At 36.3% G+C, this 288,358-nt stretch overlaps 2 protein-coding genes across 3 annotated transcripts; both read right to left on the bottom strand.

Moving 5' to 3' along the window:
• Window positions 1-9,673: 9,673 nt before the first annotated feature.
• LOC306873885 (neuropilin-2-like) lies at window positions 9,674-83,676 on the bottom strand. 2 transcript variants are annotated; one of them, XM_079423413.1, is made up of 17 exons: window positions 82,970-83,676; window positions 74,143-74,320; window positions 62,586-62,767; window positions 49,588-49,818; window positions 48,523-48,678; window positions 47,881-48,050; window positions 45,480-45,635; window positions 37,617-37,761; window positions 36,951-37,300; window positions 35,920-36,064; window positions 30,979-31,062; window positions 30,329-30,490; window positions 26,292-26,551; window positions 25,422-25,515; window positions 23,558-23,590; window positions 15,104-15,163; window positions 9,674-11,916 (listed from the first exon to the last, which is right to left on the bottom strand). In XM_079423413.1, the coding sequence occupies exons 1-17, from the start codon at window positions 83,040-83,042 to the stop codon at window positions 11,612-11,614; spliced, it is 2,784 nt and encodes a 927-aa protein (XP_079279539.1). In that variant the 5' UTR covers window positions 83,043-83,676; the 3' UTR covers window positions 9,674-11,611. The 2 variants fall into 2 exon arrangements, with proteins under 2 accessions (XP_079279539.1, XP_079279540.1); XM_079423414.1 differs by lacking the exon at window positions 23,558-23,590.
• Window positions 83,677-109,028: 25,352 nt separating this feature from the next.
• On the bottom strand, window positions 109,029-272,439 carry LOC306874416 (partitioning defective 3 homolog B-like). Its single transcript, XM_079424451.1, has 23 exons — window positions 271,985-272,439; window positions 263,525-263,626; window positions 239,372-239,540; window positions 225,916-226,019; window positions 221,280-221,371; window positions 214,006-214,092; window positions 212,012-212,137; window positions 209,731-210,167; window positions 206,630-206,769; window positions 206,170-206,295; window positions 196,823-197,008; window positions 192,164-192,337; window positions 184,322-184,451; window positions 181,679-181,877; window positions 180,263-180,369; window positions 174,064-174,108; window positions 159,801-160,016; window positions 157,565-157,748; window positions 141,212-141,304; window positions 140,100-140,363; window positions 133,237-133,345; window positions 119,889-119,959; window positions 109,029-111,258 (listed from the first exon to the last, which is right to left on the bottom strand). Exons 1-23 carry the CDS (start codon window positions 272,099-272,101, stop codon window positions 110,898-110,900), a joined length of 3,639 nt encoding a protein of 1,212 aa, XP_079280577.1. The 5' UTR covers window positions 272,102-272,439; the 3' UTR covers window positions 109,029-110,897.
• Window positions 272,440-288,358: the final 15,919 nt, after the last annotated feature.

The following is a 288,358-nucleotide window of genomic DNA, read 5'->3' as shown; positions in this document are numbered from 1 at the left end:
TAATGCAAAGCATATGCTACATACAAACTTAGTATGGTAAGTATAGTAGCATGCCACTCCAAACAAACATATTAATTACTGTATGCTGTAAAGGGGAAAAAAGAAGAATGTAAATTGGGTTTAAAAGCAAAGTTGTGGTGGTTTGTGAGATTGTGTTAGAAATAAAATAAAATTAAACAGTAAGAAATTATTTACATTATATTTTATATTAAAAGTCTAAAATGAAAAACAATCAGAATATTAAATATATTAAAATATTATAAACATTAAAATGAATAAAGATTTAACAAATATATGCTCATATTCAAAAATCTAAATTTTAAAGACAAAAAAATAAATAATCAATACAAAAATTATTAAAATATTTGTATAGTATATTTATAACATATAAATGTAGAAAGTGAAGAATAACAATTATTATTATACAAATTATTATATGTATTAAACATTAAAAAAAATGATCACTTGTAAATTACAGAATTTGGGAACTGGTCATTTGTCAGTTATTGGCCATGACATTCAAATAATTATCACCACCAGTATTGGTGCATCTCTGAAATTATAAAGTCTAGGACAGGTGCTTTATAGTCCACTGATGGCCTATATATATATAAAAAAAAAAAAACGTTTGATATTTTTTTTTTTTTTTTTTTAAACACAAAAATCTAAGCTTTCAATGAAAAATAAGAATTTGAAATGGGGGGAAATATCATTATGAAATGTTTTTTTCTCAAATACATGTTGGACACAATTACTGGTACCAATGGTAAAATATATCTGAAATATATTCCCATTCATATTCACAATTTTGAGCACTACAGGGTGATTAAGAACATGAAATTATCCAGCCATGGTTTCCTGTTTCACAGAAATATAAATAGGAGGGAAAACAAAGCCCAACTTCCCTTAATCATCCATCACAATGAGAAAAAACAAAAAATATATTTCAGATGTGCAGTAAAGGATAACTGAGCTTCACAAATTAGTGAAGTGGCTTTAAGAAAAGAGCTAGAGCAGTGAAAATTCACTCAATGCAGCAAACACTCAAGATTGGGAACACAGGGATAAAAAGTACCCCATGTGTGTAATGAAATATACTGCTGCATTTTTTATGTTGTGGGCCTATATTTCTGCTGGAGGTCCTGGACATCTTGTTTAGACACATGGCATCATGGATTCTATCAAATACCAACAGATAAAAAATCAAAAGGTGACTGACTCCATTAGAAATCTGATAATGGGCCATGTTTGGATCTTCCAACTGTACAACAATCCAAACACAAACCTCAAAAACAACACAGAAATGGGTCACTGAGCACAAAACCAAGCTTCTGCTGGCCATTCCAGTCCTCTGACCTGAACCCTGTAGAAAATGAGTGAGGTGAACTGAAGAGAAGAAGCACCAACATGGAGCTGGGAATCTGAAGGATCTGGAGTGATTCTGGATGAAGGAATGATCTCTGATCTCTTGTCAGGTGTTCTCTAACCTCATCAGGCATTATAGGAGAAAACTTCTATATACTATTTTGGCAAATGGAGGTTTCAAAAAGTATTGAATAAAAGGGTGCCGTTAATTGTGTCCAATGTGTATTAGAGAAAAACATTTATTTCATAATGATATTTCCCCATTATAAATTCTTATTCTCCAATGAAAGGTTAGATTTTTGTGAATTGTTTAAATAATAGATCAGAAGGATTAACAATGCAGATTCATTTTCACAGCCTTCTTTGATCATATTTACCAAGGGTACCAACAATTCTGACCAGGTGTGCATATAACAAAAAAAATTATGATGATCATTGTATGTATTAAACAAAAATACAACTTAACTAGTTGCAGTCTCAAGAGATTCTTCAAGTAAATCATTTATATCATTGAGTTTCAGCAGACAAAAAAGACTGGGAACCCGTGATCTCATGAAGTAGACATTCAACCTTTACCCGCAACTATTGAACCGTGGTACCACTATACCCTCATGAACTCCCAAAACAAGTCATGCCATTGGTCCATCATGAGAAAACAGTCCCTCTCAGAGACCTCTCAATCTCCATTCCTGCTCTGTGGTGGCCCCATATGAGAAAGACAATCTCTGTTTGGAGGAGCAATGCTGGTGAATAATGTGCATGAGCATTACAGTACCAACAATGGCCATCCATCATAGCTGTGTGCTGTGACATGAAGGTAATATGATCGCCTACTGGGCTCCAGCCAGATCTGTGAAGAGGACGTCTGGAGTGGTGAAAATAGAAGTCAGACTTGACGTCTGGAGATAGACGCACAGCTGGGCTGGAGTTGTTTTACTTCACTGATCGTTCGAGGGCTGTAGAAAGCATTGGTTTGTTTTTGATTATGGCTGCAGTGTTTATTTGCCTTTGGTCGGGCTTGTGCCATACGTAAATGTGCAACATTAAGACGTATTCATTAGTCAATGTCAAAACATTCAGTACACGCCATTTGTCATGATGCATCTACTGATCATAAGCATGTGATTTTTGGATCCTCTGTTACTAAAACTCTTTATTACCTCATATGAGACCACCCTCTTCAAATCACCCCCCGAGGAGCATATTGCTCAGAAGTTGCTCTTTTATATCTCAGGAGACTTAATGGAGATGCTAAGTTATGTTTTTTACGGTATGGTCTCAGATGTCACTCCCACATTTAAAAAAAAAAAATTTGGAAACAGACAAAAATTAGAAAATCACTGACATACAAGCAAACGTATGTATAGAAATGTTCAATTATAATTATTTACAATACTGTTCGAAAGTTTGGGGTCAGTATGATTTTTAAATGTTTTTTATGCTTATGCTCACAAACACTGCATTTTTTTAAAAGTTAAAAATACAGTAAAAACAGAAATATTGTGAAATATAAATATTATTTAAAATAATAGTTTTCTATTGCAATGTATTGTAAAATGTCATTTATTCCTGTGATGCAAAGCTGAATTTTCAACATCCCCAGTCACATGATCCTTCAGAAATCATTCTAATATGCTGATTTTCTGCTCAAGAAAGAAATGTATTTTATTATATAAGTATCAATGTTGAGACCAGTTCTGCTGCTTAATATTTTTGTGTAAACCATGATACTTTTTTTCAGAATTCTTTGAATAGAAAATTCATTTGAATTTAAAATCTTGTGCAACAGTGTAAAGTCTTTATTTAGTGCATACTTGCTGAATAAAAGTATCCATTTCTTTCAAAATAAAATCTTACTGACCTTAAACTTTTGGATGGTAGTGAATATTAACTTATTAAAATATTAATAGAATTATAAAATTAACGATGATAGCATCAGATATTCTCAGATATTTTCATGAGAATGTTGGAGATAATATTAAAATGATTTTGATTTCCAACTTAAGTGTCTATTGTTTATTTACTTATTTTCATGCAAAAAATCTGAAAATTAGAAAAACCTGAAGTCTTCATTAGTAATTTAATCTCATTGCTGTCTAGAAGAAACAAGTGAGGGGTTTTATCCAGTGTTCATTTTCTGCTTTTGTCTTTGTTGCTCCTTCCACCTCTCGGCAGTACATTGCAATATATATTTATTAAATAAAATTTTCCTTTTCGAATATCTTCCCTCTTTGATGCATGCGTTTTGTTTTTCCAATCAATGTATCGGACAACAAGTGCAAATGTGTTTTGATGTTGGACTTCTATTTCTTGCACAAAACCTTTATGAAATGCTAATGTGGCATATCAGACAGTATATGATGCCTTATTATTACAGTGCAACACTTCGGCGCTGCCCACGTGCCATACACTCATCACCTCGACTAATGGGACTGTGACAGCTCTGCCGCCCACCTCTGTTTCCATGACAACTGCCACCAAGACTGCTTTAACCAGATCTGAGGTGTGTTTCTGCCACCCTGAAACATTCTGCTTCCTGTCATGTTCTCCCGAAGATACTTTTGGCTCACCACCGTCAGATGATGGGGTCTATGATCAGCCACCCGCTTATTCGGTTTGATTTCGCAAGATCCTTGTTAGCAGCTGATATAATGGCGGCGGCTCACGTCTGTACAGCAGATGTAGGAAGCCGTGTGCCCACCGAGAGGAAAGACAAAACACAAATTAGATCTTTATGATATTACAACTATTTCTCCAATAAGTACGGTGGCCGAGAGAGCTCAACGCGCTGCAAATAGAAAAAACACCTGCAAATTAAGAAAACAACTTCCTCAATTTGACAACACACATGCTGCAAATGCACACAACACAACCACATACAGAAATGCACTGCAAATAGAAAAAAAAAACGCCTGCAAATTAAGAAAATAACTTTCGTTAATTTGACAAAACACACACTGCAAAAGCTCACAACCAAACAAAGAAACTTATTTGGTTGTATTGTGAGCATTTGCACCACCTGCTGTCAAACTGATGAAGATGTTTTCTTGATTTGCTGGTGCTTTTTCTATTTGCATGTGTTTTCTGAAGTTGCAGCGCGTTGAGCTCTCTCGGCCACCGTAAATAAGACTTTAGGGAACGCAAATTGAGATTGTCAGTGAAAGTCAAATCAAACTTGAGCCTGTTGCTTTCTAAATGCATCTTATTGTGAATAATTAATTGGCCCATGTTATCCCCCCCCCCAAAAAAGAAAGAAAAGTAAAAGAAAAACGAGTACATTTTTGTTCTTATTTCATACGTTATATTATGGAAATGAAATGGGTTGCCAGCATTATATTATATTTTGTGCTTCCCAGATGAAAGTAATTGCCTGTTCGTTAGTTGTACATTTTCAAAATTAAAGTCTAAATATAAAATAAATTAAATATTTAAATATTTCTAAATTAAAATAATATAGACCTATTACTAATAAAATAAATATTAATATTATATATACATAACATAAATATGAAATGGTAATATAACATTTATATAAAATATATTTTAATACTTTTAATTAATTGCATTAATTTATTTTTAATACACATATTGGCTGAAACTTAACAAGTGACTGAAGATTTTATGTCTACAATTTAATACCAAATCAATATTAGATAGATAGATAGATAGATAGATAGATAGATAGATAGATAGATAGATAGATAGATAGATAGATAGATAGATAGATAGATAGATAGATAGATAGATAGATAGATAGATAGATAGATATATTTTAAGACATATATCACAAAGATGATACTTAGTCATAGATGAAAAATAATTCAGAAATTGTGAATAATTCAGAAAAATCCCCTGGGCACCCTTTGAAACTTAATTTCAGTATATTAATTATATTGTATATTGCTTTGTGTAATATAGCATCACAGATATATAAGTAGGAGGGCAAGATGATGTTTATTATACCATTTTTTCCAGCAGATGTTTGTTTGAGTCCCCGTGGGATCCAACATATGACACATGACAACGCCTTTCCCCAAATAAAGAGTGGATATTGAGAATATTTGTGGAGCGGACTGTGCTGTTTATTGTTGGAGATGGCCGTTGTGTGTATTCATGGCTCAGGGTGTGTGTGGGGGTTGTTCAGAAAGCAACTGTTTGCTTATCTTCTGACAGATAAGGTTTAGAGGGAGACCAGAGTTTTAATTTGACCACATAAGGGAATATGAAAACTTCTCTTCCACTGCATATTTTATTATTACTAGCTTTTGTCCTGTGAAGCCTGACAGATTTTCTGACTATTTCCGTCTTTTTGTTGTTGTTCATATGTAGATTTCCCTCATTCAATAGATATCTTGTGTCTTTGTCTTGTTTAGCTGTGGAAAGATTTTTGTGTTACTTAACAAAAGCCTTTCTCTTGATTCATAGGCAGCAGGCAGATTCTGAAAATTCAAATCTCCCTGAGCTCATCCGGAGATTTCCATCTCACAGCTTCCCACACTTCAATACACTATCTGCAGAGCCTGCCGTTTTCACTACCTGCATTTTCATTCAGTCCACTCACCTGCATGAACCAAATCCGTTATGGCCACCAAATAAGATATTTCGCAAAATCACGGTCCTTCTTCCGTATAATGACCAGGGGCTGACAATCGCCAAAATGAATAAAAATAACGAAATATCACCATAAATGTAGCCCATATAATCTGTGTGCTTATTTTGGAATCATACGGTATTTTTTTGTAAGGAAAAGATGTTGTTATTAAGCACAATCTTCTTCTTCTTTTAATTGGTGGTTGATGTGGATTGTGTGCCCCCTGCTGGATTGTAGTGTCTGCAGGCTACATCTAACCACTGCCTGCTGGTAGATGGGGTAACTGCACCATATTCCATAAAAAAATTCAATAAAATTCAAAAGTTAATACATTTTATGTAGGCCTATTTATTTATTTATTTATTATACATATCTTGGATGACTAAAAAGTAAACATATATGATTTCCAATCAGTTGAATGAAAGCTTATAAATGTGTTTGAGTGACATTAATTGTGGTCTGGTGAAGGAGAATCAATGTCCAAACACGTGCGCAGAACATTAACTCCTGGGTTTCCTGAGTGCCTTGAGTCTTACTTATTTCAGTCCACACATCATTCAGAGCTGTAACACAAGCATGTTATGTGTAACACATTTTCATGTAATTCTTTTTACGTCAGTTATAATATATTACTTTATTTAAAGAGTCTGCATAGCAACTAAAATCAGAAATGTATGGGAACTGACATAGTAAAGCACAGTATGATTAGTTACTTTTAACTACTGCACATTACTGTCCATTCCATTTACAGCCAATATTAAAATGATTTGCCAGAGGAACAGAGCAGGCAGAAAGATGTTCTTTATTAAACACCTTGCATTTTTCTGTTCTTATTTTCATTTCAGAAAAGATTAATATCACATACATATTATTGCAAAAAGGAACACACACCACAACATACAGTAGTGCCATGTTTTGGTACATTCCAACTTCCTTTCCCAAGATTTTTTGTTTCCTTCCACAATAAACTGTTGATGAAAATAGTTTGACCTCATTTAGTTTCCATTGACTACCTGATTTTCTAATTCAGTTCCTCTATTTATTTACTTCCAGAGTTGATTTCCTGTGCGACTAATAATGAAGATGCAGGAGAGCGGGAGGTCTGAAGCAGTGACTGCTGCTGTGACCAGCTCCAGTGGTAACACAGACCCCCGCTTCCCCCTCGATTGACCCAGATAAGAGCCCTCAACTGCTGGCCGAGGGGAGAGGAGGCCTGCTGCTCTGGGAGGACGTCCCACAATCTGCTGAGTGAGCCAAAAGCCCGAACAGAGCTTGAGATAGGGAAAGGTATGGATGTGGGAAATTACTTTGTACTGTTTGACAGACAATATAAACTTTCATCTGATAAAGATGCTGATTTGTGCTTTATAGAGTTACATTCGTGTCTTATCCCCTAATCAGTAACCATGATTTTTCAGGTAGTTCTTGTTCTTAGATCAACATATTTTTGTTCTGTTCCAAAACCCAGAGCTGTCTTTTTTTCCTTCTGCCTACATAGACAGCATCATAACTGTACCAGATGACCTTAACTAATTTGGAACATTTTAAATAGGCAAGAATTTAAAATGCAACGGAACCGATAAAATATTTCAGTGTACAGTTTACATTAAAAGAGCATTGCCAAACTCATAATATTATATACACATATTTAAATAATAACATTATCAACAAAAATAACAATCAGAAATATGCATAGCACATACTGTATAATATATGTATTTATAATTATTTATATGTATTTATAAATGCAATTTAGTATTTATTTGTAATTGTTTTTGCAGGATTAACAGATCATGTTTAATTTGGCAAAATCATATAAAGCTTTTTTCCACCCAGTGCTTCCACCGAGAGTTACTGTAAAAAAAAAAAAAACATTTAAAAAAATATATTTCCTCTGACCTCCGGTGCTTGGAAATAATTCCATCTGTTGGATGTAAAAGGCCAGAGAAGTTATGCTGGCATGAATAGTACCAGTAGAACATGTTGTATTGTTATTGACACTCAATGGCACAATAAGCTGTTTTTAAAGATAGAAACCATGAATTCTTGATCTTAAATGTTTCTGTGTCTGTTCTGATGTGAAACCAACCAGACCGAGGAGGTTGTAGTGCTAGTGACCTTGCTGAGAAACAGCATCTGCTAAAATCATTAAAGCAAATGAATAATCGGCAACATGAAAGCCCTCCCTCAACAGAATCGTTCAAACACACCAAACCCTTTACATCAGAAACTGACATTAGACTCAATAACCATCGGGGAATGGAGGAGTACAGTTGCGTGCCTCTAGTTCTCCATCATTTGTCAAGTTCTCTGGAGATATTTCTTAGTGCGGCCCCTTCAAAAGCTGATCACCTATAAGCTTCAAGCGTGCAAGGCTGAGCTTTGATGGAAAGTCCGGCTTACTGAGAAAGAGGGAAAGCTCTCTGATCTTCGCTAGCAAGACCCCAGTGGAGAATTAGATTTCAATCTGACAGGGAGGGAAAACAACATTTACGAAACAAAAGTTTAGAATAATTTGGGTGGAAAAGCAGAGCCCGACGGCTGGGCTCCTCTGAGCAATTTCCTGGTTCTCCATCGCTCAGTCCAGCTTGCCGATCAAAGCCACACATCCAGATGCCTTGTGTTGAGTTTAAAGACAGAACTTCTTTAATCGAGAATCAGCCAATAGAACATTTTGAAATATGGGGAAATCATGTTATTCCAGTCAACAAACCCACTAATGTCTTCAGTTTCTTCAAAATTACTACATTAGAAATGACTGATGTGCTAGTCTGAATTTTGATCTTGAGAGCAATATGAAGCGTGAGAATGATAAATGGTATTTCTCTAGATCTTGATCATGGTCAAAGGTTGACTACAGTATTTGAAGTTTACAGTCCATGTCCAGAGTCTGATGATGTCCATATGGGTGACCCTTTTTTCTTGGAAGCTTCTATGTCCTTTCTATATGTCAGTCTATTTAATACATTCATTTAGTGTAATTAATTATATGATAATTATAATCTATTTTTTAAAGGACTACACCAGCATAGATTACCTCAAATTAACAGACATGTAGCAAAAGCCACACAATTCCAATTCCAACACTATTCTTGGGATCTTGAGCGAAGCTGATTTGATTGACCTTACTAGACTGTATTTCACTGTTCCCATCATTAGTCAGTGAAACAGCCAGAGTGGTAAAGGTAAAGGCAAAGGCAGGCACACTATGAAGCAGAGAGGAAGCTGAGGTAGAGAAATAGTTAAATGGATGCAACTGGGTGGTTGTATGAGGTGGAGGGATGTAGGGAACTTTAGGGGGTGGAACAGTAAGGCACTTCAAAGCTTTGATGTTGTGAGCCCCTAAATGAAGGCGACTGAAGGTCCGTGCTAATGGGAGCCCATGGGGAGATGAGAGAAACTGTAGCAGACATAGCTGGAAAGAGAAAGCGAGAGCGAGTTTGTATGTTTTATGACTGAATGTGTTGATATTTAACAGAGACAAAGGTTCTATTGATGGACTCCTTTTGTTGTCAGTGGAGGCGATGTGCTGGTCTGGTATATCATTTGTAATATCAGTTGCATGTGTGTGAGCATGTTGAGCAATGAGTATTCTACTCATTTATCAATCCCATAAGCCTTTGCTCTTGTAACTTCAAAACTCAAGACCCATCGTAAAACATCAAACTAATATTCCTCAAGGATCCACTTTGAAATGTTCAACACCACATCAACCCAATATGTTAACAATCCTTTATTAAATAATCATAATAACAATAATCATCATCATAAAAAGTACATTTTCTGTACAAAGTGTCCAAAGAGAGACTGGAATTCTACCCAGTGCTGTAATTCTCAAGTATTTTGAGTGTTTAAGACAGGCGAACGCTCCAAAGCAGTCTTTTTCAGGTCCAGAGCCGAGGCTGGAACAGAGTAGCTCCAAGGCACTTGCAAAAGTCCAGTATTCCAGTAGCAAGAGTCTTCAAGAAGATAGGAAGTATGTGTATGGATCAGGCAGGGTTCAGTAGAAACACCTATCAGTGCCTCAAAACTCCATATCTCGTTACGTGTCTTATTCTGCAGAGCTGTAGTGTGCTTTGGGTGCATTTATTTCCACCAACTCCAACAATGCGTTTTTGAGCATGTATGATGGTAAGAAATCCCATCTGAGCAAGTAGGTAAAGATTTACGTCATCTGTCTTCCACCTTTTTCCAGTCTTTGAAAACCACAGGGAAGCAGATTTACAACCAAACCTATCTCCTGTTAACATAAATCCTAAGCATGGAAACATAAAACTGAGTAAAAGAGAGAAAAATATAAATTGGGAATGAAACAGAGGAAAATGCTGCTGTATGATGTACATGTGAAAGCATTGGTGTTCCTCAAGCCTCCGTGTTAGGTCCTACATTGTTTGCACATAACCTATAAGAATAACAACTGTAAAATGTTTTTTTTTTTTTAAGGTGAATTAGTGTTGCTCACCACTGACAGGTTTTGTAACATTCATCTAGGCATCTCAAAAAGGATTTCAAGAAAATATATTAGAAATTCTGTATACATTTTTTTACTTCAAATCAATCCAAATCTAAACTATTTTACCTCTTACAGATCCTTTACACATTAATTTTGAGGTGTAAAAATATCTGTTTGACCCAAGAGCCAAGATATACTGCACCGATAGATTTTAGTCAATTTTTTAAATACAAGCAGTGGACCTGAACCTCTCTGAGCCAACAACTGTAACATTATTTAATGCCCAGAGTAAAAATAAGAGAAATTGTATTTCAAACCCATCCTTCAATATCTGTCAGCCTTTCAACCCCTATTTCACATTTATTTAATGCCTGTTTGCTAGCTCAAAGCTCACACATTAGCTTGTCAGTCTGTGTCTCCCAGTTACAGCAAGCCATAGGTTGCACTGAAAAAATCCTCAGTCATTTCAAACAAGTGTGGTGCATTTGTTTTGTTTTTTTAACCACAATCCACAAAACACACTTTGCCGAAAACTAAATCTAAGAACCCTCAATCTGTCTTACTTTTCCATTTCCAAACGGTCAGATTGACAAGAGAAACAAAATGGTTTGCTGAAAGCAATGGGTTGTAAACACACAATAATAATGACATATAATCACCCTGGGCTACTGAACTTCTCTGCGAGGAAAAACAATAAAGCAACATTAAACCCATTAAAGCCTTTAAAAACAATGCACCACATCCTAGGCCACAAAATTTACTTTTGGGAATGATGGTGGGCAGACGTTTGTGGCTCTAAAGTCCAGCCACAGATCTCCCATTTTAAAAACTAGACCTCTTAGAAATCTAAACTGATATACTCTCATATTTTTGGAATAGGAGAACATTGATATGCATCAACATTTATTTTGAGGCTGAGCCCTGGAAAGGGTTTCAATCCTTGTGGCACCAAACTCTCCACTTTTGATCCAGTAATCCAATGAAAGACGAGGAAGTCCTTGGCAGCAGCGTTAGAGCTAAATAAGCACAACTGCAACTGAAAATAAGCTCCAGGAGAAGGAGAAGTTCAGTCTAGGAGCTCTCCAGCTGAGATGGACATGCATTCCAGGAATACTAAGAGATGAGGCTCGTCTCTTCAAAGAGTAAAATCGGGTTACTTTGAGGTCATTTTAGGATACTTGATATCTCTCCATCTGTTCTCCTCAAGGCTCGGAGCAGCAGCGCTGTTGGTTAAGCTTTACTTTGTGCTTAATCCCATCATACAGCTCGAAGTTGTAGTTCTCCAAAGTGGTGGACGAGCGAGACGTCAAGCCGCCGTACGAGCAGGTGCAGTAAAGTAGGAGGCCAGCGCACACGGCACCTAGAAGAACGCCCAGAGAACTCATGACGATGATAGTCAGGAGAATGGGGTCCAGAGAATACAGCCAAGTGTTGTCCTTATCGACAACATGTGTCACCGGAGGCTCTGATGGCGCTTCAGCTGTGCTCCACTCAGGAAACTGGAAACCTACAACAACAAGAGGAAGGGAGAACACATAAAGAGGACGTTTTTGACAATCTCATGCACATAAATTTTTGTTTTTGGACTTAATACGATGGTAATCAGGCGCGGACTGGCCATTGGGAGCACCGGGACGTTTCCTGGTGGCCTGGTGGCTGATTTGGCCCACTGCCCTGTGTTTTTTTTTCCTTCCCAATGTGCCAAAGTGACCATTTCCAATTGTGGCATTCCCTAATAAATCGATAATAAATCATAAATCGATTAGTCTTGACTGGCAGCGCCGCACTTCACGTCTGTTCCTCCGTCAAACGGTTTTGAACTGAGTTGATGTGCGGGACTCGAGGAAGGAGGGAAAGTGGCCAGAAGAAACAGTTAAATGTATCGAAATTACTAACCTCAAGTGCTGGTCAGTTTAATCTGTAATAAGCTACTGTAGTTTTGTCTAGTTGAGTATTAAACTGCTAGCACCCATTAGGCTGTCAGTAGCACCCCATTATTATCATCAGTCAGAATACTGTGCTAAAGGACAGCATTATCGATTGGAAACTTACATTAATACATTTAGCAGGCAGATATTCACATGGATTTATTGCATAGAAAGGGAGGGAGCTAGAGCAAACAGCAACACAAAAATATCAGTCAGCCCAAAAATACAATAGTGTGTTCAGTATTAGGATCTTCAATGTACTAATTTTGGCATTTAGGCACTTTAGAAAATGTATTTTAATATATTTGTATGAATTATAGGTTTGTTAAATCTTGAGTATTTAAGTCATTTTAAGAGAAATAACATTATGTGCAAACTAATTGCAATGAGGTGGTTGTTTTGCAACAAGGTGAACACAGTCCTGCTGGTAAAGAAGTGGCAGGTACAAGAAAGATATTGTGACAGAGATATTGGAGAAAAACAGGAAAGTGAAGGTGCAGTTCAAAAGAGAACCTTTAATTATTTTCCACGGCCCCAGCTAAAGACTTAGACCTTTTTATGTGATGGTCATACAAATAGGCTAATAGGGTTGTCCATGTTTCAGAATTTGTTGTGGGTGTATGGGATGGCCTGGATGAGTGTGAGATTTCTGGCCTGAAATTTTGTCCCAGTCCGCCCCTGATGGTAATATCATGGTAGTCTTTGAAGGAGTATGATCTGCCCCAAAAAATATTTATGGTATTAGGTCAGTGGCTCTCAAACCTGTTCTGGAGTACCCCCAGCCCTGCACATTTTGTATGTCTCCCTCATCTATCACACCTGGTTCAACTCATCAGCTCGTTAGTGGAGACTACAAGACCTGAAGTGGGTGTGTCAGATATAGGGAGACATACAAAATGTGCGGTGCTGGGGGTTCTTCATGGAGAGGTTTGAAAACCACTGTATTAGATGGTAGCCTTCCAAAAAAGTACTGTGGCAGTACCATGGTACAGTGAAGCATCAAACAATACTATTTTATACCATGATGCTGAAATTCAGCTACCATGGTTTTAAATAGTAAACCATGCTACTTTTCAATAAAACCACAGTACTACAGTACACAGTACTTTAGAGTTTTAGAAGAATACCATTGTACTAACATGCCCAAAAATCACAGGATTACCAGGTCCAAAAAATAAAATAAAATAGTAAGTGAAAAAGTACCATGGTACTACCATGGTTTTGGTGTTAAGACCATGCTATTCTTTAAAAGAATGTAATCTCCCACAAAATATATAGTGATTGCATCAGATGGTATAGTTACAAAAAGTACTGTGTTGATACCATGGCACAGTGATAGCATCATATGGCAATACCATGGTACTTTGAGATATACCATGCTATTGAAATTCATGTACTACATTTTGTATGCTAAACCATGGTGCTTTCAATAATACCACAGTATGGTACATGTTCAAGACACAATGGTAGTACCATGTAAGTGAAAAAGGACAATGGTATTAACATGTTTTGCCATTAATAATTTGTTTACAAAGTATTCTTTGACGTATTTTGTAAACAGTGGTACTCCAAAGTACTTAAAAGAATACCATGGTATAACTTTGGTAAATTAATATAGTAATTACTGTACTTATACAACATGTTTTTGTAAGAATGGTTTGTTCAACATTACAGCCTTTGAAGGCTAAACAGAAGTTTTTTGTGTTTTGAGGAAGATACTAACTAACATACCGGGTCTGTGGGAGAATACTGTCGGCTTGGTTGTTTTCAGCTGACAAAACTAAGCCGTAAACTCTTTTGTGGCACCCTGTGCCTTGTTAGCGGTTGCATTAGGCTTAATTAGGCTGCTTTTGACAGCGAGCTGATGCCAAAATTCTCACCAGCTGAGCTGCTTTTGCACTTTGACTGATATCTGTTGCATTTTGTTAAAGCTTTTGCCTTTATTGTTCGAACAAATGGCTTCTGAGGTGATTGACAGCTTGTGTAGAGTGTAAGCTAAACACAGACTTCATTACATTGTATTAGAGTAGGGGGAAAATGAGAAAAAGATGGAAGCCATCGATAAAGGAAGTCAGGGAGAGTGAAAGAAAGACTGACGGAGGGGGGTGACAGTCTATAAGGATGAACAGATTTTGGTTGGGTAATTAACTCGTCCTTGTCTTTTTTATTTATTTATTTAAGAGCCAAAACAAAGACATCTTTATGAGTTAGATGGATTCCAACTGTGTGATAGCGGGAAGGGAAGGGTGGAAAGTCTGATAACCGGAGATTTTTTTTTTTTTTTTTTTTGGCTTTTCTGCAGAAATGCGGGGTGAGGGTGATAGGAGTATGAACAAACACGTACATACCCACACAAACACACTGTAGAATGTCAGCTCAACCCATACAAACATGCACAGATGCACTGTGGAGCTCCACAGTTTGAGCCAAAAAATAATGGAATGGGAAGCAGCATTCACAACCCATTTAATTACATATGGTGTATTTTCAAATAAACATTGATTTGACAGAAATGTGCATAGACAAATCATTCATAATTAGACCAGAAAAAATACATTACTGAAGTAATTAGGGTGAATTTTGATTTCATGTTCACTTCAAATATGTACAAACTATCTGTTTTTAACTCATCTCAAACATTGAGAAAAAAAAAAAAAATAGATGAAAGATTTCTCATTCCTGGTTCCATTTCTTTGAACTTGGTTAGAATAAATAGCCTGCCAGGAAGCAGTCATACATTGTATGTATGTAATAGTGGAAACTAACCTGCATTTATGTGGTCCTTCCCATTGAAGAGACGCCCATTTCCAACCGCTGGTTTTTGAACTGTGGACAGAAATGTAAACATTGTATTGAAATATATAATATGACACAAAAGAATGTGTTTTGTGGTCAAAAAGTGCTCAAAATAATTAATAATGATATATGTATTAATGAATATAAGTGTGCATTCTTGAATTAACAAACTTCAGTTATCATCACATCATAGCATTTGATTATTACTTGCTAATTTACACTAATACCTACTATAATACAATAACTTGTAAAACAGAGTTTGTGCAACTCTAAGTGTTTGCATTCATGTACTTGTGTAAAGTATTGGGCCTTGGATTGACAGAGATATAAAGTATATTTTGGAACTTGAGGCTAAGTAATAAATTATTAAAGGGTCGCAAGATACATAACATAATTACAGAGTACAGAGAATAACATCATGCGACCTGCACAATTACTAATTGAAGCACACCAGCATTTAAACATTAAGGGAACACACAAATATAGCAGCAGAAATAGGTCAATGTCTATTGTTACTGCTCTGATATAAATAGATATAAAAAGAAGTGAGGATTAGAAAAATAAGATTTTATTGTCACATTTTAAAAGCAGGTTTTCAAGACACAAATTCATCAAGCAAAAATATTCTGTTCACATTCGCATTTTAAACAATGTACTAATTTCAAAGTTGAGGTATAGGCTGACCACAGTTAGAAGGTACTTTCATAAAGCAAAGTGCATTATCATTATCATCCTCATTATTATGATTAACTTCATAGTCTGTATCAGAAGCATCACCACCACTAACTAAGCTTTGCGGTGCAATAAAAGGCCCATAACTTTCAAATGGCTTTATGAATCAGGTCGCTTTGTACCAAAAATGTCCGAGTCAGAGCCCGCTGTGTCTAAAAGCAGAGAAATCAATGTGAGAGCTCGCGCACCATGGATGTGAAGGCGGTAGCCTGACTGGATCCATTGTGAGCGATCTATTCTACCCAACTCCCCACCTCCGAGGAGAATGCTGTCGACTGTTCGACAAACCCCGAGATGCCCGTGTCCAAAAGTACAGTTAGCATGAGTCATTCGGATCCGAGCAGACATCAGCAGGGGTGTGAACATCAACCTCAATCCTCCGCTCTTTGAAAAATAGACTGCTTTGCTTTATTAGAAGCTTCTCGGTTCGGTATACGTGATGCATTTAAGAGCCCGAGAAGAATGGCTGTTTGGCATCACGCCTCGCTGGGTGACGTGTTGACGGCGTTCTCGAGAGAGCGCTCGCACTCATTAATGTGGTTTCCGAGTCGACGAGAGACACGGGGCGGGAGACGGAACGCCTTTAGCAGCTTTAATAAATGGTATCTGGTACATTAACTAATTAAAAAATATTAAGAGTGAAGAAAGAAGGGGGGGGGCACGGTTTAGGGAAGAAAATAGCGATAAAGTGGCTGCTTTAAAAGCACATTGCATGACGGTGCCAAAACATCTCTTACCACCTCACAGCAGGAAATTACGTTAAAAAGCCCCTCAGGAGCCAAGGGTCTTTATCCTTTTATTTCCATTTTGAATAGCTCTATACTTCTTGTATCGACATAAAGACCTTTTGAAATGCTTCTTCTAGATCGCTGAATGTTCTTAAAGGCATAGTTCACATTAAAACGATAATTCATCATTTACTCCAAGTCGTTCCAAACCTGCATGCCTTTCTTTGAAATGTGAAAGACAAAAGGAAATGTTTACACTTTTTCAATAAAATGAAAACGCAAAAGGGGATGAACAGTGTAAAGGCCAAACCAATGCCATTTGCTGTCACTAATGTCAAATTTGCCACCGTATTTGATTATACACCAATGCAAATGAGATTTGAGCAAATAATGACTTTCTTTTTGCTCACTTAAATCTATCCTGTGGTTCTAAACAAACTACATTCATGATATATGGTGAGGTCATTTTCACTTACATAAAGTTGCAGCATGAACATTCTTTAAAACATTTGCTTTTGTCTTGCACAGAAGAAAGGAAGTCATAACAGTCTGAAATAACATTGCAGTAAGTTTTCATTTTGGGGAGACCTATTCCTTTAAAACAGCTACCGCTTTGAACATTTGTACTAAGGTAATACCTTGGAGTAGCATTTCAATACTAAATGATAATCAAATGGTACTGCCACAGTTTGTGACTCTCCCTGTCAGGATCCTAATACAGAACCGATTAATATAACCAATAAAACCGAATGACAACTCAATTCTGTAAATGATTCAACATGGCTATGAAAAAGCATATGGCAATCTTGGACAGCATTCACTGCTAATCACTCCCGAAGCTTCACAGTGCTTCAGTGAACCAAAATTGCTACCAGGTGTTGATATCTGCTCAAGTTCTCTCCCACCCCAGCGCTCAGTGCTTCCTCGTCGTATGAAGACGGAGAAAGGAAACAGCTGTCTTTGTTTATGGGACTTGTTTTTGGAGCCTCCACACCAGCAAGCATTTGCTCAGAATAACACACGCCAACACAGTTTTGGATGATCTTTGGGAAAAAAAAAATGTGAGAAATGTGAGATAGAAAGGAATAACCTAAATACTGCCACAGAGAACACAGAAACAAACACAAAACATGAAGACTCCCTTACTTAAAGGAACACTCCACTTTATTTTGGAAATAGGCTCATTTTCCAACTCCCCAAGAGTTAAACAGTTGAGTTTTACCATTTTCGAATCCATTCAGCCGATCTCCGGGTCTGGCGGTAGCACTTTTAGCGTAGCTTAGCATAGATCAGGGGTTTTCAAACCCAGGGGGGCGCGAGCATCAATTAATTCAGAGACATTGCCTTGAAGATTTATGAATACGAGCTTTCAAATCTTCAGCCATCCGCTAGGCGACAGTGAGAATGGTGTAAAATGATTTACGGTTAGTCATGTCAGAAATCCAACCACGGATTGGCATGTTGTTATCTCAGAAACAGGCTCAGCCATCACATTGAATCAGGTAAGCTGGTTATATGTTTATGTTTCTTAATGCTACGCACTGGAGACGCAGCAAACAATATGGGAATGATGTTCACACACTTTGGGCTCTGGGGGGCGTTGGGGGGGCGCGAGTGAAATTAGACAAACTTGGGGGGGGGGGCGCATGTCCTAAAAGGTTGAAAACCCCTGGCATAGATCATTGAATCTGATTAGACTGTTAGCATCTCGCTCAAAAATGACCAAAGAAGTTTTCTAGGCCGATTTGTCTAGGAACTACACTCTCATTCCGGCGTAATAATCAAGGAACTTTGCTGCCGTACCATGGATGCAGCAGGCGCAATGATATTTTGCAGCGCCTGAAAGTAGGTAACTAGTTATGATATAGCTTGGGACTACTTTCAGGCTCTGCTTAATATCATTGCACCTTAAGCTACGCTAAAAGTGTTACCGCCAGACCCGGAGATCGGCTGAATGGATTCGAAAACGGTAAAACTCAACTGTTTAACTCTTGGGGAGTTGGAAAATGAGCCTATTTCCAAAAAAAAGTGGAGTGTTCCTTTAACCCCTCTTTCCCATAATTCTCTTATCTCATTGGTGATGCCATCCCTTCATTTAAGTTGAACACATCGTTGATATAAAACCATGCCTAATAAAAAGTCAACATGAAAGAACATTTGCAATGCATTTTAGTTCCATAATGAAAAACTGTTAGATGCTCTTATTCAGTGAGAATTGATTGGATGGTGAAAAGTTGGGGTTTCATAGAAGGATAGAGAACTGCAAATTCTTCCTGCCACTTTTGGTGAGGCTTTTTAATTGGGAAACTCAGTGTTTACTAGTCAAATCTATTTTTGTTTGCAATTACTGAAGCACTCTTTATTACGTTATCGACAACCGCCGTTAATCTGTTGTGGTAAATATTGGCAAGGTTTTAGAAAGGCTATATTATACACCTGCAGCTTAAAACAAGTGGTAGCAATAACATTAACCAATCATTTGGATGATCTAAGCAACATCAGTGGAAAAAGGAAACTCATTACACAAACATTTTTCTCTTTGCAATAACAATGCATCGATCAATTTTTCACAATAAATCCAAGAAAATGTATTAAGATACTCAATTTCGATTTCATGTTGACTTTAAAGGCAGTGTTCATCATGACAGCATATGTTTATATAATCTTAGGTGGACTCTCCATTTATCAGACTTGACTCAAGTTGTTTACATGCAGAAACCTTTTAAGCAATACTTCGCCTTCCCTTATTACTAATTAAATCATGCTTGCGTTGTATTCAAAAAGTACTAAGAAGCACATTCTCAGTAATGGAGCCTCCGCCCGTATGCTTTAATTTATCTGAAAGCTTCATGTTCTCTCTTTCACCAAAGGTCTGTTCCCATGTTCTGCTATAATAAGGTAAAGTACTCGTAATCAATCTCAGGAACTAGTCAAAGTGCAAACATTGTGGCATGTCCACAACAGCTCTGAGCTCGCCGATGTTCTGATCTTGTCCAATCACATTGATTTAACATAAGTACAGCACACTGGATCAAAGTCAGACCAGGATCAGCGATTGAGGTCCTCTTGGCTTGGCGTTCATCAAGCGGCTGGATACAGATTCGCTCTTGGAGAAGTTCCCTCCAGATGAGTACGAGCTGGCTAGATGTCGTAAACAAGCTGAGCACACTAGTAAGACAGGGTCGTCAGTATCCAAGAAAGAAAAGAACACGAACAGAACGAGGAAACAGAAAAATCGAAGTGTTGGGTTCATCTGGATGCATCCGAATCCAAGCATCTGAGAGCGTTTTTTGAGGTTCTCCTCCAACTCTTCAGTCTGAGATCTGCATTTGTCAAGGACTTCCTTCACGAAGTCAGCATTTGCAGGCAAACCTCTAAACCTTTAATCCAGGTGTTCACCAGTAGGAATTCCCATCGCCCTTCTCAACCCATACAGTCAATTTCGGCGTCACCCCAGCCCTGTGCATGCCGCCGTTCGGGTAATGTGCATTGTGGGGGCCGTAGTAGGCCATTGTGGGTTGGTTCCTCCTGGCCGTAAGATGGCGACAGCTAATGGCCATGACAATGACAATGAGCAGGAACAAGATGGCTCCTCCACCAGCCATTATGTAATACCAGTTGGGCAAAACGGGTGGTACTGACAGTGTATCTATTGTTGGCTCACTCTTGCCTGGTAGGGCTCCCCCTGGTGGAGAGATATACAAACTGTGAAACATGCCACACTACTGCTAGGTTCAAATGCAAACACACTAATGCCATGAAAGATGCTGTATTGACTGTTTTGGCATAAGCTTCATGCTCTATGTATCACTGTTCGAAATCACCACGAAATAACCTCTTTCCAGTAGAGGAATAGATGTTGAGGGATCTACGTTCGGTTTGCATAGAGGCATGTACATTGAAACAATGGGAGTGAAAGCAGTGCTGTTATGTAACGTGCTTTCAAATAGGCACCTGAGTCAGACTCCAAGCATGTTGCAAATAAAGACGGCCCTGCTCTAGTCCTGGGGAGTGGGAATGCCGTACTATAAATCGAACTGGATTTTTTTTTTTGCATGCTGGATTTTGGGACAAGTGTCTCTCCAGGACTACTCAAAGGGCAGGTGGATACATGACTACAAGTGCTGGTAGTTCTCCAAACCGTTATGTCTTAGGGGGACATTGGGGCTGCATTCAAAACAAGAGGCTTTTTGCCAAGCAGAGGCACATGCATTCTGTTCTCCCTCAGTTCGGTCTTCTGGTTCTTGCAGAATGTCGACAGATAACTGATCACTGCAGGAGTTTGTAATAGGGCTGGGCAACTTCGTCAATACATCGTGATGCACCACTATATCAGAAATAGATCACAATTGAGAAAGACCCAATGTGACTGTGTGAAAGACTGACTCTTTTTTGCAGTGTCTCGCTTCAATTTTGTCAAGCACACCATGTTTTAAATTATTACGACATGCATTTATGTGTAACTTCCATCAATCTAACATTTCTGTTCAATTTTCTTTATCAGTAATCAAATTTAGTGGCTGAAAAGTGCAATAAACTTGTAACTTTGGCATCACTTTGATGTTTTCAGTTTTAGTTTAGGTTTAGTTTTTTTTTTACTGAAAATGTAGAATGACTACTTTGATGATCACTGATTATCCTAAACTGAATGATAAGAACGTATATCAATGCACAAATAACTAACTAAAAAATAAAAGTTAAATAAAAACTAAATTGAAAAAAGTTAAATTAACATTGAAAATACATAAATACATTTAAAAAGTTAATAAATAAATACACAGATAAATAAATAATAAATCAAGTTAAAAAGTAAATTAAAATGTATATAGGGAACTATATCACAGATGCAATATCTTGGGGGAAAAGGTCACTATAGATTTATGGCTGAATATGCATACACTCAGTTTGTAAGTTAAATTAAAGCCATTAAACCACCTAGTGTAACACTCTAAGACATGTGATAGGCTAATTTTCACATCCACCACAAAGCTACTGGTGAGTTCAGCTGCTCTAGAAAGCCAACGTGAAGCGCCGCATGTTGACTTTAAATTGAAACAGCTTTGAGCAATTTCTGACACACTGAAAATAAAACAACCCTACATCTCGACGAAAACAACCAAAATAGTAACAAATATTACGATCACACAACAAATGGAAGCAGAGGTTCTTGTCAGCTCTGCTTTGTCTATCTCACAGATTAGTAAGCACCGTGTGAGAAGCGAACATTCGAGAAAAGAATGACACCAAAAAAAAAAAACAGTTCTCCGGGGACTCCAACGAGACATACCCTGAGTCTCTGATGCAATGCTGCCATCTGAGCAGAACCCGGCTCAGGCAGACATCTTGTTATGCTATATTCAGCCACAGAGCATGACTGAGCCACTCATTAGGGAGAGCGACTTGGCTCTTCCTGTGTCTTTTATTGACACTCATTTTACAAAAGAAAGTGGAGGTGCTAATATGCCGGCAGCTTGTTTGGGTATTATTGCCAATGCAAGAATCCAAGCTTTTTAAAAATACAATTTTGTAAAAAAAAGTAATGGAGCTCCAAATATAAAAACCATCACACTGCTTCGGTGTCCAGTGTTGTACTGCAGTCCATGTCTATGTGTCCATACACACTGACAAATACTCTGTTCTCGAAGGATCCTACACCTTTCTCACAATTCCCATGCCTTTTCTAGTCATTTGTGATTACAGATAAGGATTTTTCATTAGAAAAATCATTAGATTGATGATTTGATTTTTTTTCTGTCAGGTACCAATTTAGAAATGAATGCATGCTATAAGCATACAGGTGACTGCTTTTCTTCAACAGTTCTATAAAGAAGTCATTTATAGCTGTCCATGTTATGTCTAAAATACATTTTTGACACAAGGATCAGCAGAGTGCAGGATCAGCTATTCATAAAAATAAAATGTGCGTTTTAGAGCTCAAATGTCTCCAATAAAACAAAAACAGGCATGCATTTACATATGAATCTATGAACTATCTTTCTTTTTTTTCCCTAGCATCATTTGCCATCCAGGGATTCACAAAGGAGTCCCTTTAGCAGATATCCTATAGACTTTGAATATAGTATCAGTTTCTTTAAAAATGTTTGGTAACATTTTAGTTTAGGGGCCAGTTGTCACTACTAACTACTTGCTTAATAGCATGCACATTACTAACATATTGGCTGTTTATTAGTACTTATAAAGCACATACTAATGCCTTATATTTTAGACAGTATTTTAGATCCCTTAATATTACCCTACTTAAACTTAACAACTACCTTACTAACAATTAATATGCAGAAAATTAGGAGTTTATTGAGGCAGTAGTCATAGTTAATAGTTAAAAGTGAGAATTGATCCGCAAACTAAAGTCTGGCCAAATGGTTAAACCCTAAAATATTTCCAAGGTTTTCCATAGGAATGCACCAAGGGGTAGCATGGCTGAATGGAGAAGATGCCTCAAAAATAGATTGACAGGATACCCATCTGGTTTGGACTGCTACGAATAGTCAACGACATCAAACGAAACAATACTGACACAAACTCAATGATATTTGAGAGCTATGACAGAAGGCATGATGTTCAGCGAATAATGACTGGAATATTTCATGCAAGAAAGAAAGTCATACAATTTTGAAGCGACGTGAAGGTGAAGTTTCTGTTATTTCTGAGGAACTATTCCTTGAATGCCAAACTGTGTCATATTGTGGCAGATCAGCCTCATGGGTTCAGCAGCCTGACAGCCCATGTTTGGGCATCTTTCCCAACTGGGAACTTAAATACATCAAAAACGGATTGGTCACCTCAAATAACCGACCCAACCCCAGGCTCCCCAACTCATTGCATAAATACCGCATGCTAGGAAGTAAAACGAACCCTAGATCATCGCTGTAAACAATAACTGCTGAGCTGGGCAGAGAGCTGGAAGTGCAAACATTCACACCCGAGGCAGAGAGTTTAAACTCACCGGTCATGTCTGGAGGGAACGCGGCAAAAGGCTCTAGATGAGGAAAAGAGAAAGATGGGGAGATGCAGAGAAAGAGAGAAAGACAAACAGAGCAAAATGTTAATCTGTAATATAAGGTTAACCGTGGGGATCATCCATGCATTACTGTATCAGATGCTGATGACTCATGCACTGAATTTCATAAAATTATGAATAACCTACATCAGAGACCACAAAGGATGGTTCGTGAAATATGAAACTCTCAAATCAAAAGAAAACAGGACCACGTAGATTTTGTGTATTCTCATTTACTACAAATTTTTTCATCAATTATTATTTTTCTTTATTATCATTATTCCCATTATTTTCAAATATGAACAAGGCTATTATTATTATTACTACTACTACTACTACTAATAATAATAATCTGTTATGATTATTATTCCCATTATTTATCCCAATTATGAATGCTTATTATTATTATTATTATTATTAATATTAATTTATTATAATACAAACAAATCTAATACCCTATTTTTTCCAATTAAAACCTATATATATGTATATATTTACTAAGACCAGATACTACCATCATGTTAAAAACATTGAGTATCTATATTTTTAATCAAATATATATATATATATATTTTCCAAATTAATACAGGAATGTGTGTATCACAGTATGTATCACTTTTACTTTCACTGAATCATTTTAAATGGTCCTTCTGTTGATAATGAATTTTTAAAAGTATAAATATTCAATGAGGTGTTTAATGGTTATGAAAATAATGTAACACAGTCCTTGATTTTCTGGAATGAATTATGACCTGGACATGTTCTTAACAGGTTTTCAGATTTACCCAGGTGCTGTTTCCAATTGCTATTATTAAAAGCATTTTTCCTTTAGCTAAATGATATGTGCTGAACCCTTATTCAGTGTTCAGATAAGGCATTTGATTCTCAGTTTGTTGGCACAGAAGCATGTTTTCAAGATGTTTTCATGTTGTGAAGGTTTTGTTTTGGGGAGTGAACACGGAGGGACAGAGAAGATTGCTTGAATTCTTGAAACGCAAACAATTAGAAAAAGACGAGAAACTATCGTGGGGGCCGGCGGCTCGGGGATCTCTTTTTGGTGGAAACTGCGAGTCCAACTGCACGGGTCGATAAGAACTCTCCCAGCATGCTTTGGGAAGAATCACAACAGGCGCATGGTGGAACACGAGCTCAGGAGGCTTCCGATTTTTGGATTCGAAATGAACCACCAAGTCCCGTGGCCTCGGAGCGAGCCAAGCGGCGACGCTGTGAGCCAAAAATGACTAAATCAGGGTTTCCAGTTATGGACTGGGAATCGTAGCAGCGGCGAGGTCACATTCTGATGTCTTTAAGATCATATACCACAAAGCTTCTGTGCGAGGTCCATCCTCAAAAAGCTAATCAGCTAATTCTGTTAAAAATCTCTGTTTACAAACATGGAAGGAGAAGCGCAAAGGAAATAATGAAACATAGATTAGCATCAGGGCCCAGGGGCATTTGTGGCCTAGATTTGATTCTACATTTTGCATTTGATGGCAAACAACGAGCCGCAGTATTTTTTGGTGTGTGTCCTCCTTTCATGTTAATAAATTCTATTTTGAGAAGCTCTTTGAGATAGTGGCTGTGATGGCTAAGGTTTGATTCTCAATGAATTATGGTGAAATGGTGGAACTGGAATATGTGCCGTCTGTAATGAAGAGATAAAGGTGAACTTCACAGGAAACCAGAAAGAGCGTGGCAGGGAGAAACATCTGGTAGAGATATTGCAAGGCTGTGGCTTAAATTGTTGCTATGAATGACAACAAAAGGACAAAATCAGTGATGGAAGAAAAGCTGAAACGTGCACACTTACGAGTACACTCCTCCAGTGGTGTGTTCACACTCATGTGGATGTTATCGATCCAGATGTGGCCTTTGGTACCCTCAAAATATCCTTCGATTACCACCTGTGTGATGAAATATGAGAAATTAGTAAAATGTCACCATGATTTCTGACAGGCTGTCAAATAAACAACTAATGACGGTTCAAATGAGTAAAGATTTGGGCTGTCAATAGATTCAAGTAAATAAGCAATGATGTTGTGCATAAAAAATGAGGCCCTTTTTGGGACCATAAAGACTTTTATAGTGCGACACTTTTTAGTTGTTTGAAGTTCCATTATAATTCCATATGATCCTTATTAGATTCACATTTTTTTACTGTTTTATGGATTAAAAAAAGTCTATATTATTATTATTAACAACAACAATTATTATAAATACTTTACATTTTTTATTACAATGATGGACAAATAGACTTTTGGATAAAAAATACACTAAATAGACCTTCTCTTGTGAATTTGGTATGAAATGTATGAGATTGAGAATTAATCTCACATTTTGAACACCACTATTACAGTTTATTTTGCTTTGTCAAGACCAAAACATATTTTCCTTGTGATCTCAACTTAAGTTATTTTGCTTACAACAAAAAAAAAAGTTAGCAGTCAACATAGCAGTCAAGCTTGTAACAAAATAGTTCAGTAGAAGCCTGGTGAAGAACATTTCAACAGCAACATACAGTTAATAACAGTTAATAATATAGTTGACCGTAATTGACTGCGAAATACGTAAACCTACCAATATCCGTCACTATGACATATTGCGAGAGGAAAGAAATTGATTACCATACATTACATTTTTAATATAATATTTTACTGAAGACCTCGTCTACTCTGTTTACCTGAAATTCATTAGGAGATCGAGGTATGATGGTCCGCCCTTCTTTCCAGATGTGCTCCTGGTCTCCACGGAGGAACCAGAGCAGGGTTTCCTCTTGGTGTTTGTTCTGCAGCAGGACCCTCAGGGTTCCCTGATCTTCCAGCTGATAGGAGAACATCAGGCAGAGAGGTCCGGTGTCGGGATCCACACTGGGACTGAACAGCCGGGCTTTCTGGCCTTGCGTCTCAGGACTGGCCTCGATGTACAGGTAGTTTCCCAAACCTATGAGAGAAGAAACACAGCAAGACATATCACACAGAGCGACAGATGAAAATGTTGCAGCCTTTTGGTTAGTCGCATGTAATCTTGTTTATTCCCCGCTGGGCAAAAAGTGCCATTCAGCACATGACATTTTAGCAGTCTGGTTTGTGTCACCACGGGTCCGACCTATCAAACAGCCAGTGAGCACTTCCTCAGCCCAAACTGTGTTTCCAAGCAACACGTTTCTCTTGTCCCGCCCGTCTAAACGCCATGCTGTGTGATTATACGGAAAAGTCAAGTGTGTCATTGTGGGAAAAGTCAAGCACTTTGTCATTAGTATTAGTGTCGTTCGTGAGCGACGGTGGCCCACTAGGCTCTACTGTAGGCACTTTAGGTGACAGCAGGTGTCTGTTTGCTAAGCCGAGAGTGAAAGAGCGTTAAGTGGGAGCAAGGCACGACCCCCACGGTGAAGAAAGAGCGGAGAGACAGGTGCGCTCTCTTTTATCTCTCTATATATTTGTGAATAATCTTTCCAGACGTTTCAAGGTCAAAAGGATCTCGAAAAAAGCTCACGTGGTGGCGGCCCGGCATCTCCTTGAGTCATCCGATTGGACGAGGAGGAGACATGTGACCTATTGGAGTCTTAAACATTTTGAGAACTGTCAGAAAGCGCCTATAACACCTTGCAGCTGTCGGCACGGCTTGTTAAGTCTTTCAGAGAGAGCATTTAAAATATTCCAAGGCAATGAATTTAAAATAGGTTTAGGTTAACAATCCCCTTAACTTCACTGGGAATGCATATATGAGGAGATGTGAAGGGGCAGGGAGCGAATATCTTTAATTTATGTGAAAAAAATCCCCTTTTTGATTGTAAGTACTGTATTTATAAGGGGAAACGAATAATGATCTCTTGAAAGAGGCTTTAAGTACATGGAAGTCTATGCAAAAATCCACCTGGAAGGCAGGTGAAGGACTAGAATACATTTTCCACAAGAATCTGTGCCTCTGAAGTCAACTAAAGATACTCAGATTCAACCCTTTGCCACACGGCAGCTGGAAAAGACTGAAATAAGGGTTTTTTGAACTTCCAGAAAGGAGGCCTGGGAAATTGCAATGTTTCTTACACTTTTAAATGGTTTTGGAACAAAATAAATGATTAAACAATATTTCTTAACACCATCTACAACACATACATAATTATATGATATATTACGATATGCGCTACTGTTCAATAGTTTGGGGTTAGTAGATTTTTTTATTTTTATTCAGCAAGGATGCATTTAATTGTTCAAAGGTGACAGTAAAGACATTAATAATGTTACATAAAGATTTCTCAAATAAATGTTCTTTACACAGCACTCCTGTATTTTTTGTTTTTAACATTTGATTAACATCAAAAATCTTGATCAGCACATTAAATTTCTAAGAGATCATGTGACAATAAATTACATTTGAAAACATTTTAAAATAGAAAAAAAAATTTTTTTAATTGTAATAATATTTCACAATATAACAGTTTTTAATGTATTTTGATCAAATAAATGCAGCCTTGCTGAGCGTAAGAGACGTCAAAAACATTTAAACATTTCTACAGACCTCAAACTTTGAAACGGTGGTGGTGATGGCGCAGTGGATAAGACACATGCCTTTGGTGTGAGAGACCCGGGTTCGAATCCACTGTGAGACACCAATGTGTCCCTGAGCAAGACACTTAACCCCTAGTTGCTCCAGAGGCGTGCAACCTCTGACATATATAGCAATTGTAAGTCGCTTTGGATAAAAGCGTCAGCTAAATGAATAAATGTAATGTAAATGTATCATTCAAAATATACCGGAAATGCCAAATGTACAGTATAACATGAATCCAAACTAATGAAAAAAGCTCTAAAATCTGACAGAATGAGCCACATTTGAAACCGCTCTAAAACAGCCAAAATATGTAAACCAGCGGATCACATCAACTGAATTCTATATTAATGTTTGGCAAACTTAGACAGCCTACAGTTATAGTAGGCTACTATGCCAAATAATTATTTATTGTGTTTATTGTTAATAATTGATGTAATTATTTATTGAACAATGCCATCCCAATCATATTGCTGTTGCTGCCTTTTTATAAAAGCAATTAGTCAGTCGAGACCAAGCATTACAATGATTTTACCATGTCAGCACTTGACTCTTAAATGTGGTGAAATGACTGCAACACATGCCCTAAAGTGGCATATTGCTTTATTAAAGGCAATGTGAAATGGTAACCTATTTTACTTTCATAGTCTGATGCATTTCAGAATAAAACTGTGGAATTAAGCCAAACTCGAAAACTACAAGGGAGGCTGATGCAACGTTAAAAGCAAAGTTTTGCATGACATCATTTCTTTCTTTCACAGTCATTCACCAGAAAGGTGACATAAATCTTGCTTTCATACTGACAAATATGTAGTAATCTGCAGCCCATGGATTCCTAGATTTCAATCAAACAATGATTGTTTCGGCATTCCGAGATTATTTCTGTTTTCACTGCCATGCATGCTTTGTTCCTGGTGTATGCTTCTAATTGCGATGTGTCATGGGATAGAAATAGAGAGAGTGTGACAGTGTTCGAGAGGGAGAAAGGAGGAGAGAAAGCATGCCGAGCATTCATCCTGTTTTCCTCTTCTAGATCTCATGCCAGTGGCTGACATGTGGAAAGCAGACCGCCGTGTACAGAGGGAATGAGGTCACAGGAGTTTACGAGAACACGTACTGAAGTTAGAAAACTAAAAGGCTGTTCTGGAAACAGTCAAGGTGCCTCTCATCTGGGTGAGGTGTTAAAATGAATATGGGAAACTGATTTGGAGTCAGAATTAAGTCATATTACAAGAAAAACAGGGCACAAGATACCCTGCTGAGTTTACACTGGCATCAGTTCCTATGTGGGTCCTGGCTGGTGTATGCTGGTTAGTACTGGTTTGATGCAAGTCAAGATGCTCAATCCCATAACTTTGCCAACATGATCTTTTGTGGAAAAGCTGATTGAATATTGCCATAAAAAATAATGCTATAATTAAACAACAATGCTATATGATATATATATATATATATATATATATATATATATATATATATATATATATATATATATATATATATATATATATATATATCAAAATAAACAAAAAAGGATCAATTAAGTAATTATAATTTATTTAATTATAACTATTAAATATAATAACTATATTAATATAATATTATATTATGTCTTTTTGTATAATATGAGTAAACTGTTGAACTGTTTGTGTGCTTTTATAATATAATGTAATGTGATATAATATAATTTAATATAAGAATTAGGGCTGTCAATCAATTTAAAATAAACGAATTAATCACACATTTTTTGAATTAATCGCATATTAATATAATATTTACATTGTCATAAATTCACACTGAATCTCCAAATTAATGTAGAAACAATATAAAGATTGCGTATTTTTAATATGTGTTGACAAAGATCTGCTTCACAGACAACACACCAGTAATTAATTAACTTCTCTTTTGATTTTTAATGTGCTTGATAGCGTTTTCATACAGTCTAATGCTAGTCAAATGAAGCCAGAAAAAAATGGATGCTGCATAAATTTTTGTAATGCGTTAAACTGAAAAAATTCAAAATAAAATCACACAACATAATATATGACATTTGTGTAGAAGATTGTTTTTGTAAACGCTTTGCATTTCCAAGCATGAGCACAGACTAGAGCTTACAGGCATGACGACCTCTGTATGCATGTGAATGTACGTACATGTGTGTGTAATACTCACTGTTTGAGCCCATGGAGAGATCTTGACTCTGACCCAAGGCGGTGCTTTTGCTGGAGCTGTGTAGCGCCCAGCTGAGGTCAGAATCCGGGTCAAGGGTCCAACCACACAATCCTTGCTCAAAATCACACAGTCCTTTGTGAGACGGCAGGGCAGCGCTGGTAACTGACAGATAGAGTACGTCAATACATACGCATTAATATTCATCAACCCTGGCAAAACGTAGGATGGCTAACGGCACTTTAAACTAAAATGAGTTTTGACCTTTGACTTCAGCTGCATCAATGTGCAAAAATATAAAATATCACAACAACTCTGCCAAAGAAGCCACCGAAAATGCTGATAGTGTAATTTATGTTAAAGGGATATGAATATTTATTGAACAAAAACAAGTGGTATAAAGTGCTTACAGGTCACATGCACATATTTATGTTGTTCTGAAATGTACACAAGCACTTCTTAAGCAAAGTTTCCCTTGTGAAAATAGATTAGTGCATTATTGGTAGACTGATAAGTTTCCATTTCACATATGCATGCAACAACAACACAAATGTGGCTGATTTCTGGAGGTTTATGGTGTTTGCGAAAAGTCGTTTCTTGTATAAAAAAATTAATAAAAAATGCATACATTCTGTGCTTAGATCTGAACCAACCTGGACTGGGTTTCTGCATTGTGCTGGTTTCTACAGAGGAGGCTTGAGTTGGTTTAGATGTCTCTACAGCTGGTGTGGAGGTTTCTGCAGAGGAAACACATTATTAACAATCTTCTCTTAACCCAGACCAGAATGCATTTCCATTCAAACAAATCTCTTTTTCTTTCCATTTCAAATGAAAGTCCCTTTCATTTTAATTATGCAGCCAGCCATGTGTCAGATACTCATAAATTAAGTCATAAAGCTCCAATCTCTGAATTTATGCCAGCGCAGAGGTGAACATAAACTATGTGCACAGTATGCAATCCTGTGCAAAACTATAATTTTGTCCCCGTATAGCCTGCAGGTTTTTGCATCTGTCTTAAATGATGACATCAGACTGATGGATGGGCGTTGCTTTAGGGAGAAAACCCAGACAAGCCATGGGGTGTTGAAGGAAAACAACACATGTATACATACATGCATACTAATACACAGGACCTTCAATCCATTATCTGTAAAAAAAAAAAAAAAAATTCCTATTTAAAAAAAAAAAGTGCAAAAGATTAAATTTACTATGAACCGTAGGAACCAAAATGCCTCCGATATAATAAATGTGTGTGTGTGTGTGTGTGTATATACACATATACATATGTGCATATATACAGTATGTACATACCTTTTATGAATTCAAAATATTAATGTATACACCGATTCGGTGCACACATTCGATACACACACACACACACACACACATACATATATATATATACAGTATGTGTGTGTATACATGTATATATTAATTTAGTATAATATTTTTATATACTGTATTATAATGGTAAACAAAGAAAAAAATTAGATTAAGAGATATTTATGCAATGACATTTAAGAGAGTTGTGATTTTTCTTTCTTGCAAAAAAATATATTCAGATTTTCAGATTCAAACAAACAAAATCAAGTGAAAAGGTTTTAAGACTTAAATAAGTAGAGAAGTAGCAATCTAGCACACAAATCGAACGGTCACTCACAGTAGTTTCTGCAAAGGCAGCGAATCGGTGCATACATTAATATTTTGAATTCATAAAAGGTGAGCCACAGCTGGTGATATTTGTCACTGTAATGCCATGGCCTTTTCTGAAGCAATTAGCCAGCTAATACCACTTCCTCTGCCCTATCGCTAACTGCCTCCCTCGCTAAACCATCTTCTTTCCCTCAATCATTCTTTTATATGCCTCCGCACCTGCAGCCTCTGTCCATTTGTTTTTCTTTGTCTTCTGATTCAATTAGTGCAGCGATGACGAATAAATATCATCACCTGTATGGGACTACACTCATGCCCATGTACACACGTGTGCAAACACTCTCCACGCCTTGAAGATGCTCTGTCAGTGTTTAAAGGTCGCTGTGTGTCACGGTGTAATGATTTTGACCTTTCAGAGATGTGACAGTTGTGTCAGCACAACAGACAAGACAAATATAGGGAACGCTGTCACAAACCGCTGTACTTCTACCGTCACACTACAAGGCTGTTCTAAAAGGTAGGAAGCATAATTGTGCATCCTTCTAAGTCAACGACAGCTTTGCGTGTAGATTTCACTGCAAAAGTGTGATGTGCATGGCAGTTATGTTTTTGTATTATTTAAATACTATTATATAAATATATATTATATACTATTATAGTATGTATTAATCATTTAAAGTATTTTTTCCTAATTTTAAAGTTTTTGTCTTTTTAAAATATTTCTATTTATTTATATACATTTGTTATGAGTGTGTGTGTGTGTGTGTGCGTGCGTGCATGCGTGCGCGCGAGCATAATATATATATACAAACTAATATATATATATATACAAACTAATATATTAAGTTTAAGTTTAAATCATCTTTATTTCAATTACCAAAAATAATTTTCAATATTTTTCAGAAATTAAGGATAACAACACTATTGTATGGACTTTTTTTCATATTTTTTTAATTATATGACAGAATCGTATTTGTGTGTGTGTGTGTGTGTGTGCTTGTGTATATGTGTGTGTATATATAATAGCAAATCCATTGCATGAATTAACTGTTAAATTTAGTAGCCATTCTCAAATTTCAATAATTCAAATTTTAATAACTTTTTTAAACACGGTAAGAAAAAAAACAGGTGCTTTGTTTAATTTTCTGCCAGGACATCATCCTCTAAATTACGGTGATTTTGCTTAACTCAACATAACAGGATGCAATGTGAAATTAAAAATATGGATAACACCTGTAAAAAAACAATACAGAAAAATCCTTCATATTAACAGTACATTGGGCCCTATTTTATAGTCATTTCCTAGAGTGAAGGTTATTGCGTTTTCAAAATAGCTGTGTATGTTATCCGTCTCTTTAAAGCATACGTGTAACCGTACGCCTAACCTCAGGCTGCAGTTGCCTTAATGTGATTAAGACTAGCGGGAAGATCATTGCCTCCAGTGTGTGTCTGTGTGTGTGTGTGTGTGTGTGTGTGTGTGTGTGCATGTCTGAGTGCGTTGGAAGTAATGTGAAGTAAGGCAAAGAAATGAAAGCATATTATTGATAGCTGTAATCTGTCTTCCATCCATTCCATTCTGCTCCCCCTTTCTCAGCTCATATCCCATTATTCTCTTCTCTCTCCTTTCTCTCTTGTCCTGTCATTTCTGCTTTCATCATAATCTCACCCTTTCTACAGGAAAGCTGTCACATCGTTCTCCAAAGACCCTGATTCAGCAAAAAATTATAAATCAATAATAAAAAATAGATATATAAATAAATAAATAAATAACAGAACCTCAATTATGCATAAAGCTTTCCTGCATATTTCAGCCTGCCAATCACAGCTTGGCAAGGCAGCAGAGCGCAATAGTGCATGCTGGGAAAATAAATAACTGCCTTTGGGGCTCCATAAGATTCATTTACCTCAGATTCATGCAGTGTACTATATATTATATACATTTGATCGCTTCATGATGACCAAAGCATGTAAAACCAGAGGAACTGAAAATATGCTCATATGACGACATGGCTGAGATCAAAGATTATATCATCAATTAATTATCGGATACTATTTCGACAAACACAAGAATTAAAAATTCATTTTTTGAAGAATCAAGCAACCACACAGAACACTAGAAGTCACTGGGAGATTAAATCATGTACATACTAAGTAACACAGTGTGGGCAGGTATATGTTTGCATACACAACAACAGCTGTTCCGTGGGAAGAACATGTATAACATATGAGTTTGTGTGTGTGGGAGAGAGAACATCGGAAAAAGTGTAATATGGTCTCTGATGAGAAGCAGAAAGAGCAGGAGAAGTGAGAAGAACAGGACCAAAAGAAAAACATTTACACACTCCCTGAAAACAAATGGTGGGAAAGAGAGAAAGAAACTGACTAGAAAGCAAGAAAGTTCAAACAACAGAATGGAATTGAGAGACAGGTTGTGCTTCTTAAAGGAATAGTTCACCAAAAATAGTATTTCTGTACTCATGTATTCACCTTCATATAAAAAACAAAATAGACCTGAACTGAATGAATTTCCATATCTCACAATCTACACTGGAAAAACACTTTTTTTTTCAAAAATCAATTTTAGAGTAGAAATTTCTGTTTGCATCAATTCAATATGAGATCTGTCCTTACTATGGTCTATATAAATAAAGTAAATAAATAAATATATGTGACCCTGGACAACAAAACCAGTCTTAAGTCTCTGGGGTATATTTGTAGCAATAGCCAAAAATACATTGTATGGGTCAAAATGATCCATTTTTCTTTTATGCCAAAAATCATTAAGATATTGAGTAAAGATCATGTTCCATGAATATATTTTGTAAATTTCCTACCTTAAATATATTAAAACTTCATTTTAATTAGTAATATGCATTGCTAAGGACTTAATTTGGACAACTTTAAAGGCGATTTTCTCAATATTCTGATTTTTATGCACCCTCAGATTCAGATTTTCAAATAGTTGTATCTCCAAATATTGTCCTATCCTAACAAACCATACATCAATGGAAAGCTTATTTATTCAGCTTTCAGATGATGTATAAATCTCAATTTCCAAAAATTGACCCTTATGACTGGTTTTGTGGTACAGGGTCACATATATGAAGGTCTGTAGAACTATATATGTATATAGTATATACATGTTGAAGGTCTCTAGAACTTTGAGCATTTGGTTTTTGCACCTAAAATTGGAGCATACTGTACATTTGCATATACACACACACACACTCAATCAGATGTATCTCCAGCAGCTCTATGATCAATTATACAACAGAGAGGATAATTGGCACAGAGGGTAGCCATCTGATTGTAGTAGTGCTGCGTGAGTGTGTAAGTGTGGCTTTCATGTTTATATTGTAGACATGGGAATGTATTCATCCAGGTTGATGCTCTAGTAAGACTGGTCAGATTGAGACAAACAATCATAATTGATTATTAATAATAAATATGCAGTTGCTCCAACATTAAACAAAAATGTATTTAATTTCTCATTAGTAGCTTCTAGAAAGTAACGTGATTAAACGGTAATCTACTCTTGCACATGTTTCCTCATAAGTTTTCAGAAGAGATCACACACACCCAACTGAGACGTCAAACTAAAGCCATACAAAATTCATCCAGCCTCCAAAAATTTTTAATGGTTGTTTTCTCCTATTCACTTCACTTAGAGACAATCCCTGTTTCCATGTTTCTATTTTCTCTTCACATCAGTCTATCCATTTTCTATTACTTCTCTCCACCAAAAATGAAAAAAATTAATAAATAAAACATTGTACAAGCTGCAATAGCTTTCAGCTGACGGTGCGCTTCTGGGCAGCTGCTCGGTGTCAGTTGTAGAGACAGAGAATAAATTTCACCCTACAACTGGAACTGCCCAATCATCACCAAGTAATTTAGCTCATGATCTCACGATAGTGGTGTATTTGAGAGCCGTGTCCTACCTGGCAGGTTACAGCCCAGGACTTCCATTCTCATTCCGATCCCTGCCGGAGACCAGCGCTCTGGATAGATGCGGATAAACTGTGCAGCCAGTTCCTCAAAACGCCTCAGCTCTGGGGTGTCATAGTGTGTGTTCCCCTCAAAAAGCTACAGAAAAAAGAAGATGTTTTACACACACACACACTGAATGTAATAATCTGAACAGGTATCACAGGTGTGCTTAACCTGCTAGTAAAATAATTAGAATAGCATGTTTAGTTGGGAACTCTTGGTTGATTCCCTACTGGAATATCCTAGAACATGTTTTTTAGCAGATCATTTATGATGATTCATTGATCCAAGCTGGTCTAGACGATTAATCGATTGGATTTCCATCTAATGGACTTTTTGACCTTGTAGACCATCTTAATCAAGGACTGGTAGCAACAAACCGGAATGTCAACCATATTGGGGAAGATGTTTAGAGCTGTCCTTAGAACAGTAACAAACCACTTAGACTATCATTCACAACTTTGGGGTTGGTAAAATTTCTAATTGTTGGAAATAAGTCTCTTATGCTCACCAGTGATGCATTTATTTAATGAAAAACATAGCAAAAAAGAGCTATATTGTGAAATATTATTACAATTTCATAAAACTGCTTTCCTGTGGTAGCAAAGCTGAATTTTCAGCATAATAACTCCAGTCTACAGTGTCACATGATCCTTCAGAAATCATTCGTCTAATTTGTTGCTCAATAAACATTTCTTATTATTATCAATGTTCAAAACAGTTGTGCTACTTAATCATTTTATAGAATCTGTGATACTTTTCACAATTCTTAGATGAATAGAAAGTTCAAAACAACAGAAATATTTAGTGACATTATAAATATCTCTACTGTCACTTTTGAGCAATTTAATGCATCCTTGCTGAAAAAAAGTATTATTTAAAATAACTTAAAGAGTTTACCCCAAACCTTTGAATGGTAGTGTATGTTTATAAAATAAACATTCTGCATATGTTTATATTATTCTCTGGGCAAATTAAATACCTTGGGCATGCTAGTCTTGCTATCCATTACAAAGTTCCAGTCTTTCCCATTCAGGCTGTGTGCTAGACGGTACTTCCGAACGAAAGCCCGGTTCTCTGAGCTGGTTCCTCCTTCCCCGCTCCGTGCTCCTTGGGTTATCACTCCTCGCACTGTCTTGGGTGTCCCGAGGTCCACTTGGAGCCATTCTTCTCCAGCTATAGGCTGCGCAGGGCCAGGAAACCAACCTGATCTGCTGGCCACCAGGCGTGCTGCTCCAGGAGCCCAGTGAAGGTCCCTCACTGAGGAGGCTGAGATCTGGGAATCAGGGAGGAGTCCAGACAGCATTCCCTGGAGCTCCGAACAAGGAGCATCTGAGAGAAAAGAGAATGAGAGAGAAGTACACACTTACTTCAGCCTTCAAATGATTAAATGGTCATGTAGCAGACACTGTTATGCAAAGTGTCTCACAGTATACATAATACAGTTAGCAAGGTCCAAAAAAAAGGGTTCCAAAAATAAATAAATACATAAAAACTGCATGAATGTGCACAAACATATATTTGAGATCTTCAACCGAGGGGATTTTCAGTTTTTTTTTTTTTTTTTTAAACAGACAAGAGTTATATAAAGACTTCATAAAGATACATTGTATGTTAAGATGAAAACAAACCATGCAACTATAAACACCTGTAATTTGGCAGCCATAAAGCTCAAAGCGTAGTGCAATGCCATTATTCCATGTCTGTGGTCGAATACGAACAAACCGGGCCAGAACGGGCTGAGGAATACGATTCAAAACCACCTCAGATGGGTCAGTGTTGGCATGGAAAGTCTGCAAAAGAGAGAAAACAGCACTGATTACACTTGTTGCGAAGCAAGAAATCTATTTACTGATGTTTTTGTTTGTTTTTGTTTTTTAAAGGAGCGGACTTTTCCACACTAGAAAGACTTTCTTCCCCGATTTAGATTTAGTTCCAAGCCATATCCAGCAATTAGAACACCCTAGCAATGTCTTAGAGTCACCCTGCTTCAGTAAATGGAATTTTCTCTTTGCTGTTATCTTTTTCCCCAAATACAGCCCTTAAAACATGTTACAAATTAAAGGTGGGAACATTATAAACTGCTGCAATAAAACACTCTGATCCACATAATTCAGAACCACAAGAGATCATAATTATTTTACAAGATTACAAGAAGATATGAGCTATCAAAGCTAGAGAGACTGCATAGATACATTTAAAGAAGTAAACATTTCTAAAGCTAATGAAAGTAACTGCACAACTGTCACAAGGATAGTCCAATAAACAAGAAGTTAATATTGAGTAACTTGCATTTTTGACACAATATTGAAAGTCACTTAGTCTGTTTTTGTCCCGCCAATGAAAATACCTCCAAACAAAGCAGTCATCATGCGTCTGGTGTTTCTGAATGAATCAGTGATTCAGATGATTCAGTGACTCGCTCGAATACAGTCACTTCAATGACTCTATGCATGTTTGTTTCCTGAATGTTTTTGGATCAGTGACTTATTCTCACTCATTATTAGGTTCTTTTGAATGAAATTATTCAAAGACCCATTCTTAGGGTCTCAGCACTTGATTGAGTCCTGAATGAATCAGTGTTCCAGAAAGAATTGGTTGAATGACTTCATAAAGCTATCTGGATTCATGAAGCTAGTGACTTGAAAAGGGGACCGCATTTTTAAGACCAGTCGCCTGTTTTCTTCATGAACTAATGACTGTTTTAAACAAAAGGTTTAGTAAATAATTGAATGGCTCACTCATAAAGAATCCTTGTTTTGTTGCTGAACAAACAGTCATTTGAACTAATTGCATGAGCGCAATTAAAGAAAAGTCACTTTGAATTGGTTGAATGAATGATTCAATGACGCAAATGTGCTCTGTTCATGAATGATTTGCTGTAAATGATTTAACGGCTCATTTATAAAGGGAGACACTTTGTCGCCACCTACTGGCGCATTGATGTATACATAGGGCTTAAAAACAAATGCACATGAGATTGTATCTAATGACTGTTAAAACGGTTGAAAACACATGACCTTGCGCACACACACACACATATCCGCATTCTTCCATCCATGTGGGAGGTTGAACGCTGGATGTGTCTTAGCCAACCGAAAACATTCCTCACCTGAGATCAAGTGTAACAGAGGCCAAGATGGGCTGTAAAGGAACAGACACACAAGTATCCTGGCTTACTTACAAAGCTGCGACTATGACCAACACCAGTGAGGCAGTGAAACGGCTGATTAAGTCAAGTGGCACTAGAAAAAAGTAGTGGATTAGACGAAGACAAACAAAGAGTCTATTGAGCTTGTTTTCACCACCGTTAAATTTTCCCCCATTCCTTTTATCCTCAAGGCCTAAACCTCATTCATCCCCATTGTTCGCCTCATCTTCTCCATCCAGTGGCCACAAGTCACGTCCCATTGAGAGTTACGGGCTCTGGGCAGAGCAATCCATATGGAAGCATCCCTTTTCTGTGCTATACGCTCAAGGCTACAAATGCTCTATCAACTCTGTACGAGAGTGTATATGTGTGTGTGTATGTGTGTGTATTCCCAGTAGGGGATTTCGGCACACTCACAAAGGACCATACTCATAATGCTTCAATGATGCAGTGACGGAAGGGTGGAGAGGAGGGGGAAGGTTTTCTCGAACCCCTTTTTTTTTTAAATGCTGATCTCGAATGTGTTGTGGCTGCTGAAGCCAGACAGACAGTTGACTAGACGGATGACCTCTTTCCAGACGCTGCAATAGGACGCAGTCAGCCGTCCAGCTCTGTGGCAAAACATTGTGGCAGCTCCGCAGAGTTCACGGATAATGATGGAAGAGTAGACAGAGGTTAAACAAAAGAGACGGAGAGGAGGAGAACAGGATCTGAGAGATGATAACATAGACCAATCAACAAGACTGAAAAAGCATGGGGGGAAATATCAGAAATACCAGATGAATTGGAAAAATATGAGAAAGTAGGACTGGCCCTCAGTCAGAGTAAATGGCATATTTAATTTGACAGGAATGAACCCGAAGCTGAGCGGGATGGAAGTAGAGTCCATTCAGTGCAACTCATTGATTTCTGTGTAACCACGCTGAAACAAAAACTGGTGTAGGATTTAGTTTGAAACAATTTTCACTAAGAAATTGCTAATACATTACATAAATAATTTAAAAAAATACATGGAATTTTGTGGTAAAAAGACTAAAATAGTATTTTCAATTTATTTTTATATTTTTATACAAAATCTGGTTTTATTTACAACTTTGAAAAATCACAGTGCATTCTTGCATAAATATACACAATGTTTTTTAGAAACTAATTTCAGAGTAAATTATTTGTATTTGAAAATCATTCATAAAATAATCTTTTTAACATCTGTACGTTTGCATGTCCAATTTAATTTTTAATGGCTTGTAAACAAATAATTACATTTACATAACACATCTACGTGAAAAATGAATAAAATCATATTTTTTTTTACATTATGTGTAATTTCTGTGCATATAATTTGTAAAAAAAAAAAATTACACAAAACAATTAGAGCAAATTTACACAAAAATTTAATTCTTCTGCTATTTATTTCAATTACGCTTAAAAACATTCTTACTTTAATTTACATAAATTCATTTGAAAATTATCCATAAAACCATTTGTATGTAAAATTCTGTGAAAAATGTTATGTTTCAAGAATGAAGCACTTATTTTTATGTAGTTAGGTATCTTTCTCTTATTAAAATAATGCAGTTGCACACATTTTCCTTGCCAAAAATAAATAAATGAATAAAAATAAAACAAAAAAATGGGTTGTAAAAATTAAAAACGATCTAACCTCAAAAAAGATTGACAAAATGAACTGTATTTCCATTCTTACAAGCCTTGTTCTTTTCACATCAAATGGCATCTACTAAAGACTATTAAACACAAAAGAATTAGGTGTAGATCAAACACAAGGAAAATAAATATGGTACAGTTTAAGAGCAGTCAAGGAAGGTCAGAGGTCGAATTGCTTATGGTTAATGCATTCAGGTTTTCTTTACCTGCAGAGATCAAAGATTCCATCAGTATTTCAACTGCGATCTTTGACCCCTGTCAATAAGTCTAGTTACACAGTTCAAAGGTTAATTAAGATTATAAAGAGGTCTGAGCCACAAGTGACGTCTGACCAAGTCAACTTGAATAATGACCTTTTCCTGTACAATCAATCGAAGACTATTTTTCTTACTTGCTAATGGGAGATAATTGCTTTAGAACTGGCCTTTAGCAATGGCTCAAAACTTTCTTTCTAGAGTAAGTTGTTGTATTTTTGCTGTGAAAAGGTTGTGCAATTTGGTGCACTAAAAGATGAGTGCTAAATCTTTTGAAAAGCCTAAAGACGTGCTTCATATTGAAATGACCAAATTTTAAATAACCTATAGATTTATAAGCTCTTTAAGCTATTCGGTGTTGTAAACAAGACCAAAATCTGCATGACAACAAGAGAGTTAGAGGCGAGGAGGCGACCCATGACGGAATGGTCCCGCCCATCCAGCTGAAGTAGAGCACTAGCTAGGGTAACTAAATAATTAAACCTGCCATGTTGTGTGCCTACGAGTGACAGATCATGAAATTATAAAGACGCTTTCCACAGTCCCTCCAACGCTAGGAGGTGAAACCCTTCGTGGGTCCGTCTCCACCCCTGGGTCGGTCAGAACAGACATCCTACAGACTGCTAGGGGACAAAAGGTCTTGAGGTGTTTAAGTATTGATGAAAGTCGTGAAAGAGCATGTCTAGCAAAAGACATGAGCAGAGAAGCTAAGTTGAGAAAACAGTAAACGAGTCTTTTTCTATAAAATTCCCTTCTTTTAAAGACTAGATATCTGAATGGGAACAAAAGTTTTCAGAGTAAATGCCAAATGTAGATTAGAATTATTATGACATGAAAAAAATAATTACGAAATTACGAAAGTAAATTAAAACCTATAATAATGTTTATTAACATTCATGTATATTAACTCTCTATTTCTTTTTTGTTCAATGCCTTTAACCTATAATATTTACATAGAGTGCCTGATCATTTAAATAAATATATAAAAAATGTCTTCATATAATTAATCATATATTTATTGTTAAATAAATAAAATATATGAAAAAGAATCATCTAAATAAATTAATTAATAAATAATATGCTTGTGTACTACTTTAAGCCCTCTCCAGTCCACATAATCAAGTAAATTTAATAGAAATAATGATAAATTGAATGTCAAATAATGTAGTACAAACTAAATAAATAAAAAGGTCCAATAGCCTTTGTTTTGCCTCAACTGATTTCTTAACTGGATCAACCAGCTACACCAGAAACAATATGCTAGAAATCCAGCTAAACCAGCACTAATCAGGAAAAACCAAAATGGGAAATCATCGAGATGAATTCATAAATTCATGCTTTTCAGCTGTCTTTCCTCAAATCAAATCTTTTTTTATTTTTTTCTCTGTCCACCAGTTTTCCCTCACTCATCTCTAGATGAAGATGTTGACAGACGAAGCTGGTTCCGGTCGGTGGCTCACCAGCCTTAAGCAACGTCTTGAAGAGAAGGAAAACAGACAATGTGTGTGAGAGAGAGACGGTGAATGAACACTGAAGTGTTCACTACTCAACAATACTTGCGCCCCTCCAGTGATCTTTCTCTCAATTGGGGAAAGAAATGACAACACCCCCCTTAATTCCAATTTCTTTTTGCCTTTCTCATTTTCCATCTTCCTGCATCTTTGTGTCTCTCCTCCCATCACTTTTAACTCTCCCAATCGTCACTTTTCTGTCAAGTGCAGCAAACACAAAGGCTAAATGCTTTATATGCTATATTCATCATGTATCAAGTGAGTGTGTGACAGATTTATTACTTGCTGTCCACGAGGGATTTATAGGAATTTCAATAATAACCAGGGCATGTTGCAATTTTTCACACTTGTGGGACCTTTGTACCATTTTGTGACTGTATATATGTATATGAATGTGGTATCAAATATTCATGATATATTTGCAATGAGTTTACCATATATGTAAAATTAAGCAACAAAGTGAATATTGTGAATAATTGTGCTTGCTCTGTGACTGGCAAGCACAAGAATTGATCTTTCCCTATATGTTCAAAATGATTAAGAATAATACGATTCAGTTTACAAACTAGTTTAACAATTGACATCCCAAACTCTATAATAAAAGTGGTTTGAACCAGGATTACGCCAAGAGCGTTAATCCCAGTCACGTCTGCAGGTCAGTATTACTTTCATGAGCCCAAACAGGAGACTAATCTTTTAATCAAAAGCAGATCCACTAAAAGACGAGTAAAAGGTTAATCCTAGCGCTTTTATTACACGTTGTCCCTCGGCGTAACGTAGAGTTAAAATACATAAGCATCTTTCCGAGGCTGATTAAACTGTGGCCAGCATGGTTACAGTGGGATTAGTTGTCACGAAATGAGAAAGACGATCTTTCAAGCGACAGCGTCAAAACAAATAGAGATTAGGATGTCATTGGGCAGGTGGGGCAAATGAAGCAATGGCGGTTGATTGATGCTTTAATTACTAGCCGTGCTAATGCTAGCCAAACAAAAGCGTTTCTGTCTGGTTTGCTCAGTTGTGAACTCATCATAATTTGACTTTGCCGCAGTAATCTTCACAACCCAAATGCTGTATATCCCTCTTAAATGCTTTTTTGATGGAGTTACTGAGGGTTGTCCAAAGCTCTGTGATTGAATTTTGAAAATTCATAGCCTTCCTCAAAACTAAATTCATAATAATCTTGATAGGATCAGTCTCAATTTATCTAGAAAGGGGAAATGATTTGAAACGCAGTCTTCGAATGGGTCAAATCACTGAATTCCAGTAATGTACGAACACGTATGAGCATATCCCACGCTGGTCCAGGTGTGACCGGTCACACAGGTGTGTTTACGGCAGGTAGCTCACAGGCATCAGGAACGGCCAGCGAGATAAGGGTGCAAAAAGGGCCTCATTGTTCTCCACCTCCAGATAACCATCTCCCAACCTGTTCCCATGTCACTTTCTTTGTTCAGACCAGCAAAGTTCATCTGGAACTTGAGTTGCTTCTTCATGCAGATGCTCGGCTGCCTCCTACAGCAGCTTATGCTAATTAAATTCAATGGATTTGTGCTAAAATTGAATACCTACCTTCTGATTTCATTAGAATAATCCATTTAAGCACACATTTTTAGTGAAAACAAAGGTCTAATGATAGATTTGGAAAGGTATGGTAGCAAAATAAGATTTTATTAGTATGTGACCTGGCTGGATTATTACTAAAAAAGAGAGAGGGAAAGTCGTGGCCTAATGGTTAGAGAGTCGGACTCGTAATTGAAAGGTTGCGGGTTCGAGTCCCCGGCCGGCAGGGATTGTAGGTGGGGGGTGTGAATGTCCAGCGCTCTCTCCACCCTCAATACCACGACTGAGGTGCCCTTGAGCAAAATTGCTCCCCGGGCCCACTGCTCCGGGTGTGTGTTCACGGTGTGTGTGTGTGTGCATTTGTTCACTACTCACTGCTGTGAGTGTGCACTTGGATGGGTTAAATGCAGAGCACCAATTTCGAGTATGGGTCACCATACTTGACAATACGTCACGACAAGAGCAATAAAAAAAAAGAAAAAAAGGAGAATATTTTGTATCCCCAGAACGACTTCTTAAGAGTTTTCATTTCTTTGCATATGATCACATGTACATTTTTATTTTCAAGCTCAAAAATTTAAGAATATTTTATTTCCCAAATATATATGTGTGATCTTGGACCACAAAACCAGTCATAAGGGGTAATTTTTCAAAATTGAGATTTATACAAGCTGAATAAATACGGACAATATTTGGCTGAGATACAACTATTTGAAAATCTGGAATCTGAGGGTGCAAAAAAATAAAAATTGAGAAAATCGGCTTTAAAGTTGTCCAAAGTTCTTAGCAATGCATATTACTAATCAAAAATTTAGTTTTCATATATTTACAGTAGGAAATTTACTAAATATCTCCATGGAACATCTTTACAATCTTTACTTAATATGCCAATGATTTTTGGCATAAAAGCAAAATCGATAATTTTGACCCATACAATGTATTTTTGGCTATTGCTACAAATATACCCCAGCGACAAGACTGGTTTTGTGCTCCAGGATCACATATATATATTATAATATGTATATCTATTTTTTTCCTTTTTTTTCCTTAAGTTGTTTACAAATAATAAGTATGCATACTTGCTACCTAAAAATCATAAAGATTTAAAAGGGCATTGAATTTGTTATATTAGACATGGAAACTTCATGAGTAAGCAAATAAATACTCTTAAGCAATAAAAATGAATGGACTATTTTTTTAAAGAAAAATAATATTCAAGAAAATATTCTAGAATGTTCTTACAAATTTATCTTAATTTTTGTGAATCCAGCCTTTGCTCTGTTCCTACAAATGGATTATTTCTTTGTAGTTACGTTTTCTCTGTCAGTTGTAAACACATAGTGAACACAAACATATTGCATGGTCCTCACCTTATGGTTTTTGCCGTGCCGATAGATCATCCAGTCCTCTCCATTAGTGCTGACTTCCAGTTTGAAGGTGGTGACATAGTAGGACTTATGGGTCTCCTTGGAAATAGCTCCTTGGGTAGCAATCCCGGTCAGTACCTTGAGGAAGTGAAGATCCACCTGGGAAAGGAGAGTGATTGATGAAAGTGGGAAACTGGGAACGGTAACAATGCCCGACTGATCGGACCAAACTTAGCTTCTTTTGACAGCCGATCAATGACGATTTCTGATATGAGTAATGAACAGTTCCTTTGCAGTTAATAAATCTATTTTGAACATGTATATAGAAAACAATATGTGCCATATCTGTGACTGAAATACAAGGGTGCTATTTTAAAACAACAGTTATTTTACCACAGTAAACCAGACCTACACAATTCAGCATGAAACCCATCTACAGACATGAATGCCAGTGGCAGCAACAGCAAAATGCAAAATTAATTCCATTTATTTATGCTAATAATCATTATAAACAATTTCACCAAGTAATTTAGTGTGTTAGTCTAGCTTTTGGCTTTTATGGTTGCAAAAACCTTGATATATTATTATTACACTTACGTTATGCCAATTTGTGATTTAGTGCATATGCCATATCATTTTTTTATTTACTTGTATACACTACCATTTGGAATAATTGTAATAATTTAATTTGAACTAATGCTTATCAAGTCTGCATTTATTTAATCAAAAATAGAGTAAAACTAAAAGATTGTGAAATATTATTTCAATTTAAAATAACTATATATTCTATTTGAATATATATATTAAAATGTATTCCTGTGATGCAAAGCTGAATTTTCAGCATCATTACTCCATGATCCTTCAGAAATCATAATAATATGCTAATTTTCTGCTCAAGAAACATTTTTGAGTTATGCCGCTTTAATATTTTGTTGAGTGATACTGTATGTCATTTTCTTTTATATAAAACATTCAAGTTTGACACAGTACATTCAAGTAATTTGCAATAAAAGTAGAATTCAACAAAATGATGTATCGCTGTTCTAATTAAATCTCCCTGACCTCTGCACATGCTCATCTGTCAGATGTAAGAAGGAAACGCTCCCAGACCCTCATGCTATCCAGATCCTGTGCGTTTGGATGCAGGTGAGGGGTGTGGGGAGAGACACTACGAACTCTGAAATCAATAGCACTGGAGAAGGTTGCTAACTTCGGATTTCTCTGGACTGTCCTCATCCATCATCAAGCGGTTAGCATCACAGCAACCTTCCGTGCATCATTGGTCTGCACCAACACAACAAACACAGCGCTCAAGCTGAGGGGCGTATGCTGACGGGCAAGATGGAGTGCTCTATTGAGGGTGTAGAAGCTTCTATACATGTAGTGGTGTTTAGGAATAAACCACACGTGTGTGTGTGTATGTGTGTGTGTGTGTGTGTGTGTGTGTGTGTGTGTGTATGTGTGTATGTGTGTGTGTGTGTGTGTGAGAGAGAGAGAGAGAGATCGAGAATCCCAGTGGATTAAAGGGAACAAATCAAGGACAGGTTAAATGGCTTTTTTAATGTGACGCAAATGAGGTTGTGAGGGACAAAATCGTTTAATATGTGTTAATATCTTAAAGTCAACAAATGCAACCCATTTTTCATTCATAACATGGCATATTTTTCTAGATGAAATATGCTACAGTTTGGGGCAGGTCTGATTTATTAATTTATTAATACAGTTATTTATTTATTATTATTTTTTAGAAGGATTCCACAAAAAAATTAAGCAGCACAACTGTTTTCAACACTGATAATAATAGTAATGTTTTTGAGCAGCAAATTAAACTGATTTCTGAAGGATCATGTGACACTGAAGACTGGAGTAATGATGCTGAAAATTCAGCTTTTATCACAGGAATAAATTACATTTTCAAATATATTAAAAATAGACAACAGTTAATTTAAATTGTAATAACATTTAACATTATTATCGTTTTTCCATTGTTTTTGATCAGATAAATGCAGCACATGAAACTTACCTAGACATCTTAACTTTTGAACGGTAGTGTATATTTGGATAAAAGATTAAAAAAAATAATTTTCCTGTACAGTAAGACAGAAATGTCAATTACAAACAAACAATTAAATTAAATAATTAATTAATTTAATTACTGACTGACACTGACGTATGCCTCATTCAAACCATTCAAACCGATGCAGCAAATTGTGTTAAAATGAACAAATTATACAAATTTGTGCTGATAATATTTTATGAATGATGCAAATTTAACAAATTACACTTCTATTACCTCTCTTCTTCTTTTTTTTTTTTTGGCAAAAAATTAAACATTTAAATTAGTCAAAAGTCTGTTGCAGGAATGTCAAATGCACCAATAAGTTCTCGTGTGTGACTGGCTCACCTGTATGTATTCCTTGTTGCTGTCCTCTCCAGGTGTCCAAGCGTTGTCCTCGTTGTTCAGACGTGCCTGACGAGGCTGCCAGCGACCATCATAAAATGAGCTGGAGGCCGAAATCTGATCATCAGAGATCTTCCCAGACTCCATTCCAAATGCGTTGCTACAGTGAAATGCTAAATAAGAGAGATATTAATTCAAAGTAAATACATTTACATTTTAAACTGTATTTTTATTATACTTATCTTTTTTCTTATTATTTGCATGTACTTTTTTCTTTTTCAAATTATTAAATTGTTATTTTTTAATATATAAATCAAATTAAATGCATTTAACATTATGTATTTATTTTATATACATTATATATATATATTTGATATATTATATATTCATATATTTATTCATATATTGATATATGTTTATTATATATATATATAATAGTGACATTTCAAACAGGTTGAACACTCCCGTCTGTCACTGGTCAGCTAAACAGATAGTCCCGCCTCCAAACAAACGCCATTGGCCTAATGTAGTTAAGTTAGGCTGGTAGGGACTCAAACGAACAGAATAATGTTTTGCATCATAGTGTTTACTTTTTTGTTGCTGGGATAGACAACTGACATGATCAGATTTGAAAATTATACTTACTGTCACTAATTTCCTTGCGAGTCATGTTATAGCGGGCAGAGAAACCATCTTTGGCCACGGCCATGTCAGTGTGGAAGGAAAGCGATAGAAGGCCTGTAGAAGACTGGATCTCTGGAGGGATCTTCGTCCCACAGTATCGTCCGATCAGGGGTCCCACTGAACACAAGAAAGGGGAGAAATGAGCTGATCTGAGATCAGTTAGAGAGGCTAGAAGCGGTTCTCAGTGTGAAGTGGATCTGCTGAGGCATCGCGTGCCTCAAATTCCCTCGGCTCCATGGATTACGAGCTTTCCTCACAGTATTCCTCTGATTTCTCTCCTACTTATCCCTGATTTACTGTCCCTCTCCTTTGCTCATGTGATCCCTGGATGTCAGCACGACAAGAGCTGAGTTTGATCCCAGACCGATAGCGTGTGAGATGGGAAGCGAAGAAATTTGGCTTACTGTGTGGATAGTTGAGATGTTCACAATTCTATGAACACTATCTTCTACCCACTATTTGTGCAATTTGAAAAAAGATATGAGGGGGGAAAAGTAATAAATCACACACTACAGCTCAAAAATGAAAGAAGTATGTTATGCTCACCAAGGCTGCATTTATTGATCAAAAATACAGTAAAACTGTAAAATTGTTTAATATTTTTGCAATGTAAAATTACTGTTTTCTATTTCTATATAAATATATTTTAAATGTAATTTATTCCTGTGATCGAAGGTGAATTTTCAGCATCATTTCTCCAGTCTTCAGTGTCACATGATTCTTCAGAAATCATTCTAATATACTGATTTGCTGCTCAAGAAAACATGCCTTATTTTCCCTGTTGAAACGAGTTGTGCTGTTCAGTAATTTTCTGGAAAATGTGATACAATTTTTTGTCAAGGTTCTGATTAATACAAAAGAACTGCATTTATGAAAAATTTTAATAGTTTCTAACATTTCTGTCACTTTTATTGTCACAATAAAAGTATTCATTTATTTATTTATTAAAATAAATAAATCATACTGACCCCAAACTTTTAAACAGCAGTTTGTGTGTGCATATCTGAATGAAATACAGACACTAACCTTGTGGCAGGCCGTCCCAAACATCCAGCCAGTCATACTTGCATTCTCCTTCCCCCATCAGCAAAGGGTCGTTTTCCAGGTCAAAGGTCTGGAAGGTGAGGGTGACCTCCGTCTGAGGAGGAGAGATGATGATGAAGGAGCACTCCAAATTATGAGGGTACTTGTCAGGGAAACCAGGAGACTCAATCACTCCGGTTGGAGCACTGAAATTTCGGAAACAGTGTTCAGCTCCTGCAGAACAAACAGAAACACACAAAAGAAACGTGGATTAAAATAACATGAAACACTGTAATTAATTAGTGGCGCTTACAGTATAGTGGTAAGATTTGTATGGAAAGACAGACCCATTTTTTCTTCAGAAAATGTATATATATACACACACACTGTATATTCTGTATATTTGTGATTGTTACTACATAAGGAAATATATTTGCATAAGGGATCTTCAGCTTAGGATCAATGAATAAATTGAGTTTGTTAAATAAAAACATTTGTTGTAAATGTGTGTGTTTTCATCAAAGAGACACATTTTCCAAAGTAAGCAATTCCTCAACCACTCGTAAACCTTTTGAGATTTTCTGGTGAACGTGGCTGCTGTTGTTCAGCGGTGTGCTGCGGTGCTGTATTCTGTGCATGTGTTTACCAGACACACTCGAGCGAGAGAATGTCATAAAATGAAAGCGTGGTAACTGATTCCTGGCCACGGAGAGCTCTCGCACGCCCCTCTCCCCTCTAATTCACATTTCAAACTGCTGTTCAACCTCTCCAGTCCCCTGCTCGCGATGCCACCGCACTCGGCACGCCATCTGAATGCAGAGCGGAAGAGACGCAGAGAAAACAAGCGTAAATATGAGGCAGAGGGGAGACAAAGAGAGATTAAACTAAACAAACAAGACTAAGTGGGTGGCAGAAGATGGACGTAGTTTGTAAAGTATACAGATTACGCACGGCGCTCACCCAGCATGCCTTGCTCTCAAACATGGTAGAAACAAACCTATGCAAGGTGCTAACAGTGGCACTGGATAAAAGATTAAGGAGGGACCAGTGACATATTTAGGGATTAGAATATGATAGAAATGACCGCTTGTGATGTTTCAGGACATTAGGATCAGAACTGATTCTTTTTTTAGGGGCAATATTTGTTTTTGCTTTTAAAATAATATAATGAATAATAGATAAATAAATAAATTTCTATATGTTTTCAATTTTATATATGCATAAATATACAAATACATTATTTATACATTTCAATGAATCCTACATTTATCATATTTACATATTGCTGTTCAATTAATCATAGTAAAATAATATTATGCTAATGCTTTTAAAATATTAAAATAGTATATAATACATATTTATATCAAATATATAATATTTATAAAATTATTATTATTGAAAATTATACATCATTATGAATTATACATTTAAATGTATGTTTTTTATTAATACATTATTATATAAATACTTAACATGTTTCAATAATACATATACTCGATTTTTATATATACATTACATTTTAATATGTATCGAATAAAAAAGAAACATTCTTAAAAATTCTAAATAAGTAAATAAATGTAAATATAAATATGAATGAATGAATGTGTGTTTATATTTATTTATACATAAATATACAAATACATTACAAATATTGGTAATTATAATAATATAAGTATAATTATAATAATATCAGTATTATAATACAAACAATTATATAAATCTATACGCACTCAATATTTAACTATAAATATTTAATATTTATCAAATAAATAAATTGAACATTATTAAAAATTCTAAATGTATGTATATATATATATATATATATATATACATACATTTATGTGTGTGTGTGCGTATTTGGGGTATTTTGAAGCTTAGTGGCCTTTTACTGTCATCATTATATGGAAAAGAACAGCATGATCCTCCAGCCTAACATGTCCATTTGTGGTGTTCAGAGGGAGCAACATCCTACAGGTTTGGGATTACATGAGGATGACATCATTTTTTGAGTAAATGATGACAGAATTGTTATTTGTTAGTGAACTGAAGCTCTAAGACGGGCTCTGGTGTCTAACACAGCAGCCACTACAATAAGATTTTTCTCAGTAAAACCATGTGCAAATTACTCATGGTCTCTCTTGTTTGTTTCTCGCACAAATGACGCCATCTAACCGATGCTGTTTCCTCCACTGCAATGTTCCTTGTGGTAAACAACCTGTGAGGAGGGCAGCAAATTACCCAGAATTCTATAAAAAAGAAGAGACAGGCCTTATAGGTACTTGTGGAGGCTGTCAAGAGGTCAGTGTCTCGACGTGCCTAATGAGGAGCAGTGGACCTGTGCAACTCCAGACCAAATGAACAGCAGCTTCCAGTATGTTTGTGACACTCAACACACATGTGAGTGACGGTTGGTACTGCGGTAAATGTATGTGTTGGATACACATGCTCACTTGAGCACAGACAAAAACCCCAGGAAGCCACACAAGCAGGAGGAAAGAAAGCAAAAATGAGACGAGGTGCAGTGTAGCGCACATACAAACGCATACAAGCCTTCCTGCTTTTCAATCACTACGTCGCTCTCCCACACACACTGATGTAGATATCACTGCTTCAGCTCATGTGGAGGACCATTACACCACACCTCCATATTACACAAAGAAAGAACCTTTAACAAGAAAAATTTGAATAATTTGATGAAAATGTAATGCAAATTATAAAAAGAAGAACATAGGAGAGAATGGGCTAAGATGAGCCACGCTTTTATATATATTATCATATTGAGACAAATAAATTTTCTTAAATTACTGAACACTTACAAAACATATTTACTGAAGATTTGTGTGTGTGGACTTTAACTGGGTTACTGCAACACCTTGATTCTTTTCTTTTTCAGCCGTTCTGATTTGCTGGTGTGCTTGGGATCATTGTCCTGTTGCAAGACCCAATCTTGGCCAAGCTTTAGCTCTCGGATGGATGGCCTCACATTTGACTTTAGAATACTTTTGTATACTTTGGTTGGCCTAGATTTTGCTATTTTTACTATTATAGTTTTTAATTAGTATTTTGAACTATATTTGGTTCACAGTAGGGGTGACCCCAAATAGTCGACGATTCAATGCTTCGATAGGAGGAGCCTGATTCGATTCCCAATCTCTCAGCCGAATATTCGTGGGGTGTTATACCATTTTGGCTATATCGGGGTGCTCAATGTCTGATTTCACATAGAACTACCGGTTTTCTCGGAATAAGTTAATATACACCCTATTACGATAATGCTGTAAATAAGAATCTGAAAAGAAAGAAGCTTTAAATAAATATTTTAACATGCGTGAATAAATCCAACCACCCCTATAGATTTAAATTTCACTTTCCATGCGTGACCGACAAGCATCTTGGCGTGAAAGACTGGATTTTTTCGATCAGGTAGGGTACAGGGGATTTCAAAACATTTCAGCCGGTTTATATATATCGTGCATATACATATATATTATTTATAAGAAGCGTTTGGTTGAGTTACGCTGCAGTAAAGCGCTTCAGGACAAACAACAACGCACAATATTAATGACTATGACTGGGACTGTCATATACACATAACATTGTAACGAGAACACTATTATGATAAAACGCTGTGAAATTTTAGAGTTATTTGCTGTGTTATTGCGTGAAGAACGCATCCACAAAAGGAATTAATTCAGAGCCGCGCAGATGCGTTCATGCATTCGGGGCATTTTGTTCAGATAGCCTATAAGTCGTGATATTAACGTTTTGTTGTATAAATAACAAAGCGTATTCTATATGAGATAAATGAGTTAAATCCCATTGATTAAAACCCTGCTATCTTCGTTCTACTGGTCATCTTCAGTGCGCACAGCTCAAAACAGAAATGCAGAACATTAATAACTATGTCATATAACGTTATAATGAAAGCACTATTGTATAAAAAATTATAATTTTGTCAGTTCTTAGGGTTTCGCTGACGTTTAATGCTAACTATCTTTTAATCAAAACATAAAATATTATTTACCCCGTTTGTATCTGCAAGGCATCCCTTAGGCTATTTTCCGTGTGTGTTAACGTCAGTATTTATGACTGTCTGATTTGACTCTTGGTAATGTATTTTTGCCCCGCCCCCAAACATATGATTCCACTATCAGTCGACTATCGGCATGATTTGAAAATCGCGATTCGACTGAAAATCCTTAGTCGGGGACACCCCTAGTTCTCAGTACTAATTTATTTTTCTTTATATGACAGAATAGACAAAAGAGACCATGGTGTTTTTTGGTTTTGTGTCTGTGTTTGTTCTAAATTAAGTTCTTCACATAGTGGATCTTAGTCTCCTCTAGCAGTGGGTCGTCCCGTCAAAGTCTGCTTCTATTACTCCACTTGGCCGGCTGCCCCGCACACTCAAGCCTGCCATGCATACCTGCATGAGTGCATTGTATGTGTGTAAAGCGCAGTCACGGGGAGCATGCATGCATGAGCGACCACTCTTATTGCTTATTAGTTCATGCTTCAGAACACACCAAAAACAGTCTCTTCCTCCTCCTCCTCGGGACATGCCTCCCACTGTGGTACAGTCTCTGCGGCCCGCCTGTCACTACAGCTGACCGTACGGTAATGGAGGAGGCGTGGCAATGAAAGGGTTAGTTGCTGGGCAGAAACTCGTGTGGCGTGAGCCCTCGTGGTCAAACGTGCGAGGGATTTTCCCCTTCTGTCACTCGTTCAGCTGACCTCTCGTGTTCACTCACCGCATTATTCACATGTTTTCACCAGTCGCTCGAGATCACCTTGATGTCAGTGAAACTCTGATGACGCTGCTTTCTGTCTTTCATTCATCCCAGGACTTCAATTCACAATAAAAATAACATGCATCTAACCGTTAAATTGAACGTATAAATGGAAAATTGCCATTCTGCTATGCAGAGTGAATGGCAGTGATTTTTTAACAAATAACAAATGGAACATCTTCCCGGATGATTGGTTATGGTTTATTATGGTCTGCTGTAGAGTTTTGTAAGATTAAATGTTTTTTTAATAGATTATCTGTGCTTACAATTAAAAAGGCGCCGAGCAAGCACTCTTATTAAGTTTAAGTTTCAAATCTGCTTTTGGGATCTACGTAAGAGATGGAAGAAGAATTGAGAACAGCACTTGATATCGAACATGATGTTTTACAGCTGCCACCAGTTCAGTATAGGCATCTGACACTATATACTGGACACATTTATAATTATTATAATACACTACCATTCAGAAGTTTGGGGTCTGTAATTTTTTCCAGGATTTTTCCAAAAGATTTTGTGCCATTATGTTGCTTTACTGTCAGTTTTGATTAATTTAATGCATCCTTGCTAAACAGAAGTATACTATATATAAATATAGTCAAAATTGTGAAATACTAAATCATAATGAGATAAAAAAATTAAATTGTGAGATAAAAAGTCATCCAAAAATCACATTGTCTGGGTTGGCTAATTTGTTGCATTAAGATTTAATTTGACTTGGTAAAATTGAGATAAAAGGCCATAATTATGAGACAAAAAGGAGTAAATATGATACTAATTAATAATTATGAGACTGAAATGTAGAAATTATGAGAAAAATCATATTTATGACTCAAAAAGTCATGATTAAGAAATAAAAAACCGAAATTGTGAATTCATAAATAGATGAAATTGTGAGATAAAAAGTCATCCAATATCAAGTTATTGATCAGTTTGTTTTCTTCTGGGTCAATATCTAAGCAAATTTGTTGCATTATTGAGCTCAATTTTGATAATTTTGCTTTGGAGGAAAATCTAAAACGACTTCCATCCATTTGTTTTCCATTTCACATTAATACTATCTGGAGGAAGGCTATTTCTTTCCTATGGGTTTGGTTGCTTTAAGAAGAAGTAGTTAGAGCTGAAGGCTTTAAATGGGCCGTTTTATAGGAAAAGAGGAAGTGAGACAGCGAGACAGACGGCACCTGATTGAGAGCAACTGTTAAAGTGGCAGTAAATTCCACTGGCCGACCAGGATAGCCTCCAGACCGCTTCTCCACCACAGGTGGGGGGCGGCACTGACGTTACCCAGAGCGACAGAGACCTATGGACATAATCGCTTCTTCTAGCGCTTTCTTTTAAGTGTGCACTCAGAAGACGGCAGCGGCGGTGGGCCTGAAGGCTGCTCGGCGGGAAGTCTTCCGCAGTAACCGTGGCAACAGCGTCACAGTCATGTGACCGGGGCAGGAGGGGTTGTTGTGTTGCACATGCCACTGGGGGTAACAGTCTGGCGTGACTAAACTGGGGCAGAGAAACGGGGTGGCATAAGGGATGGGAAGCAGATGAACAGGGGGTTTAGGGAAGCGATGGGTCTTGACAGGCCCGTGAGGTCATACACAACCATGGGAGATAAAGGGTCAGAGGTTAAAACAACTTTGCAGCAAGGCTCATACTTGAGATGTATGCAGGAGCTTAAAGGGATAGTTCACTTAAAATTGAATATTGTGTGATCTTTAGCTCTCTCATATGATTTTATTTCTTCTCCAGAACACAAACGAAGGTATTTGGAAAAATGTCTGTGGGGTTTTTATTGCAGTGTTATTTTAGTATTATTTAATTACTATTGCTAATGAGTCATCATTTATTAACTGAGTTATCATTAATTATTTATATACTATAACTTCATACTATACTAATATTTATTAATATTTTGAAATAACCTTTTTTTTTTTTTTGAGTTTTCAAAAAAAATGTTTTAGTAATTTTGTTCTGTGATTGTCATTTTCAGTAGTTTTTATATTTTAAAAATATTTTACTTAAAATTTCCATTTTAGTTTTAGTAATTATAGTACTCCAAATTAATCTTATTTATTTTAGTACATTTATTTATCGATTTAATTTTGGTATAACTTTAAATTCAATATTTATATTTTATTTTATTTTATACCTTTTTTTTAATTTTTCAAAAAAGCTAAAATCCTTATTATTTGTTTTTAGCTTTAGTTAACAATAACAACATTGTTTTTTTTTTTTGTCTGTACAATGAACATTAATGAGGCTCAGCATTATTTTGGAAGTTTTTAAAGTTTAGGTTTATCACTGAATATATTTTATTTTATTTCAGCTTTTTTTAAATAACGAAAGGTTTTTAAATATTCTTTGTTTTTAGATAAAGTGCCCCTATATTTTGGTTTTGGGGGTCCCCAACAAGAGGTTGACATGAATGCAAGGTCAACAAATGCTTTAATTTTCTTATAATATACATTTAATTTGACCTTATTTGCTCATCGACTCCCAAACGATTCGTTCAACGATTCATTTCTCCAAACCCCTTTGCATGACGCTAATCTGTGGTGATTGGTCGATTTAAAGCAGTGTTTGTGAGCTTTTAACGCTCCAAAAGCAGCACCTAGTGGCAAATAATGAATTTGCAGTTTCATTCAGACCAATATGAAAATCCAAGTTTTCCCAGGTCTGCGCGCGCAACAAGTGGGCGGACAATATACTAATGTTTCATTTTGACATCAACTTGAAACGGCTTGGGATTCATTTTAAAAAAACGACTCGTTTAAATGATTCAGAGTTGACTCTTTCTTTTGAGAGACACTAGCTTTATACACGGTGCACTTTCAGATTTAAAACTTTCCAGGATGTTTTCATTCACATAGAGCTGTGTTACACACTGCATGAAAGATAATTTTAAAAAATCCATAATAGGGGCACTTTACCACAATAACAACATTGTATTATTGACTAAACATTAAAATGTCTATGTGGTAAAATGTCTATGTGGTAAAATGTCTATGTGGACCCCATTGACTTTCATTATATGGATTGTTGGAATATTGGAATTTTCTTCAAAATATTCTTTGTTCCTCGGAAGAAAGAAAGTCAAACATTTCTATCATGAAACAAAACTGCAATGTGTCAAGGCGTATTCCAACTTATTCCCACCTGATTCCCAGTTCTTTCCACACCTACAAAACTCAATTTACTCATTCCTATTCTGCAAAAAGTGTCCTTTGAAGTGTGTACCCGAGAGCATTAGCAAATTAAACAAAATCTACAGCTTTATGAATGCCATGTGTTGAGATTCTGCAGATGTCTGTGGAGATTCTGTTCAGGACCAAGCAAAGAATGAGTTAATTCACTTGGAGCTGCATATTGTAAACTTTTTGAAGGTGTCTTGTCAGCACTGTTCAACTTTGAAGGTTTCGAACGTGCTGTTGCTCAAAGCCAAACAAGTTGTAAAAGGCCAAAAAAACTAAATCAAGGAGCATTAGTCAGTCCTAATAGCCCTAAGAGATTATCTACATAACAGTGTGATAGCATGTCACCCGAGGTTCAGCCGGAGACCAGCGTGGGATTTCTGCATGAACATGAATGAGGGTTTGATGTTCTCGCTCCCAGTGCTGGATAACAGAACATGCATCGGAGGAAAGTGTTCAGCAGAGATCATTATCTCTGTGACGCCTCTCCATATAAACAGACATAAACACTGAGACTCACCCACGCTAACACTTTCCCACAATTCCAGTGATTGGAGCAGTTTGTCTAAACAACAGGTCCCTCAAAGATGAGCGCCTTTTTTTTTTCTTCCTCGTTTTTGGCAGTCTTTATAACTTTCAAAACCTGCCTCAAAACCTGGAATTTAACAAATAAACCATTATTCTGTGGCGCAGGAAAAGGCAACAGTCATTTGCCTTTGGAAAGAAGCGTCTGGAAAACATGAGGATCTTACGCACAAAGACTAATGCTGTCTTCATGTGCTCCTCCTGGGATGTTCCTAATGAGTTTGAAAATCATAATTATGACATTATGTGCGCTCAAGTGATTATGGTCAGAAAAAAAATGGACAAATTTCATATTTCACTCCCATGACAAACAGGAAGCTTTTTAGCACCAGACCAACAAAATATCAAAGGATGTGCATTAGGTGTGTATTTAATGCTTTATCTGTGTATTTTATCATTCTTGCGCTGCAACTGAGAATTATGGGACGATACAATAAAATTCATAAAAATGTACAATAAATAAAAAAAAAACAGGTGGTCATTATTGATCAAAAGCTCTAATTATAGGCTCAGATACCACAGATTATATTAAATGTCATGATACTTATATAATAACATAAAATGTAGACTGAAGTGTAAATATAAATAAAATAAATATATATTTTTTGCTATTTTTAAAATTAATAATTTGAATTAGCCTAGTATTTAATTAGTGAACAAAAACAAATATTTATGTTTTTGTTTATTTATATTTTAATGTAATAATATTTATAAATATATAAATTATTTAATATATAAATACATACAGTTTGTATATAAGTCAATATAATAAACATAATTTAAAAAATTATAATAAAAAATGCAATGTTTAATTAAATTAACTATAAATTGATTAAATGTATTGATTATTCTTACATGACTAGAAGGCAGCATAACACACAAAAATAGCACATCCCCGAAGACAAGTGATCAGAAAAGCATTTACGAGTCAGATATCTATGCTCTCCACTCCATCTCTGCTACACCCACACATGGCTATATTAACATCCCAAAAGAGAAAAAGCATATCATGCCTTTATTAAAAGATGTTCTTGGGGTGTCTCTGGTTAGTGTAAAATGAGATTGTGGGCTTATCACGTGAGTCATACTACTAGAGTTAGCAACTGTATCTGTGGTAACAGTACCTGAGGGCAATGGTGATGATTTCAGCAATTACTGAGGTGAGGTGAAGGCTTAGAGATTGAATAACTCTGCTGTTTTTCCCATCAGCCATGATGAAGCCACGGTGCTTAAGTTACCAGGCTAATCATCGCTGCTGCAAAACAACATTAATCGCTGCACTCCCACGAGTACACGGCTAGTGCAATGTTCTTGAAGGAACGCTGTAGTGGTAGTTAATGGTGTTTGCCCAGACAAATATCACTATTACCACTGATTATACTTAGCTATGTCTAATCCCAAAGACTTGTATAAGGGAGGGACCTGAGCCATGTCTACAGACCATAATATCAGACAGAATTAAGAGTGGCCTCTTTTGACTTAAATCTGTAAAATATACCTATAAACCACCCAATAAATTTAATTAAAATGTAATATTATATTTAATAATATTTAATATATATTAAATTAATATTAAATAAAATATAGATATGCAGTTATAATAATAATAATAATAATAAATCAATTAATTAATCAATACATTTGTATAACATTTTATATAAATTGATTGATTAATTAATTGATTTATTATTGACTTTTTATTTATTTATTTGTAAAAACTATTTTTAATTTATTTTAGTTTGCTTATTTTTAACATTTTATACTAAATAGTATTGTTATTATTATTATTAATAGCAATAATAATATATTTGTATGAATATTATTATCATATTATATTTTATAATATTTATTTATATTAATATAATATTTAATCATTTATTATTTTTTCATGCTCAAACATGAAATTTGTTCTCTGAATGACTAATTTGCTGTTTAGAACTACTCATATGTATGATTTAGTTTAGACAGTTTGCAATAATGTTTAGCATCCATGGTATGAAAATGATTGTTGCGAGACGTGAAGAAATTCTCTGTGTTGCCAGATCCAGATTTATAAAACTCTTAAGACTTGTCTTTTCTGCTTAATTGGACACTTCAGAAAGTTAATAAAGTGGGAAGTTGCAGTTTAGGTTTAGCAATACATTTATCTTACCTTATGTACAAAATATTTGAACTAATTACTGTTTATTTTAATTATTTTATATACTTGCTTTCATAGCAATATCTGGCAACACTGCATCGCCAGCACTTAAACTGACAGTAATCAAAAAAGCCCACCGACAGGATACCACATTCGGTAAAGCAAACACAAATCATGGTATTACCTGTCAGAAATGTTATCAACGCTATCAAAAACTGATGCATTTCACACTAGTACACAGATCTAGGATAAGTGGGTTACAGAATGAATGAAATATGAATAAGTCTATGCTATTTCATTCAGTACAGTAGGCCTAGTAAAATTTTCATTATGCTAAAAACAAGAGCACTAAGTTATCATCTATATTTTAGAGATGGTTATTAATGAAAACTATAACAGTAATATTGTATAACAGTAATTATTATTGTTGCATGAATAATAAACAACTGATCAAATTATCCACCCCAACCTAGAGTAACGTAGCCTATTAACAAATTTTGATGCACTAAATATGGTATGATTTAACAATAATCATCCCTCCTCCAAAACAGAGAAAACATCTTTTACAATCACAAACATCTACATGTCTGTCTCTTTTAAAGTGTTAGTGTATATAAAGAGTTGTATTTGTAGGGGTTATTATAGCACAATTCTTAACCCCAAACCCAGACCTCACTCATTTTTAAACCCTGGCTACGGCCATGCTAGCAACTACCCAAAACACCTTAGCAACTCTCTAGCAACCACCCAGAACAACTTTAGCACGAACAAACGGGCCTAGCTAGTACAGTAAAATCCCTACAGATGGCTCCAAATGGCTTCAAAGTCCATGCACAAATTGCCAATGCACTCCAAACTCTAATTCCCCAAGGACGAGAGATCATAGTCCAATTAAGAAGGCATTCCTGGCATGCTCGCGGAGGGATAAAAAGAGTTAAGCGTCACCCCCTCCCCGCCCTTTCCTCTAAACTCAGTTTATTTTATTTTCTTCTCTCCCTTGATGTTTAATTGGTCTGGGAGCGTTTCGGAAACTTTGAGAGAACATTTAAGAATCAGCGTGTCTGACGGCCTTGCAGCAGGACGGAGGAACCGCGACCTTCTGGAACTGCGAGTTAAAGGTCGCAGGAGGTCATTCCACTAACGAGATTTACAGTGTAACAAGAGCGCCTCCAAAATCAACCTAAGCCACTCGTGACCCTCAAAAACCAGCCTGCTCCAATCAACCATCAATCAAAGGTTGAGGCCGAGTGAGAGTTCACACATAAACACCCGACCACTGAGTGACGAAAGAAAACAGCTAAAGAAAATGTGTTGCTTGTCTCCATCTGGAGAGACAGTGAACAAAAAAATCATGCATTACGTGAAGTGTGCCAAGCGTTTCTTAAGAAATATTGCCTTGTTGAAAGGACAAACTCGATTCATTTATTTTTTGAAACGCAGAATCCTAACATTTGCAGAAATTTTGTCAGCAGGACCCTCACAACACATCGACACCAAACACAACAGACACTGAAAGTGTCAAAGCTGCATGTCACTACAGAATGTTCTCAAATGAGCTGTAAAGTTATTGCCAAACTTCAAAAGTACTAAAATAAAAATAAAATCCATGAATTTGTTTCATTTTTTTCCTATAATTATTTTTTATTAATTAATAATGTATATATATATATATATATATATAAAATGGGTAAACACAAAATGTGCAATGGTAAAATTGCCTGATGTTGTCACAGTGCGATAAAAATTAAAACAGTTATTTTAATTAACAAAAGTGCATTGTGACGCAGTACAGAGCTGGCGCCAGGGCACCTCCATCAGGGGGGCATTTAAATTTCTAGGGGGGGCACAAATCACATTGTGTGTGGGGGGTGGGGGGTTCAAGTGGGAAGCGTGCAATCTGTGATCTCGTGCAGTTGCTGACACTTGCTAAAGCGTGCAATCGCTTTCTTATGTGCGCTGTTTTATCGGTACTTTCGCTTTTGAAATCAATCGTGTTCAGTGCGGAGGGGAGAGGATGGAAAGTGGGGGGGCACAGTAACTCGTTTGGGGGGGCACGGCCCGCGAATGCCCCCCCTTGGCACCGGCCCTGACGCAGTACTCTCCACTGATTATGATAGCCGCAATCTAGACATATAATAGTGTCCCATCTTGACGTGGGATGAGAACGCCTGAACACCTGAAAGGACTTGAGGATAGGATGAGAAAGCTTGAGCTGTTCATTGTCAGGAACAGAAATTTTCCCTGGAAAAAAATGATCCATTTCCTTAATCACATGGCAGCAGCAGGATTGAGCTCACTCACCAGTCTTGTAGATCTCGTAGCGCAGGGAGAAGCCGGCACCCTGGTGCGCGTAATCAGACACAAACTTGATGTGGATGACGGGACCCGAGGAAATGATGGCAGGAGGAGCAATGTTACTGCAGTGCCTTCCCAGCAGGTCCGCGGACTCAGAATTCCCATCTCGGATCTCTATGAAGTCATACCTAGAAACAAAAAAACAGTACATGCATAAATGCTATTTTTGGATTTGTTGGGTGCCTGAATCGATGTTGTAGAGGCTCCAATTTGTGCCGGTTAAATCGGAATTACTCCAGTTATTGTTAAAAAAACAAGCTAAACTGACTTCATAGCTAGCGTTAGTGAAGCTGTCAGTGGAATCTTTCTGCCTCCAGCTAAGCTCCGCCCACAGAAAACATCACAATGTTTACTAACAGAAAAAGGGTCTATAGTATAGTATATATATATATATATATATATATATATATATATATATATATACACATTATATATACATATACATACAGTGCTATGCAAAAGATTTTTTCACGTTTTATGTTGCAGCCTTATGTTAGACTGCTTTAAATTACTTTTTTCCACATCAATCTACACTCCATACACCATAATGACAAAGCAAAAACAGAACTGTCATAACTTTATATATATGTATTATTATAAAGTGACAAAAACACACAACAAAATTACTAATGATTCAAAATGTTTTAAAAAATCACATTTCAATATGAAATATTTCTTTCGAGACAAAATTATCTGAGCTGCTATCAACATGTATTTTGTAGCTCAAAAAAATGTCTATTTTTATTTCTCCTAATGTGAAATACTCCTAAGTTATTTACATCAGATAAAGTTGATATTTAAACAAAACGAAGATCCCCATTATTTCTCCCAAGCAATAAAAGAGGAACCTTTAAGCAATAAAAATGTTCCTCTGGGAAGGACAAACATTAAGTGCAATGCAATATCTTCTGCAGCAATGAGTAACTGTGAAGGAACTGCTAGGACTCGCTTTAATTTGAGCTGGGGTGACCTTTGACCCTCAGTGGACTGCTGCCTTATCATAACAAACACACATTTTTTCATGTCACTTCAGTGACAGACTGAAGGAGCTAAGACAATGACCACCTGTCCGGCCAAAATAATCCCTTAATGTGCGTTGCCCTCTTTTGCCAAAACACTTCACACACAATGTCTAAATGAGGCAAAAGACTCTCAAAAATCCAGCCGGTTGTCTGCATGAGTGCTTCCTTATAATAAATCTGGCCATAGAGAGGCATGAGTCAGACTTCTTCTCACACCTCAGGAATGCTTGCCCCATTTAACCCCTAAACAAGAACAAGATCCCTGTAAACATACGCCTTCATTCCCAACCTAACTGCTCTGGAGCACAACATGCCGACCAGACTTCTCTGTACTGAGAAAATTCATCTACGTGCCTTTAAACCTTACTTAGACAATGCAGGAGGCAAATAAGTTGCCTCAAAATGTTGCAAGTTTAGTTTTAACTTAGAAGATATTTCACAGCCTAATGCTAGCTGAATTCATTAAATGATTCTTTTGAAGCAATTCTATTAAATGATTCAATTCAACTGATTCACAAAGCATTTTTAGGACTGGACAGTGAGGAATGACTTTGTTTAGGGGTAAAACTGTGAGATGGCAATGATAATAATTAATAATAATGAACATTATTAATAAATATTATTAATAACTGAGAACAAATATTATTTTATTAGAAATATGGTTCAAAATAATAACCAACACAACATTTGACACTATACAAACAAAAGGGATTTGATAGCATTTTACTATATTAAACATAAAACTGCACTGGGACTTATATACATATAGGCCATAAACTAATTTGTTTTGTTTATTATTTATTAATATTATTTATTAATGTTGTTTTTTATTTATTTATTGTTTTGTAAAGTGTGTAATCTATTCAAAGACAGACAAGTAAAGTGGCAAAAGATGCCCTGCAGTGCATCAAAGAATAAATATGGGTGTTTCTGTCAGCTGAAGGTGCATCGCATCAAAAAGTCAGTGAATCAAGTTCATTGAACTCCCTGAATGAACTGATTCAGTAAATGAATCAATCTTCAAAATGTTACTTGTAAGTCTCAAGTTCTTTAGAAATCTATCACTGCACTAGTGCTTTAAAGTAGCCAAAATCCAAAACACTGATCTGAAAAACCTATAATGAAACACCAAGAACTTTTGCAGTCTCCAAAGAATAGTACAGATACTCAGAAACACATTGATGTCAGTGAATGTGTCTGCACTTTCCCTACAAACCAGAATAGAATGAAGACATGATGCTTCGCCTTTTTTAACTTTTCCTTCCCAGTTGAGTCTGAATTATCCCTGGTCCATGGAGGCACATAACTCAGGGAGTGTGTGTGTATGTGAAAACCTGACACGGCCCCGGGCCCCTCAGAATGACATAAAGAGGCAGGTGTCACTGACTCTTCATTGCTCTGGACCCCCCTGGCCGACCGCACACTTGGAGACTTCAGGTACAGCGGTGTATATTTAGACTTCATACACATTCACAAACAAACTTGCATATCCATGTACAGCATCTGAAATCCTTCTAATGCATAAGACTTCTAAAGAATCATTTTCACTTTGAGAACAACCCTAGACTAGGCAAAACAGGTAAAATACGATATCTCAATTATTTTCAGGCTTTTATATTATTATTAATACAAATATTACTTAAAAGGTTTTTTTTTAATTAGGAAAATAATATTTACTTTATTTCTAAAACTTTTACATTAAACATTAACAAACTCCTAGACTAAGATAAATAGGTTTAGAAATCAGTGTTTTGATAATATTATTAAGTATTAATTAATATTATTAAAGTTTGTGTTTTTTAAGGAAAAAATACTTTTATGAAAATATTTTTAATTTAGAGAACGCTTCCAGACTAGGATTTTTAAAAAAAAAAAAAATTTTAAATATCAATATTTTCAGGCATTTGATGATATTATTAATATAAATATTATTAAAAATCTGATGACATTATATGTTTTCCACATTGTTTTTCACTGAATGAACACAAGAAAGAATATTTCACTATTTTTATTTATATTCACCATTTATATCCAACAGTAATAAAAGCAACACACTGAATTATTTAAATATATTAAAACAATACCTCCATGAACATTTTAATGGATGGCAGTAACAAACCAGAGTTTTAAATCAATTAACTTAAATTAACTGAAACTGAACTGAACTGATTTACATAAATAAATTGAACTTTTGCTACTGAAGTTTCAATCATAGACATTATTTGGGGGAAAAAGGACAAAACAAATAGCCTAATGAAGTCAACTTCAGAAAACTTAGTGGCTTAATCAAAATCATCACTGTATTCACAATGTATTCAATATATTTAGGGACAGTTTTATTCCTAAAGCTACTGTACAAACTGTACTATCGGTAAAACCACACACACACACACATACACACAAACGCTCACTCACTTTCTTTCTGTGCCCATCTCACCTCAAACACTAGAAAAGCTGGGATGAAGGCTTGTAAACTGTGTGCAAGTGTAATTAGGTTGTAATTGATTTTGTAGGGGCTCTTGGCTCCTGGATTAGCAGTGACAAATAAGTGTGTCAAATGTGGATATTGACCGTCTCTAGACGCCTCCACTTGGCTCCGGTGCATTTCGAGATGCGCTTGAAAGTGGAAACAAACCAGGATGCCCATTGATCAACATAAATGCCTGGATCACTTATTTACCTCACAAAAAAATGCTTGTATCAATTTCACAGCACTTGTGACTGAACGCAAGAAGGTTTTTCTCATTATCACAGCAATATAACATAGTTTTATAGGCGTAAACCTCAAATTGTTTACCGCGGTGCAACAGAGCTGCGATTATGCATGCTAATTATGCACGATTCAATGGTTATTCAGGTGCTACAGGCTGTGATGAAAACTCCCCAGACAGCGGTATGTTTGTAAGTGTGAGCGGGGAAGAGAGGCTTGACACGAGGAGGGCAAAGGCCCCGTGTCCCTGTCTCATGTTCAGACATGTCTTCCTCTCCAATCTCACTTTCTGTCTCCTCTCCCCTCCAGCCTCGTCGCTGCTAATTGCTTTTCACACCTACGGTGTTTTTCAAGCATTTTTTTCAGGCCTACACAGTCCCCCAAGGTGTCACTAGCTGCCCTAAAGAGCAGTTTGTCTGGAGAGAGGCACAGACAGACAGATACACAGGGGTACGGATGCTACTATCCGTGTTTGTTTGTGCATATACAGTAATAAAGCGTGTTTGTTTCTTGGTTCAAATTAAAAGAGATGTGCTGTAGTGACACTGGGGTGTAACATAAGCCTATAGACCCCATTAATCTCTAAACCACCTGAAACCAACTACGTAAACAATAACACTTCAGCATGCATTTTTAAATCATAAGACCCACTGGCTCGCTAAAAATCACTGCTGAATCTTATATTGGCTCAAGAGCCCATACGCACATACTGTAAATTATAGTGGATGCATACAAATATATGACAGCAATATCAGGCATTGCGGAAACTGCTATAATAATGCGTTCTTCTATGTAGCTTATAGTACTATAAAAATAACGAATGGTAGCCTGGTGCAATATACAATGAGTAATTATAGATAGATACCATGATATATATTTCAAAGTACCATGGTACTGCCATATGTGATCACTGAATGATGCTATTGATACAGTTCTTTATAAATGGACATTTTTTAAAGAACCAAGTTTTACATTCACATTTATATTTAGTCATTTAGCAGATGATTTTATCCAAAACGACTTACAAATGAGGACAATGGAAGCAATCAAAATGAACAAGAGCAATATGCAAGTGCTATGACAAATCTGTTAGCCTAACAGTACACGTAGCAAGGTTTCCTGTTTGTTTGTTGTTGTTGTTTTTATTTAATTATATAGTAAATAAAAAGAAAACAGATAGAAAACGAATAAAGCAAGTTTTAACTATGTTAAATATAATACAATAAGGTAAAATTTCAAGAGAACGCAAGAACTTATAAAAAATGCGCGGAATGCAATGTAAGTTGGTTTTGGATAAAAGTGTCTGTCAAATGTAAACAATGTAACATGTAAAGTCTGCTGGCTATTAGTAAAAAGGAACTGATATATCTTACCTCAACTTTAGTACACGAACCAAAACTGATTTCGACAAGCCATTTCACATCTGACCAAAGTGTAGCTTCCTTACTGATTCCTGGAAACGAAACATAGTTGGAACCAAACAGCTATTATGATAGGCTGCGTAGCATATCTTTGTTATCCTATGAAGACTGTAGTTCTATCTTTCTCAAACTCAGCTCAATGGCTTTTTCAGAATATAATTTGATCTGACACACAATCACATTGGCTTTTCGATATTGAATAACACAATGGCCGCTCATTTGAATTTTGCCATGCTTTTAGGCCAGCAGCCGCAGGACGTGCTCCAGGACAGCTCGTCAACTGGCCAAGACACTAAAATTGAAATTAAATAATGCTGAGAGTCTGCATGGAAAGCCGCACGCTCGGCCCCCGGGGGGGCAGCCTAATAAGCTATAAGTGCCTGTGAAATATTAAATAGATGCCGGGGAGGGTTCCCAAGGGGGAGGGAGGATTGCCATCTTCAATCCGGTCGGGAAACAAATAGCATGGCTGTCCGAAACAGCGCTGACATTTACAGATGACTGGGGTAGACCACAGGAGCCTGAGGCTTTCATAAACAACACTAAAACTGGCTTTAAATCAACATTTGTGACATTTTTTTCCAAAACTCACACCTTTAGAAAAGAGAATTTTCTGTCCTTCCAAGACTCAGCAAGTTCCCGTCAAAACGTGCCGTCTCCCAATTCCCATTATGTTGCCATTGAAAGCCTTAGGCCTTATCAGAATGCATTAGGTCCTTTTTTCCATCAAGGATATTAAAACTTTTTTCGGGGAAAATTGGCTTCTCAGGGTAAAGAGAGACTTTTTTAAATCTTTGAATTCCCAAATGTGTCATTTTATACTGCTCCAGACTGATTGCATTTTTTTGGAGCTATCAATATCTTGATACACTCCGGGGTTGCTGATATATTTCCAATGCCCTAAAAACATCACTAAAACTTCTGTGTCCTAAAAAAAACATTATTGACCTATTTGAATAATTATGAAATCATCAAGCTACTGAGACAAGTCTTTGCTAACTTTGATCTATACATATATAAAGACCATTGACAACCAAAGAATTTATTAACTGTGGCCAGTTAGTGGACATAGGAATAATTATGAATAATTTATGTACTTGCCAATAATGCTGACGAACATATAGTTACATTTCGAACTAGGCTGTGGCTTGAATTGAACTGATATGCAGTCAAAAGCTTTGTGCAGGTATTTTACGACAACTTCCAATGAGACTATAGCAGCTGGGAACAATTTATAATGTTCATTGAGCAATTATTGATCCAAGAAAAGCCATTATTATAACTGTTTATTGTAACTGTGGTATTTTTATTTATGTGATGCTCATTTTGGGCACATGACCCCTGTGGCCTTTACTCCACTGGTCTGTGACCTTCTTGACCATGACCTCACTCTTCTGAACGTGCTGGGTGCATTGATTCTTCATTCAGGGCAAAGGACATACATTGATCCCCTTCCCTGAGGAAAAGTGGAAATGGGGTGATATCATGCTTGCAGTTTAGAAACACTGATGCTGCTCAATAGCTTAGCACCTCAACATCTGCAGATAGCGCTGCATAGTAAACGTGAGAACTTTCATCAACTGAGTAGAGCGCAGACTCCCTTGAGTGATGAAGACTTTATCACACGCATCTGTCTCACTCTTACCAGTAATTCTTCTAGATTCCCTCCTCAGCCCAAACAACTGTCTCTCTGTCAATGTTTTATGTCTGAGAGGTGATTCTCCATCAGATCTGGTTTCAACTAAAGGCCTTCCACTGCAGTACAACATTTAAATCCTTCTACAACAATTTACTTCCTCCTCTATATGCATTACGTGAACTCAGTATTTAGCATTCAGAAGCAACTTGCTGTTTGCATATAGAGTAATGTGTTAGGGCGAGAAAATATAATGGAGATCTATTTGGAGAATGATAATGAGGCAAACTGGGTGGAGACCTGAAGTAATGCACTGAAAAAAATTACTTCATAGACAGACGGACGGATGGACGGACAGATAGACAGACATACAGATAGATAGATAGACAGATAGATAGATAGATAGATAGATAGATAGATAGATAGATAGATAGATAGATAGATAGATAGATAGATAGATAGATAGATAGATAGACCTTTTTCTTTCATCTCAATGGAGAAGAGGATCACATTAAAGATATGGCCAGATATTTAATTTGCCATTTTTATTGCATCTATCTGCTCACAGCCCTCCAGGTAAAAGCCATATGGCTTTGCTCCTGGAATAAAAATGTGCTGCTGAAAGTGCCCCTTGAAAAATGTCACTGATACCACACCTATCCTAACTACATCATGTGAACCACAAGATGCTTTTTAGAAGCACATTAGTTAGTATGGTTTAGGACACAAGAAGCTGCTTTGACCTTGTCTAGAGTAAATTGTGCAAGCTAAGCGAAACCGCGGCAGCTCCTCCGAGTAACAGAGACTCCGAGCCAGCACTCATAAGCACAAGGTGAATATAAATATGCTTGCTAGTGTGTGTAAGTGTTTGCCATCTAAAAGACGGAGCCAGGCCTTTCAATCATACCTCGCTTAAATGTGCTGACGATGATTCATTGTACATATAGCAAAATACAGATGGACACTTGAAGTGGACCATTAGAAAGAGACCAGTTTATGAAGCACAGTAGCATAAAGCATCTGACACCTCTTGCAATTTTTCATCACACATTTCTTTCCACTTTCCTTTCCCTTATTCAGACTGTGAGATGGAGTAATGAGGGTTAAGAATGAGTGTGGTAAATGGACAGTGTGTTTTCTGGTATCATAATCTTGCAAGCCACAACTACAAAAGCCCTTACATCTCAATTTCAGCCCACTACTGAACTGACGGCATATAAACGGCAACATTAATTCCCTGCTAAAGCCTCAGATGGACTCTACATTCTCAGAAAAAAAGTTTTTAAGTAAAGCAGCTTGTCAATGGGGTAGAACCTATAAAAGGACATGTTTGTACCTTATTTACCCCTAAGGTTCATAATAGTACCTCAAGGGTTCAAATTATACTACTCTAAGATAATTATATGCACCTTTTATGCAAAGATAAGGTGCAAAGAGTATTGCCCCGGTGACAAGCTGTGCACCTAAATGTACAATTATTGCCCATTGTTTTGGATATTTGTGTGGTGCACACAGCAAGCAAAAAAAAGAGCTTTTCCAAAATGGCAAACTCTAATCTGATGGGCTGGTTTTACTCAATATCCGCTATGGCACGGTGCACAGCTTTATATCAGTTTGTCAGGAAACCAGACCACTACAATGAGACTTCCAAGGAACTATGTACTTAATTCGCCAAAGTTTGGGACTTTAATCTTTGAAATTTGTTCCAAGAGCTTTGTTTCGGACACTTGCAAGTTACAAACATTTCCCTGAGCACACCTGAACATTTTCATTACACCAGACTACTAAGGTCTAAAGGGGAAACCACACTGACAGCGATTATATTGCTAAAGGTTGACAAGTAGCTGTACTGTTGGCTGTCATATCGTCAACAGTCTCTGTCGCTCATATCGCTTCAGATTGGCCACTCTGAAATGGCTACAAATGGTTGTTTTACAGCAGGGCTGTCCATTCCTGCTGCTGGAGGGGCACCTTGCAGAAGAGTTTAGCTCCAACCCTAACTAAACAAACTTAAGCCAACTAATCAAGGAGCAGGACTCCTTCCAAGAGCAGGACTGAACACCTAGTTTTACTGTAACTAACAAATCATTCACATACTCTCAAGCAACCACCTTTACATTTTCCCCTGAACTAGGAGGCCTAGCATTTTCGCCTGTTTTTGGAGTCCAATAGGGAATGTGTTTCAATGTAATACCTTTCTGAAATCTCATTTAGGAATCCTTATCTGAACAACAAATACAGCCAGAGCTGTCCAACCTGATGAAGCCACCCAAGCAGGAAAAGAGATTGAACATTTGTAAACAGCAAATCCAGAATGTTCATTTGGGAAGTGAGGGGGCATTAGACTGAGCTGTATCAGCAAAAGACATCAGACACTGAGGTGTGTATTTTTGGTGTCTGTAGTTCTCTCTATCTCTACCTCTTTCTCCCAGTGTCTCTCCGTTGACTGTTTGGATAAAACCTCCAAATGTGGCTACCACAAAGCAGAAAGCAGACAATATCTTGCTTGTTTATACAAAACCGGATTTATCACAACTAATCTGTACAAATACAGAGATAACCTCAATGAAAACCTGGTTCAGAGCGCTCAGAACCTCAGACTGGGCTGAAAGTTCACCTTCCAAAATGACAATCACCCTACGCACACAGCCAGACTCTATGAGCATCCTCGAGTGGCCCAGCCAGAGCTGGGACTTGGAACCAATCAGACATCTTTGGAGAAAGCTATAAATGTCTGTCCACCGATGGTCCCCAGCCAACCTGACAAAGCTTGAGATGATCTACAGAGAACAATGGCAAAAAAAAAAAAAAAATGAAGATGTGCTAAGCTTGTTGCATCATACCCAAAAATACCTGAGGCTGCAATTGTTGCCAAAGTTCTTTAAGGGTATGAAGACTTGTGCAATGTAATTTTTTCAGTTTTGCCTTATTAATACATTTGTAAAGTTGTGATAAATCCAGTTTTTGCTTTATCATTATGGTGAGTGGGGTGTAGATTTATGTGAAAAAAAAAGTAATTTAAAACAGTTTATCATAATAACGCAGCATAACAAAATGTGAAAAAAATGAAGGAGTATGAAGACTTTCTATAGGCACTGTACATATATATATGAGGACTTCACACATGGCCATTAATTTACCATTAATTTAAATGGTACCCATATAGTCATAGCTGGCTGTTTTTTAGGGGAATCCAACAGATGTAACTGAGACACACCCTTCTCTGTTGCTGTCACGTACATGGGCGGCCCGTGGGAAAGCCACAGCGGGTTTAAACCACTCATAAAAGAAAGTGCTTAAAAACAACATCAATTTCACAGCAGCAGGGACAATAAAGCCCTGAAGTCGACAGATAGTAATTTCAGACAGTAAAATCCCAGACAGTAATTTTGACTAATGTATCCAAAGTACAAGACCATTTGTCATTCGTCGAGAGAGTCTTAATGGAAAAGTTCACCCAAAAATGAAAACTCAGTCATGATTTTTTAATTCTCATGTTGTATCAAACCTGTGGATGAGTATTCTCCTTTTGATTCCCCAGAAGAAAGAAAGTCATACAGGTTTGGGGAGAAAATGATAACAAAAAAATTATTTTTATGTGACTTATCCTGTTAACATTGTACAACTTGTTATTTGTCATGACTTTGGGGAATAGATCGCCACATTGCACATCTACTCAACTTCGTTTCATTGCTAGCAGTCGCTGCTCCTATAAAAAGTGTGAATGCCCCTTTAGAGTTCTACACTCCATTAAAAATTCTGAACCTGAATTCAATTTGAAAACTTTTGCCATCTGTCCAAATGTTAGAAGTGTCTCAAACAATTACCTTGTAGGACAAGAGTGTCTAATCCTGCTCCTGAAAGGCCAATGTCCTGTAGAGTTTAGCTCCAACTTGCGCCAACACACTTTTCTGGAAGTTTACAGTCTTCATTAACTAGTTCAAGTATGTTTAATTAGAATTTGACCTAAACTTTGCAGGATAGTGGCCTAGCAGGAGCAGGTCTGCGCACATTTCTTTTTAGGATATCCCAAGTCTCATAGCTATATGGGACAGGGGCAACTTTGGTCATGGAGAGCTGACGTTTGATTAGAGCTTGAGCTAAACTCAGACCGGAGTTGCCAGTCCCTGTCCTATAGGGTAAAAGAAACAGAGTGACATTGGTAGAACTGATCTACTGGTCATTGTAATGTAAGTCAGACTCTGAGAAGCGAGAGCCTGTGGATGAACGTAATTAATTTTACAGCTGAGGGGAAATAGTTCCACAAAAAGCCTTCTAGACGACCCCAGTGACAGCTGCAATACATCCCTGCGTAAGCCGTTTAGACTCGCTCTAAACCTTATTATATCTCTCTTAACTTCACCCTCAACGTCATTCCTCTCTTCACATAGTTCCACCTCTCCGGTTCGCTTTTTCTCCCAAATCCTTCGTACCACTATCTCTTTCTCACACATCCTCTCTGCCCCTTCCCCCTGACTCACATCTTTCTCTCTCATCCGATAAATTATGTGTTTTCGACGTCTTCCTCTTTCACGCCTTCTTTTCCCTTATCTTCCACTTTGCCTCATCAACAATTCCGCACACAGGGCAGGGTTTGCAAATGCTCCATTGGAGGTACATTAATTGCATACACATGCTTATCGTTCCATAGGGCGAGAACTTAATTTCCCCCTTTTTTCCAGCTAATTTCCTTTATCCCAGACTTTCTTCTCACCTGCAATCCAGTCGTTCCAGCTCAAAGTGGGGGTTGAAGTTTAGCACGATGCGTTGTGAGGGTTCGGGTGCGCTGATCACCCACTGGCAGCTCTGATGGGGTGGGTATTCCAGAGGGTATCCTGGAGATGTGATGTAACCAGCATTACTGGCATCCAGCTGGCCTCCGCATGTCTCAACTAAGACAAATGGGAGAGAGACAAATATAAAGAAAGTGAGGTGAGGTAAAGTGTTCGATAAGTTAGTTATTAGCCACATACTTAACACTAATTTGGTCAAGCATTACGGCGTGAACTCAAGGCAAATTAAACACATAAATCACAAGAGCTACCAAATTCCTGAGCGAGCAATTCATGGCTACCAGGAATACTTATCAATTTGTCAAAACACACGAGGTATAAAAGAAATGCTATATGAAGTTAAAACGGTCATTAAATCAACATTAGCCCTACTGCATTCGTTAATAAAAGTTCCTGCAAGAAACTGGTGCATGTTGGATGATGTCACAGAGGCCTCTTGAAAATACATCTCATTATAGAAGTTGGTTGGAGAAAAATGGTTGGGAATGCTGACTTAACGCTAAAATAACATCTCCCTAATGGCATTGGTATGTCGATACTGTTTTTCTACAGTAAATAAAGCTTTTAATTTGACAATTCCATGACATTATGCCCACATTTCCAATTACCTTATGTTCTTTTAAGCTATCCCACAATGTTAATATAGAAGTCTGGAAACATTCAACACATTTCCGATGCTCTCTAAAAGATATAATAGTCCACCACAGCCAACTATGAGACAGGAAGTGACACGCAGGTCTCTTCTCTGGAGGTTCAAGAGGTCACCCCCAAAGCTGCAATGGGATCCAGCATAACAAAGCCTTTCTTCAACCTCCTCACCCAACGTGGTTTCTCTGTTATCTTCACCAAACACTCCTTCCATATGCTAGCGTTCATGCTAACATGCGCAACAGCCCTTTTTCATGCCGCCCTCACACATAGAGGATATCACTCTGGTCATTATTATTCTAAATGGAGCTAAGATTAGGAGACAGAAATACTTTCTGGTCTTTCACCATGACAACCGTGCAGTGAGGGGTTTTTAACCGCATACCAGCCAAACGACAACTGAGGAATTAGCAGATGGGTCATTCTTACTATGCAGCATGTCACCTTCACAGAATACTTAGCTCACAATTTGCATAAATGGAAATCAAATATGTTTTCTTTTTCAGAACATCACAATTATATTTATTTTAAATTAGTTCATTATTTAAGTTTGAATTGATGATGCCATTGGTGGCATGTGTGCAATTCTCTGCAAAAATTAAAAACTAGCAAAGGGATAGTTCCTTCAAAAATGAAAATTCTGTCATTAATTACTCACCCTCATGTCGTTCCAAAACTGTACGACCTTTGTTCCTCTTCGGAACACAAATTAAGATATCATTTATGAAATTTGAGAGGTTCCTTACCCTGCATAGACAGCAACGGACAGCATCAGTGGTTTAACCGTAAGCTACAAGTATGCTTTTTGAAGAGAAGAAATTGTTGAATAAAGTTGTTATTTTTGTTTTCTTTGTGCACAAAAAATATTCTCGTAGCTTCATTAAATTACGGTTGAACCTCTTATGTCACATGGACTATTTTAATGGTATCCTTACTACCTTTCTGGGCCTTGAACATGTCAGTTGTGTTGCTGTCTATGGAGGGTCAGAAAGCTCTCGAATTTCATCAAAAATATCTTAATTTGTGTTCCGAAGATCTACTAATGTCTTATATGTTTGGAATGACATGAGGGTGAATTTTCATTTTTGGCTGAACTATCTCTTTAATATTCAGCAAGTTTCTTGGAAATATTGTTTGAATTGGTCATCATTTTACAGGTTTTCCCCCATGTCCTTGATGCACTTTATATCCTGTCAGTCTTTTGTAAAATCCCTTAACTAACAAACACCAGTTCCTGAATGACATCATCCCTTAGGAAGTGTGGTGAGAAAATAACAGCTTAAAACATTCAACTCTTACACATTTCATCCTGGTTCAAAGGGCATTAAAAAATATACATCAAAATAAGCTTTATACCATCCTCGAGTAAGCTATCGGTCACTCCCTCATTTAGCAGTGACTAACTTTAGCTCTTCATTTCAGTCCTGCTCATTTTGTGCAAATAAATAATCACATTAAACTAAATAAAGCTGAAGTGTCTGAGCTTGACCTGTGAATATTTTTATAAAATAGAAGCATATTAATTTTTAAAGGTTACAGAGTTAAAAAGGTACTGCATGAAAGGAATGACTCAGATATTGAGAGCCGAGAGAAGACAAGCCTGAAGATTACATTTTCTGTATTATAAAAATGTACATCTCCACAAAAGGTGAGTGGAACTGGCTAACACGCTTATGTTTCGCAGGATACATCACAGCACATGTCGGAAAGGGAAAGTGGGAATAGTGCAGGTTCAGAGAGGAAGAGGGTGGTTTGATTGACAGTTCTGGGTCTGATGTTGGCTTCTGCAAATACATAGATAAACACGGCTGTCTAGCTAGCGTTAGGAAAACCCTTCCTCTTTCTGACAGAACAAACTTCATGACTACTTCGCCCTTATCCTATATGTTACTAGCGTATATCAGAATCTATACCAGTGGGCACATTTCTAACATTGCATGAATTATACGATCATAACCCGGATGAGAACAGATGGAGTCTCTAATATTTAAGCAACACAGGAATAGTGATGCAGCCAGGGAGAATCAAAACAAAAATGAGACACTGTAAGACACAAAGAGACTCAACCCCAAATGCACAACTCCAGAACTCACAAAATCTAAGAATTTTCTGAAAACTTGTGAAATTGCCCTTCAAAAGCAAGCTGCAGGGCATCCTAAAACCACGTTAAAGATCTTCAGCGCTATGCATTGGTGTGGTGGAAAATCTTGAGACAAGGAGTTGAGTATCGCCTGAAGCCAAGACTCCCATTCGTGCCAGTCATAAGAGCCGGAATAAAAGGTAGAAGTGTGGTTGGAGCTTCTTTCAGGTGTTGACATTTCCACTGCTATTATGTCTTTTTAAAAGGTACACTTAAAATGAGGTGGCATTTAAGGCAACAACCGAATCCTGCCAAACCTTTTCAACTACATCCTCTGAAAGGGAAAAGCTAGCCTGTAAAACGTAAGTGCACACACAAAGAGTATGTAATATATATGTACACACTTACATACGTCTATCTATCTATCTATCTATCTATCTATCTATCTATCTATCTATCTATCTATCTATCTATCTATCTATCTATCTATCTATCTATCTATCTATCTATCTATCTATGCATGTGTCCATCTATCTAAATTAAGCTAGAAATTACAGCGAAAACCATTTAAATAACATGTATTATGATTATTATTTGCATTACATTGAGGATTTTTGTGTTTACAGTCATCACACAAATAATGTCACATTGCAAAAAAAGGTCCTAAAAATAGGTTTCATTTTCTTCTTCCTTATTTTCTCCTCTTATTTTGTGCTGAAGATGACTTGACAGTTCCCTTGCAGCCCTCCTCCCATGAATTCCTCACCTCATCTCAGTATTATTACCCAATATATTACAGGAACACAAAAGGACAGACAGATAGCAATCATTCTAGCATTTTCATTCTGTCTGCATGTATTCTCTGGCTGTGTCTATCACGCTATTGTGTGTTTTCAGGGAAGAGGGTCTTGAGGATAAATCCATAAGGGGGGATTTTGCGATCTCGGCACTTTTTAGACAGATCTGTCCTTTCATGTAGAGAGACAGAAGGGAGAGGGGCTACAGACAGCCTCGATAAGATATTTCAGACCTGGTTGCTGGAATGAAGAAAGAATAAAAATAAGGTTTGTGTAACTTTAAATGGCTTGCTCATCCCAAAATAAATTATTTACTCACCCTTATGTAATTTCAAATTCATATTTTTCTTTATTTTCACAAAAGCAGATGTTGAAATGGGAATGATGAAAAACACATAACCTATGAGTGCCATCTTTTCTGTAAGGAACAGACTGAAAGTCATCGAGCTGTGACTGGATCATTGGTTCGGTGAGTCTGTGTGAACAAATAATTCAAGCTAGTTTTGAGAACCAAATCAACCAATTCACTCAAAAGATTTGATATCTAAATTAATATTTCGTTCAAACTGCACATCATCATTTTAAACGCGACATCCCTGGCTCTTCTTCACACGTTCATAAGAGAAACAGCCATGTCTGGTCTGTCTTTTCAACTAATCCAGTTTACAAAACCAGTCTAAAAAAATCTCAGATCAGATCAGACCGGTTTACCTCTCAGGTTCGACTCACAGACTCCGGTGTGATACGGTTGCAATGGGTAGGGATCACTGGAGGGAAAGATTCCCAGTAAACAATGACTCATATTTCAGTCTGAAAGTCAAACATGTTTAGAACAACATAAAAGGTATAGGAAAGGTAAAGGAAATAATGACAGATTTTTCTATTTTTTTGTCTAATCCCTTAATAACATGAGGTTCTAGTTGATGCTTTTAAAGACAAAAAGGGATCTAAAATGTACAGCCCTCTAAATACGAATAACTCTGTATGTGTATGTTCTGAGCACGCACCCAGATGTTTTGTGTTCCTCTCTGCTGGTATTAATTTCTATTAATGGAACCATTGCTGTGCTGAGCTGTTACTGTGGCGATAAGTTGCATCCATGTAGAGAGACCATGATATATCTCCATCTCTCTCACCCGCTCTTTTTCTCTCTGTTTCTCTCTCCATCCTTCCATTCACACCTTAATTAAAAAGTGCTGTCACCCGCGGTGAGGAAATCAGCACTGATCCATTCATCCTTACCAAAGCTTTCTCGCTCACTCGTTCTCATTCTCTCTTTCTCATGAGTTTCACTACCATCTAAGCACTCACCAAAAGAGTCCAATAGTCGTCCATATGAAATGAATTTCATTTTATTCCTCTTACAAAGCTTTCATATGGCTTCAGGAGACATTAAATATGGCGCACAAGTCATATTGACCACTTTTATGATACTTGATCTGCTTTTTCCATATAGGTTTGTAAAAACATGAGGGTGAGCAGCTGATGACAGAATTTTCAGTTGAATTATCCCTTTAAAAAAAACAATGAATGTTTCATTTTCATGACTGAAATGTCTTGGTTTTGCTTTATGGAGTGGATTCCACACCTTTTAATTTATTTATAAAAGAGCTACCAAGCTTCACAAGCAGCACTGTTAGAGCATTATAAACCACAAGATTAGACATCAATATCCAATAATAAACTAAATGCAATAATAGTAAATCACAGTAAGTTTATTAGACCAAGTTTAGGGTGTTTCTAAAATTACGTGGAATTCAAATGCTGTACGGTCACAGGTGTCCGTGCGTCAGCTATTCTACAAAAACTCAGAAACGCAGTTCATCCAGTCAGATTTGAGAGATTTTATAATGCACTTCAGTCACCAATTCCCAGTGTACATCTGATCGTGCATCATAAATTTTCACCGAAACTTCTGCGGTGCCCTAATTTACAAACATCAATGTGTCACGTTGTCTGTCTTCCCTCTCACACCCACACTCATGCTCCACTAAAAGCTGAAAATGACACTAACTAGGAGGGGCCGTTTCAATTATTTATGCTATATTTTTAATTCCTCCTCAATTCAAGTAATCCAGGGAGTTCTCGGCACCCACTGTCTCCGCAGGGATTGATCCGGTCGTGGTTTCCTGGCCCCAAATGCAAATTTCTGACCTTCTTTTCGGAGCAGAGACTGCTAGCTACTGCATAGATTAGTATTTCTCGTATTCACGAAACCCAGAAAAATAGGATGAAACGGCATACACAACCACTCAGGGTGTTGAAGATGAAAAGAAGATGTATGTAGATACGTGTGTGCGTCTTTCTGTCTATTTACGGGAACGCTGGGGAAAACTAAGTGCTTTGTTCACATGAAGTATTTATATATGTCTCTTTATCCTTTAATCAGGTGTGTAAAGCTAAAGTGGACACAAAAAAATTGTCCAAGAGGTAAAGAAAAGCTGCAAACATATGCAATTATCATAATTACTAAAACTGCAACGCGTTTCAGTGATTTGAACAAACCCTAAAAAATAAACTTTGGTTAAACCTGCACTGTTGCTACAAATATGAACAAACTGTGCAGCTTGGAGATCAATCAGATGTGGGAGTTTACCTGGCAGCTGATAAAATATGCATAAGCATCCCGTAGAAGGACTAAATATCATGGAAGTGTGTCCTTTATCAGTAAGTTACCACCAAAAACATCCTAGCAAAAGCATAGAAACACACTATATACCACCTCTGAAAACACATAGCAACACCCTGGCAATCACCCATTACATCCTAGCATAATGGCAGCATGTTTTGCATGTGCAAACACCACTCAAAAACAGTAAAATGCAGTTTAATATGCTCTCTGTCACTTAAATAGTAAGCACTCTGAAGGTTCCAGATTTGAGGTGTTTGACAAGATGTAAATAGGCACAATTAGAGAGGCAGGTGAAAATAGTGTTTTTGAGAATAAAAAAAAATATGCCACTGCAACGACACTGTTAACACATGGACAGTCTGATATCATTCTATGTGGGTCAATGTGTCACTTTTTGGCCAGGACAAGACAAAAAAAACTGATAAAGGCCCCTAAAGGCATGGATCTCACACAAGAGATGCTGTGTCTTTGTTGTCCATTCAGTGCATTGTGTTGCGCTTGTTGCAGCTCGATGCTGCTCTGGGAGGGGGGCGTTACAGAAGTACCTACGAGAGCGCTGCATGTGTACGGTTTCAGGCTCCAGTCCAAATGGGTTTTTCAACACCCAATCTTAAAATAATGGCATAATTGTCTGCAACAAGATATGGGCTTGCAAATCAAAACTGTTTGCACAAATTACCCCCAGAGTAAATATGAAAACAATTATCAAAATGTCATTGCAGGCGTTGCTAATGATCACAAAAAATAAACAACATTGTAAAATGCCATCTCTATTCAACTGCTCAACTCTGCACTTCAAACAGTGCAAGCCCTGTTTTTTAAAGCTGCTTTAGTCAAGCAACTTTAAAGTGGTTATTCCTAATAAGCAATATCCTTTGCAATGCGTAAGCCAGCTGCTCCAATGATGAAAGTTTGTAGCCTATCTGTCAAGAGCAATAATGCAACAATGGCAGAGAGCCTAAATCAAGCCACAATAAGCAAGAGGGTTCATTCATTCACAGCTGCAACTTTCCATTATTTGAAGACCTTTCACCACTAACTCTAGCTGCTTCATCATTTTTTCAACCTGTTGGTCTAAAACTGCAGGTGCTGCTGCACTGTAAATAAACGAATGCTATTTGAGAGGACCAGAGCATAGAGATGACTGCACAAAAACACCACTAAGAAGTGTATTATCACAACACCTCAGTAACTAAGAGGTTTTGAGTCAAATGACCAATTACAAAAATTCTTATTTTCTCCTAATAGTCTTGCTGTTATCGTTAAAATGAACGTATTGTTGGCAATATCTGTGAAAACACTCTCCTGTGGAAACTTGGATGACATTGTGTTGTTGCAGCCTGATCACTTCTGCTTATTTGAAAGCTTCTAATGAACCATTGTTTTGTTATTCCGGGAGAAATGGGCGAAAGACGTCGTAATTAACAGCAATGCGATACGTGTTTTGTAGCGCGCTCTGAAGTCCGCTCGCGCCGTGACACCGTTTTCCCGTGAAAACCCCTTACGAAGACCAAGCACGTTTCAAAACGTGGGCAATTACTGCTACTATGAAACGGTGAGGAACCAAATATACAAACACCTCTGGGTCGACTTTTTAAAGGAATCCTTGTCAGTAAATTTCATCTGCTGAGGTTCCTCTCCTGTAAACCTAAATGATCGTTTGCCTTTTTATTTGTGATGTAAGCATAGTTTTGTAGTTTTCTCGTCATTAGTGGTGAGTATTCCTATTTGACACTATAACTGAACAATACTGACACTTAGGCTACTTTTCTGATACAGTATAAAATCCATCAGTGTCTATTGTTCTGCATAGGCTATTGGCTACGGCAGTATATATTGAGGTAGGCTACCTCAGAATACTGCAAATATGTTACATGAATATCATAATCATTCAGTTGCAGACTATAGGCTATTATACATATCTAACTCTGCCCTGATATCGCCAGAAGCGCAAGAAACTTCACATAATGGTGAAGTCAGATGAAACCTGCTGGTTTAGACCCTAAATCATGTTCGTTATACTCGCGAAATCGTCATATTTACACTGAATATGGCTTAATTTCATGATCTGGTTTCTGCAGTTCTCTCTTAAAAATGGATTAGCTATATTGTTTTATATAAAGACCCATTTGCTGTATCTTCATGGTTCAATTAGGCTTTAAAACCTCGGAGCCTTTATTTCAAGTTTTTTAGTTACTTTTTATTATTACATATGACATACATTACACCCCAGTTTGGTCTGGAAATCTTAAATTGTCCAGTCAGAATGTCTCTGTTTCATCTTTAGACAATAAACTATCTTAAAATAAAAGCAAAGCACTTATTCTAAGGATGTAAGACTGCTGGGCTCAAACAAAGTGTTTCCCATTTATCTGTGTGGCTGCTCCTTGTTAGATATAAATCTGCTCTTTTCCCCCTCTAAATAAAACCAGAAGCTGTCCTTTTCTCAGCATGGTTTGCCTGGACAGCAGAAACACACGTCGCTTCGCTTCGCCAGGAGAGAAATGTGTTTGCCATTTGCGGATAGCCTCACTGGATGGGAATTTAGACACAGATATCGTTATGAAAACTAAAAAAAAAAAAAAACTTACTCTCTGTTGCGCCGACTCTCAGAACGAAGCAAAAAATAAATGCAATCCCTTGGTGAGATATCCAGAAATCCATCTTTCCAAAAATGCGCTGCCTTGAAGAAGTGTCCTGTATTCAACTAGTGATCTTCTTCAAGGAACAAACCGATAATACAGAGAGAGAAAAGAAAAGAAAACGAGCCTTTTCGTCTTTATAGTGCTCAAAATTTAATATTCAAATGCAGTTCTGTTGAGCCAAATGCGCACAGCAAATGCAAACTGTGCATAACATGATATATTTCATGTACTCATAAAGTCATGTTTTGTCATAAAACAGCCGGCTTTTCCTCAAATAATACTACATTAGAGGTCTGTATTCCGTTATAAAGCCGTCACGGATTTGCGTGCGTTATTGCGCTCCATTGCCTTATTGGTCTCCGATGGTTTGATAGAGGTTTCCGCAGGGATCGCTCCCTTAATCGTCCGCTTAAAACACGCTGCCCTCCTGGTTTAAATGTTCTGATATCTTCTTGCTCTCGTAAGTCATTCAGTCATACTCGGGAGGCACCAAGTTTTGTCCAAACTGCCAGACAGGAGTGAGATTTCGTTGCGCGCAGAAGCGTGTTGAAGCGCACTGCTGTACTCGCGCAGAGCTGTGGCAGCGCTTGTGGATGTGCTGGAGAGCGCGAGTGTGTGTGTGTGTGTGTGTGTGTGAGTGAGTCAGTATGTGTGTAATAGCATTTCTGAGCGGCGCAGCTATCGCATTACACTGAGCTTTCTTGGCCCGCCTCCCCTCGGTCACTGATTAGAGAACATCTCTCTCTCTCTCTCTCTCTCTCTCTATCTCTCTCTCTCTCTCTCTCTCTCTCTCTCTCTGAGTGTTGAGAAGTCCGGTTCATTTTAGCGAATCGGTTCTTTCAATGAACGGATCCATAGAATCGGTCATCGTTCAAAAGTTGCCACAGACAGGTGGCAACTTCTTCTTCTTCTAATTGTTATAAATACGAACGGCAACCGACCAATCAGAAGTTTTACATAGCCATGTGATTATCACTATGTTTTCAAACAACACACATTGTGTCAATATTCTCTCTAAGAGTCATGTGATATGTTTCAAAACAATGAATTAATTCATTTGTGAATAAAACACCAGCACTCGCTTTCTCTCTCTCATTCTCTCTCACACACTTGTGTACCTCATCAGTTGCCAGTAACTCAGGCTCTCACACACACACACACACACAAAGCTACAGTGCATGTTATTTTTGGATTTTGACTGGCCTTCATCTCTAGCAATAATACACAGCCTGAAATTCAATTAACTTTCAAGATATCACATGATATGATGAAACCATGATAAATCATACAAATTCAAGTTCACCTTTCTAGGAAGGTGGCTTGCACTCAATACAAATGCAAAGTTCATAGTCTTGCCCACGTGCATAGTAATGGTCATCCTGATATGAGGCAAGGTGTGCAATGCACAATTACATGAGGCAGCGTGTGGCAATGTTTATTTCATGTTTTGCCATAGCTCAAGTCAATGCGTGATTTGACCTGCAGGGGGACAGACCTGACCACAGGACCTGAACAACATGGGTCGTCAAGGGCAGAGCAGGAGCATAGCCAGAACTGTGTCGACCTTCACAGCAGTTGGACTAGATTAATGTCTGGTGCATAGCCATTCCTTCCTGATGAACTAACATTTCACAGTTTCTTATTTCAAAAAATCTCATCTGTTTAGACTGTTAAAGGATACATTGAGGATTTTGTTTTTCTTGGACATTACTTATACATAATGCCTACGTTCACAAGAGCATATAACATACTACTCTTATTATTTGTGCAGTATGAACACATTACCAGAAAAGTTTGGAATTATTAAGACTTTTTAATGCTTTTGAGTCTTTTATGCTCAAAAAAAGAAAAACAGTGTTTACTGTAATGCATTTCAAATGCATGTTAATACATTCTAAAAGGTACATGCAACATGCAGCTAGAATTTTTGTTAAACCCTTAAATTATTCCATAACATAATGTGTTATATTAGCTTTAAATCTCTTTTAATAATGGAAATACTGTTTTAGGATGAATGTCTGGTAACGTAATATAAGTGAATTTATTTTGCATGTAAATTATCATTCAAAAGTTTTGGCTCTGTAAGATTTTTTTTGTATTTTTTTTTTATAGAAGTCTCTTCTGCTCACCAAGGCTGTACTTATTTGATAAAAATACAGTAAATACAGTAATATTGTGAAATATTATTACAACTTAAAACAACTATTTCCCATTTTAGTATATTTTAAAAATGCAATTAATTCCTGTGATGCAAAGCTGAATTTTCAGCATCATTACTCCAGGCTTCATTGTCATATGATCATTCAGAAATCATTCTAATATGCTGATTTGTCACTTTGTAAATCTTTTGTAACATTATAAATGTCTTAATTGTCACTTTTGATGAATTTAATGCATTCTTGCTGAATGAAAGTAATTTTTTTAAATAATAATAATAATAATCTTATTTACCCCAAACTTCATTTGTATTGTACTGTAGAATGCAATGTACTCAATTTGACCTTCCCCATCCAGTGTGACAGCTGAACCTAAATGAATTACAACAGTGACTGATTATTTGAGCCAAAAGTTAGGATTTGAGCTGAATTATACATGCAAGTTTCATAGATGATTACTGACATGCAACGTGACGAGATCATGTAAGAACAGTGTAGCATAAAATTTGAAACTTAAATCATTGAATAATATCTTCTTCATTTTAAAAGAAGCATGTAGTGAAGTATTCAGTGCTTTAATGTTCCACACTAAAGCCACAGCATGCATGTATTTTGTGCAGACCACACAGTTTAAGGATTTATGGTGTATTTCTCAGCCCATCAGCACGGACTAAACGACAACCGTAATCTAAGGCTGACATGTCGTATGTTTCTGGACCGGCGGCCACAGAACAGAACCACCCAGCCCAAGCCAAGCTGCTCTACAATCAAAGGCTCTAACTACAGACACGGAGGTTTTTTTAATAACATAGCAGAGCTATGCCATGCCGAAAATACTTCACTGAGAACTGCTTTTGGGAAGGCCTTCACACCAGGAATTTACAGTAGGCAAGTGGAAGGACAGATTTTCATGCAACACGCAGCAGCATGTTTGACATACAGTTTTAGCACTGATGACTCAAAAAGGCCAATTTATTGTTTTGCTAGACTTTGTTTTTATGCGTTTATGCAAATTTCAGTTAACTTTAAGCAGACAAGGTCAAGGTGCTTTTTCTGCCACGGTCTAAAAATCTAAAATGATGATAATAAAACATGCTAATAATCAGTTCAGATATTCCCATGTGACATATGGTGAAGAGCCAATCCAACAGATGCCATTTATATGCAAGCCTTAAAGGTATATTAGCAAGAATGACTCATTTAGAGGGTGGAAATGGTCAAACTAAGTGGATAAACTAAATTATGGCTGTTTGTAATGCAAGAAAAAAAAAAGAAAAGAAACGGATGAGACATTTACATAAGAGGTTTGCATTTTTCCTGAGGGAATTACAGTGATATAATATAATATGTAAACTTTAGTTTGTGACATTAAATAAAGTCAGTAAATTCATCCTAAAGAATTTCAGTTGACAGAGTAACTTACAGATCTGAAACATTTAATAATATATATATATATATATATATATATATATGAACTCAGTCATACATGGTACTTTTAAGAAACATTAGAAATCAGCACAATGATGTAAAGAACTGAATGCATGTTTTCTAATCTGTAAGTCCACTAGCAAGTTAATTAAGTTTTATTTAATTTCATTACTGCATATATTACAAAGTTCTATTGAATCAATTCATGAGGACACATAAACATGAACATTTCTTCATGCTTGAATTGACTACAAATGTAGGATTTGCTTGACATTTTCTAGCCAAGCTTGAAGTAGCCTATTCAGTGAAAGTACTACTACTATATCTACTTCACCACAAAATCATTTTTCCAGTGTGTGTGTGAGGAACAGAGAACCATGTGTACAATTGGCCATCAGGTCTGTCTCACTCAACACCCTTCTCTACACAGGAGCAATGGCAGGGCTTCAAAGACTATGAGGTCACATCCTGTTTCACTCCATAAGCCTGCTGTCATGGATTTGTTTTATCCATGAAAAATACATCTTTGTTCTAAATGAAGTTTGAGACTTTAATTTTTCTTACCATACAACACTAAGGGGCTGTTTTTAACTTCAAGTCCTCTTTGAATTTGTAATAAAAAAAATCTTGTGACACAACAGTCCAAGACATCGATCTGACGCATATGAACAGAAAAAAATAGCCAAGACAGAAGGTAAGATGCATCCTGTGTGTAATCAGTTCACATGAAAGTACGTATGATTCAATGACTTTCCTGGTGGTTCCTTGTGCACTTCCTTTCCTTGTGTTGCACGACTGCATAAACACACACATGCACACTCAATGTGTGTTTATTTCTTGTGGCACTGCAGACACTCAGAGGAACTTCAGTATTTACGTAAGCATATGAGTCATAGCTACTTCGTAACAGGTCAACATTAAATATCCATTCGTACAGCCCTCTGCTACATTATTACACATCACATTTCCTCATCCATGCATGGAATCTGGAAAACATGAGTCAAACGAGTTGAGATGCCATCATTAAAGAACGTTTAATACTCTGAGGTTTGTCTTTCCTATTTTGAGGCGTAATGGAGATTGCATGTTTCGTTAAGCATTACTTCTAAAATTTCATGAACTTTCTTCTAAAATTCATATGGAAAATTAAAATACAGTAAGAGTATGGACATAATGCAGACTAATGTGGATAATGTTAAATCATTTGATCTTGGAAAATAAGAATTAAAGTAATTCAGAGCCAATGTTGATTGCATTGGTTTTGAATGACTATTAGATGAGGAATGATTGAATCCATATTAAGATTGCTGACCAGTGATTCCAAACTTAGAATCTGAGCACAACATTGTTGAAATGTCTATTTAAACTCTAGAGGAAAAACATGAAGATCTTTATATGAAGAGAACAATTTGAGAAGCATCTAAGAAAAGTCAGCATTTGCCTTCTGTTCAATCTCAATGATTTTCGAGGGGAAACAATGAGATATTTAAGCGATGTCACTTCTGATTCTACAGGATGAGAGTTTATTTAGAAATGAAAGGCTCACGACAGCAGCATTAATTCCTATTTTAGCTTTTAGTGTTCAGGAAAGAGCAAGGTTTTTCAATGTACAACGGTACATAAACCAAAAGTGTTTTTTGTGGCTTCCACAACAAATGTGACATTTCAGATTCATAGATTTCAATGGAGTGTTTTCATTGAGTGTCACCAAACAACAGTGTGCTGAGAATGTTAATCAATCAATAAGGAATGGAAAAGTAAGAACACAGAAGTAGTATAGGTTTGCTTTTCATTCGAATGGCACAAACTGTGAACGTGATGGGGTGACAGCTACGGGACTGGGTCACTTTCACGGGGATAATTGAAAAGTGATGAGGAACAGATGTGTGCTAAAGGCCTGGTTGGCAGTGGTGCTGTCACATTAAGAATACAAATGAAAGAGTCTGTATTCTTTATTGGAGATTAGCAGCAAAAAAACACAAAACTCCAACCATCACTCACTCTGTTGGACTATAGTCTTAAAAGTCATTCCTAGCAGGATTCAGATTTTGGATAAACCTATCTCAACTATTTATATTACACGTTACATCCCAAAGACTTTATAAGAGAGATGGGCAACTTGCAGAAATATAAATCGAGGAAATTACAACGCTAAATGTGGCACCTGTATTAAATAGAAGAGCTAATTGGGTGTATTTTAGTACAGAACACACTTGCACATTGACTAGACCAGCTAGATATATATTGCATATAATATAATAGCATTATTTGAATGTAAGGAGGACAAAGTTTGGGAATATTTGATTGCTAAACAGTGTTGGGGGTTAACGCATTAGAAGTAACGCGAGTTACGTAATCAGATAACTAGTTACTAGTAAAGTAACGCATTACTTTTTCATTTACATGAAAATATCTGAGTTACTTTTTTCCCATTTATTGACTGACAAGTCTCCTGTCCCCATGTTGGGAGAAATCGGAAGTACAGAGCGCTGTGTGAACATGATGTTACTGTAGTTCTAGACTAAATGTGAATGTGCATTAATCCATCCCACTTGCAAAAAACAGATTTAGTATTCATCAACAAGAATTAAAACAGTGAAATGCAAACTCAGAATATGACGCAAGCCTGCAATAATTAAATATGTTCTAATCTAATCCCATTTTATTAACCAATGTCTTTGCTGCTGACCTTTGATGATCCAGTTCAACCATATTAATAAGCCAAAAATGACTTTACATAAACTAACAATTGTGCTTCATTGTTTTGTTTTATTGCTGAAGAGCATTGAACCTTCTTCTCCTGCGTTCTACTGCACAGACGTGAATTTACTCTTCCTTCAGCCTGAGGTTTATTCAGTACACTTTTTGGTGAGAAAGGGCTTTTACATTTGCTATACATAGAACTACTTATATAAAAAACAATCAAACCCTCCTCATATTTAAAAAGTAATGCGAAAGTTACGCAAAAGTAACGTAACACATTACTTTCCATAAAAAGTAACGTAATTAGTTACTTTTTTAGGGAGTAACGCAATATTGTAATGCATTACTTTTAAAAGTAACTTTCCCCAACACTGTTGCTAAATGTCAAATAAACAAAGTGAAATGTGATATTGTGACAAAATGCAACACTTTAAAGTTGATATATATTAGCTGGAAAAATAAAAATGCTTTGCCAATTAACTGAAAAATAAACAAATTGAATCTAAACAGAAATACAAAAAATACAACTATTAAAAATATCAGAAGTACATCAAATTTTTAAACTAACACTAAAACAACAACTGACAAAAGTACCTTTTTTTTAAAACAACTGAAAATGAAAACTGAAAATATAAAAATAAAAGCTAATTAGACGCTGCAGGTTATCTAAGCAACTCCATGCTGATAGTCAAAAGTCAAGCAATGTAATATTTAAGATAAACGCTCATTTGTGAACACGCTCACCTCTATAAATTTCCTTCTGAGATCCTTTTAGTGCACAGAGAGATAAGAATATGACGTCTAAACGTCCATGACACACACAAGCATGAAGAAGCATAAAATACACCCCTGCCATAAATAACAGCATGGTTTATTATTCATGAGAACTCCTCTAAGATAGTTTACAAACAGTGCACGATAATTTGTCTTCCACAAGTGGCGAGACACAGCAGAGCGTCGACTGAAGCCTGTCTTTCCTCTAAAAATATGCACAGTTCATTTCAGAGTATCCCAGCCCACCCACTGCTCTTCCATCACACTGTAATTTATGCATGTATCCTTTAATCTACCGATCCTGCTGGAGACCCACCCTTACAGTGCACCACACACACTCGCTCACTCGAGTTTATCACACACCTTATTTTTTACACAGTGGGATAACATTACAATAAACGCGAATGGTGTCTAATCAGCAATAACATCTTCATGATCAGACGTTCAGCCTCACATGGAGCTGGACAATTTAAAACTTCATCAGTGCCACACAGACGAGGAAAAAAGTACTATTTGCAATATTTCAAATCAAGTCACATAGCACAGATTGTTTCAAAGCAGCTTCATGATAATAAACAAGAAAATTGAAAAATTCATCAATTAGGAAACAAATTCAATTTCAGTAGGCTCATCAGAAGCCTGTGTCCATCAATGCAGATGAACTGGACGAAACGTTCATTCAGTATGATGGATATTAGAAATTTGAAATATTTAAAAGAAATTACAAGCACTATTCTCTGAATATTTAGTAAGTTTTGAGTTGCTATCTTACATGCTAACATTAGTCTCTACTGTAAATCAGCTGTGAGAGTTAGTAGATTTGCTTCACATGAATAAACATGTCAGTGTTGTTATTGTTAAATCAAACTCTATTTGTATATTGAAAACTGTTATAAAAAATATATGAATATTACATAAAAACAAACTTTAAAACTTAAAATGAGAACTAAAATTAAGTAAGTTGAAGTACAACAATTAAAATTTTTTTTTTTAAAAAGAATAAAATGACTAAAGCACACAATTACTAAACCTTCAAATTAAATTGAAAATATATAAAAATTCAAATATGAATAAATATTATAATAGTGTTTAAATAATATTTATATATTTATATTAATATATACACAATAAATATAACCAGTATATATGTGTGTGTGTGTGTGTGTGTGTGTGTGTGTGTGTGTGTGTGTCTTTAAGTTGTAAATAAAACAAAGCTTATTGAAGAATGTTTTACAAGAAAACACTATTTCCGTTTCAAAATTTCACATTTAATTTGACGTGTTCCTCGCTGTTTCTTTGTAATTGCTTGTGAAATTTCCTTGCAATTTCTAAGTGAAAATTGTTCCTCCAAAATTTTTTTTTTTCGGTGTATAAAATTTTATGTTAGCGTGTTAGCGTCTAATGCAGAAAGAGAGGCAGCTTACTAGGGTTTGGAAGGGAGCCTAGCACAGTAGATATCACACAGGCCCGTGAGTGTATAAGCACTCTGACCATTTGTGGAAAGAGTATGCAGACGATAATTAAAGTAGACAGTTTACCTTAAGAGGATGATAAAAGATTCATTAGTAGATTCATTTAGTAATGGCTGTTGACTGCCAGCAGCCAGAGAAAGTGCCAAAGATGACATTATACTTCATTTCTCAATTATACTTCCTTTGTTTGAGAGCAAGAAAGATCTACAGACCAGTTCTCAAAAAAAATAAAACAAAAATTGTACCCTGTTCTTTGGACATGGTAACATATCAATACTACTCTGACAATAATAAAACCCAATACTGTGTGGCAGTACAAGGATATGGGAATAATATATGAGAATAATTTCAAATATCATATATATATTTATATGGTATCGTAAGGCACTTCCTAAAATACTATGTTACTAATATAACAAATGTAAAAAACAAAAACAAAAAAAACCGGCAATACCGTGGCAAAAGTGTGTTTTTTTTTTTTTTTTTGTACCAGGTATTACCATGTTTTTAGACATGCAACATGGCATTGCATGAAGTATCTTCTTTTATATAGCTATTTATTTCAGTACAGTGGTATACAAAGTACCGTGGTCTTAGTAATACTATGGTAGAAAAAGCAATGCTTTTTGTTGTGGTGTAAATGTTTCTTTGTTCTTCGCACAGATATGAACACACAGACACATATGAGCAGCTGGACAGGCTCAGACAGACATACTTCTAGCCTGAAGGCAGACCAGAGACCTCTCAGCCAATCACAGCGCCCCGTGACCCACCTGTCCTCAGGCTATTGGCTGGAGATGTGATGATGGACGTGCTTTTTGCCGGTGACATGACAGAAATATCATCAGACGCCAGCTGATTATATAAGATGTGAAGGTAAAGCTGTGCTCACACTGAAGCTGAGGGCAGAAAACAAACACCATGAGTGACCCCATATGAAGGGCATTATAATCAAAACAATACAATTCTCAGATGCATTACGGGACATTGCTAACATTGTAAATAAACTGGTGTGTACATGTAATGTAATATGCTCAATAGTGTAAAATACTCATCATCAGTTACTTCAGAAACAGCTTTTGTCTTATTTTAATATGTTGACTTGTTTTAACATTAAAAAAAAAGATTAAAATGAACGAATACTGACTAAAAAAAGAAAAACTGGCTAAAATAGAAAATGTGTAACACTAACAATCTTTTTAAATGTATACTACTGCTCAAAAGTTTTGGGTCAGTAATATTTTGTACATTTTTTTTCTCTTATGCTCATCAAGGATGCATTTATTTAATCAAAAATACAGCAGAAACAGTCATATTGTGTGATATTATTACAATTTAAAATAACTTTTTCTATTGTAATGTATGTTAAAATGTCATTTTTATGCCAAAGCTGAATTTTCAGCATCATAACTCACATGAGTTCACACGATCCTTCAAAAATCATTCTAATATGCTGATTTCTGCACAAAAATATTTCTTATTATAATCAATGCTGAAAACAGTTGTGCTGCTTAATACTTTTGTGGAAATGGTGATTTGTTCAGTATCCTTTGATGAATAAACAGAAATAATTTGCAATAATGTAAAAATCTTCACTTTTGATCAAGTTAATGCATCTTTACCAAACGAAAGAGAATTTTACTGACTCCAAACTTTTGAGGGGTTCATTTGGAATAACACCGCAAAGAAAGATTTTTTTTTTTTTTACTACTCCATGCACCTTTTAAAAACCCAAATGTGAGCAGAAAAGCCCTGGAGCTGCTCTTCAGCCATTCGACCACCAAACATTGTGGTCCGCTAGAAAAACTGGAGTTCTCCTTCAGCTCCCTCTCCGTCTCTGTCACTCCTCCTGTCAGACAGAGCCGTTTACTGAGCCATCCAAACACTTATTAACACGCTCTCGTTGGCTGCCGTTATCAGGGAAGAGTTCCTCAAGGAGGTGTTAACAATGGGTGTTAAGAGACAATTCACGGCTAATTGTTAGCAAACTAAGGATAAAGAAAATACACATAGATCACAAATACAGATAAATAGCTGTTCAAATGGAATAAGAATTAGTAAGATTATGTTGCTTAGAATAAGTCAATCTGTTAATTGTAAATCCCTATCTATTTAATTTTTCTGAAGATGCATTGTTCAAAAAAGCCTATTGCTAGTTAGAAATTCAAACAAACCTCTAGTGTTAAGAAGCTATTAAACTTTGGCGTGTAACTCATGAATTGAATACATGTGCAAATGTTCATTCCTTTGCTTGTAAAAAAATGCAACTGCACATTTTCCAGTTTACAAAACCTTTTGAGTCTCAAATACTAAAAAAAATATCTTGAAACTACATAAAAACCCTTGTCAGACCGACAAAATTACCCCAAATGTTATCCCAACTAGTCTAACACAGTTGTCTTAATAAAGAATTCCATATTGTTGAAATGTTGAAGCTTTGTGAGTTCCCAGCCTGCATTGCATCATGAATAAATTATGCAGTTACTGTAATTGGATTATTGTTTTGCTGTTTGCTGACTTCATTTAAACTTTTTGGTTGATTATTGTTAGTTACTTGCTGTACGGTGATGCAAAGAGCTTTTTAACATTTGTTGTTTGCCACCGTTCTTGAGGTTTCTGTCTAGTTTTGAGGCATCGATTATGTTCAGTAACTGATATCCATTTTTTGGGATATTTTAGTCTTGTAAGTTGTCTTACAAACAAAGACAATGTTGTCTTATTAGACTAAGTCATCCGTTAACGTTTGTCATTCGCAAACAAACATATTTTCGATAATGTGGTGACTTTTTGCACATTCTTGCTTTCATCCAGAAAACAGAAAAACATAACCTCAATGACATTAATTGTTGTTTCAGTTGCTGTGACAAGACTTTTTCTATTTGCAGAATAAGACAATCAACATTGCATGTATAAATACATTTACATTGGCTCAACAAAGTATCTTTCCTGAGCAGAACTAAAAAAACGATTGTTGAGAGAACTCGAAAGTCTGACTGCATCAAGCTGCCTTCTTTTTTTTTAACTTTTCACAACTATTTATTTTTTACAGTGTATCATTTTTGTTTTACATGATGGATGATAAAATGGATGAAAAACAAACTAACAACCAAAACACAGCACAATTTGACTAAAAATTGGTCAGTTGTGCAAGAAAAATGAATCAAAAGTCTAGTCTTTCAACATAATCAGTCGACTGATGAGGGTTTTGACGTCATTTTTATGGGTATGAATATGAAGGGAGAGCGTTTTGGAAATATAAAACGTGTCAGTGAATCTGAGTTTGTGGGGGTTAAATGAGGGATTTTTAGGAGGGGCTTGTTAGTGTGTGCATCACTGATTGGAGTTGCTATGGAAATGAAATCGAGTCTGTGCTCATGTTTTGTCTTTCCCAGTTAATGAGGGGAGTTTTAATATACGAAACACCGTTTGTGACACAACACAACATGCAAATCGTTTTTATTTGTGCACATGTCTGCTGTGTGGAAAACCACTCAATATAACAAGCATGTAAACACATAAATGCAACTGAATATTTCATTTACCCCATCTGCTTGCTAATGGCCACATGGATGGGATCATTTTACATTGTATATATACACAACACATAATCACAAATAGGCTGTTTTAAATATGTGAATTGTTTAGCTTTGATATTTCTCCTGATAGAGGCCAATAATATCACGTCTCCGTTTCTTCTCAGCAGTGTTTAGATTTGCCAAAATACCAATGTGTGCAATTAAAAATCATAAATCTCAATACAAACCTGAGCATTTATCATCTAATAGACATCCAAGACCAATTTATGCAATCGGTAACTAAATATACTATATTAATAATTGCTTTATTTCTTATTTTGAGTCTATGTTTATTTGTTTGAAAAAGGTCGGCATGCAAATGAAACAGAAACTTCAGAGAAATACCATTTTCCTCTACAATAGTTTTATGGATGTTATAGACATGAATTGCTAAAACAAGCATTTATGATATGATTATTTTAAACTGCTTAAAAACCAATCCTATTATTTTAAACTCATTAAAAAATCATTTAAAAATAATTTTGCTCTCACTTTATTCTTCTGCCAATCACATTTACACAATAATAGACGTAGTAAGACGTGCTGTTTGCTAACTGCATTGCTCTTGCTTCAAACATGCCACAAATTGAGTTCGATAAACCTTTATTTAGTATTTGCCCTGACTCATTATGACCCAATAATCCCACAATAACAAGCAATTACTTTGACAATGGCTACAAAATGATAAGGAGTTCATTTCGATATTACAGGAAGCCATTGTTCAATGCAGCCTTTTTGTCTCTTTTAAGATTTTCTTTGCCTTCACTTCCTCACTGGATCTTAATTTAAGCACAATGTCATTTGTCTTATAATACAGAAGCTCAGCTTATTTTAAAGTGCTACTGCGATCAGACGGCCTGCTATCCACAAATAAATCCAATGCCTGTGACCATTAATGGGCTCTATTTATCACTTATGTGTGTGTGTGAGAGTTTGGATGTAGGCTGGTATAAAAAGAATGGATGCTGGGCATCATTTAAGATCCATTTGGAGATTGCTTTTGTGTGTGTGTGTGTGTGTGTGTGTTCATGCAGCCACTCATTTAGGGGTCTGATCTCAATTATTTCTTATCTGTGTCACACTTCAGGTCAGCATACAATTACTCACTCAACATCACGCAATCTGCAAGCGACTTCAATAAAGATGTTGCACTCTTCGTTAAGGCGCTCCTGTGTCTGTGTTTTGCATGCTGTGTCTGCTTTCGTATCTGTGTCGGTGGGTGAGTGAAACCATGAGAGAGTGTGTGTGGACTTGGGTAAAAGCCAGGCAAATAATTGCAGAGACACACACTGCCAAACTGGCCATTAGGAGACTCTGTGTGTATGTGTGTTTAGGTTTAATGCAGTACTGCAGTCTTTAAAAAGATAACTGCCCAGTAGGAGTTTTTGTTTTCATATACACAAAACAAAAACGTACAGACTTGCGTCCTGCATTTTTAATGAAAAATAAGTCTTTAATCTATAAATCAGAATTTTCTGAGAGAAAAAGGATATTGAAAAATGAGTTAGAACTTGATTTTCTTCGTTAGGAATTTATTTGGATCATGAAAAGTGTGCTACCAATCGCACTGAAGGCAAGCTTACTAAAACATTGCCTGAATAGCAATACAGCTCATTTTCAACATGATCCATTGATGAAAAATTATAAAGGCAAACCTTTTTACATTGATATGCACCAATGAATCATGTATAAGATGGCCGTGCATGATAAAAAAGTAAGAAAATAGGATTAATTTGGATTTCACATTGACTTGAAATCAGCACAGTAGTGCACGTTATGTATGAGTAGAGGCTTTAGACTTAGTCTGTATCAAAAGCATGTCTACAGAGCACAGCGATAGAAGACTAGTCAAAGAGAAAGGAGAGAGAGAATGTTGAGACATACCTGTGGCTTGAGGAAGACTGTCACTTTCTGTTGACATGTAATGAACAGGTGAACCGCAATAAGACTAACAGAGAGAGAGAGAGAGACGTGACTCTCATGTTGAAATGTCATGACAGCATGGGCTCTGAGACAAGGTCTTACCACAGGCCAACCGCATCAAAATTCCCCAACGCTGCACTAGTGCACTGGACTGGAATTATGTAAATACATGTAATTATTATTTAAAATTAAATTAAATTCTGTCAAATAAAATAAACCAAAATAAAACACACTTATTAAAAAAGTAACACAATTGAATAAAAAACAAAACAATATTAATAATAATAATTGTATTATTTTTATTATTAAACATGGAATTATTTGTTAATTAAATACAATAAAAGTGTAATAAATTAAATTAATTAATTCACATTATCCAAAAGCTCATATTGAATAAAACAAATATATAATAAATAGTAAAACGTAATAAAATAAAAATAAAAAATAAAGTAAAAAATCAATAAACACAAAATAAACAAATACTAATAAATATTCCAATTAATAATATACACATTTACTAATATTATAATAACTATTATTATAATTATTAAAAGATAAAACTAAATGTAATTAAGTAAAATTAAATTAATTCATATAATAAATGTTATTTTCAATTTTACAGGAAATAATAAAATAAAATTTCATTAAAATAACATCAATCAAACAAAAAATAAATGGTATCAATACATCGGTCACTCAAAGCCTGACATATTGAACCAGAGGATGAAGGCCCTTGTTGGATATCTTACTGATTCAGGCAACTCGGTCTCATATAACATTCAGGTCAGAGCATTAGCACCCTTCCTCAGAACAAAATTAGCAAAAAGGCTAGCTTACTTAAACTTGACCCTGCTCAGAGATGCTAAATTGAGATTGTTGAGCTAGCATCACATCTTATTGAGTCATCAGACAAACAGAAGAACGGCTCTTCTGTGTAAGAGACTTCTGTCAATATGTCTCGGAGACACATATTAAAGGGATGGAACAGTAGACTGCAGTACAGTAGGTCATTTGCTAGCAAGGGTTTGCAAGTGGGATGCATATTAACCCAAAATGGGTGGGTGATGGCGCAGTGGATAAGACACATGCCTTTGGTGTGAGAGACCTGGGTTCGAATCCACTGTGAGACACCAATGTGTCCCTGAGCAAGACACTTAACCCCTAGTTGCTCCAGAGGCGTGCGACCTCTGACATATACAGCAATTGTAAGTCGCTTTGGATAAAAGCGTCAGCTAAATGAATAAATGTAAATGTAAAACACATGCACGGTTATACACTAATACAATGTCCAAAAATATTTTATATACATTATAATTGAGTATGCACAAATCAAAAAATATATTACTTTGTATTGATAATACAGAAATTTGAATAAAGTAATGCTGTTTTTTTAGTGCAAGTAGTGATATATGCATGCATGCTAACTTTGCAAATCGACATTTATGGCATATTATTTTCTGTGCGCTATAATTTGGGTTGCATTAATCATAATCGATTGCTAGTATGTGATTCAGATTATAGTTTTATATATATATTTTTTTTAATCAGTTATTATATTAATTTAGGTTTTCATATTTTTGTGATTAAATTTACATTTAGTAGACACTTTTATCCAAAGTGACTTACAAATGATGACAATAGAAACAATCAAAACCAACAAAAGAGGAATAATATGTAAGTGCTGTGACAAGTCTCGGTTAGTGTAACACAGTACATGTAACAATAATTTTTTTGTATCATAATAAAGTAGATCGAATAGAGAACGTAAAAGAAGTGAGAGCAAAGTGTTAGTTCATTAATATTATTAATAAATAGGTCTATATCATTTTTATTAGAGTTTTAGTTATTTTAGTGCATGAAGTTCAAATGAAAATAAGAAAAGATTCCTTGGAAACTTGCTGAAAGAAAATGAGTTTTATTTATTTATTTTTGTAACAAAAATGTGATGATTTCAGTTTTATAATAACCCTGATCAGATATAGCCATTGTGCCAATTATATCGATGTGGGGGGTTTCTTTCCATATATTTCTGTCAAAATATTGTGTGATTTATGACCCAAGGTTCCCCTGGTGAAGATCTGAGATGTGCTTCAGTGACCAGAGCACCACCTTTGACCGCCTCCACACGCGTCTCACCACCGCACACACAAGTGCACTACAGATCCATTTAGTGTAAGTGAGAGTGTGCAACCATTCCTGCCTACATGTTCGCCCCTCCTCGACTGAGATCCAATGAGAACGTGTGTATGTGTGTGTGTGTTGCTGTAAGCAGACATTTATCATCCTTCACTGTATTCCCAGCACTCACAGGCCAACACCAATGAGCCCTGACCTGAAAAATCCACGGATCCCAGCACACTTCATTTGGCGTGACCCCAGCAGAGTGTGCAGGTTAAGCACAGAGCAGCGGTGGAGGTCGCAGTGAGAGGTGTGTCTGGACGTGCCTGTCGGGGAAGTGTGTGTGAAGAACAAAATCATGTGTGAGTGTGGGTGTGTTTTCAATCAGGCCCTGGAGTCCGGCCTCTGTTTGCTCATGTCAACAGTGTTATCGTAGACGACTTATCAGTTGTTGCTCTGAACGAAACAATAGCTCTGCTGTTACCTTGACCTTTACACTTTCTTCAGTTAATTGTATTTCAGAGAAACAGATCGTGGTGTAATAAAGATTTACAACACTTTCAAGGTATCAAAACAGTGAAAATGATTACTTAATGTCAAAAGTTTAACCACTAGCAACCACTACTTTTGAAACTAAATGTGCTAATGCTGTGAAATTATTATCATAAAAAAACAGCTAATTTGCATTACATTTTAATACAATCGTTGAATTCAAAGCTCAACAATGCAATTGCTAAAAAAAAAAAAAAAAAAAAAAAATACTGAAAATTGTAAAACAATATGGAGATTAAAGTAATGTACTCACAATGGAAGTCCAAGGGGCAAAACATTGCATATGGAATTTTTTTTTTAAATACACAAAAAAGCATAAATAACAGTGTTGTCCAATCCTTCAAATCCTGTCGTGACCATATAAAGCCGGTAGCTTTTTACGTGATAAACTACCTTTAATTTTTTTTTTTATTAATACATTTATTCAGCAAGGATGCATTAAATTGATCTGTATCATGGAAAACAGCTTTTTAAAATTATATATACAATTATATATGTATATATAAAATCTTACTGAACCCAAACTTTGAATGTTAATTTTCAAGCAAAAAATCCATTCATATTATTTACGATACCAGAAGTTCATCCTAAAACAGTATTTGCATGACTAAAAAAGAGATTTAAAGCTCATATAACATTATTTTATGGAAGAATTAATGTAAGGGCTTTAACAATAATTCAAGCTGCATGTTGCATGCACCTTTTAAAATGAACTAATTAACATCCATTTTTAAATGCATTACTGTACACACATTTTTTCTTGTTTTTCCAAACTGAAGGACAAATCAAAATGACTGTCTCTCTAGTACGGTTGATAAAACAGTTGAGTTTGAAAATGTGAATGCCATTTACAACTAATTTCTTCCCATAATGTCACAACTATCTAAAAAAAAGACCTTTGAAGAGAAAACTAAATCTAATAGGACTGCAGAAATGACTACATTGTTAAACGTGGGTGTAACATGAATGGGGCCAGATGTGAAGTGAGTTGCCTAAAATATTGGATAATAATGGCCATTGGTCAAGGTTTTCCAACAGGCTGTCCATTGAAAAGGAAAGATGTTTCAGATCTTTTTTTTTTCTTTTAAATAACATCCACCAATACACTGTTCACAATAAAACCAGGAAAATGCATTAAAAAAGTAAACAATTGTGCTGAAGTGCACAACATCATAACTAAACCCTTTTTTGAAGGTAATGACAGCTTCTGTATGTATACAAGTCAGTTAATAGGACGAATCTGCCATTTCACACCTGGAATGGATGATGACTATGGAAAAAGTTGAATAAGATCCACACGGGTGGGACTCAGAATACAGTGTGTCATGCCAGGCAGAGCCCAGCGAGGTGGTAACCCAAACCAGAGGAATGAAAGAGGGATGGAAAGTTTGTGCAGGAAGAGAGGAGTGAGTGAGAAGGGCAAGCAGTTGGTGGTCACGGGGTTCGCGGGTGATCGGGGTCAGTGAGCGTGTGAAGAAGAAAGGGGCAGTGAGGAAGGATGAATATCGCTGTGGCTTGTTATGTCTGTGTGACTGAGCGCTGCTCGTTGCACATCTATGGAATGCAAAATAAAATAAAAATTTAGCTTGACAGATGTTCATTTATAAGGTAAAATGAATTGTATTTACATATGAGCTTTAAAATGTAAATGAAGAATAATCAACAGTGTTTTTCTTGCACACTTAGACTTGATCTTAAAAATGTAAACAGGGCAGATGAATAATCATTAAAATGCATGTTTTTTGTTTTTGCTTTGAAAAGAATACTCACCAGACATAAACATTAGATTCCAGCATGAGAGTAATGAGATAAAAAAAAACTTACTAACCTTGCAAAGTCACATGCAATCTTTTTCTTTCATTGTCATGATAACGTGCAAGAATCTCAGAAAGGACTTGATCTTCACTAGTAGCAGTGTAAAACACTGTTTCAATCAAACTTAACTCACACGAATTATGATTATGCATTATGTTTATTAAATAAAGCATATTCAGACAACTTCATAGCTCATGTTTTTACTGAAGTCATGCAATATATATATATATACTCTCTGGTCACTTTATTAGTTTGCTAGTACTGGGTTGGACCCCCTTTTGGCTTCAGTTCCCTGTTCTTAGCTGACAGGAGCGGTGTGGTCTTCTGCTGCTGTAGCCCATCTGCTTCAGGGTTCGACGTGTTGTGCGTTCAGAGATGGTATTCTGCATACCTTGGTTGTAACGAGTGGTTATTTGAGTTACTGTTGCCTTTCTATCATCTCTAACCCATCTGCCCATTCTCCTCTGACCTTTGACCTCAACAAGGCATTTTTGTCCAGACAACTGCCGCTCACTGGATATTTTCTCTTTTTCGGACCATTCTCTGTAAACCCTAGAGAAAATTCCAGTAGATCAGCAGTTTTTGAAATATTCAGACCAGCCCGTCTGGCACCAACAACCATTCCACGTTCAAAGTCACTTAAATCCCCTTTCTTCCCCATTCTGATGCTCGGTTTGAACTTCAGCAAGTCGTCTTCACCACATCTAGATGCCTAAATGCATTGAATTGCTGCCATGTGATTGGCTGATGAGCAATTTGTGTTACCAAGCAACTGATATTAAATCATATTAAAAATATTTATATAATTTTAAATTACATAATTACAACAATGACTATATATATATATATATATATTACATCTTATTTTTTGATTATGTCAAAATTCTGTGCTTGCATGCATCTTATTAAGCTTGTATTAAACCTAGAAAGTTTCTTTATGTCCTCTCCGGGGAAAAGGACTATGTCTTATTGTTTAGTTTTGTTTAGATTATTTTTATTTCACCTGGCTGGACCTTGATGAGAAACATCTGAGACAAAGTCACCAGAGCTCTGAACCTCTGAGCAATAAAATGATTCTCCTGCTACAGGCCGTATCTGTTAGCAAGGGCTGGTGTTTTGTTAAATACAAAGTGTATCCCAAGCTGCTTTTAAAGTCTCTTTCAGGAATAGTCTGGGAAACCAGCCCTGAAATCACACAATTACGCTCCTGACCGGCCAATTGTCTGCCAGCTGGAGAAGAAAACAAGCGCGAAATGTGAAATCAAATTTGTGAAATCGGTCAAAATCTAGATCCGTCTGAAGGCAAATTGGAGTAGCAAGTGTGACCTCAGAGTTTATTTACGCTTTGCCAGACCCAATTAGACAGTAATTGCATGTCTTAACAAGAAAGAGAAATTTCTCAGCTGTTAATGAATCCTCCCGTCATCTGCGAAAATGTGCGGCTTTCGTGTGAATATGATGCGCTCCATTCCCAGCGGTCCTTTGACTCGGTACCAGGTCGTTTGGAATTCTCCAGCTGGAATCTCTCATTGGATCGGCGTGCCGGTTTCTACAGTAACTGTATACACGGCGACTGAGAATTCTGGAATGCAAAAACACGGAGTGAGAGAGAGAGAGAGAGAGAGAGAGAGATCCATCAGTGTGATTCATGATGGGCTGCAGAGGTCTTGTCCAAGAACTATGATTTAATTGAAGGCACACACACAGGCCTGTACCGCTTCATTTTCAGAAATGTCCTTTCCTGATTATCGACCAAATGAGTCAGAAGAAAAAGCTGCTTTTAAATCTTCAATGTTCACATTAATCAATATTTTCTGAACTAGTTGTTGTTGGGTGGTTATCCATCCAGAGTGAGTCTGCAGAAATACATCAACTGATGAAGTTAGCATAACTCAGACTGCTAACAATGTTATATGAGTCTGGGCAGTGATCATCAATCTCTCACCCAGGACATTTTCAGTTTCTAATTTGAATTTGTGCCATTTTTATCAAAGCTCAACCCCAGCAACGTACAATATAAAGGCTGATATTGTAATGTCAGTTCATTTAGCTTTTGTTTTGTTGGGCTTATGGAAATGTATAGGTCATTTAACTTAGAAAAAAGCACAAAGAGCATGTTCAAACCAGTAAAATAACAAATAACAATAGTAAAACTGAGCAATTCCAAGAGGGTCCTCGCACCACGGTGCTTGGGCCCAAATGACAATGACTTAGTTTTAACAAACACATTGTATGCTACTGAATGACTACCATAATCACATATAAAATGCTATTGAATTGATAGTGAAAGATACTTTAGAGAATATCATGGTACATACTGAAAATACCACTTCCAAAAAAACATGGTGGTATCATGATACTTTCTTGTTAAAATCCAGTTTTAAGGTTGAAATCTTATAAAAAAAAAACAGATATATCAATATAGCTTTTTCTTATTTGGCTTAATGTAGTTTACAGAAGTATGTTACTTAAAAAAAGCAACAACAAAAAAAGCAGTTTAGTTTATTTACTTATATAGCACATTTCTACTGCCTCAAGAGCCCAAAGTGCTGTAAAATGCTTTAAAAAACCAAACAAAGACAATAACAGATAGTAGTAACTGAATGATTACCACATTCATATACCATAGTACTGCAATTATACCTCAGAGAATATCATGTTACATACATACTGATAATAAAACATGGTATTGCCACAGAACCATGTCCAAAATAGTAATGTCATGGCCCTACAGCTGTGGACAGTATATTTTCAAAAACCATATTATGGTAGTTTTGGGTAATCTGACATGTATCATGGTACTGAATGAACTTAGAATATCATGATATTACCACAGTACCATGTTGAAAGCAACTGATATTACCATGGTACTTTTTGTGCAAGGAAAAATAGCAGAACAGCATTCCCAACCCTAGTGCCAATACAGTGAGTCTTAGATACACATCTCTTGGCTGTCGGCCGCGGCTCTTAGCACTAAGCTAATAGGAGCGTTCCTTTTATCATGATGCAGGAACCCGATACCGCGGATGAAATGTGGGGCACGAGCAGCCTGCACGGCTCTGTCAACCAAAACACCTGGCATCACCCTCGAGCGGCCCATGCCGGTCAGCTGAGGAAGGTCATTAGTTGTGTGTGTGTGCATGGAGTAATATAGATCTAAATTAAGCTTCATGTCATTCTAAAGGAGTAACCGTTTGACTTGACCTTTGCTTCTGATACCACACAATGTATACATGTACTCATAATTCATAATGTGTTTCATTTTAAGCAAAGAACTACAGCTTTTCATCATCAATGATCAATAAAATCTTGTTAATAGCTACTGCAGTCATCTAATGTAAATATAATAAAGGGTGATGATATAACAGCAAAACAAAAGATTTGAAGAAGCATTAGAATAGATTGAGATGCTCTGGACGCTGAACTTGATTTTCTGTCTCCGCATCCTGGTCCAAAAACCTTCTGGAAAGTGGGTTTGGTGGGGTTTTAATCCAGGGTAAACTCTCACTTTCCACCATCCAATTGAGTCCTGCCTTACATTTTGTTTTATTACATACGGTATGTAACAACAACAACAACAAATAAATAAATAAATAAAAATAATAATAATATAAAACTTATCACATCACCTACACTAAATTGCTGTGAAAGCCAACTATTGTTTTAAAAAAAATTAAATATGGATGACCTTTGGTTAATAAATATTTATATATCATAAAATTATGAGGGGCCAAACAGGAATTATTTATATGACATTTAAATGCATACTGTATATTCTTAATATCCTAAATATAAAGTTAGATTAATAAATATTTAAATCCAAAGCTATATATTGATTCTCATTTATATAATATATATTCACAGTTAAAATTATTCTTTGGTTTTGCAACATTTTTGTGTATTTGAACCCTTTCCAACAATGACTGTATGGTTTTGAGATTCATCTTTCAACACTGAGGACAACTGAGGGACTCATATGCAACTATTACAGAAGGTTCAAACGCTCACTGATGCTCCAGAAGGAGAAACCATGCATTAAGAGCCGGGGCGTGAAAACATTGAACAGAATGAAGAGGAGTACATTTTTCTTGTTTTGCCTAAATATCATATTTTTTCATTTAGTGCTGCCCTTCAGAAGCTACAGAAGATACTTACATGTTTTCCAGAAGACAAATTAAGTTAAATTTACCTTGATCTTCAAATTCAAAAGGCTCTTAATGTACTGTGTATATTGTAAATAAGTACACACACATACATGTATATTGTCATAACACATGCACGTTGTTGCTCTTTTCTTGGTTTTGATTGCTTTCATTGTCCTAATTTGTAAGTCCCTTTGGACAAAAGCATCTGCTAAATGACTAAATGTAAATGTAATGTAAATATATATATATATACACACACTTATAAATATATATTCAGACTTCATATATTTCCTGCTTAGCTGTTCAGAAAATATATACACATATGTACGTGTGGAATTTGACAACTTACTGTATGAATCTGCAGGCTAATTTCAATTAATTCTGGGTGTCTGGGGGAAAAAGATGCAGGAACACTTACTTGTTTGAGCATGCTTATACTGTATAAACACTGATTTTTATACATTGATTGATTGATAATACTTATGATTGAACAGAACTTGGACAGTGGCAGAATTGCAGACGGACTAGAGATGTTCAGCAAACTACTATTTGACCACCAGATTTATGAGTCAAATGAGTCGTCATGTTCACTATAAAACAGGTGTGCTCTTAGCAATTACATGATGTAGTTGTGACTGAAAGCACTTACATGTGAAGGGCAGGTCAGTGCTTTCCTCTTTCAAACGCTCTAGCTGGTCTCTTCAGAGGCTCTGCTGATAACGTCTCACTGGAGTCTCTTATAATGGCAGCATAATGAAATGAGCAAAATCCACTCAACTGGCAAGATTAGCTCGGGTACGAGACTCGCCAATGAAAGGACGGGACATAATTAAAATAAACGAGTGATGACTGTGAAGGACAAGATGACAGAGGGATGAAATGTGCATTTCATTTTCATAGTGAGGTCATCTGGAGCTTTGAGGCCATTACCAATCCTGTTGGGAATGGCTCTTCATCATTAGTATATTAAATAAATTTGCTGTAGTGAGAGGTCCAATACCTCAAAAATAATAGTCAGCATCATATTTAACTCTTTAATGTACTGAACTTGAATAAAGGGGTCATAAGCAACATGCGTACATTATACATACCCATATCAGGATTATTATCGTCATCTAAAACCATTAAATAATAAGTACGTAATAAAATAAAAAAATAATAATACTAATAATAAAAAATAAAATAAAACTAGCTGAAATAAAACAATTTTTGGACAGTCTACATATTGTATATTGTAATTATATTTTAGATTTTATTTTAGTTAATGTTAAGTACTAAAATAACTAAAGCTCAAAGCTTTAACTTAAAAAAAAAAAATTATATATATATATATATATATATATATACACATACACTCACCGGTCACTATTAGGTACACTTGTTCAGTTGCTTGGTAACACAAATTGCTAATCAGCCAATCACATGGCAGCAACTCAATGCATTTAGGCATCTAGATGTGGTGAAGACGACTTGCTGAAGTTCAAACAGAGCATCAGAATGGGGAAGAAAGGGGATTTAAGTGACTTTGAACGTGGAATGGTTGTTGGTGCCAGACGGGCTGGTCTGAGTATTTCAAAAACTGCTGATCTACTGGGATTTTCTCTTTGGTTTACAGAGAATGGTCCGAAAAAGAGAAAATATCCAGTGAGCGGCAGTTGTCTGGACGAAAATGCCTTGTTAATGTCAAAGGTCAGAGGAGAATGGGCAGATGGGTTAGAGATGATAGAAAGGCAACAATAACTCAAATAACCACTCGTTAAAATCAAGGTATGCAGAATACCATCTCTGAACGCACAACACGTTGAACCCTGAAGCAGATGGGCTACAGCAGCAGAAGACCACACCGGGTGCCTCTCCTGCCAGCTAAGAACAGGAAACGGAGGCTACAATTCACAGAGGCTCACCAAAATTGGACAACAGAAGATTAGAAAAGTGTTGCCTGGTCTGATGAGTCTCGATTTCTGCTGCAACATTTAGATGGTAGGGTCAGAATTTGGCGTAAAAAACATGAAAGCATGGATCCATTCTGCCTTGTCTCAATGGTTCAGGCTGGTGGTGGTGGTGGTGTAATGGTGTGGGGGATATTTTCTTGGCACACTTTGGGCCCCTTGGTACCAATTGAGCATCGTTTAAACACCACAGCCTACCTGAGTATTGTTGCTGACCATTTATCCCTTTATGACTACAGTGTACCCATCTTCTGATGGCTACTTCCAGCAGGATAATGCACCATGTCACAAAGCTCAAATCATCTCAGACTGGTTTCTTGAACATGACAATGAGTTCACTTTACTCAAATGGCCTCCACAGTCACCAGATCTCAGTCCAATAGAGCACCTTTGGGATGTGGTGGAACGGTAGATTTGCATCATGGATGTGCAGCCGACAAATCTGCAGCAACTGTGTGATGCTATCATGTCAATATGGACCGAAATCTCTGAGGAATGTTTCCAACACCTTGTTGAATCTATGCCACGAAGAATTAAGGCAGTTCTGAAGGCAAAAGGGGGTCCAACACGGTACTAGCAAGGTGTACCTAATAAAGTGGCCACTGAGTGTATATTTTTTTAGTTATATATATATCCATTGAGATTTACTTTCAGTGAGATAACCCCCCTAAAAATACAAAATAATAAATAAAAACAAAACTAAAATATAGTACATTCATTTCATTTCACAATAATAAATAAATAACTATAATTATATATAAATAATCACTCTTTTTGCAGCACCCGAGGGTTGAGACATGGTTAATGACCTTTTCTGTTGATAATTGGGCCCGCAAAACAAATGCTATTTTCTTAAACATTTTAAAGCAATTTAGCATAAGTCTACAAAGTATACTAATACATAGTATATATTAAACAAGCAGGTAAATGCAGTTGGAGCAAGAAAATGCCGTCCCTTTAAAATGCACCGCAGCTCATTGATATCCGTGAGTGGTGGTCTTCTTCCTAAATAATGAAGATTAAACTGCCATCACACAGTTATTATCTCTCTTTTCAAATTTGATCAACCTTTTGTTCGACAGCACTCTCACAATTCATTTATTCCCACCTAACATCTCTCTCTCTTGTCATCCAAGGGTTAATTAAACTGAAATCCTGTCCAGATAGATGCAAACACTTCAATGCCAAATTTCCTAATCAGCAAGATTCCCCAAATAGGTCCATTAGGCCCTAATAACCTCAGCGCAACCCTCCGTAGCTTAATTGGTAGAGGATGAATTAGCACTAATTAGCAGGAGTAATTATCAGTAATGTTAGATAAGTATGTTCTCTCAGTCATCATTATGAGCATGAAGCTATAAAACTGTACAAGACACAATGAACACCAAAGAGCTTCACATGACTGAAGTCATCATCAACCTGAACCAACACACCGCTTTATTTACACAAAAACTTACAGTTTCATTTCAAATAAAAAAGGTACCAAAATGTCATAGTTAATATGAATTAATGGCATACACATTTTATTTACTACAAATGTATGTCTATTAATTTTTGGTTATGTCATGTGTAGTGGCAGCACACGCATTTCTTTCCATTTAATACAACATTTGCCCAACTTTAAAAATCAAAACAAGAAAATAAAAAGTATCAAAACAAACAAAAATGATATTATCATCCATGTAATTTGATTTAACAAATTATGCAGACCAGCATTTTGATTTTAATAAAAATATATGAGCAACAAAATCAAAAACAGCTGAATAAAGAAAATTGCACAGTATTTTGTTTCTTTTGTTAGGTTTCAAAATAAATTGACAAAAATCATTTAACAACTGTTAATAAAGAAAACAAGTATAAAAAGATTAAATAAAAATATCAAAACAAAATCCAAGCAAAATAAACAAAGATAGTAGATTTTCCATAAACATTGAATGAAAAATGTGATATAAAAATATAGAAATTAAAATCAACTTTTCAATGACAAGACAGACACAAGATTGAACACCAACTGATTATTCAAACATAACATTTAAAGTTAATAGAGTAGCATAAAAGGTCAAATCTTACAAGTAAAATATAAAAAACTTCATGTATTTTCAGTATCTATCTGGCCATTGTCCTGTAAACCACTTCATTCAGGCGATAAATGTGCAAAAAACTCAACATAAAATTCATTATGTTTGTTGGTTCTTGTAAGATCCTGTTTTGACTGGCAATATATCTCCTCTATCTATAACAAACAGATCATTTTACAAACCAAGGATATCAGGAAGTCTTGTTTTTAAAGCAGTGATCCAACAACAATGATAATTCACTACAAGAGCCCTGTGTATAGAGCGTTGTGTATTGCACCGATGGGGCAGCATTTCACATCGCAGAACTATGATGGTAGAAAGGGAAATCAAACACCAGGAATGTAAAAACCACCTAAAATAAAAGAAACAGACGCGACAACAAAAGCCCAAACAGTTAGAGACTTTGATATCAGATAAGCTATTTGTGTAAACTTGTCCATTTGGTTGTTTTTGGGCCTTAGAATGGCTGGGAAGGAGGGAGGTGGTTGAAAGAGAATATTACCCTCAAAACATTGCATGAAAAAACACTTTAGGATCGATTCACAGAGTAAAAACAACAAAAAACAGAGTTTATGGAGTGTTTTAGGGGGACAAAGTTACTGCAAAGGCAATAAAATTCTCAAAAACATTTCTTATAACCACAAAATGTAAACTGATGGGGAATTTCTTCACATTTAAAAACTTCTCACCCAAGCTAGCTTAAGGCATCCAACACATAAACAAACAACGCTCTGAGAACATCGGAGATGTTTTAGGATAATAAGTGACTACCAATCAAGTCCTCAACAAAACGACAAGTCAATACATACTCATGAGGGGAAGAAATGGCCATAGTAACCACAGCGGATCATCATATAGACATTTGTGTGGTATACTGAATTAAATACATGCCAAACATACAAATATACAAACCCTCTGTGCTTCTGTAAGCTGGAACTTTTAAACTTAACTGACTCGACTTGATGTTCAGAACTGATGCTAATTAAGAGGAAAAATGGCTGACATCCAAAACAAATCACAAACTTCACTTAACTAGTTCAATTTGGAGTAATCGATGGCTGTGTCAAAGCAATTTTGTTTGCTTTTTCTTCTCATAAGTCTGGGAAAACTAATTAGATTGTTCTTGTAAATGGACATAATTACATAACCACATAACTTTTTCAGCACCAGCCTACTTCCTCCTCGTCTAGACGGCTCCGATCATTGGCTTTTTCTGCCGGGGATCTTGGTATTGTTCATCTCCGTATGGGCCGTAGTGATCAGGACTGGCCGTCCGATAGTTCCCCTGGTTCAGCGTTTCGTATCGCGGTGGTGCTCTGGCACCTGGGTTTGATGAGGGAGGGACGTCCTGCCTCACGGGACCCCTCTGTTGAGCAGGAGATGAGGGATAGTAACCACCTGTGGCCTCCACAGGTCTGGTTACGGGCAACTGGGGAGAGCGTGGAGGATAGTTGTCTTGATTGGTCTCGTAGATGGGGTTGGGGTAATGGACGGGGTCTCTCTGGTTGGCCCAGTTCTGGTTCGAGTAGCCCTCCACTGGCATCCTCCTGGAAAACCAATACCACAGATAATGAAGGAACTAGTAAGGCTAGGAATAGTTCAGTCAAATATAAGAGATCTTTCATTATTTACCCACCATAATGTTGTTCCATACACGTTCCAAAAAGATAAAAGTTTTTGCAGCAATGCTATAGAACCATTTTTGGTTCCACAAAGAACCTTTCTTAAAAGAACCATTTTTTCTTAGTATGAAGAACATTTAAAGGGATAGTTCACCCAAAAATGAAAATTCACCCTCATGTTGCTCCAAACCCATAAGATCTTTGTTCATCTTCGGAACACACATTAAGATATTTTTGATGAAGTCCTAGAGCTTTCTGACCCTGTATAGACAGCAACGCAACTGACACATTCAAGGCCCAAAAAGGTAGTACAGGCAACGGTAAAATAGCCCATGTGACATCAGTGGTTCAACCTTAATTTCCTGAAGCTACAAGAATACTTTGTGCGCAAAGAAAACAAAAACGACAACTTTAACTCAGTGTTGACTGACAGGTAAGAGAAGAAATTGTTGAATAAACTCATTATTTCTGTTTTCTTTGTGCACAAGAAGTATTCTCATAGCTTCATAAAGTTATGGTTAAAGCACTGATGTCACGTGGACTATTTTAACAATGTCTTTGCTATGTTTCTGGGCCTTAAATGTGGTGGTTTCGTTGACCATGCAGGGGCAGAAATCTCCATCAAAAATATCTTAATTTGAGTTCCAAAGATGAACGAAGGTCTTACGGGCTTGGAATGACATGAGGGTGAGTAATTAATGACAGAATATTCCTTTTTGGGTGAACTATCCCTTTAAAAAATCCAAAGATCCTTTTGTTCAATGAAAAAGATCCATGGATGTTAAAGGTTCTTCATGGAACCACAGATGCCAATAAAGAACCTTGATTTTTAAGAGTGTAAATTTAGTCATTTTTTCCCCACTGAAAATACAAAAACGAGCAATTTTGACACAAGGACAATTTATTGTACCCACAGCTGTCGAGCTCCAAAAATTCCATAAATGTTATCTGAAGTCTTATGACTTCTTATGACGCTAACTTCATTATTTGACTTCAGATAAGTCATAAAGCAGTTTGAATGAAAACCATGCCTCATTTTTGGTGACATATTTGATTTGAGAGCTGCGGAAAAGAAAGATTTTCAGAGAATTTTTAAAATCTTCATCTGTTGATCACAAAGCTGTCATATGACATAGATTATAAGGAAATATATAGTCACAAATATCCTCAAATATAAGTCTTATAGCGTTTTAATTATGTTTTTTGCCCTTTTTTTAGATTGACGGATGTGGTTAGGGTTTTAAAATTCTCTGGCATAAATAAAACAGCATATGGGTGTGGAACAACATGAGGGAGAGTAAATTATGACAATTTTCATGGTCAACATAGCCATGCTGCTCTGTAGCACAACCTGATGACCAGCATGGTTCTTCTGAAGTTGGTTTACTAAAGAAGTCTTGCTGGTTAAGGTAGTTAAGAAGCCTTGCAAGGAAACCAGAGCACCACCAGCCCATGCTAGTGAACTCGACAGGATCTAACCGTTGGGTTTCGGTCAGTTCTAAAGTATAGCTTCAGATTTGGGCTTGAAATTAATGAAAAAAACATGTGATTTGGTCTTTTTTTAACAAGTTGGATTCACATCCAAAACACAACACATGCACTTTAGCAGGGAACGCTGATGCGGACAGTTTTGTTCAAAATCAAAGAAGGTAAACAGCATTCAAACCCCAAAACTGGAATACTTAATGTGTAAACTTCCTTCAAATTAAACATTTACATTCACTTAGAGGGAGCCAATCTCTGCTATTCACAGAAAAATGATTGCACTACTTACCATTTTCAAAGGAGATGTGTCATTTGAGAATAATAAATAAAAAAACGAAAGAGTCTGTCGTAGGCAGTCTGGGAAATTAAGCCAACAAGATAAAAGCCGCGGCTACAGGGGCACCAAAGAAATGAATAAATGAAAGCAGGGGTCTTTACAAAACTACATGAATTAATGGAGGGCATCTGCAGATTAAAGGGTAATGGATGCTACATGGAAGGAAAAAACTGCATTATGCATTTGCATTCTTAATGTTCTCAGGGTTACAGCCTACATTATTTATCCAAATGTTGCATCCGTCTACAATCCATCCCTCCACGTGACCTCTAAAAAACCAACAAGGGGTAGCAGGCAACCTTTATGTCAAAACCTGCACTGCACAACATGTGTGTGAAGGCTTCATGCGTGCAGCGTTTGAGGTTTAATATAGTTCGCTCTAAAGCGTGACTGTAGTCCGTTCACTATTTCACCTGTCAAAGTTAGTTGCAAACACAGAAGCGTGTGGGTGTGTGTAGACTGTGCACTGTACTGTGAGGTGAGTGTGTGTGTGTGTGCGGTTATAATCCATCAGCAGCGTGTGTAGTGTGTCTGTCAGCTCTGACCACCCAAGAACAACTGAAACAGAAATACTGCAGTCTTGAGCCTAAACAGTGTGTGTGGGTTCGTTTAAAGGCTGGAGACAGATAAGGGCCAAACATAGCCAGACTCAAGACTCCAGACCAATATTACTAATGTTTCATTTTGCTTTCAGAGTAACTGTATCGACAGCACTCACAACACAAATGCTTCTATAAAGAGTAATAATATGTTTACAGAAAACTAACAGTTAACAATTGCAGGTAGCAATGAACATCTGTGAAATCTCAGGTTCTGAATCCTTAATAATTCTCTGTTCATTTTTTAAAGGCATTAGAAATGTTTCTAGTAGCTGCACTTTATTAAGTTTTATAAATGTGCGCCAATGAATCTCAGATTAAAAAAATAAATCTGCTCATAAAACAAAATGAATAAGGACCTAATTTTCCAATTTCCACCAACTTCCTCATATAGGGGAATTGAACTTCATCTACAGATCACTTTGGCTTAATAAAATAAGCTACATTAAATATAGATACCCCACTTACACTAGAATACACACAATATACTAGAATATGATATACTGTATACAACTCACTACCTTGTGTATACTAGAGAGTTTTCACATTAATTTATGACATTTATACATCAAATACTGTAGAATATATGACATATGCATTCTATAATGCTGTACATATTAACACTTCAATAAAAGATAAGCAGTTTAGTCTAGAATATACAATATGATATGAAGTCATTTAGATATGTAACTCTCAAAAACACTACAATATATGATATATAGATCATTTAGTCATCACCATGAGATATATACCTCATATATATGACATTTACCCCATTTACACTGCATAATATCATAAAATTTACACTAGAATATGATATATCATTTACACTACAATATATGATGAATACCCCATTTAGACTGGAATATATAACATACCTCATGCTCACTATACCGTGAGATAAATACAAGTGGGTTCGAGCTGAAGTTAGCATACTAGATTAGCCATAATGAGAAATGCCGTGGGTTATAGACTGTGTTCTGGCAGCTGAGGATTAAAGCAGGCTTACACACACTGCTACATCTCTGCACGGGACGGACACAAACTCTAGCGTGAGCGACTCGCTACAGCCGTACCCTACTACTGACCCCGTGATCCAGTGACCTCAAGTAAGTCCAGAGGCTTAGGGTCACAGCTGAGTGAGCAACGGGTGAGTATGTGTAAGATGGCCAGATGTTTGTAAGTGTTCGTAATTATGCGTGTGAGAGGGAGTGTATGAATAAGCACATGTGTTTGAGATCAGCAGAGCAGCACGTGTGTGTACGGGTAAGAGATGATGGAAGCACTGTACGGTAAAGGTCATGTTTGTGTGTGTGTTATAGCACCACATGTGCTTATTTGAACAACTGCAGGTCAAAGTGTCTTTGAATTCACATTTATAATGTGCGATGGAGAACACAGGCCTGTTTGGGAGTGAAAAAATGTCATTGAGCTTGTGTTTGTGTGTGAAACAGACACTACAGCCTACGGTAGGTGATGTGATTTAAAATACATGGGTAAAAAAAAAAAGTAATGTCAAGCCCTGCAATCCATCTCTCTCACGCTAGCGCTAATCAACACTCAACGCTTGGAGAAACCCGCATGTGTGAGCGAGCCGTCCGCGAAAATATTTTCCGCCTTACGACAAGGGAGGAATCTGTTTGCCTGAGCTCCCTGCACCTGCCCAAGATGTTAGGAAGGAAATTCTTCTCTTGGCTCCTAATTTGACCTCGACTCCTGTGTCTTCCCCCAGAGACAGACGTGCACACACAATGCCAAACAGCTGGTGGGTGAGGGAGAACAAAGGAGGGTGTGTTGAATTGTAAGTAACAGGATGAACTTATGACCAGTCAATGAGCGAGAATGGATTAATGGACTGACTCAGACTTATGCCAATGTACTAAACAATAAACTGCAACAAAAACAAGACCAGGAAACGGATAGACCGATGAATAGGTAAACACAAATGGATGATAAATAATCTATACATACATGTAGATAGATAGATAGATAGATAGATAGATAGATAGATAGATAGATAGATAGATAGATAGATAGATAGATAGATAGATAGATAGATAGAACGATAGAACGATAGAACGATAGATAGATAGAACGATAGATAGATAGATAGATAGATAGATAGATAGATAGATAGATAGATAGATAGATAGATAGATAGATAGATAGATAGATAGATAGAACGATAGAACGATAGAACGATAGAACGATAGATAGATAGATAGATAGATAGATAGATAGATAGATAGATAGATAGATAGATAGATAGATAGATAGATAGATAGAAAGATAGAACGATAGATGGATAGATGGATAGATGGATAGATGGATAGATGGATAGATGGATAGATAGATAGATAGATAGATAGCCTATCTGAATGAATACAGGATATACAGATAAATAGATAGATTATACACATGCAGACATATAGACAGATATATAGACACAAACAGAATAATCTATCTGAATGAATAAATAGACAGATAGACTGACAGAATATACAGTTATATGGACAGATGGATAGATATACATAATTTGTCTGAATGAAGAGACATAAATATAGACATACTGTGTTTATCTACCACACTGGATTAATCTATAGCCAATTATGTGTGTAGAATTGGTTAGATATATTCCATCTATGGCACTAGTTCCAGACATTAAGGCCGTAGGGAAAACTGGAGCTGATGGAGGCAGAAAACAAAATAAGAGTTTCATTTCCAAACACTGATTTCATTACGGCTCCTGTGTTTCAAGGCAAACAATGTTAAAGCAGAACACAGTCACTGCGCTTTATTTACTTGGAAGCAAAGCAGCAGCCGCAGCCAAAACCCAATATAAAGCAGAGTGAGATGTCATGAGAGAATGAAAAGAAGTAACAGTGGTTTCTGTTGCCAAGATGAATGAACAAAGAAAAGCACACTCCTTCCTGATAATCTAAATCAAAACATCCTTTTTATAGAGAAAGAACCTCACCATCTTGAATAAACAAACCGTTTTTAATCATAATTTCACTGAATGTTCTCTAGCAGAGCTGAATGTTCTCAGGAGTGCTGCTTTTATTGGCAGTCGCACAACTGGTGGCTTTCTTGATGCTCTGTTGTCTGTTCCAGCAACATGGAGTCCTCTCTTTAATTTCAATGATTTGGTCTCGGAAACTATTGTTTTAAATGAGCTGTAATTTCAAACACATGCTGAGATGTAAAGATCCAAACTGTACTGAGTAGTGTCCGTTCTCAAGCTCTGTTTGCAGACAGTCGTGGTGTTGTGTAACCTCCTGCCTTTGGCTGATCTTTATCCAATCAAATGCAGGCTTAAGACTCATGCCAATTAGCCGGCGAGTCTTCTGGGTTAGGGTCAGCACCTCCTGCTGAGGCTAAACGTTAACGGAAATGATTCTTTTGTATGCAAATGCAATGACCTAAGACGCAAAGCATTTCTAAAGTTTATTACTGTTTTCACATAGTGACGAGAGTTATGTGAGGTTAAAAGAAGCTATTTTTACTAAGATTTTCAGATATTTGGCAGTAAAACTTGGATATGGTTAATATATAGTTTCATAATTTAATGTTAAAATTACTTTAGTATAAAAAAAAAAAAAAAGCTAAACTACTCGACATAATGCATCTGTCATACATAGTAATAAATCGAACAAAATGCTAAATAATGAAAGAAAAAGAAAATGACCCTAACCACTTTTCTTAAAGAAACAAAACGCAACAATACTGTAACGAAATTTAACGAAACATACTGTTTTGTTTAATTGTGTTTTAATGAAAAATAAATGCAGAGAATGAAAGCTTTTGAAAAGAAAATAAACTAGTTTTGTAAACAATATTGTGTGATATTGTGTAAACAAACAAAATCTGTGTGAAAATAAAGCAGAAATAAAAAATATTAGATAAAAACTATAAAAATAAATAAACAATCAATCATTTTAAGTGCTAGAATTACTAAAACTTGAAAGCTAAATAGAAATATTTTAAGAACCAAAAACTAAAATTAAATTACAATTAAAATATAGATTTAAAGCTAATTCAAAACATTAATAAATACTATAGCAGTATAACTATACTAGTATACTATAATAGTATAACACTAAACAAAACAAAGAGAACGATTCTAACTTCTAATTATTCAAAACTTTTCGTAAAGATACAAAACACAACAAAATACTGAAATGAAATCTAATGAAACGTAATGGAATTCAGTGTAATGTTACATAATGAAAGAAATAGAATGCAAATAGAATGAAACATTTTGAAAAACTAAACACAACACCGTGAAAACAAAACAATGACACAAAACAAAGAGAACCATAATTTTCAAACAGAAATCAAACACGACGAAACCAAACAAGAAACACAACTTTTCAACAACAGCGCTATACGCAATAGTTGTGTATAGTCAAACAAAACAAAACGTAACTTTCATTCAAACCAACAACCTTCTGCTCACCAGCTCTGAGCTTTAACCACTACACCACATCACCATCCTCAGGTCTCGCTGAGGCTGCTGCAGACTGACTGATTGTGTGTGACTGCTGCATTATGGCTCCTACAGAGGAACACAGTATAAAATTGCTCTCTGTGACAAGAGTGATGTGACATACTGTTTCAAGTGATCGGTTTCAGCCTTGAGGAACTTTTCGAAAAGACCGAAACAAGCACTTTTGCTTCTACTGAGTCATACATACACACGCAGGGAGAGCGAGAGAGCGAGAGAGAGAGACGGCGCACAGGGAAATATATGCTAATGTAACGGAGCACAGTCATTTGAAAGGAAATGGGCCTGAATGAGCACCCCGAGGGAACCACAGCACAAAGTTCAACCCTGAAAAATGTATTTCATTTCATTTAAATAGTCCGCTCTTATGAATACATCGGGGCGGCAACGCGGCTTCGGGGAGAGCTGGGAGCTGCAGGAGGGCTGAGGTGGGAGTTTATTTTTGGCGAAAAATATCAAAACAAGATGTGGAGTCTGAGAAAAGTACAAACAAATGATTTTATATGCAAAGAAAACTTTGTTCAACTCGCTCTGATGTCTCATTTGTAGGTGTTTTACAGGTTTAAGTTCTTGAAAATGTGCTTTGATGTGGATTTGGGTGGATTTTCAAAGGACTGAAAGGTCCAAATCTTGATAAATGATATGATAAAGTTTAAGTAGATTATGATAGTGCCATGGCACAGTCAAGAAATGTACCAATTTACTGAATTATTACCGTTTATGCCATATCTACTCTACTAAAATACCTCAAAGAATACCATGATTTAACTATGGTCCATGTAAAACAAAACAAAACCATGGTACATGTCCATAAAAACATGGTACTTTTTGTTGTTATTCCTTAGCATTTAGGTTCACAAGATCTCAAAATGCAGTTTTAACTCACTTTAAGTAGCAAAATTCTCCTCAAAGTCCACCACAAAAAGAAACCTAAGAATATTAAATCACACACAATTTCTTATTGTATGAACAAAAAACTATTTTCAAAACATTTGATGAGCACAGGATTTATGTTCTTGGGTGAAAAACCTAATTAAAAATAAAAATAAACGCTGCTTTGTTGTTCGTAAACTACTGTTATGTTGTTCGTTTTAGTGAACATATCCAGGAATTGCAAGACATCAATCATGTCATCGCACTTTAAAATGATCTAAATTATAATCAAAGTGCCGTCTGATACAAATTTGGCTTTAGCTGTCCTTTAATGTGACCCAAAACCATTTTACTTCCACTGTGAGCTACCAATATTCAGAAGGCCACAGTTGAGCCATGTCATATCTGTGTATGTTCCTGAAGGAGACTGACTGAAGCACTTAAGAACCTGGGATGTGAGCCAGGATAGCATTCCCAGCTTCCTGTCTGGATCCCGGTCCTCTGGGAGCAGATCAGGTGAATATTCCGGGATGAGAAAAGCACTCGGAAGGCAAACACTCAAGATTTAATTAGGGGGCTGAAAGAGGATTAGACTTAGCATGTGTGCGTGTCTAGGAAGGGAAGTCCCCTCCACCTTCCCCAGTCTTGTTTTGTTGACTCTCCGGATCCAACAGTGCCACATATGTCCAGAATACGGTACAAGAACATGCAACCCTAAGCACAAGTGAAAATACACACGCAAACGCAGGCTTACCTGGGCACGGAGGCGTACAGTCGATCGGAGTCGTTGTATCTGGGAGCCATTCGTGGATCAGGCCCTCTGATCTGTGGAGCACAGAGAAATCAAATTAGATTGTCAATCTTCAAATGTGACATTTAGATGTGGTTTTAAAGGTGAAGAGTACCAACTACCAACACCAAATGGAAGAAAGCATTGATGACTATGAAAAACAAGTGCGTTGTAAAAAGCAGACAGCACATGAAAACCATGTTTATATACAATTTGTCTCTGTTTTTAATGTCAAAATGTGAACAGACACATGTATAGGTTGCACATACAAAACCATTCAAAGGTTTGGGATCAGTACGATTTTTTATTGATTTTGAAAGAAGCCTCTTGACCTAAGAGGCAATAAAATCAGTAATACTATAAATATTATTACAATTTTTGTTTTCTATTTTAATGTATTTTAAAATGTAATTTATTCATGTGATGGCAAAGCTGAATTTTCAGCATCATTACTCTACTTATTACCATTATCAATGTTGAAAGCAGTTCTGTTTTATTTTATTTATTTATTTAGCTTTACATTTTTTTCTGGATTCTTTGATGAATAGAAAGTTCAAAAGAACAGCAATTATTTAAAATAAAATCTTGTAACATTTTAACCCCTGGTTTCACAGATAAGCCTAGTCCTAGACTAAAATCTAAGTCTGAGTTGTTTCAATTGAAAGAAACTTGCACTGATTTATCTTAAAATATATCAGTGCCTTTGTTTTGCCTCAAGATGCACACCAGTAATGTTTTTTTTCTAAGTACGTTTATAAAAATTACTTAAATTGAACTATGGCCTAATCCTGGCTTAGTTTAAGCCTTGTCTGTGAAACCGGGCCTAAATGTTTTTACTGTCACTTTTGATCAATGGAATGTGTTATTGCTTAATAAAAGTATCAATTTCTTTAAAAAAATAAAATTCAAAACGTACTAACATCAAATTTCTGAGCCGAGGGCATACAAGACGAAAGCTGATTATATGTAGAGTGAAACCAATAGGCTTTTACTTTGTTTATGACTTAAAACAAATTTCAAGATGTTTAATGCTAACCTAACTTGGCCAAATGTTAAACCAGTTTGAAATCTGGTTCAGTACTTTTCTTCAGTAGTGGTGTCTCATAAGAGCATACACTACAATCTGGGTCTTTTTGTTGCTTAAAACTCAAACTCAGACTTAAAACCTCAAAAGGCGATACGCTTGAGAGCTGTAGTGTGCATTGAAACTAGAATATATAATGAAGATAGATAAATTCACATCATATCTATATGACGACTATAAATCAAGGATAGCAAGAGAGGGAGAAGAGAGTAAACAAGAAAGACAAATGATGCAGCTCGACTGATTTAGTGGAGAAAAGAGGTCAGTGTTTTCAGAGAAAGACTTCAGCATGACCATTTTCCTCACCCTATGGATGTAATATGATCCCCCCTCCAAAAACTTAATATATGCAGGATTCATGAATTATATAACTACCACGTTTAATACTATAATTACCTTCAGTATGAGCTTAACTTCAAGTTAGCACAACCCTCAAAGTGCAGAGCCGAACAAAACACGAACAGGCAATGACAAACATGTTACTTGATCTTTAATGCATTTTTTGCCTCTGCAAACATTAAGGAAAATTGGATGCATTATTTTTTCATTACGTCTCCCATGGTTTTGTTATGAGTACAATGAATAATTAAAGCTTATGTGACTATTCCGAGAGTTTGCGAGCTTGTGTAAGAGAAATAACTTGCTTTAGACACACATGTCAGGGTTTAACAGTAGTCTCATATGACCGCAGTGGGATTGTGGGAGTGCTGCGTGTGGCAGCTCCTGACAGATGAAGGTTAGAGGCATTATGTAAAGAAGGGCAGCTCATTTCTGGGGACTATGTGAGGAAAATGGTGGCATTTGTCTCAATGAGGCGTTTATAAGTGCACGTCCTCCCGCGTGTAATGGCAGCCCTGAGCACTACCCTGCATGTTAAGTGTGATCTTTAAACACAAAGGTGTCTCGCAGGGATCGAATGTCACCGAGAGTAAGAGAGAGAGATGACGAGGTGCGCGCGGCGTAAAGGTCACATTTAGAGAAGCGAGAGATGATTGTGGGAATGATAGACCGCTGCGCACGCCACATGATCAGAGCGATATACAATTCCTCGTTTCCTCTGGTCCTTTCATTCTTTATTCCGTCTATTCTGGACCTACAGGTGATCAGTCATGCCTATTGTTACAGATGGAAATATTTATTCTATCGCGTCTCTCTCCAACTTTTCTTTCTCCACTGATCAGATCTCACTATTGAGAGCAAAGACCCAAGTTTTCAATGTAGAGGTCAACCTATATATAAAGTATCTGATAGAAGTCATGCAAATATTTTTTTATTCTTTTAAATAAATACATTTGCCTGCATTAAATTACTAATATTGACTAAAAATAATTGTATAAATTTAAAATAAAAATAAATTGCTACTTTACCTTAATGCAATATCCTCTTAAAAAAGACACTGGTCAAACAGATTATCGGTATGTACTTTCAAGTCTTCCAGTAAAAACGCAATGTTCCTGTTGCCCCACTATGCACCACACTTCCTGACGTAGACTGACTTCAGTCCACTTTTGTGAAGTTAAGTTGATCAATGCCAATAACATCAACTTGTATTGAATGGCAAAAACAACTCCTGAAATTGCATAGGGTGTCATGTTGAGTGTTCAAGGACTGTCTGATGTAGTCCTTACATTGATTTGCAGTCTTTACACAGTTTCCGTAAGTCAAGGTGATCAGGTTTCTATCAGTCTACTAAAAACTGAAAACCTGAGCGCTTCTAAAGAAGAATTAGTTGACCAGTGTGGTTATTTTTAACTAAATCTAAAACTGAATTTATTAAAAATGTTTGCATTATTTGAAATAAAGCTGAAATAAAACATAAATATTAGATGAAAAAAAAAATATATATATATATATATATATATATATATATATATATATATATATATATATATATATATATATATATATATATATATATATATATATATATATATTGCCTTGGCAACTATCTGAAATGAAGTTTCTAAAATTAACTAAACTAAAATTTAAATGAACAAACTTAAGCTGAAACTAGAGAAATATTACATTTAAAATGTTTTAATTTTAATGCAATTTTAAATATTTCTATACTAGAAACTAAAATCAAAAATATAAAAATAAAATATATAATTAATAATATATAAATAATACTAAAATAAAACTGCTGGACTTGGAGATGTTTTATGGAGTCATGGCACAGAATTTTTTAAAGATATTGAAGGGTTTTCTGAGAGGGAAATAGTAACAAACAAAAGATATACTTGCATTGATAAGAATGTCAACGCAAATAAACAAATGCAACAGTTACTTGCAACTAATTAGAGCTGCACTTTACATATTTATCTGGACTAATTCACAATCCCATCAACACATCTGAAATTAATGTGCATATTCTTTAAGCAATACAATTGCTGGATGTTTAAACGCTTCCTTGTTGCTTCCATATAGGGCCGGTAACTACAAAACACCAGAGACTCCAGCGATTTTTGGATCCTCCACATTACCCACGTGTTTCTCTTCACTGCCCACAGATGTTATCTCGGGCACAGGCGATTGATCTTCAGTGGGTAATTAGCATTTTAGGCAGAAAGGACAAGACGTGGGCCTGCTGCCAAGACGCTTGACTCCGATTGAGAGAGAGAATTTGAAACTTTGCCACTGCAGGCTTGGTGGTCCGGGCGAGTTTTACCCTGTGGGGTCAAAAAGGATCAACAAAACCTGCTCAACCCTGCTAAACCTCACCAAAGGGGGACACTGGGGCACCATGGCAACCAGGCTGCCAAAAACCAGTTGAGTCTGTGCGGTGCTGTTATCAGATCAAAACGGCTGTGTGGACGGATGAAGGACTCTGCTGTGAATGCTGAGAAGGTGAGAAACGTGCATGTTACGCCGGCGAACTCGACTGAGACGGCAAACGCTCGCCACAACAAACGTGCAAACGTTTACAAATAGGCATACGCCACTAATGCGTACAGATGCAGGGAGATTAGACGCATGTGTTTGAGGAGTTTGATTAAACACAGAGAAGCACATGTACAGCATGAAGGACAAGGTCACCTGGAGCTCACTGGGACTTTTTATACTTAAACACAAAAAATATAAGCAAAGATGCTTGGAAATAAACATCTACATTACACATAGTAATTAAATAATACATCATTTATAAAACTTCATATTGTATCCATACATTTATATATTTCGATATATACACACAACCTTTAAAAAAATAAGATTAGTTTTTTTTTTTATATTTTTAATAGAAGTCTTATATGCTCACCAAGGCTGCATTTATTTGATTCAAAATAAATACAGTAATATTATGAAATTATTACAATTGAAAATAACTTTGAATGTAATAACTTAAAAATTCTAAAATGCAATTTATTTCTGTGATGCAAAGCAGGATTTTCATCATTACTCCAGTCTTCTGTGTCACATGATCCTTCAGAAATCATTCTAATATGCAATTTAATGCATCCTTGCAGAATAAAATTCTCATTTCCTTAAAAGAATAAATCATAAAAAAACTTTTTTTTTTTGGAAGGAATGGTAGTATATTATACACATGTCGAACGTATATTGGACAAACGCACATTCCACGCAAACCTGGCAGGTTTACCACTAACTTGACAGGAGCCAATTTGAAGTCCTCAGTAACTTTTGTTCTTAATCGTAACGAGATTCCATTGATTTGGGCTCAGAGTCAAACTCTATTCCAGAGGGAACTGGCAGCCTGGATTGAAGTTTTGTGGTTGGACTCCAACAGGACTCAAGCTTATCACACTTCTCAACACAAACAAACTGTGCTCAGCATTAGCCACAAGAAACTCAAGCTTTGAGCAATGTCCCCAAACCTCAGCTGTGCTTCGTTACTTCAGCTGAGTGTGTGTGTGTGTGTGTGTGTGTGTGTGTGTGTGTGTGGCAGAAACTTCACCAGACACGCTTCTTTTTATACACCACGGTTATAAAAGCATGTAACAACAGCCTGGCACTTCATTAAAAACTAAGACATGCACTTCATTAGAACACATTTTCTCAAATACAAAAAATACAGCTTCTTCCTCCAGCTCTTTGAAGTTAAATTGCATTGCAGAAATTGCAATTTGAAAGTAAGAAAGTGGAATAAAGATTAAATGACATTAAAAGAAACTTTTAACTAGTATACAAAGTCTTCAAGTTTAAGATTCAGTCCTTAAAAACAGACAGATGTGTTTAAAATGTTACCAATGCATTTTTTAAATTTAATGTATGTTTTCTTATATATATATTTAATAAATTAACTTTCAGTTTATAAAAAAAAAAATGGAAGACCACTTCAAATGATTTTGAATTTCGTATTGAAAATTTGTTTACACTTTATATTAGGTGGCCTTAACTATGTACAGCACTTCCATCAAATAAATAGGTAAATGTACTTATTGTGTTCATATTGTACTGTAAAACACTTCTGCTGCTATTGAGGTGGGATACAGGTAAGGTGGTATGGGTAGGTTTAAGGTGTAAGGGACGGTTCATCAGTGTAATTATAAATGTAATTACAGAATTTAGTTACAGATGTAATTACACGCAGATATTTTATTTCCTGTGTTAAAGGGGACATATCATGAAAATCTGACTTTTCCAGGTTTTAAGTGCAATAATCAGGTCCCCAGTGCATCTACCAACCAAGGAAATGTAAAAAAGATTAACCCAGTAACTTTGTTTTAGTAAGCCTTTTTCTGCAAGCTTCTGAAAAAACGAGCGCATCTGACTTCACTCCCTTGGTGACGTCGCAAAGGGATCTCATTATAATATTACCGCCCCTTAATCTGTAAGTTTCCACCCGCTGCGCCATCATTTTGATTTCTCAAGTGACAACGGTGTACCATTTCTAATGCCATGGTGAAAGTTTGAGCAAAACACGATAACTGTTCTGTCTTTGGCTGCACAGACAAGCACAGAACACGATTTAGTCCCAGCCTTAGAGACAAGAGAGCAGTGGATTTATTGATTTATGCTGCTGACACACAGATCTAAAATAATCATGCAATTTATTTCCCAGCTGTTTACCTTCACAGACATAACTGACTGTTTTTGAAACTCGTGTGTTTTTAACGTAAACTTGTGTGTGAATGAGAACTTAGTTTACTCAGATCCTGTGACAGCCGCTTTCTGTCCGTGTGCGCTCAGAAAACCGTATATCAGAAGTTTAAACTAATATGGTTTATGATTTCAGCACGATAAACATGATAATCAGAACCAAATCAGATGTTTTTAGCAGGTACGAGCTGAAATGGTGCAGCTCTATTCTGGAAAGGGGGCGGGAGCAGCAGCTCATTTGGATTTAAAGAAACAGGCCCGAAAATCAGAGTGTTTCTGCTTCCACTCAAAATAGGCATTTTCAAAGTGATGTAATAAATGATCTGTGGGGTATTTTGAGCTGAAACTTCACAGACACATTCTGGGGTCACCGGAGACTTATATCACATATTGTAAAAAGGGGCATAATACGTCTCCTTTAAAAGAAAATTCACATAAAAGTCTTGGAGTTGTATAGTCCTTACAGAGAGATAGATCTGTTTAAAATTTCACCAAGACACATTTACTTAAATGTATATATTTCTTTATATTTAGTAAATTAACTTTCAATTTACATAAACAAGATCACTTCATTTCCCAGAATGCCATTACCTACTGAATTTTTCCAAACTGCAATTCAGTAGTTTATAATTTTCGCAATTCCACTTCAATTTCCTGTGTTAAAAAACAAGTTCACAAAACATACTTTGAAGCTGCTTGAAGGTTGCAGGTTTTCACCACTCACGATTTAGTAAGTGTTTATTTAAACAAATCTTCTACTGAACACAATATCTAAGTTTAGTTTGGTTTAGGTAAGGCTCATTTAGTTGGCAAAGCTTTGGTTCACATCACTGTTGACTTGCAGTGACTGCAAGGTAGACGGGTTACCATAAAGTTTCCATAAAGCCGTCACCATACTCCACTTCAACGCTAAAACAAACACGTCTTAAACACGCCTTGATCCTATCGCTTGTTGATTCTCTCCCTAGAGTCTCCATGGCCGTGGTGTGTGTGGTATTCTGATCTTTGATGTAGTGCTGTCATGGCCCAATGCCCTCTAACGTGCCCTGAGAAGCCATGGCCACGCCGCCCAGACGGCCCAGGCCTGTTAGCAGCAGATGGTGGAACCATTTTGAGAGGGTAATTTAGACACAAGGCTGTAGGAGGCTGGTCATGACCTCCTCATGTATCGAGCTCAACTCAGTGCAAGAGAGCTGCTTTTGCCATCTAGCACTGGAGTGATGTGTGACCCACTGTGTGTATGACATACACGTGAAATTTGACTGGATATGAGATGAACAGACTGGTCATTTCATCAACGTCAACAACTACATTTTCTTTGATTGCAACACTGAACATTATATAGAATAATAATTCCATACAAAGCCACACAGTAGTGGTGCTTCTGAATGAATCGGTTGATTGATTCAATGACTCAGTCATAAAGACAGTCACTTCCTTAGGTGGTTGCTAGGGTGTTAATATGTGGCTGCTAAGGCATTCTGCGTGATTTCTAGGGTGTTGTAGATAGTTGCTAGGAAGTGTGGTTGTTGGATTGTTTTACATGGGCATTACTAGGTGGTTGTTAATTGGTGGCTTCTAGGGTGTTGCAAGAATGTTCTGAGTGGTTGTTAGTCGTGGTGTGCTACATGGTTGCTAGGGCATAAATAGGTGGTTGAGGGGTTGTTAATAGTCGATTTCTAGGGTGTTGTAGAAAGTTTGCTAGAATGTTCTAAGTGGTTGTTAGGTTACATGGTTGCTAGGCCATTAATAGGCTGTTGATGGATTGTTAATAGGTGGTTTCTAGTGTGCTCTGGGTAAATTTTAGGGATATTCTGAGTGATTGTTAGGGCATTAATAGGTGGTTGCTAGGGTGCTTCTAGAGTGTTGACAGGTGGTTGTTAGAGTGTTGCTAGAATTTTCTGAGTGGTTGTTAGGGAGTCTTACGTGGTTGCTAGGGCATTAATGGGTGGTTGATGGGTTGTTCATAGGTGGTTTCTAGGGTGTTGATAGGTGGTTTTTGAGATGTTCTGGATGGTTGTTTGGATATTCTGGGCGATGGCATTATAAGTGGTTGCTTCATTCCTGAATGATTCCGAGTTTGAGTAAATCTGTTAATTCAATGAATTTGTTCCTGAATCCGTATTGTAGAATGAATAGTGATTCATCAATCCAATTCTTGAGTGAGTCAGTGTTTTAGAATGAATCAGGTGAGTGATTCTATGACTCTCATAAAAACATCACTTACTTAATTTCTTGAATGGCTCAGTGTTTTTGAGCAAATAGGTTGAGTGATAACCTATTTAACCTACCTGATAGGCAGAGACTCACTCTTAAAGACAATCCGTTAAATTAATGAGTAATGATTCACTTTTCGACACCTACACCTAACAATGTAAACTGCAGAATGATTCAAAGTAAAATCCCACCACTAATACACAGACTGACAGTGAAATGTCTGACTGTATAAAAAGAAAAAAGTAGAAAATGTTAGGGAAGTAAAAACTGTATTAAAAGCTTTGTATGAATCACATTTACTACTTACGCCTAAATTGCCATAACCCTCCACCAAAGTGCAAAACATTTTTAAGTCCCAATAAAGAATCAGGGACACGGTTATTATTCTGTCCTTGCTCATTTCTCCCCTGAGGTCTCTCGATGGCTCCCTGTCACCATTCTTTCCTTTTTGTTTTAGTGGCTTCATTCAGATTCCCAACCACCGATTCCTGCTCTCAAACAAAGGCTACGGCTCTGTGATATGAGTTGGCCTTCCTGCAACACTCGTGTTTGACCTCCCGGTGAAGGTGTGACCTGCTTGCTAGAGCAAAGATGAGTCGAGGCCTTTTGTTCCCTGTCCATCCCTGCTTTTCTCGCTTTCCTTCACTCTTAATCTGTCTCCGCGAGCTCATGTTGATATGTTTTGACATGCCAGGCACCTGGTTTAAGGATTTGGGATTATTTGTGGGTTCTGTGGAGAGCCACCTAGTCGCTGTCACTCAATCTTTTTACACTTGGCCGTCACGGCTGCCCGTCAAGCAGGCACGTGAGTTTGTAGATGCAGATGCTGGCTTAATTAGACCTGACAGGACCAGGATGCTCGTCTCAAGCTGTTCTGTTGCGGGGAAGAGAGGATAACAATCAGAATGACAACCGTCTTAATTTTCCATCTTCTCGCTCTCTCTCCTTCTGTCTCTTTTCTTGCGTTCTCTACATCCATCCTGTTTCCTGTCCGTCACTGCAAGCTGCTTCTCACATTTCACTCTGGATCTGCTGGTCTCGCGTTACTTGTAAAAACAGATATATGCAATGCATCTACAATCATATTAATATCGGCCAATACAGCCTAAGCATTTTTTTACAAGAGAAGTGTGTCATTTTTTGTATGTTGAAACTTACAAAAGTTTCTTGAAACTCATAGGTCTGGAAAACTGTGAAATGACAAAATAAACCCTAAATGATCAACACAAAATGACATAGGTTTCAACCAAGACATAAACCTGAATTCCTGATCATTTTGAGAAGTAACAGCATACCTCCTCTCAACAAGTCACACAATCTTCTTTCCATAGCACAGATGTTCAGGGGTTTGTTCAAATCATCAACCCTTAATATGAGCAATAGTAAAAGTGATGCTCGCACTAAAAATTAATTTATAATTATTCCTGGCATTGGTCAAAAATTCTCTACTGGTTCAGCCCTTTTGTGCGTATGAGATCACAGATGAGTTGACACAAACACTCACACACACGCGCACGCGCACAGCAGACAGACTCAAGGTCTGTGAAAACCAGTCTGTAATCCAATTAAATTCTTCTGTTGTTAATGAATATACCCCACAGTCCCTGCTGTGTTTGCGTGTGTGGGTGTGTGTATCTGTGTGTGTGTGCTGCTACGCCACATGCTAGTCCTTATGTTGGCCTGAACGTCCTTCTCTATTTCTTCTTTATTCTGACAGCAACCATTCGTCTTTCTTCTATTCATTTCACATATTCATTCATCTAATTCTGAATAAACTGCCACTTCTCAATGAAGAAATGACTTCATGTATTGCACAAACATTTTTAAACCCTTATACTAGGGCTGCTCTTCAACAGTCACCATTAAAAGAAGCTCCAAGATAAATCACGACATTACAATTGCAAAATAGTATGAGTAAATCGACAGATATAAAGGTACTGGGACTGGCCATTTCATTTCGATTCAACAAAGCATTGCAAATGACAACAAAAAACAATGGTTCAATAGAAAACTATCAACTTATAGCCATAGATTGTGTATATATATATATATATATATATATATATATATATATATATATATATATATATATATATATATATATATACACACATACATATATATATATACATATATATATATATACATATACATATATATACATATATATATATATATATATATATATATATATATATATATATATATATATATATATATTATATAGACACACACACACACACACACACATGTATAGACACTTCAATTCAAAAGTCAGGGTTTGGTAAGACTTTATGTTTTTGAAAGTATCTTATCTGGACCAAGGCTACATTTATTTGATACAAAATACAGTAAAACAATAATTTTTACAATTTATAAAATTATATTGTCTTTGTCACTTTTAATCAATTTAACTCATATCAACTTCTTAAAAAAAATGTCCTTCCTGATCCCAAACGTTTAATTCAAATGCTAAAATGTCAAAATAATCTATGTTGCAAAGCATTTTAAAAGCGTATGAAGACTAATCTGATTATGACATTTGCAATGCTTCTTGGAAGTGGATGATTTTCTATGGAAAATCCGAATGGTATTTTTTGACCATTCAGCAATATAAATAGGGCAAAGTCTGATTTGACTTTAATTAAATGTGTTTAACGGTGACCATAAGTATAGATAAGATTGGTCTGAATAAGAGTATAATTTACGTAGCCTAGCATCATTCATACGGATTTGTAATGACAAGTTATTTAAAGAAAATTTAAAAACGGAATTTCAAAAGGAATGCAATACTATCTACTACTAAAACTATTATTAATCATTACACCGTTAATTAGAACACATGTGATGTCAATTTGCTTCAATGCATTAAAACTGCATGCACTAAATTGCAAAACCATCAAAATCAACTCTAACCTATAACCATTTAACAAAAACAAAAGGTATTCCATGCAAAGAAGATCAGACACTGGATACGTCACTTTCCTTCCAGCACTGTTCCTGGAAAGTCTCAATGAAATTGGCTTCACTAGCAGATGTGTGTAATCATATAAACTATAATTGTAAACTTTGCTGAGCCCTGGACACAACCTTCAATTTCTGGAAAATGAAGTGCTGGACATCTGGGTGGACGGGAGCGTGGCTCCGGGCGATGTAATGACAGAGTTCAGGGATCCGATAAGTGCTTCTGAAAAAAAGCCTTGGTTCCAGTTTAGATTGCGTTTTTGTTTAAAGTGGCCCAGAAGAGAACAGCTGACTGTCACCCTTGCCATTTTCAAACCTTGTGATTTCTAGGAGGGATTTGTGCGTAATTGTGCAATTTTCTCATTTCAGTGGTTCTGTCTTGCTTTTTTTCCCCTTCTTTTCCTACTGCTTCAGCAGGTTTTTATTCATTATTTTCTTGTCTTTCATGCATAATAAATATCATGTCTCACATGGTACCATTTTCATAACATCACGTTGTTTGTCTTTTATTATATTTTTATGCATGGTGCCAAAAGAGTGCAAAAACTGTTAAAAGGTAGCAAGCAGAACAAGTGTTTTTGATACTATTTTAACACAAAAAGGTAGAAATTAGAAATTAAAATCAACTAGAAATTAACATTGTCAGCATTTACATTGCTGCTCCAAACCTGTATGACTTTCTCTCTTTTCTTATTTTGAAAAAAACAGAAATATAAAAAAATCTCTATAGCTATTGCTTTGGAACACTCCATAATGTTTGTGGCCTGTCTTATATTTATGGCTGGAAAGAGAGTGCTAATGAAACTCTCATCCCCGAGCATTATCAGTATGAATGACAGACTCCCATAATGCAGTGCAGTGGGAGGAGGCCACCAAACAAGACAAACGCACGGATCAGACACTGAGATGTGCATATCTTGCTTCCTTAATGATCCAAAGAGTTATTTATTAATAGCATTTTAGTTATTTATTAAGCGAGACGTGTCTGCTGATTAACAGCCCTTGGTTTACACATTAAGACCAAGATGATACTGAGACGTGCTGTTGTCATATGGATGCAAAAAAAAAAAAAACATGACGGGATGCTCGGAGGATTATTGCAGCTGAATTTGCATGTGTGCCCAGCGGTGCAGCGTGTAGGTGCAGGTTGTCGAGGGATGGGTCAGATCACTTAAAGCTCTGGGCGATGCAGACACACACACACCCACCCACACAAACTACTACCTAGAGAACATGCTAACTAGACAACATCAGGATCTAAAAATACAACTGGGTTCATGCAGAGCATACTGCGAATATCGCAAACCTTCAATTTCACAGCAAAACTACTCCAAAAAAGACACAAAGGGGTTGAAATAGAAAGGTGGGGATATAAGTAAATAAGTAGTTGTGATGTAGTTTGCAGGGCAGAGCAAAAGAGAAACTGACATGATTAAAGGGTGAAAGAGCAACTAAAAGTTGAGTTTGAAGTTCTCTCAGAGCTAAGGAATTCACAGACGCACACATTTACATTTTAACACAATAACGGCAGAGTGCACTTGAAACTTGAAACACTTAAAAAAATACAAAGACAAAGAATTTATAACAAAGATTGAAATGAAAAATGAAAGGAGGATCATAAGCAATTTAAAAAATAGAAAAATAATATAGGATTTGTTTGTTTGTAATGACACTTGCAAAATCTGTCTAAAGAAAACGTGTTTGTAGTATTAAAGACAAAAAAATCCATAATTATAATGATCTCATTATAATAATTATTCCAGTGAGCAGGAAAACAGTGCTGTGCAGTGAGCAGATCCCCGCTGAGTCTAAGCAGATGAACAGATTAGTCTGAGTACTTTAGATCTGGCCCGAAACACAGCGCGAGATGAACCCCGATAATCTGAGCTTTGAATCAGTGCCTGAGAAAGCAGCCAGACCTCAGTCTGTCACTTCCTGTCTGACAGCAGAGAAAGAAGGAAAGAGAGCAAGACAGATCACAGCACTCACTCGTGAAGGGTCGTACTCCGGTCGTCTTCGGGCGCTCAGGTCATCGTAGGATGGAGCCGGTCTCACCTGCTGAAGCTGATTCCTGATTTGCTGCAATCGCTCTTCATTACTGCAACACACACACAGAGAAACAAGACGGATAAGAGTACACTCTGGAAAACATCCTCACCAGTGACCTTACACTAACTCTAATCAGAGTTATTATAGTATATATAACTAAAACTAAAATCATTTAAAAAAAAAAACTTTTTGTAACTTAAAAAATTAAATAAAACAAATTATGAAAAAATAAACTTATTCAGTGACCTTCAGCAACATTTCTTATTTTCATTTAGCTTATGTGCTACAGACATAAAAAAACAAAGAAAAAAAAGAATAAAATGCTAAAACTTTAACTAGAATTCATGCAAATGGAAAATTGGACAATTATAATTATAAAATCTATAACAGAATCTCAATAATTAAAATATTGTAACATGAAAATTAATCAAATACAAAGTCAGAAGATAAGGAAATACAGCTGTAATCCCTATAAAATAAAAATATAAAAAGTCCATCAGATGAAAATGCAAACAAACATATGAATGGTAAGTAAGGGGAAATTGAATAGCAAATATAAATCACCACAGCATAAAGGGTAATCATTTATACTACAGTAAATCTCTCTCATCTTGAAAAGCGATTTCTAAATCAAATGCAGTAACTGCACTTGATGTAAAATTCAGTGCATTAAATGATCCATCTGTAAGCTCCATAAACACACATGTAACCTAAGGGCATGTATTGATTCAGAGCACAACTAGCATTATCAAGTCAACATTTAAACAGCTTTAACTTTCACTTCAACTGAATAGTACAGCACCACGAGAGAGAGAGAGAGAGAGAGAGAGAGAGAGAGAGAGAGAGAGAGAGAGAGAGAGAGAGAGAGAGAGAGAGAGAGACTTTCTCTACCAATCAAATTTGTTGTCCACAGCACCATTAACACAAATATATATATATATAATTCAGGAATAATTACAAAATATATGTAAATGACATATTCTGTTATAATTATACGTGCAGTTAAATAATTAAATCAATACTTAATATGCACTTAAAATAATACAAATAATTTATTTTATTGCATACTTAACTACATATGCAATTAAATTAGGTTTATTAGTCATAATAACTCAAACTAAAACTAAATAAATCTGACTTACACTGAATATTTGAATTGACCAGGTAGTGCTATGATAAATGTCTAAAAAACACATAGCTGTCCCAAAAGAACATTATACTGATCTTATATAAGTTACAAACTTTCTAGAAACTTCTTCCACAGATGTTGCCAACTTCAAAATAATTGAAAATAACAGAGGCAGCGATCTATGGCTCTCCAGCAGCTGGCGGAGCAGGAACAGCATCCATTATCTAATCCCACAGAACGCAAGTAGAGCTGCCGTTTTGACTGAGAGTCCACATGACCCTCTGAATGAGAAACACTATCAATGTTTAATTAGCTCCCATCGAGCATGTATGCATCATATTCATATTAGTTACAGGACTGGAGGTGACCTGAAGTGCTGAAGTGCTTTACAGGGACTGGCTGGAGAAACACAGGGAAACAGAATACAGTGCACAGATGCTGCAAAAACTAGCACACATTTACATGGATGGCTAAACACACATGTGCACACACAAACGAGAGAGCGGCTGTCATCGCCAGTTCATTTAGTGTATTATGATAGCGAGCAAAGCCGGAGATATTACCTTTCCCTCTCTGAGACAGAGAATTAGACAAACAGAGAAATCTGAGATCATCATCAAAGACTGGGGCTGGTTTACCCGTTTATGTTACATCTGAGTTAAGCTAATTAGTGCTCGTGTTGAGCAACAGAATGCAGTGCTAACTGAGTGTGTGTGAGCTCTAGTCATGAATGTGAGAGATTGTTGCCGTCCCATTTTGTCTAAATCACTCACCAGGTTTCTTATCCTCGTCACACCAAATTTGGTAAGAAAATCAATTTTATTTGATTCATTTCATTTGACTTTACTTTATAGTATTTATTTAATTTCTACATATGAGTGCCTGGATGTGGATTTTCTTGTTCGGCAGCTGGATCCTCCAACCCTTTTTGATATTTTATTTAAATATCTTTAAATATATATAAATATTTAAAATATATGCATGCTAAATATTTTATCAAATGTTTTTAAAATATCTATTTATAAAAAAAATATTATTTCAATTGATATTAAATATTCTGCAGCAATAATATATTCTTTTATTTCATAGTCTATTTTTTAAATATTGTTCAGATATCAAACAATGAATTCAAACATTTCTGGAGAGAATAGAAAACATTATAATTATGTTAGATGACCATTTTTGTGGAGCAAACTGTTTGTAAATATTAAATTAATAATATATGTAATGGCATTTATAATTACATTACAATTGCATATGCATTTAATTAAATTAATTTATTTTATTTCATAATAAATTGCATGTGCAATTAAATTCAATGCATTTAATGACATTGAGTTATAAATACATTTTATTAATTATAATAAACACACTGTAAATACTGTACACTTCTCTTTTCAAATTATTTGTCAAATTGGACTGTATAATAAAACATATTCTTGATTGGGTAAGCCACGTTTGAAGCCAATAAAATGTCAATAGTTTTGGTCGAACAAATTGTTTGCGAATAACCTATACTTTATACATAATATATACCTTTTTTGTATAAATTACAAATTTTTTTAAACATATAATAAAAATATAATATAAAAAATATATATTTTTGACCCAGATTCTGAATGGATAAGACATGTTTTTCATGTAAATTAGCAGATAAACTGGCACATTAATCGAAGTTTGTATTAAAATGTTAATTTGCCAAATTGCCTGGCAATTGTAAACGACTTTGTATTGAACATTTACATATTTTATGCATGATTTATAAAATATACACAAACATATATATTTCTGGTCTCTCTGACAAGGAATGCTGGTTTTGGATCAGTTTTCACTAACTAAAGATTATGACAATGCAGACGGGGAATCTGACGGTGAAGCTGTCAACACAAGCGGCCAAATAATCCATGAATGAATAGATATTGACACACAGGTAATGCTAGAAACCGTGACGCACTTCTCTCCGCTTCCCGTTCATTTCATCTCTATACCTCTCTATATCTTATTTCTGCAGGACGTGCTGTATAATGAGATCTGACAACATGCTGCCATCTTTTCCAGCTGGACGCCACCACACAGGCCTGTAATCAGAAATGACACCCTTTTCTAAACACACCTGCCATTGAGGTCTTAATGAATATGTCTGCTGTTCAATTACACAGTCTTGATAGGGCTGTCAGAGATGTGTGTGGCCACAAGATCACCACAGGAAATGCTCATGGAAATGAGATACAAAGAGCTTTTCAGTCCTTTGAATGATTGGATGCACATCTTGAAAATATAGTTGGAGGATCAGGATTATGGTTAAAATATTGTCACACTTTAGTTGTCCCCTTACATAATTTTAGGCCAAAATACCAGTTATCACAATCATTGTTACTACTACTAAATTCATGATTTTTTCATAATTTTTCAACACTACTAATATTTCCATTACTGCTACTACAACTATTATTATTATTATTATTATTAATACCACCACTACTTCTACTATTACTACATTTTTAAACTACATTTTCTTAAGGAACATAACATTTTCAAAGCCGAAATTTCAATTGTCATATCCACTGACTAATAAAATAAAATATACATTTATTCTATATTATGATTTATACATGACACACACACACACACACACGTAATAATAATATAAAATAACATTAATATATTTTATTATTAAAATAATAATAATAACAACGTGTATTTACCACTACTACCACAACTATATTTTTAGTTTATTTTCATCAAAAACTTATGAAAACTTCAAAGCCATTTAGTCATAGCCACTGACTAATAAAATAAAATACAATTGCATATCTGTATTTTTTTAAATGGTAAAAATCTATCATATCATAGTTCGAAAATAACAAAAACACGTGTATTCTTTCTATAAATAACATAAAATAACAAATAAAATATGTCTGTAATTAAACATTTTCCATGTAGGAATTATGATGTTGTGAGTGAAACACTAATTACCATGGTAGAAGAAATGCTGAAGTTGGACAGTATTCGAACCCTTTTTTGTGAGGGTTAATCACTAATTTCACAGGAAGATGTAGATATACAAGCAAAATGGCTACAGATCCATCTTAACAGTGTTTACTGCTCCAACGTGATGGAGGACAAGGCAGAAGTGGAGGAAAGGCGTAAGAAACAGCAGTTTCTTTAAAGAATTCGAGTTGGCCACAGTACACGGCTGGTGGGCCATTAGTTCGATTAAGCCCATTCCTCAGCGCTGGATGCTGTCCAAATATCTGGAGTCGGGTCCAGCTTTGTTGGCCGCCACTGACTCGGTGTCAGCATTTCTGCTGAAAAATGGCCGTGTGGCGCTCAAACTCTCCTAAACAAGGAAAGCGAGGCTCTATTTTCCATGTTTGATCAGCACTAACATTTATTAGTCGCATCTATTATGCACAAAATGCCAGCAAGAACAAAGGGCTGTTAGGAGCAGTCAGGCGACACACGAGAGAGAGAGAATGGTAATTAAGAACCCAGCTAAAGTAGATGAGACATCGGCACTTGGAGAAACCGAGACAGTGAGATGAGGAGGGGGGCTTTGCGTATCTGTCTAGCTGTTACTTTGTGGTTAATTGACCGTCTCTTTCCCGCTATCGTTCTCTCTTATTTGCTCTCTGACATGAAAACCAAGACTTGTGCGCACACACTCTCGATGTTTTCTATTCTATAGGTCCACTTCAGACGAGACATTTCTCACATTTTCTTCTTTGATAGCACCCAGTGCAACTTGCTGTAGCATACTGTCACATTAGTATATTTCAGTGAGTCCTTCATGTCAGATGCTCAAGAAGGACATTTTCTTGATTATAATTATGAAAATATGATAAAAAAAAATAAATGTTAATAATAATAATAATTATTATTATATTTTAGGTACATTTGTGCCTGAAAGCTATGCACAAATAAAATAAAGTAAAATAAATACAATATACATTTTTTATCATTAAGCTATGTAACTAATAAAACAAAAATAGTTTGATTGACATCCTGTAATATTCTATGATTGCCAGTAGTAACAATATTTGTAGGAACTATGGTTTTTGTGGTGGAAACTTTGGTTTAGCATATCATCTATGGCTCATAAAAATAATTTGTTCAAAATTGAACATCCCGAAAATCATTCAGTTTATGGTATTAAAAAAAGAAAAGGAAAAAAAAATACAACTGGTTCTATAAGAAGCGGTTGTGAATTCCCCAAACATTATGAAAATGTATGTTTCTTTTATGTTATGATGTATAGGAGAAAGCCCTTACAAAAAGTTTCACGGCAATCATATTTTTCTACCAAAATACCAACGTTACAGCAGTTCATATCATAACACGTCTGTGATCTAGTTGGTTTTAGTCACCAGTTTCATCATAAAAAAGAAACTCTCTTACATTGTTTGACTCATTTCTCAGGATTTTTACAGTAGTACTACTGTAGTAGCTATAGTATTTTGTCTGAAACTTTGGTTCTCATTGTGTTTTATTGCACAGAACAAACAGGAAATGGAGAAGGTATCCGAACGCATTTCTCAGAGCGAGTCTGTGTGCTTGTGTGTGTGTGATGGGATCACAGCTCTTCTGAGCTCAGTGGACAACACAGCGCACGGAAGATAATCTTGTGCGAATCGATGGTAGGACGAGAGCAAGAATGAACACGGTCCCCACGGACACTGCAACACTCACGCATAATTACCGCCAGACAACAAATCAATGCTCTCGGTCGTTGGGACCACTCAACCCGGACTAAAAACTCACCAGTGAGACGTACATTCCCTCTGTATATACAGACTGTACAGCTACACAGTAAATCACAAATGACTTCACAGACACGTCTGTCAATATTTCAGCTTGATTCCACTAAAAGGCCAAAACGCTCGTTACCAACGTGCCTGGATTTTTGGTGTGTTGCATGTAGAAATGTTTTCTGCCTTTGATATCAGCTTCAACAAGTACTATAACTTCAATTGATTCACTTTTACAGTGTGACTATCATGAGGAGTTTGTGAGTTAAGGAGTGAATTATTATTATTATGTGTTTTACTGTAGTCTAATATATCGGTCCAATTATTATTGTGTCAAAGTGGAAATAAAACAATTAAAGTAAAAAAAAAATAAAAAATGCTATGCTACTGGTTATTGGATTGGGTCACCAAAAAAAAATAAATAAATAAATAAAAAAAAAGTTTGTGAATAGCAGATAAGAGATAATCGGTTTGACCAATAATAATGATATTAATAAAAAAACGTAAAATAAAGACATATTGTACAGTAGTATTATACTACAACAGTAAAACATAGAATATGTATTATGAATGTTGATAATAATAATTCAAAATATTATACAATGTATTATTGTACATAATCAAATATAATAATAATAATAATAATAAACAGTAAAATAACAAAAACAATAATAATAATTTAAATATATTATTATTATTGTTGTTTTTATGGTTTATTATGTGTGTTTGTAGTATAACTGTCTTTTTGTTATTTAATTTAATGAATATATCAAAAAGCAGAGATAAAACAGCTGGAAAAAAAAACGGTTCTGCTACTGGTTATTGTAAACAGGATCTGCATTGGTAAAACAAAAAAAATAAACAAAACAGTACAATATTTGGCATTTCATGCAAGGTATCCATAAAAAGGATGGACTGGTTCTCACCTGTCAGTCTTTGGAGGGGCAGTTCTTTGCTTGTTCACTTTTGCATAAAGCCCCTCTAGTGCATCCTCATTGGGCGGCTGTCTGTTGGGGGCGGGGAATGTAGGCTGAGAGTAGTTATGGGTGGGAGTTCCAGGTGGATAGGGGGAGTGACTGGAGGTGGGAGGTTCTCTGAAATTGTTGATGCGAGCATAGTTGGGATCCAGGTCATCATCTTCGACGTCTGGGAAGATGGCACGGGCAGGAACAGGACTGTTCCTTTCACTTCTGTGGAATTAAAAACATGTTCTTCAGGATATCTTGGATGAAAAAGCACATAAGCTTGGAGTGTTTGATGGACAGAGATCTGCTAGATCTGTTTTCTAGGGCAGAAATAGCTGGGTCACTATTGACTGAAAACAATTTTGGTCGTACAGTGGTGCGTTACTTTCGCAAACCCTTGCTATTTTTTCACTACATGCTTGCAATACACCATTCCCATTGAAATCAATGAATTTACAGTGAATTTACTCTAAAGCAGAAGATTTAATTATAAAATAAAAAGTTAAAATTATGACAAGAATTCAAAATTCTGTCAATGTCAAAATGAAATACCGTGTCACAACTTTGAGATGAAAAAGTCAACATTATGACATACTAAGTCATAATTATGAGATAAAAAGTCCTATTTATGAGATTAAATGATAAAATTGACATACTAAGTCTAATAGTCAAATAATACTGACAAAAAGTTGAAATAATTACAAAACATTTCCACTTTTTTATCTAATATTTCCTACTTTGTATGTCATTTTTTATCTCGTAATGACTTCTCATGATTATGACTTAGTGAGTTATTAAAATGTTAGTGAGTTAATTTATAAGTTTTATTTATTTGTTGTTGTTTTTTTTTGTGGAAGGGTTAAACACCCAGAAACAAATTATGTAAATGCATAAGATTGAGTTTTAATGTGTTTATAAGACAACAACCAATTAAACCAATGAGGCAATTATCAAGAGTTCAGAACTCGTTTGATCATTTCCACAGATTCAGATTGGTAAATTAGCATACTTTTCTATTTTGTAATTGAAATTTGTTGATTAAATAATACACGTTACATGAGCGGTAAACGTACTTGGACAGGAACATCTCAGGTTCACTCTTGTCCACCTCTTCTTCACTCAAAGCACCCAGTTCTTTAGCCTTGGATTTGTTTTTTCTCCCAAACCTGGATGAGAGTTTGAAGATAGCAAGAGTAGAAAAAAAAGAAAGAGCATGGACATAGAGAGAAAAGGGGAGGATGCATTATGTTTCATAATTGGTGACTCAACAGTCTCCCTGTGCTTCCAAGTACCAAAGCAGAATTTGCTGTAGAAACTCTAATGATTGGTTCCCCATGTACCAGCCTGCAAACACACACACACACACACGTCTGCAAAACCAAGCAGTATCAGTGTCCAACGCCCTGCAGTGATTTTACTCGCCCATCTCCACGCCAAACCTTAAGAAACTCACATATTCTTCTGCACTGATCTGAGGTCAGACGGGGTCTCCATGCTGACAGGCAGATAAAGACAGAAGAGGAAAAGGTTATATCAAGAATAAAGCTAATAATGGGAGAGAGTGGGTGAGATGATCACATGATCTCTGGACAGTGAGGCCGTAATGAAACATCAGTGTCAGATTTAAAAAAAAAAAGACAGCTTCTGGTTCACTACATGGGTGATCAATATGAAATCCAAATAATCAATTGACACATAACCCAACAAGATAACTTAGTGAATTACCAAGCATTCACTCTTGGATGTGACGAGTGAATCTCACAAAGAAATCAAATTTCTTAAAAAAAAAACAAAAAAACATCAATATTATATTTTAGGAACACTACATTTTTTTTGGCATTATGATATTCCTTTCATGATATTTAAGCACATTTTCCCCCTCGAAGCAAAACAAAACATATATATATATAAAACAAATAATTATTTTCAGAAAATTCTATATTTTATTGCATAAATTAAATTCAGTTCAACAAATAATACAATGATGCAAACTTACAATAATGCATTACCAATAGTTTATAAATTATATTATTAATAATACAATGAATATATATATATATTTAAAAAATGACTATATTGGAGTTATACAATAAATATTAAAGTATTTGTGTTAAATCTTATGTAATCATTTTTTATAAATATTATACAATTTAAATATTGTTATTTTGCATTATAGTAATAAGAATGAGATTTTATCGCATTATTGAAGGTGACTACTATAATTCGGGAAGGAGTAAAATTTGCTTAATTGTCATGTCACAATGCAAAAATTCTTAAAATAGACTTATTTTCATTATGAAAATCTACTTTTGTTTTCACGTGAAAAATGACCTGAACACGTCGTGACATTTTTCATGAGATTCACCCGATAAACATACATCTGAATAACAATGTCGACAGCGCAGTGTCTATTAACAATAGAGAATTCAATTACACACGCTCCATTCAGGAATAATCGCAAACCTCATCTCCCAAGATTCCTAAATTTCTTTTTAATTTGACACAGATATCGCCCGAGGCTTCAGTTTACTGACATAATTTGCTTGCATGTTTGCTCAAGATAAGCCGTGACTACATGATCCAAACACTGGCCCACGAGCGATTCAAGGGTCCAGTTAGATCCAGCATCCTCTCGCCGCATCTCCTGTGTGTCATGCCTCAATAGTACTCCATTTCCCAACCCCACACACGCACTAATGACTGTATTTATCTCATTAGGCTGGAGCGATCTAATACCAGCAGCTGGCATGCTAGCTCTGCCTTGCCCTTAAGCACTCTCATTAAAACCAGAGGGAGTCGTGTCCAGAATATCAATGTGCCGGAGTCCTGCTCAATCCGTGTGAGCGCAGCGTCGGTCATCACGCAACACAGAGCTCACACAACTCTACTTACTGGCCACTCTACATCACAATACAGTACAGAGTGACCTGATCCTTCTGAAAACTGGCCAAGTTAATTACAGTATCCACAGGTACTATTGTAAAAGCATACTAAATAACATGCAATCTCCTTAAAACAGCATAAGGAATTCAAAATTCTTCCTGAATCATTTAGTTTCTTTTCTTATTTTTATAATAGAAGCAGATAATACCAAGTTAAAACACAGCAATATTGTAATGCTATCTGTAGTATCAATTTCCGTAAGGAGAATTACAGGCTAGTAATGCCACTTTCAAGTGCACCTAGTAAGGTCTGATTTAAATCATAAGACACTCGAGTCTGAAACTATGGAAGCACATGAGATAAGTCAAAATCATTACTAAATCATAATTATGAGATAACAACTTGACACTGACATAAGTCACTTGTGAAATAAAGTCATAATTTTGAAACATCATGTCATAATTATAAGTCAAAATTATGAGATGCTAAGTCATAATTATGAGTTAAGTCAAACTATGAAATACCATGACAGTTATCAGATGGAAAGTCAAAATTAGTACATACTAAATCATAATTGAGATTAAAAGTTGAAATTCACATACCAAGTCATAATTTTGAACTTTTGAAATTAATATAAGTCAGGAATGAAAAAGTCATAATTATGACAAGTCAAAATGACAAAAAGTACATGTCATAATTATGAGATAAAAGTCAAAATAATGAAATTAATTCACAAAAAAGTAATAATTATGAGATAAAACCTTGACATTGACATAAGTCAAAATTATGAAAAGCCATGTCATAGTTATGTCAAAAGTATGAGATACTAAGTCATAATAATGAGTTAAGTCAAAATTATGAAATACCATGACAGTTATGAGATAGAAAATCAAAATTTGTACCTAATAAATAATGAGATTATAAATTGAAATGATCATACCAAATTCTGAATTTTGACATACAAATAGCTGTAATTGACATAAATCAGCTCTGAAATAAAAAGTCATAATTATGAAATTAAAAGTTAAAACCGACAGTCATAATTCAGAAGTTATAATTATGAGAAAAAAACCTGACATTGACATAAGTCACTTATGAAATAGTCCTAATTATGACAAGAATTGTCATGAAATACCATGTCATAATTATGAGATAAATCAAAATTATGAAATGTAAAATTGACAGTCATAATTCACAAAAACAATTTTGACTTTTTAATCTCACAATTTGTACGTTTTTATCTCACAATTTAATCACAACTTTTTATTCATAATTAAGATTTAAGCATGCTTTTGTTTCCTATGTGAACAAATGAGTTTCCATATAAAACAAAATACAGAAGCAAAATAAATGCATTAAAAATTTGTTGTTCCAGTGGATAAGCACAAGTGAATACATGTGCAACATTTTTACACAAACTACAGGATTATTTATGTATGATATGTAAAATAATGCCTTAAAGGTATAGGTCACCTTTAGTTGCTGCCCCCCCCCCCCCCCATACTATGGAAATCAATGGGGACAAGCAACTAAAGGTGAACTATCTCTTTAATTTTGATGTTAACTATTTTTTTTACAAATAAAATTAAATATAAATAAAATAAATGAAAATATCAAAATCATTCACTGCCATACGCCAAAGAGCTGCTTTCTGCCATCTTTGATGTGGATATGACTCTTCCAACCTGCATAACCTAAATGGCACGTATTGAACTGTGGTGGCTACTTTACATGTCATATCTCTCGGTTCTTGACCATAATAAGCTGCAAACAGCACCAGCCAAAACTCTGGTTAAGTGAGACTAAGGACTAGCTAAGCACTAGGTTTCCCAACACTAGTTTGTAATTCAGCCCATGCGTCTTGAAAACCCTGCTGATGGCTCAATCTACCTGAGGCCTGAAGCGTTCAGGTGGATTTGATTGTCGTAGTAAATGCAAGACATGCCCTTGGAAGCTGATTACACTTCCAAGAGTTGTCAGCATGAGGTATGTAGCCCAAGGTAGCATACGAACAGTTTAATACGGTCTAAATTGAGTTTGCAAAGTGAATTAGCATTACTTTGGTTGCTAACCTGAGATTAAGATGGTCTATGTAGCTCTTGGGAGACTTAAAATTTGCAGTGGAAATTACAGGCTAACGTTAAAGGCGAAGATGGTGTGAAATGAGACAAAACGACACGAATGATGATGAGAATTGTGTGCATGCGCTGTAATTACAAATCTAAAACCCAATTATGCCGTAATGTAACCTACAATACTGAAGCCATCTTCATAAAAAGGCTTTGTGCTGCCAGCTCTTGGTTTATCGATTGACTCAAGTTTACTGAGTGCTGCAATTTATCAGTCTAAACCGGAGGCTCATATTTTAGCAGACAAAACCTCAATTTTCACACAGACAGACGGGCTGATCCATGGGAACTGGGGACGTACTGCTAAGCTGATCATTATGTTTGCATATATTAATGCCGGCTTCTCCCCTGCCTGGTTTTTAAGGATCTTTCTAATTAAGTTAAACTGTCAGGAATGGATCTGCCTCTCTCTTTGAAGATTCTCCGTCTCTGCTTCCTGTCTGATAAATGTTTTTATGCCTTACAAAAAACATACTGTGTTTTTTATTATATTAAATCTTTCCACATACATACTGTACACGACTGTTTGTCGTACGTTTTTAAATGTTTTTGAAAGAAGTCTCTCGTGGCTGCATTTATTTGATCAAAAATACAGTAAAACAGTAATATTGTGAAATTTTATAACAATTTAAAATAACTGTTTTTCTTTTTGAATATATTTTACAATGTAATTTATTCATGTGACGCAAAGCTGAATTTTCAGCATCATTACTCCAGTCTTCAGCGTCACATGATCCTTCAGAAATCATTCTAATATGCTGATTTGATGCTCAAGACACATTTCTTCTTCTTATTATTATTATTATTATCATCAATACTGAAGACAGTTTTGCTGCTTCATATTTTGTTGAAACATTTATACTTTTTTCAGGATTCTTTAATAAATAAAAAGTTAAAACAGCATTCATTTGTAGCATTATTTTGTAACAATGTTAACCAAATTATTCAGCCCTTGAGTGTGTCTGTGTATTATATTATATTATTTTATATCATATTGTATTATTACTGTATGTTATATATATATATATATATATATATATATATATATATATATATATATATATATATATATATATATATATATATATACACACACACACACACACACACACACATACATACATATATATATATACATAATATATCAACTGGCTATTAACAAAAGCCTCAAAACTTCTGTTTTAATTGGTAGAAAAGCCAGTTCCAAACAAAAATGCAATATTTCAGTGTGTACATAGTAATAAGTGAAAAGGCATTTTCCACTATGCTTCATTAAATGACTTTTAGCCGATTAACAAGGTAAACAGAGCACAACTGAGCATACAAGAGATTTGAACAAGGAGAAATGAAGGAAAAAGAAACAATAAATGAGTTACATAGTGAGAAAGAGAGGTTTGATGGATTAAACACAGTAACTATAATTAGCCTCAAAAACACAGAATAAGGGGATTATCATGCTAATTCCAAACCAGTGAAAAACGGAATGATTAAGCAAAGCTATATTTCAAATACTCTTGCATCATTAGCAGCAACAGAATTCAAATGAATAGAGCTAGTAGATAAACTGAAAAATGAAGCACAAAACATTGACGACTGAAACAAAATTAGAGCTACAGTCTAGCTGCAAATCTTCACAAAATCCAGCCAATCTGGTACTACAGAAACTGACAGTAAAGCTTAATGTTATACTAAATCGGAATGTTTTCCTCTAATATCAAATTGATTAGGATGTATGTTTAGTGTTACATCATATGAACAACTGTAAAAGAAACTGTTTAAGATGTTCAATGAAAAGAGCAGTTTGCACCAATTTATAAAGCAAACGTTTACTCTGACAGGATGAAGCACATTCTCTTTCTCATCATCATTATAGAGACTCACAAAAAGGCAAACCACTACAGAAAACCAATCTGTTCAGACATTGCACTTCTGATGCAGATATATCAAAACAGTTCAAAGTTGTCAAACATTTTTTTCTCCAGTGTCAGTGAGGTGATAAGCACAAGTCTTGTCATTCTGTTTTTTTAAAATCATATACGTGTTATGTTTTACACAGTTGACCAAACTGAAAAGTCTTGTAACAGTTTTGAGTGGCATGTGTCCAAGCTGCAGATGGCGTCTTCCATAAAGCGCACATCAATCAAAACGGCCGGCGATTCACTGTGAGAATGACACTTTGACTGTCGGTTTGACAGCACGCATCTGTCACTTCCTGCTAGACTGAAGCAACATCTCCGTATATAATATTCAGATAGATGATGTTTATGGACCTCTCACCATATGATATCCATGCGAGCAAATTCGTTTCCACCCATGGTGAGAAAAAAATATATTTCTGAAGCAAAATAATGTGTGATTTCTTATGTATTAACATATAACGCACCAAAACACAAAACCAACACAAATCAATTAAATAAAGAGATTTAAACAAATCTAGTGTTCAATTCTTAGTCATAACTTGCCCATACAATGTTTTAGTATCCTTGAGATTTTTTTTACAGTTATACAGCAGTTTTTTTACAGTTATACTGCTATATAACTATAATAACCCTGGCCTTGTATTGCTTGTTTTACAGATATAAATTTTTTACATATGTTTTAAGGACATGAATTGAGGAGAGGAGTGCTAATAAGTTTAGAGGTGATTAGTCTTAAGATTTTCACATAGTATGGTTTTAAAACCTGCTTTAATAATTTGCAGTTAAAAAAAAAATGTTCCTCTATATTTCAGCATGTTGAATCTCCATGAAGGGATTTTCTTTCTTTTTTTTATTCAGCACCTGCTAATATTAAAAAGGTGTGAAAGTAAAGGTTAATGTGATTTGACCACTTCCAGGCCAGGCATGTCTCTGATGGGAAAGAGGCTGCTAACCTTTACCGTCAGAGCAGCATTCCTGCTGGAGAGAAGTCCATCAATCACACAGCTGTCTCATAACACCGCTCGCAATGAACCAGAGCTGGAGGTGGAAGACGAGGAGCAAGTGTCATGGGATACTGCTTGTGGTTTCCAGACTAAACCTTGATAGATTCAATATAACAGTGCGCGCTTAAACTGACACTCTCACTGTCTGTCTAATACACAAATGAACAATAATGCAGTATGAGAGCAGCTACGAAAATTGCTTATATATTCTGACCGTTCACACTCACAAAACACATCGATTTGTTCACAAAACAACACATCGGTATTAGTAGTGCACTTTTATTATTCTCGTTAATAATATTTTATTTCAAATATTAAATGTTTAAATATCTATTTAAATATAAATATTAAATATTTCAAAATGAATATTAAATACAAAAAATGACAATAATGTATATATAATAATACAATATAATATGATATAATACAGAACACAAAAGTAAATATTTATATATATTTATAATAGTGTGTCCGTGAAAATAGACAAAAAGCTCATATTACAATATATAGAGATCTTATAACACAGCCCATCACTTCTATTTTTAACTTGAGTTTAACTTCAAGTGTTATGCCTCGTGCATGGAAATCAGCACTGGTTCTCCCTTTGTTAAAAGGTGGTGACCCATCAATTTTGGATAACTATCGGCCAATTTGTAGGTTGTCTGTGTTGGCAAAAGTATTTGAATCTTTTGTTAATGATCAAGCGAAACAGTTCTTAACTGAAAATAAGGTTTTAAACGAATTTCAATCAGGCTTTAGATCAGGTCATAGTACTATTACAGCAGCTATGCTGGTTACAAATAATATTGTTAAATGCTTGGATAGTAAACAACATTGTCAGGGGTAGACAATAAGGGAAATTTGCCACTGGCCCTCTGGTGTGTCATAATGGGTCAACGCGTCGGGTATTGATCCCAATAATCACGAAAAAGAACAGTTTGCTTGAACAACATGAATGACATTTATTTTTTTTAAGGTAGGTTTAGTGCAAAGTGCAGCAAAACTGTGCAAAAACATGAAACAAGTGCAAATAAACCTATTGCATAGGATTCATTCTCCGTAGTAACACAGCAATTCATTATATTATGTTCATACCATAGGTTTCATACACGTTAACTTTTCTCTAACTTACTTGTCTGCATATGTGGGCATTGATCTGCAGAGCTCACAGTAAACCTCTTTTTTTTTCTTGATCGTAGCCCAGCCAATTCCAGTGATCTCGCCACTGGGGCTGAAACTTTCTCTGCCTTTTCTTTTCGTATTCCCTTTCGCTTTCCCTCAATTCCTCTGGTGATTTTCTCTTCCTTGCCTTCTCTTTTTTACCCGGCGTTTGGCCGGGTGATGTGGGTTTCAGAAACATGTAGCCTAGCTTAATAGTAGCTATAGGTAGGTGCTGAGCAGCAGTGTGCAGTTTGCGCGCGTAACCGCGGGAGCGAGCAAGGCAGTCGGGATCACGTAACGTGTTAGCGGTGGTTACCGAGACGATTAAACAGAAATCAAAACACAGAACCACAGGTGATTAATGTGAAATTAGACTTTTTTTAATCGAGGCATTATTTTTACTGGCCCCACCGGGCTAGTGGTTGGAGCGATCTGGTGGCCCTGACGGTTTTAAAAGTACATCCGGGCCACCGGGCCAATTATATTGTCGACCCCAGATTGTGCAGCATTATTTGTAGATCTCTCTAAAGCATTTGACTCTGTAGATCAGAAACTTTTATTTCAGAGGCTAAGTTGTATAGGTTTTAGTGAAATGGCTCTAAATTGGTTCAATAATTATTTGTCAGAAAGAACTGAAAATATTATTTCAACTGAACTAAAAATGATAAAAGGTATTCCACAGGGTTCTATTTTGGCACCAGTTTTATTTTCTATTTATATTAATTACATTGGTCGTGGGATAGCCTCAGCTAGAGTTCATTTATATGCTGATGACACAATAATTTACACAGTGGCACCTTCGGTGAATCAAGCCATAGAGCTCTTGCAAGAATCTTTTCGGTAACTGCAACTGTCATTGTCCAACTTAAAACTGGTTTTAAACTCAAATAAAAAAAAATACATGCTTTTCACTCGTTGCCGCACTGAAACAGATCATTCTATTTTAACTTTACAAGGAGAATCTATTGAAAGAGTAAATTGTTACAAATACTTGGGTATATGGTTGGATGACAAACTGGGATTTTTTGTACATATTGAACTAAAATTGAGTGTTCTTTTTTCGCTTAAAGAAATGTTTTCTTTTTGAAGCAAGAAAGAGAATTATACAAAGTTGTTTCCTCTCAGTGTTAGATTATGGTGATGTGATGATCTATATGCATGCAGGTTTATCTTCACTTAAAAAGTTGGACTATGTGTACCATGCTGCTTTACGTTTTGTGACGAGTGCTTCTTCATGCACTCATCATTGTATATTGTATGAATTGGTGGGATGGTCCTCTTTGTTTCAAAGAAGTAAAGTGCATATGCTGTTGTTTATAGCTAAGGCATTGTTAGGTAAATGACCTATGTATATCTGCAGTCTTTTATCCTTTTACACTTGTAATTGCAGCCCTAGATCTTCTGCTAAACTTCTTTTAAATGTTCCAAGAGTATATTCAGAGCTTGGCAAAACTGCCTTCTCTTTTTTTGCTCCCGCGTTATGGAACGAGTTGCAGAAGGTTATTATGCTGGAAACACTCCCCTCTTTAATTATATAAAAAAAAAAAAAAAAACTTTTATGGTCTACTCTAAAGGAAACATGTACTTGTTATGAGTAAATTTTGTAAAAGATTTTGTATCTCAATGGGACTATCCTGGTAAAATAAAGGATAAATAAATAAAAATAAAAATATAATATAATATGATATAATAATTTTAATTGGACACAAAACAAAATATTTGTCTATATTATATTATATCTTATCTTACACGGAACTCAAAAGTACGTATTTATAGCTAAATGCCCACACAATGAAAGTGAATGGCGACTGCTGTCAAACAAGACTTTTAAGGCTAAATTAAATCTGTGAATAACTATTTAAAATACGGTCTGTTTGTCACAGAAAGCTATTGTATGAGTTCAGAAGATTTGGAATACAGTGCATGAGTTATATAGACTAATTTTAGGGTGCTTTTTTCATGCTTTCTTGCCCTTTTTGGAGCTTGACAGCACCGGATCCCCTTTTTAGAAACCTAAATACAAGAAGGCGGCTTGTCATCATTTTACAAAAGTTTTCTTTATATAAAGTGACTAAGTTTTGACTTAAACTGCCACCTTGAGTTGTTAAAACACACATAGGCGTATCGTTAAACATCTAAGGTTTAATGCCTCTCGTAGACAACTTAGCTTAAGCATTTCATTGCGTTCAAAAAAGTTTGAGAGACGTGCACCGTGTCGAGACTTGTGAAGTTTGAAGACACAGATGAACTTACAAATGAACCCTCACAAACAAACACGCAAAGGAGGGCCTGCCACGAGCGATTAAGTATGCAAAAGCTCATTAATATTCATAAGTCTCTGCACCTTTTCTGCTAATATGAATGTGTTTTTAGTCCACAAAGCCTGACTGACAGAACACATCGGCATGAATAAATGAAGAAATCACTGCAGAATGGGGTTCAATTTTAGAAACAGATTTCAGTAATTAGCCTCTCGCGGGCTGCACTGAGCGATTGTGTTAACAGCTTCATATGTTCCCACTCAGACGGGAAATAAAACGTGATGTGTCCATCCCGCACCCCACTGAAGCATGTGCGCTATGCTAAATATAAGCTAGAATTCAAGATGTCAACAAACAGATATGGAATCCATTATAAACGTCATTGTGTGATTATATGTGCTCCAAATGTCATAACCATGCACTCTGTGTGAAGGCATATTGTGTGTGTGAAGACAGTTAAACACTATTAACTACTATTAACTACTTACAACACACGTTTTGTCTGCAAATCAGCTCTTAAAGGTGAAGTTTGTAATTTTTTTTTAATGTCAAAATACATTCTGTGAACCCAGTTTATTGTTCACTGACTACGTTAAGTACACTATTAATGGTTTATTGCCCCCAAACGATTGAGCCTTTGAGGCACAATCAATACATTTAGAGTGGTCCGGTCAGAACTGTCAATCATTCCAGCTCAACCAATAGCGAGGGTTTGGGGCGTGGCTACTGTAGCAGGCTGAGCCAGAGGGTGTTTAGATGTTGAGAGGCCATTGCTGTTAAATTTGTTAGAATTAGAAGACAAAATTAGAAGTATTGCCAAAATACGTAGACAGAGACAACAGGGTAAAACATAAGTAAAGAGTGGCAGTGCTTTTGCAAGATGGAGGAATTTGATGGAATGTATAGGTTTCAATGAAAATGCTGAACTTGTGCAGTTTCTTGTCAACAGGTAACATCACTTAAGTTTTTGCCACACGTTTATTTATGTTTATTCACTTCATAGCCTTGTTCAGACTGTCGGTCCAAATCCAATTTTTGTGCATATCCGATTGGAATCTGATCATAGTTAGCAAGTCTAAATGACAAAATATTACATGAAATTCGATTTTTAACAAAACCGTTTCAAGCTACATTCATACTGTTCTGTATTCAAATCTTATTTCTGGAAATAAGTTTCAATCTGACCACTCAGGTTGAATTTTGTGTAGCTTTTTCACATTCTCAAACCACATAAAACAAACACGTCAGACATTGTTTGTAGAAAACATGCTGAACGTCTTGACAGGATCAAGGTTGCGTTGTTGCAAAGTACAAGTCAAGTGGAATATGACTCTATACCGCTGGTCTACCCACCTTTTAGAGTTTTGATACCGGCGGGGACAGCGACGAGGAATAAAGCCGCGCATTCCAGCTTCCTAACTAACCATGTCCATACTACCTTTCTGGGCCTTGAACGTGGTAGTGGCACTGCTGTCTGTGCAGGGTCAGTAAGCTCTTGGATTTCATCAAAAATATCTTAATTTGTGTTCCAAATATGAACAAAGGTCTTATGGGTTTGGAACAACATGAGGGTGAGTAATTAATGACAGATTTTCATTTTTGGGTGAACTATCCCTTTAATATTAGAATTGTGTATACATGATGTCATTGTGTGATTATGTAAACAAACTAACGAAGTGGTTATTTGAACCAGGTCATTGAAACGAACTGTCCGACAAAACCAGTTTGCAGAAAAGAATCAGACTTCCCATCACTAATAGTAGCGCAGAAATTGCATACTTTACCTTTAAAATCAAATTAACCTATTTTTATATTTCTGTCAGGGTAATAAAAACAGTTTCAATTACTACTTGTGTCAACGAAAATGTTTAAATTTAGCCTCGTAGGCAGCGCGTCGACATGTAGCGCCGTTGCGCTTCGGGCGTCCCGTGTTCGAGTCCCGGCTCGCAGACCTTTCCCGATCCTGTCCCCCCTCTCGCTCTCCAACTTCGTTTCCTGTCTAACTACAGTCCTATCAAATAAAAAGGAAAAACCTCCAAAAATAAAACAAAATAAATAATTAAAAAAAAATTTGAAGACTTAAAATTTTCACATGGCTGACAATAATAAAAATATCACAAGACACCTTAGTTACCACCTTAGCAAATACTGAAAATGTTTTCAGCCCAAATCTTACCCCATCACGGTGAGTTTTACACAGGCAAATACCACTAAAACTTCCCTAAGGAAATGTAAAATCTTATGTATTTGCTCAAATATTGCAGAGACATTTCTGTGTTAGATTGTCAGTCACTAATGCTTGTTTTCACAAGGCGGTAAGTATTAGCTGTTTTATAGGCCGTGTAACTCTAAGTCACTGTAATTGAAGCCATGGTTGAATGTTTCTCTAAGGAGTCGTAAAAGACTGTGCACAGCAGAAGCTACTCGACACGGCTGCATTACTATACAGAATCACATACTCAAATGATCTTTGAAAGAATCGAAAGCAAACTAAATGTAATACAACTTCAATAACGCAAAACTGTAGGAGGAACAACATTCACAACATGTCAAGAGCGCAGCAGGAGAGCGCTGACTTTCTTTAAAATCATCCAGGGATTAAACGGAGCCAAATGCTAAATTTAAGTAAATTAAAGAATCATCTCCATTTCAGATTACTGTCAAAGCCATCTGCTCACTCATAAACAAACACTATAAGCGTGTTTATAGCGGCACTAGTATGTGTCTAACTGCTGTTGGTTTAGGAATGCAAGATGATTGGATGGATTTGTTGGTTCAGATTTGGAACGTTACACAGAATTGAGGTGGACGGATCAGAAAGCAGCAGACGTGTGCGTTTTATATCAGAGCGGAGTGAGGGAGATTATGACACACCAGAGAATGGTGTCAAAATGTGGGTTCGGTGTCAAAATAACCTCATGTGAGGGTTTTATTTATTTGATGATTGTGTGAGGCTGAATTTGCATGTTTAAAAGGATGAATTCTGTAGAGCATGTTTTTGTGTGACTTTCAGCTAAAATATGTAGTTAAAAAGATCTCACTAAATATATATATACACACACACACACACACACACAGAGTCATGGCCAAAAATATCGGCACCCTTGCGGAACATTGTTCCAATTGCAAATGTTTTGGTATTCACATGCTTATTGTTTTTGTTTGCACTGCAACAACACAAAAAAACTAAGAAGACATTTCACACAGAACTCAAAAATGGACTGGACAAAATTATTGGCACCTTGTCACAATTGTCAGAAATAATTGCTTTTCAAGCATGTGATGCTCCTGTAATTTGTATTTAGACACACCTGTGGCAAGTAACAGGTGTGGGCAATACAGTAATCACACTTTCAACCAGTTAAAATGGAGAAAAGTTGACTCAACCTTTGTGTTGTGTGTCACACTGAGCATGGAGAAAAGAAAGAAGTGTAATGGAGTTGTCTGTAGATTTGAGAGAAAAAATTGTGGAAAAACATGGACAATCTCAAGGCTATAAGTCCATCTCTAGAGATCTTAATGTCCCTGTGTCTACTGTGCGCAATATCATCAAGATGTTTACAGCCCATGGCACTGTAGCTAACCTCCCTGGACGTGGATGGAAGAGCAAAATTAATGAAAAATTACAATGAAGGATTGTTCGAATGGTGGATAAAGAACCCCGATTAACTTCCAAACAAATTCAAGCTGATCTGCAGACACCGAGTGCAACAGTGTCAGCTCGTACTATCCGTAGCCATCTGAATGAAAAGGGATGCTATGGTAGGAGACCCAGGAGGACACCACTGCTGAGACAAAGGCATAAAAAAAGCAAGACTGGAGTTTGCCAAAACCTATGAGACAAAACCACAATCCTTCTGGGAGAACGTACTGTGGACAGATGAGACAAAAGTAGAGCTTTTTGGTAAAGGACATCATGGCACTGTTTACAGAAAAAGAAATGAGGCCTTCAAAGAAAAGAACACAGTCCCTACAGTCAGACATGGTGGAGGTTCAAAGATGTTTTGGGATTGCTTTGCTGCTTCTGGAACTGAATGCCTTGACTGTGTGAACGGTATCATGAAATCTGATGATTACCAAAGAATTTTGGGGCGCAACGTAGTGGCCAGTGTCAGAAAGCTGCGTCTCCACCAGAGGTAAAGGGTCTTCCAGTGGAAGAGGATCCCAGCAACAGCCTGTGCAGCTCTGGTGAATTCCATGCCCAGGAGGATTAAGGCAGTGCTAGATAACAATGGTTCCCCTACAAAATATTGACACTTTGGACACAGTTTTGACATGTTCACTTAGGGCGTACTAATTTTTGTTGCCGGGTATTTGCACAATAATAGCTGTTTTATATATATATATATATATATATATATATATATTGTGTGGTTTTGTAATATCTGTGTCACATATTTCCTTATGTGTCATGGTAGATGGGATTCTTATTATAGAATCGAAAAATAATATTAATAAGATAAATATTAATCGAAAGATATCACGGCAGGCAGCCAAAACACGAATCTGACGCTCTATTGTTTTCATGTTGAAAGCAGCCCACAAATCCATCTGTAACTGTGGCCCATACAAACAGCACATCTGTCTTCAAAACCACAACATTTTCACCCCTAAAAGGGAAGAAATTAAAATCACCCATTTGTTCTGCTACAAAGTTGAAAAACGAACCAAGAATCACGCTCGCATGTTTATAATTTTCTTTTTTCTTTTTTTTAAGATGATGAAAAGCACCCGTGAAGACTTTACAATTAGATTAAATTGTACCATAACACAATGGCTAATTAAGTCATTTTTCAAATTCAATAAGGAAGCAGATTGGAAAGCAGAGATGTGATACGAGTAGTCTGGCAAAACCCCTCAATGAATACGCCCAAGCTGTTCGGCTGACTGCTATTTGGCCACGAGTTTGGATTTCTGTTAATTTCATCAGCGTTAAAGAGAGGGGAACGGTAAAACCCTTTCACGTGACTCACGATTTCAATGCTTCTCTCAACACAACTGTCGTGCCACTTTGACCGCCGCTTGAAAAGCGTTACAGTCATGATTTTACAATGTAGCTATGTAGTGTAGACAGTAAACGGTGATAATAGTATGAAAAACAAACCAAAGCGGTAACGTTTTAGCTAAAAACAAAACAATGTCCTTGACTTTCATCCGTTCTTGTACTTTTTGCCCATTTTCCACGATTCAAATGATTACCAATGGATAAGATCAAGTCACAACTTGCACTATTTCACTCAGAAACATGTCATTATGGAAGTCAAATGGTTTGTGCATACAATTTCTTGTCGACTTTGTAAGCTAGCAGTGACAAAATGTTGAAATTTTCCAAAGCTAGCAAACACAAAATCACAAAAAAACTGATTAAAATGAAGGTTTCCATGCAAATACAGGGATCTACTGATCAATTGATAGTCAAAGCTGGAAAAAAGGGGTCAGTCCTCACAGAGGAAACACCGAAGCTCTATTTTATAGTTCAGAGACACATACGCTGTCATTCAATCATCTTTCATCTCATATGAAAAGAGTTCTCATGTCCGCCAAAAGGAAAAGAGATTATGCATGAAGCCCGAATTTAAAACCGTCAAACACAAGCCTGTCGATCTCAATTAAAGACGTGGATATCACTGTATGTCTGTCATCTTATCAGTCTCTGTCTATATTTATAAAATCACACAAAGACAGCATATAGTTAGTTCACTTTTCTTGTCCTCAATTACCATGGAGCTGTAATTATAGGAAGGCCTCCATGTGCAGCTGCGTCAGGAGGCCCTCATGCAGAATCATCATTCATCTCCTCATAAAACTCTGATTATATATAAGTGGATCAGCATTAATTTAGTTCTACAAGACTATTTTCTAACTTCTTTTGGACTATTAAGATTAAACATCAGATTCCTTCATTTCAAAAGACAGTCATTTTCCATGATGTGGCTCCTTTCAGAGCTGCAAAACCCAACATTTTACGGGAAATCATTTGGCACAAATCACTGCATTTCTCGTTAATATTTCTTTTTATGCTTGTTTGAAACTGTGATGAGAGTGTATTTCTGGCTTTCAGACTCGTACCTCAACAATCCAAATCCTTTTTTCTTTATCTTTTTCTCAGGGTCTTCGGGCTCATCCTTCTTTTTGCTCTTTTTCTCTTTCTTCTTTTTGGTTTTCTTTTTCTTTACCTTCTTCTCCTCATCCAGATCCTGACGAGAAGAGCTGCTGGCGGGTGTGTCTCTTCCGGAATCTTCCTCAGAGTCATCTGTTGGTGAAGAACAAAGACCCAGACATGAGCAAACACCTAATGAGATCGAATCATAAGGAATCAAACAGACTCCACAAAACAGACTCCCGTTTGTCAGTAAATGAAGAAGAAATTCTCTCTTTACGGTATTTTTACCTGTAAATCAAATCCAGATGGGAATTTTAGCAAAAGGTATATGCATTAAAAAATAAATAAATAAATAAATAAAAATCACACATTTGAACAGAAAAAAAAATAATGATATAAAAGCAAATATTTAAAAATTCACAATTAATATCAATCAGTCCTACATAGATAAATTAATGAGATTACTAGAAATGTATTATTTTCAAAGTCCGTACTAAAAGTAATAAGTGTTAAAAGGAACGCAATGTCATATTTCACCCCCCCCCCCCACCCACCCAAAAAAAACTAAAATAAAAGTTTTTTTTGTTGTTGTGGGGCATTTTGCATAATATAAAGTACATTTATTTCCCAAAAAAAAAAAAAAAAAAATACTGCAATGTGGGGGAAAAAACATTATTTAATTATAAAATTAATATTTAAAGGTTAGAATTAACTTAACAATCTGTAATTTTTTATGTTAAGTATTTACACATTGTGGCAGTATTTATACATTTTATTTGCATCCTTAACGCACCAGCAAATATCATTTTCTTCAAATATCTATTTTTTTTCATTTTATAACTTTACTTTAGGTGTGACATGTGCATGTTTGGGTGTTATTCACCCTCCTGTTGCATCGGGTGGGTTGTTACTAAGTTGATATCCACAGAGCTCCATTCATCCACCACCTCTGCTAAGGGTGCAGAAAGCTTGACATTAATTCATGACACCTTATAGGCTCTAATCAAAGGCATCTCTGGCTAGTGCTGAAGTTCTGTCTCCATTTCTCATTTAGAAGAGGTCTTTAATGTCAATGAGAAAGAGAAGGGGTGATCCGTGCCCTTGAATCTGCTGACTTGCTGCTGGAGGTTCACACAAAAATCTGATTCACTCCTCACTGGCTCACGAAGCTCAATGAGACACAGAGAGTCAAATTCATCTCTCAAATGAGCTACTAAAAGTGATGGAGCTTCACTGGCACCCAACCGTTCTGAGATATCGCTCTGAACTTTAGAAGAGATTTAAAGTCAACATGAAACCACATTTGCAACCCATTTTACTTCCATAATGTGACATTTCTAAAACTCAACAGTTCAAGTTATATTCTTTTTATTTATTTTTTTTTGGAATTTTGTACAATAATAATTTGTTCCCAATAAGTAGAAAGTGAGAGGGAATTTCAATTTCATGTTGACTTTAACTTTCAAAATGCAACAGCATATATAATGAGGAAAAATGCACATTAAGACTTAAGCTTATGGGGTGTTTTGAAGAGAGTAATGAATGTGATGCAAGATGCACTTTTGGCGAAGTGAGAATAAGTGGTATGCAGTTGTAACTGTTAGCACATGTTTGGCAAAACTCTCGCAACTGTGCTCAGCAACATGCATTTACTGCTATGCAGTTCATATCCTGACCGCTAGATATCGGTCTTCATCTCTGAACTTAAACAGTGACAGGAAATACTAGCATCAGGGCACTCCACTAATGTTAGCGTTAATATAGTTCGCTGCCAGTAATAGAGGATGAAAGAAGTGTTCCAGTTCTCGTTTCGGTGTACAAAGCTGAAGTGTGGCGCCATTTGGGCTTTTGTGGTAATGTCCGCGGCGCGAGCACAACCTCGGTTCTGAAACTGAACTTAACACAAAACCTACTAAAATGAGAAAAGTAGATACAATTATTAAAAAAAAAAAAATTAAACCTAAACTGAAATGTAAATGAAAACCGAAAATATCAAAATAAAAGCTAATTCAAACGAATAATAAATACTATAATAGTGTATAAAAAAGAAAATTACACTGAATCTGCCTAGTCTCAATTATACCAATTATTATATATATATAATCTAATAAATGTTTAACGATTTAATGTTGTATTTACATATTTTACCTTTTATTAGTTATATAACACTTTCAATGGTTTTACATTTTTCTCTGAACTCACCGTCCTCAGGTTCAGAAGGTCTGTCGTAGGACTTGTCGATGGCGTATCGGAAGCTGAGGTTGCATCCTCGGCCTCTCACCATGTGCGCGCGTGGGCGATGGAAGGGCACCTCGTCCTTAACAACCTCCTCCATCGCTGTCTGGAGACTCTCCAGTGAACTGGACTTCTGCAGACCTAACCTGGGTCCCAGAGCTGTCCCATTAGAGGAGAGGGCTTCTGAGACAGGGACATGGAGGTATGTCAGTGATGGGAGGATGGAGGATGGTAATGAAAGGTGAAGATTTGAAAATAAGGTCAAGATTAGAAACAGTGTATAGGGTCCTGCTGAAAAGACCAGCGCCATCAAATAATATGAAATGGCAAATCAGGACTAACCAGCTTGGACCGTCAAGAAGATTCCCACTGGTCTGAGCTGATCTTTTCAACAGGGTGGTCACAAGTTGTGAATTGAAAATGCAACAGTTGGTGGTGAGCTGAGCTGAAAGTCTAATGGATTTGGACGCATTCAAAGAACAGACAGAGATGAAATATGCAAAGACGGCTGTAGGACGGAGGGTGGATGATGAAACCTCAAGGTGAGGGTGAAAGAGCATCACAGAATAAATGAGGCGTGGCATACGTGGACCAGACGTGCAGGAATACTAAACAGAAAAGTAGTAGTAGTAGAAGTAGTCCAGGAGTGAGGAGCAATAAATGAAGTACTGAGAGATGAAGAACAACTGTGATTCCGTAAGCAATGCAAACCACTGAGAACAACGACACCAGGAGCAGGAGGAGAAGGTGAGGGATTACAACAAGCACAAACAAGAGAAGAAAATGGAGGAATAGAACAAATCCAAGGGCTCCAAACACTGAAAGGGCAAAAGAAAGTTGGGGAAAAGAAGAAAAAAAATAAGTGCTTGGTGCTTGAGAGGTAAAAAGTGGCATGCAGGAAAGAGCACATCAAATTCAAATTCAAATTTTATTTGTCACATACATATACATACGTAGTACGACATGTAGTGAAATGTATTGTACGACTGTCCAACAAATTGTCCAACAAAATTAGAAAAACCTCAAGTTTACAAAAATACAAATAGAAAAAGTACAGTAAACATATATACAGAATAAACTAGCAATAAAATAAAATAACAAATAGATATGAGAATAAAAAATAGAATATGATTCTATATAGATTCTATAAAAAGTAAAGTGTATGTCAGTGATAAAGTGTCCGTGTGCTGTGCTGTGCAGTGCAGTAAAGTGTATAAGTGAGTAAAAGGATACTAAAGACAAAGACAAATGGTATGTAAGTCCCACTCATTTATCCTTTCGTAACCTTCTACAAATTAGTGCAGATTGTACTTGAAAAATGTGCAAAGTGGAAGTGTGGGGTGATGTGATTAGAGTGGAGAGTGGTTTAGACTCCGAATGGCCTGCGGGAAGAAGCTCCTCCTCATTCTCTCTGTGTTCGCCTTCATGGAGCGGAAGCGTCTCCCTGAACGCAGCAGAGAAAAGAGTCCATTGTTGGGATGGCTGAGGTCCTTCACTATCTTCCTGGCCCTGGTCAGGCACCGCTTGCTGTAGATGTCCTGCAGGTTAGGGAGCTCGGTGTGAATGGTACGTTCCGCTGAACGCACCACCCTCTGGAGGGCTCGTCTGTCCTGCATAGTGCAGTTCCCGAACCAGGAAGTGATGCTGCCCGTCAGGACGCTCTCGATGGTGCAGGTGTAAAAAGTCTTAAGCACCCGAGAGGGAAGTCTAAAGTCCTTTAAGCGTCTCAGATGGTACAGACGCTGCCTGGCCTTCTTCACCAGGGTGCTGGTATGACAGGACCAAGTCAAGTCCTGCGTGATGTGAACACCCAGGTATCTGAAGCTGTCCACTCTCTCCACTGGAGTCCCGCTGATCGTGATCGGCTGGTACGACCGCTCCTGCTTCGTACTGAAGTCCACTATCAGCTCCTTAGTTTTGCTGATGTTCAGGTGTAGACTATTCACCTGGCACCAACTCTCCAGGTTCTTAATCTCCTGTATGTAGGCCGTCTCGTCGTTGTCTGAGATCAGGCCCAACACAACAGTGTCATCAGCAAACTTAATGATGGTGGTGGAGTTGGAAGTGGCCACACAGTCATAAGTGTACAGTGAGTACAGCAGGGGGCTCAGAACACAACCTTGAGGGGCTCCGGTGCTTAGGGTGATGGAGGATGAGGTGTGTTTACCCATCCGTACGGCTTGCTGTCTGTCCTTCAGGAAGCTGGAGATCCATTGGCACAAGGATGTGCTGAGACCAAGGACCTCCAACTTGGAGGTGAGTGTGGAGGGAATTATGGTGTTAAACGCTGAACTGTAGTCCACAAACAGCATTTTTACATAATTCCCTTTTCTGCAGTCCAGGTGACTTGTTGTGGTGTGGAGGAGGTGTGAGATGGCATCCTCCGTGGAGCGGTTATGTCTGTATGCAAACTGTAGTGGATCCAGTGTGTCTGGTAGTGATGCAATGATGAAGTCTCTGACCAGTCTCTCAAAGCACTTCATCACCACTGATGTGAGGGCTACAGGGCGATAGTCGTTTAGGCAGGTGGGCTGCGGTTTCTTGGGGACAGGAACAATGGTGGACTGCTTAAAGCATGAGGGGACTATGGACTGTTCCAGGGAGAGGTTGAAGATCTCGGTGAACACCGGTGCTAGCTGGTCAGCGCAGGCCTTCAGAACCCGACCTGTGATGCCATCTGGTCCTGCTGCCTTCCTGATGTTCACTCTCTTGAATGCCCTCCTCACGTCATGCTCCGTGATGGTGAATACGTTGTCCTCACCGGCTTCCTCAGCGTGCATGCAGTTAGCACTGCTAGCGCCGTTAGCGTGATTAGCTGCAGCCTCGAAGCGAGCATAAAAAGTGTTCAGCTCGTCAGCCAGAGAGGCGTCCGCATTCCCCGATCTGGAGGGTGGTGTTTTATAGTCCGTGATGGTTCTAAGTCCCTGCCACAGGCTCCTAGAGTCGCCATGTTGGAATTGCGACTCTAGTTTCCTCCCGTAGCGCTGCTTCGCCTCCTTCACCGATCTGCGCACGCTGTAAGATGCAGCCTTGTAATCATCCATGTTCCCGGTGATGAGCCCTGTGTTGTAGGCAGCGGAGCGGGATCTCAGGGCGTCGCGGATGGTTTTATCCACCCACGGCTTCTGGTTGGGAAACGTCCTGATGATGGTTTTCTGCACCGTATCATCCATTAGTTTCTCTATAAATCCCACAACCGCTTCCGTAAACAAGCTGACGTCATCAGAGCTGCGCCGGAACATGTCCCAGTCTGCGTCATCTAGCGCGTCCTGCAGAGCGGCCACCGATTGGTCCGTCCAGCGTTGGACCTCCCTCTGCACCGGGGCTTCCTGTTTCAGCCTCTGTTTGTAAACAGGCATGAGGAAGATGGCGGCGTGGACCGATTTCCCAAACGGTGGTTGTGACTGTGCCTTGTAGCTGTTCTTGTATGGGGTGTAACAGTGATCTAATGTCCTTTCGCCCCTGGTGGGGCAGCTGATGTGCTGATGGAAGTTCGGCAGTGCACGCTTGAGGTTGGCACTGTTGAAATCTCCCAAAACAATGAATGCGGCGTCCCGGTGCTGTGTCTGGTGAAGGTGTAGTGTTTCATGTAAATCCCATATCGCAGTGTCCGTGTCCGCTTGAGGTGGAATATAAACGGCACTGACGATGACCGAGCTAAATTCCCGAGGGAGATAAAAAGGGCGACATTTGATGGTCAGAAGTTCAAGATTCGGTGTGCAGGAGCGTGAGAGGGGAACAATGCTCGCGCTGTCACACCAGTGTTCGTTCACCATCAGACATACTCCACCTCCCCTAGTCTTCCCCGAGTCCAGCGTTCTGTCCATGCGGTAAACCGAGAAGAACTCGGCCGGCTGGATGGCGTGGTCTGGTACCGCTGGGTTCAGCCATGTCTCGGTGAAGCAGAGAAGGTTGCAGTCCCGAATGTCCCTCTGGAACCTGACTCTTGCCCTGAGGTCATCGAGTTTGTTATCCAGCGACTGGACATTGGCGAGCAGGACACTTGGTAAGGGAGCGCGGTGTGCGCGAGCCCTCAGCCTGTTCCTGACGCCGGCTCGTTTCCCTCGAGGACGCCGGTACGGGTCGGGTCCTTTGTTCCTCCTCAGGATCTCGCTTGGCCAGGATGGGTCCGGGTTCAAAATCGGCGAAAGGTTAGTGCATTGTGCACCAATAGAAATAAGAGTGGCCCTGTCGTATGTAAGAATGGCCATCTTACAAAAAGAAACCGGTGTTTATAGTTAACAATACGAAAAAATAACAAAAAAAGACAAAGTTTGGTCGGAGCAGTCGTGACGGCAGCCGATCTCACCGGCGCCATCTTCAGAAAGGTATCCATCATGATTTAAATGGACGCTTCAGCCAAAAACTAAAACTCCGTCATCGTTCACTCACTTTCATGTCAAACCAATCAACACAAATGGAGAAGTTTTAAAATTTCCCCTGTTAGGTTTCTCTGATGAAAAAAAAAAATCGGGTTTAGAAAGACATGAGGGTGAGTAAACGATGACAGAGTTTTCATGTTTGGCTCAAGTATCTCTTTAAGAAATATTTTTGTTCCCAAACCAGCAGTGAAAATGTGTATACAAAAGAATAAATTAATAATCCACTGAAGGTCACACGTCGTTTTACTACAGCTCCATAGGTAGTTTCTAGGCACAAAACCAAGTTGAAATGTGGTAAAATCACTGTAAACATTTAACATCTAACTTTTACAAACCATCAGCAAAAGCAAAATGAAAAAAAGATCAATGTTTTTATAAATAAATGTCACCAAACTGTAAGACAGCTGTAATCTTTGAAAAATATTTGTTGATTTCACTATTTTTATATTTTCTAAATATGACATTGTACGGAGCCCCTAAAAGCTCATGGTGGTGGAAAGATTTTGGGGTGGGTGAAAAAAATTCAGGGTGGGAGGAAAAAATATTTTTCAAATCTTTTGCGTTCTCTCGCAAAACTTTGCGTTCCCTCGCAAAGCAATCATTTTTTTAAATTACAAAGAAGGAAGCTCAAATCTGGTAGTTTTTCATAAAAGCCAATCCCTGGTACAAAGAAAAAAAAAATCCAATTGAATGAAATGCCTATATACTACATAAAAAATCTTGCAGACCCCAAAATTTTTAAATGTTTTTGAAAAGTCTCTTCACTAAGAGTTCTGTTTCACTAAGGCTGCATTTATTTCATCAAAAATATATTAAAAATAGCAATTTTGTGAAATATTAAAACAAATTAAAATAACTGTATGAATATATTTTAAAAAGTAATTTATTCCTGTGATATAAAGCTAAATTTTCAGCATCATTACTCCAGTCTTCAGTGTCACATGATCCTTCAGAAATCATTAGAATATGCTGATTTGCTGCTCAAGAAACATTTCTGATTACTATCAATGTTGAAAACAGTTGTGCTGCTTAATAATTTTGTGGAAACCGATTTTTTTTGCAGGATTCTCTGAATAAAAAAAAGGAAAGAACATTATTTGAAAATAAAAATCTTTTGTAATATTATAAATGTCTTTACTGTCACGTTTGATCAATTTAATTCACCTTTCTGAAAAAGATAATTATTTATTCATTTTTTCCTTCGTACAGACCCCAGACTATTGAACACAGTGCATATATAATTTAAACTCAAAACTGGTTTCAGCCTGTGCTCAGTCTCATAAATTTAATTGACGCCTAAATATGTCGAAATAAATAAGGGAAGTGGTGTGTGGGATCCATGGCCAGTCCTTGTTCTGGGATTTCATAATGCATAAATTAGGCACTGGATAAATCTATTTCACTTTTATGGAATGCAGCTGGAATCGGTAGGATTGAAGTAGTGAAATGTTTAAAATGCAGTTTTCATTTCCACAGCGCTGCACGCATGCATGTCGACACACATAAACACACGACACAGATGGCCCTCTCTGGGACACTTACATAAATCAATCTAAACCAGCACAACATGGCTGCTCTCAACCTGAATCAACAGCAAACTAGACGAATGAGAAACAGACACAGACCGAGAGAAACGACAGCGAGACAGGAAAGACATTTGAACGACTTCTTAGGAAATAAAATGGTAATTGGCAAAGTCTCTCCGGCAGACAGATACCTGTATATGCTGCCATTATCACGAAAAGGGAAAATAATGAGACGAAGAGCAAAACAAACAAATCAGCAGAAGCAGCGCTGCAGGGCTGAGCGGTAACTGGGCGACTGCCATGCAGCTCCTGGAAGAAGAGGAAGAGAGATGAATTGGAGGATGTTGAACTGTGAACTAAAGCGCCGCAGAACCCGTGAGCAACGCAGCCTCTATGAGTGGTCTTCATCTGGACGAGAGGGGCAACAGGAAAATGTAGGTGTGTTGGAGGGAAGCCAGCGAGAGAGAGAGAGCGCTGCCTCCAGCATCTTTCATCTATCCTCTTAATGGACATGTTCTCCTCTCCTGTGGACCGAGACTCGGCTCTTCATTGTACCAACTACACACACACATACATACAAACATACACACCTCGCTTTGTTTGCAAGAAGGAGAGATATACTTCACTAATTTGTGCACAAAAACAATAAAAGTAGTCAAAATGAAATCAAAATTGACCTGGTTTACTTTCTTAATTCTTTTTATGCCTGTTTCAACTGTGCACCTTTTTGAATTGCAACATAAACGTGGTTAAAATCACAGTTTAAGAACTATTTGACCTTTCAGTGGTCAGTGACTGTCGAGCTTCTCCTGACAGCTTTTACCTCAGCTGAAAATATAAAACCTGGAAAATATTTAGCTTGTAAAGTAGAGATAGAGAATACGAAAATAGGACAAGCACGTTGTTATGGGTATGTGCATTTTTGTGACTGGTGGAGTTCATATTTGGTTATAAACAGTGCAAGGAATGGATATTATTTATATATATCCTACCTGCCATAAAATATATAAAAAAATAAAAATAAAGCTGAATTTACATGCTAAAAAGAGAAAATTGCTTGTTTTAATTAAATAATGCAAGCTTAGCTAGTTAATGAAAATGAAAATATGAGGGACACTTTTTTATGGGTATGTACATTTTTGTGATTGGTTGAGTTCACATCTTGTAAGGCAACGAGGAATGGATATTAGTTAAAGAAAACTTAGTTTAAAATAAAAAAATAAATGCAAATTTAATAAAACAATGCAGGATACAGTTTCACGGTAATTCAAAATATTTTCTAATATATTTTCTAGTTTACCTGCTATTAGCAAAGCAAGCAAAACATTTAAATACACACACAAACCCAAACCACACTATTTCATGCTATCAGCTATATGCTTCACTATCAGCTTTCACAATAAATTCTATCTAAAGCTTAATATGAACGTTAACAGCGAAGTGATTTTGAAAAACTCCCTTTATGGTGTCATTTAGTGGTTGAGACTAGCGTGCAACATCTGACAACCTCTTTCTCATTAACTCTTTATAGAAATAACGGATTATGGCTTCCAGGATACAATCTTCACTGGCAGTCATATGATTTGTGACTTAGCATAAAGGGAACATCACATGAGTGCATTGTTTTTTGAGGTTGGTTAACTGCAAAATAAATCATAACTCCCTAGAATTTATTTATTAGGAAAAAATAACTAGCAAAATGACCTAAAGCAATTAATTTTTACTAAAACATTTAGTAGATACCGCAAAAACCTAATAATAATAGGACCTGCATAATTCTGGACTAGATTGTGAATTTACAGGAAAAATAAATAAAAAATACAACATTTACTGCAAAGCAGATGCAAGAAAAGAGAGAGAGGTCTTGGAGTACCACAGTGGTTGGCTTGGCTGGCCCTAGCTGGGGGTTTTTAGTCAGATTAAACTCAGAGCGGCCACGTCTTCAAGACCGTCCTAATAATGAAATATGTCAGAGCATATAAAGGAGTCTGGCGTAGGTAGAGCGTGCCAGAGGGAAAAGAGAAAAATGAGTGCGTCAGCAGAACAGCCTGCAGCCTGTCAATATCTATCGGATCCCACATCTGTAAAACTACACTCCAATCAGCCTTCCATGTATTTACCATTGTCCCGACCCCTGAGAAGTATACAAAAGCGTCATGTGTAGACTATGCATGTAAATTGGACTGTGTATGTTTTATGCATGCACATGCTGTGAGCGCTACTAAATCTCAGTCTTGATTGTGTGCATGTGGTTTTAATTATGATGTAATTTATGATCCAATGCCATGTGTTTGAGTCTGAGTGTACAGTAAATCTGCGGTCATGTTTTGTAATATGTATATAAATCTATAAAATATATTAAACTTTACATGGTCTCTCTCCCTTTCTCTCTCTCTATATGTAATTGTATATTTCTAAATAAAAATATTTAAAAATATACATTTAATATATTTTGTATAAAATATATAATATATAGTTTATATATAAAATTAAATCTTTTATAAAGTACAATCTTAATGTTATTGCATCGTTCACTTGAAGAACGCAAGCTTCTAGAGGGCACATAAGTCTGAATTAATGAATTTAGGTAAACGGGTGCAGAGCCAGTGGTGGTTCTGTAGGCAAACATTAATGCCTTGAATTTAATGCGAGCAGCTATTGGTAGCCAGTGTAAATTGATGAATAGAGGCGTGACGTGCGTTCTTTTCGGCTCATTAAAGATTAATCTTGTAGCGGCATTTTGGATTAATTGTAGAGGTTTAATAGAATTGGCTGGAAGACCTGCCAAGAGAGCATTGCAATAGTCAAGTCTGGACAGAACAAGAGCCTGAACAAGGAGTTGTGTTGCATGTTCCGAGAAAAAGGGCCTGATCTTCTAAATATTGTATAATGCAAATCTGCAGTTTTAGCAATGTGGTCTGAGAAATTCAGCTTATCATCAATCACAACTCCAAGGTTTCTGGCTGTTTTTGAAGGAGTTATGGTAGATGAGCCTAACTGGAAGGTGAGATTGTGATGAAGCGATGGGTTAGCTGAAACTACAAGCAGTTCTGTCTTAGCTAGGTTGAGTTGAAGGTGATGGTCCATCATCCAGCAAGAAATGTCTGTTAGACACGCTGAGATGCGAGCAGCTATCGTTGGATCATCAGGATGGAATGAGAGGTAGAGTTGAGTGTCATCAGCATAGCAGTGATATAAAAAGCCATGTTTCTGAATGACAGAACCTAGTGATGTCATGTAGACAGAAAAGAGAAGTGGTCCAAGAACTGAGCCCTGAGACACCCCAGTAGTTAGATGTTGCGACTTGGATACCTCACCTCTCCAAGATACTTTGAAGGACCTATCAGAGAGGTAAGACTCAAACTACTGGAGTGCGGTTCCTGAGATGTCCTTCTCCATAGGGTTGACAAGAGGATCTGATGGTTGACCGTATCAAAAGCAGCAGACAGATCCAGCAAGATAAGTAATGAAGATTTGGAAGCCGCTCTTGCAAGTCTTAGGGCTTCAACAACAGAAAGCAAGGCAGTTTTGGTCGAATGGACACTTCTGAAGCCAGATTGGTTACTGTCCAGGAGGTTGTTCTGTGTGAGAAAGACAGACTTGGTTGAACACAACTTGTTCAAGTGTTTTTGCAATGAAAGGAAGGGAAACCGGTCCATAGTTCCCTAAAAGAGTTGGGTTAAGAGTGGGTTTTTTAAGAAGTGGAGTTATACGAGCCTGTTTAAATGCTGAGGGAAAAATTCCAGTGTGAAGGGATGTGTTAACGATGTGAGTGAGTGCAGGTACAACTGCAGGAGAAATGGCTTGAAGGAGATGAGATGGAATAGGATCAAGCGGACAGGTAGTAGGATGACTGGAAAGGATGAGTTTAGAGACTTCTGCCTCAGAGAGTGGAGAGAAGGATGTGAATGAGTGTATGCTGGTAAGATGTGTTTTTTTTTTTTCAACATCGCATCATATTACATCACGAGAGGGAGTTGTGTGCCGCGCTCTGTTGGTATTCGGTCAGCCTGTCTTTTGCCGCCGGCGGGAGACATGATGCTCACGGATCCGTCAGAGATGCTGCCCAACGAAAATGTCAACTGTGGATTTTAACATTTGCTGCTAACTTCCAAATCAGTGAACATAATTCTTTAAATAATGAGACACAACGAGATGTACATAAGTTGTTGTAAAGCACCGCAGCTAGCTTGTAAGCTTTAGCAATATCGTTAGATTTTTTAAAAACTGTGTAAAAACTTACTTGGGTAAAGTTGGTTTTATATTCGCACATTCAGACTTCTGCATTCAATTACTTTGTTAACCACCCTACATTGGACATTCAGTGGACGTTCGCAAGTAAATATGACATTAAAATAAAACTTGTTGGTTACTGTTAAATGGTAAATGTTGTAGGTTGACAATCGTTGGTTGTAAATATGTCGCTGTTTAGAATTTGCAAACATTAACTTTATTGCACATATAATTAGAAAGTTCTTAAACGCAGAAGTCTGAATGTGCAAATATAAAACCAACTTTACCCAAGTTAAAAACTTTACCATATGAGAAGGCATAGCTTGTAAATTAACCTCAGTCTGCTAATATAATAACCATCAAGTCTAGTGACAGCTTAGTAACATTGTTTGCACAGCTAATTGGAAATTTTTTGTCATGTGGTGTGTTTATAAGGCTTTGGAAGATGGGAGTATGAAGATCTGAGGCAGTGAAGGCGAGCTGTTATGAACCACCTCTACTGAACTGCAGCTTCCACTCCTAATGGAGACGTAGATGTGATAGAGGACAAGTGGAAAAGCACTGTCAGCAGTGAATGAGATCTAAACTTGTGCTTGCTTCTCCCAGCATATGCCGTCTGAGAGAGGAATACTGCAGGTCACCACAGGCACCACAAGAACGCAGCACTGTCTTGTCTTCCACTACACCTGCTCCTCTTTCCCGATCCCTCCAGAGGATCAACAAGATCAGGCTGTTGGCGTGTGTCTAGCACAGCATTCACGATTTAACACACTTTAGCAACACATTAGTGTGATACTCAGACTGAAAGATTGTTAAATGTGTTTAAATGGGTAAGATGGTATATTCTTCTTTCGGTAGTAAATGTTTGGTTTATATATACATATATAATTTGTTAATTAACAGTTGCAATGTTGTGTTTTGAGTTGGGTATTAAGAGTGCTATGAAATAATATGTGTTATGATTTAATGCTGTATAAATCAAACTGAATTGAATTAACCATAAATGCAGATCTGCTTGATATATATATCTAATGTAAACTTCATAAACAAGTTTTTATACAGTAAGACAAGGTGTGATTGTGATTATGTTTTTATTGATTGTCAACTAAATGGGGCCATTCAAAACCTTTATAAAGTCCTCCTTCTAATGGCTGACACAACACATGCAGGTAAGGGCTGCTCAGAACACCATAGGCCCAGTGGACAACTTGTCTGTATGCTGCCAATACTGAATGTGTTATACCAATGGCATCAAAAACTGCGACTCACAGGTAGTTGCGATCTACCTAAATATAGACAACGTGTAATATTCAGATGGTTTTCAAATCTTTAATACACTATATATTTATACATACAAGTATTTAGCTCAGAGCAATAAATTATCACATATGGGTTCAGACAGCAAGCCTCAAAGCCTGGGTGCAGAGTCAGACACTGCACATCAAGAGTGGGGGTCACATTCTCCACTAAGACCCAGTATCTAACTCCCAGCAGCACTGACTTTCCTCAGCTGTGACCATGGCCTTGCATTTACCACACAAACACTTAATGACGCAAAAACGTGTTTATCTCTCTCTCTCCTGCGGTGATGAGACACCGCTATATCACGTAATGTTAGTGTCGGATATTAATGAGCATGACACGCCTGATCAACGCTTATTAGTCTCTTTTACTGGTAAGTATTAATACTCATAGATGACCAATACTAGCTTTGCTATTGCCTGATTACATATCATTAGCTAACGTGTATATCTGTAAGCTAACACTGGTCTCTCACCAAGACACCTGCCCTGTTCTCCTTGCACATCAACTCAATTTATATCCTCTGACCGGTGTTTTGTCTAATCCTGGCCTGTCCCTCCTCTTTTGGCTGCATAGCAGGCTCATAATTTTATCTGTGGTCCGTCACACGAGTGTGAATAAACATTTAACATTTCCTCAGCATCCGAACTGTCATTGTGATCCATTGTTTTCCTATGGTTAAAAAGGACCGCTCTTCCTCTCGTTACGTCACTTCCGGTTTTGGCAGTTTTCAGATGCGGAAGTAAAATTCTCACAAAACTGACTCCAGAAGCCGTGATAGCGTATTTTAAAGTATATTTTAAAGAAAATCTAGTTCCTACATTATTTTTCTATACATCGACTCACTGGAGTCTCTAACCTGGAATATGCCCTTTAACAGGACAGGTTCCACTCAGAACAGGCCTCGCCATGGTCGACCAAAGAAGTTGAGTGCACGTGCTCAGCGTCATATCCAGAGGTTGTGTTTGGGAAATAGACGTATGAGTGCTACCAGCATTGCTGCAGAGGTTGAAGGGGTGGGGGTTCAGCCTGTCAGTGCTCAGACCATACGCCGCACACTGCATCAAATTGGTCTGCATGGCTGTCGTCCCAGAAGGAAGCCTCTTCTAAAGATGATGCACAAGAAAGCTTGCAAACAGTTTGCTGAAGACAAGCAGACTAAGGACATGGATTACTGGAACCATGTCCTGTGGTCTGATGAGACCAAGATAAACTTATTTGGTTCAGATGGTGTCAAGCGTGTGTGATGGCAGGTGAGGAGTACAAAGACAAGTGTGTCTTGCCTACAGTCAAGCATGGTGGTGGGAGTGTCATGGTCTGGGGCTGCATGCGTGCTGCCGGCACTGGGGAGCTACAGTTCATTGAGGGAACCATGAATGCCAACATGTACTGTGACATACTGAAGCAGAGACTGGGCCGCAGGGCAGTATTCCAACATGATAACGACCCCAAACACACCTCCAAGACCACCACTGCCTTGCTAAAGAAGCTGAGGGTAAAGGTGATGGACTGGCCAAGCATGTCTCCAGACCTAAACCCTATTGAGCATCTGTGGGGCATCCTCAAACGGAAGGTAGAGGAGCGCAAGGTCGCTAACATCCACCAGCTCTGTGATGTCGTCATGGAGGAGTGGAAGAGGACTCCAGTGGCAACCTGTGAAGCTCTGGTGAACTCCATGCCCAAGAGGATTGAGGCAGTGCTGGAAAATAATGGTGGCCACACAAAATATTGATACTTTGGGCCCAATTTGGACATTTTCACTTAGGGGTGTGGCCTCACTTTTGTGGCCAGCGGTTTAGACATTAATTGCTGTGTGTTGAGTTATTTTGAGGGGACAGCAAATTTACACTGTTATACAAGCTGTACACTCTACTTTACATTGTAGCAAAGTGTCATTTCTTCATTGTCACATGAAAAGATATAGTAAAATATTTACAAAAATGTGAGGGGTGTACTCATTTCTGTGAGATACTGAATATATATATATATATATATATATATATATATATATATATATATATATATATATATATATATATATATATATATATATATATATATATATACACACACAGCCAGAAATTTATAGAGTGTATAAATTAAAAGTATAAAATAAAAAGTCATTTTCAAAAACAGCCTTTGTTGAGACTGAAAATGCTATATTATGATATAAATTATTGTCTATTTTTACTGAAAACTAGATTTTTGGAACAGACCCTGCATGTGTCTGTGGTCTTGTAGCGTGTCACTCAATCACACCTTGCAGCAACTCACTCGCTCACCTCAATTGACAGGCTACAAATGGCCAGCAGTCGCCCTCCGTTTATCTTCATTTGACTTGGCTGAGACACAGCCACTGATCTAGAGTCAGATTACTGGCCTGTGAGTCAACTAACACAGCACTTTACAGATCGCATGCTTGATCTTGGGCCAGCCTTGCAGTGCTTGACCATAAATGAGACGTTGGCTATTAAAGCAGTGTAGTGGAACTGAAGTTGTGAGGCCGATAAACTAAACAACTTGGCTGAGCAATTGTTTACTTATTGTTTATGAATAAAATTAATCACGTATAGAACATTGCCGTCTTATCATATTTCTGTTGCTGCTGTTCATTAAAACAAATCACATTTTACCACAGTTAAGAGGGTTCCAACCAACTCAGCTTAACATGCTGAACAAAACTCCTTAACTGTAGTAAAATCCCATTCTCATGTGGCGTGTGGCTTTAATATGTGCCGTGTGTGTGTGTGCGTGTGTGTGCGTGTGCTTGCGTGTTCAAGTACTTACCAGGTCTCTGTCCTTGAATGGAGGCCATGTTGCTCTCATCTGCCACTGAAACACACAAACAAACCATCCATCAGCTCCTCAAACACTCATTTGTGTCACCCAATAGACATTCCAGACTGGATATAACTTCACAACAGGCTCATGTTAACAAGTGTAATGTTTAAGTGTTGCCGTAATGCTTTTAAAGCACTTGCATGCATTTATACTTCTATTGTAAGTTTATTTTAAGTTGACGCTAGAATCCAGATATCCACAACCATGCAGAGAAAAGCTGCTTAAATTAGTCTAAGCCGATTTTAGCCTGGTCTTCCAAATTAGTCAAACTGGTTTAATTAATCTCCTAATCTGAGCAGCAGACCACCTAAAACCATTTTATATTGGTTTAGGATTCTTTTACAATTAGGGTATAAGCCACAAATCTTCAAGAGATAGTTCCAACAACAAAAAATTTGTTTAGTTTATTTCTTCTGTTGAACAGAAAAAAAGGTATTTTGAAGAATGATGGTAACCAAACATTTGACTCTCCCACTCTCCCACTGACATTCAGTATGGGGGAAAAAAAACTCTGGAAGTTAATGGCTACCAGTAACTGTTGGGTTACCAACATTTTTCAAAATATCTTCTTTTCTGTTGAATAGAAGAAAGAATTCCATACATGTTTAGAACAACATGAGGCAAAGTAAATTATGACAAAATGTTTATTTTTAGATTCTGACAATCCCTTTTAGTTTAGATTTTACAGGATTTATATTATATTTAGGATTATATTTAACCTGGAATAAATAACCCATTGTAATGCATTTGAGTCCTAGCATGACTTATAATGTATTTTAAACCGAACCTTTATAAGAAACAGAACTGAACTGACAAAATAATACATTGGATTTGTAGAGAGCTCCTTAATTCTAGCTTTTCCCACATGTGTCCTGATGTATGGATCTAGCTCCATCTCTCTCTCCTACTGCAAGTAGCCACACTTGGTTTTAATTAGGAAAGACTGTGCAGGACCAGTTACACTTCTGTACAGCTGAGAACATCTGTGCTTTGCCTAAGCACACACACACACTCGAACGGCTCAACTTACATTGTGCACACATGGCAAAATTCATAACAAAGAAAAGAAAGAAAAAAACAGGATATATACACATTCATACATACACACACACAATTTTACTGTATATATTTTAATCAGAAATACAGCAAAAATGTTAATACTGTAAAATATTATTAGAATGAAATATTTTAGAGTTTAATTTTAAATTTTAAAATAAGTGTTCTAATAAGATTGCATGCTGCTCAAGAAATATTTTGTATAATTATTAATTTTGAAAACAGTTGTGCTGATTAATATTTTTGTGTAAGGTATGATACCTTTTTCTCAGGATTCTTGGAATAGAAAGTTCAAAAGAACAGCATTTATTTTAAAAAATAATATAAAAAAAAAGAAATACATGTATTTACAGAGTCATTTTTAATGCTTAAAAAAAAATCAAATGCATCTTGTTATACGAATGCTCACAATTGTCTTCAGGAAAACAAAACAACAGATTTTTGCAATGCATATGAGTGACTACATCTATGAAAACCATTATGACACATCTAAGACATTTACAGTAGAAACCCGTGGAGGAAAACAAGGCATTATTAGTGTGTGTGGGTCTGAGTATGAGTGGTGAAAACGAGAAAGTGTGTCTCTGCGTGTGAGAGAGAGAGAGAATAATCCGCACAAACAGGATTGAACAGTGAAGAGCAGCTGCTGCCACAGGCATTGCACCATGGGATACAATAATGGGGTTTCATTACACTGCAATTTCTCTTAAATAAGTCTTTTCATCTTTTATGAGCTCAATTTCCCCAGCAGAGAAATAACACTGGAAGAGAAGCTTGTGTGGGTTCACACGCGTGTGTGTACATATGGACATGTATGTGAGAGAACACAGACAGGGCTGATGGGGGAGAAAAATAGATACAGAAGAGTAAAAAAGGGAGGAAAAAAATAAACTTTTGGCACTGAATGCTTGACAGCGCCTACAAATTAGGATTATCCACACTCAACAAAACACAGGCACACTCGTGCATGCAGAAACACACACGCAACTATAACACACATGAAGGACAGCAAAAACATCCTTAACGAGCACATTATACTCAAATTAATGCCATTCACAGTGTTTGCTAAGTCAAGTAGCACTATTATTATTGCTCAAACTCATGATAACACATTCAAGCAAACCACACAGAACAACCTGGCAACCGGCAAGAACACTTTTGCAAACATTCAGAGCAACCTAGCAACAACAAACACTCTAGAAACCAGCCAAAACACACTAGAAACCATGTTAAACACCCTAGTAACAAACCTGAACACCCTAGCAACAACCCTGAAAGCCCAAGCAACCACTTTAAACACCCTAGCAAGAATTAATACCCTGGAAACCAGCCAGAACAGACTGGAACACCCTAGCAACAACCCTGAACACTTAAGCAACAATGAACACCCTAGCAACCACTCCAAACACACTACCAACCAACCAAAACATTTAGAAACTATACTCAACACCAATGCCCCAGCAACAAACTTGAACGTGCGAGCAACACATAAAACACCCTAACAACCACTCAGAACGCCCTAGTAACATGCAAAATGCCCTAGCAATCACTCAGAAAACCCTAGCAACAACCCTGAACACCACCCTAAAAAACATCCAAAACACTACAGAAATATCCTGAACACCCTAGAAGCCACCCAGAATCCATTATCAACACCCTAGAAACAACTCTGAACATCCTAGCAATACTAAGGGTCTCTTTCACACATGTAGATCGATTGCTTAGTTCCGAAACAGGGATTCAAATTATTACAATGTTGCTTTTTATTCTTGGTGTGGTTAGCTTTTGGCAAAGTTTCTAAACGGACCAAAATTGTTAATACATTTACATTTATTCATTTAGCTGACGCTTTTATCCAAAGCGACTTACAATTGCTATATATGTCAGAGGTTGCACGCCTCTGGAGCAACTAGGGGTTAAGTGTCTTGCTCAGGGACACATTGGTGTCTCACAGGGGATTCGAACCCAGGTCTCTCACACCAAAGGCATGTGTCTTATCCACTGCGCCATCACCACCCCGTAATACAAGTCACACGGGAGTAAAATGTCCTCTCATTGGTCAAAGTTCCATGGTTAATTTTCAGGAATTACGCTCATAGATGTCAGCCGTCAGTATGGAACGACAACAGCTTCGAGGGCTTATTGTTGGGTTTTTTGTAGCTGTTGTTGTTATATTGATTTATAAATTTATCATTTTGAGCAGTAGTCCACGATTCGTCAGGAAAACCTTATTAAAATGCACCTACTACGAAGAGCAATCAGACGGCATTATAAAATGAAAAGGCATGCTTTGATTTTGAATAGCGAAGACGTGCTCACCCATAGACATCATCTACTGCTTTTCACGGAACTTACGTAATTACCCATCATGCATTGTGATATAGCCTGGTTCATTGATCCGTTGGATCAGATTGCTTTCTCACTACAACCAAACCGCTCCAGAGTTTGTTTTCAATCAAGCCGAGACCAACTCGTTCAGACGATCTCGGACCGATTGTTTTGGCGCAGATCCGAGCACGATAGCCGTGTTCACATATGCCCAAACGAACCGTGCTAAGGGGGGAAACACGCCAGGTTCCGAAACAATGGGCCAGGTGTGAAAGCACCCTAAATACACCCTAGCAACATACAAAATGCCCTAGAAACACCCAAAATGTCACAGCAACATCCAGAACACCCTTGAAGGCACCTAGAATCCCCCAGCAATGCAGGCTAGCAACAACCCTAAACATCCCAGCAAAACCTAAAACCATAGCAACATGCAGAATGGCCTCCCAAAATACCATAGCATTACCTTAACAACCACCCTGAACATCCTAGCAACATACAAAATGCCATAGACAACACACAAAACAACAAAGCAACACCCAAAACATCCTAGCAACCATACATAATGCCCTACCAACAACCTTGAAAATCCTAGCAACAACCGAAATACCATAGCAACATGCAATAACCGAAACACCCTTACAACGACAAAAACGACCAAAAAACACCACAGCGACACCTCAGCAACCACCCTGAAAACCCTGGCAACATGCAAAATGCCCTAGATACCACATAAAACATCACAACAACATCCAAAACATCCCAGCAACAACACAGAATGCCCTAGCAACCACCACAAATATAATAGAATTACATTAGCAACCACCCTGAACACCTTGACAACATGCAAAATGCCCTAGACACCACCCAAAACAACACGGTAACAACCAAAACATTCTAGCAACCACCCAGAATACCCTAGCAACAACCCTGAAAATCCTAGCAACATGCAAAATGCCTTACCACCCAAAACAGCACAGCTATACCCAGAATGCCCTAGCAACACCCCCAAACACCCTAGAAACCAGTCAGTAAACAGTAAACAGTCAGCAACTGTTTGCCAATGTTCTGGCAACCACTCAGAACACTTTAGCAATGAATGTTTTTTTAAGGTTTTTTTTTTTACTAACATATTAAGGAGAAAAATAAAAATATAGTTCTACATATTCTGATAAAACCACATTTGGCTGGTGTGTTGCACTTCTGCTTAAAAGTAAAGGTAAATGGCCTGAAAGCAATCAGCAAATGAGAAATTAAGAGCATTTTCACATGAACTCATGCCCAGAAAAACACATACAGCTGCTAATGATGTGACTGGCAGAATAAAGCTCTTTCAGAGAGACTCGAGCAGAGCCAAAACTCTGAACTCCAAACGCTAGCCTCCAGAACTCCAGCCAAACCTCTCATAGGGACCATGGTTGACTGAGAAAAACCTTTGTCTTTCAATGTTTCGCAATATCACAGAGGAAAACGTAAGCCAGATTGAAATTATGTGCCTTGAGGATAAGAAAAGTGGACCCTTGGGTGATGGATAGATTACTTTAAAGGTCTGTAGAATGTTTGTAAATTAAGATTAATAAATATGTTGGCTATTTTTGTATTTGGATATAAATGACCTGTATTATGCTAACAGCGGTTAATGCTAGAGTAAATATCTGAAATTGCTCCCACCTTCAGTCACATTAGTTATGACCCTGACTGGAAATCCATTACCCAAAAACCCTCCAAGAACAATCACTTTGATGGAAATCGCTGCTGAAACTTGCATACATCATACAGCTTTGTAAATTAAGCCTCGAAACAGAACATTTTAAATAATTTAAAGCAAAATATAAGCAATCATATATATGCATCATAGTTTGTTAAATTGATTAATATATTCCCATAAAGAATATTACTCCTTTCCTTTTAATAAATTAATATAAATACATAAATATAAAAATATCTTAATGTATACATTTATCAAAAAGAAATAAAAAAGGACAAAAAGAAACACAAACTGAACCACAGGCCAAGGCCTATACAGAAAAATTGAAAGAGTAACTTAAAGAACAAAACAGAAAAGCGAGAGAGAGAGAGAGAGATAAAGAAATAAATAAATAGAGGGGAAAAGGTCTAGATGGGGGATAAAAGATGGCAGCAAAGCACGACACTATGAGATGTGTGTAATGAAAACCAATCAGCTTTCAGCAGTGAGGAGATTAGCGCAGTGGCAGTGGAGCTGAAGCCAATACTCCACCCTAATGAAATGTAATTGGAAACGGGCGAAAACTTCCCATTGTGGAGCACTGAAATATCCTCGTTTCTGAAGGTGGTGGAAAAGAGACTGAACAAGTTATCGGGGTCATCCGTGGCTAATACTGGGAAATGTGTAGCTATAGGGCTTTATTTTGCACTGAAGGCAATCGGTTTCCACTGTGTTCAGATAAACAGACCAAAATCTTAAAAAAGTATTCTAGGTCTCAGTATAACCTTTAATCTTTGTCTACAAGGCTTTAGTGCAAAATGTTTCACCTCAAAAACCTGCAGCTTATTAACTAACCACCCACACTCCAAGTTAACCAAGCGTTAAATACACTGAAATCGCACTGCTCTGTATTTAAATGAAGTCACTGCCAGCACAGAGTCTGTACAGTCCCAGTATCGTAAACTAAATGCATTGTTAACTGGTCAAAATGCATCCACAAGATGTCGTTTATTTTATCGGGAGATTATTTTGTAGGTAGTTTCTGGTAAATGTGGTGTATGTGTGTTTCCATACCTAAATCCATGCTCTTGGAGGACTTGTTGTTGGGGTAATCTGGGACTTTCTGTCGTTGAGGGTATTGTTGGTTGGTGGGTTTGTAGGAAACAGGCTCCATTTCAGCCCTACAAGACACATATCATACAAAGTCAGTTTGGTTGATAAAATACATCAAAGAAATCTTACAATGCAACACTATAATCAAGCATTTATGCTATATACTATAAGCATAAAAACACATACACACTACCTCTCAAATGTTTGGGAGTAAAACGCTTTGAATAAAGTATTTTATATTCACCAAAACTGCATTTATATGCTCAAAAATTCAGTAAAAACAGTAATATTGTGATATATTATTACAATTTAAAAGTTTTCTATTATAATATATTTTAAAATGCAAAATGCAACCCTGGACCACAAAACCAGTCACAAGGGTCAATTTTTTTGAAATTGACATTTATAAATCGTCTGAAAGCTGTTTGTTAGGATAGGACAATATTTGGCCGAGATACAACTATTTGAAAATCTGGAATCTGAGGGTGTAAAAAAATCCAAATATTGACAAAATCACATTTAAAGTTGTTTAAATTAAGTTCTTTGCAATGCATATTACTAATCAAAAATTAAGTTTTGATATATTTACGGTAATAAATTTACAAGATATCTTCATGGAACATGATCTTTAATTAATATCTTAATGATTTTTGGCATAAAAGAAAAATCTATAATTTTGACTCATACAATGTGTCGTTGGCAATTGCTACAAATATACCCCAGCGACTTGAGACTGGTTTTGTGCTTCAGGGTCACATATATTGATGCAAAGCTGAATTTTCAGCAACATTATTCTAGCATTCTAATATGCTGATTTGTTGCTCAAGAAACATTTTATATTATTGTCAATGTTGAAAACAGTTGTGTTCTTTAGTTCAAAAGAGCAGCATTTATTTGAAATTGAAATCTTTTGTAACATTATAAATGTCTTTTCTGAGAAAGTTTTAATTTATTAAAAAAAATATTTTGAACAGTAGTGTCACAGAAATAACGGATAAAATAGTCAGTATTTAATATGTAACTATATACACTGAATTATTTATTGATATGTTTTAGTACTGAATGACAAAGTATTTGCAACCAACATTCATTTCATTCATGTCTACCTATACTGTAAATGAATCTTTCTTTGTGTGTGTTTGTAAATAAATGTGTTTTTGCAAGTCTAAGTGGATACACTTGTGACTGAATAGTTGATGGTACAACTAGATAATGCCATAAATAATTATTCAGCATGCTATAGTTTTTTTTCAAATCTTTGAAATAAGGCTTCGGGATGCAATACTGAACACTGCTTACACAATAAGTGCCCTTTATAGAAAACCAGTGAACTGTGGCTGTTATCTCTGACTTTACTCTTTGAGCACTATAACTAACCGATTGTGTTGGTGTTTGTGTGGAGGGTTTGTCTCCAGCAGGTCCAGATCAGAAGGTGGAGGGGGGAAATCGTCTTCATCGTAATCTTCCTCCGGTAGCTCTTGTGGTCCGCCAGGGCACGGCTCGCAAAATTTCAAAATCCCTGGTAGCCCTTCGGGCAGGTACTCTTCAGATTTTGGTTGCCCAAAAATTCTTTTAACTAGACCAAATAAAATAAAGACCATAAATGTCAATCACAAACATTTTCAATACACAAATATCAACGAATATCAAGGAAAGAGTTTATTTGACTATTTACAAGGAATCTGCAGAATTCTTAAAAATCTATTTAAGGCAATTTGAAAAATTATTTCTTATACCATTTAACGTATTTAATGCTGTCTAAGGCCTTAAAAACTCTAGTTGTATCAAATTTAAGGACCCGTGGGAGCAATGTTCCCTCTAATTTTGTTTTCTTGCTGAGCAAAACTTTTCTCTATTGGGCGGACATTTCTGGCACCTGAGCAAAAGCATTCTTTATACCAGACCTGTACAGCACGCACACAAATAAAGTGTGTAACTTTGAACTTTAATGTGCTATTTATATTTGATTTGACCCTTGATGTAACTAAATGATGTACATTTTAGGTTACCTGAGAAAACATTTTACTGTACAATACACTGCAGTTCAAAAGTTTGGATCAATAATGTTTTTTAAAGAAGTTTCTTATGCTCATCAAGGCTGTATCTATTTGATAAAAAATACTGAATATTAATTCACTAAATAATATTGTGAAATATTATTGCAATTTAAAATAAATGTTTTGTATTTTAATATACTTTAAAATGTAATTAATTCCTGTGAAGCAAAGCCATATTTTCAGTGTCACATGATCCTTTAGAAATCATTATAATAATGCTGATTGTACAGTTGTACTGCTTTTTTATTTTATTTTTTATATACTGTATTTTTTGGGACCAGTGGTATTTAAAAAAATAAAAAGTTAAAAAGAACAGTGTTTAGTGTTTCATTTTTAAAGATACTTTTAAAAGTTTAAAGAAAGTTAAATAAACTGGATGTGTTAAATGGATAAAATTGATATTAAAGATATTTCTATTTTGAATAAATGCTGTTCTTTTAATTTTTTTAAAAGAACCCTGTGTGTGGGAGCCCTGTATTTAAGGTAGCCCGTCGGGCAGGACAGTGATACATTTTAGTAGCCCGACTGGAAAACACAATAGCCCCGGGACGTCGGGCTAGCGATTTTGCGAGCCCTGCAGGGGATCTGTAAGGAACTGTTTGGAAATATGAGTTTTAATGCACTAATATTAAAGCTGATGTTCTTCATACAAAGCCATTGTATAGCTTCAAAAGACTCATGCTTTTCTTATTTTTTTAGCTCAACTTTCTAAGTTCTCTTCTATTGTATAGGCGTTTCACTGCGAAACAGAAAGTCATAAAGGTTTGAAAAGACAAGAAAGCGAGTTATTCCTCCTATTATGAGGAATAAGACACACTTGACCACGCTCACTGAATTTTGAATCATCTAACGTGAGAAATACATTGAGACCTTCTGAATGACCACACAACGTTGTGATCAATGTTAGCAGCACTAGTCTGAAATACCTCCATTACGACTCAATTTTCTGCACTACTGTCCCCGTTCCTTCCACCATTTAGCCATTTATTGTAAAGCGGGTCCAGAATGACTGCATCATATATATGCAGTGACATGAAATATTAATGCTGGTGCTAGCAAAAACATGTGAATAAAACGACACTTCATTAAAACTCATCAAAATTACACATGCAGGCCGAGTTCGGGGTTTTAAATATTTTCGATTTTACCAAATCTAACGGCTGCCAGTGTGGGAAGCAATCTGAATTTAAAATGAGACGTGTGTAAATATCACATCCCTCTTTGTGCGACTAAAGTACAGTCACATGCTTTGACGGACAAGAGACGCTAATCAGTAAACAATTGTTTCCCAAAAACACGGAAAAAGCCTTTTGTGTTGGCATGGGCAACTCTCTGGAGAGCGGCAGGAAAGAATAGTGTGAATATAAAACAGTTTGTTATCTGTTCTCGAGCGCTCGGCACAATTGCGAGTATGCTAATAAGGCCCATTTAGAATCAATTTCATCAGCTTAATGATTTCAAGGTCAGGCCGCGTTGCATAAAAGCGGAAGAGAATGTAGCAAAAATATCGTCATTGGCTTTTCCATCCGTATTGATGAGATGGGCAGATTTCCAACTTGTTCCAAGTCGAAAAAGCTAATGGAAAGCTACGCTGGCATTGAAAATGAGGTGGCAGAGAAAATCAACTCATTTTGTCCCCTTACAGAGAAGCAAAGCACTCTTCACATGGTGTTGATGATGAACGCACGCTTTCTTTCTGTTTTGGAGCACTGATCAATTTCATTAGTGTCTTTAACAGTGAGAGAATTTAGATGAAAGCACTTAACATTATATAATAGCAATTACTCGGTGTGCATTTAGAATGTAGTCAACAAGTTAAGATGTATTCACACAGAGCATGATTTGGCGACCACCAGTGGAATCCGCCACATGATCCAGGAGCTGACTGTGAAGCAGGAATTAATAGTACAGCAACTTTCAGTCACGACCTAAAGCAATTGAATCAGTGGCAGTGTGTACTTACCAGGAGCAGCCTCGTACATGCGGTTGTTTGCTGTGGAAGGTGGTGCCGAACTGTTTGTGTGGTTGCTGTTCGTACGAAGATGAACAGGCGAGTCGTTTCTGGTAACTGTTTGACTGCTTTCTTGATTTTCCTAAGGAAGAGGGTGAAAAGTTGTAGAGGATTACTTTTAGTGACCAAAAAAGCAACAAAACATTGGTCTGGAAGATGCTGATTGGGGAAAAAAGTCTTGACAGCAAAAATGATATTCTATGTTCAAATTCTATTGGGTTCATAATGTCAGGATGCCAGGAACATCTGCCATGCAGGACAGAAAACAAGCTTAGGGAAATGGAGTTCACACAAAACCTTGTTCTTTTACCTGCATGACCGTTCTTCCAAGAAACAAATATTGAAACTTATCTTGATGGTTTGTATATAAACTTGAACTACTGTTCAATTAAATTTGTAATTTTTTTATTAATACTTTCATTCAGCAAGGTTGGATTCAACTGACCAAAAGTTCTCAAGTAGCAGTCAGTGGAAGCCATGGAATAAAATAATAAAAAAAAAAATTAATAAAAGAAATTAAAAAGGTAAATTTGAGTTTATATTTCAAAATTCTGACTTTATTCTCACAATTCCAAGATTATACCTCACAATTCTAACAAAGAAAAAAGTCAACTTGTAATTCTCTCGCTATTATTTAGTTAAATTGAGTCATAAAGGCCGAACTATGAGATATAATCTTGCATTTGTGAGAAAAAAAAAGTCAGAATTGTGAGATAAAGTAAGTAAATGTTATGTAAAATGCTATAGGTTTAAATAGTATCTCATGCTGTAACTGTAGGGCTAACACGACATATCCCATATTAACTAAATTTGTGAATATTATGTAGACCTATTGTTTAAATCAAATTTATGCTTTAAAAGTAGGGTAATCATAGCAGGTTTCATCCATAGTATGTCCATTTAAATATCTGAGTTTCGCTTCAAATACGACAGTATTCTATAAAAATGCATTCCGATTCTGACATCCGAAGGCACAACAATACATTTTTTCTCTTATTCCATGGATTTTACCCGTTTCCCTCCGCTTGTTACCAGTGTTTTTCTACCACCACAATGTGAGAGGAGCTGAAAGTGACATAACTACTCCAAACTGGTCTATAATGCATTATAAAAGCAGTTTAATGCTTTATTATGCCTTGCAATGCATCCTATAATGCATTGTACAATCACATGAATAATTGTAACCACAGTTAATACATTATAACACTTATCAATTCATTGTTACACTATACATTTTTAATACTCTCCTCCCATAAATTTTGCGCCTGAAAGGGAAACTTCTAGAAACGCCTTTTCGGCGCTAATCCTTCACTGCATGTGTTTAGTAAAACCTGACGCCAAAATCTATTTTAACGGCAAAAGAAGTTTTGCGCTGGCACAAGCTGTTAGTAAAACTGGCCCATAATCTATTACAATGCACATTATGAATAATTGTAATGCGTTATACTCTTTAATAACCCCTTATAATGCGTTAATCATAAAGGCTTTAAGTAAAGTTTTAGCACATATTTTTGAACAGTAGGACCACTGTATATACTAAAAAAGAAAAAGAAATTCTGTGAGTGAACAACCCTGATGTAAAAAAAAAACACACTGGGAGAAAATGTTGAACCCGAACTGTAAATGACAAAAGGATAAAAGCAACCATATGACACAGTTGGAAATGTTCATAAGCCAAAGGCAATCCCGTCAGACTGTACTATGCGAGACAGATACGGAAACGTGTGTCAATATGAAGATGTGAAGCCACCAAATGATGCATCCTGATGGATTCTTCTCAGAAGACAAAGAAGCTACAGCTGTCACTGCTTGGGCGTCTGCAACCCAGAGGAGGAACGCCGTAGACTTTATACTGTCATGCAAAGCACATGCTGCACACACAAACATGCTACTCGCGGCAACAAAAAGCCCAGACTGACTGGACGGACATGAAAGGTATTAGGATATCACCATATCAAAGTGTGCTTAAATGCATTCACACCGTACTATTCCGCATGGTGGGGAAAAACAGATGAAAGCCTCATTCTTTTGTTCCGACGCTAAGCCTCAGTTGGAGGACAGTCATTAGCGGGGATGATGGCTCTTTACATGGGGAAACGTCATTCTTGTCATCTGCCTCCTGCTCGCTGTCTCTCCAGACGCACGGGAATCATCAATGGACCGAAGGACTGATTCTCAGGCTCACTTTATCCTCAGAGATTATGTTTCTCATGAAAAATGACTCTAAAACCCCCTTTGCTGAGCCTAAGCAACACTTTTTCTGTCTTTCACTCTGATCAGTGCCTTGACAAAAGTAAACGTGTTGTATGCATGTGTCTAACACACATAAATTGAAAGCTGGCAGGAAAATATCAAAAGGTACTTGCAGAAGAATGGAATAGCAACTGCTAGAATCCAGACGGAGGGAAACTAAAAATGAAAAGTCAATTTAAACAGTCGATATTATTGATTTACGTGTTCACCTCCCACTGACTTCAACCGCTGCATCGTCCTTATTAGTGGGGCTTGTTAAGGCATGGATTACTATTACTATTGCTCACACTGATTTGAACAAACCGCTGACCACTGCCCTTTGGTGCAAAACACATGGAGCTCTATTTCTTAAACACACATCAATGATGTCTCAGTTGTGTGATTCTTTAAAGAAAACTAATTTTGCCTGGTGGACAATAAAACTCAACCACAAAAAAAACAAACACCGAGCAACCCCCCAGAACACCCTAGCAACAACACTGTAAAACAAAATCTTAATAACCATATAGCAACAATCCAGAACACCCTAGCAACCACAAAGCAAAGCGGTACAACCAGTCAGAACCAGTCAGAACCAACACCAAAAAAACAACTATTTTAAAGAAAGAAAGTTATTGGGAAGAAGGTTATTGAAATAAAATAAAATAAAAATAAAATTGCAGGAGCAGATGAAAAATAAATAAAAATAAAAGTATTGAAACTAAAATAAAAATAAATTAAAGTGAAGAAAATATTTAAAACAATAAAACCTAAAAAAAAAATGTATAACAAAAAAATTATAACTTACAATACTTAAAAGAAATAAATAAATATTTAATACCACTTTCGTTACCACAGGGCATTTAAGGGCATACAATTTAAACAGTATCTAAAGTTAATTTATTTAATAATAATAATGTCAACAACAACAACAATAATAATGATGACACTATTATTATTAATTATTATTATTATTATTTCCTACAACTGCACTGTAAAATCCTTTTAATTCACATTGCAGTAGTAAAATTACAATACTAAGGTCTGTAAAGCTAAAGGCTTTAACTCTTGCAAGTGAAGATATTATTTTGGCTAAAAACTGCAGGAAGGTCTTTTAAGTTTCTGTGAGAACAAGTTTACAAATGTGTCTCATTACAAATCTAACTGTAATCGTCTGTCTACGAAAAAATTTCCAAATGCATGTTAAACTCACAGCGCATGCAAAAATAGAGTTCACTGCATAACAAAGCATTAGTGGCCACCCAGAACACCCTAGCAACCGCATAGCAACACTCACAGCACACTAGCATCTGAAGACAATGTCAAAGTATAATTTCTCCTTGCATCAGTCAATATGTTCATAACAATCATATTCTCATTCGTTCAAATATCACCTTGATTTTGGGTGTACAGCTCCCACAACAACAACAACAACACACACACACACACACACACACACACAGAACCTCTCTGACATCTTCAAAGGCAGTGCGCTGAACGTCTTAATCAGACAACAATCACAAGACCCTACGGCCGCCACGGCCGTCTACACTACACACAGGCCAGTAGTGAGGGTGAGCTGAGGTTAGGGACCCTCAGGGTAGCCCCGGGCTGCCTTTCATTAAAACCCAAAATTTGCCTTTTTTTTGTTCAAGGAACCCACGGTGTAATCTGATTAACTTGCCGAGCAAGAGGAGATCCAGTGAGGTAACGGGATTAGACAGCAGACTGGGTGGAGAACAGGAAGGAGAAGAACATGGAGGAAGGAGGAACAAAGATGGTGGTTTCACATGAAATCTCTCTAAGGTACAATTCGAAAGATGTAATACTTTTATTCAAGGGTTTCTGTAAATTTAAAACTTTTAAAAAAGACAATTTAAAGCAAATTTAAGTTACAAATTGAAGGGAACAATGCACCGACGTGTTCTCTAAATGTAATGTCTTGTACCTTTTAAGGCCTTTATTTGTGAAAGCAGGAAAAAAGACTTTTAAATGCATACATGCATTAAACTGACAAAACAAATGACATTTATTAAAAAGAATTTGAATAAATGACATTTAAATAAATAAACAAACATTCTAAATTGGTAAAATATTTTACAATATTATTGTTATTTTTTTTAATAAATGCAGCCTTGGTGAGAATAAGAGACTTCTTTCAAATATATTAAACAATCTTATCAACCCCAAAATTTTTTACAGTATTACCATGTTGAAAAACAATAACAAAGTAGTGCTGTGCAGGTACCATGTAATTACATATAGAAAAATGTCTGGTACTTTCATAAAATATAATGGTACTGCCAAGACATCCAAACAAGGATCGCACTTGTATCCAGTGATAATACCGTCGTAATTTGTTTTTTAAATATTTTTTAATTGTTAACTAAAATTCTTGAATAAAAAAAATATTTAGAATTTTAGTATTATGTCTTGAATTGAGGAACAAACCCATTACGTTGAGTCAACAAACACTTTTGATTCTCTAACTTCCCACTCATTCTCTTATCACTCAGCTCTGTCTGGGTGATTAATGGCATATTGATCGCTCCGTCTGCATGTGATTAATGAAGAATGCATCTCAGCGACATATTACCGCCCGCACCGATCACCATCCCTCCACCACTAGATTGGGCTGAGGATAAGCTAATGCTTCCCAATAATACTCCAACGCTCACCCACCCAAAGTCAGACCGCTCAAGGTGGAGTCAATAACTATTTGTCTTCATATTCATTGGACGGTGATGAGGAGCTGTCGGAATTGATGAACCATCCCGGTTTAACCTTGGATGCAAAGACTCCAAACTCGAATCAAATCAATTCAATTCAAGCAGTGTTAATTTTGGCAGGCATTTTTGATTTAGTCTTAATCTTGACACGAAAATGCTTAATAGTCTTAGTCACATTTTAGTCATTTGAGTCTTTCATAGTTTTAGTCGACGAAAAGTCATTGCATTTTTGTCAACTTTTAGTCATTACTTTTAGTCAAACCACAGTTACCAACATTTACTTTGGTAGCTATTTTATATGTAGTATTCAAACAAAAATAGTCATCTTCTTTCTTTAGACCAAATCAATTAAGCTTATGAGAAATTTGAATCAAGGACTGAATTTGGAAAAACTGGAATACGGTTTTGGTAGAGTTACAAATTTTTCAGATACAGTAGGTTTACCTAACAATTAGACATTTATTTAACATCTTTTGTTGGTTAACACTGATGACAGAGATAATTAGGAATTCTGTCTCTTTAAGACGGAAGGTATGCATGTAATACTGACACACATTCAGTTTTCCCCCACCTGTTTACCTGTTCACCCAACTTAGCCTATAGGATGTATTTTGAATGTCTGGTAGTCCTCAAATAAATTTTTAGTCTCGTCTCGTCTTGTTAACGAAGACGCGGCATAAATTTCGTCATAGTTGTTATCATCAGATATTAGTTTTAGCTCGTCAACGTCTTGTCTTAGTCACAGAAAAAAGGTTCGTTGACGAATATTTTTCGTCGTCATCTTCGTCGGCGAAATTAACACCGAATTCAAGTTTATTTGCATAGCACTTTTTACGAAACCAATCGTTGCAAAGCAGCTTTACAGCAAATTAAGTTTTTACAATAAATGTATATATTATAGAAACTTTTTAATTTAACTTATAGCAAAATTTGGTAATTCCGTATGTTGTCTGAGGATTGGCATCCTCTGAGGTCTTCTGAGGGGTTGGCATCATCTCTTCTCAGGTGTTTGGTCATCTCAGATCATTTAAGGGTTGGATCCAGACTGATCAAGCTGCATTTGGCTATTTCTGAACACTCAGACACCTTAGCATGTGACTTCTGAGGATCCAAAGCAGAAAAAAAAATATTCGGCTATTATCTCTTGGCTGAAAACTGACATTTTATTGAGCTGCTGACTCATGGAAATGGATTCTTTTCTCCAATAAATGTGCCTAAACACTATTTCCCATAATAGAAAAGAAAATGTCTATTCTGAAAAATCTGCAAAAAAAAAAAAAATGCTTCGATAACAAACCGGAAACATATTTCCTGAAATGATCAGCACTGTTCCACAGACTACTGGAGTTTAGAAACTTCTCCATTATCAATTAAAAATATTGTTTTAGCTGACCCTCTGCCTTTATCATGTGAAACCACCTCTATTAGCAAGGATATTATCATGCAGATTTAATACACCAACCGGAGACTGCTTAAACTTACCACCACATTAACAAAGGGGGGACCCCAGTGAACATGGCGGACCCCCTGAAACACAGAGACAGTAGTAAAAGAAGGCCAAGCTTCCCAATAATGCAAGCACAAACTGAACAAACACTTTATCAAGCCTAAGTCATAAAATTGAAAAGTGCTCATGAGTAAACTTGTATGCATTGAAAGTTTCAAAAGTATTCAGTGGGAATGCATAGGTTTTCATTGCATATTTTAGTGCATTTACTTGCTTTATGAGAATATAGACTCAATCAAAATGCACTCCAAGACTTTAATGGTCACATGTTGGGTCACATAATATCCACGTGAATATATATATATATATATATATATATATATATATATATTAGAGGTGTAACGATACGCAAATTCGTATTGAACTGTTCGGTACGAGGCATTACAAACCGAATGATTCTTTGGACTTATCCTATTACGTTTGGAAAATTAAAGCTTAAAGTGTGTGAAATATAATGTTTTTACTGCCACTTCGCTCAACATCCCAACTTTTAAACGCATTGTACATATTGCATACACAAATTCAATACAGCATGTCTCAAAGTTTGAAAACTGGATACATCTCTCAATAGCTGAAAGAAAGAGATGAATGACACCTCATGCCCTTTACAGAAAAAACTTAAAAAAAAGATCCATGAAGAAAGCCCAGTGTTAAAATAAAACAAAGTGCATGCGAAGATTTAAGAGTCTTTTATTTCAAAAGAAAACTTCAGCAATACAGAAACAAAGCAAAAGAAAAGCAGACATTAATAAAGAAGTGAAAAGAGCAACTGAAATGACAAGCATGTGCATGATGTTAGTACAAAAGCAGGAAGCAGGAGAAAAGAACAAGCACTTTTCTCATGAAGTCAAAGAAAAACAAGGAAAAGAACAATCTTCAGTCTGTCAAAAAAAAAAGTATCTATTGATTCAATTTCAAGGACTTCCTCCCCAAATGTCCATGATGATACTGCAATACATCTAACTGACCACAATTTATAACTAAAAATATTTTCAAGAGTTCTGTTTGGGAAAATGGGGACAAAAATTTTAACTATTGACAGATTTTTTTTTAATCATAACTCTTCTTCTTGTAGGATAACAATAGTACTTTAAATCTAGATTTAAATCTCAGAACAGGAGGACATTAAAACCATTTTCTCCTTTCAGCCAAAGCATATGTGTGCATGTCCTCGTGCACAATAACTAACAATCAGAGGTCCCCTGAGAGCCTGTGATGTGGATAGCGGCGATACCGGTGGGCTGCGGCCAGGGTCTCGGGTTCAGAGGCCCTGCGGGGAAGCGGTCTGTAGCGGGACACATGGTACGGTACAGGAACTGGGCATACCTGAGCAGATGAGCGCTCCACAGCACGCAGAACCACCAGCTGGATGGTTCCTCTGAGGTTCCCTTCAGTCGACATGGAGCGCCGCAGGGTTTCCATGGCATCATGGTTGGAGCATCCGAGCAGCGATTCGCTATTAACCGCTATCAGCTGGTCATTGATACACAAGCGACCATCCTGCAAACGAGAGAAGACAGACACCAATGTCACATGTACAAACTACTGAGAATAAAAAAAAAAAGCCTTTCTAACAAGTTTTAGCTAATAGCTACACTAAACCTCACCTAAAAGATAAGCTAAATTCATTTAAAAGATCTTATATTTTTATTAGTCTTATAATTTGCATTACTGCATCTCGATTAGTACTAGTTATAGACAGATTAATGGAATAAAATTATTCCAATTAATGGAATAAAAATACATTTTTACTATAATATTAATAGACAGTGAGAGAGAACGAGAGCAAGTAGATATATAATTTACCTAAAGATTCAGTGCAGTATTTAAAAATAAGTACAAACACTAAACTACAAACCATAGTAATAGTTATAGACATTAATCAGATTAAAAGATCTTACATTTTTCCTACAATAATGAATTATGCATATTTTACCTATTAATTCAGTTTGCATTTAAAATAAATATCAAAATAAATAAATACAAAAAAAAACTATGTAAAAAATAATAATAATACAATTTTTGTATAAATAAATGACAAATCACAGTGGTAGTTAAACACATTAACAACATTCAAATATTTACATTTTTGCTATAATAACAAATATAATTTACTAATAAATGCAATGGTGTTTAAAAAAATTTAATAAAAAGCAAAAACTAAATAAGCAATACAAAAAACTATTTAAAAAAAGCCAGATTAATCTGATTAAAAGCTCTTAATTTTTTTTATTAGTCTTATTATTTGTATTATTGCATCCCAAATAGTGCTAGTTATAGACAGATTAATGGAATAAAGCTCTAAACTTTGTACTATAATACTAACAGACAGAGAGAACAAGAGATATATAATTTACCTAAAGATTCAGTGCAGAATTAAAAAATAAATAAAAGACCTAAACTAAAATCCATAGTACTAGTTATAGATACAATAATCAAATTAAAAGATCTTACATTTTTACTATAATAATGGACAATGCTTGCATTTAAAATTAAATATAAACATAAATAAACACAAAAAAACCTACATAAAAAACATTAAAATATATAAATTTGTGCTATATATTATTTACTAATAAATACAATGGTGTATTTAAAACTAAATAAAAAAATGGAATACAAAAACAAAACACAAAAAACCAAGTAAAAAACACAATTCTTATCACAATACTAATTAAAGGAAGATTAATTAGGACCACTGCTACTTTTAGCTAGCTACTCTCAACACTAAAGTACGGAGCCCCTAAGAGCTCATGGTGGTGGAAAGATTTCGGGGTGGGTGAAAAAAATTCGGGGTGGGAGGAAAAAATATTTTTCAAATCTTTTGCGTTCCCTCGCAAAACTTGAGAACGCAAAAGATTTGAAAAATATTTTTTCACCCACCCCGAAATCTTTCCACCACCATGAGCTCTTAGGGGCTCCGTACTAAAGCCCTATAGTGTGATTTAAAAACATTTATGCAGTGTAGCCCCACTGTTAAATGTTTAATGCATCCCACTATGAATTCAGACACAATTACGGATGCATATCATTAGCGTGAAAGGGCCGGCCCGGAATGAATTGGATTAAGGTTCACAGCTGTGGTTTCCTAAATAAAACTGAGCTGAGGAGGAACAAAAGAGATTAGCAGATAAAAGCCACTGGAGCCGCTAAAGACTCCTGAGAGTCTGTGTCACGCCGGATGATCCTGACCCCTGGGTGAGGTCACTGACCGCAGACCACCGATACTGACCCAGGAGGGGTCTCCGGCAGAACGGACACAAACACTTGTGCCCATCTATTGAGAATATATACTCATGCATACATAAGCAGACAGTCTGGAAGCTCGCAACCGGACGGCCTTGTGAAAGACGCTATACCTCATAAAGGGCTCTAAAGATAACCTACGACATGTTTTCCTTCATTACTTTGTATTATAATCATTTATTCCAGAAATTAGTATGCAGTTTGTCTTTATTCATGCTCATTTGATCTCAATCCTGGAGTGTAAATGCTAGAGGAGCAGCAGAAAGTGTGATAAGGGTGAACGGCAGAAGTCAAATGAAGAGCTCAGCCTTTGAAAATGTCTATTTCTTTGAGCGTCTCTCTGATGGGGTCTGTGATACAGCTCGCTCTCTGAGCCCACTCTCCACTGGAGTGCTGATAGGGGCCAGAGACGCAGCTCCACCTGTGAGCCCACTCTTGATTACAGTGCTGATAGGAGACAGTAGATGTGCTCTTATCTGCACACAGACACAACACCTGCTGCCTGACTGGATTGATTGCGGAGAGAAGAGAAGAGGAGTTTTCATATTTCTATAGCGGCACTAGGAAAGGTTTACCTATAATAACAGACACGGCATATCCCAACCCAAAATTATCAAGCTTAATATGCTACAAAAAAGGCCACTTTTCATAAATCATCTCTTTTTTTCAGTTTGGGGCCACTTTGGGTGAACCAAAATGACTATACTACAGTATATTCCACATAATCAGCAAGGTTTGTATTATTGCTTCTCCAAATCTCTGTAGTGGTTACAGACAGATTAATCTGACACTATTTGGATTTTAACTTCAACCGTCAACTACGCCTTATCAATGTACATTTTTGTATCTATGTACAATATTATATTGTACATTTCTTATTCATATTATGTTAACCAATAAGCTTAATGCAATAGCTAACATAAAATAACAAGAAAATTTTTTCAGTGTTGCTATCATTAAATAAAACTAATACAACTTTTGTTTTGTTTTTTGTCAAATAAAATAAAATACTAAAAATAATAATTTAGTCGCAACTAACCAAAATAAAACAAAGTTGTAAAACTAGCTTTATTTTAGTTTATACTGAAGTAAAAAGAAACTGAATTACAATGAAATGAAAGCTAAAAATATTGAAAACCAAAAGCACTTTACAAAATTACGAAAACTTACATTAAAATTAAATTAACAATTGAAAACAGAAAAATAAAAGCTCATTTAAAATATTAATAAAAACTACAATAGTATATAAATGATACTGAAACAGCACTAATTTTACAACATTTATTACCTAATGTTAATTTATACTAATACTATTCTTTATGCATTTTTTAACAAACTGCATTAACATCATTGTGTTGTGAACAATATTATATTTATATATTTATAATAGTGCATGTATTTACCGTAGTAATTAATTTGCAAAGGTAAAATAATTTATTATGAACAACAGTATATTTACTAGGGATGGGTATCGTTAACATTTTATCGATACCGATATCAATACTGCTTATCGATATCGGTACTTATCAATACTGTTATCGATACTATTTGATGCAAAAAGATATGATGTGAAAAGTTTTAAGCTATTTTATTACTGCTGAGGTTAAAGTTCTTCAGTAAGGAGCAGGGAGTTAATTTTCTCTTTGTGTTTTATTATATTAACATTTAAAGGAATAGTTCACCCATAAATGTTCACTCATTTACTTACTCTCAAGTTGTTTTAAACCTGAATAAGTTGCTTCTGTTAAACATAAAAATGATTTTGAAGAATGCATTAATTTTTAAGAGTCCCTTTAAGAGCTGCACGCATCTGTTTCTCTCCGTTTAGCCGCGATGACTGATTGCATGCAAACACACACAGGCAAACACATGCGCACGGATATCACACGCACATCAAGCAAACGTCAGCCACATCATTCAGTGAAGGAAAATGACAAGCAGCAACTTCTAATTCGTCATTAACATTGAAGTATATGGTGATACAACAATGCAAGTATCAATAACAGTATCATTTGTCCTGAAGCTTACCGGTAGTCCGGTATTGACCCAATTACGTATCGGTCCCAAAAAATACCGGTTCTCGGTACCCATCCCTAATATTTACATATATCAGTATATTATACATTTACATTACATTTAGTCATTTAGCAGACGCTTTTATCCAAAGCGACTTACAAATGAGGACAATGAAAGCAATCAAAATCAACAAAAGAGCAATGATAAGTAAGTGCTATATCAAGTCTCAGCTAGCTTAACGCAGTACACATAGCAAGCTTTTTTTTTTTAATTAATAAATAAAAAGAAACCGATAGAATAGAAAAAGAATAGAGAAGCTAGTGTTAGTTTTTTTGTTGTTTTTGTTTTTTAAGAAAACAAGCAGTTAGTAAATGAATAGAGTTCAAGTCTAAAAGGGGCAAGTGATTTTTTTTTTATTTTAAGAATAGAATTAGAATAGAGAGTGCTAGAGTTAGAGGGTCAAATAAAGATGGAAGAGATGTGTTTTTAGCTGATTCTCGAAGATTGCTAAGGATCCAGCTGTTCAGATTGAGTTGTAAAAAATATATATTTACTATTATAAATATATTATATTTATAATAGTGTATGTTTTTATTTATAGACATTTTAAAGGTTTTTAGCAGTTTTCAGGCATAAATTACAACTGTATGACATTCGGTAAAGAAATACACATGATTGGAGCTCTCAGATGAATGGACGTTGGGTGAATGGGCTGCTCTTTACCTTGTGTGCAGCACCGCCGTGGATGATGGACTTGATGAAGATGCCCAGGTCTTCTCCGGTCTCTAGGGACTTATTACCCTTCAGACTGACCCCTAGACCAGCCGAGCCGGAGTCATTCAAAGGAACTTCAAACATCAGCTGCTCTCGCCCGTCCTCCGAAAGCAGCGGACCTGACGGCTCTTCTTTCTGCAAATAACACACACACTCTTAGGTCAGAATCTCAGTTGACTTTCAAAACCATGTGAATCTTAGCATTTATCCCAGTTCAACATCTTACCCCATTGCCTACAACTGCATTACTGCACATGTCATTTTTGCTTGCGTTTACAAACTACGAGATGAGTGGAAATTATTGTCAGGGGTAATCGACGGTATGTCACAGATGCTCGATAGAGTTTAACACGTATTGAACCTGAAACACTCCAATAAGATGATTTTGTGAAAAAGTGTTTTTCATCTAAATCTTGAGATGAAGATTTTTTAATGTTTTTGAAAGAAATCGCTTATGCTCAGAAAGGCTGCATTTATGTGATCAAAAATACAGTAAAAACAGAAATATTATTACAATTTCAAATAACTGCTTTCTATATTAATATATTTAAAATGTAATTTATTCCTTTGATTTAAAGCTGAATTTCCAGCATCGTTACTCCAGTCTTCATGATCCTTCAGAAATCCTTCTAAAATACTGATTTGCTGCTCAAGAAACATTTCTTACTATTATTGATGTTGAAAACAGTTGCTTAATATTTTTGTGGAAACGGATTAATAAATACTTCAAAAGAACATTTAGTTGAAATAGAATTTTTGTAACATTCTAAATGTCTTTACTGTCACTTTGATCAATTTAATCCAACCATACAGAACAAAATTACTAATTTCTTTCAAGAAATGTAATAAAGTGTATATTTTAGAGATGGATCCCAGTTAAAATAAAGGCAGATGTACCAAGTGGATGAGGAAAGAATAATGATGGATGGATGGATGAATATATAAAGTAGGGTTAGGACAGAATGAATGCATGTCTAATGGAGAGGCAGGAAAAACATGAGAACGTGCCAGTTCAAAAGGAAACATAATAAGCTTTTGTCAGAGATTCATTTAGGAGGACGGGGGTTGGGGAACGACATCATTTAAGACTAATAACTCATTATTGAGCACACTTACATACACACACACACACACACACACACACACGCACACACAACTACGCACTCATTTCACTTCTCTTTTGGCTTGCTTTGGCTCCAAAACATCACATCAAAGAGATCAAGGGTGTCAGTGCCATGGTCTTTGACCTTTTCTCCACACCATTTCCTTCTTCTCGCCACTATCGCATCAATAAAACATGGCAAAAAGTCGTAGAATAAAGTGCAATGGCTAAAAGTGACTGACATTGTTCTGGAAACCACATTAAGGAACGGCATTAGCCTGTTGGTAAGCTACTGTGGAAATGGGCCAGGAAGTAAAAGAAACAAAAATGACTTTGTAGGAGCACAAAGTTGGGTAAAAAGCATTAAGCAAGAGGTAACGATGAAAAATAGGAGGGCCAATGGGGCAAAGCTTCAAGTAGTCCTTTTAGCGCGTCCTCTTACTGATGATAATGTGTCGTACATGGCCTGAGGTGCACGACAAATCAGAGTTTTAGCACACAATAAAAGGCCTGTTTGTAAGTGAGGTCAAACTTTGGTCCCAGAGAGAATATCAGATTGTCTGAGATGCCGCTCTGGTGGTCCTATCAACACTCCAGGCTCAGACTTCACATGAAGATTATTTGTGCACTGATTTGTGACTGCGTGTTTTGAGTTTGAGCTCCATCAAGTTGATTCTTTATCGTCTATTTTCTATCTTAAAAACAATTTTATACACCATTTTCGTTTATATAACGTGTGAATATATCCACTATAGCATTCTAAAACAAAACCAATCAGAGTGCCTTGTTATCACTAGTTTTATTTTGATTTCTCGTGTCTGCTATTAGCTTATAGCCCGTTAGCATCGGCAGCGTGGCTGCCGCTAATCTCGCTTAGATTGCTAATACTATATTCACACACATTACCATTGTTTCATTCTTACTTGCTTAAATGGAGGATTTGTGTCTACCTTTGAGTGCAGGTGAGGACACGTTCGAGCTGCATTCGGTGCAGCTGGAGCTGGAAGCCGTGGAGAAGCAGATCCACGACCTGGTGGAGAAGCAGGCCCAGCTGAGAGAGCGGAGAGCCGTGCTGGAAACATCACGGTCTGATGCTCACAAGTCCAGGGTAAGTATACAGCACGCTGCTAACACTCCCACCACCTCTACTCCGTGTGTTTCTCTGCACAGACCCTGTGCACCCAGGACGCGATCTTCCCAGATGTCCTTCACTCCGGCGCCGGGACGCCACGGACCCTGGGTGTACCATCAGCGGAAGACGCAAGCCAAGCCCCGGGCGACGACCTCCTCTGCCACCTCCGGTCTTCGATACCTCCACCTGGAACGCTTCACTCCCCTCCGCGAGACGGAACGTGACGCTGTGATCGTCGGAGACTCCATCGTCCGGCATGTCCGTGCTACGTTAGCTGAAGGTAAAGTGCACACTCACTGTTTCCCCGGTGCTCGTGTTCTCAATGTTTCTGCACAGATATCCACGAACCTGAAGGGCGATGAGAGCATCGGTGCTGTCGTGCTGCACGCGGGGGTTAATGACACCAAGCTGCGGCAGACGGAGACACTGAAGAGGGACTTCAGGAGCCTGATCGAGACGGTACGCAGCACATCGCCCGCGACGACGATCATCGTGTCAGAACCGCTTCCCACGTATCGACGAGGAAGCGAAAGGTTCAGTAGACTGTTTGCTTTAAACGAATGGTTATTGTCATGGTGTAAAGAACAGAAACTGCTCTTTGTTAATAATTGGAATATTTTCTGGGAGCGTCCTAGGCTTTTCCGTGCTGATGGCCTGCACCACAGCAGAGTCGGAACGGAACTCCTGTCGGACAACATCTCCAGGACGCTACGCTCCATATGACTAGTAAGCCAATTCTCAAATAACTGCTATGATGGCTTTTGTTCTACCCACTTAAATGATAGAAGTACTTGCGTTGTCCAATCTATACAGACTGTGTCTGTTCCCCGAATAGCGAGGTCAAAATATAAATTTAATGCAGGATCTAGAAAAAATCTGATCGTGATTAAACCAGAAAAACGCAAAATAAATGAACAAAAACAATTTTTAAAGCTTGGGCTCCTAAATATTAGATCACTCGCACCCAAAGCAGTTATTGTAAATGAAATGATCACAGATAATAATTTTGATGTACTCTGCCTGACTGAAACCTGGCTGAAACCAATTGAATATTTTGGTCTAAATGAGTCTACTCCACCAAGCTACTGTTATAAACCTGAGCCCCGTCAGACTGGTCGTGGCGGCGGTGTTGCAACAATATATAGTGATATTCTCAGTGTTACTCAGAAAACAGGATACAGGAGGTTTAACTCATTCGAAATAATTCTGCTTAATGTTACACTGTTAGATATGCAAAAGAATCTCTTGCTCTGGCTACTGTGTATAGACCGCCAGGGCCATATACAGATTTCCTAAAAGAATTTGCAGATTTCCTCTCATATCTGTTGGTTAATGTTGATAAAGTGCTAATTGTCGGAGATTTTAACATTCACGTTGATAATACAAATGATGCGTTAGGACTTACGTTTACTGACCTAATAAACTCTTTTGGAGTGAAGCAAAACGTCACCGGGCCCACTCATCGTTTTAATCATTTGCTAGATTTAATTATAAATCGCATGGAATTGATCTTACCAATATAGATATCGTAACTCAAAATGATGATGTTACTGATCATTTCCTTGTATCGTGCATGCTGCATATTACTGATATTAAATATATGGCTCCGCGTTATCGTCCCGGCAGAACTATTGTTCCAGCCATCAAAGACAGATTCACAAATAACCTGCCTGATTTATCTCAACTGCTCTGTGTACCCATAAATACACATGAACTAGACGAAATGACTAGCAACATGGGCACTATCTTCTCTAATACATTAGAAGCTGTTGCCCCCCTCAAATTGAAAAAGGTTAGAGAAAAACATACTGCGCCATGGTACAACAGTTATACCCATTCTCTCAAGAAAGAAACTCGTAATCTTGAGCGCAAATGGAGAAAAACTAACTTGGAAATTTTTAGAACTGCGTGGAAAAACAGTATGTCCAGCTATAGACAGGCTCTAAAAGCTGCCAGGGCAGAGCATATCCGCAAACTCATAGATGATAACCAAAACAATACAAGGTTCTTATTTAGCACAGTGGCTAGATTAACAAATAAACAGACGCCACCTGATCTAAATATTCCCTCAGTTTAATAGTAATGACTTTATGAATTTCTTTACTGATAAAATAGATAACATCAGAAATACAATATCAAATGTAGATTCTACTGCGTCTAGTATTTCAGCTTCATTCATCGCACCCTAAGAAAAACTGCAGTGCTTTACAACTATAGGACAGGAAGAGCTAAATAAACTTATCAGTGCATCTAAACCAACAACGTGTTTATTAGATCCTGTACCCACTAAACTACTGAAAGAGTTGTTATCTGTAGCAGAAGAACCACTTCTCAATATTATTAACTCATCGTTATCTTTAGGTCACGTCCCAAAACCATTCAAGCTGGCGGTTATTAAGCGTCATATTAAGAAACCACAACTAGATTCTAATGAACTGGAAAATTACAGACCCATTTCAAATCTTCCGTTTATGTCTAAAATTTTAGAAAACGTTGTGTCTGCTCAATTGTGCTCCTTCTTGCAAAAAAATTATCTCTATGAAGAATTTCAGTCAGGTTTCAGGCCTTACCATAGTACAGAAACTAAACTTGTTAAAATTACAAATGACTTACTTCATGCTTCAGATCAAGGCTGCATCTCATTGCTAGTATTACTTGATCTTAGTGCTGCGTTCGACACTATATGACCAACTCATAGATCGATTACAAAACTATACTGGTATTCAAGGGCAGGCTTTAAGATGGTTTAGATCCTACCTGTCCGATCGCTACCACTTTGTTCATTTAAAAGGAGAGTCATCACAATTATCACCAGTAAAGTATGGAGTACCACAAGGATCTGTCCTAGGTCCTCTGCTATTTTCAATATACATGTTGCCTCTTGGTAATATTATTAGAAAATACGGGATTAGTTTTCATTGTTATGCTGATGATACTCAACTATATATCTCAACAAGACCAGATGAAACTTCTCAACTATCTAAGCTAATAGATTGTGTAAAAAATGTAAAGGATTGGATGACCAATAATTACCTCCTATTAAATCCAGATAAGACAGAGATATTACTTATTGGACCAAAAAACATTACACAGAATCTCTTGGATTACAATTTGCAACTAGACGGATGCACTGTTACGTCCTCTAAAGTCAAAAATCTGGGTGTTATATTAGACAGCAACTTGTCCTTTGAAAATCATATTTCCAATGTTACAAAAACAGCATTCTTCCATCTTAGAAACATTGCCAAGCTTCGAAACATGCTACCTGTTTCTGATGCAGAAAAGATAGTTCATGCATTCATGACCTCTAGACTGGACTGATATTAAGCAGATGTAATTTTTTGTTCAGATCAAATGTCATGACATTGTATGTCACAATTGATAACTTAAACTGTGAACCTTTAATGTAGAGTCTATAAATATATAATTTATTTTTATAAAATATATTTTATACATACATTTAACTAAAGAATCATGCAAGCACTTGAATATTTCCCCCTTTACTCGTACTGCACAAAAAGTGGTTCAATAATGTTGAATGTTATAGGGACTGATTATTGCAAATGCAGATCCCAGTGTGTTCTGCAGTGTGTTCTGGTTAAACTATTTTTATTTATTTAAAATATATATCCCAATATATCGCTTTGCTTACAGTGTCGCAATGTATCGCAATATATTGTATCGCAACCCCTGTATCGTGATACGTATCATATCGCCAGATTCTTGCCAATACACAGCCCTATTATCCTGAGCAACAACATTTTCCATTTTACAATATTTAAGCAACAAATATCCTCTTCCTCTTCTTCTGGAAGGAGTCCTATAATACCCCACCAAATTCACAAAGAAATGAGCTGCGACTCAAAACCCATCGATTTTACCGCACTAATCATGAAAATGCAATGTGATTCACACAGCATTTTGAGAGGAAGATTTTGTGTCATTTACACAAAAATAATGCACAGGAAATGTGTTTTGATGCCCCTGGCTAGAATTCAATGCACCTTAACCCAGATACTGAACTAAATTAGAATTGATGTCAGAAGGCCGTTTGCTATTACATGAAAGCATCTACAGTTTTTATATTACGCACAGCTTTTTAAAAAGGTCCACTGGGTTTGGAAAGAAATGGCCGTGACCCAAATAGCAAATATAATTAAATGGGTCATGACAAAGCAGAACACATCCTGTGTGTAGGAAGAGGAATTACTATTAAGACCATCTCAAGGACATCTAAATGCTCCACCAGCCCTGTGACCGACCTCTCTTCCTGTGAGTATAACTGTGCAATGTGCTGTCTGACCCCTCCATCCTCACAGAAAACCTGAATCGAACACCAACCTCTACAGACTCTTCAGAGTCGACATTATGATTGTAAATTGGTTACAAAAACCCATATTCGGCTTTTACAGCAAACTTCCTGTGAGAATATCACATTACAGACTAAAGAGAGGACTTTAGATCGTTTATCTTAAATATAAGTGTAACTTGTCAAGTGGAACACCACAAAAATCACTAAATATAGTAATTTTCTTATTATATTAAAGATTATTATTATATTATTTTTTACTGTGCATGCTGGAAAAGATCTAAAAGCATGTTTAGTGGGCACAAAAAAAAAAAAATTATTTGATGTTTGGCTGATTTATTGCTACTGGCTATCAGGTATAATTAATATGTTGCTGCAGACATTAATTCCACCTACTGCATTTATTTACCCTCACAGTACATGACAAATTGATGCCAAATCCAGTCAGCTTAGCTTTAATGCAATGGCGATATTTAGGCATTTACAGTTTGCCAAAGCAATCTCATTAATATACATTTACACGACAAGCCCACAGATTCTTGCACTTGTCTTATAATTGAAAACTCATTTCGACACAATAATTCAAATGCTGTTCAAAAAATATGCCAATCCACAAGAAGTTTATCAAATACTTATATTAAAAATAAAAAATAAAAATTACATACATAGTATTAAGTAGTAATGATATTAAGAACATTTATTGTTATAAATAAAACTAAATTGTCAGTTAATATTACATGCTACCAATACTAAAATAAATTCCTATTAGTATTACATGTAATAACCTATTAATATGAATTGTTAATGTCATTATTAATAATGTTTATACATATTTATAATTAGTACTGATATTAATAATACATATTAATAACTATATTGGTTAATATGAAGGTGGGTGTTTATGGAGGGTATTTCAGGTTTGGAGGCATTCATTGGTTGGAATGAATATATAAATATAAATACACAAACACACACACACACACACACACACACACACACACACACACATCCTCTAAAAAGGCAGATGGTGAAATCTACTCAACACTGTCATTATATCTTTTCACACTCTTCCAGTCTCTGAAAAAAATATTTCTCCCGAGTGTGTCATTTTTCCTTTTGCCTACCGTCGCATTTCTTCCGTAATTTACCCTGGCTTTTTTAATTTGAATAGGGTGGAAAAATGGAGGAGGTTTTTCTCTGTGAATAGATACTGCAGTGCAGCTCTTTATGAGTTATTTTTTGTGCCTAACGAGAATTAATGGTCCAATAATAGTCAGTGTCAATGACATACAGCTGCTCTTCTTGAACAGATCTGGAAAAGCAAAGATTTAACAAAGTACAAAGCAGCTAAATCCATAAATAAACCCCAAATTTAACCATGCATGTTTTAATTTTATAATGTAACACAATTTATGTAATAAAAATAAATGATAATAATAATAAATATATTATAAAATTGAAATATAATACTACTTGTATTTCTTTTTTATATCCAATATATATTATTATAAAATTAAAAAATAATAAAATAACAATAAGGCTCTAGGGAATTTGATTAATAGAGGAGTTCTGGCCTGATATGTACAATCTTAGACATCAAAAACCTCATTGAGGAAGTAATGCATGGGAGAAATGACTGTTTGTAACAATGATTATGAATTGTTTGGCAGCCCTCACATAACACAGGCACGTACATGTGTGCAAATGAACTGAGGATAGACAGAGACACAATGAAGGGATGTGGTCTTTCCTCCTGTGATGAGGGATCCAGGGGCGCCACAATCGTGGTTTTACTCATTGTTTGGTTTCTAACGGGGGTCTGATGTTTAGAAGAAAAATAGAGACACTATGAAAGGGGTCAGCGATCAACACGCACCGCGTGTAACACCTGGGAGAGGAGATGGACCAGTGTTGGCCCGAGGATTCCTGCTAAACTGCTGTGTCTGTCACAAGCTGATTCAACACTTTCAATGTAAAGGAGGGCACTGCTGTGCTTTTGTAAGGTTGTCTGGATAATATAGCCATAAAAGTGCTAGAATGTATGTCTATGAGACTTTTTGGCCCATTTTATTATGCATTGGTTAAAAAAAAAAAGTCTAAATGACTGGAAAATGAGTAATTTGAGGTAATGTTAATTTAATTAACACAAATAGTATATGACAAGTTACAAATAATTATAAATAAAAGAAATAATATTTGCATGCATAATACTTGATATATGCATTTAAGATTAAAAAATATATATTTTATTGTGAATATATACAGTATATATATATATATATATATATATGTGTGTGCATATTTTTCCAAAGTTTAGAAATGCAACTATTTGTAATTGATATTCATACACCAATTATTTTTTAAATCAACTTCATTGCTATTAAAAGATTTTTATTTAAAAAAAAAAATATATATATATATATATATATATATATATATATATATACACACACACATACAGTATATATATATATATTTTTTTTTTTATATAATTAAATATATATGAATATGCATACATATTTTATACATGTATACATATTTTTAGTCAGAATTTTAAAAACAAATCTAATTTTATTTTGCATTCAGATATCAATTTATTAATTATTATTATTATTATTATCCATTTTATTTCACATATTATATATATATATATATATATATATATGTGTGTGTGTGTGTGTGTGTGTGTGTATGTATAAAATTTAAGGTACTGTTCATTTCTGTTAGACACTGAAGCTTGCCAATAGTCTTACCAGTTCTCTGGGCAAAAACTCCTCTTGTCTTCCGACTACCAGAGACACGGTTTCTCCCAGTTTTGTGCTCCGGAGCATAGCCACCAGCTCCTCTTGTGTGCGTCCTGTGATGTCCACTCCATTTACCTAGAGAAAGAGAGAAAGAGAGAAAGCTATTTCCTGTAACCGTCAAAACAGAGAGCAAAATTTCCCTTTACACTGTGCCGAGATGGAAAACATGTCAGTGTTAATTCCATCTGACGGCCAGGTGCAATACAAGACAGACAATTATCCTAATTACATCAAGGATGCATTAAGCTTTCTGAAACAATTTCTTTAAATTGCATTTAAAACAATTCCTTTTAATTGCATGATTGGCAGGAGAGGAATTGCATAATTTAATGTCCTATAAATAAGCTGTGATTTTGCATTTTCCAGGTTGTGCTCTCGTGACTGGATTGACGCAGGATGCATGAAATACCTCCAGGATACGGTCTCCAGACTTGAGCTGTCCGTCTTTAACAGCAGCTCCGCGGGCCAGGATGCTCTTGACCATAATGGGTCCTGGACCATGAAGGGACGAGTCTCTGGTTACCACGGTGAATCCGAGACCCTCCGTACCTGCAGACAGAGGAAGGCCAGAAACATTAAGCATGTATTTAATGACCCAGTGAACCAGAAAACCAGACAAATGGTCTTCTTGCCGTTTTCACCAGTGTGTTGTATACTCAGCAGTGTGGAAAACAAAAGCTACAGTAACTTCTGAACATATTTTACCCAGCTGCATGATGTAAAATAACATTCTTCTAAGGTTTCAGTCACCAAAAAAGTGTGTTTGCATTTACACCCAGTTACACTCACTGTGGTGTCAAATAAAAAAAAGACATGTTGAAAAAGTACATAATTGTTCCACTAAAATCCATTCTACAATGTCCTGAAGACTTGCTAACATCCTAAGGATCTAGTTACGGTAAGGAATATTTCCCTCGATCTTCACCTCAATGCTATTCATACCATGTGAATTGATCATTTTCGCCATGCAATGAGAAAATTTCACCAATAAAGGTGTAAATGTCAATGGATATGAAGTTGAATCTGGAATGCCCGTTGAAATTACATCATTTAAAAGCTCATATCGTGTTGGTCTTTTTTGTTTGTTTGTTAGACTAGCAAAGAAATAATAACATTGTAAATTTTCAATCTAAAGGCAATCAAAATAAAAAATAAAACATAAAAACATCAAATAAAAGTCTATTGTAAAAGCCGGTCACATTAAAAAAAAAAAAAAAAAAAAAAAAAAACTTACTAGCAATGAATAATTTGCATTTTTAATACAAGGTTTGTTGCATTGGAAGTTTTTTTTATTTTTGTTTTAAAGTTTAAAATTTTTAAGTTTCTTGTCAAAGAAAACTGCGATCGAAAATTCAATTTAAATGATTGGTTAGAATGAAAGCAAATTAAAATTTTCAATTTAAAGGTCTGTCAAACAAAACTGCCAACGAAGGCTTCTCAGAATCAAAATTCAAATATTTCGATTCAATTTTGCGTTCAACAATTAGACACTGAAAATATGACACAGACTTTGAAAATTTGAATTGTTTGAGGCTTTGTTTTCTAAATTGTGCCTGCCACGAAAGAAACCTCAGTGCACTTTTCCCAACATTATAGCATTGTTTTCTATCTCTATTACTAGTAAATTTCATAAAAGCCCATATCAGTAGAGTGTCACTATTATGACTGAAATCTAGTTTAGAAATTACTATCAATATTTTTTTTTTCCAAAAGAGTATACTGATGTCTAGAGAGCAAGATGGTGAAAATAATGCCAAGAACACATATATTAAATTTAATGATAGCATACAAGGAGCAGTTCCCTGTTATGACCCTCATAGATCTTTGCTGTATCAAGCTCATCTGATCCAAGATCAGGTCAAAAGGTCAGTGGTATGCTGATGATAGCTTTCAAGCACTCTGGACTGATAACCTGTGTTTAAGCTGTCTGTTTCTCTGCAGAGGTTTGAACACCTCCGTCTCCACCCCTGCACGTTGATAAATGTTTCCTTACGGGGATTAGACAGTTCTGCACTTTAATTTCACACGTGAACACATCTACAGGAGACTAGAGATGCAGAGAGTAGGATACAGGATGAGGAGAGAGAGAGGGAGAGATGGTGTGAAAGAGGAGCAATAGAAACAATGACAAAGGGTGTGGTCTGAAAAAAAGTGATTAGAGGAAGTGGAAGCACTGGATGAAGGGAAGCAGAAGAGAGAATATCACAGAAACATGGCAGGGTCACATTTCACCCAAAAATCACTAGGAGGAAACATCAATTATATATTATACATTTTATTTTTGTAATGCAGAAACATTCATATTTAGTTTATATTTATTACATATATTTAACAATTATTTGTATAGATATGTATATTTATTTTAATATATATATATTAGTCCTGTCAAACAGTTAATCGCATCCAAAATAAGTTTTTGTTTGCACAAAATATGTCGTATATATATATATATATATATATATATATATATATATATATATATATATATGTATATATATATATATATATATATATATGTATATATATATATATATATATATATATATATATATATATATATATATATATGTATATATATATATATATATATATATATATATATATATATATATATATATATATATATATATATAAAAATACACACACATACAGTATATATTTAGAAATTTTTTACATGTATATATATTGATATATTTATATTCTTATATTTTATATTATATATAAATATATTTAATATGTAAACATAACATATTTTTCTTAAATATATATACACACACATGCATGTGTTTGTATTTATATATACATAATAAATATACACAGCACACTCACATATATTATGTAAACAAAAACTTTTATTTTGGATGCGGTTAATCGTTTGACAGCACTAATATATATATTTTATTTTATTTATTTATTTTACTTTGATTTTGGCCTGATATATGACCTGGACATGTTATTGACAGGTTTCATAAGATTCACCCAGGAACGCAATAAGAGAAGGAATAAAAAAGAGGCTAAGAATCGTGCTAAGAAAGCGATTCCCTCAAGTCTCTCGTCCGCAGGGACACGTGTGATTACTGAAGCCGAGAATTGCTCTGTCTCTCTCTCTCTCACGCACTTGAGGGAGAGATGTCATAGAGGATAGTGGCCTATCCAGCATACTAAAGATGGCAAATGATGAAATCTCGAGTCCCAGAAGAGCACCTGACATTAAAGTTTTAGACAATAGCAGCTGTCAATCAGCTTAGAGGAGCGATAAAGACAGAGAGGTGAGGAAAAAAGGGAGAAGAACAAGTACAGACGTTGCTATGCAGCAGATTTGAAATGGGTTAAATCGCAGGCCTCATGACGGCACCTTCTGGTCAATTGGAGAGGGTTTCTACTATTCAACCTTTAAATCAACATGAAATGACATTCGCAACCCATTTTATGTGCATAATGTGATATATTTTTGAGCGAAAAACTTTTTTTTATTCAATGGGTATTGATCTGATTTCACATCCAGCTTACCTTTCTTCAAATCGATCTTCATTTTCTTCCCAGACTTTTTGTTGATCATATTAACCGGCGTGATGAGGGCCGGGGTCTTTTTGGGGACGGGGCTCTCACTACCATCTTTCAGGGTGGGTGAGGCGCTGACCGGAGGAGAAGGCGTGGCTCTGTGATGATCCGTTAGGACGGGGGTGTGTCTTGAAGGCTGAAGCTCCTCCTCTTTTTGGGGTGGGGTCTGTGATGCAGGAGGCTCTGGAGACGGCGTCGATGTATTGCTCGGAGTGAGCTTATGAACCAAGAAAGGACTCTTGATTTTAGGGACCACAGGGTTTGGTTCGGTGTTGTTGAAAAGCTGCCCGATGAGGCTCTTTTCATAGAGGAGCCTTTTGGCGACAGGAAGCACCTCCAAACGTATGGAGCGCGAGGACATGGCTTGGCGAAACACTTCTTGAGACCTGAAACAACAAGAGCGAATTTTTAGATAACATGAATACAAAGGCATTCAGTGCTTTAAAGACTCAGCAGCCTCCTTCATTAGCACCATTCAAGAGGCTTTTCCTTCAAGGACTTCATTTGGGAATCACATCTTACTACAGAAGACTAGTCTGATAGAATTTACCAGACTAGTGTGATTCTGTTACAATAATCAGCCAAGAAAGGTTGTGCATTACAGATTTTACAGTTCACAATAAGATCATTAAGATGCATTTAGAAAATAAATGGAAATTGAATAGGCTGGAATGGAAACTCTATTTTGTAAGACGTTTGCAAAATGAATAACATTAATTTTGACACTTCATTCAAAGTTTTACAAACATCTACAAACAAATTCGCTCAGCTTTTATTTTACAAATCAGGCCCACTATTTTTGTCGCTTTTAATGCCGATGATAGAAATGACAAATTTATAAATACTAACAAGTAAAATAAACTTTTTTTTGCCCATCTATATGGTGTTAAGATTGTGATTTTAATTTGGAATTTAAATGGATTTTAGTAAGAACAGATGCCAAATTCCAAACAACACAATTGAAAAAGAAGGAAATTCTGATTAGTTGCCCCTCACGGTCCAATTTTCATTTGCATAAAATTAAATATGGCACTACGCTAATGACATTCAATTGATATGCAGCCACATTTGCATAAATCATATTTTACAATGACTTCAGGTGGCTAATCCAATCAAATGGATAGCACTACTTACAGCAGATGTCATTTGACACAATTCAAGCTGTGTTAAATTAAACTAAATTTTCGGTGGTGCAATACAGATTTTACCACAGTTGAGTGTCTTGTTCCTAATGGTGTAAAACAGTTAAAAAAAATTACTGGATCTATGCCGACTTCAACCATAGTAAAATCACTAGAACTGAATCTCTCTATTTTAAATTGTTTGTGAAATCAATAATGTAAATTCTGATGCTTCATTCACGGTTTTACAACAATACACACACATTTGTTCAGCTTGTAAATCACTAATCAGGCTCATTGCAACACAGAAGTTAATGCTTTTAATGCTGACAATAGAAAAAAAATGCTTTAATATTAAAAACTGAATAGACTTTAGTCAGGAAGAATGCCAAATTAAATTTCTAAACATGAAAACAATGAAATTTTGACTTGACTAATCTAATCAAATTTAGATTCTGAAACATTCATTTTATAACATTTTCAAATGGTTATCAACAAGTACAAGTACAAAAACTTAGAAAACAATTAAAGGCCAACAATACTAAAAGCGAATGTCAGAGGAAAGATTGGATCAATTCATGTTGCGTTAAATGTGTTAAACTTTTCGGAGTTGAGTTCAGGACGCCGCACGAGATGTAAAATTGACTTGCTTGATTGAAGTCTTTTTTCTTTTCTACTTCAAAACCTTTAACTCATAGCCATTTCTCTAATTCTTCCTCTAATAGTGTCACTTCGTTTAATCTGACGCTCTTTTGAAGGCTTTCCGATACCGTGGATGCCATTTAATAGGGCAATTCCACACTTGTGGCAAGAGAAAACCATTCTCTTTTGTTGTGTTAAAGTTATAGCGCTGAAACTCTGCAAGAAGGTAAGGAAAATGAGAGAGGATGGATAGAGTGATAGATAACAAGGAGGACAAAAGGTTTGGGACAATTATGTTTGCACGCTACGAACGACTAGGACAGAGAACAGTCGCATGAAAGCAAAAACAACACAAAAGACGGATAATGAAAGAAAAGAATGAAGTGGAGAGAAAGAGAGCGGGCAGACGATTAGTAATCCACATGACAACAATGAAAGTGTGACAGATGAAAGAGTCAGACACTTACTGAGCGAAGGACTTGTCTATTAACTCGGTGTCATTGATCTGCACGATGCACTCGTCCTCTTCAAAGATCCCCTCTCGTTCAGAGCGGCTGTTCTTCTCGATGGTTCGGATATTTAGACCTAGAGTCCTGATGACACAGGCAACAAACAGCTTTCAGGCAGGGAAGGACATTCAGAAAATAACTGAAGATAATTGCACATAAGTAGCTGAATTCTAACTGAAAATGACTTGCATAAAATGTCTGTAGTTTTGTTAGTACACAAAATTAAATGGTGGTGGAAATGTGGCCTAGAGGTTTGCTTGTTCGCCAGATGCAGTGGGAGATTATGTAAATTATATAAAATAATATAAAAATAAAAAAAAACCTGAAAAGTTTTTTTAAAAATCCTAAAATATAAGCAAATGTCATAAATAATAAAATACAATAAATCTAATCATCGGATGATTAAATAAACAGAGATATGTCCAACATTTATAAGCAAGGTGTAGGGGGGAAATTAATTAAATAAAAAATATTGGAGGATTTAGAAGTGGAGATATGCAAGGAGATACAGTATGCCCAGAATTTATTACAAGTAGTAGGAAATGAAATGAAATTAAACAAAACAAAAAAAATGGGAAAATAGAAAAAAGGTATATGATAAACGTTGTGAAGTATATTTAAAAAAATCAAGCAGTATTAATGTTTTAATAATTTTAATGAAAATATCAGACATAATTTAGAAACTTCTCTCAATATTGGAGAAATTAGCTTCTTTCTTTTTTGAGAACAGATCTTTCCAGACAACCTTTTCAATTATCAATTTTGTGATTACTGGGAAAATTTGCTGTTACTTCCTTTAAAGGGTTAGTTCACCCAAAAATGAAAATTACGTCATTAATTACTCACCCTCATGTCGTTCCAAACCCGTAAGACCTTCATTCATTTTTGGAACACAAATTAATATATTTTGGATGAAATCGGAGAGCTATCTGACTCTCCATAGACAGCAAAGCAACTGAAATGTTCCCAGGTCCAGAAACGTACAATACATCGGTAAAACAGTCCATGTGACATCAGTGGCTCAACTTCAGTTTTGCACGCTTTCGCCTAAGCGTAAACAACGCTTCATATGCAGCTTTCGTTCATACGCACGCTTTCCCCCGAACACCCTTGTTCTCGTAGCGTCGCAAAACTGAAGTTGAGCCACTGATGTCACATGGACATCATGTATTTACTACGTTTCTGGACCTGGGAACATTTCAGTTGCGTTGCGGTCTATGGAGGGTCAGATAGCTCTCCGATTTCATCAAAAACATCTTAAGTTGTGTTTCGAAGATGAAGGAAGGTCGTTGGAACGACATGAGTGTGAGTAATTAACGACATAATTTTCATTTAAGGGTGAACTAACCCTTTAAGACTTTAGGGTTTCCTTTGAGACTTACACACCCTAACGAATAGCTCACCAGGCCACCACACAGGTTTGCCCACCTACAGAGAGATCCGGAGCTCAACAGGGCGCACAGGCCCCAACAACAGGAAGCATGTCAGCATCCACCCAGGGAGGACTTCCTGTCATGGAGCACGTGTGTGTCCTTGCCCTGAGCACTTAACTTTTGACCTGTTCATGCAGCCTGAAAGAGCCATTCTCCTAGCTACTTCCTGCAAGTATGTGAGTATGTTTATGGACGAACATGGGACACTGTTGACTAATATATATATACACACACATACACATACACACACACATACACACACAGATCAACTGGTCACATATCCTAATGGCTGATGCCGATATAAAATACTCACTGATATTAATTTTTTGGTGAATGAAACTCAAGCTGCTAGACTGTCAGCCATATAACAGCCTTTTCTAAACACCAAAGTCTACAAACTAAAAGTCAGTACTCAAGAACCCAACAGTAGAATTTGTACAACAGTGCATCTCATGGTCCATTATCACGCAAGAGTGTAAAGATGCCATGAATCTGTCAGTGTGTGTGTGTGTGTTTTACCTTCCACTCAGTGAGGAACAATATGATATGACTTTGATGCCCAGAGGCCCGAGGTCTCCAGAAATCTCCACCATCCGCGTGAAGCTGCTGCAGTAAGAAAAAGACAACAGTCACGGTAGTCAGTTGCATTTTTCTTGGCAGAAACAAGGAAAACGACTTCCACAAACTGAAAAATATATTTTGGAAGAGGTAACTTTCAGCGGAGCGCAATTACATTAGCAGAACAACAGTCACACGTCAAAATGACAAGACAAAAAACCATTACGGTGGGAACTGTCTTGGATATCAATGGAGTGCTCCTCCTGTCACCTGCATCATTTCCTCAGGTCTAGAGCTCTCGAAGTTTGTGTTATAGTGTTCAATTACCCTCCTCTGACCTTACGCTTACATTGAAACAAACAAATACACATAGGTTACACTACATTTTTATAATTACTAAAGTAAATGTGAGTGCTGTTTGCCCACGCAAATCCAACCACAACAATATTATGGCAATTTAAGTGTTTGTTATATGGTTGCAAGGGTGTTGTATTAACTAGGTTAATACTAAGGTGTTTTTGGAGGAAAGAGTAAAAATAGCTTAGGTTTCGCAATCAAAGTATACAGGTTTTCACCCATGTATTGTCTGCCAGTCAAAAAAATTGGATTGCAAGAAAACATACATACAAATATACAGTACATGCATAAATACATAAACACACAGAAGTACTTGACAGTGCAGAAGCACACAGATAAATGTGAAAATGAGAAAGAAATTTAAAACATAAAAAATTCAAAATATAAAAATAAAATAAAATATTTGATATAAATATATAAAAAAATATATAAAACTTTAAAAATGTCCAATTTAACTATAGTAAAGGAAAAGGTACTGTTAAACTGATATTGTTTTATATAATGCCAATGCCAAAAATAAAATAAAATAAATATTCCAAGTTGATAAGGAAATAAATAAATATGCATGCATGCATAACATACAAAAATAAATAATAGGAAGCATACAGATGAATGTATGTGATTGAGAAAGAAATTTAAAACAACAAAAAAATTAATTAAAATAAATACTTCAAGTGGGTAAATAAATAATTAAACAAATACACAGACACACACACAAACAAAAGTACACAGACAAATTAAAGGGGTCATCGGATGCCCATTTTCCACAAGTTGATATGATTCTTTAGGGTCTTCATGAAACGTCTATAACATAATTTGGTTAAGATTTCTCAATGGTAGTGTAAAACAACAACCTTTTAACCGGTCAAAAACAGCTCTGTTCATAGCAACCCTTTTTGTTGCATTTCCCTTTAAATGGTAATGAGCTCCGCTCACCCCGCCCCTCTCTTCTGTGGGGTGACGTGCAGTTAAAGTAAACTTTAGCCGCATTCATTGTGAAACTTGCTAACTAGCACGCTATTAGGAAATTTATTATAAAATTTATTTAAAAACTTATACTCACTTCTTCTGTAGGTGAGGCTGGATCACGAATGATTTGCGTGAACAAACGCATTTAGGCAGATCATTCCCTTCAAAAACAAACATAATCCACTGCGTCTTCAGCGGCTCAGACGTCGGGAGTAAATGATGACTGCTATGTTCATTATTACATCCAACAACAGAACACCTCAATCGCTTATGAGCCATTCTTGTCTACATCTGCTCTAGTGGTGAAACAATGTCGGACTGTTGACGGCTCACTCAGGGCGGGTCTAAGGTAAGACGCCAGTGTCAATCAACAATTGTGGGAGGGCCTGGGTCTGTGTGACGTCACACAGACAAGCATCTGAGAACGGCTTGATTTTAGAAAGGGGTCATGATTTATCAATATTTAAAACAAACACTGGGTGGATTTTTATCATTATAGGGTGGTTGTGTACACACACTGCCAACACACATTTCAGTTCAAACAACATGTAAAAGTGAATTTGGCATCCGATGACCCCTTAAAAACATATTTAAAACATTTAAAAAAAAAAACTAAACCGAAAACTGTTTTATCAGTTTAATGGCACAAGCATTTTGAGCATTTACCCTCATACTTGATGTTTGGTACTGCCACAGTAACGCAATAATGCATGTATATGAAACACATGTTTGCAATGCATTGAACCAGCATCCGCATCCTTGCGTAGAGTATGTTTCTAGCCTACAGCAGTCAGTGCACAAACCCACACACAAAAGCTAAAGTATTCACCAGCTACTTTGTACTCTTGTCAACACACACTGCAAATCCATTTGCTGTTTATGTCCTGCGGGACGACATTAATGACCAAACAAATGAGCCGAAAGCCAGCGGAGTCACTGCCATTCAGTGTGTCTGAGATGAGAGCCGAAGGCAAAGGTGCCTACCTGCATCTCTCATCACAATAAAGACAGAACGAAGGAGAGGAGGAGATGGGGGGGAGGGGGGGGCTCTTCAATCTTTGCTTTTCTGGAAGATTCAAACAAACTAGACAAATCACAGTTACTTACTAACTGAAACTTATTTTATTGTTTTTACTCATTTTATTTAATCATGACAGACGGACAGATTTATTTATTTATTTACTATTTGAATTATTATACTTTTACTGTTATAAATTCTATATTCTTTAAATACTAACCCTAAAAATAAAAATAAAAAGATTTGTCAATACCTGTCAGACAGACCATTCCTGTAAGTGGGCGCAAAAATAAACTTCCATGTGACTTTCTGCAGGTCTAATTACAGATTATTGTCAATATGCATTATGAAGCGCTGCCACATCTAGTAAAATGATAATGCAGACTACCAACACACATAAACAAACTCAACCAACTAATGAGATCAGGCAATATTCTTCCGCTCGGCTTGATCTGCAGAGTGCATCACCGCAAAAATAAAACCTCTCCTACATTTGCATTCCTCCCAAAATAAAAAAATCCCTCTGCCAATTTGCATGTGCCCAGTGTGGCGCGGAGCATCCATGAATTTACATGAATAAAAACTGAGACTGGCAGCAGCTCATCAGACAGATACAGAGCTTATTACTGCTCAAACACCACAACAGCACGACACACAGAGAGAGTGTTTGTGTGCGCTGAGAAAAACACTTTCTCTGTTTCTGTGATCAATTTCAAGATAAAAGAGAAAAATACTTCATGAAATACTTTCTAGTCTCATACCACAATTCCACAAATTATCTGAAAAAGAAAAGAAAGAAATTTCACATGAATCATACACCCTCAGAAACTGGCTGAACCTAAACTAGTTTTCTATGCCACTAATGTCTTGCTACACACGTGGTCAGAATTGTTGGTACCCTTGGTAAATATTATCAAAGAAGGCTGTGAAATTATTGGTATCCCTAGAAATTCTTATGAGTAAAATATATATAAGTATATTCCCATTCATATTCACAATTTTGAGCACACCAGCGTGATTATGAACATGAAATTATCCAGCCATGGCTTGCTGTTTCACAGAAATATAAATAGGAGGGAAAACAAAGGCCAAATTCCAAATTAATCACCCATCACGATGAGAAAAACCAAAGAATGTATTTCTGATGTGCAGCATCACAGCAGATAATTGAGCTTCACAAATTAGTGAAGTGGCTTTAAGACAGGGCTGGGCGATAAATCGATTTTAACGATTAACTCGAATGTGTAGTTTACATTGACTTGTTTGAATGAAAATCGGTTTTCTCTGCCAAAGCTCCCCTCTGGGCTCCCGTAGTTCTGAATGGGCTCAGCCCTCCCCCACGCATTTGCCATAATAGAGTTGGGCTGACAGACGATGCTACCGTCCATCACCGATGGCTGATAGACATCACGATGTTAAGCCGGCATCGAGATCCTCCCCTTTTAAGTAGGGAAATCGGGGAATAGGGGGAATCGACTTAAATCGTAAATCAGATTTTTTGTGAAGAATTCTGGGATTTTTTTTCTTAGGCCATATTGCCCAGCCCTACTTTAAGAAAATAGCTAGAGCAGAGAAAATTCCCTTTTCTACCATCAGGGCAATAATTAAGAATTTCCAATCAACATAAAATGTTACGAAACCGCCTGGGAGAGAACGTGTGTCTATATCGTCCTAATGCTCGGTGAGAAGGAGTGTTTGAGTGGCCAAAGACTCATCAAGGACCACGGCTGAAGAATTGTCACTTGAATTTTAATCAGGCTATTTGTCTGGTCGGGCAAGTAAAAAAAAACATTTAAATCTAGCTAAAAGGCTGGTCATGGTAAAAAGCTGTAGCTCGACCTATATTTTATTATTGAGAACATTATATAAAAAAAGAAGGTAGTTCGACCTGTAATGTTATTCTGCTTCTGCAATTCTCTCTGATGACGCAGTAACTACGTGCGGGGAAGAAAAAAATCGATATGATATTTTATCGGTAATGTGACCAAAAATATTTAAGAATCTGAATTTAAGACATTTTAAGACTTTTTAAGGACCCGCGGACACCCTGCTACATCACCACATGTTGTTTGGGAGGGCTTCAAGAAAAAAAAAGAAAAAGAAAATGCTTTCACCAAAAAACAAACTCCAGCATATTCAGTTGTTCGACACGACCGGAATTTCAAATGGGACTGGCTTCTATGGTCAGATGTAACTAAACAAAATAGCTTTTTAGCAGCAAACATTCAAGATGGGTTTGGTGAACACAGGGATAAAAAGTACCCCATGTGTACAATGACATATACTGCTGTATTTTTGATGTTGTGGGCCTATATTTCTGCTGGAGGTCCTGGACATCTTGTTTAGACACATGGCATCATAGATTCTATCAAATACCAACAGATAAAAAAAATCAATAAGTGACTCTGTTAGAAATCTTATAATGGGCCATGTTTGGGTCATTGAGCACAAAACCAAGCTTCTGCTATGGCCTTTCCATTAACAATGCAGATGTATTTCCACAGCCTTCTTTGATCATATTTACCAAGGGTGCCAATAATTTTGACCACGTGTGTATTTCTTTCTTTTTTTTTTCATAAGCATTTTTCATTTTATTTTATTATTTTATTTCATTTTATTTTATATTTTAGATTAATTTTCTTTTTTATATTTTCTTTTCTTTTCTTTATGTGATTTGCAAGGTGTTTGTTATTATTCTTGATTAAATTTGAACAAACTTGTATAACAGATTTACGGTATTTGGCTGATGATAAAATAGGCAAAAAAATGTTTTAGAACATTTTTTTTATTAACCATTTATTTTATATTTATTTATTTATTTTGTGTTTATTTATTTATTTATTTATTTATTTATATATATATATATATATATATATATATATATATATATATATATATATATATATATATATATATATATATATATATATATATATATATATATATATATATATATATATACACACACATATATATATATATATATATATATATATAAAATATTTGTATTTTATATTATTTAAAGCACTATTTTACTTTAGTTTCTTGTATTGTATTTATTTAGTTAGTGGTGTTTTCCAAGTTGTCTGCTATTACATTTTTTTTACATTTGAACAAACTCATATTACATACTTATTACACATTATTTGCCTAATGGATGATAAAAATAAATAAAAAAACTCCTATAAATTTACACTGAATGAGGCATCCGAACTATAGCCAGAGACAAGAAGTTTCTGTCACTATTATTTATGTATTTTCTTTGGTAATATCACGTGTAACTCATAATAAAACACTTATTAAATTGAATATGTGACTGAGACACCAAAATACACACCATTCAATAAAATTTTCCACAGTTTCTGTCCACTGGAAATTTGTGAAAAGACATATTTCAATGTGTGTTGGCTGAACGGTCAAACTTGAATGCTCTACTGCTCCCTCAAAGCTTCATTTTTATATGTGTCAAATTAAATAGCATCTTATCTGACTTCACCCACAGCATCTACCCAACTTGTCCAGATGAAGAAAATGACATTAATATGAAGACTAGACCTAAAAAGTTTAATAATGACTATATAGTAGGAATGGGATGTGATTTTATCTCAGAGAATACAGAGAACTTACATAAGCACTCTTATTAAAACTTGATTGAATCCCAGATGGACCTCAGGGGCTTCATTTGAGGTAATGCAGCACTGTAGACCACTTCAATGTTTGATGAGCTGTAAAAATGTGTGTGTGTGTGTGTGCATGTGCATCAGTAATGCTGATTGACAGAAGCAGTGAAGAGAGGCAAGAGATAAACTTCATCCCTCTCTCAGGGAGAAGAGATGAGGTCACATGACCTGCGATAAGAGGCACGAATGGAGAAAACGTGATGTATATACGTTCCCGTCCCGTGACTATGGCAACAAGTGTACATATTAAGACCGGGAACGTCAATATACACACATAAGCTCTTGTGCTGCTCTTGTACGTCTAAACGTGAAATCATCTACTGAAATCACAACGCTCAGAAGAGCCAAGCTAAGATCAGCTCTGCCATTTCCATTATTTCAGCTTGATAAGAATTTCAATAGGAAAAGCTGCTTCTAGATAAGCATTAAAAAGCTTGTTTAAGCACGTGGCATTAAGCCTGACTTTTAAACATGAATGAACTGTTGAAATAGTATACAGTTCAATGCTTAAAAATAGTGCTTTACAATCCTTAAACCCTTGTTAAACAAGGCTCTTTTAAAAATAAATATCACAATAAGGTTGTTTACAGATACCCAAATACACTGTTTGTGACATAAAAGTACATTGTAAAAGTGCCACAGCATAAATACTGGATATCACATTTGCCATAACATGTAAATATTGATATCAACAATCATTATCTGTCTAATACAGAGCTAAAATATTGATACAGATATTGCTAGCATATCAGCCTCAAATTTCATAATGCACAGCTAAACACAACAAGAAACAAATATATTTAATATCATGTTAAAAATAAATAAAATAAGAAATGAATGTGTGTTTATGCATTTAAATAACATTTCTGCTAAATGACTAAATGTAAATAAATATATTTAAAAATAAAATGCGTATAAATACATTTAAATAAATACATCCAAAATAAATGATGAACCTACTTGTTTTTAAAATAAATGCATTTACAAATAAAGAATGATATTTAAATAAATATATCTATATATCCAATTTGTATATTTTAATACATGTATAGGAATACATAAATAAAATTAATGCAAACTAAACTAACTAAATTAAATTTAAATAATTAAATTTGAATAAATAAATCAGCATTTGAACGGTGTAAAATAAATGTAATAATATAAATTATTACAAAAGTACACTATATATAAGCATACACAGACTCCCTCACCTTAAGTGGACTTGTGCAGTCCTGGAGTTTGGGACGTCCACCTTGGGTTTGTCCATGGCTCCTCCCTTCACAGAGGTTGCATGACCTACACCCTGTCAACACAAATACACACTCACCATGACTTCAGTTACTCTAGAAGACCCAAAACAGCCACACCACGCTTCAGTGTCGCCTACTGAACAGGATGCCGATAGTGTTGAACACAGTTCGGCACTGAAATACTACAACTGCATCCTTGCCGTCTTTCTCTCACTGTCTGCCTTTCATTTCTTTTTTAAACGATTAATATCTCATCTGGAAACAGCGATCAAAACAGATGAAAGGCAAATGAAAAGAAAACAAACACAAAGATGAAGAAAAACAAAATGATGCACCATAAAAGGGAAGGTCCACTTTCCTCACCGTGGAGTCGTCGCTAATGCTGGTCCACAACGCACCCTGTTCTCCACCCAAACACACACACACACAAACACATGGGACCCCCCCCCCACACACACGGGACGCAGAAATCACACAAAAACTGACCTAGATAGCCTAAGTAGAGAGCGATTATCCCCCACTATGCCACATGCTCCGGAGGGCCGCAGGGCCAGCAGAACCGGTGGGGCTATTGTTAAAGTGCATCTCCCTCCTGTACTGAGTGCACACTGTTCACAGATACAGAGACTTTAATGGAGAGATGGTCGGATAACATAATAGTTTTGAAAAGGGAAAGCAGACACATTCAAACAAACAAAAAAATAAATAAATAAACTTAATTCACATTATTGATAATAATAAGAAATCTTGCTTAAGCAGCAAATTAACATATTAGAATGATTTCTGAAGGATATTGTGACACTAAAGACTGGAGTAATGATGCTGAAAATTAAGCTTTTCATCACATATTACATTTTAAAATATATTAAGATGCAAAGGAGTTCTTGTAAATTGTAATAATATTCCACAGTTTTAATTTTATTTCTGATTAAATAAATGCTGCCGTAGTGAGCTGTAATATATCAGCTAAATTGAATTAAATATTTTTTTAAGCAAAACTGAAACTAGCGATGTGTTGGAAATGCACTACACAAATAAACTTGTAAATAAATGAACACCAACACAAATGTGTCACTTTCCACGTCTTGTGTATTTGATGTTAATTACATTATATAAGTCCCAGCTTGTTTCATAAACTCAGATGATTAAAAAAAAAAAGTTGCAATATATATGCTGGAAAATATGGTATTGCAGGTTTTGGTAGAACCTTAATGGAACAACAGGGGGAAAACTGACTCAGGCGTGATGTGAGGATTTGGTTGAGATGTTTACGACCTAAATATGCTTGAAGTAAACACAGTAAAACATTCATGGTCAGACGCATCAGCCGTGCGAGCGGAGGCTATATTAAATATGTGTGTCCTTGGCTCTCGGGGTGCGAGGCCTGTTTACATAAGACTTATGAGCACTGGCTAAACTCTTGGGAATACAGTAATTGAATAAATGTCAAAGCCTAATGAGAGAGTTTGTAAGAGACTGTGTGTGTGTGTGTGTGTGTGTGTGTATAGAGAGATTTGCATCACAAATGTGTTTCTCTATGACCTTTGAATCCATCACATCCATCCATCTAACTGTAGATCTGACAGATATTACAACAGCAAAGGTGAATCATCAATCTACTGTACATAACTCAGCTAAATTTATGACATAAGACCTAGCAACAAAAACACTAACCCAAATAGTTAAAAAGTACCATGGTAACTTAGTAATGCCATGGTATTCTATAAAGTACCTTGATATACCATACTATTTGAGCCTTTTAATGCTTGGCTTTTAACACAACTTTAGCCATCAGTTAGTGTTTACAGTAAATATAATTTTCATGTACAAGCTGCTTTCTCTGTATTTTTTCTGATCTGATCTAAAAAAAGGAAAAAAAGAAAGAAAAGTGCTCTTGCTGAGTTCAATGCAGTGTTGTTCCAGTAAATGTTGATGGTTCAGGAGCAAGTTATGAAATCAAACCGACCAGAACATGTTCCTGGAACAACATTTCATAACCGGACCAGATCAGATTTTAGGATTAGGTTTGGGGTCTTGAATAATATTTGTATGAAGTTGAACCTCCATCGTTTTAGGAGTAAGGTTGTTCCAGGACCATCAGATCAGAACGGAATGTCCTACTTGTGTAAATCTCGTGTATTTTCTGATTATGAAAACTCCCTGAAGGAACTCTGAGCTTCATGTTCATGTTATGGCAGGGAAGGGGAACCCTGAAGCTCTCCCAATCTCTTATCATCCGTCCCAGGAGCTCAAGCTCACAGCTGGCGGTCACCTCCACTGAAGCACGGCACACCGTTAAATGATTTGAGGAGTTTCTCTGGGCTCTGCTCACACCTCAGCTGTACGTACAGGAGAGCCGGGTAATTATGAGTGAGCGAGGGATGGAGATTCTCCGCTCGCTTTGTCGGTTTTAGACAAGATGATTATCAGATGTGTTGAGGAGGTTGTCTAGGCCTTCCAGCACACATAAACATGAACGTGAGATGTGTAATTTTTGTTTGTTTGTTTTTTTTGTCTTTTTGATCACTCTTTTTCTTTCTTCTTTAGTTGGTTCATTTTTTGTTCGTTTCAGTAGTTTTGCCTGTTTCCTTTCTTTCCTTCATTAATTTGTTTGTTTGTTCATTGGCTGGTTAATTGGTTGTTTTATTCTTGGTTTATTTTTTGAGTGATTCGGTAGTTTGCTAGTTTCCTTTGCTTGTTGTTTTGCTTTTCGATTATTCTTTTGTTGGTTGCTGTTTTCTTTCTTTCTTGTATTTTTGCAATAAATGCAGCCTTGGTGAGAGATTTTTTACAAAAACATTAAAAAATTCGTCCTCAACCCAAACTTGTGACCTGTAGTGTACATTTCCCATTTTCCAACATGAAACTGATCAACACTGACACATGCATATATATAGGATAACATAAAATATGATAACATTAATGAAATTGATCAAAACAGCATTCCTTGCATCTAAGGTTAAGCTGGCCTCTGACTAGGCACTGAGTGATTGAAATAAATTTCGATCCAGGAACAGGTCCTATTTATATAAATCATGTTGGTAATGTATCTGAAACTAGAATCTCCAAGAATCCTTTACAAGCATCACCTGATTCTTAAGAGTGCTGAAGAAGTCCTGCGGGAGGAAGTGGAACCTGCAGCGGTGGCACTGACAGAAGCAGATATTTATTTGGGTGCAGAGAGAATACGCATATATTTATGAATCCTCACAGTCTCAAAAGTGCTGTCGTTGATGCATTAGCGTGCCCTCACCCTGTCATTGAGGAGTGCACCGCAATGATTACTGTCACTCAGAGCCATCTGGGATGGATGTGTGCATGAGCCGTAATTTTTCAGACACCCTATAAATTCCTAATAATTGCCGTACACTTTCTTTCCCGTTTGATCCTAATATTTTCGAGATATTGGACAGTTTTATGTATGTAGTCCTGTACACTCAGCAGTTCCCAAGAGCCCGAAAGTGGTACAATTTAGGAAATGTCACAGTCAGAATTAAAATATACTGCGTTGGCTTTCTGTGTGAGTCTGAAGCACTGAGAGTACATACAGCACAATCCTAAACACCGTTCACTCGTTTTGAAACTTACACTGCCATTCAAAAGTTTAGTAAGATTCTGTAAAATTTTTAAATGGTTTTGAAAAAGGCTATTATGCTCACCAAGGCTGCATTTATTTAATCAAAAATTCAATAAAAGCAGAAACATTATTACAATTTAAAATAACTATATATATTTTAATACACAATTTATTCCTGTGATGCCAAGCTGAATTTTCAGCATCATTAATCCAGTCTTCAGTGTCAAATGATCCTTCAGAAATCATTCTAATATGCTGATTTGCTGCTCAAGAAACATTTTACCATATATATATATATATATACACAGTGAAAAGTGTTGGCCCCCTTCCTGATTTTTTTATTTTTTTGCATGTTTGTGTCACTTTAATGTTTCAGATCATCAAACAAATTTAAATATTAATCAAAGATAACACAAGTAAACACAACATGCAGTTTTTAAATGAAGGGTTTTTTTTATGAAGGGAAAACAAAATCCAAACCCACATGGCCCTGTGTGAAAAGTGCTTGCTGAAAAATAAAAAAACAGGAAGGGGGCCAACACTTTTTCACACCACTGTATATGTATATGTATATATATATATATATATATATATATATATATATAAATCTTCCTGACCCCAAACTTTTGAGCAGCAGTAAATATGCTGTTTTTCTGTCTAAATGTGAGAGCAAAAAAGAGCTGTTTAACAGATGACCTCAAACACAAAGTATGAAAGAAAGATATATAGAGAGAGTAAAAGCTTTGTTGATGAGAACGATCATGGAAGAGAGTAAGATAACTACGATGGCAGAGCTAAAAGGTCAACCTTAAGCACAAATACAATAAGACCATGAAAGTTGACTGTTTAGTGTCAAATCCTGCAAACAAGGACAGGTTAAATACATCAAAAGACCCAAGAACTTAAAAGCACTGCTTCCTTCAAAAGCACAATACACTTAATTTACTGTAACAACAGAAAAAAGAAAGCTGGCACTTTCCCAGACACTCAAGCATCAGTGTGTGGTATGTGTTCACTCACAGTGGACTGGGGTCTGCTGATCATGTCCTCAGGGTCCACTGAAAAGACATCCAGGGGCGGGGCAAGGGCGGGGTCACTGCTGCTTCGCACCGATAGAGGAGTGGCTGATGGGTAAAACGTCAAAGAATACAGTTATACATCTAGAAGAGAATCATTCTGCTTTATAAAACCTATGTAAAACACAATGATTTAGACATGGAAAAATCACTGTAATACCATCATACATGATATTATCATAGCACTAAAAATTATTTTAGCATCATTGAGATATTATCATAGGTTTTGTTAATATTTTGAATTAGATTGTATTAATATTTTATTAATATTTTCCATTTTAAAATTGTGTGCTTTTATTATTTTCATTAGCCTTTTTAAATATGTTTTTTTTTAATTAATATTACGTTTTAGTTTGTTATTTTTAGTAATTTAACTTGAAGTAAACGAAAATGAGAAATGTTGCCTTTATGCCTTGGCATAAATAATATTTGTATTTTTTTATATAACATATAACAACATGTACATATATTTTTCCATTATTTAATTTGATCTTCTCAGACAGACAATTCATCACCAAGAGTGTTTCCCTTTTCAGACACACATCGGATCATACAAACACAATAAAAATCACACCGAACTCACCACATGAAAGCACAACAATACAGCAAAATAAAACCACAGAAAAATGCAATGAGGGAGGTTTATATCAGGACCGTACAACAGAATGTCCTTGGCCTCCATACTGAAGAGGATCTCCAAGACCTTCTGAGATAAAGCTGGAGACACTGTGACATCTCAAGGATCTGAAGTACACAAATGTGCGGAGCGCTTGGTGGCAAGGTCACTGTTGTTGAAACGGTTAAAGGAGCCGAACCGTGAAAAACAGGCTTTTCTATTACAGAGAAAAAGATGCTGTCTATATATACCAAGCTAAGAAATATAGAAAGTATATAAGCAGCAAAAATTACTAATTCAGAAACAATAACCAGACTAATGAGCATATTAGCATATGGTTGTCCAACATTTACATATTAACAACTATGCAGTATTGAGCAATTTCATTCACCCTAATGAAAGATAATGTGTCACTAAGAAGTTAGCCATTTACACTAGTATTTTTTTTTTATCACATTGTGTCATTCACCTATTTGTGTACAAATGCTCTTTTTTGTGTGCAAAGAAAACATTTAAAGGGGTCATCGAATGCCCATTTTCCACAAGTTAAGATATGATTCTTTAGGGTCTTATTGAAAAGTCTATAACATTCTTTGGTTAACATTTCTCAATGTAGTGTAAAAAACACCTGTCTTCAACAAGCCAATCTAGTCCATGTTGCTTTAAATGCTAATGAGCTCTGCTGACCCCACCCCTCTCTTCCATGGGGTGACGAGCAGACTGTAAACTTCAGCCGTGAAACTGGCTAACTAGCACATTATTAGGAAAGGCGATTTGCAAAGATTCATAAGAAACCCTTCTACTCACTTCTTCTGTAGATGAAGCTAGATCACGAATAATTCGGGCGAACAGACGCATTTAGGCAGATCGGGATCGGCGCATTCCCTTCAAAGCGAAAGTAACGTTAATCCTCTGCGTCTTCAGCAGCTCAGATATCAGGAGTAAATGACGACTGCTATATTCATCATTACATCCAACAACAAAGCGCCTCAATCACTTAATCAGAGACATCTTGTCTTCCCCTGCACCGGAGTCGACACAATGGCGGACAGCTCTCAGCTCACTCAGGGGGGGTCTAAGGACGGCCTTGTCAATCAACTATCGTGGGAGAGGTCTGTGCAGAACTACGTCATTCTGACAGGAATCTCAGAACAGCCTGATTTGAAAAAGTGGATTTAAAAAAAAACACTGGGTGGATTTTTATCATTATAGGATGAATTCTGCCCATTCTTTATTAGTTGCATTTAGACATTTTTAATAAATAATGCTCTGAATGCAATAAATAAATAAACAAATAGTGATAATTAAAAAAGATATTGCTTCTATAAATTGCAAGAAACCTGTAGTGCTACATATGTTTTATGGTAGTAACAGGGTGTTTAATCAGAATCAGAATGAGCTTTATTGGCCAGGTATGTTTACACATATGAAAAATGTGTTATAGTGACAGAAGCTCCAGAGTGCAACAGAAAGACAGCAACAGGACACAGATAATAAAAAAATAATATACAAATAGACAACGTACAAAATAGCAAAAACACAATATACTGTATAATATAGACAATTATGTGTGTACAGGTCTGATATGTGCAAATTTGAAATGAAAAAATAAGTATGTGTGGTGAATAAATAATGTATAATAGAGTTGTGTGTTCCACGTTTAGTGTCAAGTGTTCATGAGATGGATTGCCTGAGGGAAGAAACTGTTTCTGTGTCTGGTCGTTCTGGTTCTCAGATCTCTGTAGCGTCGACCAGACGGTAACAGTTCAAAGAGAGAGTGTGCTGAATGTGGGGGGTCCAGAGTGATTTTACCAGCCCTTTTGCTCACTCTGGATAAGTACAGTTCTTGGAGAGTGGGGAGGGTTGTACCAATGATTCGCTCAGCAGTCCAGACAGTTATTGAAGTGCAGAGGATGGATTCAATGATGGCGGAGTAGAACTGTTTCAGTAAGTCCTGTGGCAGGTTGAACTTCCTCAGCTGGCGAAGGAAGTACAACCTCTGCTGGGCCTTTTTCACAATGGACTCAATGTGATTGTCCCACTTCAGGTCCTGAGAAATTGTGGTGCCCAGGAATCTGAATGACTCCACTGCAGTCACAGTGCTGTTCATGATGGTGAGTGGGGGGAGAGCAGGGGGGTTTCTCCTGAATTCCACAATCATCTCCACAGTTTTGAGCGTGTTAAGCTCCAGGTTAAGACAGCACCAGACAACCAGCTCCTTAACCTCCTGTCGTCACCGTCCTGGATGAGGCCGATCAGTGTGGTGTCATCTGCTAACTTAAGGAGCTTGACAGAGTGGTCTTTAGATGTGCAGTCGTTGGTGTAGAGGGAGAAGAGCAGTGGGGAGAGAACGCAGCCCTGAGGAGCTCCAGTGCTGATCGTATAGGTGTTGGATGAGAATTTTCCCAGCCTCACTAGCTGCTGCCTGTCTGTCAGGAAGCTGGTGATCCACTGACAGACGGAGGTGGGGACAGAGAGCTGTGTCAGTTTATTCTGAAGGGTGTCCGGGATGATGGTGTTGAAAGCGGAGCTGAAGTCTACGAACAGGATCCTCACATAAGTCCCTGGTCTGTCCAGATGCTGCAGGATGAAGTGCAGTCCCATGTTGACTGCCTCATCCAAGACCTGTTTGCTCTGTAGGCAGACTGCAGGGGGTCCAGTAAGGGTCCAGTGGAGGCCTTCAGATAAGCCAAAACCAGTCTTTCAAATGATTTCATGGCCACAGACGTTAAAGCCACAGGTCTGTAGTCATTAATTCCAGTAATTTTGGGTTTCTTTGGGACGGGGATGATGGTGAAGCGTTTGAAGCATGAGGGGACTTCGCACAGCTCCAGTGATCTGCTGAAGATCTGTGTGAAGATGGGGGCCAGCTGGTCAGCACAGATTTTTAGGCAGGCTGGTGACACACCATCTGTGCCTGGTGCTTACCTTCTTTTGTTCTTTCTGAAGACCTGGCGCACATCATCTTCGCTGATCTGAACTTTAGGTGTGGGGGAGAGGGGGGTTGCTGGAGGTGTGAATGGTTGTGTGGAGAGGTGTTCAGGGCGGGTGTGGGGTGTTTTTTTCAAGCCTGCAGTAGACCTCATTCATGTCGTCTGCCAGTTGTTGATTCTCCAAAGTGCTGGGGGATGGTGTCTTGTAACTGGTGATATCTTTCATACCTTTCCACACTGAAGCAGAATCACTGGAAGAGAATGTGTTCCTTAGCTTGTCAGAATAATTCCTCTTTGCCACTCTGATCTCCTTTTCCAGTGTGTATTTGGCCTGTTTATATAAGACTTTATCCCCCTTCTTTATCTTCTTTGGCCTGATGGAGCTGTCTGAGTTTTGCAGAGAACCATGGTTTGTCGTTGTTGTAAGTTAGATGAGTCTTGGTAGGAATGCACATATCCTCACAGAAACTGATATAAGATGTTACAGTCTCTGTGAACTCATCCAGATCGTTTGCAGCAGCTTCGAAAACAGTCCAATCAGTGAGAGAGAAACAGGCTTGTAAATCCCACTCTTTTTCATTAGTCCATCTTTTAACAGATCTTAATACAGGTTTTGCAGATTTAAGTTTATGGCTGTAGGTCGGTATGAGATGAACCAAACAGTGATCAGAGTCCTAAAGCTGCTCGTAGGACAGAGTGATACGCGTCCTTTATCACTGTGTCACTGTGCTTGCAGTTAATGAAGAGCGTTTCTAGATCTGAACAGCACACCCTCTTTAACACAGTTACAGCTGTACACCACCTCTCATTGATGTAAAAACACGTCCCATCGCCGCACGATTTCCCTATTGATTCCACGTCCTGATCAGCTGGAAGTTAGCCAGATGTAGCAGGCTGTCCAGTATGTCGCCATTCAGCCAGGTTTCCGTGAAACACAGAGCAGCAGAGTTGCTTGTCGGGGGGAGCAGGAGTTTGTCCATTTTGCTGGGTAGAGAGCGGAGATTCGCCAGATGGATGCAAGGCAACGGCGTTCTAAATCCACGCTGACGAAGCTTCACAGCCGCGCCGGCTCGCTTCCCCCGTCTGTGCGTCCTGAAGCGTTTGACCAGAGCTACGGCTCCGCCAACTACAATGTCCAGCAAAATGTCTGAGTAGTCAAAATCCGGTAAAAGATTGTGTGGTTTGTTCTGCCGAATGTTCAGCAGGTCATCCCTGGTAAAACTGATCGTGTTTGAGAAACAAAAAACAGGAAAAACAAACAAAAACAGTACAAACACTGAAGGGTAAAGCACTGTTGCTGCCATCTGCAGCGCCATCTTAGATTTAAGTTCACATATTAAGGTTTTAGGACAGCGAGAACTGCTTTTTCCTCTTTTTTTTTTTTTAAATCAACAAGGATGCAATAAATTTATCTAAAGGGGCAGTAAAGACATTCATAATGTTCAATAGAAAATGTCAAATAAATGCTGTTCTTTTGAACTTTATTTTCAACAAATCCTGAAAAATGTATTGGCTTGCACAAAGACAAAGCTTCACAACTGTTTTCAGCATTGATAATAATAATAAGTGTCTCTTGAGCAGCAAATCAGAGTATTAGAATGATTTCTGAAGGATCATGCGACACTGAAGACTGAAGTGATGATAATGAAAATTCAGCTTTCCATCACAGGAATAAATTACAAAATATATTCATATAGTAATCCAATATTTCACATGATAAATAATTTACTATTTTTGATCAAATAAACAGTCTTAGTGAGCATAAAAGACTTTCAAAAATATAAAAAACCTTACTTTATTATGTGCTGTATATATATATATATATATATATATATATATATATATATATATATATATATATATATATATATATATATATATATATATATATATATATATATATATATATATATGTATATATATACGTACATTTTAAAATACAGTACAGTGTAGTTTTAAAGTAGCGTCCTAAACACTGATGAGAACTAGTTATCTTGCATGTACTGGTAAACGCGACGGAACATAATACTGAGGACTTCTGCCTGCCTCAATTAATAGAAAGAGCAAGTCTGATCCTTAAAAGATACAGAAAAAAAGCACAGAGAGAGAACAAAAAGTTCAAGCACAGTGCTTGAAAAAAGTTCCCATTTTCCCTTGTCAAACAGACCCTTCCATCAGCAAAGACTGCTCCTATCCTTCAGTCTGCTACTAGAAATCATCAAAAAGGCCTTTTGGTATGATCACACTAGCATAGAAACTCTGATTCAGGTGAAGTCGATGTGTCCCGGGAGTCATTTTAATAAGGAACTGGAACCAAAAGCAAGCTTTAACAAGTCTGCTACAGTAGCTACTTCATTAGGAAAGCCGATAGTATTACTTTTTGAGAACTCATCAGGGCCATCTCAAAATGTAACTACTGAACTACATTTCTCTGCATGTCAATGCTGATGTGCATATGAGACAAATAAGGCTAATGAAAGAGACCTAAACAGAAAGCCAGACTCTTTTCAGGCCTGAGTTGAGTTCATTTATGTGACAAAGTTTAGATAAATGTTCATCCTTTGAGTGGGCATGCATGCAGACAGAGGGTTTAGTAACCATTATAACTAGACATAAACATCATATTTTAAGAGTTTTGTTTGTGTCCTGTGTGTGTGAGCCACCTTAGAGCAACTCCTAAACCATAACCTTCGATTCCATAGTTTATCTACACTATAAGACCTTCAACATCAGCTGCTAAACTACACCCTGAAGACCTTACGAAGGACGCTCACAATAAGAAAGCTCTCAGGCCTTCGTGATGTTTACGAATTCTCATATAGGAGTGTTACATCTGTGCAGTGTCTGGAGTTTCCCTCAACTCCAATCAATCTTCTCCAACTTGCAGAACCTGGTGGAGCTTGGCACTGAACTCCAGGCTCAAGGTTAATCGTCAAGAGGAACGTTCGTGCAAACTAATTTTAGGCATTAATTTCGGTTTTACGCCCCTTGGAACAACAAAGGTAATAATCTGTGGGAAATCTGTAAAGACCAGTGCGATTCCAGGTAAAACCTTTAATTACGGACTACTCTGACGCAGGAGTGGAGCAGCCCTTCTAGTGGTTTCATCTTCTAGGAAAAGAACGATATTTGAAGTGTGCTATGAACGTCTATTCAGCTGAATAAATAACAGAGGCAATCCCACAATATGAGTAATCAGCCTGAAAATTAAGAGAGTTTGAGTATGAAAATATTATTTAAGTATTAATAGACTAAAGGTTTGACGTTCACAGACCTGAAGTTACAATCAAATGTTTTCATAAGAACTGTTTGCCTTTTATATAAATAAAAAAGTAAAATTATGCGGTAATGGTTTTATTAAAGTTGTGTGAAGTTAAATAATTACAACTTAATACTTACATCTGTTTATAAATTGACACTGTTTTTAATGATTAGTTTTCCTTACAAAAGTTTTATATTTAAAATTGAGTACAATCAGGAGTCACAGTACTGTTTTTGTTAAATAACAGAAATGTTTTTAGAATTTAGATTTGCACAAATAACTTAAAATTAAATTAAAAATTGTTTCAAAAATTGAAACGTTGACTTTCAGGAATATCTAATCAAAAATCCAGTAGAAGTAAACATGGATGATTTAGTAATAAAATAGTTTTATGAGTTAATAACTAAACTTCAAAAGAATATTAATGTTGTAATGTTTTTATTATTAAAACATTAATAGCTAATTTTACCTTTACATTTGCAATGTTTTTATCAATTCAGTTGGTTTAACTTCAAATAATGTACAATTAAAAATTAAAAGAAGAATCATGAGTTAATGTAATGTGTGCGTGTGCGTGTTTGCTTTCCAAAATAATGTAAAATTAATCAAATAAATGAGAATTAAATATAAAAAAACAATAAACATGAAAAATGACTTCCAAAAACAACAACAAAAATGAACAGCATGTGTTACGTTCTTAGTAACGGCATTGTTTGCCTTCCAAAAAATAAATAAATCAATAAATAAAATCAATAACTAGAAATAATCTTCATTTTGAGCAGTTACAGAGATAAGAAAATGACGCATACACATTTGGCGCCTCTAGCATAGGGGCCAAGATTACGTGCAGAGGATCTATGGGAGAATTCAGAGTCTGGATTTCATCAACGCAATATATTTACGATCCTGAATAATGTGCTGCGTTTGAATAGAGATACTTATGTCAAATATGTTCTTGCCGTAAAAGACAACATAAAAGGTCAAGTGAAAAGTCACGAATTTAACTATAGCTTCCCACTCAACTACAATCCCTAAGCAGTATAAAAGCAATACGAAATCTGGGTTTAAACTTCTAGGATGAAGGACAGCATGGCGAATCCTCTTGACCTTTGACCCCTGAGAGGTCTGTCATGTGAAATGGGGTCAAGCGAGCACATTCTTTTAGTCACGCGTCGTCTGTTTGTCACGGCTCTATGCTGTGGTTATTCCCATCTGTGTCGAGTCACTACGACAAAAATAAAGATATTCAGACAAGAACGGCTGAATGTTACCATAAACATAAAAAAGGGGGAAACGCAAGCACCAAGAACCAAATTCAAAGATAAGTTTGAGATCGAGAGTCTGTCGACCTTTAATTCTTCTTTATTGGTAATCAATGGCTGAGAGGTATGAGCGGCCGTCCACCTCAGGTGCTGCTGGGAGCCGTGTGTGTGTGTGTAACGAGAGCGGGCAGGTCAGGGATCGATGCCGCTGTAATCATAGCACCGTGCCGCAGAGACAGTCAGAGCTCAGACAGATTTGCTCTGTTTCTGAGGACTGTTACAGCTCGAGCAGGAACAAACTCATGGTCTCTGGTAGACGGAACAAAGCGCCGTTCCATAATTACATCTGAAAAAACCCTTTCCTCAATTCTGTCCTTGTGTGCTGACTGAGTAAACATGAACAGCAGCTCTAATTTGTTTAAGGTGCACTGTGATGCCCATGGTTAGAATGTGTTACCCATGACAACCAATCACATATCTTTCAATACATCAAGATCTCACAAGAAAAACGAGCTTATACGCTTGTATTGCTTCAGACCCAATTTAAGCTAATTATAATTGATATAGAAAAATTTGTAGTTTAATTTGATATTGATAAAAAAAATGATATAGAGTATTTTTACTTTATATTTATAGAGTACATTCATATTAACAGACCCAAGATTTTACTATTTGGCAGAAGAATTATCTATTGAAAAGTAAAGTAAAGTAAAATAATCATACAGATTTGTTTAAAAAAAATTAATCAAAAAGGAAAACTTGAATGATATGCATGGTCATATATAGCAAACAACAACAATTTCATCTTGACCAAAACCTAACTTAGATCCAAGACTTTACTATTTGGCAGTAGAATTGTAGCTTGTGTCTCTTCTCTCTCATGTCTATACAGCAGGTGTGAGGGTGGTCCTTTGAGCTCTGACTGACATCTGTCACGCTGCCACTCATCCTCTGTATCATCTCCACCTCTTTAACCTCACATTTACCCAGCGCTTTAATGTATGTCTTTGACCCACAGACTGAGCAATGACCCACTGCCCCTCTCCAGTCATCTTTATTCAGCAGTCACCACCTGTCACTCACTCTTATGCCCCGCCCCCTGACAGAATAAAAGCCAAAGTGGCTTAGAAGTTTTGTTTTGGGGAAATCTCATTGTGCTTTTGTACAGGATGATCTGTTTAACCCTCAGAGACCCATTGTTGGAGAACTGCAAAACAAAGCAATTGCATAATATCTATTTCTCGCTAAACTAAATCAAAACAGCAGCTCACACAAATTAAATCAACTGCACACTCTACTGCTGACAGTTTTGCATCAAATTTATGTTTTCAAGTAGAAATATTGTTTTCTGAACATTGTGTGATGTTTAACGAAATAAACACATGTCGGTTACCACATTTAATTATTCACTTTCCTGTAAGGAAAATAGAGAAAAAAATCCAATAAATCAACACATAATGACAGCACTTAACCTTTTATTGCCTTTTCAGACCCATATAAATATAATATTTACTATAAACAAATTCATTTTTAGATAATTACTATAAACCTATTCATTTTTAGAATAAAAATAAAACCAAATGTTATTAGTTATTCATATTATTATTTTATTAAATATAATAATAATTATTATTTTTTATGATTATTATTACTTTTATTCAATTATATTTTTTAAAAAAATCTAAAATAACTAAATGATAAATATAATAATAAAAATATTTTTGTATTAAAATTAATAAAAAAACAAATAATTTATATATATATATATATATATATATATATATATATATATATATATATATATATATATATATATATATATATATACACACACACATACATACATACAAATTTGCCAAAACAAAAAACTCAACAAATCGCAAAACAAAACAAACAAACAAAATGGCAATGACAAAACTAAATACAATTTAAATTCAAGTAAACTACAAAATATCAAACGCCAAATAAAGAAAAAAAAATTGAATAAAATGTTTTACAACATAAAATAAAAAAATTATAAAATTCAACAAGATGTTTGGTCATTTATAGCAAACTTCTGAAGACAAATGTGTCCTTAAAGTATAGCAACGTGTGTTACACATCCACATCTACTAACCAGATTAGCAGTGTACACTGTTCAGAAGTCAAGCGAGGTCCGGCCAAGCATGAACTCATTCAAATGCTGCCATTATTCCTGTTTGCACCCCAGACACACACACACACACACACTAATTAAGTTAACCCTGATCCCGTGAAGGCCTTTCCTCCTCTTTAGTACCACTGATTCAATAAGACTCCTTTTTAACTTCCCTATCGCCTCGGCTGCGTTTCAACAACAAATCCCAAGAGCTGACACACACACACACACACACACACACACAGGCGCTACGGCACGGCTACTAAACTACATTGGGCACGGTTCCTTTGTCCCCAGCATCATTTAATTGATAAATGAGCGAGACGAGCATTGTGTGTGCAGCTGACAGTGGACTTTTTGTAATGTAACGACATGGAAGTGTTTGAGGTGTACACAGGGACATCTGCCTCCAGTCTGGCTTCAGAGAGGAGCATTATGGGAAGGTTAGCCAGGGCAAGGCTGAGTGAGCAGTCACAATGATGGATTCAGAAATGGCAAGTGTAACGTTTGCATTCATTTGAATTGATACAGCTGTGACAGTCAAACATCGAGCGAGCATTAGCCACTTTAATAGTCACAAATCTGCTGCTATGTAGTTGCTAGGGCATTATGGGTGGTCGCTAAGGAGCCTTAAAGGGACAGTGATCCAAAAATTGACAATTCTGTCATAATTTTTACTCACCCTGATGTCGTTTCAAACCTTTATACAAAACAGTGAGTTAACACTAAACCACACATACACACACACACACACACACACAACATCAGCTCAATTATGCGCTGCTACTAATGCAACCACACATGTACACAAGTTCACACATAACTATGAAAACAATCCACATTCACTATCTACATCTGTGTACCACTCATGCCTATGTGCACATACAGATGTTTTCTTCATTCAGTCGGTCTGTGGTCGCTGGAAATGAAAGACACTTGTGCATGTTGGAAACAAAGTATTGTTTAACCCTTAGAGGCTTCGGGGTTTCAAACAGAACCCACAAATATACCTCTCTGACTTATTATTGTTTTTACAGCCTTTTTTTATCTCTCCTTGACCACAATCTAAGTGTTAGTATATGATGAATAACAATTAAAATAAATAAATAAATGCTTAATTCAGTGAATATGAATACAATATGTACAACAGTAATACAATAATGAAATTAAAAATATTTTTTCATTGTACTTTATAATAGCATTTTTAAATTACGCTTTAAAAAATAAAGTACAAAATATATTTTAAAAAAATTAAGTTTAAAGTTTAATTAAAATAATTAAATAATTATTAATACAGCAAAAAAAATATAATATTTTAATAATCATTTAGAATTTAGATCAACAATTGCACCCTGATCAAAATCGAACTTATAACATATCCAAGACTTCACTATTTGATCAAATAAAATAAAAATATAGAATAAAATAAAATATAAAATTAAAATGAATACAAATACAATATAATAATAATACAATACATTTTAAAAAAATATTCAGGGTTATTGCAGATATGAACAATTAAAAATTATTTTTTAAGACCTTTTTAATATCACCTTAAATTAAATTTAAGACCTAAACCCGTAATGGAAATACACATATATGTAATATGATTTGTTTAATGTAAAAAGGAAACAAAATATCATTGCGGTCATAAATTATATTTATTACAATGATATACTGTTAACTTTTCATATCAACAGACAATATTCCATACAAAATATCCCCACAAAAGTACTGCATCACCGAGATTTTTGGTGGTGTAAATAATTTATTCAGAAGCATTATTTTCATCAGTGTTCAATCAGCTTTTACATACTTAAATCTGCATATTTTATTTACCTTTACAAAGGCCTTTTTCAACCTTTTTAAATGTATGCATCTTTCAAATTATTACAATTAATCAATAAATTAAATATACACTATATGGCTGTTACCAGTCAGATTAAAAAATTACCCTGCAAAATTACAGCTGCAATAAATTATGCTATGAGATTAATATTTTAAATACATTTTTGGATATACAAATAAGAAATGTTGGGGGGGGGGGGGGGGGGGGGGGCTAATGCATATTTTTTAAACGTACTGAACCACCAGTAAGTGGCTGTAAATCACTTAATGAGTGAGTCAACAGATTCGTTCAAATGCTGAATCATTCAGTAACAAAACACCGTTGCTTGGAGAATGTGCTGATCTTTGTTTGGAACTATTTTCGTTGGTGAAATAGAACAAAACAGTAAATATTGTGTGTAAATCTAATGTAATAACTACTTGTTTATTGAACTAAATTCAATGTGACATTTACAATCGTGAAATATTCAGCAAAATAGCCCCCTTGTCATGGTATGTCACTTAAATACATAATTTTATGAATAAGCGAAGCATTTTGAATTTATACCACAGTGTGTTTCTTCATGTTTGTTGTTGCTCATTTGTGTAGATGTCTCTCACAAAGAGACCGACAGCACGAGTCTCAACAGCGCGGCCTTGATAACAGAAATAGACTATATCCAATATCAATCGCTGTTTACGCTGAATGTAATAAAATCAGAAGAATCATTCTTGCGTTTCAATGCATTGCTGGTTATTTTTTTGTCACTTAAATTTTAATCAGGCTATTTGTCTGGTCGGGCAAGTAAAAAAATAAATAAATAAATCAAATCTAACTAAAAGGATGGTCAGCTAGCTGTAGCTCCACCTATATTTTATTATTGAGAACATTATATAAAAAAAGAAGGTAGTTCGACCTGTAATGTTATTCTGCTTCTGCAATTCTCTCTGATGACGCAGTAACTACGTGCGGGGAAGAAAAAAAAAATCTGAAAATGATATTTTATCGGTAATGTGACCAAAAATATTTAAGACCTATTGAATCTGAATTTAAGACATTTTAAGACTTAAGGCCTTTTTTTAGGAAAACGTTAGTTAAGACATTTTAAGACTTTTTAAGGCCCCGCGGACATCCTGTTTATTTCTATAATAATTTATAATAGTATTTTTGAATTAACTAATTTCACCTTGGCCATCTAACTTATAAGATCCAAGATTATCCAAGATTACTTATTTGAAAGAAAAATCTATTATGAATAAAATCAAATCAAATAAATTCAAACTTCTATTGCAGATCGTGCTAAACACACGTTTTTCTTTTTGACTGATGTGGACATGTGAATTGCGGCACTGATATACGTACTTGATTTGAGGGCAGAGGGGGTGACCTCGATCTCACTGCCCAGGTAGGGCTGCAGGACGCTGAGCTCAGGTTCAGAGGGGTCAGGGCTGGAGCGACCGGACGCCACACTCCCCCCGGGACTCACCATCACCCTCTGCTGGAGCTCCATCTTCTCATACACAGCCCTCAGCTGAGGACAGACAAACACCAGTCAGATTAGACAACAGGAAAAACATCACTAACAAACAAACAAAACAGCTACAATGTCAAAAACTCAAAAATAATGTTTATAGTACAAAAAATACAAACAACTGCAGGTACTAGTATAAGCACACTGATCACACGGTTTTTAATCACACGGTTTTTTTTAATTAAACAAGAAAAACCCATTAATATTATTTCCATTAAACTCCACAGACAAAATGCTACTATCAGTGTATTAAACGAATTAAGTACCGCAAGAGCGATTTGAATGCATAGGATCCGACTGCTTTCTTATCGCTCTCGTGGTACTTTGATGTCATACGGTGATCATTCTGCGAACGCGCCTATTGACTTTAGGTCTGCCGCCTTGTTACACGTCACGTGACTGACAGCGGACCGTGGCCAATGAGGGAGAGGAGAAAAGTGATCGAGATTTATGATTGATTGGTGAATTAATAGTGTTTTGTTATTGTGTGAGTGTGATCAATAACGCGTGAATGCAGCATGATCTGAATGCAGGGAAATACACGGAAGTGAATCGCCGTCACGAGATCGCATTTATGTATGAATCGAGATCGTGATTTTTTTTCGATGAATCGTGCAGCCCTACACTGTACTATAATGCAATATTGATAATTCATTCTCACTCAGAGCAAAGCCCTGAAAAACACAGGTCAATATCAATAATAGATGCTTATAAAAAATAACTATGAATGTAAGACTGGAAGAATAGCTGCTGTTTCCTTTGGATGTACAGTATGAGAAATTCTTTATGAGTTACAGTGGCTCCCAAAATATATATTCACAAAACATCAGATGTAAAAAAATCACTATTTTATATGGCAAAAGATATCAAATTCAAACATTCAATCAGTAACAGCTACATGCTACACTGTTGTCACATGACCTCACTGTTACATATCTCACATATTAAACTCAGTTATTTAAAACTTCACACACATATATACATAAATGTATTTTATATAAAATATATATAAATATTCTATAAAATTTAAAAATTCTAAAACAATAAAACTGAACAATTAAAAATTGCATTATTTTATTATTTATATGAAATAACAAATGAGAGTTGAAAATATAAAATTAAGATTACAAATATTTTAATGAATACGAAACAATAAATAAACAATCTTAATTTATATTTTATATAACTTTCAAATTTAAATCAATCAAAAAGAAAAACATCAATACACATTGTGTCTTGATGTTGGCAGTCCAATTGCAATGAATCAAGAGGATGTTAAAAAAAAACACAGCTGATGCTACTGCTGGCTCATTCGCCACACAAGAAAGGTCAAGTTGAGTGAATTGCATTGTGGGATACAATGCTCCTTGGAGTGTTCACTGTACACATGCTGGCAAATACAGGTATTCCTGTTTTCCATGCAAACAAAAACTTATCCAACAGCGCACACAGTATGCATACCACAAATATACTGCAAGGAGTGTATTGGCATACTATACTGAAAAACACACACTTATCTCTTGTCGTGAGATGCTATTATTCCAGCAGGTGCCTCAAATGGAGCAAAACGTAATAAGCAATTACTAACGAGTTAATATACACAGCCATCAGACAATAATTAGACACATTACACCGCAACCGTACGTTAATTGTCAATAGAACAGACTCTAATGTAACGGCTGAGAGCCTGTGTGAAACGCATCGGTCGAGTAGCTTGATATGATATGATAAACAAATATAAATGAAATTAAAAAAATGAAACCCAAGTCGACAGGCGTCTGTGTTTGTGAGCACAAGCGTTAAGCATCAATGGTCAAATTAGATGTGACAAGGGAATCAGAAGCTGTCAAACATAATGTCACGGTAGCGTTATGAGCCGAGAGGACGTCGACGGTAATGAGAGGGAATACGCCGTGGTCTCTGACCGTCTCCGATTGGCACGTTGACAAGCGGCCATAAAGCCGGGCCGGCTGATGAATTCATTCGCCAGCCACTAATGAATTAGCACTTCCCTTCTTCGCCCGGCTCGCCTTTCCAATCACGTCAAAGGCCTGGCAGAGGAAACAACGGCTTAATGAAAGGCAAAAAACGCCAGGGAACATCAGCCGCGAGGGCAGGTAACACGTATGGGAGGGTGAGACGGAAACTTGATATGAAGTCATCTGCATCCATAACTGTTTTTCAGGAAAACAATAACTGGTGACACGCGACAGGAATACGCATCATCAATCATGGGGAAATATTGTGCCGCACACCCAAGCCCGGTCTGGGCTGACATTTCTCACACTGAAAAATAAACAGAAATTGTCCAGATCAGAGAAAGGGGGAAAGTAATCTTGGGGAATCACTTCTCCATGGGTTTGATAGATGGCCGTCTTTTTGCGCGTCTCTCTCTCCGGTGATATTTCTGGGCCTGAAGCATGCGGGCTGGGATATTCATCACCGCTCTTGTGTATATACACGCTGCACATTATTCCTGAAGGATCGTAGAGGTGTGTGACTCACAAAAAAAAAAAGAGTATGTCAATTTCAGCCAATCACGGAGCTGCAAACAAAAAAACTATGAAAACTCCTTCCCTCATATATAGCAGCCAGGCCAGTCACAGATGTGTCTTGTGAGGGCCGTAACACGGACACACTCTTGGTTTTTCAATTCTTCCGAGAGGCATTCATCAACAACACGACCTCTGAGAGGATTCGCGTATGTGTATGTGTGTATTAAGGGAATATAGACTATTAGGGCTCAGCCGAGTTGGTGGCATTTCTCTATTTGAGTTATATAAGAGTTATTGGTGGAGCCCAAAACTGTAAAAATGCTGATTTTTCAATTTATGATTCTATTTCTACTGGCAAATGAACATATAGCTATACACATTCACTATGTTGTTTTTCAAGCGCCCCGACACAAGCGTTGGGTTTTAAAGACGGTATAATTATACAATCACTAAATATTTCCTTGTTAACCTCTGAAGCTCACTTAAATTTGTTCTAGATCATTAAATGTGATGTTATGGTGCCTTGGAGGCTGGTTTGATCTGTTTGGTCACTGATTGTTAAGTCAACAACTCAACCACATGTATGAAAACTTGTTTCCACCTCAAAAATGTACAAAAATGTATCCATTAAGCACAGTCAGACTTTTTGCATTTAATGATGTATATCTTAAATGAAATGCTTTTGTCATTTAAAATCAAATTAAATATGTTTGTATGAGAGATTAATATTTTATTTTAATACAACTTTTTGTACTGAAACCAATATCTTGTGCACTAAAAATGTCTCAATGTAGATTTTGGTGCGCTTAATAGGTACATTTACCCTATAAAGTCACAAATAGATATAAAGACACACTGAGCCATTTATACTAAAAATGTGAGATATAAAAAGACAAACAGGCCACACAGAGAAGAACCAATTGCCAATCCAATTATTGTAAGTTCTTAACTTCTCTGTTGGCACAAACTTTCTTTTCATTCGTAACAAAATCCTGTGAATTGATTTGCATTCAAGTTAGCAGGCATCTCGCCCTCTCTTCTCTCAGCTCAAACGCAGATATTGGCCCGAGGAAACATGATGTCAAACAATGCTGACTAATGTCACTTCCTCTTGTAATGCATTAATCGGCTCCACCTGCATGCTAAGGAGAGATGGAGCCTGTTGCCATGCCAACCCCACCTGCCAATCAACCCCTAGGTCATGACAGCATTTTGCTGTTGCTAGTTCGTTTGTCAAAATGTTAATGATTTTGAGTGTCATCATGAAGAACAGGATCATCTATAAAAAGCTGATGTAAGACGTCCTAAAAAAATGTAGGCAGGTCACTAGGTTTCAGAAAAGAAACTTCATCATCATTTCAAGTTTCTCTTCCAGAATTGTTCCTTCCTTTATTAGGTCCCTATGAAATCTCTTTTATTTTTTCCCATATTCTGTTTTTGTTTGTCTGTTTGTTTTTTCTGCATTCTGTTTTAATGGTTTAATTCAGTTTTAGAAAAATAAAATGTTCAATAAATTGAATTCATAAAATGTTATCTTTTTTTTACAATAATAGTGCTTTTTTTCTGAAATGTTATGTTGTTTTATTTTTGGATTCTGTGATTTATCATTAAATACATATCAAATATATTAATTTTGTAATCAAATAAATGCATAAAACTTTTTTCAAAAACAGTTTTGTCTGATTTTCTCCAAAATTGGCTCAGATCAAGTTCAGACGATGCTGGCAAAAGATTTACGATAGACCAAATTGTTCTCATAAAGCATGTTGATGAAATTCACGCAAAAATGGGCAAAGAGCGAAGCGCCACTTACTGGTCAAAAGATATTGAAATTTGACAGTTTTGGTTTAAAATTTTATTTTATCATTTCTGAACAGTTTGACCAAAAATCTAAATATTGATCTTGTTAGATTTGGAGCAGCATACCGAATCAAATTATACGGACAGACCTATGTCAGCCATTTTGAGCATGGACCAGTTAGAATTTTGTAGTACAATGCTGTATATTTTTGCTTTAACAAATCATAATAATTTTACAGATCTGCTTGCAGGAAATTTATTAAATTTGGCACACAGATATAGGACAGTCTCATCATTAACCACAGCGAATTTGGAGTCTCTAACTCAAACTCTCTGGCACCACTAACTAACCTCTACTTTTTCATACTCATCATAGACGCTCTGTCCAATTTTCACGAAGATTGGCTAATATCATCTTCAGAGCATTCTAGCAAAAAGTTATTAAAAGCTTTTTGATATACCAAACCATTTTCGTAAAGCGTGGTAACAAATTTGACAAAGTTTGTACAAAAATGGACATGAGGCTGTCTGTCATCAACACTTTAACACATTCTGACCAAACTTGGTATGCGTTATAACAAGCATGGCCCGAGGCCACATGAGTAGTTTCGGTGCAGCACCACCTACTGTTCAAAAGATATACAATTTGACATTTCTGCTTATAACTTCTGACCAGTTTGGCCAAAAATCACATTTGGAATGGCATACCGAATAGAACAATACCTAATTTTTCCATTTCAGCCTTTTTGGGCCTCGGACAAAGTTTTGTAGTATACTGTAATGCTGTATCAACAAATGTCTTTAACAGGGGTCTCCAACCCTGCTCCTGGAGAGCTACCATACTGCAGAGTTCAGCTTCAACCCTAATCACATACACCTGAACCAGCTAATCAAGGTGTTCAGGGCTGCTTAATTACAAACAGGTGTGTTGAAGCAGGGTTTGAACTTGGAATGTCTGCCGGAAGGTAGCTCTCCTGGAGCAGGGTTGGAGAACCCTGGTCTTTACTGAGCAATTAAAGACAGCTCTTAGCTCTTTATTTTACCTCTGTTGTGCTTGGCCCCTTAATTGCTGCAGTTATTTTTGTTATCATTACTTTGAGAAGTAAGTTCTAGTTTAAGTTTCCTGCATACAATGCATTTCTTTCATTTAATATTCATAGACACCGTATCACAATATGATTCATTGTGCAGCCCTACTTTTGATTTAATAATCAAAACTTTGCCAAATTCTCGGACATTCTACAATACAGCCTACAGTAAATACCATTTCATGACTCGATTCTGCAATTAGAACATAGAGTCCTACTTTATCACCTTCTTAATTTTCATTCCCGTTCACTGTATAGTCTTACATCTTCTCATTCGCGCCCCTATCTCACTCCAGATGAAAAATAAACCTGACAAAAAGTCTCTGTAAATCTCCCGCTGTGATCGTCCACAGAGGGGCATTGACATCAATCATACCCTTGTGACCTGCACTGAGGCCTTTACAAACACACAGTGAGTCGGCACACACAAACACAGGTAAAATCCTCGGAATGTGATTGCGGGTGATGCCGTGCAAACAAGGCTGGAATTACAGGGATTAAGGAGCAGACCAGACTAATCTGAGATCGGCCGCCATGTGTGTGCTGAACATTGGCTCCAGATGTGTGAGATTACATCTCAAAAAGACGCACCTGGGCCACAGCTTTCACCCCCATAGGGTACTGGGTAATGGCTAAAACACAAACGCACACTTTTAGAGTTTACAGCCTTAAACATGGAGTCCTACAGAAAAGATTAAAAGGCAAAACAATATTTGAGTTTATACAACCAGTTGTAACAATATCTGCAAGCCTGTCGGGTCAGTGAGGCAAGTATTTCGGTTTTTCAGAAGGTTTGTTTTGTTTGTTTTAAACAATATTGCTAAACATGGTATTAGCAATGTTTTCTGGCAGTCACGTTTGTTTTCGTTCATATATATATTTATGTTGCTTGGCAACTGTATAAAGCCTATATATAAGCAAATAAATCATATTAGTGAAAAAAATGATTAATTTATTTTTTTTTGTCTTATTACTGTTGCTGCCATTTTCTATAAGCAATAAGGCTTTTCATTTTGATACAAAGCAGTGTGATAAAGATAAGTAAAGTGCAATAAATAAGAATGTATGATTATTTTCTCATATTTATGCAGCCTAACAATGTATTCTTTGAACATTTCATTCTCGCTCTTTTTTTTTTCTTACCGTTTTTGCGATACACACTCTCACACACCTGTACTCTCAGTTGAATTCCTCTTTAACAAAGTGTTGGAGACACAGAGACAGACTGTGAACACTCAGGAAATGAAGCACCTCGTTCACAGCCTTTGAAGAGAACATGACGCCTGACCTCTGCTAATCAAACACACCTACAGCTCTGCGTGTGTGAGTTTGTGAGAGAGAGAGAGAGAGAGAGAGAGAGAGAGAGAGAGAGAGAGAGAGAGAGAGAGAGAGAGAGAGAGAGAGAGAGAGAGAGAGAGAGAGAGAGAGAGAGACACACACTTCATTTTACCGTATACATGGGGCCTAATCCTGAAAACCTGCAGTGATGGTGGTAAGTGTCAGATAACGAGAGAACGTGGCTTGAGTGGCCACCAGAGACAAAAGTACCATGCACAGTGATGGGATCAATGACAAAACTATAGATTTTGATACTTTTTATTTCACATTATATACAGTACATAAAATGTGTGTGTGTATAGCATATTGGCTGTTTATTAGTACTTACACAGCACATATGAATGTCTTATTGTGCATGACCATATTTTAATTACTGTATACCCCATACATAAACTTACCAACTACTTACTATTAATAAGCAGAAAATTAGGAGTTTATTGAGGCAAAAGTCATAGTTAATACTTAGTTAATAGTGAGAATTGGTCCCTAAACTAAAGTGTAACCATTTTTACAAGTAAAAGTAAAGTAAAAAATTGAATAAATAAATAAATAAAATAAAATAGTGAATCTTACTACAGTAAAAACAATCTAATCATTATTGTGGGAATTTTCGTCTTGGATTTCAACATAAAACAAAACTAAAACTAAAACTTCCCAATGGGACAATTATGAAATAAATTGTTGATAATTAAAAAATAAAACACTTTAAAAAATAATATAAAGAATGTTACTTATATTATAATGATTTTGAACTGGCAGATAAAATTATTTTAATTTAATTTAATTTTTTTATTGATTTATTTACTTAAATACTTGCATACATTTTTAATAAATATAAAAAATACTTGCATATCATGTGACAATTAACCAACATCAGAGAACCATGATCATGCAAATGTGTCGTTAAACTACTGAAATACTTGAAATTTCAGAGAATACTTCAAGTAATTATTTTACATATAAAGGGATTTGCCTGACCAAAAAAACTTTGGGAACCCGTGCTGTAAAGGAATTAAACTGTAAATGAAAAGGCCAGTTTCCAAAGGAAAATGAAGCAAAGAACGAAGCAGAAAAGGTGAGAATGTGAGCGGGTCAAAGAGGAAGCGGCTCTGCTCCACAGGTATCTGCTGCCCCCTCTTCTCCTTAATCACTCCTTCCATTTGAGCGTCAGCCCCTCTGGAGTATCTGAGGGGGGTAAATGTGCCAGCGAAGGGGGGACGGATGGAGGGTCTTGCGAGAGGGTGAAAGAGAGCAGCTGGCATTAGCTTAGCTCTAGAGAGAGCTAATTATTAGACCGTTGAAAGGGGAAAAAAACATGACGGATGTATTCGCATGAACATCTTGATGAATGAGTGGGCTTTTTTAACGTGAGCTACTTTGTCAGAAACACAATGTGCCAAAATCCCCCTGGGGCTGTGGTGTGTGTGTAAGATTAATGACAAATTTACCCTCTCTCTTTATGAATGCTTATAAATAATAATAAGACCTGTCACGTCGCAGGGTGCGCTGTGCAAGCGCAGCTGCCTTTTACTGGAACCTGCAGTAAATCAAAGCGTCTGTGTGTGTGTCTGTGTATGCGCGTGTGTTCTCCGCTCTGATCCGTGCTTCAGGGGGTTTATGAGGAATCGCGGCTGCGGCACACGTTTGGAAACATGTTGAATGTGTGCGAACTTCATTTAGGCACTGAAACTCGCTGTGATGTTTCGTTCGCACTTCTGAGCAGCAGGAAACACGCAGCTAGGTCACTGACAAATAATGCACTCATTATTTAAATCGCTCTAAAAATGTACACTTTCTGAAAAAAAGTGCACAAAAGCTGTCACTGGGGTGGTACTTTTTCAAAAGGTACCTACTCTGTACCTTATTAACCCCTAAAAGGTGCATATAAATACTTTAAAGGTACATATTAGAACCTAAATGTACATATTTCTAACTTTTGAAAAGATACCACCCCAGTGACCGTTTTTTTAATGAGAGTGATGGTGTAACCAATTAATAAGATATTTTCCTTACACCTTAAATGTGAGTCAACATATCAAGGTATTATATTATTTAAATATATTATGAATATCAAGACTTTGTTTTCCAAACATAATTTGTTTAAATCGCTGTTAAAAATAACAAAATAAAATAAATGAATAAAAAACAAAATGAATAAAGTAAATAAATAAATGCATGTTTTATTTCATGAATAAAAAATATATAAAACAAAATAAGTAAAAATAAATTAATAAAAACAAGTTAATAATATAATAATAAATGCATGAATTAAAATATGAATATGAATAATATAACATGAATAAATGTCTAAATAAATAAATACATAATACTATGTAAATCTATCTACAATCTATAAATCCATGTATAAATGCATAAATGCATCAATCAAATGCCAGTTAGACAAATGTTGACATTTCTATAATAATGACTATACTTGCCTATGATTTGTTTTTTAATAAATTAATAGATCAACACACATACACTAAAACCAGCACCACATCATTGACCCAGGTGCAGAGAAAGAGACCGAATCAAACAACAGAATGATATTCACTGCAGAAGGCTGAAAAAAAATAAAATGTTTCAGTTCAGAGTCGGCAGAACATGTGGTTTCTAGAGAGTTACCATGGAGACCAAAACACATTTGTACCTTGACACTGGCAGGCAGTTTTTTTGGAACAGTGCTGACGCTCTAAAAAGCCGAGATGTTCATTTTCTGGCTTTAGGAGCCTTGCTATGGTAGTAATCAAACACACACACACACACACACACACACACACACAGCTTTAGACAAATTGACTACAAGGCATTTGACATTCCAGTAGCTGGAAGCAAGTTGTCCATCTCCCTTTTATGTTTGGCCTCTTTGTTCCAAAAGCCTGACCTGCAGGAAAAGGGAGGATGCAGTGAAAAACAGAAACACACGGACCCGGTGGAGGAATCAAAAGCACTAATCAGGCATCTCTCAAGGCCTAACGAGCCGGAAACATCCACTGAGGGGTCAATCAGACCCGATCATCCGTCCATCCAACGCCCCCTTCCCTCTCAGACAATTCCACACACACTAATACACCAGAATTTCCCAAAAGTTTTAGATTAACTATAAAAATAAAAAAATCTAAAATAGACAGGATTCCATAATTCATCATTTGGGATCAATCTTAAAGGATATTTTAGGCTTGTAACAGTACAGAAAACAAAAACTAGATCTCAACAGGACTAGTATTATTCCCAATATGATCAATTGCAAAAAAAAAATTAAGAAAATATTTGCAAACTTTATTGCCATCATTTATTTTTAAATGCCCATTAAAAAGATTTGATTCCAACACAACAGCTAAAAAGGACTCTGAAACCAAATAATTAAACAAACTTTAAGAATTACTGTTTATGGACTAAGATTGTTTTTGACTCTTAAGGGATTCTTACATGATTCCACTGGGATATTTTAGAAATGGCTCCAATTATATCCAATTATAAATCCCACTATGAATTCCGATAAAATATTCAAAAAGTCAACAAAAAAATCCATGGTTCTATAGAATTTTTTCCCATTGGAATTGTCTTTAAATGTCCATCAGGAAGTTGATATTCCAACACAACAACCAATAGTACTCTGTGAATCAAATATGAATCAAAACCCCTGTAAGAATTACAGTTTATTCACTAGGATCGTATTTGACTCTTAAGGGATTCTACTGGGATATTTTGGGATTGGCTCCAATTATGACTGAAATCCCACTAGGAATTCCAGTAAAATATTTAAGGCATGCAAAGCTAATCCACGAGGAAGTGTGTGTGTGTGTGTCTGTGTGTGGTTGAAGGGTTTAACATGTGACTATCATAAGGGCATGTCTCTAAAACTGCAACAGGCAACAAAATCCAGACCATAGTTGCCCGCTGGTACAGAATCAGCCATAGAAAGTGTTCATCTCCCAGCAGAGGGCGCACACACACACACACACACATCCTTTACCAGCCTCTGGCTCATTGCTGACAACATTCACATTCTAGTGTAATCTACTGGGTCATAAAGATATAGACTGATATAGATATAGATATAGATATAGATATAGATATAGATGTTTGGGGTCAGTAAGATTTCATGTTTTTGAAATAAGTCTCTTATGCTCACCAATGCATTTATTTGATAAAAAAATCAAGTAATATTGTAAAATATCATTACAATTTAAAATATATATTTTCTATTTAATTTTTTTTTTTTATTATTATTAATTATTCCTGTGATGCAAAGCTGAATTTTCAGCACCATTACTCCAGTCTTTAGTGTCACATAATCCTAAGAAATCATTTGCTGCTCATAAACATTTCTTATCATTACCAAAGTTGAAAACAGTTGTGCTGCTTTATATTTTTGTGGAAACCGTGATACATATTTTCAGGATTCTTTGATGAATAAAAACTGCAAAAGAACAGCATTTTTACATCTCTATATTTACAATAGATATATTTTGTAAACACACACACACACACACACACATACATAATTTAATTACTTTATTAGTATTATTATATTATTATTATTGATGTACGGACAGATGGACGGACTGGCTTTTGATGGATCGATAGATGAACACATTTCAGAACAACTATATACTGACATCAGTAATAAACACTTTGCATACAAAATACAAAAATAAAGCGGTCTATCTCTGAAAGAAGTCCTGTTCCAATGCAATATATACATCACTAATAAAAGCTATTACTTTATGCTAAACCATGAGAGACAAACAATTACAATCCATCAAGGCTTTCAGACGTTCTCTGAGAAATAGGAGGTGACAGCATGTATCTGATAAGTGTGTGCTTCCAGCCCAGACGAACCACGTCTGTTTCAAGAGGGTTATTCAGACTCATTACTATCTCATCAAGAAAGGCCCATTCGTTAAGACAATTAATTAGAGTAGCGGACGCCTGTGGAAATTGATAATAATAATAATGAAGGGCGTGATGGCTGCTGATTGGTCGACGGGGCAGGGGCCCAGGTGCGGGTTTACGGTTTTTAATTGCAGTCGAGCATTTTGCACAATGTGTTTTATTAGTTTTATCCGCCGCGGTTGACTTGCTAACCTCTTCTGAAGTGGTGCGCGGGGAGCACTGATATGTGTGACTTGTCACTTATGTGAAGAGTTAGCAAATTATCAGAGAAGAGGATGAGCCGAGACTCGAGAAACGCTCTCAAGCTGTCAGTCAAGTGTTTCTGAGAGTGTGAGGCCTAATGAAGACGCCGTGGAGCTCCGCTGGCAGCCTGGAATTAACAGTTTAGAAAGGAAACTCAAGTGTAACGTCAGCACATTAATTAAAGCACTGGCGATTTTCTTTTACATATATAGTTATTAATATTAATGCATAAAATATACATTTATTTATTATTTATTTATTTTATAAATAAATAAAAAAAAACTATAAAATAAAATAAAAATGTTCCTCCTCAAAATAAAACTAAATAAATAAATAAAATAAAAATAATTATTACCAACATCATTATTGTTGTTAATAAAGTATGAATTCTAATAATTAAATAATTTTAAGCACCAATTAAAATTATTATTATTATTAAATAAAAATACAATAATATGAATGCACAAAATATAAATGTATTTTAATTTTACTAAAATATGTATTATTATAAATCAATAAATAAACAAACTAATCAATGCTTGAAATAAAAGTCTACATCAGTTGTCCGTGTGTACTATTTCTGACAATATGAAATAACTTTCATCACAGATGGTTTGGTCACTATAATAAATCAATCCATAATGATGCCATCTGTTCAGGAGTGACCACCCAAAAGAAAGAAAAGTTTAACACACAGCCTAGTTGTTAAACACGCTGTTCTCATCAGCGAAGCCTTAAGAAAGTGTCAAATGAAAAAGTCAGCAGAGACGAGCAAGACAAAAACTGACTGACACTTTGACGGTTTAAAGTGTGGAAGGTTATGGAATCATAAATGAGCAGAGAGTAAAGTCCCAATTCATCTCTTATTCATCTTCTCTGAGGTCTGCGGCGCAACCGATAAGACATAGCCTAGGAGGGAATGATGGGAAAAATTCCTTGTAACCTTTACAAAAGGGAAAATGTACCATGATATTACTCAGAAAATCATGTATATAATACTGAAAAACGTGATGGTACCTTTACAAAAGGGAAAATGTACCATGATATTACTCAGAAAATCATGTATATAATACTGAAAAACGTGATGGTACACTTAAAATTTATTTACTTAAAATTCTCAATATAAAATAAAATAATAAATTTAAAATTAAATTTAAAAAATTGTAATTTAAAAAATAAAATCTAAATAAAAAAATAATAAAATTAAATAAAAATATTAAATTAAATTAAAAATAAAATAAAATCTTATGCTATATAATCTATTGCTATCCTTTTAAAACAACTAAATATCCGAATCTGAATACAATACTTTTATTTAAAATGCCAATATCAGTGAGCAACCAATATTATGCCTATAATGTGCATTAGTAATCAAACAGTAAATCGTTATTACAATTTGAGACCAATCAATCAATCATAGTACTGGCACAGTACACTCTTTATAAGGAAATGCTGTTGCTACAACACACACGTTTAGCAATTGATGTAGTAAATTAGATAAACACAATTAACCAGCTGAAAGTTCCAAATGAAGTTTCCGATCCCAAGTAATGTTTGACTGAATGAATGTGAATATATCAGCAGCTGTTCTTTGAAAGAGGTCACTCTAAACGATGCATGTTTCATGTTTGGTGCTAATGATCTGATTAAACAGAAATATTCTTTAATGTGTGCATTCAAAAAGAAACTACTGGCAAAGGACAGCATGCTCTCATCAAAGCCTTTGTTCTCAGAGTCGAGAAACATTCCCCCAGTCTGGGAAATCAATGCTGGGAAGAGGATAGGGCAAAACACATGGAAATGAGAATGCATAATACATGGATGCCCAATGAGATCCGACCTGCATCACACTGCCGGATTCCTTTCTTCTGCTAATATTAGACGCCAAAACTAAAAGCAGCTCGTGCTCTTCTCTTAGAAATGCAAAGTGACAGCATCAGCCCACCCATCACAACTACAATGAATATTAATATTTAGTGTCAGGAGAAACTTTTGCAGTTTTAGCGGCGCACGGCGCACGCTACGCAAAACATCACTGTAAGTCTTGCTCATACTTAAGGGTTGGGAATTGAAACTACGGTATTAAACTTTGATACATAATCATAACACATGCGGTATCATATGCGCCACAGACATGACTAAAAATAGACGATAAACCATGTAAATATCAGAAATTGCACTACTGTTCACAAGTCTTGGGTCAGTAATATTTTACAATATTTTTGAGTATTAAGTCTCTTATTCTCACAAAGGCTGTATTTATTTGGTGAAAAATACAGTAAAAACAGTAATATTATGAAATAATATTACAATTTAAAATAACTGTTTACCATTTCAATATATTTTACAATGTAATTTATTTCTGTGTTAGAAATGCTGAATTTTCAGCATCATTACTCCAGTCTTCAGTGTCACATGATCCTTCAGAAATCTGATGCTTAAGAATTATTATTATTATTAGCATTATTATTAATATTCAAATAATCCTGAAAAGTATCATGTTTTCCACAAGTAATAGTAAATCTGAATTTTTAGCTTCATTACTGATCTTCAGTGTCACATTCAGTAATTATTATAATACACAAATTTATGCTCAAGAAATGATAATAATAATTAATAATAAAATGAATATTATTATTACACATTATATTTTTGAGGATTCTTTGAAGAATAGAAAGTTCAAGCATTTAACAGCATTTACTTGACATTAAATTTGTTTGTAACAACCTAAAAGTATTTTTTGATTAATTTGCATCCCAGCATAAATAAATAAAACACTTCCTGACCCCAAACTTTTGAACAGTAGTCTACTTTTTATCTAGAAACCAGAATATCATAGACCGAAAATACCCTTGCAAACAATAATTTAATGCTCTATAAACGACTTTGAACACCTTAGCGATATCAACAAAATGCACTGTAAAAAAAAAAGTTGAGCCAACTTCAAATTTTAAGGCAACCAGCTTCAGCAGATTTTTGAGTTTTTGTAGGAGATGCTCAGCTTTTTGTTGTATAAACTTAAAACAACAATTTGAGAAAACTCAAAAATCTGCTGAAGCTGGTTGCCTTAAAATTTTAAGTTGGCTCAACTGTTTTTTTTTTTTACAGTGTGGCTATAAACCACACATGGAACCTTTTCTGTGTTATGGCTGTTGCCATAAAAACAAATCAAAATTATGGTAATTCCAACGGGATGGGAACACAGCACAAGTCTGTCTGGGAACAAAAAAAAAAAGATATCTTGGCACATTACACAAAAAAAAAAAAAAAAAAAAAAAAAACATACAAAAGACATTAAAGAACTAACTTTAAAAGGTAAGGCCAAGATAATGGAATATGAAAAAATATAATAAATGAATAAAAAGTATCACAGATCATTGACCATCATATTTTCAGTGAATTGAAGTAATTCTACTCACTCCTGAATGCTTTATGTAGCTGAAACTGTGACTTTGTGTTTTGTTCATCAGTGAAAATGAGTTCCCACAGCTCTTTCCCCAGTTTCTGAATAGCCTTAATCAATCAAATTCTTCATGTATTATGAGATTTTTTTATTAGAATCATCCTTCTGCATTTGAAATGTAATCGAATGAACTCATATTAGCTGAATAGTGCTTAACTATGCCGGCAAATTGAGAAAACCGCAGTAGTTAAACGTTCAGCTCCAGCAATCAGCCTCTATTCAGCGAGCATGATCGCTCTCTCAATGACGACAGACGTGAAATGAAAAAAAGACTAAATTAGCTGGATGCCATGCTAACTATTGACTTGGCATGAATGCTGGCATGCTATATTTTTTAAATGTTTGTGGCCCCGAGTCACACTACATCTGCATATTAATTTGCAGTCTACAATTATGTCAATTACTCAGAAGTCGTTTATTGGGAATTAGCTTTTGAAATATGTGCTAATTAGCATGGCAAATTCATTAGGCCTATTTACGAGGTCCAAAACATCACAAGGATGACCATGAAAAATAAATAATCTAAGATAAGGGGGAAAAAATTGTTTATTTATAAATTCATCAGAAGTACGAGAGGTATCAAGGGTTGGTAGATTGCACAAAAACAAAGATCTGAATTACTGAAGTTAATTAAATCGATATAAACAGACATCCAACTGTCTTTTATCTCTTGCACACTCTTACTTCTTCTAATAGCTTATTTCATTGTTTTCAAGCTTTGAATCTACGATACGGAGTATTAGGTTTAAAAAAAATAAACTGCAATATATCACAGAAATGAGAAATGAGAAACATGTCTAGTTTAACAAGGAACGCTGACCATCCCAAAATACAACTGTTGCATAAAAAACTTTTTTATTGATTCTGTAACTTTATCATTAAAAAGGGGGAAAAAATGTGCACTACTGTTGAAAATTGTGGGGTCAGTAAGACTCTTGACAACCTTGACAGTAAAGATATTAATAATTATACAAAAGACTTCAAATATTTCAAATAAACACTGTTCTTTTGAACTTTCTATTCATCAAAGAATCATAAAAATACACATTATTGTTTATACAAAAATATATATATTACGCCGTTTTTTGATTAGCAATGTTTCTTGAGCAGCAAATCAACATAGAATGATTTCTGAAGGATCATGTGACCCTGAAAACTGGAGTAATGGTGCTGAAAATTCAGCTTTGCATCACAGAAATAAGTTTTAAACTGTAATCATATTTCACAATTATTCTTTATACTCTATTTGTTTATTTAAAAAAAAAAAAAAAAAACTTACCAACCACAAAACGGTAATGTTTATAAAAACTATTAATTCTGAATGACAAATTCAGTTCATACTAAAATTAACCACATATCTTATCACAAAAAAAAAGAAAAAAGTTCAAATACTGTATTAATTGGTATATAATTTAAATTTACTGTTATTCCAATACACCAAAGAATTAAAAAAGAAAAAAAACGTGACTCTCATCAAAACAAATCAGTATATAAATTTCAGTTCATCACGTAGCATCTTTGAAAATTCTCATTTGTTTCCATTAGAATCATACGACTGTTTCCAAATTATGATGGAAATTCCAATAGGAATCCTGCACTGAATCCATTTGGAGTTTTTCCAGACTAGGTGCTGAATAAAACCCTCCTCTCTAATGGCTGTTAACCTGCCCGTTCTGATGGGCTGCTATGACAGCACCGGCACACAGGGACAGGCCCATAATGCATCAGTGAGTGACATTGAGTGGAAGTGAATGATAGGGCTGTACAGGTAATGCGGATCTTGGGAAAGTAAAGTGCTCTGTTATCACAGGGTGTAGTAGGTGCTTTAGGTCATTATCAGTGACTCTGTAGAGCTCAGAGAAACTCACACACACATATACACACACATAATCACCATTCATCATCTGGAGTTGCTGATTATGGGCATTAGGCAAAGAGATGGGTGGCTGAACGCATGACGATAAGCTGGGAAAGGTGGGTGAGGAATCCTTTATGGTCAGTATGATAATGCAGGATATCAGGTATTATTGACATATTGGACTCCTTAACATTTGTCTTTGAAGCTGACAGCAGTTTAATGCATGCAGAATGAGGGTAGGAGTAATTACAGCCGAAACCGTAATCCATGAGGTGCCCTCAGAAGTGGTTCTAATACTAATTTATCAATTTATTAAATTTAAGAAATCAGCATTGATCACTCGCCAATGAACAAAAGTGAACAGGGATTATCTTTCATCTGTCTCAAAATATAACAGAAGCCTTTTTTTCATGTATTTCTGTTCATTTTCTGCTAAATAAATGTTTGTTTAAATGGAAAGTTACCCAAAAATGAGGTTCTGTGATCTATTCACTATGACGATTTCTTTTGTGGAGAACCATGGGAGCTATTTTTGCACCATGATCCATTCAATAAAAGGCAAAAATAACTAAAACAACGCTGCCCAAAGTAACCAAAGGTAGCCCGCAACTGTGCATTCCAAGTGTTATGAAGCAATACAGTATCTTTAGGTGATGAAAAAAAAAATTAAATAAGCCTGTGTGTTAAAAATTGAATTTAAATTTCTTTCATTTGCATATGTCGCACCGGGTTTAACATCAAAGACACTTTTTGACATCATTGTCATCAAACCAGTTGAAACATGTTTTGACGTGTCGTTGAGCTGAACTCGAGCACAGACAAGATTTGAGTGCGACAGAACAAAAAAAGGCTTGCAAATAATGGCTTGTACCTCACACAAAGCAATCAAAGGTGTATCTCCAACATTCGTGTACAACTGCCACAATTTGCTACGCTTCTGATGGTTTTTTGTTTAAATATGTTTCATTTTAGTTTTTTGTTCTCAGTTATGTACAGTACATTTGGGCTTTATGTTACATATTATGTGGTTATAGTGGTATTATTTTTTTGTATTTGTATTGCACAACACTCCATCTATTTTACAACCAAAGCTTGTGGAAAAGGCTTGTGATGAACTTTGATTCTACATGTAGCTTTCTCATTCCCACCTGTGTATTTATGGTGGCTGTCAGCGTATTATAACTAGGGTCGGGTATCGAGAACCGGTTCGCATTTTAATGTGATTTAAAACTATTTAAGTGCAGGAAGGGAAAGAACTTGCGTGCTGTTTGCGTGCAGTGCACATAATCTGAAGCAAGAGCACAGAGAACAGCGGTCCCGATGCGACCTGTGTCCGTTCTCGAACCGCTCCATCCATTTCCACTGCAGAAAAGGTCGTTTCCCGGGCCGGAACTGACTTCTCTTTCACATTTATCGACCAGTATGCACGAAATACGTCAGTATATCATCATAAACACAGCCGTTTTTCATCTTAAGTGAACATAAACAGTTGAGAAAGAAAACACATGCGTAACAGTTTTAGATCTGTGTGCGTTCAGTGTTAAAGAGACAGCCGTCTAATAAACGTGCTGCCTGTCATTAATGTTAATCAAAGAACAAAAGAAAATCATTAACTGACTGAATATCTTTTGTAAATTTAATGAGGATTAATCAATATTTTATTTATGAAAAGAAAACTATGCAGTGTTTTTAAACTTTTGGTTTCAATTTCAATGTACCTGATATTTGTACAGCTTTATATATTTATGCTATTGCTAATTGATTTGTTTGTTACTATTTTATTACTTACTGTTTACTTGTCTTTAACAATTTAATGTTTGAAATTTTTATTAGTCTAGTTGTTTTTCTGTGGTATTTTTTTGGTAAAACCATAGGCAAAAGACAGAATAAATTAGTTTGACATCTTTTTATCTTATTGGAATCGGAATTAGGAATCGATAAGAATCGGAATCGATAAGCAGAATCGGAACCGGAATCAGTAAAATTCAAACGATACCCAACCCTTATAACAGCTATAAAACAGATTTTTGTAGTTCAGCAGCCTCATGTCGTTCCAAACCCGTAAAACCTTTGTTCATCTTCAGAACACAAATTAATTATCACAAAAAGTATTCTCGTAGCTTCATAAAATTACGGTTGAACCAGTATTAATGTCATATAGACTGTTTTAACGACGTCCTAACTACCTTTATGGGCCTTCAATGTGTTAGTTGCATTGCTGTCTATGCAGGGTCAGAAAGCTCTCAGATTTCATCAAAAATATCGTAAAAGGAAAGTTCACCCAAAAATGAAAATTCTGTCATTAATTACTCACCGTCATGTCGTTCCAAACCTGTAAGATCTTCATTCATCTTCAGAAAAAAATTGAGATATTTCTGATGAAATCCACGAGCTTTCTGAACCTCCATAAACAGCAATGCAAATGAAATGTTCAAGGCCCAGAAAGGTTGTGAAGACATCGGTAAAATATGTGACATCAGTGGTTCAACCGTAATTTTCTGAAGCTACGAGAATTTTTTGTTTGCAAAGAAAACAAAAATAATGACTTTATTCAACAATTTCTTCTATTCCGTGTCAGTCTTCGACACATATTCTCGTAGCTTCATAAAATTACAGTTGAACCCCTGATGCTACATGGACTATTTTACCGATGTCTTCACCACCTTTCTGGGCCTTGAATGTGTCAGTTGCTTTGCTGTCTATTCAGGCTTAGAAAGCTCTCGGAATTCATCAAAAATATCTTCATTTGTGTTCCGAAGATGAACGAAGGTCTTATGGTTTGGAAAAACATGAGGGTGAGTAATTATTGATAGCATTTTAATTTTGGGGTGAACTAATTGTTTAACTTCCTTACTGAAACATACATTAAGTGTAATCCATAAAACCTAAATTGTTGTTACCATATTTTAAACATATTTGTTTGCAGTGCATTTTTATTTTTCACTTTCTTTTTAGTTTAAAGATTATGTTAGTTAAAGGTTCAATAGGAGATCTCGGAAAATGCTAACTTTAGCCTGATAGCACTGAAAGCGAACGTCCCACCCTCCCTGCAATCGCCGTCCAAAGCCACGCCCCCTGAACGCACATACGCTCAAAGAGCAGAATACCAGGGACAACATTAAATTACTACAATAGGCTACATCAACGGTTTTCAATTACAGTCCTCGCGCCCTCCCCGCTCTGCACAATTCATATGTATATCTTATCACGTCCGACGGTTGTTCTGTTCGACCGTAAGTTATTAAGTGCCTGCGAAGTGGACATCACCAGATATGATTCCAGTTCAACGTGTATATTCCATACAAAGGGCATTAAAGTGTGCAAGACGTGAATTTAAATTGTATTTATTTACAGAGGTATATTATGTCACACTTCTCTAGTAAGTTTCATCTGTGTGTGAAGATGCTGCGCAGCATAAATCCGAGAATGAATGTTTCGAAGTGAAATAAACTTCAATGGATTTTCCCTGCTCAGGGAGTAGGAAGCAATGAACACTGTGTAGGGAGCATGTCAATCGGAACACAGTTCATGCACGTAGCTCTCTTCTAACGAGCTGGTTATCTGAATCAGGTGTGTTAAAGCGAGAAATGCAAAATATGCAGAGCGGGGGGCGTGAGGACAGGAATTGGGAACCGCTGGGCTACAACATGTGTCATTCACCGGTGAGAAAACTTTATAGCACAGTTAGTAAAAGTACCACAATACCAGGAAGGAAGATTGGGTTGTTAATGTTTGCCTGCCATTCTCGCTCTGTCTGCACAGTGTGCGTGAATGCGCTGATGACGTATCGTGTCTGCGCGAACAGGGTGAGCAGAGGTATGCAAATACATACATTGACAGGCAGGTAGGAAAGCCAATTAAAACGCTCGGACCAAGCGTTTTGATTGGACGAACATTTCTTGGTCCAACACCTTCCACAGAATATATAAATACAGATAAATACATTTAGACCACTTCACTTAATGATTGCTATCAGGATGTGAAGAGACTTTCAACCAGAATAACAAAAAATATTTCTGAAGACAATCACCTATAGCACCTTTAACTCATTTTGTATTCCACTGGAAAAAGAAAGAAAGTCGTACACTATCAGATTTGTTCTGACATGAAGGCAAATCAAAAATGATGATCATTTTTGGAATAACTCTCTCTTTCCAACATCTACCCACACAAGCAGACACCCAAAGATCATCATAATCAACCCAAAATGAATGCAAGTTCATAACACCACCACAAAAACAGAATATTAAATCTAAAAGAGAAGAACTAGAGTGATTAAGTGTTTAACTGACTAAAGGAAACAGTGAGGCAAGTCCTCCCAGCATGACCTCTCCGTCTCCCAGAGTCCACCGGGGCCCCGTCTACAGCAACTCCACGCATTAACGTCATTCATCATCCCACACTGAATATTCATGGGCAGGGCCTGGGGGTCAAGCCAAGCGCATCACTTCCTGCTGGGGGTTAATGGGCATCAGAGCAGGGGTGGGGCCCTAATCTGATTCCATCGCCATGGCAACTTCACCCTAATCAACCTCTGTAGGAGGTGAAGAACGGTCTAATGAAGATGCTGTGACTCCCTCGCACTGGCTTTGTATTAAAGTTGATTAGCATGCGCTACATACGGTGAGACCTCATATCGGTGGAATGTTTCCAAAGGATGATAAAGATTATTATAACGGAGACGAAAGCCGCTTGACTGCATAATGGGCAATAATGGGCCCGGTCAGAGTGAAAAATGGGTTCGCAAGAATGGTTTTTCAGTCTAAATGGAAGGAAAACACTTTCAGGAAGAAAAAGAAAAATGCGTTTAGACTGCAATATCTTGCAGGAATCAATAGCAGCGAGTTAAAGAGTAAAAAGTTTTCCTCATTTCCTATTCAGCCCAAATTTCATGCCAGAAAGTTTGCCAATAAGCTGTTTTATTGGAGTCAAAACGGCTCTGTTCCAAAACTAAGTGGGCTGCTTATCTAGACAGCAATTTTAGGCATCAAAATGCTCTTGATGCAAAGAGTGATGTAAACAAGATGAAAGAAAATGACACTTACACTTTATTTTAAGGTGTCCTTGTTACAGTGTAATTATACATTTAAGTACTAATAATTAACTACATGTACTATATGGTTAGGGTTACTTGCATGTAATTATGCATAATTAATTGTTATTAGTACACGTAACGTGTAAAAAGGACACCTTAAAATAAAGTGTTACCAAAATTAATAATGCAAGCATCACTTTTGCTGTATTAAAGTATTAAACTTCAGCACATAACTAGTCCAGCAGCACCACCTGTGCTACAGCCGTGAAGGACACTTCAAATCAGAGGTGGTGTATTTTAATTACTTTTTGTAAATGATCCAAATGATCGCCTGGTGGACAACAAAATTCCCTGCCTTAGATTGAACAAGGCAACTTACAAGGTAACGACTAAATAGAAACTACCCAGAACACCCAAACAACTCCACAGTAATATGCTTAAAAAACACTCAATGGCATAACAACTCCAATGTATTTTCATAAATATTAAATGACCAGAATCTCTCCTCTAATACACAAACATGCTCAATTTTCATGCATCTTCATGTGTCAACATCTGCAAATCTATAATTGTAATTTATATCCATATCACAACAATAGCACACAGACCATATGAACAAAACAATGAATAAATCAGAAAGCAACTCGCAGTAAAATATCATTTTTCCATATCTCTAATAGCTAAACCGTTGAATTCTGCCACCAACGTCTTCATCAGAATAATAATTTAATTCCTAATAAAACGAACCAGTTTTAAAATCTCAAAAATGTGAAAAACTCAAATGAAAGAAGTGGCTTAATAATTATAAGCTGCTTTGACTACCATATGAATATTTTATTAGTAATTATTCAACCCCTGCTGAGAAAGAATTCCTCATTTGTATGCATCTAGACATATTACTATGCTTATTATTCAAATTTAAGAGAGTTTATGCTATGCAAAGCAGACATTTATGACACAAATTGCATGAATATTAACATTAGTATTAATCAAAAACATTAATATTAAGCATGGCAGACATAGTTATTCAACAAGTTAGCTAACAAAAGCTCCTAAAATAGTCATGATGTCATTGGGGTGTACACCAATCCGCTCAAGGCAGGGAGGGCAGGCTAAACAAGTCCCAACTAAATGTCTGAAGTAACTTGCTTTGCTAGTTCCCCCTTCTTCTAGATGTAGAACTGCGTTTATGAATGTCCAGGCAGCTCAAAAAAACTTGGCAGACTGTAAATATATCGCAGTAGCTTTGACAAGTCACATGACAGAAAGTAGTGCTGTGATTGGCTTACTACTCTCAATGTGATAATGCCCACCAATCATGCTCACAGCTGGTCCGCAAATCTGCAAGAACAAGCCAAACTGGAAAGAACAGGTGAACTAGTTATAGACTAAACAACTCACCCTCCGACAGCATCACATTTGGCCACATCCAAATACTAATTAACTCTAAATGCCACAAAATCTGATCTTTGAGTGAGAGGTGAGGTACACCATCAGGATACCTGCATTGTTTACTGACAAAAGACTGAACATGGAAACTGTGTAAACATCAAATTCAAAAGAAAACTGAATTTACAATGACCTCAAACTCACAGAGGGAGCTCAATTCAGAAGTCCACTGCTATAAACAATCAATGTGCTTTGTCAAACGTAACAGCATTCAAACATACCGTACATTTTAGTGACAAACAAGCTAGATAATATTCACAGAACCAACCTCTCGATCCAGCTCTAGTGTTTGTGTACAAGTACCACGGTTTCTTACCTTGTCTTTGTCCTCCACCAGGTCTGTCAGCATGTCATCTGGGTCCAGGATCCCCCCGTCCACATACTCCACATGGAGCATCCGCACCAGGAATTCCCCATCCTGTTGAAAACAATAGGTCCATTAGAAGTGCCCCGTTCAACAACAATACGAGTCTAATCATAAGTTTGGAAGTTTTAGATAGACAACATAGTAGAAATCTAATTTCTTAAATCAAAAGATGTACAAATATATTAGCAGATAGAGATTACATCGCATTATATGTAAATTTTTCATTATTACACAACTAGTTCTGAAATTGGATTGGATTAGCTACAGAATAATTGTTATTCATTATATTTACTAATCAGATTATTAACATCATGTCATTGCTGTCGCCACTTTACCTCAGTTGAAAATCACTGTAACACACTGTTTAATATCTCACTTTCTTTGAGAACTACTTAAGATAATATGCAAAACACAACAGCATTTGTTTGCCCTGGTTTGACATGCCAGAGGCAAGCTAGCTGAGGCAGCTCATTTGTTTTGCCCTTTAGTCATGATTAGGAAACAATAGCAGCTTTAATGAACGTCCATGAATGTATGGAAACTAAGGAAGCGATGACAATTAAAGGTGTGAGTTTCCTGTTGCTCAATCCTACAGCATATTAATACTGTTACAGCACAGATTCACAGAGCTCATAGAATCACAGAATCAGGCAATAAACTATGACTGGCTGTGCTAAATTATGAATATGCTAATGATTAAAGCGTGTTTTTCTATTATTCACTGTACACTGTGGCCTAGAGTGCCTTATTGCTTTTATAAGGCCAGGTACATCAAAGCAAGAAATCTTGTCAAAAGTTGAGATAAATCACTACTGTTAGTTTGTTGAGCATCAGATCAGCATATTAGTGTGATTTCTGAAGCATCGTGTGACACTGAAGACTGGAGTAATGATGCTGAAATTTCAGCTTTGATCACTGGAATAAATTACATTTTTAGATATATTGAAATAGAAATCTGTTATTTGAAATTGTAATAATCAGTGCTTGAAGTGGAAAAAAAGAAGTGCCGGTACAGTGTGTCCCGCCTGGGCAGTGTGATTTACATAATTACTATATAATTTGTAATCATATATGGGATCATATAGCCTAATCACCCAGACCCTGACGATTTTACTGGGAGTACCGGCAACGTGTCAGAAGTGCCTGTACGCACAAAAAAGTGTAGATCTGCACTCTAAAGGCTAAAATATAGAAGTGCCAGTACCTCGTACCGGTGCGTACCAGCCCACTTCAAGCACTGGTAATAATATTTCACAAAACAGATCAAACGACTGTGATGAATTTATTCTTTTGACCCTGAGAAGACAACAGGATGAGATGGGTTACAGGTTGACAGAGAACTTGAAAATTTACGGTGGAAACGCATACTTACACATGCAATCAGATAAGATAAGATAAGTCCTGAGTTTTCATAGTTTGAATATCATCAGCTCATTACCAAACAAACCCGCAGAACGACTTTCCTACTAAGGTTCAGGGAGAAAACAACACTACAATGGTCTGAGAGAACGTGTTTGGCTGGTAACGCATGACAACAGATTGAGGTCAACGCCTTTCAGTAGAAACCTCAATGAAACTGTTAACACACAGGACAATAATTCCTACAATCATCATCTTGTCATGTTTAATATTAAACAGAGGTCAACATTGCAGTTCGATACAAACAATGAAAGTCATTTTCAATGAAAATCTTCGTAAAAACAGCATTAAATTATTTATTTTTGTGAATTTCAGTATAAAATCTAGAAGTAGCTCAGTCAAAACTGTGTGAATGATCTTTGATCATCGTGGGGGCATCAAACAAACTGTGTATAGTTTAGGGCTGTCTAAAAAAATTCGAATTTCGAATATTCGTCGAATTTAAAATAAAAATCCACATTTGAATGCAAAACGTTGCATTCAAATTTTAGTTGTGCGTTAGGCAGCCTTATCAGTGGTGCACGAGATGCGATGAAGATGAAGGTAGGTGTCATTGCATTTTAATGCTTTTTTTTAGCCTATCCAGTTGAAACCCCTGGATACATTGTTCATTCAAAATATTGCAGAAAAAGAGAACATCAATGCGGAGATGATGTTGTTTACGTCACACAGAATGCATATTTTGTGCATTTTCTAGAGGGACATCTATCCCCGTCGATCTATCACTCGCGTCTCGCAAAAGAGAGTCGGATATTTAGAAAGCCATAAAATTGTTGTAAGTTCAAAACATGTCTCAAAACTTTATGGCGGGACAGGTCTCTCCCCATTCCACTGCATCTCATGTTTTTAAATGAAAAAGTAATGATACTCTTTGTGATTGGTTTTCCGTGCTTTGTATTAAGCCGTGTATACATGATGCTGTTTTGTTTCTCTTTTCTGTGCATTAAAGCTAAAAGCTTTTTTTCCACTAACTGAAATTATGCCTTTTAATTTGAATATAAATTAAATATAAAATTTTGTTTTTCAGCCATTTTGACAGCCCTAGTAATAATTTAATATCAAATTTAGTAATATTTTGCACCAAAACTGTATAAAGTCATAGCTTCCATGGAGTTACATTAATGCAAATGAAAAACCTCATAAAATATCTAATAACGTATTTGTAGAATGTTTGAGTATTTAAAGTGTGTCCTGTCCTGTCGCTGTCATTCTGTCGCACTGTGGAGCTACTGTCACTAAAACAAATTTGTCGTATGTGCAAACATACCTGGCAATAAAGCTAATTCTGATTCTGATTAGGAATGCAACGCTGTCAGATTACCTCATATCTCATTCACCAGTGATAAAACATTACAGTACAAAATGCAAAATATTACAATAATAGCGCCTTTCATTCTCGCTGGTGGCGTATCATGTCTGCGCAAACAGGGTGTGCAGAGGTATGCAAATACATACGCTGAGGACCGAGGGATATGATTGGATGAACATTAAGGTCCTGCGCCTTCCACAGACCATTTCACTTAACTTAAGTGATTGCTATCGGGATATGAAGAGACTTTCAAGCAGCATAAAAAAAAAAAAAAAAATCACCTACCCTGTCTTTAAGAATACATGTTTCTGCACCATTTCGGTGTGTCTGATCAACCAAATAAATCTGCGGCACTGTTCACATGACCCATTTGTTAAAATGTACAAGAGGTTCATATTGCTTCAATTAAAGCATAAGTTTCTGTTTGCACAGACATGCATTTATTCTGCAGAAGTCCAAAAGAAAACCAACGCTCTATCAAAACCAATCCAAAGCCTCTATATTTGTTCATAAAAGCAGCTTCAATCCTCCAAAAGTGACTCTCAATTCAACCCAGATTAACACACACTGATATTTTTTTGTAAAGGCGATTTCTCCGCCTCAGTCCCAACAGGAAGCAGCAGTCTACATCCACCCTGCTGCTGTGGAAAAGTGTTCAAGCTGTTTAGGCAGATATGTCTGCTGGGACTGTTTTCAGCTTCACAAAGCCATCTGAGCAACATTTGCTGCGGAAGAACAACACACCTGGTGCTTTTTAGACACACCAGCTCTCATAACACTGGAAGAACCATTCAGATATTTAAACAAGACACATGGTTCGACAGCTGAGGTGCAAGCTTCCCACAGCAATAACTGGAAATATTAATACAGACTCATTAGTAAAATTACATTATGCCAGTGGCATGGAAACATGGATGTGTGTAGCTATGAATAAGTTTTATGCTTTCTTGTTTTTCTACCACAAATCCTGTGAAACACCATGGAAAAATACAAGATCCAATTACCTGTGCATTAAACAGCAGGAAGTTCTGAGAAATTGTTTGGTCTCAAATGTAAAACACAACCAGTAATCAGACTCTCCATCTATGCAAACATGCACTAATTGTGAATGATTCCTTACAGCTACAATCTTTAATTAGTGTTTTTTTAGCTAAGGCAAGCGTATTATGATTACTATTGTGTATACTGGGGGTTAATGATCTGAACAAACCCCTAATGCAAAGTAGTAAATGTCAGCATATATAACTCATCTGGCATGGCTGGTGCTACAATACCTGAAATCAGTTGAGAACAGGTGTGCAATGCAGATTTTTTTGATAAAACGACCCAAAGACTTACATTTTGCAATCATGGTATGCACAGTGGCATTTTGACCTTGCAGTCATTAATCAATCATGGCTGAACTGTCTTAACAACATTTGCAAACAATTTTACCTTCATAATCTGACGTAATCCCCAAAAAACTAGATTATTCAACAAGAAAAAATAAAAGACTGGATGGTGAAAAGTGAGTGAATGGAGGAGTGACTGGAGCAGAGGGGTTGAAAATAGGAGACGGTTTGGGTTTAGTTTAAGATTCTTTATGTAACAAAAAACATTTCAGAAGTGGAGCAATTCTGATGAGAGATTTTTTTAAACATGCACAGATTAACCGTGGACAACAATACCAGTAAAATGTGTTAAGAATTTAAATAGGGTCCATTTTAAAGGAATAGTTAACCCAAAAATGAAAATTTGCTGAAAATTGACTCGCTCACCTCCGTCCATCTGAGATATAGATGAGTTTGTTCTTCATCGAAACAGATTTGGCATTACATACTAAAAATGTTGCATTACATCACTTGCTCACCAATGGAATGAATGGGTGCCGTCAGAATTAGAGTCCAAACAGCTGATAAAAACATCACAATAATCCACACCACTCCAGTCCAGCAATTAACATCCTGAGAAGTAAAAAAAAAGCTGCATGTTTCTAAGAAAAAAAAAATCCATCAAGATGATTTCAAAATATCTCAAGGGCCCCAAAATAACCTTAGACCCCAGAGGGTTAAACCGTCACTTCCACCGCAAGTCCATAATCCATAATAACATTTCCTTCAGTGAAAAAGTGCATCCCCTGTTGTCCTCTCATATCACAATCCACCAACATATTTGTGATCAAATGTTTGATCTCTGCATATTTTTCCTCTGATTCAGAAGTGTCAGTGATTGATTTGATTCTTGCAATCACATAGCTTTTCACTTCACAAGATGTTAGTTGATGAAATGGTGTTGTGTGGCTTACTAATGAATTATTGTGATGTTTTTTATCAGCAGTTTGGGCTCTCATTCTGACGGCACCCATTCACTGCAAAGGATCTGAGTACTGTACAAAGTACTGTAATGCTACATCTCTGCAAATATGTTCAGATGAAGAAACAAACTCATCTACATCTTCGATGACCTGATGTTGTGTACATTTTCAGCCAATTTAAATTTTTTGGGTGAACTACTCATTTTAAGCATATGCATAGGAACAGTCCTAGGACTTGCATACCCATTGTGACAGAGCAATTTGTCGTAGTGATGGCTGCTGACGCTGATGGCTTTGTGCTCTTGGAAGTGTGCCATGTGTAGTGATCTCAACAGCGCTGCCTGCCAAGTCAGCTCTCCAACCATCCTCAGAGGTTAGCAGCGGCCCGACAGAGCCCAGCTATGGCAGGATAATAAAGCAGTTTTCCTCTGCTGTCAGTGAGGTAATCTCAACCAGACCATAAGACATTGCTGGATACGTGAATATTATTGAGTGGGACGTATAGTTTTCTTTCACTGTTTTCTTATAGGACTGGCTGTGGGGAGCAGACAGACTACTAACTGTATTTTCAGAAGCATAACAGTGGCTCAGCAGGTTGAATAATGTGGATTTACCAGTAACAAGATATATTTTCCAACAGGTAGCAAGCAGTGGAGTATGACAAAACACACTTACACTATGTACAGACTTCTCCAAACTTAGTCTAACATCCATGAAACCAAATTGTACTTTTTTGACTTTAAAACTACAGTCTGTAACTTTTTTGTGTTCAAAATTTATGTAATAAGCAAGTACACCATGAATCCATTTTCCAAACAGTTTTTGGCTTGTCCTGAATCCCTACAGTACATAAGTGTTTATATTCTGACTATTTTAGACTGGTTCGGGTAGGTACCGCTGCGGAGTAGCCCAGTGCCTGTGTGATTCGTCATAGACATAAACAGAGAGAAGTAGCTCCGGCTACAATGTTCTTCTGCAAGACCCACACAGTTCTGTTTATTAAACCGCCAGAGCGCCAAAAGTTATGCATTGCAGCTTTAAATAAATACAGCCTTGGTGAGCATAAGAGACTTCTTTCAAAAACATAAAAAACCTACAATTGTCATTAGCCAGCGATTATAATATCATTTGAACACAAAATATGCATATTTGGGTTGGATCGCTTAAAAATGAGGATTAGGACTACCTTGAATGCCATTGCGTCCATTGCATGCACACAACACAAAATTTGATCACTGATTACAATGCACAACTACTGCAAAAAAAACAGAACTGCACTGTAAAAAATGAATCCGTAAAATAACAGAAAACGTACTGTCAGCTCATTACACACAACATTACCCATTAATTTTACGGACATTTCTGTTTACTCGAAAACACAATGCAATGAAGTGTAAAATAAAAAATTCTGTAAAACATCTGTAAAATATAAATTCCTTCAAATTATACAGTATATTGTGTCCTATTTTTATTTTAGATTGTGGAGTAGATCTAAACGTGCAGCTTAAATCATAATTGTGCAGCCTTGAAACTTATTCAAATAAACATGCAGCTAAATTCCCAAAATGGGACCCTGGCCTTGATTAATAAAACATAATGTAATTGCATTGTTGACATCATTGTAAATTGGCCATACCGTAAACTAATAACAGCTCATATCTCAAAGTAAATGTAAAATTAAACATCAATCCATAGCAGAGTCACATTTACATCTCAAAATGTAAAACTAACATCAACACAAATTGCCCATTTGTTATGTGAATACGCACAAGGTCTAATCAAGGAGAACTGCATCACGGATGCACGGCTATCATAGATGAAGGGCTCAATACTTCAGTGACGCATGAGACCCGAGAGGTGGGTTGACAGAATAGATAAAGCGCCCACGTCTACCCCAGCACGCCTGGCACCGTCCCATCCCATCCGCCTGAGCCAATCTCAGCCGATAACGTCCATCAGTCAGGCATACTAAAACCTCCCATAAAGCCAGCCATCTCAGCCCGAGAGTGCAGGCCAAACTAATCAAACACAGCCTGCCACCTGCATTTGGAGATAGGGAGCGATTAATGACACGGCTGTATTCGTCACATAAGCCCCTCTTTATTCCAACTGGCATTTAGTGCCGAAGCTGGACAAAAGGATGAGAATAGTTAACAGTGACCAAGCATTGCAGAATTAAACAGACCTGGTGCTCACTGAGGACTAATGTAAGTATGTGTCGATATCAAAGAGCCCCTCTATAGTGGAATATAGTTGGGACTAAATGAATGATGATAGGAAGAATTACAACATCCGAGTAGAAGATCTGAAAAATTATTATTAAGAAGCAATATTTAACCCATTATAACTGTACTTATGGAGACATTATAAAATGTAAAAAATTAATGCAATGCATCACCTTTTACATTCTCAATCTGATCAATAATGGCTGTTGCTTATAAAATCAAATGCTACAAAATAACAATAACGCACAAGACATAAGCATACAATAAATACTCTACTAGAACCAATTTAAGTTGTTTTTGTTTTTTTCGAAGTTGTAAATAAAACAAAGATCTCTGGAGTACATTTTACAAGAATGACTATTTCTGTCTTTGCACTTCAAAATTTCATATTTAATTCAATTTTACTTCCTGTTTCTTTGTAATTATTTCTGAAATGTATAGCAATTTCTAAGTGAAAATGGTTTTAAAGGAAATCTTGCACCAAATAGTTTTTTCTGTGCACATAATCTTACTTTTTTATTACTTCTGAGTTGACCTCAACACAAGAGACCTACTGTAATATTATATATATAGCTTGGTGGGTGTGTGTGTGTGTGTGTGTGTGTGTGTTCAAACTGTAATAAATTCTCACCAAAAGTGAAGGTAACAGAGGTTAATTCAGAACCCAATTCCCCAGACATCTATTGTACAGTCTTAAAGATCATATTTGCATTTTTGAGGCACAGAACAAAACGTTTATCCCAGTATCAGATTGCAGGAATGTCTAGAGATAATGAATATTCAAAACAATAATCAGAAATCTGAAAAATGTCAGCGTTGACAGCTCGAGATCACGTGATCTGAGCATGAGGGCACACCCGGTTCCCAATCGTACTACACTGAAGGCTTACGTTTAATATTAACGAGCCTAGGAACGTCGTGCGTAATATTGATGAGCGTCGCTTTCCTCTGAGCAGCGTCAAGTACGGACTAATTAATATTCATGAACCAGGCCTTCGTCATAGTACGATTCGCCACCCGGTAAACAGGTGTAGTTTTTTCACTAATTCTAATCACATATCTCAACTGGTGATATTTACACAATCCGTAGCGAATAATAGAATTTATAAATAACTATTTAACTGTTTGTCTCATCAAATACGAACTTAAAAACAGCACGTTACCTGTTCAACAATCTTCTTGTATCTTTGAGTGGCTTGATCGATCAGATCCCGCACCAACCAACCGTCTTTACACGGGACGACAATCCTCGTTTCCCCGAAATTAACCGTCACTTTCATCTTAACTGCGGTCGTAGTTTGTTTACAGCAGAGTTTCTCTTAAAGCGAGCGCTGAAGAGACCACAGGTGTCATTGGTCAACTGTTACAGGTGGTCTTCTTTCTCTCTAAAGTGCTAGAAAAGTGTCCAGTAAACCAATATTAAGTCCATGAACGCAATAGTCGTCCAGGAATCATCCACACCGGAATCTGAACAGAGAGTTGAACTGTCCTGGACGACAGAGAAAAGTCTCGATAGATAGGTTTCTCCCGAGTGCGCGCGCCCGCTGAGGTCCAGAGTGAAACCGGAAGCAGAAATACTCGTGAATGACTCTGACCGCTTCATGAAGCTACCTGTACTGTCCGCATGAATCATTACATCATTAAAGGAAGATGTGCTTTCACTGAATAAGTTCTAAAGATAGAGAAACTCACATATTCTACAAGAATAAAGTAAAAATAGAGCTTCTCCTTAAGTTACAGTAAACTCTAATGCCATATTTGCAAAATATGGCATATTCAAAATATCCATAAATATCAATATTATATAGTATGTGACATTTGGAGGATGGATGGATGGATATTGTAGCAGAGACTTTATACCTGTGCAGAAACTGATTATTAAATGTTAAGCTCTGACAAATGTTCATTGCATGGAGTAATAAGTTTATTGACTAGGTTGTGCATTTAAATTGCATGTGAAATTCATCTATATTAAGGAAGAAAATCTTGTTTTAACCTCTGTCAATGTAGTTTCACTCACATCCACTGTTATAACAAACACAGTTTCCAAAACTGTAAGTTAGACTCTAGACTTCCTGTTTGAAACATTAGTTCACAGTCCCGAGGCTCTGCTTTGCAGCTATATTTCAATGACAATGGGCTATTCTCAGAGGACTATATCGTGTGTCCCTTTCGTCAGGTGTTTCATTGACCCAGTTATACTATCAACCTCCATCTACACCCTCCCTGCCCTCTCATCACCCATCTACATGAAGATAGCAATGCGACAGCTTTATTCTTCACACAGATTGAATAAATATAGCATTCATGTACTTTAATTAGTTCAGATTAATTATGCACAAGTATTCTTTATAGCTCCCCAGACTGTACTCGCCCAGAAGACTTACACTATACTGTTCAGAGGTTTGGCGTCTGTATGATTTTTGAATGTTTTTGAAAGAAGTCTCCAATGTTGCATTTAGTTAATCACAAATACAGTCAAACAGTAATAGAGTGAAATATTTGTGCAATTTAAAATAACTTTTTCCTATTTCGACATATTTTAAATGTTGTTCCTGTGATGCAAAGCTGAATTTTCTGCGTCATTACTCCAGTCTGAAGTGTCACACATGATCCTCCAGAAATCATTATATGTTGATTTGGTGCTTAATAAACATTATTATTATCAGTGTTGAAAACAATTGTGCTGCTTAATATATTTATGGAAACCGTGATACATGCATATTGTTTTTATTCGTTTTTGATTAAACAAAAGTTCCAAAAAAACAGCATTTATTTGAAAAAGACATTTTTGGTAAAATCTTTAGTGTCACTTTTGATCAATTTAATGCATCCTTGCTCAGTAAAAAGTAAACAGGTCTTGTAGTATATACACCAATATTACAACAATACACTGGATAGTAAGCTGGCACTGCTCCTTAAGTCCCAGGCCATCCCATCATTATAACAGGAGATGCCAAACTGTGCCATCTGGAGGGGTGACTGTGCCAGCCAAAACCCAGGCTTGTCTCTTTCTGATATCCCATTTCACATATATGCAATTTTAATGCTAGCATTACTATAACCATTTGGAGAAAGTTATGGTTCACAATCCCGTTCCTCCCCATAAAATATAATGGGGAAAATAAAGCACAAAGTGTTTTTGGAACATTCATTCATTTAGGAAGTGTAGATGGCCTCACAGCGCATGAGGTTTATGAGGCACGCACTTAAAGTGAGAATGACAGATGTGTCAAACATCAAAAAAACTGCTTAGCCAGCACAGAGGAGTTAATGGAGCTGGTGTAGCTATCCGGTAACCATTATAACTATAAAACAGCGTGCCTCAAATGCTCAGAATTGTTTAAGCATGAGAGCATTTAAAAAATCTCTAGGGTATCAAGCAATCGTTTAACATGATGGCTACAATCAGCGGGAAGCGCTAACATAAATCAACTGTAAGTCCTTATAAACAAACCTTTCACTGCCAATTAACTTTTCATTGTCTACAGCTATTGCTAGCCAGTCAAGTGCTCTCATTTGTATCATATTATTTATCTGCATTAATTATTTTCTTGTGTTCATGCCTGCAAGGTGCTTAAACTGAAGTAAAAGTAACAATAAATAATTTAAAATAAATTAAATAAAAAGTGAAAGTGTGTGTGTGTTTCATTTTGGGGTGAACTATCCTTTGAAATGTACTTTGGCTTAAACTAACACAAACTGAATGATCTTTTTTGCTAAATTCTGATGTTCATGCGAGTCAAAAATGGTGTCTAAAACAGATAGTTGTGAGCCGACACTGCATTCCATATCATCAACATCAACTACAACTCTGCAGTGATGGCATCACAGTATGGGAATGTGTTTCTGTCTCTTGCTGGCTCGCTCTGTTCCAGCACGTTCTGAAGGAAAATCTCCCATCATGCATCTGAAACTGAGGCCAAGTACAGTCAGCGAGTCAATAATTTATAACACATTAATGATCAGAATGAAACAAAAAGCACACGAAGGCCTAGTCAGAACCAGTTAAGATGCGGAAACAAGCAGTTCCTGGAGTTCTGTTGAGGCTAACATTCCAACAAAGTGATATGAGAAAAGCTATCAAATTTCAGAAGGCCGTCATTGTTGTTGAAGGCGGTACGAGGAATTAAATTTCACACAGTGGACACAGGTGTTTGAAAACATCATTTAGTAAATAAAGAAGCATTATTTCTCCATTACGCTTCCCTTTATGTTATGCAATTTTTTATTAAAATCCAAAAAAAGAAATAAGCAGCAAAAGCTCAAAATAACAAGGAAGCTAATATTTTTCCTGGCACTGTGGCGGGAGCGTAATATCATTTCACCGCTCTCATTTTGAATGGCGGCAAAGCATTCATTTCACGCTTATAACCTCGTAGTGTTTTAATTGATTGGGCTTGATTAAATGGCTTATTGCGATTGCACTGGCGAGTATGAAAGTAGTAAAGCACTATTCTGCAGCTGCTAGACAGTAAGCATCATTTCATCAGTTCATGGAGAGGGCAACAGTAAGAATGAGACTCGTTTTGGTTGAAGAAAAGCTGTTTATCTTTTCCCTATTTGTGAAATAACATGCTTAGGAGGGATAGAGGCCTGCACGCAAAAATAGCTTGTTCAAACAAATGATCATTTCATGCCGCTCATCAAACCAGTCTTCAGTGCTTTATATACATGGTTTGCTTGCAGTAAGAGGCATTATTATGGGCTGTGTTAAGAATGGAACAGATAATGCTTACAGAAAAAGTGGAGGATATTTACCTTCTGTAGAAATGGTTATTCAGCATTTTTAAGTGCACAGGAATATGTGTGTGCAAAATATAGTGATGGCAAATCATAAAAAAAAAACTTGTTAACTTTTAAACAATTTCCACTAGCATTTCAAGAAACTGTTAACCAATTTTTACAAATAATTAGAAAAAATATTGTTTCCACCAGAAAAATATCTGAATTAAAGTCTGAATTGTAACATATACACTCATCAGAACTGTGAGATAAAATACAAAAAAAAAAAAATAACAAGAGTTGCAAGATGGAAACTCAGAATTTAAGAAAAAATCTGAATTACAAAATGTTAGAACCGAAAAGGTCAGAATTATTTGTTTGTCTCACAATTCTTTGTTTAACCCCCGGTTTCACAGACAAGGCTTAAGCCTAGTCCTAGACTAAAATGTAAATCTTAGCTGTTTCAAATGAAATAAACTTGCACTGACTGATCTTAAAATATATCAGTGACTTTCTTTTGTCTCAAGATGCGCCCCAGTAATGTTTTTTTCTAAGCATGTTTATAAAAATGACTTAAATGTCCTAATTGAACTATGGCCTAATCCTGGCTTAGTCTAAGCCCCGTTTGTGAAACCGGGCCTATATCTTGCAATTGTGAACAGTCAAAATTCAATTCAAAATTGAGAGAAAAAAGTAAAAAAAAAAAAAAATAGCAAGTACCACACTGAAATAAACATTACATTTTGATGTAGAAAGACTGAAATGTATTTGTTTTTTTTTTGTAAAATAATCTTTATTTACAACTTTGAAATTGTTATATATATATATATATATATATTTTTTTTTTTTTTTTTTTTTGCATTCAGTGCATACTATATTGTGCAAAAATATTAAGTATGACATGCTATTGTACTATTTCAAACATGAGCAAAGAAAGTGTATTGTAGGTTTGAAGGATCATGTATCAAAAGTACCTTTGTTATATAGGGAGCACCCTCGATCACTAGTACTTCCTGTTGTGGGTGGAACTGTGCGGTTTATTCTCTGTGAACCTATTAAAGCAAAGGGAACAGATCGGTTTAACATGTCTGTTTATAGAAAAACCAGCTTCCTTTATTTTATCTCACAACGAGGAGATTTTAACTGGACGTGACTTCCCCCCACAATGCAGTTCTGCTCTCCTTATCTAACCAACAAGAGAGATAATTTCGAAGTATGAGAAATGAAATGCAAGGCCTGTTTTAAACTTCCCAGGTCAGTGCTACCAAATTATGAAGTACTAGAGTACAAGATGTATGTTTGTTTATCATGTAAATTCTTCATGCATGGTTGCGCTCCATATTCCTTGCATTAGTATGCATGCGCACGACTTGCTTTGCACTCGATGTGGGTGTATTTAATTGCATCTAGCGTGTGTCAGAGAACGTTTGAGCCCAAACAAACAAACCTGATTGCATTTTCAGAGGTTACCCAAAGCCTTTTCTCTGAAGATCTTTGCGGACTTTGTCTTGGCTCTTATTCAATCATTCTCATCAGTCTCTCCTGCACATCTGCCCAGTATCTTCCATTTAATCCATCACCGGCCCCTACAGACGCCGAGCACTTTGCCCGAGAAGAAGACGTATTGTTTGAGAGGAATATGCTCATTACGCACAGTTATGGCTGGCCGGGGTTGGATGTGTCAGGATATGACAGGCTTGTGCAAACAGACGGGATTGTGTCATCTGTTTTCATTGCCTAATCTGGGCTTCAGTGGGTACCAAGCGATGTTTTAACAATCCTAAATCAATTTCCACCTCATAACCAAACAACAGACGGGGTTCCCAGATTTATTTGACTTGAACCAACCATGTCTGGAAAGAAAACAGCTTAGCTTAGGGGTGACAGCAGATATTGGGTATAAAGAAGAGCTGTTAGTTCCCCATTGAACTCCCTTTTTTGACTTTACTTTTTTAAATTTAGACTACTTGAATTAAATTTATATTTTGTATTATATGTATATATATATGTATAAATCTCACACTTGATCACTATTTTATTATATTTAGTGATTTTTTTGAGTAAAACTAATTAAATTATGTGTATGTATAAATTACTCAATCAGTCAATAGTTTTTGAAAGGTAAGATTTTTTATGTTTTTTTAAAGAATTCTCCTCTGCGCACCCACCAAGCCTGAATTTACTTGATCCAAAATTCAGCAAAAGCAGTAATATTGTGAAATATTTATACTATTTAAAATAACTGCTGTCTATTTGAATATATTTTAAAGTGTAATTGATTGCTGTGATCAAAGCATCATTACACCGGTCACATGCCGCTTCAGAAATCATCATAAAATTCATTAAAAAAAATAAGATTTGCTGCTCAAGAAACATATTAGTCTCAGTGAACTGTTTAGTAGTCTTATACTGCAAGTATACTCTTAAGTTTTCTTTAAGTGAACTTTACATCATACTTTAAGTATACCACTATGTCCCTATTTAGGTATTAATTTGTGTATATTTTGTCATATGAATATCTGAACATACAAAAATCCAAAGAAAGAACAGGGTATCTGTTAATAAAAACATTTTATTCTTGCTTCTTGTATTCTTTTTTTATATACTTAAATGACATTTTAAGTATATTTCTGAGAAGTACATAAAATGTAAACTAAAAGTATACTTTCCTATTTTTTTGTTTAAAAGAAGTATACTAATAGCACACTTGAATAAACTTCTTTTTCGTAAGGGAAGTCCAAAACTAGGCTTTATAAAATGCCTTTGAGCCTTTTTAACCAGTTTAAATTCACTAAGTGAATCAGTTTGATAGATTAACTGAACTTTATTAACCTTATAATTGTTCATTTTGTTCATTTAGTTCCAAGGCCACAAAGAATAAAAGTTGAAATGTTGGTCTCGTCACACTAAAGAATAGTGATTAGTATTAAATCGACTAAATAAATAATGACAGAATCCTCATTTTCAGGTTAACCATTCCTTTACATGATTTCCCACAGGTTACATGATAACTTTTTCAACCTGCCGTGTTAAAAATGAAAAAGAAAATAAGCTACAACCTAAAATCTTCACGCACTGACAGGTGCTAAGACGGAAACGCTAGCATTAGTGCAGACTTACACCTGTGCTTAATGGATCAAATTAGCAGATTGTCACAAATCTAATTGCTGCAAATGTCTAACAGCGATTTGGGCAATTATGAGGTACATTTCGAACAAAAGCAAACAGGGTGGAGGTAATACTGCTAATAACAGGAATTGGCTTGGTGAGGCTGTGATGAACTTAAATTGAGGGGGGAACGCGATTGTGGAGCCGAGGGAACAGCTGGCTGGCGTGAAAACTCGCTGGTTTAATATGACTGAATGACACTGTTCATTTATCACAATGAAAAACCCTGTTGGACTTTGCAATACATGCTCACCACGTTCACTGACGACGCCACGCTAATACATTCTTCAGCTTTTCGGAGCCAGCTGGATGCTTAACACTGTCATAGTAGCTTACTTTATTCATTTACAACACCTCACAGAATTATACTAATGCTTTATTTCTATTTTAATGGCTTTTTGAACTGTTTGGATGATTCATTTAGTTCAACAAGTCTCCAAAATACTAAAACTAAGCATTTTAGTCTTAACCCTTACAAAAATGAACCATGGTTTTGCTACACTAACCATAGTTTAACCATTGTACTTGTGGTAAAACTGTGGTTACACAAATATAGTAATCAATACACCAAAAAACATGGTTACTACGCTTTTACTACAATTAAACCATGGTTCATTTTCGTAAGGGAGGCTATGAAATTTAGTGATTGCAATATTCATTTTTTGGTTAACTTTTCCATTAAGTAGCCTATCAGTTTTTGATAACGCAAATTGAAAAGCCACAATAAAACGAGCCCACTGACTGTCTGATACTTCACAGTCATGATAGGTCAGGCATAATTAACTCATTAACACGACGGATCAGTGGTCAGCGTCAAAACAATTAAGCTCAGATTAAACAATCAACCCTTTCAAAGTGAAAGTTCACCCTATCTACGCTGTAAAGTTGTGATAACTCATTTTAATTGAGGAAACTTATTGCCTCAATTCATTATAGAAAACAATAGTTATGAGTGAACTTAAGTTTACCAAAAATAATATTTTCTAAAATACAATTAAAATCCACTCAATTATTATAACTGCAACTGCCACTTAATATGACATTGATTTGCTCATATAACATTCATCACACAATATGTAACCACACAATGTTAGAAAAAAAAAGGATTTTGGTTGATGACACACAGTTTTCTCTGAATCCGAACATAGCCAAACTCATCTGTTCGGGAAAAAGAGACGTGTTTATACCTGACAAAAATATCTAACATTTTTCCTTTGCATGACAATATTATAGTTTTTTTTACATAATTCTCAGTGCTTACAGTGTAAGCAAGCACAACTTAATGGTTTTATCATTCATGCTACAAACTTGGGATTGCAAATATCAACAGACAGACTTACAAAGAATTGTGAAGACTTTATATTTATGACGCTAAGCTACTTAAACTGACAAAATTTCTCAGTGTACCCACACAAATTCCTCTGCTTTCAGACACATCAAAAGAGAAGTTGTATTGACAGAGATTATGAGAATGACGTGTTCCTTCTTTTTGTTTCATCCCTGATCTAGGAGCCCCTAGCATGGCACGAACTCTAGCCTCTGTCTTTATCTTTGAAGTGCTGGCTAAGATGACCCCAAATGTGCTGAGCGTTCAAAGAAATGGTATGGAAGATTTCGGTTGATTTCTAAAGAGAAAGGAAGAAAATGAGCATAAGAGTCTCAAGAGAGCTGAGAAGGAAAGAGAGGAAGGAAGGGTTCAAAGAACGACAGAGAGTGAGTCGCTGTGAACAGAAAGAGCAAAGAATGAAGGAAAATCGTATACGGCGTTGGTTGATGTGGTCCAACTGACTCCAGATAAAAGGAGCAGAGAACTGCTTCTAACATGAGATTCCTTTTCAATTGTCGTGTTAAGGTTAGTTCCACAGTTTCCGATTATGATGCATATAGCAAGTGTATGTTTTGAGCTTTAAGCTAATTCACGATACTTGGGAGTTTTGGACGTTTTGGTCTTTTTCAAGCGCTATACTTGTTTTTTTCTTGTATGATTGGGGAGTTTCCAAAATCGCCATCTAGTGAATCGATTTGCTTTAAAGGGACTTTGAGTGCTAATCAAAGTATGTGTGGAAACCTCATTACACTCAAAGGAAAGGCAAAATAACTTCCTTTTAGGTTTGCTCTGCCTCGTAGAATAGGAGAAAGCAAGATAAAAGCAGCCTAGATGGGTTCATTCAGATCTATTATGAAATAATCTCTTTATCATAAAGCAGAAATAATTCTAGGCAGAAATAACCTTTTCTTTTGTCTCTGTTTGAAGGGTTTTTCAGTTCTTTCCAAACCGGCAGCAAAGACAAAGTAGCTCATTTTCTCAAGCCGAGAAAGTCTGTCTTGCCTTCTGTATCCCATTCCCTAACAACAGATCAATTAGAATTGAGTTGCAGTAAGCGGGATGTATTGATCTATGATCATAATTTCCATAAATGCCATGAGTCTAGAGTCACAATTGATTCAGGCCAGACTCAGGGCATTTTGTCTATATATGAGCATTATTTGCATCATAATGGGAGTCACCGTGGCTATAGACTGAAGAAACATTTTTACATGAATATCATGTTGTGGAAAATAAAAATCCCAAGTGAGGCCTCTATATTATCTCAACTGCTTCTCAGCCTCATTTAGAGAATAAATAGAGATTAAACAGAGACTCAATCCTTCAAATAAATTGTATTTATTCATAATAACTGCACTGCACAAATGCATAAACTGTTATTTCTGACATTAGCGACAGAAGATAATTAGTACTGTATTTTCGCCTCCTACTGTTTTTACTGTACATCTTCCAATGAAATTGATCAATAACTCTAATGTGTTTTGAGCGTATACAGTATAGAGCTATAGAGTCGAGATCTTTTAGAGGTTAATGTTGTTAAAATGTCACCAGGTGTTTTATAATATCTTAACTCCTCTTCTATTTTGATGTTACCCCTCATGTTAGCCATAGTAATAATACATTTTCTTGGGCAAAACTCCACAATGTTTTAGGGTGTTGCCAGGTCATTGCTACATGGTTGCTAAGGTGTAGCTTTGCAGTTGCTAGGGCATTCTATGTGGTTTCTAGGTAAGTCTGATTGCTTAATATAGCACATTTAAATATTAACAGATTATATGTATTCAGGGGGCTTCTTGTAAGAATAATTTTAAAGACAAAGGTTTTAGATGGAAAGATGCACACATTGTAAAATCATTAGGCTATTTTAAACACTCTTCATTCTTTTTGCACTGATTAATATTAATCGTGATCCTGCTTCAATGTCTACAAAGGAAATCAATAAATACAGTTTCACACAGAACTGGTGTGTGAAAACACAAACTCTAAAGGTCAGCAGCCAGTCACCGATGGCTGGGAAGCTAAAGTCTCACTTCGAGGCTTCAGAGCTAACAGCGTTTTATTGTCAGAGATCCGTCATTTTCCAGCCCAGGAGGAAACTGTGGGATTGAGTCTGAAGACAGTCTTGGCTTTAGCTACACAGTGCCACCTACAGACATAAAACTGTTCACTTATGACTTTATTATAAATGCCACATACATTTTTATTTATTTTTGGTCTTTTGGCAGATATATTTGGGGGGAAATACAAAGAGGACAGCATAAGAGACAATAGTACAAAAAGTAAGCTACTGTGCAGTCCCCCTCTTTGACTACAGATAGGATTATTTTATTTATTTTGACATTTTTTTTTGCAAAAGTGTTAAAACTTTTGAATGAAACTTCAAATAATCCATGTGACATCAGGGGTTCAGCCATAACTTTTTAAGCTAAAATATTTGTGCGTAAAGAAAACAAAAATAAACAACGTAAGCATGAGACAGGAAGTGAAGCTAACTTTGGATTTGAACGTGCCTCGATGCCTTCCTACCTTGGAATGTGTTCTCCGAAGGCAGCAGTTTTCAGTTTTCGGATGCAGCCCTGGAAAGTTTATTTCCAACCGGCTTCAGCACACCTGTCTGCAATTTTCAAGCAGTCTTGAGGAGCTTGACTGGCCGCTTCAGGTGTGTTTGATTAGGGTTGTAGCTAAACTCTTCAGGATAGTGGGTCCCCAGGAACAGGGCTGAAGACCTCTGCCTTAAAGCGTGCTTCACTGGTCACGCTCACTGTAATAGATCAGTGGTCACTCACGCTATATGTTTTGAATCACTAAAATGAATCGGCTGATAAGAGTCGTGTTTTTTGCTTGAATCAGAACACGAGACATTTTGACCTTTCATCTTGCGGTTTTCCACAACAACTCATTGTCTTTTATTGCAGTAAACTGACATTCACAACTCAGGTAAAATAAGATTTTGCTGCAGCGCTTAAGTTTCCTATAGGTTTTTTTTTTGGGGGGGGGGGGGGGGGGGGGGTTGTAACCTCTTTGATTTTTCTTTTTTAGTATAGGTAGGTAGTAAGTCTAAGTAACTAACTAACTAAATAAATAAATGCAAATAAATTAGAGAGCAAAAAAATCTTCCAAAGCATGTGTTTACCTATCCCAAATACACTTTGATAAACACGCAATAATGGTTCATGTCTTAACAACATGAAAGATTTCAAACAGCATCGGTCTTTGCATCATTTAACAGACTTCATTTATCTACATTTTGACTTCTTTTGCTGTGACCCCTAGAGGAAAACATGTTTAATTACCTTCATTTGCAGTCAGTATCAACTTTCTGCTAAAATTTCTTTGTTGAAATAAAACTCCTTTAAGCAAATGTCTCCATCTGATCACCATGTAGTCTCAGATTTGTTTAGGAGAAACAATTGAGATATTAAAAAGATTTCATTTGTGATTCCTGCGAGCTACATGATGTTTTCAGTTGTGTGTTTCTTTGTGTGGCAGCAATGTGGTAAGAAACGATAAAGACGCTTGCCAAAAGCTTGGCTCTGAGTGGATGCGGATGACAAATGTTTTACCTCGAGAAGTGAATCGGGTGGCTTTACGTGTCTGTTGACTGATCCGGAGCCTGCTGCTCCCACACATCTGCTAGCACTTGTCTTTGTTTAACCCATGCTTTGTTATTTCAGAGCCCGAGTGCTCAGAGAGTCACATGATCACAGGCTCCTCTGAGCCCGTCAAATATTTCCGAGGTGCAGCTGGATTTGTACGCCATTCTGCATTCTGTGGGAATGAGGTGCTTGAGGACACATGCTCAACATGAGCTTCTCTGGGCTGGGTGCTCTTTCATACCTCAGGAGACGGAATTCAGTTCTCAGTTGTTTCTTTCAAGTACCAAATTTGTCTCCGATTCAGACACAAGGGAGAAAATAGATGACACAGTAAAAGCATATATAAAATCAAGTTTGATAGCAGCTCAGATTATTTGGTCGTGGAGGAATTTGATGAGAAATGTTCAAATTCATATTGAAATCACTGATTTCAGATTTTGGTAAAATAGAAAGTATAATTAAATTTTTGATTGTGAGGTCTGGAAATATAATAAAAATGTCTATATTATTATGGTCTCCTCTCCATTTAATCAGTCAAAAATGGCTCATTTTGAGCGCATAAAATAAGCATTTAAGTATTCAATTAAATATCATTAAATTATTTAATAAATATTGAATAAATTACATAAAATTTTAATTAAATTATTAATAGAATTATCAATACAATTATTTATTTTATTATTAAAACATTTCATCCACTAATCTTGAATAACTGGAAGAAATTCATTGGTCAGCTGTAGGAACTCTATAGATATCTTAGAAATATTACTGATTATAGAAATTATAGATTGAATAACTTGGAAACATATTATTGTGATATTATTGAACTTTGCATGAAGGTTAAGATTGCAATGCAGAGCCAAAAAGCTGTAACAATATTAGAAGATATAGAAGATGTATCAATATTTTCATTCTATGACCAGTATGTGAAGATGTCACCAAACATCATGATAGCAATGACAATTAAATTTGATTAATGACTTTTGCTAGGTTTAGGCTGAAAATCATGCGGGCATCTTAAAAAAAAAAAAATCTGAACATAGTTCGAGACATTTTTCATGTGAAATGACTTTCTTCTTGGTTTCTTGGGGGGAAGAACTTTGAGTAGGAGTTCAGTCTTCATTTACTGTCCATGTAATCTCATTGCCATCTAGGAGAAACAACTGAGATGTTAAAGATCCCATTTGTGATTTTTCTTTCCTATGGGAAGTGTTGTTAGATAAGAAATAAACCTGACATTAAGGGAGGAGTGTGAGTAAAAGGAAAACAAGACGAAATCAAATATAGCATTACAACCAAGAAACCCAATGCCGGCCGTATCCAGAGGAAACAGATGGCGTAATAAAAGAGGGGCTTTGATTCACAAACCATCAGCGTTTCTTTCCAGCAGATTAGAAATGTGCTGTTATTGAAGACATGCATCACATGGCGTCTCCACAGGATATTCCACGCGCAGATGCATCTTTCTGTACAGACCTACTGCACTGTGCACAATCTAATATAATTAAACACATTTTAATTTAAAAAGAATATAAACAGTAATGTTATTTGCATGATTTTAATTCAAATTAAGCATTGTTTACCTGTGCAAAACTCACCGCCATGATGAGTTTAGTTTAAGGGTCAAAGACGAGACGGACCATTTTTGGTGTCCATATCAAATTAAATTTAAGAAATTGACTTTATATGCATAGAAATTATATAACTCAGAAGTAATTTTTAAATCCAGCAGATTTCTGTTGGTCAAGCTGGTGAAATTTGCATGGGAAAATCTTTCTCCCTCATGCAAAATTCCCAATTGAGTGTATTCCTATTGAAACAAATGTATTTCGCACACAAAACTTTGTGGACAACCGTAAATATGACTGCACCTTAACCACCTTAACCAAGCAGCAGTGATGTTTGCTAACAAACAATTATCCCTAATAATCCCTTTTGAGATACTAGTCACCGCTATCATCAGAAGACATTTACCTTGTTTTGAGAAGGTAATTCAGTCATCTGTCTGATAATAAACTTCAGCTGCCTGGTGCCGTGGTGCATAAATGGACGTCTACTGACTTTATTAGGTTGTCTTATTGACCGCAGGATATTAGCTCTCTTCATTATGCATCTTCATTGCAATTTTTCAATCAAGGTAATGCCGTAGAGATGGAAAAATGGACTAATGCTTAGTGACGGCAAAATAAATAATGTCTGGCGGTAATTTGGTAATTTTGAGTTCGAAAACAGCTCTCATGTGCATCCATATACTGTATATGCACACTGAGATGTATTTATACACAAAGGCAATTACACATTCCCTCATTTCACTGCATTACTGTTTGTGAAGTTGCACTCCAAACACATTTAGTTGCAGCCAGTTATCCATCATGACTGATCGTGTCATTTTGCGGTAATTGAACCCCCCGGGCCAGGATGCACACAAGATATATTCTCTGCTTTATCTGCATTTGCTTTGTTAAATCTCATAATAACTTCCTCTTTGATAAATCAACACCGGGGTTCATAAACAAAAAGGAAATGTTTGAAATGTTGGTGTTATGTTTATAACCATTCCTGTGGTCTGAGTGACCATCTCTGACATCTGGAAGTCACACACATCATGAGTCCAGCTGTATTACTGAGAAACACTATGCTGTATTGTAGTATGTAGTATGTGACACCATGTAAAACTCAGAGGGCACCGCACGCCATATAAACAATTTGGTTAATAAGCTTGAGTGTGTGGTTCTTTATCCCCACAGAACAACACAGCAGGGGACAGAAGAGGCCAGTTTGTCTTTGTCACATTAGGGAAAGACTAGGGAAAACAGTTAACTATGCACAGATCTCACAAATAATTAGGAGTGATTGTTAAGTAAAACATAAGTAGTACTGTTTACATAGGGGTTAGAGAAACAAATCTTTAACCGTAAAGTTTCACTGTGTACCTGGCACTTCCACGGCTAAAAAACGGCTAAATTAAGCTTTCCGTTGATGTATGGTTTGTTAGGATAGGACAATATTTGGCCGAGATACAACTATTTGCCTTTAAAGTTGTCCGAATGAAGTCCTTGGCAATGCATATTAATCAAAATATAAGTTTTGATATATTTACGGTAGGAAATTTACAAAAAATCTTCATGGAACATGATCTTTGATATCCGAACGATTTTTGGCATTACAGTAAAAATCTATAATTTTGACCCATACAATGTATTGTTGGCTATTGCTACAAATATACCCGTGCTACTTAAGACTGGTTTTGTGCTCCAGGGTCACAAATAATCAAAAATACAAGTCATCTGACCTGTCACATACTTAGCATGTACAACAGTGCTGTATGTAGTTAGGGATAATGCTTCAAACAGAATTGTTATCATATACTCAACATGTTGCATATCTATTGATTGAGCAGTGTCCCATCTCAAAAATTGTATTTATTTATTTTTAATTTTATTTTTTTTTTCATTTTTTTTTCTTTTCATTCCATTTGTAATCAAATCTTTCTGTCATATTCAGATGTAGCTGAAATAATAACAGTAATATGCTTCTATGCTATTCCGAATACAGCCAGCCTGAAAGCCATATAATCACAGCTGGCGCTGCCCTCTAGTGGCGTGAGACTCTATAAATGACAAGTTCAGAGCTCATTTAGCATGTTTCATAATGAGCAGCTGCGGCCTGTCTGTGTCTGCGGGGAGTAGAGGGGTCATGGATACCTGCTTCCTGTGGTCCTCAGCAGATGGCCCTTGCTTTCTGGCACCGGAGTCACAGACGCCACCGGTCCCATTCAGGTCCCCTGGGCCAAATTAGAGGCCATTAATTGAGTTACTCAGAACAGCATAAAAGGGTTGATAGGCAGCTCCAACTGATCTGAGACCTGTCCTCTCACAGCTTCCTCTCGTGTCGGAGCGTTTAGCACAGCATGTCGTAAAATTCTGTGAAAGACTAACACAACATGCCACCTGATAAACACGCTTTATGCTCGTGAGGGAATCAGTGGTGTGTTTTGTTGGATAAAGTGTGAAAGAATCCATTGCAACCTCTGAAAACAGTGAATTTAGGCTGTATTTCCTTTAAAAACTTTTATTTTTCCTCTTACTTAGTATATGGTATTGTGGTGTAAATGAGGGGGGGAAACACAGGACTGAGTAGAATTGTCTTTTTTTTTACAAGCATTATCTATTTTTATATATATATATATATATATATATATATATATATATATATATATATATATATATATATATATATACACAGTGGTGTGAAAAAGTGTTGGCCCCCTTCCTGATTTTTGTATTTTTTTGCATGTTTGTCACACTTTAATGTTTCAGATCATCAAACTAATTTAAATATTAATCAAAGATAACTCAAGTAAACACAACATGCAGTTTTTAAATGAAGGATTTTTTTATGAAGGGAAAACAAAATCCAAACCCACATGACCCTGTGTGAAAAAGTGTTGCCAGCAGTTGAATACATTCTTAACTGGCACGGGCTGGAGGGAAAATTAAAAGGGCGGAGTTCAAATTGAACCTGACATTTCCAGCCAATCAACATTAAAGAGAGATAGGTAAGTAGTTGCACCCTTTGAAAACTCAAAGGAATGCATTGAGAGACCAACAATGGGACGAAGTTCAGTGGTTGTTGATATTATGTTTATAGTTTTATTTGGATTATTGTGTCGTGCTGAACCATTGAACCAAGGGGAACCATCTTTACAGGGCTTTAGTCAA

This window comes from Barbus barbus (genome assembly GCF_936440315.1).
Source record: "Barbus barbus genome assembly, chromosome: 8".
NCBI lineage: Eukaryota > Metazoa > Chordata > Actinopteri > Cypriniformes > Cyprinidae > Barbus > Barbus barbus.
The sequence above is the reverse complement of the archived record's forward strand: the minus strand, read 5'-3'. Positions and strand labels throughout refer to the sequence as shown.

Bases quoted from the DNA above. Each gene is read 5' to 3' on its own strand.
- LOC306873885 (XM_079423413.1), bottom strand. From the start codon at position 83,042: ATGGATTTCTGGATATCTCACCAAGGGATTGCATTTATTTTTTGCTTC. The intron at 25,516-26,291 runs GTAAACAGAGTA...TTCATCACACAG, and splicing joins GATCTCCTAATGAATTTCAG to GTGGTAATCGAAGGATATTT. The intron at 23,591-25,421 runs GTAAGTGTGCAC...TTCCTCATCTAG, and splicing joins ACCACTGGAGGAGTGTACTC to AGCCTTTTGCCGCGTTCCCT.
- LOC306874416 (XM_079424451.1), bottom strand. From the start codon at position 272,101: ATGAAAGTGACGGTTAATTTCGGGGAAACGAGGATTGTCGTCCCGTGT. The intron at 157,749-159,800 runs GTGAGTTCAGAG...CTTCACCAACAG, and splicing joins ACCTTCTGAACCTGAGGACG to ATGACTCTGAGGAAGATTCC. The intron at 141,305-157,564 runs GTACGAGTCTGA...ACTCTCATCCAG, and splicing joins AAAGGATTTGGATTGTTGAG to GTTTGGGAGAAAAAACAAAT.